At 39.3% G+C, this 288358-nt stretch overlaps 3 protein-coding genes across 3 annotated transcripts; 2 read left to right on the forward strand and 1 right to left on the reverse strand.

Annotated features, from left to right (window-relative positions):
• Positions 1-14407: 14407 nt before the first annotated feature.
• On the forward strand, positions 14408-173521 carry LOC149155842 (protein DETOXIFICATION 33-like). Its single transcript, XM_089446048.1, has 9 exons — positions 14408-15083; positions 15184-15725; positions 15831-15917; positions 16018-16074; positions 16227-16465; positions 172471-172589; positions 172705-172791; positions 172876-172947; positions 173038-173521. The coding sequence occupies exons 1-9, from the start codon at positions 14775-14777 to the stop codon at positions 173080-173082; spliced, it is 1557 nt and encodes a 518-aa protein (XP_089302174.1). The 5' UTR covers positions 14408-14774; the 3' UTR covers positions 173083-173521.
• On the reverse strand, positions 104335-105342 carry LOC149155843 (uncharacterized). Its single transcript, XM_089445270.1, has 2 exons — positions 105125-105342; positions 104335-104993 (listed from the first exon to the last, which is right to left on the reverse strand). The coding sequence occupies exons 1-2, from the start codon at positions 105250-105252 to the stop codon at positions 104513-104515; spliced, it is 609 nt and encodes a 202-aa protein (XP_089301396.1). The 5' UTR covers positions 105253-105342; the 3' UTR covers positions 104335-104512.
• LOC149155844 (uncharacterized) lies at positions 116346-117286 on the forward strand. The gene is made up of 2 exons (XM_089445542.1): positions 116346-116496; positions 116628-117286. The coding sequence occupies exons 1-2, from the start codon at positions 116369-116371 to the stop codon at positions 117106-117108; spliced, it is 609 nt and encodes a 202-aa protein (XP_089301668.1). The 5' UTR covers positions 116346-116368; the 3' UTR covers positions 117109-117286.
• Positions 173522-288358: the final 114837 nt, after the last annotated feature.

A 288358-nucleotide genomic window follows, 5' to 3' on the forward strand; every position in this document is an offset into this window, starting at 1 on the left:
GTTCTCCTAGAGGCTATAGTGGTAGCAGTCGGAATCGACCTCGTGTCACATGAGTAAGATCTCAACTCGATTGTTGATTCCTCTAGATACTTAAATTTTTTTTTTTTTTTTTTTTTTTTTTTTTTAACATAACAAAATATCTTCAACTACTAATCTACCCCTTGGGAAACCAAACAAGTAGCATAAGTTCAAAATTTTCCTATTAAAAATATTGTGGATAACCATACTATCTTTCAAACTGAAATTAAAACTATAAACTAACAAAAAACAAAAATTGATAACCATAAGCATAATTTCTCCATGAGTTGTGTTTCTCATCAGAGAACTAGCTTGCTTGATCACACTTCAATAGGATTGTCTACCTTGAGTGGTGGTTTCTATTCACTATCTTTTCAAAGGAAGAAATATCATTATTTCCCAATGCCTTTGTTGGCCTTGTGACTTTCCTATTAAACTTGTCAACTTTGCCCATAATTTTAGGCATGCAGATTAACAACTCTTATTGGGTGTCAACTTTGTTAGTAAGTACTCTGCCCATGAGAATTTTGATATGCCATAATAAATTGATCATCCACGTGTAGGATGAGTTGCGTGCCTTGGTGGAGCTACCTACATCAAGAATCCAATCCATAGTTTCGCTATCAACATGACTATCAGAGATAAACCTTTTGCCTTGCCAAACTTGGTCTTCCACTTCAAAGATAACTCTCTAAACCACTTTGGGAATGATGTTTGTACCTATCCATGGTGGAATGAGCAGTTGATTGGGCTAAGGATTGACCAGTAATAGGAGGAGGGGAGCTAGAGGTCGGGGATGACCTTATCATCCTCTCTTCCCTCCATGATGCAAGGTTGAAAGGAAATGCCTAACCATGAGGCCAAACAACCTGGAGCATCCTAGCCAATGAAAATTTTAAGGATGGAAAATTTTCTTGAAGTTCAAAAAGATTGGCGAATCTCACTAATCCCTAATATGCAAACTATGAAATGTTTATTGATATATTTGTAAAGTTATTCAAATTTATAATGATTTTATATATAATCTCTATATAATGTTGGTGATTTTAAGGTAAAATAATTTTATATTCTAAAATTTGGGCGAATCATCTTTTATAAAAATTGGAAATTGGTGAATCTTTTTTGTGGAAGAATCATGGAAAATTAGCCCACTGGGCGAACGTTAGCCCCTAAATTTTTCCATGATCCTAGCCCAAGAAAGAAAACACTATGGAAGGAGGAAAAACACAAACCGACAAAGAGAGTGGATAGAGTCAGAGTAAAAAGGGAGTGAAGGGGAAACCTTGAAAAAGGAAGAAAAACCTAGGTAAAAATACCAATTATAAACCAAGAATTCAAGAACCCGGATAGAGAGGCCAAGAGGATAAGGTAGTTGCATAAAGTCTTAAGGACCATCTCATAACACCATGCAAAAAACTCCTCCCAGGTTTAACTGTCCTAAAGAGGGAACATAGAACCAAAATACAATGAAACCAAAATTCCTAAAAAAACACTGATACCACAACATCCACCACTGAGGAAAAGACAAGATAGAGATGAAAAGTATTGTGAACCTAATACTCCTCTACAATCCCAGTGCACCTAAATTTGTGTGTTCTAGGATGACTAGCTTCCAACTGAGAATGAATACCACCCTTGCATGCAATTCTATCTCCATTCCCCGATTGGCATTAGTTTAATAGATTTATAAACTTTCTATTTCCAAGAATGGTATGTTTGCAAAAGCCAACAATTTACAATATGGTCTGTGTTGGTGGGGCACCACAAGCAACTATATAAACTGTGGGTCGCCCTCCCTTCGATCCTTAGCCCAACTAGTATCATAATATGCCATTATCCACGTAAACCTATCATGATTATTACTCATCAACTCCGAATATCTATTTGTAAGACGAGTTTCCCTTCTCCGAACTCCCATACACCTCTAACCTCACCCGTGCACAACACAAATGAAACTGCAGTTACAAGTAAACCACCATACATGCAAAGTAACATTTGGTGGCCACTATGCCTCCCTACTTTAAATGGTTCGCACTCATATCAACTTGTGGAGGTTGCCCCTTTGTATGCGTACCCTCCTTGGGGATTAAAAGAAAAATCCATATTAACTAACACGATTTTACATCAATTTTATATATAGAGAGAGAGATAAAGAAATTGAAAGTAAAAAACTTCTTATCTATTTCTTTCATATTTTCAATGTAGACTTTGAATAAAATATTTGAATATCCATGTAACCTAATGTTTCAATATCAACTTCATACATACAAGAGAGAGAGAATTATATTTAAGGTTAACTATAAATAAAATATTTCAATACACATCTTATGTAAAATAATTTTATATCAACTTGCTATATGTAAAGAGAGAAAAAATATTTTAAAGTAAGTATTAGGTTTTTACGCAGTGCATTATATTAGATATCGTTTTTGGGATTCAACTGCGTTAAGTAAGTCATTAACGTATGACCATTTCCATGAGAGTTAGTCGTAACTGACTAATTTCTCATGATTTTTGAATTGTTCACTTAGCACTCATTGCATCGGGTGATGCTCACAGGGGTGAAGAAGTGGGATTGAAACTAGTGAAATGAATCACATAGCGTCAATCGTCACTTCTGGGGCTTGCTACCCCATTTGCTAAGTGAACACTTCAAAAATCATGAGAAATTAGTCAGTTACGACTAACTCTCATGGAAATGGTCATACGTTAATGACTTACTTAACGCAGTTGAATCCCAAAAACGATATCTAATATAATGCACTGCGTAAACCCCTAATACTTAAATTCAAAAAGAGTGAAGGGATCTCTACTTGAATGGTTCATGAGGCACAATACTTGCTAAGGTTTTGCAAATGGGGTAGCAAGCTAAGTGGGCTTGATTGTGGGGAAAACTCCATAGTTAAGCGCGCTTGAGCAAGCCCCGGAAGTGACGATTGACGCTATGTGATTCATTTCACTAGTTTCAATCCCACTTCTTCACCCCTGTGAGCATCACCCGATGCAATGAGTGCTAAGTGAACAATTCAAAAATCATGAGAAATTAGTCAGTTACGACTAACTCTCATGGAAATGGTCATACGTTAATGACTTACTTAACGCAGTTGAATCCCAAAAACGATATCTAATATAATGCATTGCGTAAACCCCTAATACTTAAATTCAAAAAGAGTGAAGGGATCTCTACTTGAATGGTTCATGAGGCACAATACTTGCTAAGGTTTTGCAAATGGGGTAGCAAGCTAAGTGGGCTTGATTGTGGGGAAAATTCCACAGTTAAGCGCGCTTGAGCCAGAGGAGATTTGAGATGGGTGACCTCCCGGGAAGTCCTGGTTACCGGGTGCAAGCCCCGGAAGTGACGATTGACGCTATGTGATTCATTTCACTAGTTTCAATCCCACTTCTTCACCCCTGTGAGCATCACTCGATGCAATGAGTGCTAAGTGAACAATTCAAAAATCATGAGAAATTAGTCAGTTACGACTAACTCTCATGGAAATGGTCATACGTTAATGATTTACTTAACGCAGTTGAATCCCAAAAACGATATCTAATATAATGCACTGCGTAAACCCCTAATACTTAAATTCAAAAAGAGTGAAGGGATCTCTACTTGAATGGTTCATGAGGCACAATACTTGCTAAGGTTTTACAAATGGGGTAGCAAGCTAAGTGGGCTTGATTGTGGGGAAAACTCCACAGTTAAGCGCGCTTGAGCCAGAGGAGATCTGGGATGGGTGACCTCCCGGGAAGTCTTGGTTACCGGGTGCAAGCACCGGAAGTGATGATTGACGCTATGTGATTCATTTCACTAGTTTCAATCCCACTTCTTCACCCCTGTGAGCATCACCCGATGCAATGAGTGTTAAGTGAACAATTCAAAAATCATGAGAAATTAGTCAGTTACGACTGAATCTCATGGAAATGGTCATACGTTAATGACTTACTTAACGCAGTTGAATCCCAAAAACGATATCTAATATAATGCACTGCGTAAACCCCTAATACTTAAATTCAAAAAGAGTGAAGGGATCTCTACTTGAATGGTTCATGAGGCACAATACTTGCTAAGGTTTTGCAAATGGGGTAGCAAGCTAAGTGGGCTTGATTGTGGGGAAAACTCCACAGTTAAGCGCGCTTGAGCCAAAGGAGATCTGGGATGGGTGACCTCCCGGGAAGTCCTGGTTACCGGGTTCAAGCCCCGGAAGTGAAGATTGACGCTATGTGATTCATTTCACTAGTTTCAATCCCACTTCTTCACCCTTGTGAGCATCACCCGATGCAATGAGTGCTAAGTGAACAATTCAAAAATCATGAGAAATTAGTCAGTTACCACTGGCTCTCATGGAAATGGTATATGTTAATGACTTACTTAACGCAGTTGAATCCCAAAAACGATATCTAATTTTAAAGTAAACCAACATAGATCCATCTTAATCCTAGACCTATCAAGTGCACAAGGGGATCAAATATCTTGAGGTTTAAACCTTTTTTCAAGTTTTGCACACTAAAATAGAGTTAAATCTCAAGAGATTTGATCTCTTTTGATTAGTGGTGATAATATCAGCGATATTTCGCGAAATATCGAGATATTTTTAGTCAAACGATATTTCGGTAGGTAAATATCATGATATTTTCATATTTGAAAAATTGTGATATTTTGAAAATCTCGGCTAAATATCACCATGTTTTGAAAATATCGGTTAAATATCATTATTGCTTTATATGTTTAAAAATCTGAAATTTTTTACTTTTTATGTTTGCTGATATTTTTTGTCGATATTGTCGATAAAATGTTTTCAGGACCCTCGCCGATATTTTGTCGATACCGATATTTTCAACACTACTTTTAACATTTAAAAAATCTAAAAATAAAATAAATCTAAGCTAATTTAATATAAATTTTAAAACTTTATTTTATTAAATAATATATTAAATTTTATTTTAAAATTTAAAATATTAAAAAAAAATTAAAACATAAAAATTAAATTTTTTATTCAAATATACCGAAAATATATATTATTTTAATATTAAAATAATAATAATAATGTCAAAGTCATTAAGTCAAATAATTTCTAATGCCAACAAACATTAAGACAAGAATGCAATGGGGTTGTTTTTTATTGTGTATCTTCTTTTCGAAATACATGTATTCAGGTTTATTCCACGACAGATAATTTGATTTGATAGATGTCCATTTTGCCTTTAATAATAGTGCTTTTGGAGTTGCATCATTTAGTGATTTCACCTTTTTATAATAAAGATACTTGAGAACTATCATTATTAATGATTCGGGTGTGGGAGTTTACTAATTGTTTATTATTATTAAGTGTTCTCATGGGTATATATAATCATTGTAGTAATAATAAATATATATTTAATTTAATTGCAATATAATTTATGTTGATGATTAATGCTTATTGAATTTAAATATGGTATATTGCACTTTATTGGAAAAATATTATTTATGAATTTCTTAAAATTTTTAGCATGTTAAAAAAATATTATTAATTAAGAAAAATATATATTTTATGTTTTTAATATATTATTAAAATGTTGTATAAAATTTAAAATAAATAAATAAATGTATTTAATTTATAAGTGTGTTGATTATGAGGTCTTGGATAGATGGTGATTGGGTGTTTTATTAAAATATTTTTTGATGTGAAGTCATTGGTTCAATTCTCTACTTCGATAAAAGTGATATGTTGGATATGATGAAGATGTAATTATACCAACTGTACAAAAAAAATTATAAGTGTGTTTTACATTTCTTTTTTAACAACAATTGAGAATAGTTATTATATTAAAAAACACTGAGCTAAAAAGTTAGTTTAGATACATAATTTACATAAGCAAATTAAAACCAGTAGACATGATTGGAATATAGTATGTGTCAACTACTATTTACAAAATTTTGACCTTGAAACTTTTTAACAAAATGCTACAATATCAAAAATATTTCACCTATACATTCACCAATACCAACCTAACAAAAACCAAAATTTACAAAGCATCAGAATGTTGCATTAAACCACGAGGAATTGTTCCTCCTCTTTTATTTGTGAGTCTCCTAATTAACCATTTAGGAAGGGGGACATGCCCTTTTTGTCCCTACCACCAAAGTTCACATTGATTTAGCCTTAACCCCAAATTAGCCATGTGATCAACATTGAAGTTGTTTCATCTAAGAACATGGGGACATATATTCTTGGGGATAGACTCATACAACTAAAAAATCAGCTTGGAATTTGACTTAACTTTGTATCCTAGGGGAGAGATCCTCAATATAAATGGTGAATTATATTTAAGGAATCACCAAAAACAATCACCTCTTGAATTACCAGATTCACAATTTGCCTCAAACCTTGATATAAGGCATAGGCTTTAGCAACGTTGTTGGAAATATGACCTAAACCCCAAGCATACATATGTTCTTCTTGATTATAAGGGAAAAATATTACCACCACCACTAGCCCTCCCCCACTCTTGCCGCTTCTTAGTGCATTTTACATTTCATTTTCATAAAAGTGTAGCTTTTTCGATATTTAAAAAGGTTAAACGTTGCACTTTGAAAAATTTAATCTCTTTCAAAATATGATAAATCTATAAATAATAAAATAAATTTGTAGATTCAACAACTTATCTGATATGCTAAAACATAAGACAAGAATCTACTCTACTTATTAGCGGAAATCAAAATTGATCGGTGAAAACACTAAGAAGAAAAGGAAGAATTTCAATCGCACATAACACAATATTTTTCCGGGGAAAGAAACTACTCAAAACCTCGACAATTTATATTGCATTAACTAGAAGATATAAGAAGAAAATACAATGCTTCTTCAACCCGAACAATCTCTGCACAGGTACAATCTATCTCTCTACTCCACAAACCAGCTCAAGCCAACACTTGGCCAATTCTGTTGCCTACCAAGCCCCTACTTCCTTGCACAATTCCTGAAAGAATTAGCCCATATTTAATTGGGAAAATCCCTCACCACAACTGTGCAATCCATCATAGGTCTTCTACTAATTGCATGCACCATCTGTACAACTCAGAAAGTTATACAACTGATAGTACATTGTCCCTGAACTTTAATCTCAATTGGGTCTTCCTCATAACTGACATGCATGAGTTATTTATGAGTGAATCTTTAGTTAACTAGTGGAGCAGTGGAGCTACACTGAAGCTGATCTCCACTACTAAACCTCTTACTAGTTCCTCCAATTTTTTGAACTAGTTTAATTGACTTTAACTCAATTAGACTGAGTTAATTAATTACAACTCAAAAGAACTCAACCTGGACCATTAAAATTTAGGAATCACTCTACATGACTCTAGATACACTTCCAACTCAAATTTATTGAGCCAACTACGTCAAATTAACTTAGTTAACTAATAACAAGTTGATATGAGAATATAATTTCGATTTAATTCCTAATTTAATTCAAGGACAAATTAAATTAGGATTTCTGGTTGCTATTTTTAACACTCCCTCTCAACAAGAAAGGGATTATCTGCTACCTTGATCCTGCCTCTATGAAACTCAAATTTGTATCTTGGCAAGGCCTTTGACAAAATATATGCATCATTTTCCTCTGTGGGAATGTACTCCAACAACATAATTCTCCTCTGCACACATTCTCGAAGATGATGATACTGGATATCAATATGCTTGGACTGATCATGAAAAATTGGATTCTCAAAGAGTTTGATACAACTCTAATTGTCACAGTAAATCACTGTTGGATCCATTTGCTGAACAAACAAACCAACAAGAATCTTCCTCATCTAGATAGCCTCACAAGTTGCTTGACTAACAAACATGTACTCTGCTTTTATTGAACTGGGTGCAACTGATCTCTGTTTCCTGTTGTACCAAGAAACAATTGTTGACCCAATACTGAAGATCACACCTGATGTGTTGCTCATGTTGGATGGCTCCTTGCCAATCTACATCGGTGAAGCCTTGAAGCTTCACCCCCTCTGTTCGTTTGTACCAAAGACCATACTGAGTAGTGCCTTCGAGGTATCTCAACACATGTTTGGCTACCTTCCAATACAACTTGGTCGACTTAACCATTGCTTGACTAAGTTGGTTAACTGCATAACACATGTTTGGTCATGTGTTCACCAAATACATGAGTGAACCCACAAGATGCCTATAAATAGTAGCCTCCACTACTTCACCGGAAGTAGCATCCTCCTTCCTCCAATTACCAACTAGAGGAGTCTCCATGGGTTTATTGTTCTCCATATGGAACTTCTTGAGTATCTCGTTGGCATATTTGCCCCAAGAGACAAAGAGTTCCTCATCACCTTTCCATAGTTCCATACCCAGAAAGTAGTGCATGATCCCCAAGTCCTTCATTTCGAACTCTCTTGTAAGGTCCTCTTTTCAACACTTGATCAAATTATCATCACCTGTCAGAATCAAATCATTGACATATAAAACAATATTCAACAATTTACCTTCAACCACAATATGGTAAAGGTTTGCATCTGCTTCACTTTTGGTGAAGCCCAACACGATGAAATAGCTATTGATCCTAATCTACCAAGCATGGGGTTCTTGTTTCAATCCATGCAACACTCGATTGAGTTGGCACACATGTGACTCTATTGAAAGCCTCAAATCCTTCAGGATTCTCAATATACACCTCTTCCTCAATCATGTTGCTGAGGAATGTTGTCTTTACATCCATTTGATGTATCTTCCATCCCATCTGCACCGAAATTGCTAGAATGGACCTGATTGATGAGTACCTTGCAACATGAGAAAAAGTTTCATTGTAATCAATCCCCTCCACTTGAGAAAACCTTCTGGACACAAACTTGGCCTTGTGTTTCTCCACACTACCATCCGCTGACTTGTCTGCCAATCTTGGGAGGACATCCCAAACACTGTTCCTGAAAATGGAGTCATACTCCTCAACCATGGCATCAACCCAAACTGGTTGTTTCACTTCTTCCTCAAAAGAGGATGGCTCAATCTCTACACATCCGCTCATTAGAGCCATGTAGCTAGTGTACCTCTCCGATGACCTCCTCTGCTTGCGTTGTGATGTGGGTGCTCCCACATTCTCTCTAGCATCATGCAATAACCTATCAGCCTCTCTGGTGCGCTTTCTCCCATCTCTGGAAGACTCTACATGAGTGGGTGTCTCCACTCCCTGCTCCTCTGCATGTGGCTACTCCACATCATCTTGAGGTTCCTCCTTAGGAGCTAAAATCTCCTCAACTGCATGTAGTTGAATCTCCCTCTCAAGGGAACATCTCATGGCCTTCTCTTCATTGAATTTTACATCTCTACGAACCACTGTCATCCTGTTGGTTGGTAGGTACACCCGATAGTTGTGAGGTGTATGAGTGTACCCCATTAATATGACCAACTTTGTTGTTAGCTCTAGATTTTTCTGTGCATCTTTGGTAACATGGTAGTATATTGATGAACCAAAGATCCTGAAGTGTCCCACATCTGGTTTCTTCCCTAAAAAATCCTCTTCCAGTTTACTCATCCCGAGAATTCGATGACGACTTCTATTCTGCAAATAAACAGTTGTGTTGCATCCTTCATCACACAAGTGTAACGGTAGGCCTTGATCATGCAACATCACCCGTGTCGCTCTCACAATAATCTTGTTCTTCCTTTCAACCACCCCATTCTGTTGTGGGTTATGAGGTGCTATCAACTCCCGTCGAATGCCTTTTGATGTAGAAAAGTTTTTGAATTCATTCGACACTTACTCTCCATCGTTATCACTCCTAAGAGCTTTAACTTTCCTTCTAGTATCTTTCTCGACAAGTGCTTTAAATTCATAACTTAGCAAAAGTATGATCTTTATTTTGCATGAAGAAGATCCAACACTTACGAGAAAAATCATCAACAAATATCACATAATACCTATGCTTGGGCGTGGATGTTGTCGAGAACAGTCCACATAAATCTGAGTGAACTCAATCGAGCATCACATGTGCTCGAATGTCTTTGTCATGAAAGGAAGCTCTAGTGTACCCTTGGGAAGACCGGTAGAAATTTGTTGCATGATCTTCAAAGCGCCATGGTGCAAGTGACCCAACCTCCTATGCGACAACTCACCAATGTCTCAGCTTTGCACCTTCTCTACTTTAGTGCTCAAAGCAGCACAACTTCTACCTCCAACTTGTAGAGGTTCTTCACTCAAACCCCTATTCTCTTCACTTGTCCTGTGCCTATGTGATGAAGGAACACCTTTCCCTTACTAAATATCACATCATAGCCTCTATCCTCCAACATGGCAATTGAAACCAAGTTCTTCTTCAAACCAGGAACATACATAACATCTCACAAAGTGAGGGGAGAAACAGACTCCCTCTGAATGGTAACTGTACCGATCCTAGTTGCGTTATACCTCCAATCATCACCCATTTCGATATGCATTTGGAGATCCTTCTCCTCCAAGTTACTAAAGAGCTCTTTGTTATCGGTCATGTGGAAAGAAGCTCCATTGTCTAGGTACCACACACCACCCATCATCGATGACACCATACAAGTGATGAGGGTGAAATCTAGTTTGAACTGTGAAGCAAAAGCCTCACCTGCTGCTCCTCCTGAGGGCTTTTTACCGACCTTCTTATGCGAACACTTTGCGGCAAAATGTCCTAGCTCGTGACAGTGAAAACACTTGATTTTCGACATGTTCTTCTTGCCGCCCTGACAAGAATCTGATTTGGAATGGGATGATTTCCCCTTCCCTTTCTTTGCCTTACCCACTAAGGCATAATTCTCCTCATCATCATGCTTTGATGAGGATCTGTCTTTGGTGTTTTGCCGAATCTCTTCTTGTACCAAGTCGGACCACAATCGCTCCCACTCTGGTAGCTTCTCCCTCCCATTAACTGAGTCCTGGTAGCTGTGCTAGCCCTTGGGAAGTCCTAGAAGCGCTAGGCTCACCAACTCGTCTCTGGCAATAGTAATCCCGACATTGGGTGAACTTGGTCAAGTACTTCAAAATAGTGTCACTCTTTTCCATCTTAATATTTATGAGTTTGTCCTTCAATGCCAGCTTCCCGTGGTCACTGTTATTTTGAAATAGGCCAGTCAATGCCTTCCACATTGCAAATGGAGTTTCCTTACCGTGGAGATTCGAGACAATATCATCTCGAACTCCTTCTAGGATAATCCTTCTCGCTTTTGCCACACAATTTCTCTGTTCAACTAGATTTTAGCATCAGATGTTGGAGGTTTCAAGATATCATGATCTATGAATTCCTTTAGCCCGTTATCTTTCAGCACTGCCTCCATCTTGTCCTTCCAAGCTATGTAATTCAAGTTTCCCTCCAAGGCATACTCAAGTCTCAAACAATAGAATGACATATTGCTAACTCTGAAGTATGAACCTGCAAATTCAATTTCACCTGCACAACAAACTCGAATTCTCCTTTTCTATATTGTCTTCAGCTCCTATACCATGTAGATTTTTACTTGTAGATTCAACAACTTATGTGATATGCTAAAACATAAGACAAGAATCTACTCTACTTATCAGCGGAAACCAAAATTGATCGATGAAAACACTATGCAGAAAGGGAAGAATTTTGAATCACACATAACACAATATTTTTATGGGGAAAACAACTTCTTAAAACCCCGAATATCTATATTGCATTAACCAGAAGATCTGAGAAGAAAATACAATGCTTGTTCAACCTGAACAATCTCTGCACAAGTACAATCTATCTCTTTGCTTCACAAACCAACTCAAGCCAACACTTAGCCAATTATGTTGCTTGCCAAACCTCTACTTGCTTGCGCAATTACTGAGAGAATTAGCCCATATTTAATTGGGAAAATCCCTCACCATAACTGTGCAATCCATCATAGGCCTTCTGCTGATTGCATGCACCATCTATACAACTCGGAAAATTATACAATTGATAATACACTGTCACTGAACTCTAATCTCAATTGGGTCTTCCTTAGAACTAATATGCATGAGTTATTTATGAGTGAATATTCAATTAACTGGTGGAGCAGTGGAGTTGCATTGAAGCTAATCCCCACTACTAGACCTCCTACTAGTTCCTCCAACTATTTGAATTAGTTTAAGTGACTTTAACTCAGTTAGATAGAGTTAATTTAATTAATTACAACTCAAAAGAACTCAACCTGGACCCCTAAAATTTAGGAATCACTCTACATGACTCTAGATAAACTTCCAACTCAAATTTACAGAGCCAACTAAATCAAATTAACTTAGTTAACTATTACAAATTGCTATAAAAATAGATTTTTGATTTGATTCTTATTTTAATTCAAACACAAATTAAATTAAGATTTCTTGTTGCTATTTTTAACAAAATTTACATTGATTTACAAGTTAATAACTTCAACTAAAATACTCCAAATCTATATTATTAATATATATATATATATATATGAGAGACTAAGAAAAAATAAAAATTCTTAAAAATATGTAATGGGTAAACTTCATCTTTAACGTAAAAGGTATTATCAAATTATTATTAAGACATTTGTTAAATTGATTATATAAAAATATAATTAAAATTAGAATATTATTATAGAATTATAATTTACTTAAAAAATAATATTATAACATAATAATTATAATTATTATATGATATAGATAAAAAAATTATATATATATATATATGATGATGGTGGTTAATGTCCACTGAGACAAACTTTTCTCTATCGGACCTAAAGAAAACGAATTATTTAGTTTGATTTAAGACTTTATTCCTATGCTCAAAAAGCTTGGAGAGAAGCCTCCCGAGCTCACGAAGGTCAATATTGTAACAAAGATTATGGAACTGAGATCTAATGTGGTTGTAGGCGGGGCACTCTAAGAGGAAGTGATTTTCATCCTCCATGTTCATATTCTCACAGAGATGGCAGATCCTTTCCATCCATGGTGTTTTAAGAACTACCCAATGACCCGTTTTACCATATATATATATATATATAATATGGTAAAATGTTATTTTATATTTTGATTATAAATAAAATTAAAATTATTTTAACGTCCATGAGGCTAAAGATTGTGGGAAAGATTGCTTCTTCATTTGCTCAATGTATTTTGCCCTTTTTCTGTGAAGCTTCAAAATAAATGTTCATATCTGCATAACTTTCCCTGTTGTCTTTGAAGGCCTCACATTCTAAAATGAAATGTTTTTCTATTTCCACTTTTTCGAAAGAAGAAAAAATGCACACCCTTTCTTCCCACGCTTCCTTTGGCCTTTTCCAACCCCCCGTTTCACAACGAAGTTGATGAGAATTAGTCCTTAATTGAGCAATAAGAATTTTGGCTCTCAAAGAGATATTGGCCTCTATGTATGCTTTTGGTTGATGACTATGAGTGGGATTAAACACTTCAATATAATATTTTTTCCTTTTTCCTAGATCTTTATCCCAAATAGGTTTGTGGAACTTTTCCATAACAAAAGTTTTTATATCTTTGTTCTTTATGGGACACGCGTTCAAGCAAATACCCCATTTACTAAACCGTTTGTTATTTTGTTGCATCCAATTTTTTTTTGCTCTTGCACAATCTATCATTAAAACAACCTTAGACCATCTACCCTCTTCCATTTGCTCAATTTTTTTTAAATACCTTATGACTTGCACCATAGTAATTGCTTCAATAGGGGTAGTCCCCGTTTCACTTAACAAGATATCATAAGGAACTACACTTTTAATCTTAAATTTGTTTGTAATCAAACACTTCTAAATTTTCTCAATTTGTCTCCAGTGCATGTCAGATGTACTACTAGCCCACAGTTCACAACCATAAAGAATCACCACAGTTCATAACCATAAAGAATCACTAAAATCCCAAAAAGAGTTTGAGTGGTTTTCCAGTGCCATAACTCTGCCTCTCTACACTTATTTTGAAAAGCATAAAATGCTTTGCAACCCCAAAATTCTTTTCTTTCTACAACCATTCCAACTTACTATACTTTTTAATGCAAAATTCGAATGTCTTTTTAATTATATATATATAATTATTAAAAATTCAATAATATATAAATCTAACATTTCCATTTATTTGAATCTTTTAATTTTATATTAGTTAATTTTATAAAAACGGATATAAAAATGGAAATCATTCTTTAAATATCCTTTCAAATTACAAATCATAATTATAATAACGCTGATGATCTAACGAACATAATTAATAACGCAATCCATTATTTTCGCATCTACCGAGCACTATAATCCTAACTTAGCTTTTAAGCAATTTATAATTATATAATTTTAATCATTATTTAGTCAAAGTGAAATTATTCTACCGTCCATCGCGACGCAGAGATCGTCGAGCTTCATATGATCGAAGGCCGTAGCTCTTATTTTTGACTGTCCAAAAATCAGTTTCGCTCGCATTAAATTATTTATAAATAAGAAATATTTGAAACTCAAATTCCAAGATCTCATTGTCCGCACTAAATTTCGGTATGTCATGAATTACGATAAGATGAAAGCGCTCTGAATTACCAGAATAACAGATCTTCAATGATTTTGAGCTGACACATTCTTTTCTACGAAGTTCTGTTTATCTCGGGAAGTATTGGTCAAAAAACCAAGCAGTAATATGGCCAGCCATGTAATTTTATAAGAGCCCAGTGCATGTATGCAAATAGATTGAGATAATATTACCATATTTGGACATATTCCACCGTCAGCGGAATTGCTTTGAATTGCCCATCTGCCATTAAATTTAGAGAAGCTGGTTGCAGTCATCACTACACAGCAATGGCGGAAGAGTCTCTGAGACATCCTCTATTAGAGGACACAGGGAGAGACAGACAATGGATTCAGAGCAGGCAGAATGATCTTTCTCTGGATGCCCACTCAATCTTGAACCCCAAAGTTCTGGCTAGAGAGAGCTGGATCGAATCCAAGAAACTTTGGTATATTGGAGGTCCTGCAATTTTCACTGCTATATGTCAGTATTCGCTGGGAGCCATCACCCAGACCTTCGCTGGGCATTTGGGCACCATAGAGCTCGCTGCAGTGGCCATCGAGAACTCCGTAATAGCAGGGCTGGCCTTCGGAACCATGGTGGGTTAACATAAAGCCTACCAAAACCAATCTCCCTTTGTAGTTTTGAATTTTAGTATTGTTTGTTTGGAGATATTGAATTGAATTGTCAGATATGCAGCTTGGTATGGGCAGTGCATTGGAGACACTCTGCGGTCAGGCCTTTGGAGCAGGGCAGATACACATGCTGGGAGTGTATATGCAGAGGTCATGGATTATACTTAATGTGACAGCATTGGTTTTAAGTCTTGTTTATATTTTTGCACCACCGATATTGAAGCTCTTTGGGCAATCTGATGAGATTTCTGACTTGGCTGGGAAGTTTGCCATCTGGATGCTTCCTCAGTTATTTGCCTACGCGATGAATTTTCCCATGCAGAAGTTCCTTCAATCGCAAAGAAAGGTCATGGCCATGGCCTGGATCGCTGCAGTGGCTTTAGTCATACACATTTTCTTGAGCTGGCTGTGTATAATAAAATTGGGATGGGGATTGCCAGGAGCAGCCATAACTCTCAACCTCTCATGGTGGATAGTTGTATTGGGGCAGCTTGCGTATATATTGTCAGGCACCTGTGCTGGTGCATGGACTGGATTGTCATGGTCGGCGTTTCGTGATTTGGCTGCCTTTGTCAGGCTTTCCTTGGCTTCTGCTGTTATGCTATGGTTTGTTTTCTTCAACCACATTTTCTATCCTCCCTGGTTTCGTTGTCTAGTTGATTCCAATTCTATTAAAGTGTTTCTGCTGATCTTGTACTCTTATTCTGGCAGCCTTGAGTTCTGGTATCTGATGATATTGATCGTTTTGACTGGGCACCTGAAAAACCCAGAAATTGAATTAGACTCTATCTCTATTTGGTATAACATTTACAGGATCATGTTCTTTATGTTTAATATCCTTCAGTTCTACATCATTGCATACCAATATACTTTCTTAGCAACTGCTATGTCTTTGCAGCATGAATTTGAATGGATGGGAAGTGATGATAGCCCTTGGATTCAATGTTGCTATCAGGTCTGTTGGGTTAATTTTCACCATCTTAATATGCCCTAGACCTATTCAACATAATTCAGACTTATATCTTCTCAGTTTGCACAGAAGACAAACTATGACTATTTAATAGTTTTTTGTGACAATTCTTTCAAAACTATTTGTATTTGCTGCAGTGTGAGAGTATCAAATGAACTGGGAGCTGGACATCCAAACGCTGCAAAGTTCTCAGTAGTGGTCGTGACTTTGACGTCACTATTGATAGGCTTCGTTTTTATGATTCTTATTTTTGTCACCAAAAATGATTTCCCAGTGCTTTTTACAAATAGCCAAGAGGTTATGCATGCAGTAACCAAGCTAGCAACCTTGCTGGCACTGACAATGATTCTCAATAGCGTGCAGCCGGTTCTATCAGGTAAGAGCCTCAATTTTTGTTTTTTCTGATGCTAATCGCTCGGACTGTAAAGTACAGTCCACATAATCTTGCATTTATAAAGTAAACAGAGTCCAGTATTTTGAGACCGTATTTAATATTTCTGTGTTTCCTCTCGTTATTTTTCAATAGTCAGGAATTTTTTTACTCTGTTTAAAAGGATGTAATCTATGATTTTATAGCAACGGCACTTTCCATAATACTTCCTCCTTTCAGAAACCTCTCCTTGATACCAACTATGTTGCCATTATTGAAGGAAATTTAAAAAGTGATTTAATTCAACAAATATAGGAAAGAGCTATTCAGAAAAGTTCAGTTTCCCTGCAGCAATAAAGCAACGTTCACTAAAAAGCTGCCACATAAAAAGTGAAATACCAGGGTGTCACTGTGAAGACTACTTTTCAGTCAGTAATGCCAATAGTACCTATTACCTACTAATTGTCTGTGTCTGGTATTTGATGAGGATGGCTGGACAGTGAAATACCTTCATGGTCTCATCCATGGAGGGATGGCTTCTTGTTTCAGTGGTACTTTGTGAGATAATATATGACCTATAGCTCTGAGAAGAAAATCAGAAAAGAGATGTTGGGTTTGGAAAAGTGAAATCTATTAACACCGTTTGTAATTCTCTTTAGCTTCACGGCAAATAGAGAACCATAGAAAGAAACAGTGGATAGACGATAAAGACAGCGAGCATGTAGTCCATCACCAAATTCTTCCACTGTATAAGATTACCCCAGTTGTAAAAAGCACCTGGTTCTACTTCTTTTTAATCCTTTTCACCCTTTAGGTAATAGATAAGGCAAGTTAGGATTTATTTCCTGTCTGCCCTATTCATCTACTTCAATGGGAATGATTTCAGCTTAATTTAGGGAGATGAACCCGTACTATGGGGCTCTGCTTCCATAAACTTAATATATGTTGACAAATGCCTAGTGAGAATGTATAACATTTCGGGTTATTTTCTTAATGACTTTAGAATGGTTGTTGATAACTTCCTGATTGCCACATCGGTATTACGTTATTTCTGCCCATTTTTTAATTGTTTGCAGAATGTTTGATGATGAGTTCCTAAGTATGAAATTATGACAATTTGGCTATTTTTCAATGATTTCAGAAAAGCTTCTTTTCCAGAGCACAAAAGCTTATGTCTGAAAATATTCAATTCTAACTAGAGCCATACTTATCAATTGTTTGGATATTAGCTTTTCCTCAGCTAGAAAGCAGCAAAAAATGCATTCTAAGTGTTGGGATGGCATCAGTATATTGCTTTTTGCAACCAGTCGTTTTTAGTAGGACGATAGAACTTTTAGTTTACACTTGTAGGATAAAGTGTTAATTTTAGGTATGTTCTATGGTGAGAGCAAATTTACTTCAATTTTCCATATTAGCTCAATATCAATTCCAGATTAGCAATCACATTTAGCATGATAGTAAAATGCAGATAGAACATAAACATAAATCGAAGAAAACAAGCCAAGACAAGAGGACACAAGATGTGGCGCTAGCCAGGTGGCAGGGACAAACCCCAATGTGGGGAAACCCTTGATCAATTCTTCCTATGTTCTTCGATAGTTCAACAGAGAGAGAGATAGTACATATACATCAAAAGTCAACACTTTGACTTGACAAGATAAGAGCAGAGATCTTCACCATGAAGATAACATAATGAGGTCGCTGATTTGAACTTAGGTGAAGGCATACTGCTTCAACTGATCCTCCAAGGTGACTCCATCACCATGCTGCACTCATCACTGTGCTGCACCTCATCATCATGCTGCACCTAACACTGTGCTGCACCCAATCACTGAGCTGCTCTCATCACTATGCTGCTCCCATCTCTGAGCAGTACCTCATCATCATGCTGTACCCATCAACCTACTCTTCATCATCATTATGCTGCATCCTTCATGCTGCACTGTGCTGTACCCTTCATTGTACTATGCATACTGCAATACATCCATGCTCATCATCACGGTGCTGCATCATGTTGCATCCATTGTGCTGCACCATGTTGCCCACAACAGTCAATGCATTCGTTATCCATGCTGCATCCATCCAAGTATGCTGCATCTAAACATACTGTCCATCATCACTGTGCTGTACACTGCAATATTGTCATGGGACAGACTTAGCTGCTTGCTATGGCTTGCAGCCTAGCAAAGCAGCTAGCTGTAGTAACCCTTCAAATCAAGCTCATCACCAATATGCCCAGACAGTCCTTAACACGCTATCATCTACAACATCATGACAACAATACAAGACTACTAATGGTAAGTCTTCCTCCATGACAGCTCCTAAACAGTGGTAGTCCTTTTCTTCCACGCTGGAGGTTCCACTACCCTTGGTTAAGGGTTCCTTCTGCTTGCTGCGTATTACAAACAATGATTTTTCTGCCAGCGTATAGGAGACTTTGACTGTGTATAAGGGTCAGCAATTAGGGCTCCTTAGAACAGCAGATTAGACCTTCACACGCAGCTGGTTAAGGCCTCTCCCTCTGCGTCTTAGCTCACCCTTTAGGACTGCGGCTAGGGTAACATAGGACAGCGTTAGGGTGACTGTGTATTAGGCCAGCGTATAGATCTCACTACAGTGGATAGAATCTCCTTATGACAGCGGACATTAGGAGTTGCTTGAAGCCTTCTTTAATTGCGGATGAAGGGCAACTTCTAGTGCGGAATAAGCCCAGCAGTTAGAGCGAATCTTGGACTGCAACTAGGGCTCTCCTTAGGGCTGCGTAATGCCTCCTTTTGCTGTAGATAAACCCCTTGTTGACTGCGGCCTAGAACAACGAGTTAGGGATCTCCTTTAGGGCTTAGATAAGGCAGTGTGTAGATCTCTTATGGACAGCATTAAGGTCTTCACCATGACTGTGTTTAGGGCAGCTTCATCTCAGCGTTGAGGGCTATTGCAACCAGCATATTCTAGTCACTTGCTTGACTGCGTCCTAGTCCCTTGTGTGACTGCGTCCTAGTCCCTTTCAGTTTAGGGCATGGCAGACCTCTTCTGGACAGCGTATCCTCTTGGGGACTTTCCCTTCCACTAAAACCCAAAACAGTGGAGAGAAGAGATCACAAGAGGTGAGTCCCAAATGACTTTCAAGGCACCTCTATTTATACTAAAACGTGGAGGACAAGTGGGGGTTATTTGGTTGCTGGCTGACCTTGACGAATTGTCACATAACACAAATAAATTCATATCTCCATGAATACTTGTCGGAATCGGATGATCTTTAGATCAATCCTACACCTCTCGACGAGAGGAATTCAAGAAAAATATCAGCTGCCATAAATAAGATGACCCACATGGAGTTTGGCCTTAGTTGCCAATTTTAACATAAAACAATCTGTTTGTATGCAATATATTTAAAGCTGTTGTTTTTGTTAAGATAAAATTGTGTTACTACCATGAAATGCAAGTTCATTTTACATTTTGGAGGCATTATTTTCTGCAGCACTGTCCTAGGAGATTTTTGCATTTTGGAGGCATTATTTTCTGCAGCACTGTCCTAGGAGATGTGAGCTTTGGAAGCTTGGTACAATTTGTTGGGAATCACGATTGTCGTTAGACCAAAACTTGCAGGTATTAGTCAACAATCACATCGCCAGAGATGAGGATCCACGAGAGGCAGTTAGTCCATGTCGCGAAAACACATGGGGAGCGTTGGTTTATCCAATGTCCAACAATCTCCCTCCAACGCGAGCCAGGTGTGTATCGAACTCGTGAGCTACGTTCTGATACCACTTGTTTGGAATCACGATTGCCGTTAGACCAAAACCCACAGGTATTAGTCAATGATCGCATCGCCAGAGATAAGGATCCACGAGAGGCTGTTAGTCCATGTTGCGAAAACACATGGGGAGCATTGGTTTATCCAATGTACAACACAATTCTGATGCAGGAGCATGTCTTCAAGTCAACAAGACCTAAGAAGTCTTACCACACTTGCTAAACGGAGTGGATTCCCTTAATTTAATTTAAGTTAATTTAATGTAATTAAAGATGGGGATTTGGTTTTCTAAATTAAATGGGGATTATTTCCTCATCAACATGTAACACACCATTTGAGGTGATTTTTTGAAGGATTTAGAGATTTTCGGTTTAGATTTTATAGTGTCTATAAATGACTGATTTGATCTATATTTAGTGGATCTCAACTAAATCATTTTTTTGTATAAAGATGGCCTTCGTAAAAAGAGAAAAATTCATAGTGAGGGGAAGAGAGTGAGAGGCGTGAGTAAGTGAAGGTTCGTGAGACCAAAAGGAGAGGGGAGTGTGACATTATTGCTAATTGATTGATCCTCCCTCCGTGGTGTAAATAATCAGAGTTTTATCGAACTTCATGATTGAAATCAGTTTGGTGTGATTGGGTGTGTGATCCATTAATGTGATGAATAAATTGAGTTTGTTTGGTTCCTATTATAACAAAGTACACACAGTTGTTAGAGGAATAGTCCTGGTTCTGTTATGAATTCAATTCTCTGAGTTCAGATCCGATACTGTGAATCGTTGTGTTAATATTTTGGGAAGCGAAAGAAGCTACAGAGCGATCAAGTTAGGTTGGCTCACTCTTGTATACAAAGGAATATGGAGTGATTTTTTTACTAAGTTGTAGGGCATCGAATCCCTTTGAGGAGGAAACACAATGGTGAGTTTGAACCAGTCAAGGAAACGCCGGGGAAACGTTTCCCCAAGTCTCCCCAAAAGGGGGATGTGGGAAAACATTTCCCTAGGTGTCCCCTCATCCTAGGTGTGTGGGAAGTGTGAGGTGAGTGCATCCCACCTTGTTGGATTTTCTTAGGGCTATATTTTCTTTGCTTTAGATAATTGCATTTTATCATTTACATAATGAATTCACCCCACAACATCATAACATTATTAAGTGGCACACGTAATTATATAGAAAGAACAATATCATCATTAATGCAACAGAACATAAAGGAACAATAAAAGAAAAACATTCACACATAGAGACACCAGGATTGGTCGGAGACCAAGGAAAAACCCACTATGGGGAAAACCCTTTCAAATTCTTCTTCTTATTAGATTGTCATTGAATGATTAAGCAAAAGAGAGTATAATGATCCATATCTTCAACCATAATCCTATCCAGCAAAATCAACTAAACAACATTCATGAGATGAACCCAACAATGCTAATAATCAAAACCTTGATTCAAAAGCTTGTAATTAATTGTCACTGTCTGCGGTCAACTGCTGAACTTTGCGATCAACTGACGAAATTTGTGGTCAACTGTAAAACTCAAACCTTAGTTCCCAATCGCATGCAGAGAGTGATGTGTGTGCGACCAAAACCTTCCAACCGCACATATGAGCTCGTGTGCTTGCGGTTGTGACCAAAAATTTGCCTACTGTTGGAAACCAAAACCCTAAACATGTGCGAGCTTCGGACCTTGCAATCTTGGACCTGTATGAACCAATCTCTGCGGCCCAGCCTCAGACCTGTGTGAGCCAAACCCAAAGAAAGGAGAATGATCATAATGATGATGTCCAAATGAGCTTGAGGTCACTTGTATTTATAGCCATCCATGGGTGTCCAATTTCTCTTTTGGGCCAACCTGTCCTTTTGTGCACATGTGGGATTTTCCTCAAAAATACACTTTCCCTTGTCCAAATTGAGTGCGTCAATAGTCAAAATCGGTCCTCTCAAAAAGAGGAATCTAGTCCCATGATTGGAATTTGTCACTGTGCTGCCAAAAATTAACACTCCCTCTCAGCGTGGGAGAAATTCCAATCCTGTCATCATATCATGTGCTATCTCAAGAATCTCGTCATCAAGTATCGTCATTGTTCATCTCGGTTCACCTCTACTTATTCCCGCTTATCTCTTGATTGTTTTTGCTCATATGTTGAACATTCTCGAATCTAAAAGAAGAAGAATTTGATATCGAAGGGGAGTCCAAGCTACCACCCTCTATTCATCGGGGAGCCACTGTCACCACTCGAAATCATCTGCTAGCGGGGAGCTCAATGCTACAACCCGGGAAACATTGGAGAGCTTAACATCAGGGAGCACATCTCAACTTGAAACCATATTGGGGAGCTCAGTCTCAACCCGAAATCCAATGACAATGAGGAAGGTTCTATAGGACACTCTTACTCCAAGTCATCTCATAGGGGAGCACACATCTTCCACCCTATGTCGAGCAATAGGAGTCATAGGCTATAGCATAGGGGAGCAAACATCTTCCACCCTATGTCGATCAACAATATCTCATCCATCCTATTGCCCATTGATATTCCTAACAATGAACCTTAAGAGTCACGTGGAAGAATACCTACATCATAATCAGCTTGGGTAACACGCCTCCAAGCACTCTCTCAACCTGTTGGCCATACGGGGAGCGAATCCCAACAAGCTCAACTTTTGGGTATGATGCCAACTGGGGTATACTTTGCAGGGACCAAGATAGGGGAGCAACATCTCCGACTCTATGGGTAACAGATAGGGGTATACCCTATTGTCCAGAGATCCCTCAACCCCAGGAGCCCTCCATCTCAATTCCTTACCTTGGGAGCTCAAACAGGGGGGAAGAGTTGGCTCAGTGTTCTCGATCAGTCTTGCTCTTTGTAGATCAAAAACATATCATCGTGCTCATATCTGGTACTGGCTTAAACAACTCACTGAAGAGTTCAATCATAATGTCTCAATAGTAGTAGTCTCCTGTTTATGCAGGACATCAAATCAAATATTATATTAGAACAAATATATATCACAAAAGGATACCTTATTCATCCTCCCTCTTACAGAGGCAACAACCACAAGCCTAAGCTTATCTCATACAACAACACTATCTTAATATATGAAGATATCTTAGTCCCAGCTATATACGAGATTCTCTGCCAATTAGATCCTACACTTTATTATCGCAATGTATTACTGTCACATTTAGAACCTGTTCAAAATAGTTTTCTAAAGAGTTTCTTCAACTTGCCTCACAGCTAGCCATGCTAGCAACATCGTACTCAACCTCGGTCATGCTTAATGCTATAGACTTTTCATCCAAAATATCATGGCAGATCTCATACTAAAGCAACACCCAGATATGCTCATCTCATCAATAACGATCCCAAACAACATTAGTACATCCATGTAGTCACATATCATAGGAAGAGTATCTCATATCAAAAATTGATCTTCCCATGCAAATATCTCAAAGTGTGCTTGGCGACAAACCAATGTATTAAAAAATAAATCAAAGTCATACCTTGGACCACTTTTGAAGTAGAGGATTGGATTAGCACATCTTCCTAGTTTCACCAAGTAACTTCCAATGCAGACATACCATACTCAGGAAGCTTGCTACAAACCTTATGACGCTATCTGCAAATATTATTCTAATCTACCAATATACTCAACGTTGCACAAATCAACACTATGCAATCAAATCAACTAAGTCAACTTATCAAGCCTTAGATGCCAAATCAAAAACTAGTATCAAAGCCATAAAAGTTACTGCCAATATCACTGTGACAAACTCTTTGGACTAGGTGTCAGGTAGAGCTCACATTCAAATACCAAGTTATGACTTCATCTATCGTCATGTCAACAAATTGTCATTTACCAAGCAATATCAAGCTAAACTTCATCAAACCATCCTCATGATCATAATATAAATCATTTCTGTCACTAGATGCAAATGTATACATTCATTGTGAGATCACAACTGTTTATACTTCAACCAATGTGCCAAAGCCAATGATGTCAATATGGAGTCACTATTGAATACCAATATTAATCACTGAAAGTCACTATGCTCATATGGCATTGTCATCAAGGCAAATCATCAGTTATCAAATCAAAACCCTAATTTGTTATTGTTGTGAATTCAATCAATCCATAAAACATATCTATGAACTATCAAGCATCATGTCAAAACTCTAGTATTGTTCATCTATATTAAACCAATAAGCCAAATTTTGTCAAACCCTTGCAACAATTATCAATTATTGTCATATACTAGCTTCAATGATCAAATCAAAATGACATACTAATATGCATATTCCTATCCCCTGCAAACAGAAGTTTAGTTAACACATTCACATTCTCTATAGTAAGTCAAACATTCAAACTTCTTTGCTCATAGAACCTCCTTATGTCTGCTCCATATCTGCAGGATTGTCATACCCCTAGTGCACTCTTGATTTCATGCATAAAGCTTCAGTTTTTGTGACCTACAGACACAACTGCACCCATAGGCCTTCTTCTGTGCGGTTGAGAGGCTTACAACCACACTCTTAAGCTTTCTTCCATGCGGTTGGGGCTTAGACTAAGAGAAACCCTCTCTTTTCAGATCAGAACTTGCTGCAAACCAACAATATCAGATATTTGTCTATTTATGTCCAAAAGTCTTACTTCAACAATAAAGAATCTTCTATTAATGCAAATGATAATAGGTGCAGGGATCTTATGGAAAGTTTCTCCCACTTGATGAGAAGCCGCTTCAATCATCATCCTTCAAAATATCAACTTGTCTATCATAATATTGTCATGCATCAGCATAACTGTTAGTCCATGAAATCAAACTATATTAGATTCTTAGACATATAGTCATAACAAATCAACATTAGCTACTTCATCATCACTTAAGAACATGACATCAAGGGTTAGATTCATATAATTAGGGCAGTGGACAAGTGTATCATCATACTTCAAGGATCATAATCACTACATTACTTCTTTTACATTATTCAATCATCAAGTTAAGACATTCAATTTTGTCATACTGTCAAAATTACTAAACTTATTAAAACCTAACCACAGTCAATAAGAAGATCTTGGATATCAATCTTATTATTACACTTTTATCATTAGAGTTATCAAGCTTATCACAAGCATTATCAATAGTATCAAGTCACCATATATAAAAAACAATGTATCTAGCTTGCTTCATAAAATCGAGAAATCCATCATGTCTAAAATGTAAGATACTTGTCACATATGAAGTGCACCAACTAATCATAAGTACCATGAATCAAACTTACTTTCATATGCATGCATGAGTCATTTGTGAAGGTGATATTCTCATCATACCTTAGGGCTTACCTTGCCATCCAAAGTTGTAGCTGAAACAATATACATACCTTATAACATTCAGATACCTTTGCACTTTGTATCACTTACTTGTCATGGGCAACTATAGCTCTTCTCTTCCTGCACTAGCTATCTTTTCCTTCACCTCAAATGATCCTCAAGAAGGACCCACTTATCACATCTCATCAAGAGGTTAGAATTATCCAAATGCTCATATCTACATGCAACAAGTATAATCAATGATCGAATCAATAAATCTAAACAAAAGTAAAGACATAAAGAAGTAACATAAATTGAAAAATTACTTATCTTTAATGAGAGGTGATCATCTCCCTCTTGAACCAACCATCAAGTGTCATTACTATCCATTGTCCATATAACATTGTTTCCTTCAATATATTTCAACCAACTTCATCAACAACTAGGGTTAATTGAGACTAGCCCAATGAGGGTTATGCTAGAACAACTCTTCATTGATCACACTAGGGTTTCAAAACTCAAGCCTTTATCTTATTCTATGGTTTCTTTTATAACGTCCATCAAACCCTAATAACCAGATTGCCTAGGGTTTCCTTCAACCCTAGTATTCTTTTAGGTCTTCTCCATCTTCTCTTGCTTCCATTAGAGGTGTCTTTTCAAGGGTGATTTCAATGACTTTTCTTCAGCCCAAATTTGATACCATGTTGGATTTTCTTAAGGCTATATTGTTCTTTGCTTTAGATAATTGCATTTCATCATTTGCATATTGAATTCACCCCACAACATCATAACATTATTTGGTAGCACATGCAATTATATAGAAAGAACAATATCATTATCAATGCAGCGGAACATAAAGGAATAATAGAAGAAAAGCATTCACACATAGAGACACTAGGATTGGTCAAAGACTAGGGCAAAACCCACTACTGGGAACCTTTCAAATTCTTCTTCTTATTAGATTGTCATCGAATGATTCAGCTAAAGAGAGTACAATGATCCATATCTTCAACCATAATCCTATCTAGCAAAATCAACTAAACAACTTCCATGAGCTGAACCCAACAATGCTAATAATTAAAGCCCTGATTCAGAAGCTTGTGATCAATTGTCACTGTTTGCGGTTAACTGCCAAACTCTACAATCAACTGAAGAAATCTACAGTCAACTATAAAACTCAAACCCTAGTTCCTAACCGCATGTAGAGAGTGATGTGCGTGTGGCTGAAACCCTCCAACTGCATGCATAAGCCTACATGCCTGCGGTTGTGACCGAAAATTGCATGTGTCATGCCTGCAGTTGGAAACCAAAACCCTAAACTCAAGTGCGAGCTTCAGATTTTGCAATCTCGGACCTGTACGAACCAATCTTCGCGACCCAGCCTCAAACTTGTGCGAGCCAGACCCAAATAAAGGAGAATGATCATAATGATGATGTCCAAATGAGCTTGAGCTCACTTGTATTTATAGCCATCCATGGGTGTCAAGTTTCTCTTTTGGGCTAACCTGTCCTTTTGTGCACATGTGGCCTTTTCCTCAAAAATACACTTTCCCTTGTCCAAATTGAGCGCTTCAGTAGTGAAAATTGTTCCTCTCGAAAAGAGGAATCTAGTCCCATAATTGGAATTTGTCACTGAACTGCCAAACATTAACACACCCAGAGAGATGCATCCCCATGGAATACGACATCTTAATCGAATATCCAAAGCAATACGCTAAGCGCAAAGATATTCGAATGTAGGAGTATCTAGTGTGGATCCCACAATGATCACTTCAAGTGTATCTGGTACACTATGTATCTGGTGTCATAAGTTAGTTTTGAAAAGGGAGCGGAACCAGATATCGGGTTCCCATAAAACCTTGCATGAAGAAAACTATCCAGATCAAGAGCACATATCTAGGTTAACAAGTATCTGGATCATTGGAGCATGGACCCTGCAAAACTTGGGAACTGCGCTAGTAAAATATATATGGGTTGTGAAGCATTCGAGCTTCACAAGTGTTGGCACCATCGTTTAAGCCTAGATCCGAGTAAGACTATGAGTAGTTGAAGTAGACCCCAAAACTAGACCTTCAAATTTGCATTGCAAGAGTTATTCGGGTCAAGTCAAATATGGGCTTTGTCGAAATGTGTTGCATACGAGTAAAACTAGATTTTATATTTCCCAGGTCGAGAGTTATTTCTGGATTAAAGGGAAGATATCCAGGTTGAGGAGATGTATCTGGGCTAGAACAGAGGTATCTAGATTCGATCATATCTAGTCTGAAAGATATTCGAGCCACTAATAAATAGGTTATCACGAAATTGTCTGGATCCTAAATACAAATGAGAATTTGGATAAGTGTTGGGTCATAACACCTGTTCATGTGGCTAGTGCATGTTAAGCCCCTGGAGCTATGTTTTAATATATGAAAAGTATCTTCAGAGAAATGATAATGATACAGGGGACACACCATTTTCTTATTAAAACATGGGAAAGGATGGGCATATAAAAGAGATTCAAAATCTAATCAAGTGCAGTTTGAAAGATAAAACAATAGTTGAAGGCATCAAAATCCAAAACCAATATTTGTTTGATCATTATTACATGACCATAGAAATACTTCTACAAAGAGGTATAAAAAAAGACCTATTCCATTTATTACATAGATGACAAAGAAAGCAGGAGTGAAGCAGTGGTTTAGTAAGATAGATGGACAACAAGCAAGAAAGGTATGGTATCCTGGAAACTTAATGATAGCAGCAAAGCAACAATGCAACAAGGCACATAAACAACAATAGAATAAAGTTTGAGATCCAAGAGGAAGGAGAAATTGCAGTAGATGCACCTACGATTGAAAAATGTTAGACAACAAAGATGGAAGGTATAGCCAATAGAAGCAGTCCATGAATTGTTTTTACCTTGGGACTCTGATGCAAGAGCATTTCTTCAAGTCAACACGACCTAGGAGATCTTATCACATTTACTAAAGGGAGTGGGTTCCCTTAATTTAATTTAAGTTAATTTAATGTAATTAAAGATACGGATTTGGTTTTCTAGGTGAAATAGGGATTATTTCCTCATCGACATGTAATACACCATTTGAGGTGATTTTTTGGAGGAGTTAGAGATTTTGGGTTTAGATTTGATATTTTCTATAAATGGGTGATTTGATCCATCTTTGGTGGGTCTCAACTAAATGATTATATTGTATAAAGATGATCTTTGTAGAAAGAGAAAAAACATAGTGAGTGGAAGAGAAGTTCTGTGAGACCAAAAGGAGAGGGGAGTGTGACATTATTGCTAGTTGTATTGATCATCCCTCTACGGTGTAAATAATCAGAGTTTTATTGAATTTCCTAATGGAAATCAATATGGTGTGATTGGGTGTATGATCCATTAATGTGATGAATAGATCGAGTTTGGTTGGTTCCTGTCCTGATTTTGTTATGAATTTGATTCTCTGAGTTTAAATTTGATATTGTGAATCACTGTGTTAATATTTTGGGAAGCGAAATAAGTTCTAGAGTGATCAAGTCAGATTGGATCATTACTCAATCTGTGATTACACAGCTGTGTGTGTACTGGGCTCACTTATACTTTATTCCGATTGCTATCATTAAAAAACTGAATAGTATCATGGCTCATTATATATCTGGACAGGGGGTATTACCAAACAAAAGTACCATTTGACAAAACTTACCAATATCACCACTCCAAAGAGGATGGGGGGATTGGCTATCCTGGATTTGATTCATTTTGGGGGCACTCCGTTACATAAGGCATTATGGCGGGGCATTTTCGGCGAAGGCATATGGAGTAATATTTTAAAACATAAATATTTAAAGGATCAAGATTTTGCTGTATGGGTGCGTCGGGATCTTATTGGGGACTCCATCGGGGTCGGCTATTTGGCATAGCTTCAGGGAAATTCAGTCACTATTTTTTACAGAACATTTGTTGGGCTTTTGGTTCGGGACATCGGACTTTGATTGGTCATGATTACATTATGGGTATTAGTAATGCTATCCCTATCTCGAAGGAGCTTGTACACCGCCTTCACAATCCGGGAATATTTTATTGGAATCAGGTTATCTCTGCATGGAATGGACATTTCCCTATATGGTGCACGACAAATGAGATGGGCTTGGTGCACAATCTGGTTGGGGAGTGGGCTTGGATACGATCGGAGCTGCGGTGGGCGGGCGTCAGAAGGGAGCATGGTGGAGACAAGATTACATGGCGGGGTAAGATGAAATCCAACTGTGTTGTGGTGGTGGATATTTATCACACACTTTGTCTTCGGGGGTCACTCAGTGTGGAGGTATGTGAATTTTACAAATTTTGGAAAACGAAAGTTCCCATTAAAATCATTGTTTTCGGTATGGCTTGTTTGGAAAAGCAAGAACTTAACTTGGGAAAATCTATAGAAGAGATATTGGCAAGGGCCAAGTATTTGTGTGTTATGCAGGGAGGCAGCGGAAAATAATGATCATATATTTCTTAGATGTCCGGTTTCTATAAAGAATTGGTGCTAGATTGCGCAGTATATAGATTTCCCCCAAGCAAGCTTCTCAGCCATCTCAGACTATTTGGGATGGTGGTGTAAACAAAATAGTATATGGAGATCTATTCCTTTAATATATTTTTGGGAAATATGGAGGTGGTGAAGCAAGATTATATTTGAAAATTTCAGGGAGCACTCCTCAAGGGTTGTGGATCACATCCTTGAATGCTATCATACAACAAAAAATCACAAAAAGGATACCATGGCCACTCATAAAAAGATGTTGGAGCCTGGAGATATATATCCGACTGCTTTTTTTGATGGGGCAACACAAAGGGATGTTTGTGGTTGTCGTTTCTGGCCCATGATTTCAGAGGAGCAGGGGTATTGGGTTCATTGGCATGTTGGCAGAGGAACAAACATTGTCATGTTGGCAGAGGAACAAACATGAAGGCTGAGATTATTGCTATATGGGGATTGCTTTATTTTTCTACTTTCTTGGACATTCCCAGTATTCACATATTTGGCGACTCAAAGGCTATCATTGAACATATATTGGGAAATAGCAATATCACTCAATTTCATCTTTAGGGATGGCTCAATCGTTTTGGGTCATTATGGGACTCTCATAGTGAATATTCGATCCAACATATCAGTTGGGATTTCAACTAGAATGCTGATTTGCTGTCAAAGATGGGACTTATGGACTCCATGGACGAGATGCATATTGAGCCAAGATTGGGCAACATTACAATGGATTTGGGGACACTTCCCCTGCCTGGATAGGAGATATATTTTATGTTTTTGCCTTATGTAAATGAGGGTTTTATGGTGTGTTTTATCTTTGGTTTTTTGCAATTTTGGATACACTATTGTTAAATAGGCTCTCTGTAGTTAAGGTTGATGAAGTATATATGTGCTCTTTTATATGGGAACAATGATACTCTTCCTAACTATTTTTCATGTTTTATGATGATGAGATAGAGAAGTAAGGCTACATATTATGTGGACAAGATCCATACTGAGGAATACTTAGTTGATAGTTTTTCTATATTAAGGATATGTCAAGATGTATATGATATATGGACAGATGTACTGGTTTATACATATCAATATAAATACGGTGTTTTTTTCTTGCTGAAAAAAAGTCATAATTGGATCACTCTTGTATACAAACAAATATGCAGTGATTATTTTTTTAAGTTGAAAAGCATCGAATCCCGTTGACGAGGAAACATAGTGGTGATTTGAACCAGTCGATGTTCCAATTTCGGAGTCAAGTTATGGTTTATTTGTTTATTGGATGAGGTTTAGTTGAAGTTCTTAAGTTGGATTTGAACATAGAGTTTACCGTCAATTGTAATCAGAGTTTGTCGTCAAGGGTGAAGGTTCTATCCTTGGAAGGTTCCAACCCAAGCCTCTTTATTTTGCAATGAAATTATTTGTATCGAGAAGTCTTTCAATTTGGGTCAAAACAAGTTGAACCACAAGATTTTGGTCGGATCAAAGTTTAGCCATATTAGATCAACATATTTGGTTGCAAAAGATATCTAGGTGTAGACATAAGCGGGTCATCAATTGGATATCTGGATCAATATGCTAGGTGGAAAGATATCTCAAGGTGGGATTATCCGGGATAGAGCCCACAACGATCACTTCAAGTGTATTTGATCCACTATGCATCTGGTGTTGTAAGTTACTATGAAAAGGGAGCGAGACTGGATTCTGGATTGCCGGATTGAAACCTTGCGAGAAGAAAAGTATCCAGATCGAGCGCACATATCCAAGTTAACAAGTATTCAAATCATTGGAGCGTGGACCCCGTAAAGCTTGTGAAGTGTGCTAGTAAAATATATCCGGGTTGCGAAGCATCCAAGCTTCACGAGTGTTGGCAACATTGTTTAAACCTTGATTTGAGTAAGACTACGAGTAGTTGAAATGGACCCCACAACTAGATCTTGGGATTCGCGTTATAAAAGTTATTCGGGTCAAGTCAGATTCCAGATTTCTCGGATCGATAGTTATATTTGGATTAAAGGGAAGATATTCGGGCTAGAATGAAGGTATCCAAATTGGAACATATCCGGTTTGAAAGATATTTGAGCTACTAGCAAAGAGGTTACCACAAAATTGTTCGGATCCTGAATACAACTGAGAATTTGGATAAGCATTGGGTCATAGCGCCTGATCATGTGGATAGTGCATGTTAAGTTCCTCGAGCTCTGGGTTTAAAAAAAATGTGGTTCCGATTTAGTATAATTTGTGGTTTTATAGCCTTAGGGAAAATTGGGGATTGCTCAAAGTTTTTAAGTATGGGGATCAACGAGCATTATTCACATTGTTTAGACACTAAAGTCAATCCATAGTCTTGATTGATCGAAATCAGATTGGGCCACCATGAATTATGTGGGGAGTGGATGCGCAATTGCATCAAAGTCACTTGTTTGAGCATCATCTTGTTTATCATGCCTAAGAGAGATAACGAAAGAGATCTATGTGACTACCTTTTATTTCACATATTGAAGTATGATTACATGTTTGGAGGAGTTTTTCGTTGTTTAATTCATATATTTGGATACGTTGTTACATGTGTGGCAACATTTAACCATTTGGGCCACTTGTCTACATATTTTGATGCATGTTTTTCCATTGGAGGATGCTTCTGGGGTGTTTTCATAGTCCTGAAGGCATGGATTACATATATTTGCAAGAGTTTCTCACCCTAAGGTGTCATATCACATTGTACAAGGCATAAGTTATATATTTTGGAGGCAATATGAACCCCTTGGCACATTCCACTAGCAAGATTACACACATGAAAAGGAGTGCCCACCTTATAAGGAGGTACTGGAAAGTTTTAGGGCATACTTGATGGTCAAAAGCACATTCTTAGAGGAACACCCTTTGTTGGAGGGGTGTAAATTGACTTGTTGACCATCCTCGAAGGCCTAAAATGAGGAAATAGTACAAGAATAAAGGAGTGCTCAAGCCTTTGAGCATTGTATGGCATACTTCATGGGGAAAGGAGGGGTTATGGCATATTTTAAAGGGGGTTTTCCTTTATGTTGTTGACTCATGGCATCAAGAAGCATCTATCACTTCCCCAAGTCAAAAGAAGCTCGTAGATGAGGAGTGCCTTGCATGAGAGGGAATATGTCTTTGTGGACCTATTTAAACCCTTTAATGGATTTCTTCACACCTAATGATGAGTGCCCTACTACAAGATTCCAAGGGGACTCCAAGACTTTTTATTGATATTTTATAATTATTTCTTGGGAGGAAATAATGGATCTATGGACCAGAGTATTCTTTATAATATTTATTGGAAAGTGGTTGAGGAGGGAAGCAAAATAAGGAGACTTAGTCTCATTTGAAAGACAAGCGTTCAGAAGGAGGAAACCCGTTGGCCAAGTCGCCGAGTACAATGCTTTTGCAGGCTAGAGAGGAAGGGCTTAATGAATTGAAGCTTCCATCTTCTTTTCCCATGGATATCATGTGTATGAAAGACTAATATTTATCTATTTTATCTATATAATCATGTGAAGGGTTGCTTTTTCTTATCATAGTGGGTTTCTCTTTGCTAGAAGAAGGGGCTAAAGCGTGGTCTCAAATCTCTCTACTCTTCATTGATGTCAAATTTGGATTATGATATACTAAGAGATTGTTCACTCAATAGAAGGCTGTCTCATTTATTCTATTCTCATTTTGATAGCTTATGTGACTACAAGAAGTTTATGGATGTGTTGTTGTGTCTTTGTTGAACATTTCACATGGTTGTCACATATATATCATATATGTCCTTCATTGATGATACTTTTTCTTTGGTCGTTTTATCGTGTCTTTTTCATCCACTTTAAAGTTCCATTTGTTGCCTAAACCCCATATCCCAAGGGCAAGGCACCATGTCTTTCTTGGCCTCCACTTTTTATATCTTAAAAGACTAAAACATTATCACTTTGCATATCTCGTTTTTATTCCAACATTATCTGTAGTACTATTATGTTTGTTTGATGTAAAAAATGATTCCCTGAAACCTTTGCGTGTAAATAGAGCAACATTGACCTGTACTTTGACAAAATAGATTCTTGCTCCTGATGATCTTCTGAGTAGGCACAATAGGTGGGTGTCCATGTCTTTGACATTTGGCATCTACTCATGTCTTTTGTTCACCTTGAAAGTCTCTGCATCTTGTCTAACCATGGATTGAGTTGCGAAAATTGTAGTTAGCTACGAAAATGTCACAATTCAATAGCCAAAGTGATATTTCAGTTATTTCCACAAAGAAAAACAATTGTTTGATACCTTTTGTTATGCTTGAAGATGACCCAAATGACTTATAAATATATCAAAACAAATATAGGGTGGATAAAAAGAAGGGAAAAAGGATGTCAAAATTGAGGACAATTCGAGGACCCAACAGTGACACTACAAGGGTGTTTGTTATTCATCGTATTGCAATGACATGTAATATTCGTCACATTGTGACAACATTTATTATTCATCACATTGCAACATCATTTGTAGTTCATCACAGTGGAAACAACTCTAAAATTATTAAATTTAGTTCACATTACAACGTCATTTATTATTTTTCACATTACGCCAATGTTGATTATTCGTAACATTGTGACGTTGGTTTTTGTTCATCACATTGTGACGTTGGTTTTTGTTCATCACATTGTGACATTGGTTTTTGTTCATCACATTGTGACGTTGGTTTTTGTTCATCACATTGTGACATTGGTTTTTGTTCATCACATTGTGACGTTGGTTGTCACATTGGGACATTATTGGTTGTACATTGTTGACCATAATTGTTGTTTGTCGCATTGCAACATCATTTATTGTTCATCACATTGCAATGTCATTTGTGATGAACATAAAATGAAGTAAATGTGACGAACAATCAATAATGTCACGATGTATTGAACAACAAAAGGTGTTGCAATGCGAGGAACAACAAATGATGTCATAATGTGATGAATAATAAACTTCATTGCACTGTGAAGAACAAATGCCATTGCAATGTGATGAAAAACAAATGTCATTTCAATGTGATGAAAAATATCCATCATCACAATGTGATGAAAAATAAATCCCACTGCAATGTGATGAACAATGAACACTTTGTTGAACATGATGTCTATGGTTGAAAATGGTTGAACATTTATTAATTTGGTTCACTATGATTGACTATTATTTATTAGTGTTTACATATAGTTGATTATGGTCGACCATGATGCCCATGGTGACCATGGTTCACCATGGAACTCATGTTGACTATGGTTAATGAATTATCCATGGGTGACCATGCTTGACCTCTTCGTCATGGTCGACCATGTTGTTTGAAGTTAACTATGCTTGACAATGGTTGTCCATACATAATCATGTTTGACCATGGTTGGCTATGTTGTTTCATTTTTTAACATGGTTGACCATGATGCCCATGGTGACCGTGGTTCACCATGGCACCCATATTGACTATGGTTAACCATGTTGTCTAAAGTTAACTATGTTAGAAAATGGTTTTCTATTCGTAAAATTGGCTATTAATAACATCGGTATTGATAATACATTGATGTTAATAATATTTGTATTATATTATAACAAGATAGTTTGTTACATATAATAATATTAATAGTGTGTTTATATTATAATTAATATATTATATATAATAATATAACATTGTTAATGTTATTAATGATGTTACTAATAACACTATTTTTTTGTGACCAGAGGAATTGATAACTGGGTTGGTTTCGTACTCACGTGACATGGGGTCGATTTTGACTACTACCCCTATAACCCCTAGGTGCCTATGTATGTGGGCCTTCCATAGACATGGGTAAGTCGGGGGATTTGAATGTCTAATTTCTTAGTACATAAGACTTCATTTTCACGACACTTGCCAAAGCTACCCCGTGGGGGATAATATTTAATGTAGACTCTTCTCTCCATACTTTCCAATTGACTCTTATACACTGTTTATTTTTGGGTAGATGAAAGACAAATTTTATGATTAAGGAGCATTATCATGGTTTATCATATCTAAGGTCAAGTGTACATACTTTACCCCCCTTTAGATTTGTACCTATGACGTCTTTGGAGAAAACACATGTTCTTAACCATTAAACCCACTCATGGTGTATTCTTTCCAACTACTCAAAATAAACCCAATTAATGTTACCAATAATAGTGTTATTAATATTAATGATATTACTATTAATTTTAATATTATGTTTTTAATAATCATAATAATAATATCTTGTGAATATTAAGGCTATTAATATTATTAATATTCATAATAACATCAATAATAACATTATAATATTATTATAAGAATAGTTTTTTTTTCCCATAGGAAAATTCGTAATTTTATTAAAGATAACAAAATTACATTTTGTAGATGCTGAAGTGCATATCCAGAAAGCAAGTCAGAGACTGTTGTACAAAAGACACAAAAAAACAGAAAGAAGATAATGTACAAATGGGGAGAAATTAAACTTTTCTCCCCTTTTTCTTCTCGACTTTTCGCCACTCCCCTTGAGTCGGCAAGGACGAAACAAGTGCAAGAGAAGTGTCCTCCACGGGGTGGGGGTTATCCTTATCTGAATCTGAGTGATCTGAGGTATGATGTCTTTTGGTACCGTTGGTATCCATTGTATCTGGGATCTTCCCCGGCAAAGTGTCCATCAGATCTTGTAATACTGATTCCTCTATTTCTGGTTCCTTGAATGTCGGATTGTTCTCTTTGGGAATGGGGTGTTCCTTTTCCTCTTCTTCCTCCTCATCAGGGACCTCAGGGTCTGGTGGAGGGAATTGCCATCCCTTGGGTTGTTTGCCTACCTTCTTCTTCCTTCGCATATCTTTTTTAGCTTCTGGGCACGTGTTTTGTAGATGTCCTGTTTGCCGGCAAATTCTACATCTGAATGCAATATTTTCGTAATCTAGTATCTGAGTCCAGCACCCCTGTTTATACTTGAGCTGAATTTGGTCTGGCAATCCTTTACTGAGGTCTACTTCCACACAAATGCGTGCAAATGTGTATATTTTTTCGTCCGTTCTTTCTGTGTCCATTTTAATGAAACACCCAATGGTGTTGCCTATGCCAGCCAGAACTCAATGGCTCCAAAAATGTAGTGGTAGGTTGTGAAGGCGAACCCAAACCGGCATTCGAGATACAATCATTGTATTTGGATCAAAATTTGGAAACCATGGAGTAATGAAGAGACCCGTGGATCCCATGAACCATGGTCCTTCCCTCATGATGATGTCCCTTTCCTCTGATGTACGAAATTTAACAATGAAGAAACCTTTGGCACAGAGATAAATGTCACATGTATTAGTCCAGGTTCTGAAGACCCAATGGAAAAGGTCCATAGATTTGGGCCAAAAACAGTTGAATCTGCATATTATCGCTTGTTTTTCCATTATAGAACAGTACTCATCTGTTTCTGGAGTATCCGTATTTAATTTTGGGGTGTAACTTAGTTGATCCACAATGTATGGAGCAGGTTCTGTGCTGGCTTGCTTTGCTGATGTTGTTGTTGTTTTCTTTCCTTCAAGAATGTTCTTGAAGGATAAACCTTCACTTTTTTGTTGTTGGTGCGTTTCTGGGGTTTTTGCTATGCTGCATCCTATGCCACTGCCTGGAGGATTTGTTTTGCGGTGGTGTTCCACACCTCCCCTCAGTCTCAGATTGAGAGTAATAGTAGACTCAGGTAAAATTTTGTAGACCATAAGAGGTTTGTGGTCTTGTAGTACCCTGCCTCCAAAGATCAAAACCTGTGATCCGGTAGGATAACCAGTATGCTGGAATATACTGTGCTTCAGGTTCTGTACAGTTTTGGTAACCTGTACCCAAGCCAGATGTGTCCTCCCAGATGGGGTTTTAATGAAAACTTGAAAGGGAAAAGGGTTTACCAGTGATTCAGGTTCTGTTTCTGACTGAGTGAAAATTTGCTCGCTCCCCTCAGATTTGCTGCATAGCTTTGTATTCCCGGTGCTTTCCTTCAGGGACTGAAAACGCCAAGAATGGGCGAGATCTGGTTCTAGCTGAGTTGCATCGGTTGCTTTGTTGGGCAGATACTAGAATGGAGGTCGGGGAGAACCCATGGTCACCCCATTCGCCACTTTATCCAACCATCCCTCTTGTCCTTTGGCCCTGGGCCTGTTCAGCTCCACCAGATCCACGCCGGTGTTGTCAGCCACCGCGCCCTCTCCTGCTATCGCTGAAGCCAAAGCCCTAACTCCCGCAAATATCCTCTCGTGCCCCGGTTCGTTCATTCCATGATTGGCAATGGGAGGCTGCGTTGCAGTTATGGAATCCCAGTGTGATCTGGCCAAACCTATTCGCGGGGCCGAGCCAAGCTTGGCACCATGGAAGAAATGCAGAGGCACAGGGCAACCGGCTGCAAATGGGATGTCAGATTTGGGAACTTCAATGCGTTCTTTGTTTCTGGGCCTGATATGAGCCGCCACGCCCTCTTCTGCTTCTACTGTAGTCGAAACCCTAGCTCCTGCAAAGGCCCTCTCGAACCCCTGTTCATTCAATTCATTTTTTGCATTGGATGGCAGCGTTGCGGTCATGTAAGCCCGGTGTGGTCTGGCCAAAACTGCACACAGGGCCGAGCCGATCTTGGCACCATGGGAGAAAGGCAAAGACATAGGGCAGCCGCGAACTTCGATGCGATCAACAGCATATACAGTGGACGCCATTTCCAAATGATTCTCCAGATTAAGTTTAAATCTCACCACCATTGCACACTTGTAGTCTTTTTGGATCTTGTCTTCAAGAGATGTGAATTTATTTTCCAGCATGGCTGCTAACTCTGTTTGTAGCTTGACTTCTCTTTCTTCTCTACGTTTCTCTAAGGACTCTATATACTCATAGAGGCTCTGTAGAGTAACGTTATAAGAATAGTTGTTGCATATAATAATATTATTATATAATGGTATTAATAATAAATTTATGTTATAGCCCACAACGCGTAGAGCAGACGGTGATAGGGTGTTCTTTTAAGGTACTCCATGGTGTAAAGGTCACCGGTTCGAAACTCCGTGGGCAAAAATCCAACTATACTAAGGACTGGTGTAGCCAGGTCGGGTGTGATCCTCGGGCGATTTTGACAGCTTAGATGCCCCTGGCTCACGACTATTCAAGCCGCAAGTTAGGCGTATCAGTCATCTCAAGGCTCACATAACCTAGCAAACAAACAAAAAATGTATTATGTTATAATTATTGTAACATTATTAGTGTTATTAATGATGTTACTACTAATAGTATTAATATTGTCAATATCTAATATAATGCACTACGAAAACCTCCAATACTTAATTCAAAAGAGTGAAGGGAACTCTACTTGAATGGTTCATGAGGCACAAAACTTGCTAAGCTTTTGCAAATGGGGTAGCAAGCTAAGTAGGCTTGATTGTGGGGAAAAATCCACAGTCAAGCACGCTTGAGCCAGAGGCAATCTGGTATGGGTGACCTCCTGGGAAGTCTTGGTTACGGGGTGCAAGCCTCGGAAGTGATGATTGACACTATGTGATTTATTTCACTAGTTTCAATCCCACTTCTTCACCCCCTGAGCAGCATCACCCGATGCGATGAGTGCTAAGTGGACTATTAAAAGATCATGAGAAATTAGTCAGTTACGACTATCCCAAAAAATGATATCTAACATTATTATATTATAATAATATCAATTATTATAACATTAACATATCAACTTATTATATTATAATAAGTTGATATGTTACATAAAATAATATTACTATATTAATGAATTGATATTGTGTTTATGTTGAAAGATGGATAAGCTGGATAATTTCAATGGTAACCACCCCAGTTCTGTCAATTATGCTCAATGGATCCCCTACAGAGGCATTCAACGCAACTAGAGGGCTTAGGCAAGGTGACTCGCTTTCACCTTTCTTGTTTATCCTAGCAGCGGAAGGCCTAGGAAGATATATAAAAGCGAAAGTATGCAGTGAACAATATACAGGCCTTAGACTATGGGGGAATGACCTTCCACTAACCCACCAACAATTTGTAGACGACGTAATGTTATACGGACATGCATCGCTCAAGGAAGCCAGGAAAACCATGGAAATCCTCACAGACTTCACTAGTGCCTCAGGGACGGAGATAAACAAAGAGAAGTTTGATATCTTCTTCTTTAACACCTTAGCACCCTCTCAAGCCTTCCTAGCAAGAACTATGGGATTCAGAATAGGAAACTTCCCTACGAAATATCTAGGCATCCAGCTAAACGACCAGCAGAACAGAGGGGCTAATTGGAAACCCTTGTTGGGAAAAATTCAAAGGAAAATGTAGAACTGGACATTCAAAACTTTGAACATACCAAGTCGCGTAATACTACTAAGGTCATGTTGAGTTATGGTATGTTCTATGCTTATAACAGTTTACTTCTTTTCCTTATTATATTCCACATATTAGCAATCACATGTACATAAAGTAAAGTGCAGATAGAACATTAAACGATCGACATAAAACAAGCCAAGACAAGAGACACAAGATGTGGTTGCTAGCCAGGGACAAACCCCACAATGCGTGGGGAAACCCTTTGATCAAATCTTCTTTTATCTTCAATAATTCAGCAGAGATAAATTTGATTTATATCAGCAGTAGCAAACCCTAGATCAGCAGCATCAGCATTAGTGGCTTCATCATCAAACTAGGGTAGCCAATATCTCACAAATCCACTGTCAGATCGGCTTGATTCCACCACCAAAAGTTGCGGCTTCTAGAGGAGGTTCAGATGAACCTACAACGCAGTTCATATGAGGATATCTTCTAGTCCACGCAGGTCGAACTTTACTTCTGCAGTTGCAGCTTCAATTTCGGCAGCTTCCGGCTTCAAACTAGGGCAGTGGATATCTTGCAAACCGTCTGTCGGATTGACTTGATTCCACCACCAAAAGTTGTGGCTTTCAGAGGAAGTTCAGATGAACTTACAACACAGTTCAGATGAGGAGATCTTCTAGTCCATGCAGGTCAATCTTTACTTCTGCAGTTGCAGCTTTAGTTTCAACAGCTTTCGGCTTCACATGTGTGAGGGAGAGACCCTTTTCTACGTAGTAGAAAAGAGACTCTTTTTTGCGCAGTAGAGAGAGAGATGTGATGAGTTGAGTGAGTGCAAATGAGGAAAAGTCCTCTTGTATTTATACACAATTGATGATGTTTGAATAGATGCGATTGTTGGGCTTCTAAGCCTACATGAGTTGTAGGTCGGCTTGATAATAATTCCGTAATCAAAATAAATTCATATTTCCATAAATACTTATCGGAATCAGATGATCTTTATATCAATTATACACCTCTCGACGAGAGGAATCTAATAAAAATATTATCAGCCATGAATAAGGTGACCCACATGAAGTTTTGCCCTAGTTGCCAATTTTAACACTCCCTCTCAACTAGGGAGAACTTCATCTGCAATCTGTCTATCGGTCGTTACTATTCATCCATCAAACACATTGCCCGGTATAGCCTGACCCTTGCCCTGCTCTGCCCTATTTTGCTTGTTTTTCTTTGTCTTGTTCTGCCCTGTACTGATCTATACAATGCTGCTCTGTTATGCGTTGCTCTGTTTTGCTTTTGTCCAAATTATGAAGAAGAAGAAATGATCGAGGACATATCATACTGACTCAAAGTCAGTCTCAGAGTATGTACCACTGGTCGCAGGCCAGTGTCAACCAACCCGAAGTCAGTGTCACAGTGAGTACAACTCCACTGGTCCCAGACCAGTATCATCCTCCACTGACTCAAAGTTAGTCTCAGAGTGCGTACCACTAGTCCCAGACCAGTCTCAACCGACCCGAAGTCAGCTTCATAGTAAGTACCACTCCTACCACTGGTCCCAGACCAGTATCGCAGTCTCAGAGAGTGTACCACTGGTCCCAGACCAGTCTCAACCGACCCGAAGTCAGCTCATTGTATGTACCACTCTCACTGGTCCCAGATTTCGGGTCGGTTGAGACTGGTCTAGGACTAATGGTATGCACTCTGAGACTGACTTTGAGTCAGTGGAGGATGATACTGGTCTGGGACCAGTGGAGTTGTACTCACTATGACGCTGACTTCGAGTTGGTTGAGACTGGTCTGCGATCAGTGGTACATACTCTGAGACCGACTTTGAGTCAGTATGATACATCCTCGATCATTTCTTCTTCTTCATAATTTGGACAAAAGTAGAGCAGAACAAAACAAAGCAGAGCACTGCATAGCAGAGCAGAGCCGTACAGATTAGTACAGGGCAGAACAAGACAAAGCAGAACAGGTAGAATAGAGCAGAGCAGGGCAAGGGTCAGGCTGTACAGGGCAGTGTGTTTGATGGATGAATAGTAATGACCGATAGACAGATTGCAGATGAAGTTTTGCCCTAGTTGCCAATTTTAACACTCCCTCTCAACTAGGGAGAACTTCATCTGCAATCTGTCTATCGGTCGTTACTATTCATCCATCAAACGCACTGCCCTGTACAACTTGACCCTTGCCTTGCTCTGCTCTATTCTGCTTGTTCTGCTTTGTCTTGTTCTGCCTTGTACTGATCTGTACGACTCTGCTCTGTTATGCGCTGCTCTGCTTTGTTATGTTCTGCTCTGCTTTTGTCCGAATTATGAAGAAGAAGAAATGATCGAGGATGTATCATACTGACTCAAAGTCAGTCTCAGAGTATGTACCACTGGTCGTAGACCAGTCTCAACCAACCCAAAGTCAGCGTCATAGTGAGTACAACTCCACTGGTCCCAGACCAGTATCATCCTCCACTGACTCAAAGTCAATCTCAGAGTGCGTACCACTGGTCCTAGACCAGTCTCAACCGACTCGAAGTCAGCGTCATAATATGTACCACTCCCACTGGTCCCAGACCAGTACTGCACTGACACGAAGTCAGTCTCAGAGTATGTACCACTGGTCCTAGACCAGTCTCAACTGATCCGAAGTCAGCGTCATAGTATGGTACAACTCCTACCACTGGTCCCAGACCAGTATCATTGATCCCAAATCAATGGAGGTCATCCTAGCGTAGGGAGTACGGTAGATACAACGATGCGTCCATCGGTACTACTATGGTCCCTAACTTCATTTCCCTGCTCATTGATCAGATGAGAGGTACTTCCCATGAGTTCCATACTGCATGGGTAGGATGCCTCGACAGGAGAACTAATCAATCCTGTCCTCACAGGAGAACACATCAATCCTGCTACAATCGCCATAGAGAACACATCAATCCAGGCTCCACAGGAGAACACATCAATCTTGCTACAATCGCCATGGAGAACACATCCATCCAGGCCTCACAGGAGAACACATAAATCCTGCTACAATCGCCATGGAGAACAAATCAATCCAGGCCTCATAGGAGAACTAATCATCTTGCTACACAGGAGAGCAAATCATCCTGTTCCACAAAAGAGTGAATCGTCTTGTCCCACGAGAGCGAATCATCTTGTTCCACAAGAGAGCGAATCATCTTGTTCCAGTGCGCAGTGCGCACCACCAGGGGAGGGTGAGTCACCCTGTGGTCGTATGTTGCTCCAGTAAGAACCGCAAGCCCTCAGAGCTCCTAGAGCTCAATGTACGCAACATGCAGGACCCTTGTACAAGGGTTTCTTGACGACTCAAGTCGTTTGGGAAAATCACATATTAGATCTTTCCTCAGGGCTTTGACAAGGTGTATCGACCTATACATCATCTTAATGTGATGGAGCCTCCTTGCTCATCGACTTACCATATCCCAGATGATGTCTATCTGCTGAAGCAATCGACGAATACAGGATTCCTCAATAATCGAATCCCACCTCTAGTTGTTACATAGAATCACAGTGGTATGTGTTCAAACAGCTCACTGAATAGCTTCCCCAACCAGGCAGCTTCATACGAGATCATACTCGTAGATATGTATCTGGTCTCGGCGGTGCTTATGACAACTAACTTCTGCTTCTTGCTCATCCATTATGTCGAAGCAGAATCCAAAGAGAAATAGCACTAAAAAGTGCTCCCGTAATCCTCCACACTTCCTGCCTAATCAGCATTCGAATAATCATGCAGTTTCATATTTTCGGCAGTGTATCTCAATCCATGAGAGATTGTGTCCTGAAGACATCTCAGAAGATTCTTGGCACCAATCTAGTGAGGCTCAACCAAATATGAGCTCACAATGCTAACTGCAAAACATATGTTTGGACGGAGGTTCACCAAGAACATCAACGCGAATGAGTTTTTGAAACTTAGAGGCATTTCCTAAATCGGGTCCGACATCACTACCATATAACTTCTGAAAGTTAAGATCCTCGAGGTAGTCACAGGGTTGCAGTCCATCATACCAAATCTTTTTAGAATCTTCACCACATATTTTCCTTGAGATAGGAAAATTTCCCTTGGCTTTTGCCACACTTCAAGTCCTTGGTTCTTCATTTCAAATTCAGAAGCCAACTCCCTCTTACATTTGTGAATGAGAGGGTATGCACCTATAAGAAAGAGGTCATCCACATACAACACCAGTATGAGAGGCTTGTCATCTTCAACCTTAAGGTAAAGGTTAGGATCAGCTTCACTCCTAGTGAATCCTAGCTTCATCAAGTAGTCATCGATCCTCTCACACCATGCTCGGGGTGCTTGCTTCAGCTCATAGAGAGCCTTCTTCAACCTACATACATGAGATTTTCAATCATAAATCTCAAATCCTTCGGGTTGCTCCACATAGACCTCTTCTTTGATCGAATCGTGCAAGAACATGGTCTTGACATCCATCTGATGTAGGTTCCATCCTTGTGAAGCCACAAGGGCTATGATCAAGCGGATGGTCGTATATCTGGCAACAGGTGCAAATATCACATCATAGTCTATACCTTCCTTCTGGGAGAAACCACGAGCAACAAAACGAGCCTTATACTATTCCGTACTTCCATCTGCTGCAGCTTTATCTTGTAAAGCCATTTTGAAGTAACAATTGTCTTGTCCTGGGGTCTAGGAACTACTTCCCAGACATCATTCTCCATAATAGACTCATATTCTTTGGTCATAGCATCCTTCCATACTTGATGCTTGACGACATCTGAGAATGATGAAGGCTCATTTTGTATGATCGTGTTCATGATGGTCAGGTATCCTTGATACCTATTAGGTTTCTTACTTTCACGAAAGGTTCCTCGGGGTGCAGCATGTCCTTCAGCATCATCAAGTAGACCCCTAAGCCATGAAGGCCTCTTCCTAGAAAAGGAAGGCTCATGTGGAGGAGGATCAATCGGATCCATGGGTTCTTCTACATCAGGCATTGATTCATCATCCTTTTCTTTCGGTTCTCTGGTGTTGGCTTCTTGAGAGCTCCTTAAAGTCAGAATATTGTTCACCTTTCTGAGAGCCATATCTTCGTCAAAGGTGACATCATGACTAATTACGACTTCCCTTTGACCGACTACATAGATTCTATAGCCTTTAGTATTTTCACCATAGCCCACGAAAATTCCCTTCTTTCCAGATGCACCCAATTTATTTCTTTTCTCCTTCGGCACATGAAATTTTGAAAATATACAGGGCTTCCAAAAATTCTAAAATGAGAAACATCAGGTTTCTTACTGGTGAACTTTTTTTCAGGAGTCTTGGAACCAAATGCTTGATGAGGGCATTGATTTTGTACATATACGGCAGTTTTTGCAGCTTCAGCCCATAGAAACTTCGGAAGTCTTTGATCATGTCGCATGGCTCGGACAGCTTCCATAATCGTGCGGTTCTTCCTTTCCGCCACACCATTCTGTTCAGGAGTATATGGTGTAGTAGTCTCCCTCTTAATGCCAACCTCAGGTATGCTTGAGTGAACCAACTGTAATATATCGGAGGTCTTGCTTAGGCTTGAGGGGAATGGTCCCCTTTTGAGCTTTCCTTTGGCACATCCCGAACATACACCTTCTTTTTCTACTCGGAACTCGGGCATCCCTGTTACCATATGTCTTACATCGAGTAGATCTTTGAAATGAAGGTAGGCAAACCTCCAATGCCAAAGTTCGGACTGAAGAGATGTGTCATAAGACATGACACCTACCTGACTTTCATCGAACTTGTAGCCTTTGTCTTCCATTGCTAAGATGGACACCAGGTTCTTTTGGAGGTCAGGTGCATTTAATACATCCTGGAATTTCTAGCCTTCTTGAATGCTTGTCCTCTTCCTTGATTCCCAACTCTCCTCTTACCTTTGCTATTGAATTTGTCATTCCTTTGATTGCCATTAGAGGGATTTTGATCATCGTCCTAGTGTGAGTCCTTTCTATCAGGGCACTCCCTTGCATAGTGACCTGCTTTATTGCAAATGTAACATCGTCCTTTTCTTCCACCCTTAGGTCCAACCTTTCCTTTTGATTTAGTCTCAGAATTATTTCTTTTCTTAGCATGAGAAGAAAAGGCAGCAGGAGGACCTTTAGGCAAGGGCATTTCTTGCTCTTCTACCCTTGTTTCTTCTAGAATGCATCTAGCCATTAATTCCTTGAAACCAGGAATTACATGATTGTTCAGAAGAGTAGTCTTGAACACGTACCATTCGGATGATAATCCTCCAAGAGTCGTGAATGCCATTTCTATGTCAGTAATAGTCTCCCCAATAGATAGGAGATTGTTCTTGATCTCGGTGATTCTTAAGAAGTATGCTTGCATACTCCCATCTTTACCCTTCTTGATTTCCCTCAGTGTATTTCTAAGAAACAAAACTTGATTTGCATCATTAACTTTAAATATACTCACCAGTCTATCGTAGATTTCCTTGGAGGTGTCCAGTTTAGAGATGTAGGCCACCAAGTGCTTGTCGATAGAGTCCCGGATGATCTTCTTTGTTTTGACTTCTCCATTTTTTCCATTTGTTCCAGGCAGCAGCAGATGGGACCAACTGCAAAAAAAGGAATGCAAGGCCCATAGATATGTGTCTTATGCTGAGAACAGGTAGAGACAATGGAGCACCTTACCAATGCTTGTAAATACAACGACAACCTGTGGAAACAACACCATCAACTTTTCGAAATCAGTGACAAGAATCCAAATAACATGCAAACAACAATAGAGAACTGGCGGAAAAAGCCGTACCAGAACCCAATCCTGAACCGTACTTGGAGACTCTTGCTAGGATTTGTCCTGTGGAATATATGGAAAGAACAAAACAAACTGATCTTCAAGGAAGAACGAAGAGCAAAAGCAGAAAATGGAACCAGATAACCCAAAATATTCGAGAGACTATTCTTACAGAGAAATGGTTCGAGGAGGATTGGAAAACTAACCCAAAGGAAGAAAAGATAATGACTCGCCTGAACCTAAAACCAAGCATGCTGCACACATCTTCATGGAAGCACCACACCACCAAAGGAGAGGAAGTAAACCAATTCAAAAGACTGCAGAAGGAATTCATCAAACTAAACTTCGATGGCGCTGCAAAAGGGAACCCTGGTGAGGCGGGGACAGGAGGGTTATTCAGAGATGACAGGGGTAAGACACTTAGAGTCTATGCGATGGACTATGGTAATGCGACAAATAATGAAGCAGAGCTCCATGCCCTGAAAAAAGGGCTGGAAATCGCGATAAGAGAGCGATTTCAAAAACTACAGGTAGAAGGCAATTCAAAAATGGTGATTGAAATGGTAAAGAAGCTACAGCAAGGAACACAATGGGAGAAGATCAACCAAAGCTGGAGAACTGCATGGCTGGTCCAGGAGATCAGTAAGCTAATCAGACAGATAGACTACATCATCCCTACACACGTCCGAAGGAAAGGCAATGCGGCAGCAGATAACCTGGCAAATTGGGGAAGCGGCCAGGTAGGCAGAACTTTAGACATAAAAGCAGAAGAACTATATCAGATGGAGGAGATGGAGAACTTAGTGAAAATCTTGGAAAAAGACAAGGAAGAGGAGGAGAACCCCTGATCGGGGTGCAGCATCGTGGAGGACGTGGGTCAGGGGAGATGGGACCGGGAAGTGGTAGGCAGAGTCCAAGTGAGTGAAAGGACAGTTATGAGAGTGGGAAGTGGAGGGAGAGGACAGGGGGAAGGGTAGGTGGACGGATAGGGTAGGGAAGGAACAGATCCTAAGAGTAGGCCGGTGGATACGGGAAAGGAAGACAGCAAGGATGGCAGGGGGGCCAGCGGGAGTGCGGGCAGGAGGACGCCAACAAGTGGCAAGACGAGGGAAGAGGACATGCGGCAAGAGCAGCCGGGAGCAAGTGAGAGTTAATGAGAGACAGTGTAAGAAAGGACGGAGGGTCACCATTCCAAGGTGACGGCGTAGGGATCAGTGAGGGGAGTAATTACGAGAGATAGGTGGATGAGAAGAGTAAGGACAGAAAGGGGAGGGGAATAAAACATAAAGAGAAAAAGTCTATAGGCAGATGCATGCAGAGGGAGGAAACAAGAACAAGAGAGAAGAAAGGTGGCCGAGGAATGACGTCGCAACACGAGGACAACAACGGAACTAGCTCTGCAAGTCGGTATGTTGCTTCTCTGGCCCTCAACATCTTAAGAATTAGGATGCCTTTCTTTAAAAATCTAGGAAAAGTGTCCAGGATAGGTAGCGATTCTGGTAGGGAGGAACCCAGGAATTCCTGGGACCTTGGATGGACGAAGTTTATAGAATTTGTAATGAAAACCCTGGCGATTAAGCCAGAGCTTCGAGAGAAGGGAGCAAGCAAAGGTAAGACGAGCAAACCTGGTAAGGATACCAGGATGGGGAAACTTGTTATGACCAAGTGGTGCCTATGGCTAGGAGAGGTAGGGGTAGAAACCAGGAATGGAGAGGTTTCAACCACGGTAACCCCAAGAAACGAAATACGAGAGAGTGTGGCCACCATGACTCCTGTTGGGGACTCCTCGGGCAAAACAGAGGGAAAAAACGAAGAGCTACATAGAGAAAAGAGAATAGAGGAAAGAGGTAAACAAAAAATAAAAAATTTACCCGGTGCGGAGGAGAATAGGGCCAGGGTACTGCTGTTCAGACCCCCGGAGAACATCTCCATGGCCAAGCCTCCCTGCGAAGCAAAGAACAGTAACGCAGTCTATCCTGGTGGCGGTCCCAAGTGGAAGCCTCTGTCGCGCTGTCTAAGTGACGGCCATCGACGAGTGAAAAACACGAAGGTAAAAGAAGAAAGAACTAGAAGAACCCAAAACTATGAGACGAGTTGGGAAAAGCTAATAGAAACCATGAAAAGCCTCAGTTCCGGCCCTGAAAGGGATAACAAACATGACACAGGTAAATGGGAAATTGATTGGATGTCTGTACAACATCAAACTGATATTTGTTATGGTTCTGTGATAGGTCTCACCTCAAACTACGTCCAGTACAGAGAGGAGGCTAGTAAAAAGAAAGAAGCAACCAACAGCAAAAACGAAGACAACATGGCAAGAGACGGAAAAGAGGCGACCAGGAGGGGTAAGAGAGACACAGGCAAAAAGATGGCAGAGGGGGTGAGCGGCCCAAACAAAGAGCAAAGCAAGAGAGGGAGAAAGACTGGACACGAACACATGAAAACCCTCATTGACGCTTACATGGCAGGGAACCCACCGGAAGTCAGAGCCCAAATAGCTGGCTGGGAACGAGAACTAAATGACAACATAAGGAACCAAGACATTCCCATGGAGGAATGGGAGGGCATGGTTCCAGACCCAGGGAACTCCCGAGGATGACACTCTCTCTTCAGACAGACAATCCAACAGTATTGGGTCATGAAGAACGTGGTGGCCTGAGCTATGACTCTCAATCGGGAACAAGCAGCGAGCAAAGGGCCAGAGGTAAAGGAAGACACCAAGGAAAAGGATCCCATCAGGGCAGAACTCCTCAGGGAGATTGCAGCAGTCTAGATACAAACTTACAAAAACAACTTAGCACTAGGGAGAATTGAACAAACATTGCAAGACATGAAGAGGAGTGAGATGCTGGGCTCTAGCACCAAAGCGCCAACCCCAGTAATATCCTTGGACGAGGATTGAAGTAGAGGTCCAGTGACATTTTGTTGAAATTTTATGATGAATAGTTTTTACTTGTTTAACTTGAACTGCAGTATAGATAGTATAGATAATGCTGCTAGACGGATAGAGAAGGATCTTTTTAAATTTTGGACAACGTTTAATGCAGACAGGTGGCTACCTGGTTTCCTTCGGGCAAGTAAGCCCACCTGGAACAAATGGAAAATGTGATTTTGAATAGATAATATAAACAAAGGAAGTACCACCAAGTTCACAAAAAAAATAGTGTGTTCATGTTATTATTAATGTGTTACATTTAATAATGTAACATTGTGAATGTTATTAATAATGTTGCTAATAGTAGTACTATTAATATTAATGATACTAGTATTAATTTTAATCTTATGATTTTAATATTATTTACTTTAATGTTAATATTATTTATATAAAAAATTAATAATAATAATAGTATCATTATTGTTAATATTATTATGTTGTGAATATTAACATTATTAACAATAAAATCAATAATACTATTATAATATTATCATACCATGAGTTGCTACATATAATAATATTATGTAATCATATCAATGGTGTATTTATGTTATTATTAATGTATTTTTGTTAATGTAATATTGTTAGTGTTATTATTGAGTTACTACTAATATTATTATTAATATTATTGTTAATATTATCATGTTAATATTCTCGTGTTAGCTTTCTTGCTTGATCTTCTCTTTTGTCCCCTTCATTCCCAATCTTTCGTCCCCCTCATATCTAAGTTCACGTCCCAATGCAAGGTCTAATCTAAAGCCCCCATGTTCTCGACCCTAGAACCTCCAACTCTACCCTCCGCCCTATACCCTCGACCCTACAACTCACTTACCATTATTTGCATTAATATTATTAATAATATCATTATTAATATTATTATTATTATTATATTTTTAAAAAATAAAAGTTTATATTTCCTTTTGAATAAGGCATTACATAAAAACTAAGGGGTCTAGCTTAGCTTATCACTGGGATGCCCGACCAAAGCCAAAAATGAACCTTTTTGAAAGAAGCAAGAGATTAAACACTAACTAGAGATTCAAAATATGAAATACGCAAACTGAAATTGGGCCAGTAAGGCCATGAGGAAAAGCTAACGAGATAGAAAACCAATAAACTAGAGACATAATAAGTATGAACACACTAGGAAGAGAGATTTGAATCATGAGTAGTGACCTGGATAGGCTCCTTGTTTCTTCTAGGTGAATAACTAGAAGTAGGAGGGATGTCGAGTTGCTTTTTTACGTGCTCCAATCAGTGGTCTAAGTCTTGTAGGTGTCAGTGTTGGTGTTCCATGGAGAGGAGAAGGTACTCTCTATTCACATGTTGGTCCAATAAAACTTTTCCTAATAAAAAAATCATGTGGCAATATAGTTCCATTGTGTGCATATATTGGTTGAACCACCCATGTGTGTGGCTTGTATCATGAACCCAATCTGTTAAATCAACTAATATTTACATTGATTGGCTACATCCGTTTTGGTGTGAGTAAGTTATTCCTAAATAAGGGGCGGGATGAGATCTCCAAAATGGGTACTTAAATCTTCAACACTAAGTCGAGTGCTTGTACTGCCTCAACTAATTCACTCTTGGTAGTATGCAACACCTCTACGAACACAAGCCTTTTGATGTAGCATGGCAGTTGCATGAGGGGGAGTAAAAGGGCAAGAAGTCGAGTGGGGGTTGTCAAAATCGAGATGAGTGTGGACTAGAGAAGGGCGGCTATCCCAATAGAGGAACCTTGATAGCAATCTCAGCAGAGGGGACCAAAGAAGCAGAACAAGGCAGATCAGAGGTGAGCTGGAGAATGGTGGGCCCCAATAGGAGAAGTACACCAATAGATGAGAGTTGTGGATGCAGAGAATAACTCTAAGAGGGTCGGATCCCGAATACTAGCGAGCTGGAGTCAAAGACCCAACCACTGCTTAAATTCAGAGGAAACCTAGGTGATTTGTTAGGAGAAAGAAATGGGAATAACCTAAGTGAATAAAGAGGATACCCGATGTTAAGAAGAGAAATCTAGTTGTTGGGAGAGAGTCGTGCCATATGAGAGGGAACAAGTCAAGTCGACGAGATGGTTGGAGCATCATCTAGTTGCCACTACAATGCAAAAAATTGGGGGAACTTGGAGAATACACCAGAGACACTTGGAGAATTCGATTTTCCAGAGTAGCATCAGTCAGTTTCTAGAGAGTTTGAGCTTCAGTGAGGAATCAAATACAACGAGGGGCAGGGACAGTCAGGTTAGAGGAAGTTTTCGAGATCCAATGAGTACATTTGCAGAGAGGCCAAGATTTCTCCAGTAGGCTGCAAAGAGCCTCAAAAACACAGTTTGATTTGTTGGGAAGGAAGACGTTTTCAGTTCTAGATGTTGGGCAGAGGTTCGAGAGTGTCAGAGAGGCGTTTTCCTAGCGAGTAGCAGGCAAGATGACTAGATTAGCAGTCAGTTCGGGCAGCAGTTACAGTGGGCAGCATCAGTTTGAAGTAGAGCCTCCATAGGCCCAATTGGGCGACTTGCTTTTCAAAGGCAGTCTAGGACCGGAATAGCCCGGAGTGAGGTTCCCTCTAGATATTTTTGCTAGTATTTTCTCTGCAAAATAGCTAGATTTCAGCATCCAGATTATTGTACTCAAAATTTCTCACTATTGCATAATAATAAAACCCTCAGCTGTTGCACCGATTTTCCCAAGTCGGGTTTTTCTAGGGACATTTGTCCAAAATTAATAGTGTCATATTTTTATGTGTGTGCTAGATTTTTCTCAGTTTCCAACAATATTTTCTTCCACAATTTATTTATGAAAATCACAGTGTGAATTATTTGGTATTTGTTGTAGCAAACTACAAATAAATTGTTAAATAAATTAACAATTAGAAAAGTAAATTCCAGTTGCTGCAATAAGATTTTAGATTTGAATTTTTCACATGGTATCAAAGTGTGATTGATCAGTCAGGGAAGCGCAGAAGTGAAAGCATAAATCCATTGTTCAGAGGGAGCAGTAGGACAAATTTTTGGAGGCTACGCAGAGCCTAAGCCAGGCAGATCAAATTGTTGGGAAAATCAAATTTTCAGTGCAGGTTGGCAGAAAAATTCGATTTGCCAGATTCAGTGATTCCAGCAGGCAAAGGGAGTAGCAATGCAAATTTTCATTGAACAGATTTCTTGTCTGGGCACATAGGGTTTTGCAGCAATTTGCTATAGCAAAATCCATGCCGGGTGGAAGAGAAAAGCACACACAGAAGGAGGAATTTCTAGATTTTCCTAGAGGGTTTCCAATTCCAGTTTTCTGGAGGAGATCCATAATTTTCCTATTGCAGAAGGTAGTGTGAGTTTGCTAGAAGAAGCCAATTCGATTTGTTGGGGTTACAGTTCATGTGCCATTTTTCTGGAGAAGGACATTCAAAAAGGCTGAGTGAGTAGTCCCAGAAAGTAGTTGAAGGCAAAGCGAGGCAGAAAAAGAAGTTTTGCACTTTCTAGGAGAGAGTGCGAGTTTCAAAATAGGTAACCGAGCAGGAAAACAAGAGGAGATTTCGGTTTATTTTTTTTCTAGTTTTTGAGGTTCGCAGTTTTGCAGCTTTGTAGAGATGGCCATACAAGATTGTTAGAGGAGGTCGTGCAAGTTAGCCAAAATGCAAATCTAGGCGACAGATCGACTTCAGTTGTTAGAGATAGGTGCCAGAGGAAGTATGAGTTATCTAGTGCGAGTTGAAAAGCAAAGGGTCCCAACTAGGAACTAGGCTTGAAAGGAGATAGTTGGGCACCAAATCCAAGTGGAGGAGGAGCTTGATACTCCAGTGTGCCAGATGGGCTGGGTCCATTGAGGAGTTCACTTCATGGATCATTACCTTGCTACGAGGGCCGATGATATTCAATAGCAAGATGGATTAGTGTCAGAGGTGCAATCAAAATTCCAGAGTGACAGTTGCATACTAGTAGCAGTCAGGGTACTAGGGAGCGCAGTGCAAAGTTGGCAGCAGAGCAGAGTGGCAATGTAGAATCAACAACAACGAAGATTCTTCAGTGACGATGCAGAGGTTAGTAGCAGTCAGGACTCAAGAGACAAATGCATCATACTGAACACGGTTGATTAAGTATTTTAGATGCTTCTCAGTTGCAGTTGCAACAACAACAAATGAGAGGGAGTTGCAGAGGTTAGTAGCAGTCAGGACTCAAGAGACAGATGCATCATACTGAACACAGTTGATTAAGTATTTCAGATGCTTCTCAGTTGTAGTTGCAACAACAACAAATGAGAGGGAGTTGCAATGCAGATGCAGTGTTAGCAGCAGTATGACAGTGTCAGCAGCAACACAAATGCAGCATCAGAGTTACATAGTGGTTGGTGGGAAACATTAGCCAAACATCAACAACGTGACAGGAGATGATACAGAGATAAAGTTTTGTAGAAGGGTGTGCAACACTAAAACACAATCCTCACTAAGAGGGAGTGTTAGTTTTTGTAGCTTCACATGTGTTCTAGCAACAAAATTTGGTGGACAGGCTAGAATGCATGAGATCTCAAAAACCCAAAAATCGTTTCTAAAAATTCCACCTAGAGGTGGCTTAATTAGATGATTAAACTATTTTTTAATGTTTAATAAGTCTAAACTTAGGAAAATTGGTTAATTAATCAAAATTAATTAAGTCAAGGTGAGAATAGTATAGAAACTCACACGGATCGACTTCAAGATGATCCTAGCCCTTGATTAAGTTTTAATCTTGGTTGTTGGTACTCCAACATACGATTATAAGAAGAAGTCAATGGGCACTTGGAGAATACACCAAAGACACTTGGAGAATTCGATTTTTCATAGTAGCAATAGTAAGTTGTCAGAGAATTTGAGCTCCAGTGAGGAAGCAAAGACAGTGAGGGCCAGGGACAATGAGGTTGGAGGAGTTACCTAAACTAACTCCTATCTTAGAGGAACAACCCAAGAGTTAGGCACAAATTCCCAACTTGGAATTTTTAATTAATTAATTTATTTTTGGATTTATTATTGTTTTATGAGAGAGGCTAACATTTTCTAGATCTAGCAAAGTACATTTGTAGAGAGATCGAGATTTCTCTAGGAGGCTGCGCAGAGGCAGCGCAATGCCTCAAGAAGGAAGTTCGATTTGTTGGGAAGGAAGATGTTTTCAGTTCCAGAGGTTGGGTAGAGGTTCCAGATTGCCAGAGAGACGTTTTCCTAGCCAACATCAGGCAGGACGGCTAGATTAGTAGTTAGTTCGGGTAGCAGTTGCAGCAGGCAGCATCAGGTTGATGCAGACCCTGCGCAGGCCCAGTTGGACGAGTTTCTTTTCAGAGGTAGTCTTGTGCCAGAATAGCCTGGAGTGAGGGTAAATTCCCTCTAGATATTTTTGCCAATATTTTCTTTACAGGATACCCAAATTTTAGCATCCATATTATTGTACTCAAAATTTCTCATTGCTGCATAATAATAAAACCCTCAGCTGTTGCACCAGTTTTCCTAAGTTGGGTTTTTCCAGGGACATTTGTCAAAAAATAACGGTGTTATATTTTTATGTGTGTGCGCTAGATTTTTCTTAGTTTCCAGCGCTATTTTCTTCCACAGTTTATTTGTGAAAATCACAGTGTGAATTATTTGGTATTTGTTGTAGCAAACTGCAAATAAATTGTTAAATAAATTAACAATTAGAAAAATAATTTCCAGTTCTTGTAATAGGATTTCATATTTGAAATTTTCACAGTTTATAAAGAGATAGGAACACCCTTTCATCTTTGCTTGAGAAGTCTAGCCCTCTAGTGGTTAAAATGGTGACCTTGCAGTTGTCAGAGCCACAATCTCTACAGCGCCAGAGGCATCAAGTACATTAGATTTCAAGGAGAGGCATCGATAGCCAAGTCTTTGCTTGCTTCAACTTGACTCCTCTCTGCCACTCGCTTTAGAGACTAGGCTCAAAACAGATAAAGATTAAGGGATACACATAGTTAGGCATATATTAAAATAAACCAAGATTCCTGCATATCACCGATTTGTAGGATTTACATTTCAACTAGGATATTAAGCATTCATTAAACAACGGTTGTTCATTTGGTCACCTGGTTCATAATTGATCTAAAGCAAGTAGTTGACTCCATAAGGCACTGGTTTCACAAGGTAATTTAATCTAATCTCTAAAAAATTGCTAAAATCAACCAAGTGACTAGGCCATTCAATCGTGTCTCCCGGACTTGTTGGTTGCCAACGGATCTTGCATTCTTACATTTCATAAGGACTACCCCCCATAGCCTGCTGTGGGGAGACAACTAGAAAGGAGAGGTTGGGGATCAGAGTTACAACCTCTGACCTGAGTCGTTGTCGCAGTGCTTGTACAATCTGAGCGACGACATTTTCTGGCGCCGTTGTCGGGGACCAAGTAGGCCAAAGTAGCTAAATTGAACTCATTAGAAGTGTATAAATAGAAGTGATGAGGATTCATTTTAGCATCATCACTTGGATTTGGAACTAGTATCTCTTTAGAGATTTTCGCTATCCTTCTTGGAGGACGAATTTTTGGAGCATGGAATGAATTTTGATGTTTGGATAATTTTCATATGTCTTGGAGCTTCTTGATGGCAAGTTTTTGGATGGTTGGATATATTCTTATACATGTAAGTACATTTTAATGCTATTCTTTCTTTCTAATTTTTTCACATACATTGTTGCTGGGATTTTTCTATATTAGGGCTTATTCCCTGCATCTCTTATGCGAAGTTGAGGAAATTTTGTTTCTAGATAGTGAGTGCTTCATGTATGGGCCATGTATAATGAATGAATGTTTCTAGGGATGTTTCATTACTGAAATTCATCTGGACAAGCCATTTACGTTGCAAAACAAAGTATAAAGTCTTTGAAGTTGCTTTTGTTGCTACCCTAGAGCCAAGCGAAGTTGTCTTTGAGGCCTCCTTGACCTAGAAAATTCAAAGGTACATAGTCATGATTCTACCTGACTTCAATCTCCCCAAAGGGTTAGGCACTGATCCACCCAAAGGTGATCACCTTAAACCTATTTTCCTTCTCCTCATTCCTCTTCTCTAGGTCTAGTCCTCTAGGTCACCTAGGGCATCAATTATCTCACAATCTAGCCATCCAAATACTTAGATTTTTGGTCCACAACTGCGTTGTTATGTCCTAAAGAAGCCCTCCAAATTTCATGAGATTTAGACAGTGGAATCTTGAGATATCACAAGCCTAGCTCGAAGACCAATTCTTGCCCTTGGTTTCCCTTAGGCTAGAAACATCATTGGGACCCCTGCATTGCATTTCATTGAAAATTCATTCCTTGATCCCTTTCCCCTCCCTAAATAGGTCAAGCATATCATTGGTTGCTAACTCCTATCCCCTTGACCAAACCTTGGGTCCACTTGGTCTCGTGTGGTCCCATGAGCTATCACAAGTTTCCACAAGAATTCTAGGAATTAGGTATATCCTTTATGAGACACATACTCAAAACCTAACCCTAGAAATTTTCCCCAAGCCCTTCCTAGAGAGCCTTCCATTTTGTCTTCCAAGACAAGCAAGCCACTTATTTGAGCCTCTCTTGTGAACTGGCATCTAGGATCACCCCTCACCCTATCATTGGTCCATCCATTTCGTGATCCTTATAACAACAAGCCTCCTCTTGTTGGTGAAAATCGTAAAGAGTAGGGAGCCTTAGCCGAGGTGACAGTGGGCTATCGCTCCATTGTTGCCCCTAGCCTAATAGTAACCCTTCAAGGATCCCCTTTTAGGACCAATGCTAGTTTGAGCAGTAACAAGCACGGGGGCCAGAGTGTTTCGATTTTGAAGTATTCTGAAGTTGGGTACCGAGATTGTGCCCAGTTTGGTAGGGAGGATTTGGTCATTTCGATAATGGGAACAAATTTGGAGCTACGGCAACTCAGGATCGACTTCAAACGCAAAATTCGGGTATGTGTATCTGTGTAAATTGATGGATTTTTGTTTAATTTACAACTGTTAGAATTTAGGGATTTATGTTGATTTGGGGTAGCATCAGATGTTCTCTAGCCACGAAAATTGGTGGAGAGGCTAAGGCACATGAGATCTCCAATACCCAGAAAGGGGTTGGGCAGATTTTAAATAGTTTGGGAGATATTAAAATAATTAATTTTTTTAATGGAGTCCCTAAGTCTAAACTTAGGGAAAATAAAATATTAATGTGAATTAATAAAAAACTGTGTTAGAATGGTCCAAAAGTCATGGATCAAGCCAAGTCTAATCTTAGCTGTTGATAAGGGATTTAATCTCGGCCGTTGATTTGTCAACGAGAAAAGTATAAGATGCTTGAGAGTCACTTGGAGAACACACCAAGAGATCAAGATTTCGACTTTCTAGGGTTGGGTTTGCTGAGAAAGTTGAGAGAGTGATCGGAGTTGTAGCTAAGGGGCAGTGAATACAGAAGTAGAGAGGCAAAGATAGCACCGGGAGGATTAGCGTAGTAGCCAGAGAGAGGGACGCAGAACCAGCCAAGGGTTTACGCAGAGCCAGCCAGGGCTCACGCAGAGGAAGGCAAGAGCTGCACAGTGCCTCAGAGGGCTAGCGTGAGTGACGCAGAGGGCTAGAGGACTGACACATTGCCTCCAGAGGCTGATGCAAGCCAAGCCAAAGTGACGTTGGGCCAGAGAAAGCTGATGCAGTCCCTAGAGGCTGACGCTGGGGTTTCGTGGGGCTGATTGGAGTTGTGGAGCTTCCGGAGTGTTTATCCGGGGTTTCAGCCGAAATATCTGCTTTTGAGTAGAGAGGTACTACTGTTGAGATTGTTCGCTGTTGGGTGAGTTGGATTTGGCACCTAGATTGTATTATGAAACTGCTTAATAAATCAAACCCTCAGATAGATGCATCGGTTTTCCCGCATTGGGTTTTCCCGGGGACATTAGTCTAAAAACAACGGTGCCACTTGTGTGCTTGTTTCTGTTTCCTTCAGTTGATGATCTGTAATGTGTTGAGCATGTACTTGTATTTATTTCCAGTGTTTACATGGTAAATAACTTGTTAATTAACAGAACAAGTAGGTAGGAATAAATCAATAAAGTACATGAAGGGTTTCTAACAGGTATGTTGGCATTATGATGCATGTGTTGTACTTGATGGCAAACAACTCATAGAAGATCAACTCACTTATATATATCTAGATGAATCTATGGAAGAGATATCAGATGACAATTCTCAGTATGACAAGTTCAAATGGGGAGATTGTTGGCATTATGAGACAAGTGTTGTCCTTGATGGCAAATCACACAAATGATAAATTATAGTGCAGCAAATTTATTTGATAAATTATAGTGCAACAAAGTTTCCTTCATATAGAGAAAAGTTCACGCACTTTTATGAAGAGAAGTTTATTTCATGTAGAGAAAAGTTCACGCACTTTTATGCAGAGAAAGTTTATTTCATGTAGAGAAAAGTTCACGCACTTTTATGCAGAGAAAAGTTTATTTCATGTAGAGAAAAGTTCACGCACATTTATGCAGAGAAAAGTTTATTTCATGTAGAGAAAAGTTCACGCACTTTTATGCAGAGAAAAGTTTATTTCATGGAGAGAAAAGTTCACGCATTTTTATGTAGAGAAAAGTTTATTTCATGTAGAGAAAAAGTTCACGCACTTTCATGCAAGGAAAAGCGCGTATATGTTGGAGAACTTACCTTTGGTTCATGGTATTAGTTCGACAGTTTTTTGATCCTATGGTTTTGGACCGTGGTATTGAGAAAGGACTAAGGCTATAAAAGAGGAAGGAGATCATTTGGCAAAGCATTATCTGAATTATCTGAATATCTGATAAAGTGCTAGATCTGGAATACTGTGATTGGGTTATGGTGCAGATCTGGATCTGAGCTAAAGAGGGATCTCACCGGTTAATGGAGAACAAGATCTAAGGATAGATCGGGATCAAATGGTTTGAAATGAACTATCTATATATATTTGATTATGCTTATTCTAGATCTGTATATTGAATGATCTGAACTGGGTATAACTTAAGTTTGAAATCGCTGCAAGTCATGTTTGAATATTTATAGATCTGTACGTGGGTTGGCTTTGGTGTAAGCGCGTATATATGCAGGTTTGGTTCATTGTAGTAGCGTATACAATTTGAGCTATGATATTTGAAGTCACAGGTGGTTCTGGTTGTTGATGGGTTCTGATGACAGCTTAAAGGTTTAGCTTCAGTATTGATGGATGAGAACTAATATTGGATCAGGATCATAATGACTCATATTTGTGTGATCTGATGGACTAGATCTGGGTGCTAACACATATATTATCCTTGTATATGTATTGATCTGGTGTTTGGGTGATTCAGAAGATTGATTGATTATGTGCTTCAATGATATTAATGGGTCCAGTATGAAAATTGGATGAAACGTGGCCTTTCAGATTATGTGTTGTGCTTCAGGAATATCCAGTCTGAAAATGCATGAAACGTGGTACCTGGAGGAGAGAAGATTGTAGGCTGGCGCCTACGTACTAGTATCTAAGCTAGTACAAGAGCAAAGGGGGTTGTAGCTCCCGTACTGGTATAAGACTGCACCAGTACTAATATTGTAAAAGGATTTTCTTATTAAGAAGAAGATTGAGATGACTTGCAGCAGGTGGTTTTCTCCCACATTGGGTTTCCACCTTATATCATGGTGTTCATGTGTGTGACTTATATGTGATGATCTGTTCTATTTTACTGCACCAATTTACTGTTAATATGGTTGATAATGTTCTAATGCACTCATTAAGGATCAACTAACTGAATCATAAGAAGTTGTGGAAGTAGCATATATGAATCTGAATATGGAAATGAAAAAGTTTTATTAATGTAATAATACTGATTCACCCCCCCCTCTCAGTATTATTTCCAACAATTGGTATTCATTTGGTAGAAGCTTGATCGCTTGAAGGAGATCCGTGGAACAATGGGAAAGAAGCTTAAGAAGAAAGGTCATAAGAAGAAGAAGACATCTCAGAAGAACTATGACAGTGGGAGAATCGATTGGGGATTAGGTATAATAAGCTCTTCAGATTCAGATTCAGATTTAGAATCATTTCAGAATGAAGATGAACTATCAGGTATGAATTTGCTATCCTCTGATGTTCCAGCTATCTATCCATTTGGAAAAGATAGAAGTGATAACGAAACAACTGAATGTGCTCTTATGGGTGAGGAAGAAGGATATCAAATAGAAGCAGAATTTAACAGGTTGACAAACAAAATTAGTGAACAAGAAAGACTTCTGAACATAAAGAGTGGTGCCCTCAAAGAAGCTGTTACTAGACAAAAGGCTCAACGAGAGTTATTCAAGGAGAAATATCAAATGTTGCAGGTTGAAGCAACATCTCTAAGAAATGAAGTCAATGAAAAGAACACAACCATCAAGAAACTCAGAGATAGATCCAGTTACTATGAAAGTCTTGAAGCCACGATCCGCTCTCTAAAGGAAGATCTTGAAGAATCAAAGAAGCAGAATAAAGATCTATTCCAAGATATTGAAAAACAGGGAAACGGAGTTATCAACTTAAAATCTTAGCTAGAATGTGCTTTCAGAATTCGTCAAATGCAACAGGATCTGAATGAAGAACAAGAAAAGGAGATTCTCAAGCTAAAGCATCAGTTGGAAGAAGAAAGGAATGCTGAAGAAGACATGAAGAAGCAATATCTAGAAAAAGAAGAACAACTTCAGGTTGAGGTAAATATCTTGAAAAGTAAATTAGAAGAAAAGGATAAGCTCTTACGTTTTCAAGATAGTACTAAAGTCTTGGATGATATTCTTAATAGTCAAAGATCTCCTGCTATCAAAACTGGTCTTGGCTTTCATGAATCTGTTGAAGGTGAATCTAGTTCACAAGGTGAGGCAATGAACTCTAAAGAGAAATCTAAAATGATCAACAAGGAGATAAGAGAGATGAAAGGTCAATCTCATCATCAACCAAGGAAAGAAATTCGTCAAAGAAAATCTTTTACTCCTCCTATGAATAATGTTGAATGTTATGTATGTCATAACCTTGGACATGTTGCAGCCAGATGTAGGAGAAGAAGGGTTCAAGATCATCAAACAAACAGATCATCTCAGTCAAGGTACTTTAATGGATATTGCTTTGCTTGCAATATGTTTGGTCACAAAGCTGCTGATTGCTACAAAAGGAATATGAAACATGTAAGATGTTATGCATGTAACAAGTTTGGACATATAGCAAAGGAATGCAGGAACAAAGCACGAACATCACACCAAAAGGAGAAAACATCATCACACTTGAAGATATGGAAGAAAAAGGAAGTTCAGTCAGAAAGTGGCGGCACAACACATTATACAGACATGACAAAGGGAGCCGGAAGTGTAAAACTTCAATCTCCTATGCAAGCTTGATAAAGGGAAGTTGCATATATACGCGAATTTGTTACTGCACAGTCGCGTATATGATTGTTTGAAGAAAGGCAGTAGGGACAGATTCAAGAAAAGGATCAGTTTTGCTCTAATTGATAATGGTTGCAATTTTGCTAATGATGTGTGGATATGATGGTTAGAAGTATTTTGGTTCTAACTTGATATTGCTGATTAATATGCATGATTAGATTTGACAGATGGCATAGGTTTAGGGGGAGCATATGCTCTTAATGCATTGTTGGCATTATGGTTAATAGTCCTTGGTGATGATGCTTATATGGATAAATGATTCATCTTGCTATGATATGGTTATGAGTTGTTCAGATGATTCTTGGGGTTACATAGTTGATATTTAGATCAGATTTGTGGTTGATTCTCTAATGGTGCTTACATGGTGATCTTCATAAGGATAAGGAGAAGTACATAGCTTGAATTCACATCTTCTTTACTTGATGATGAGTCACTCATATCGTCATATGCATAAAGATCATATATTACAGTTATGATGCAGGATTCCTATTGTTCTTGGCACATATATGGATGAGGATTGTTGGCTGGATACATGGATGATTATTCAATGTTGCATTGTTGGAGACATGATGATGATGAGTTCTTACCTATATGATGATAGGTTGTTTCGTACATATGTTGATTGATATTCCCAATTGATGATACTTGGTCCATGCAGATCTGGATGGCTATGGTGTTTCTCACATATGATAGAATGATTCTGTATATACAGAATTCTGTTCAAAAGGATGAGTTGATACGGGCATACCTTGATGATTCATGCACTAATACAAGTTGCTGGTGACAGATGCTATGGAGTAGATCATTCAGTGTCGTTGCTGATGTTTATCATGATCTTATTTAGGTGTTTGGTCTCTGTTATAAATGTCATGTATATCATTCGATGTAAAGGTCATATCAAGACTCATGATGTAATAGTGTGTCTCTATCTATTGTAGTCATTTTATGAAATATTTCAGTCATATCAAGGTCATGTAACGGCCTATGTTGGTTTCCCCACTATGCCTGGGATGAATGATGTAATGTACTTGGTTGTCATTTTCTGGTATATCCCCACTTGGTTGGGAGATGGATGTATGTATGAGTATTTGGTGATAGGAAGGTCATTTATGATGTATAGAGTCATGTACTTCTTGTAGAACATCTTTTTGCAGATCTTGCTTAACAGTCAGGGGGAGCATGAACAAGCATATTTCAGCAGAGCAGAGATTTCAGCATGTTCTCAGAAAAAGCATGGACAGATTGGTGCACCATGGCATATACAAAGGGGGAGCTCATTCAGAGATTTCAACAGGTACTCAGGGGGAGTATGAACAACGGAATGCTTTTCTAGGAAAGAGAATATCTTGGTTCGCCCTTTGCCCTTGATGTCAAAGGGGGAGAGTGTTGGCATTATGATGCATGTGTTGTACTTGATGGCAAACAACTCATAGAAGATCAACTCACTTATATATATCTAGATGAATCTCTGGAAGAGATATCAGATGACAATTCTCAGTATGACAAGTTCAAAGGGGGAGATTGTTGGCATTATGAGACAAGTGTTGTCCTTAATGGCAAATCACACAAATGATAAATTATAGTGCAACAAATTTATTTGATAAATTATAGTGCAACAAAGTTTCCTTCATATAGAGAAAAGTTCACGCACTTTTATGAAGAGAAAATTTTATTTCATGTAGAGAAAAGTTCACGCACTTTTATGCAGAGAAAAGTTTATTTCATGTAGAGAAAAGTTCACGCACTTTTATGCAGAGAAAAGTTTCTTTCATGTAGAGAAAAGTTCACGCACTTTTATGCAGAGAAAAGTTTATTTCATGGAGAGAAAAGTTCACGCACTTTTATGTAGAGAAAAGTTTATTTCATGTAGAGAAAAAGTTCACGCACTTTCATGCAAGGAAAAGCGCGTATATGTTGGAGAACTTACCTTTGGTTCATGGTATTAGTTCGACAGTTTTTTGATCCTATGGTTTTGGACCGTGGTATTGAGAAAGGACTAAGGCTATAAAAGAGGAAGGAGATCATTTGGCAAAGCATTATCTGAATTATCTGAATATCTGATAAAGTGCTAGATCTGGAATACTGTGATTGGGTTATGGTGCAGATCTGGATCTGAGCTAAAGAGGGATCCCACCGGTTGATGGAGAACAAGATCTAAGGATAGATCGGGATCAAATGGTTTGAAATGAACTATCTATATATATTTGATTATGCTTATTGTAGATCTGTATATTGAATGATCTGAACTGGGTATAACTTAAGTTTGAAATCGCTGCAAGTCATGTTTGAATATTTATAGATCTGTACGTGGGTTGGCTTTGGTGTAAGCGCGTATATATGCAGGTTTGGTTCATTGTAGTAGCGTATACAATTTGAGCTATGATATTTGAAGTCACAGGTGGTTCTGGTTGTTGATGGGTTCTGATGACAGCTTAAAGGTTTAGCTTCAGTATTGATGGATGAGAACTAATATTGGATCAGGATCATAATGACTCATATTTGTGTGATTTGATGGACTAGATCTGGGTGCTAACACATATATTGTCCTTGTATATGTATTGATCTGGTATTTGGGTGATTCAGAAGATTGATTGATTATGTGCTTCAATGATATTAATGAGTCCAGTATGAAAATTGGATGAAACGTGGCCTTTCAGATTATGTGTGGTGCTTCAGGAATATCCAGTCTGAAAATGCATGAAATGTGGTACCTGGAGGAGAGAAGATTGTAGGCTGGCGCCTACGTATTAGTATCTAAGCTAGTACAAGAGCAAAGGGGGTTGTAGCTCCCGTACTGGTATAAGACTGCACCAGTACTAATATTGTAAAAGGATTTTCTTATTAAGAAGAAGATTGAGATGACTTGCAGCAGGTGGTTTTCTTCCACATTGGGTTTCCACCTTATATCATGGTGTTCATGTGTGTGACTTATGTGTGATGATCTGTTCTATTTTACTGCACCAATTTACTGTTAATATGGTTGATAATGTTCTAATGCACTCATTAAGGATCAACTAACTGAATCAGAAGAAGTTGTGGAAGTAGCATATATGAATCTAAATATGGAAATGAAAAAGTTTTATTAATGTAATAATACTGATTCACCCCCCCTCTCAGCATTATTTCCAACAAGGTAGACTTAGAAACTTCAACATAGTATCAGAGCGTGGTTGCAGATCATAGGAGAATTGAGGACATCAGTCGAGCAGAGCAGCACCAGTAGAAAACAACTGTCTCGAGTGATAGAAGTTGTTCCTAGCAGAGTAGCAGCAAGGAAGGGGTGATGCAATGCCCATGTCATTAAGATCGAGCCAAGAAGAGGCAGCGCAGAGGCTGAGGGAGGCAAAGAGAGGCTCACGCAGAGCCACGCAAAGCCCAGGAGGGTTGACACAGTTGGCTGAGGAAGCTAATTTGTTGGTGCCAGGATTGCGTAGAGCCTAGGAGCTCTAACCTTCAATTTTTTGGGGTTTAGGACGCTGTGGGTAAGTTGCAGAGTGGAGCTGGTGGGGTACTGTACTTAGAACAATACCTAACAAGGCAAGGCCAAGGAGGAGGGAGTTGCTACCGAGGACTTCTAGCTGAGAAATCCAAATCAGTGGTGCAGCTGCACTAACGATCGGAGTAGGGGCATCTCGACATTGGCATAAGGGTTTCCAGGAGGGAAATCGAGGCTCAGAGGGAGTCACACCAAGAACTTCCAGGAGGGAAGTAGAGGAGCAGCGAGATGGCAGTGAACAGGGTAAGAGACCAAGACAGACTGGACAGAGCCTCAAACTTAGTAGTCTAGAAGGCCAAAATCCTATCCGTTCTAGACAGAAATCATGTCAAGCACTTTGTCTTGAGGAAGATAGCAATCCTAGTCAACCCAACTGATAATGAAAAGTATGAGGAGGCAATGGTGAGGGCCAAGAGCATCATTCCTGACGGGGTCAAGGACCATGTAGGACCACATATTGCCGAAAAGGACATGGCAAATGAGATGTGGGAGACCCTAAAGAAATTGTACCAGCATACTTCTATGTAGAGAAGCATGTTACTAGAAAATCAACTGCGATCATACCAGATGTAGAAAGGAGAACAAATCGACCCCTTCCTCGGTCGATTGAAGGAGATCCAGGATCAACTGACTTTCATAGGGGCCACGTCGGATCAAGAATTGATGGTGAGAATAGCCCTGAACGCAGTATCAGAAGATTGGGAGGTGTTTGTCCAAAGCATACTGGGCAGGGCGACCCTTCCAGATTGGGAGGAAATGTGGGCTGCTCTTCGCCAAGAAGAGATCAGAAGGTTGAGTAAGGCAGAAAGTAGCGGCAAGGGGATCATAATCAAGGAGGAGGAGGTGGATGCTGCTCTAGCATCTGAGGGAAAGCATGAGAAACGGAAGAAGGACCTCTCCAAGGTCAAATGCTTCCACTGTGAGGAGCTCGGTCATTATGCGACCCTGTGTCCAAGGAAGAAGAGAAAGGGAGAGGCCTCCGAGACCAATGCTGCGCCAACAAGCATAGAGAAGGGAGTAGAGACAGACGATGACTGTGCCATGAGTGCTCACACGCCACTTGAGCAGAAGTGGGCAGACATTGAGATGTAGTTCGACAGACTATAGGCGATGAGGGGCAGGATCCTTGAGGTACCAACCACTTGGATTATACCTTGCTACGGGAGCCTCGAAGAGGAGTAGCAGATGTCAGTAGAGACGGATGCGGATGGAGCGAGAGAGGGAGCTACAATGCAGGATTCCGAGGATAGTGTGAGGTAGCAATTTGAGAAGATGGGAATGTTGCACTAGTGCAGGATGGCGGTGCGAGATGCATGGAGTAGTTGCAGTGGTGCAAAAGTCATAGAGGGAGCACTTGTCAGCGACAGAGGGAGTTTCAGCATCGTGGGTGTCTCTAGCCTGATAGAGATGTCAAAGTTGGGAGATCAGTTACTTCATAGTAACTGGGTTTGCGGTGCAGCAGTTAGCAGTGGTAGTGCTATGGGCAACACGATGAGAGGGACTGGTCGTACGGATGCAGCAGTGGCAGTGGCAGGGCCATGGGTAGCAATACAGGATGCAACAATTTAGGTGATGGGCAACAGGCCTAGCATCAGCACAGGGACCGATGCCGGATGATTAGAGTGATGCTCAGTGAGGAGTATTACTAGAGCACAATCCTCGCTAAGAGGGAGTGTTGATTTGGGGTAGCATCGAATGTGCTCTAGCCACGAAAATTGGTGGAGAGGCTAAGGCACATGAAATCTCCAATACCAAGAAAGGGTTTGGGCAGATTGCCAGATTCTAAACAGTTTGGGAGATATTAAAATAATTAATATTTTTAATGGAGTCCTTAAGTCTAAACTTAGGGAAAATAAAATATTAATGTGAATTAATATAAAACTGTGTTAGAATGGTCCAAAAGTCATGGATCAAGCCAGATCTAATTTTAGTTGTTGATTAGGGATTTAATCTCAGCTGTTGATTTGACAACGAGAAAAGTATAAGAGAAGGCTTGAGGGTCACTTGGAGAACACACCAAGAGATCAAGTTTTCGACTTTCTAGGGTTGGGTTTGCCGAGAAAGTTGAGAGAGTGATCGGAGTTGCAGCCGAGGGGCAGTGAATACAGAAGTAGAGAGGCAAAGATAACATCGGGAGGATCAGCGCAGTAGCCAGAGAGAGGGACGCAGAACCAGCCAAGGGTTCACGCAGAGCCAGCCAGGGCTCACGCAGAGACAGGCAAGAGCTGCACAGTGCCTCAGAGGGCCAGCGTGAGTGACGCAGAGGGCTAGAGGTCTGACACAGTGCCTCCAGAGGCTGATGCAAGCCAAGCCAAAGTGACGCTGGGCCAGAGAAAGCTGATGCAGTCCCTAGAGGCTGACGCTGGGGTTTCGTGGGGCTGATTGGAGTTGTGGAGCTTCCGGAGTGTTTATTCGGGGTTTCAGCCGAAATATCTGCTTTTGAGTAGAGAGGTACTACTGCTGAGATTGTTCGCTGGTGGGTGAGTTGGATTTGGCACCTAGATTGTATTATGAAACTGCTTAATAAATCAAACCCTCAGATAGATGCATCGGTTTTCCCGCATTGGGTTTTCCCGGGGACATTAGTCCAAAAACAACGGTGTCACTTGTGTGCTTGTTTCTGTTTCCTTCAGTTGATGATCTGTAATGTGTTGAGCATGTACTTGTATTTATTTCCAGTGTTTACATGGTAAATAACTTGTTAATTAACAGAACAAGTAGGTAGGAATAAATGAATAAAGTACATGAAGGGTTTCTAACAGGTAGACTTAGAAACTTCAACATAGTATCAGAGCGTGGTTGCAGATCATAGGAGAATTGAGGACATCAGTCGAGCAGAGCAGCACTAGTAGAAAACAACTGTCTCGAGTGATAGAAGTTGTTCCTAGCAGAGTAGCAGCAAGGAAGGGGTGATGCAGTGCCCATGTCATTAAGATCGAGCCAAGAAGAGGCAGCGCAGAGGCTGAGGGAGGCAAAGAGAGGCTCACGCAGAGCCACGCAAAGGCCACGAGGGTTGACACAGTTGGCTGAGGAAGCTGATTTGTTGGTGCCAGGATTGCACAGAGCCTAGGAGCCCTAACCTTCAATTTTTTGGGGTTTAGGATGCTGTGGGTAAGTTGCAGAGTGGAGCTGGTGGGGTACTGTACTTAGAACAATACCTAACAAGGCAAGGCCAAGGAGGAGGGAGTTGCTACCGAGGACTTCTAGCTGAGAAATCCAAATCAGTGGTGTAGCTGCACTAACGATCGGAGTAGGGGCATCTCGACATTGGCATAAGGGTTTCCAAGAGGGAAATCGAGGCTCAAAGGGAGTCACACTAAGAACTTCCAGGAGGGAAGTAGAGGAGCAGCGAGATGGCAGTGAACGGGGTAAGAGACCAAGACAGACTGGACAGAGCCTCAAACTTAGTAGTCTAGAAGGCCAAAATCCTATCCGTTCTAGACAGAAATCATGTCAAGCACTTTGTCTTAAGGAAGATAGCAATCCCAGTCAACCCAACTGATAACGAAAAGTATGAGGAGGCAATGGTGAGGGCCAAGAGCATCATTCTTGACGGGGTCAAGGACCATGTAGTACCACATATTGCCGAAAAGGACACGGCAAATGAGATGTGGGAGGCCCTAAAGAAATTGTACCAGCATACTTCTATGTAGAGAAGCATGTTACTAGAAAATCAACTGCGATCATACCAGATGTAGAAAGGAGAACAGATCGACCCCTTCCTCGGTCGATTGAAGGAGATCCAGGATCAGCTGACTTCCATAGGGGCCACGTCGGATCAAGAATTGATGGTGAGAATAGCCCTGAACGCAGTCTCAGAAGATTGGGAGGTGTTTGTCCAAAGCATACTGGGCAGGGCGACCCTTCCAGATTGGGAGGAAATGTGGGTTGCTCTTCGCTAAGAAGAGATCAGAAGGCTGAGTAAGGCGGAAAGTAGCGGCAAGGGGATTATAATCAAGAAGGAGGAGGAGGTGGATGTTGCTCTAGCATCTGAGGGAAAGCATGAGAAACGGAAGAAGGACCTCTCCAAGGTCAAATGCTTCCACTGTGGGGAGCTGGGTCATTATGCGACCCAGTGTCCAAGGAAGAAGAGAAAGGGAGAGGCCTCCGAGACCAATGCTGCGCCAACAAAGGTAGTGAAGGAAGTAGAGACAGACGATGACTGTGCCATGAGTGCTCACACGCCACTTGAGCAGAAGTGGGGAGACATTGAGATGTAGTCAGACAGACTATAGGCGATGAGGGGCAGGATCCTTGAGGTACCAACCACTTGGATTATACCTTGCTACGGGAGCCTCGAAGAGGAGTAGCAGGACTGGCAGATGTCAGTAGAGACGGATGCAGATGGAGTGAGAGAGGGAGCTACAATGCAAGATTCCGAGGATAGTGTGAGGTAGCAATTCGAGAAGCATGGGAATGTTGCACTAGTGCAAGATGGCGGTGCGAGATGCATGGAGTAGTTGCGGTGGTGCAGAAGTCATAGAGGGAGCACTTGTCAGCGACAGAGGGAGTTTCAGCATCGTGGGTGTCTCTAGCCTGATAGAGATGTCAAAGTTGGGAGATGGGTTTGCGGTGCAGCAGTTAGCAGTGGTAGTGCTATGGGCAACACGATGAGAGGGACTTGTCGTACGGATGCAACAGTGGTAGTGGCAGGGCCATGGGTAGCAATACAGGATGCAACAATGTAGGTGATGGGCAACAAGCCTAGCATCAGCACAGGAACCGATGCCGGATGATTAGAGTGATGCTCAGTGAGGAGTATTACTAGAGCACAATCCTCGCTAAGAGGGAGTGTTGATTTGGGGTAGCATCGAATGTGCTCTAGCCACGAAAATTGGTGGAGAGGCTAAGGCACATGAAATCTCCAATACTCAGAAAGGGTTTGGGCAGATTGCCAGATTCTAAACAGTTTGGGAGATATTAAAATAATTAATATTTTTAATGGAGTCCTTAAGTCTAAACTTAGGGAAAATAAAATATTAATGTGAATTAATATAAAACTTTGTTAGAATGGTCCAAAAGTCATGGATCAAGCCATATCTAATTTTAGTTTTTGATTAGGGATTTAATCTCAGCTGTTGATTTGACAATGAGAAAAGTATAAGAGAAGGCTTGAGGGTCACTTGGAGAACACACCAAGAGATCAAGTTTTCGACCTTCTGGGGCTGGGTTTGCTGAGAAAGTTGAGAGAGTGATCGGAGTTGGAGCCGAGGGGCAGTGAATACAGAAGCAGAGAGGCAGAGATAGCACCAAGGATCAGCGCAGTAACAGGAGAGGGACGCAGAAACAGCCAAGGGTTCACTTAGAGCCAGCCAGGGCTCACGCAGAGGTAGCCAGGAGCTGCGTAGTGCCTCAGAGGGTCAGCGTGAGTGACGCAGAGGGCTATTGGACTGATGCAGTGCCTCAAGAGGCTGACGCAGTCCTAGATAGAGTGACGTTGGGCTAACACTGGGCCAGAGAAAGCTGACACAGTCCCTAGAGGCTGACGTTGGGGTTTCGTGGGGCATATTGGAGTTGTGGAGCTGCCAAAGTGTTTATCCAGGGTTTCATCCATAATATCTGCTTCTGAGTAGAGAGGTACTACTGCTGAGATTGTTGTCTGTTGGGTGAGCCTGATTTGGCACCCATATTGTATTCTGAAACTGCTTATTAAATCAAACTCTCATATAACTGCACCGGTTTTCCCGCATTGGGTTTTTCCAGGGACATTAGTCCAAAAACAACAGTGTCACTTGTGTGCTTGTTTCTGTTTCCTTCAATTGATGATCTGTAATGTGTTGAGCATGTACTTGTATTTATTTCCAGTGTTTACATGGTAAATAACTTGTTAATTAATAGAACAAGTAGGTAGGAATAAATCAGTAAAGTACATGAAGGGTTTCTAACAGGTAGACTTAGAAACTTGAAAAATTTAGTTTTGGTAAGGTCACCACACCCACAACTTTGCATAAAGAGCAGCTACACTAGCTTCATGAATGAAAATATTACATAGACAATTTATGAAGCAAAATTACAAATAAGCATGCAAAAGGTACTCACAAGTATAGCAAAATTATTCTAATCATCAAAATGCAAAGAAATCGAAGTTCCAAGACAAGACATTAAGCTCTTCCAAACATTGAAATGCATTAGATCTCTAATTCATCCATCAAAAGGCCCAATGAAATTTCCAGAAGAAATAAATGATCCAAATCCAAGTGATGATGAAACTCAAATGAGCTCTCATCAATTTATATCCTTCTTAATGAGTTCGATTTGCCTAATTACACCTAATTAAGCCTCAAATAATAAAATAATGTACAATAATGACATGACATGGTGACAAGCCCTCCAAGATAACAACATAATACAAAGATAAGCCACTCAAAAGGGAAAAATAGTAAATACAATGAGTCGTTGGGCCCTTGAGGAGGCCTAGTGGAGTCCAAAGTGTGCCAAGGTGAGTGTATAGGTTCCAAACATAGTGAATAAGGGGCCCTTTGATATCCAAGCAAGTCACATATGTTGTCCCCAAGTGGGTGTGGGGGCACAATGACATCCTCATGGGTCTCCAAGTGGATCAATAATGCCTGTAAGCCATCTGTATGGGCTAGGATGATGATATGAGCCATCCCTTTGTCTCCAGTAGTGAGACACATCCTCATCTAGACCTTGGAACTGTTGCAGAGTGTGTGGTACAAGTGTGAATTTGGTTGGGCATGGTGATCCAAGTGCATCATCCTTATCCAAAAAGGTGGAACAAGAGCAATCACTGAATGGCGTTGGGGATCCATGAAGTGCTCTCTGCTATGATGGAGGCCCCTATCTCTCTACGCTCACCCTACAAGTACCACTATGACCCTTTGGAGGTCTTGGACCCCATATAGGGAGACCAAACCCAAAATGGAGACCAAACTGCAATCTTCCATAAGATCCAATGCATCCCCTTGCAATCCAATATAACAAATCATTAAAGTAATAAAGTAAAAGAGCTCACAAATCATGGAATGAAATGGGCACTTCATAATGGCATGCCATTCCATAGTGGGCTTTGGCATGTATAGGTGTCTCCAAGCTCAATAAGGGGCTTAACCAAGGACCCTATTAGGTGGTTTCAACCTTTAAAGGGGGTGACATGTCCATGGTACATCCATCAATTGGTAGGTTGCATGTGATATAATGATGGAATGGAGTGGGGATCAGGGGAATGCTCCATGCCACATGCCATGGTACAAGGGTAGCTATAATAGGGGAAGCCCACTGTTGGAATTTGTAAGTTTAACCCGTTAGAAATTCTTCCTGTACTATTTGATTTATTTCTTCCTACTTGTTCAATTACTTAACAAGTTATTTACCATGTAAATACTGAAAATAAATACAAGTACAGTATCAACACATACAAATCATCAATTGAAAGTAAACAAGCACACAAGTGACACCGTTGTTTTTGGACTAATGTCCCCGGAAAAACCCAATGCGGGAAAACCGGTGCAGCTATTCAGAGGGTTTTATTATTATGCAGTTTCAGAATACAACCTGGGTGCCAGAAATGGCTCACCCAACAGAGAATGCCCTCGGCAGTAGTACCTCTCAGTCAAAGACAGATATTCTGGCTAAATCACCGGATGAACGATCCCATAGCAACAATGCAGCTTCTGCTGCTCTGCGTCACTCTAATAGGGATTGCGTCACCCTATCTGGCTTTCCAGCTCTCAGTTTGTCCCACAATTCTCTCAGTGCTGCCTCTAGGCTCTGCGTCAGCCTCTTTGGCCCCACGTCAACCCCTCTAGGCTCTGCGTCAGCTTTTGGAGCCTCTACGTCAGCCCCTAGACCCTTTGCGTCTAACACGCTGGCCCTCTCTGGCTCTACGCAGCTCCTGGCTGCCTCTGCGTGGCCATTGGCTGCCTCTGTGTAGCCTCTAGTTGGCTCTGTGTCAACCTCTCCCAGCCTTGCACTGATCCTCCTGGTACTGACTCCCCTCTCTACTATGTATTCACTACCCCTCAGCTCAACTAAGATCACTCACTCGATTTCCTTAGCAAACCCTACCCCAGAAAATCGAATTCTTGATCTCTCCTGTTTTGTCCTCCAACTGACCCTCAAGCCTCCTCTTATACTTTTCTCGTTGGTCCATCAACGACCGAGATTAAATATCTAATCAACAGCTAAGATTAGATTTGGTTTGATCCATGACTTTTGGACCATTCTAACTCAGTTTTATATTAATACCCATTAATATTTTATTTTTCCTAAGTTTAGACTTAGGAACTCCACTAAAATATTAATTATTTTAATATTTCCCAAACCAGTTAGATTCTACCCAAACCATTTATGGGTCTTGGCATCTCATGTGCTTTAGCCTCTCCACCAGTTTTCGTAGCTAGAGCACATCCGATGCTACCCCAAATCAACACCCACACTCGGGTATATGAGTGTAGGTGGGAGCAATTGTGGTGCGTGAGTTAACTCGACCTTTGTTTGTCCACCCTTCTTCATATGATTTATTTTCATAATTGCTCGGGGCTCCAGGGAATGAGATCAAGATGTGTAGGATACAACAGTAGATAACCCCTTTAAGATGGGGCAGTTCATTGCCCACCAAGGGTTGGGACTATCATGGGTTCCTTAATGTGGAGGGGGCTCATCTAGGGCCTGTTGTCGCACAAAATGTCTATGCACTGCGACAACGACTTAGATCGGGGGTTGTCACACTGATCTCCAATCTCTCCATTTGTGTTGTCTCTCAATAGTAGACTAAGGGGGGTAGACCCTATGGAAATGGAATGAGAGAAGATTATTTGGGAACCAACTAATCTGGGAGACATAGTTAATCAACCAATACTTGTTTTAGATTGTGCAAGATTTTGAAGGATTCAATTAGATTTGAGAAAAATGATACCAGTGCCTTGTGGAGTCAACTATCTTGCGAAGGAAATAAAGTCCAAGTAATGGATGGGAAACTGCTGCTGAATGATTCAACTACCTTATATGCAAATGCAAAACTTAAAGCTATGTGAAATGCAGGGACTTGGTTAATTTTAGTTAAATGTCTGTTTTAAGTTTGATCCCTTAATGTTTTTGTCGACCAAGCTTATGCTTGGAAGTAAAATTTTAATGTGCAAAAAATAGCTTAGTATGCAAATGCAAAGTGAAATGATGTGATGGCGAAAGGAGGGCCTAAAATATGAGTTATTTCTGAAATATGTCGTGAGTGTTATTTAACTTAAGGCTCAGAAAAATTATCTTAATGTGAAAACAAATACTTATACCAACAATGTAAAATATGAAGTCTGCACAAATGATTATTGAAATATACAATAAGAAACCAATGTAAAATGCTGGAAATAAAATACTTAATATTCAGAAATCCATTTGTATGAAATACTCAATCAGAGATCTTTAGATGCATAAGTTAAACTAAATTAATCTTTCTTGAATGAGCATGTAAAAAAAAATGTACTTCAGAAAATAAATTAAGTGTTTAAATTCAGATTACAACAACTAGGTGCAAAGCTTGATATATTAGTGTTCACACCTAATCAAAGGAATTGGGTGTACAATTGTAATTAATGTACATAAATAATAGAGAAGATAGAGAGTCATCGGGAGATGAACCGAACAGTCACTCCCTCTTGAATATAATAATGAACAACCTGAATGAATAAAAAGAGTTCTGATTTGAGGAGTTACCTCCTGGTCTGACATGGTATCAGAGCAAGCGCCATTTTTTGGCTTCATTTTTAATTTGTAACTCCTATTCTGTTTTGCCTTTGTTTTGCATCTTTTGCAGGCTGACATTTCTGTCAAATCCCTGCGAAATCTCATTTATCGTTTAATACATTCGTTGAAGTGCGTTGCATTGGAGCTAGCTGTTGAAGCCGAAGGTGCTGTAATGACTTGGATTTCCTCCTGCTCTGAGTATGGTATATATACCCTTTCGCATTGAAGAACCATATATCCTTTTTCGTATTCACATATATCCTTTTTCGTATTCCCTTGAGCCAGATCTCAAGTATTATAAACCCATATATATAAATATCGTCGGGTCTGTTTTTTAATCGCATATCACAAATCTCTTGCCCCGATCAATACCGCTGCATGTTTGCGATGCGATCATACCCTTCATTAAACCCGCTCAGACACAGTTCCCGAGGTTTCACTTTATCTGGCTCGTTCTCCACTGTTGATCTCAACCTCCAGATCCGACGACTGACATTGATTTCGGGGGGGACCACTTGCACGGCGGTTACCCACCCGAAAAGTGCCTTTTAATCTCCACCGTTGATCATCACCTCCAAATCCGATGGTTTATAGCGATTTCAGGTGCATTAGTTGCATGAGAGTTACCCGCTCGATACGAGCAGTTTTTCTCTCTCCCCTAGTCGCTACGTGTCCATCGCTTAGTGGAATCGGGCACTCCCCTCTCAATACCACTTACCGTTTTTTATTTGCCCGAAATCTCGCTTGTAACACGAAATTTGCCTTTAGTCGTGGTTATTGCCCTGACTTGTTTTTCTTGCGATAACTGTTGATCGCTTACCATCGACGACCCTCCTCCGTTCATCTCCTCCACTCATCTCCGCCATTCATCTCTGCCATACAAAGCAACAAAAGAACTACAGCTACAGTCAGACTCTGATATTCGGGTGAACGTTGAATGTTGTTAAGTTGAACATTGTTGGTATAACAATCATTTTATGAGTAAAATTTTGCAGCAACAATATTTTTCTCCACTGTACACAGATTTTACAATGCATTCAATTATATCTATTGTGGGAGTAGTTCTCAATGGAAAGGAGAATTATCCTGAATGGTCGCGGAAAATCCAACACACTCTCATTTTTAATGAGCTATGGAAAGGAGTGTGTGTTGGAGAAGGAGACGAAGTGCCAGTCCAGCCTACCTCAGACAAGGAGCTCACCATTTGGGAAAATAAGAACAACAAAGCTTATGCATTGATTGTAGCATCGGTAAGTGAAAAGGTGAGTCGACACATTTCGCCATTTTCAAATGCATTCAAAGCCTTACAAAATTTGAAAGAACTCTATGACTCACACTCTGCACTTGAAGTTGTTCAACTCATAATTAAACTCTTCACCCTTGAATTACAAAATAATGGTCCTCTTGCTCTTGCATCCGAAGTAAAATCTATAATGCATGATATCAAAGTCAGTAAGGTTGAATTGGATATTCATCTGATCGCTTTTCTCAAGGCACTTTATCCTACTTACTCCAATTATCTTGAGTCATTGCAAGCAAATGGAAATCTCAAAGATATTACCTTTGACTCTCTTGTGAAAAAATTTGCTGAAAGAGACAAAGCTTTTGGAAAGAAGACAACCCCTGAATCTTCTGAAGAGGCTGTGTGCCTTACTCATAAAGAAAAGAATCTTGTCCAAGATTCTTCTAGAGGAAGAGGTGGTCGAAGAGGAAGAGGAAGATATTTCAAAGGCAGGGGGGGCAGAGACTCTCAAGGAGAAAAGTCAGATTTGCACTGCATATGCTGCAAAAGAAATGGATCACATGATGCCTCCACATGCAAGTTACCTTGGGACACAATTGAGCAACAAAGAAACTAACCCAAAGGTAAAACCAATGACACAGACAAAGGTAAAGCACCTGAATCCGCTCATTATGTTGTGGCACAATGTACTATTGGAGTAAATGAAGACTTATTTAATGCTTCACTTGCTTTTTAGAAAAATGATTGGTTGCTTGATTCAGGAGCAATTTGCCAAATGACTCATAGAAAAGATTTTTTTGAAGAATTTACTGACAATGTTGATGGAGCAGTATACTTTGCAGACCAATCGAAACTCAAGCCATCAGGGCTTGGTAGAGTCAGGCTTAAATTGCCTGGTCTTCTAGACTTTCCTCTGCATCATGTTCTATATCTCCTAGAGCTGAGGAGAAACTTGCTGTCTTTGGTCCACATTCGCCAGCAAGGTCACTCCATTCATATGTTTGATGGCAAGCTTGAGGTGAGAAAAGCATCTGACCACTCACTTGTCATGACGGGGATAGAAGAAGAAAGACTTCTCAAGCTGCAGGGTACCTCTGCTTGTGCACAACATTTCTCATACAATTCTCATTATGAAGAAGGTATATTTCCATCAAGTTTATCATGGCATGCTAGATTTGGACACTTGAACTATGACAACCTCTGCTTGTTGAAGAAAAATGGTGTTACTGGTTTGCCTACAATTCCTAGGAAGCTTAAGCAATGTGATGCTTGCATTCTAGGAAAGCATAGCAAACAGTCCTTTCATGATTCACACTCCAGAGCACATAGAAAACTTGAACTCATTCATTCAGATTTATGTGGTCCAATGCCTGTTCCTTCTGCAAATGGAAATAAATATATGATGACATTTATTGATGACTACACCAGAATGTGTTGGGTTTATTTATTGAAGAACAAATTTGATGCTTTTCAAACATTCAAGAACTTTCATGCACGGATTGAAAATGATGCACAATCTCATATTGGCTCCATTCGCACTGATAATGGCAAGGAATACACTTCAAATGATTTTGAAAACTATCTTCGCCAACATGGGATCAAACATCAAACAACTGTGCTTTATAATCCCCAACAGAACGGAGTATCTGAAAGAATGAATAGGACAATCTTAAATATGGTACGCTCCATGCTGTTCTTCAAAAATTTAAAAATGATGTTTTGGGCTGATGCAGTTCTATGTGTTGTATATATCAGTGTTGAAAATATCGGTATCGGAAAAATATCGGCAAGGGTCCAGAAAATATCTTATCGGCAATATCGGCAAAAATATCGGCAAAATATCGGCAAATATCGGCAAGCATAAAAAATAATTTTTTCAAATTTTTAAATATAGCCGATATTTTGCCGATATTTTCGATATTTTGAAAATATCGCGATATTTTCAAAACAGAAAATATCGCGATATTTTCTCGGCGATATATCGTTTTGCCGAAAATATCGCGATATTTTCGAATATCGCCGATATATCGCCGATATTATCAACAGTGGTATATATAACGAATAGATGTCCATCTAATGCTATCAGAAACAAGACTCCTTATGAAATGTGGTATGGGCACATTCCTTCGGTAAAGCATCTCAGGGTCTTTGGTTCCACCTGTTATGCCTTGATACCAAAGGTACATAGAAACAAACTTGGTGCAAGAAGTCGTAAGTGTATCTTCCTGGGGTATTCAAACACCTCCAAAGCATACCGTCTCTATGATGAAGTCAACAAAAAGTTTGTTGTATCTAGAGATGTAATCTTTCTTGAATCATCCAAAACTGACAATGTTGTTGAAAGGCAACTTGATCGCTTGGATAGATTCAAAAATGCAAAATCATTTCAAGAATTTGATAATCACATTTCGCATCTTGAAGGGGGGATTCCTATACTAGATCAATATGTGGAATCTTCTTCTGAAGCACTCTCTCCCCTACATGAAACTCCAACAACGGATGATACTTTGAGTGATGTGATTGACAGAATTGGGAGACTCAATCTTGATTCAGTCCCAACTCAATCAACGGAGCAGCCTGGACCATCTGAGAAAGGTCCCCCAAAGTGGTTGACAAAGACACTTGAAAGTGTTCATCCTGATGAGGTTGGAAAGACAAGAACTAGAAATTCAAACCGGAAAAATGGAGTTAATGTAGATGACGTTGATTCACCTGTTGATATGGATGTTTCTTATGATTGTGAATTCAATTTGTTTACAGATTTTGAACCAACATCTTTCAAAGAAGTTGCTTCTCATGATGAATGGAGAGAAGCAATGTAAAAGGAGTATGATGCTCTGATAAAGAATGGCACTTGGATGCTGGTTGATCCTCCATTGGGAACTAAACCAATTGGCTGCAAGTGGGTCTACAAGAACAAGTATAAAACTGATGGCTCACTTGACAAGCACAAAGCCAGGCTTGTGGCAAAAGGTTTTGCACAGAAGGAAGGGGTCGATTATGAGGAAACCTTTTCCCCCACAACAAAATGGGTTACCATCTGGACACTCTTTGCCTTAGCAGCTCAGAACGGTTGGAAAGTCCATCAAATGGATGTAAAAACTGCTTTCTTGAATGGAGATTTAAAAGAAAATGTTTTTATGTCCAAACCTGAAGGATTCGCTGTGAAAGGACATGAACATAAAGTATGCAAACTTGTGAAATCCTTGTATGGCCTCAAACAAGCACCACGAGCCTTGTATGAAAAACTGACTAAGCATCTTCTGAAACTCAATTTCAAACATTATGATCTTGATGATGCAACATTGTTTGTCAAGAAAGTTGGCAAAATAGTTGTATATCTTGTGGTATATGTAGATGATCTTTTGATGACAGGGAACAATGAAAGCTACATTGCATCCATAAAGAAGGAATTGAAGAAAGGTTTTGAAATGATTGATTTGGGCTATGTTCATTACTATCTTGGTATTGAAGTAACTCAATATACGAAGTCCATATTCCTTTCTCAAAAGAAGTACATTGGAGATCTGTTGAACAGGTTTGGCATGACTGAATGCAATCTTCTGACTACTCCAATGGAACAAAACTTAAAGCTCACATCCATTGAAGGAAAAGAATTTGAGGATGCAACAAAGTATAGACAACTTGTAAGAAGTCTCAACTACCTAACTACTACCAGACCAGACATTTCGTTTGATGTTGGAATCCTCTCCAGATTTATGCAAAAGCCTTGTGAGGGACATTGGTCTGCCGCAAAAAGAGTTCCAAAGTACTTGAAGGGAACTCAAGACTTTGGAATCAAGTATACACTGGTGGGCGACTTCAACTTGATTGGATACTCTGATTCAGACTTCGATGGAGACAAAGAAACTGGGGTATCTACTTCAGGTTATGCTATGAGTCTTGGATCAGGAGTTGTCTCCTAAAGATCACACAACAATCAGTGCCAGCATATTCCACAACAGAGGCAAAATATGTGGCAGTAGCTGAGGCAACAAAAGAAATTGTGTGGCTCAGGAAAATTCTTGAAGATTTGAAGGTAAAACAAGTACAATCGACTCCACTCATGATTGACAATACCTCTGCAATAAAGTTGGCCAAGGACCCAAAGTTCCATGATCGAACAAAGCACATCAATACTAAATATCATCTTGATTCGACATCATGTTGAGGCCAAAACAATCCATCTCTGCCATTGTTCCACTAATGAGCAAATTGTAGACATCTTCATCAAAGCACTTGGAAGAGAAAAGCTTGAAAGACTTAGAACGATGCTTTGACTCACCAACATCCCTTCAGATTAAGGGGTGGAATGTTGACACCTAATCAGAGGGATTGGGTGTACAACTGTAATTAATGTAAATAAATAATAAAGAAGATAGAGAGTCCTCGGGAGATGAACATAACAATCACTCCCTTTTGTATATAATAATGAACAACCTGAATGAATAAAAAGAGTTCTGATTTGAGGAGTTACCTCCTGGTTTGACAATTAGTTCTAGTAATTTGCTCTTAAAACAAAGGATAATGCCAACAATTTATTTTTAAACTAGTAGTCTTATTACCATGCAAGATTCAAATTCTTTTTGTGTAACAGTAGAAACATCAAATGACAAACTGATAACTAATAATTCAGAAAATTTCCGAGTTAAAATATTTTCAATCTAGTGATGCATTTAATCTTAAAACTCAGAAATAAATGACCGAAAGAGTAGTGAAATAATATTCAGAAATTTGTCAATTAGCATGCAAAACGTTTCTGAAAATAATTCTATTTCTAAAATGCACTGTAGTAAAAGATGAAAATTAAATATACCGCTAAAGTTCAATTAATTGGAACTCTATGCCAGTATTAGTCTTTCTTTCAATCAGATAAATGAAATTGATTAAGGGTTTAGAGGATGTGCACCAGTCAGCCCTTAGGGGCTTGAAGATACTTGGAGATAAGCTGCCCAAGTCACTGAAGATCCTCAAATCCAAAAAAAAAAATCAGAAATTTTTTGTTAAAATTTTTAGAAAAATTTTATGGAAAAAATAAGTGAAAAAATTTGGAGAGAGGGTGAGGAAAGAGAGTCTAAACTTCAACTAATTGGAACTCTATGCCAGTATTAGTCTTGCTCTCAATCAGATAAATGAAATGGATTAAGGGTTTAGAGGATGTGCACCAGTCATCCCTTAGGGGCTTGAAGATACTTGCAGATAAGCTGCCCAAGTCACTGAAGATCTTCAAATCCAAAAAAAAATAAAAGAATTGAGAAAATTTTTGTTAAAACTTTTAGAGAAATTTTATGGAAACAATTAGTGAAAAAATTTGGAGAGAGGGTGAGGGAAGAGAGCTGAGAGGAAGGAGAGGGAAGGCCAAGAGGAGGAATAAGGGAGATGGGAGGGCAAGGAGTAGGGAGAAAAGACAATGAAGGATGGAGGTTGAGAAGAAGGAGGGGAGGCCGAGAAGGAGGGAGGAGGAGATAGGGAGGCCGAGAAGAAAGAGTGGAGGCTGAGAAGGAGGGCAGAGGAGAAATGGAGGCCGAGAATAGGCTGAGAAGGAAAGAAGAGGGAGTAGGGGGCTGGAGATGGCCAACGTAGGGCCTCAAGGCCCTAAAAAAATTTTCCCATGATCTTTCTGAAATTTCTCTTCAACCTGCAAACAAAATGGAGATCAGATCTTGCCCTCCAGGGCCTAGATCTGTCTCCAAAATCCACAAAAATCGTCTGCAATCTTCAGATCTGAACCTGCACAAGCAAAAGATAGAAAACCCCAAAACATGTATATACAAAAATATGAAATACCCAAAACCCCAATGCATTAAAAAAAATTGAAACTTACAAATCTACAATAATATTTTATAGATCTGTAGATCAAATCTCTCTATTAGCCAGATCTAAACAATTTTGCACAAATTTGTAAAGAAACTGAAAATTTTAAAGGGGCACAAGCCCAAGAACAACCCTGCAAATAAAATACTTTGTAAGATGACTTCAGAAATAAAAAAACATTAGGATCTTTAGATTTTGTAATCTAAGAGTCAGTTGGGCCAGCTGAGGACTTCCCCAAACGCCCAAATCCTGAATAATAACTTCTGCACACTTAGATCTAATTGTTAGATTAATAGAGATTCAAAATAATCATAAAATCATTAAGAAATAGAGATACTTGCTAGTTCTATCAAATCAAAATGATATTTTAAAAATCCATAAATCTATGCATGATACATGTGAACAAATCAAACCTCAAAGGCTATTATCCAGCAAATACAAATAAAATCAGCAGAGTATTAAGAGCAATATTACCACATAAATCTGAAAGTGGAACACCACGATCTGAAACCCCAAAGTCTTTGCGTTTTATCAACAAGAAAAAAGTTACAAGAGCTCTCTTAGAGCAAGTACACGATTCAAAAGTGGATCCAAATAAGGGAGAGAGACCTCTAATTTATAGATAATTTCTGCAACAGCTAGATGGCTTGATCCCCGTCAAAGCAATCTCAACCGTTGATGAAGATCAAATGATCTTTTAATCATCACTGTTGAAATTAAGTTATTTTTTGAGGAAATTCGAATTTCACTTTTAATTTCTTTTTAATTAACTCAAAAATGATTATTTTGAGTTAATTGCCTCAAAAATTTGATTTTGACTTAACTACTAAGGCCTAAGGGTCCAAAATGTCTTGAAATTTTCAATATTCCCTTGGTTGGGGACCTCCAAAAATTAAAAACTTTAAAAATGCGAATTTTAAATGTTGAATGATTTAATTTTTCCTAGGAACAAAATTAATTAAATTTTTGGCTTTAGTAATTTATTTTAGCCAGAAAATTTAATTAATTGACTCATGAGGGGATTATTAATTTTTCCAACCCTCTAATACTTTAGCATTATAGCTAAAATATTATTTACATGAAATATTACATTTCTAACCCATGAAGGGGGAACACCCGTTTGTTATAGACCCTCAATAATTACCCATTTCTATGACACAAAATATGATCTAGTAGACTAAGTGACTTGTAATAAAATAATCTAACCAAATAGCTAGAATTATTACCAAATCACTTTTACAGAGACTTGATAAATAACACTGGGACTCATTTAAGATCGTGATGACAAAATCCACTCTAGCTTTGGGGTGAGGCTGAAGGGAAAAACTTTGTTGATCATCCATGTTTAGAAACACACATGAATCGGTGAGGCGAAAAACCTCCTAGGATGGAAATCATCGTTAGAAAAATAAATTTACTTAGGTTGTTACATACATTTGTCTTATTAGGATCATTTACATTACAAAATGCAAAATGGGTTTACAAAACTCCAGAGTACATATGGCTGATAATGATGAATCTGTGGATGATCTGAGAGCTCGGACATGATGGAAATCCATGCGCGAAAAAATGTACAGCTATGGGGTAGTTAACATGGAGTGGTCAACATCTGACTCTACTTGGTGTTGCTTCATTGAAGGAATGTGAGAATCCAGAATCTGCACCCAAAGAAAACATAGAATGACATAAGTAGCGTCTATCCAAATATAATCCAAAAATCATCATATAACATTAAGCACATAAAAATAGAAGCTCTTCATTTATTAACTATTCTACTAACATGAAAATATAAATTTAATCTAACTACAAAGTGAAAATGCTGAAATAATAGGGTGTAAGGTTAGAGATACAATACAAAGGATGCCTTGTGGCATCAGATGTGTTCAATATAGTGCATACTGAGCATTTGCCTGCTTTCAAGCAAATCTGTGGGTTGTTTTTCGGATGTGCCCTGTCCAATCCTGCATACGGTAGGACTTTGTCTTATCCGAAAATTGAGTTGCTCGCGGCCATTAGATGCATCAAACTGCTTCCTTATTATTTTTCTTTTTCGCTTCAGGCTTTTCTTCGTGGCAGACTGTATCGCTGATGATGTGGAACATTATGCTTGAGAACTTTCAGACAAAGTATTTAAGATATTTGTGACATGCCTCTCTTCATTCTGCATCTGTTTTGTGATAAATGATGGATCAGTTGCACAAGTGTTATGAGTTATAACTTGATCCTTTTCAATTTCTTCTCTGATCATGTCATCCTCAGCTAAATCTTCGTTAATGGGGTCAACCACTTTCTTAGGATATTCACAACAAGACGGGACCTGCTTTAATGGATCAGGAGAGTTATGATTTGTTGAAAGCTCCTTGATTTTCTGCCATCTATCATCTGGATCAGACTGAAACTTTTGTACCTGTGATTTCCTTTCTTCCAACCTCTTATGTATGGAACTCATTTCTCTAGCATGCCTTACTATTAATTTCGCTTGATTGAGTTCAGTTTTCACGAATCTGTCTTGCAGAGTGATATGATTGGCCTCCATAGTTTTCATTTCTCGAGTGTGCTTTGCTTCCATTGCAATCATATGATTCTGAATAATGGACATCTGATTAGAATGATTAACTTCCATTATCTTTAATTTGTTTTCGATGGTATCCATTTCTTCCATATTTATAACACATGGTGCTTGTTTTTTCTCTATGGCCAATAATCTATTCTGAAGAGATATTTGACCAACTTCCATGTCCTTTATAATTTTATCATTCTTCGCTTTCATGCCCATGAAGCAATTTTGCGTATAGTTTACCTCTTTCTTATGATTTTCTTGCATGGTAGCTAACTGATTGTTGTGATCAAATTCCATGATGGCCATTTCTTCCTCATGTCTTTCTTCCATGGCAGTCATTTGATTGGAGTGATTGAATTCCATGATCGTTATCTTTTCCTCTAAGGCTAATAACTTGTTCTATATAGAATCAATTTCCCTGGCATGATCAATTGTTAATCTTGCTTGGTTAAGTTCCATATCTTTAATAAGTTGAGCCTGATTAACCTTTGTATTCTTGATTACTTGAGCTTGATTTAATTGTATGTCTTTAACCATCTGAATCAATTCCTTAACAAGATGCTTATCGTTGTCAACACTGATTTGACAACTTGTTTCTGCTTCTCCACTATCATGGATTTGTCTTGCAATAGTACAAGTGGATTCATCATGAGAATTGTCTTGAAATCTTTTGTTGATAGTTGAGTTCTTTACAAGATCTCTTTCACTCTTTTGCATAGTACTAGGGGCACAAGGCGAGTCACCTTGTTTCATATATCTATCCTTAAAAGCATTGATGATGTATTGTAAAGAAGCGAAAGAATCCTCAGGACAATTATGAAACCAATCCATAGCATCACCTTCTAAGGAAAAGGCAAAGAGACGTATCTTGACATCTTCATGATTATATTGTGAAGGAAGACAATATTTGGTTATTATATGAGTAACCTTGCGGAGATGCTTTCCAGCAGTGGCTGAATCACCACCCGAGAACAAAGGCAATTTATGAAAGGCATCTTTCAGCATATCATGAAGAGTATTATCCATGATGACTTGCTTAAAGGGGGGAAGGGAACAACCAAATGGATGCTAGAGAGATAGATCTTTGCTCAAGAAAATAAAAAAGATCCACAAGAAGCGAGCTTCTAGCAGAAATTCTTGTAAGAAATGAAAGAAATGGAGTCGCCACTTGAGCATGAATCTAACCTTAAGATTCCAAAGGCAGAAACCGAAAGGTCAGTCGAGAGAAGCAGATGGATATCAGGGAGGGTTTCTTGTCTGGGAGTAAATGGATGAATAAGTGGAGTCGCCACCCAAACAGGAAATCAACCGAAATGTCTAGGTGCTAAAGGTGCAGATGAAAGGATTAGTGAGATGACGAAAGATACGGTGATGAAAAGATGAAGAGATGAAATGGCGCCAGAAAATGTGGCGTTGATGGGACAAAAAATGATAAGAGATTGAAAAAATGAATGAGATGAATGTCGTAAAGCCAAGGTCCAATAAATTGGTCCTTGACAACAACACCAAGAAATGTTGGCGTTGTTGGCTTGAATGAAAGATAGAAAGATGAAAGAAAAAAAGAGAAAGAAAAAATGATGTCGTGAATCTGGCAACAAGATAAACTTGATGCCTCGGTAACAACACCAAAAATGTTGTGCCACTTTGACAGGCTAATGAACAGCGGAAAAGATTAGAAGATTAGAAAAATGTCATGAGGACCAAGGACAAAAAAACTCTATCCCCGACAACGGCACCAAAAAATGTTGTCGCACAGGTCTAGGCACCACGAAAACGACTCAGATCAGGGGTTGTCACATTGATCCCCAATCTCTTTGTTTGAGTTGTCTCCCAATCGCAGAGTAAGGGGTTTAGACCCTATGGAAATGGAATGAGGGAAGATTAGTTGGGAACTAACCAATCCGGGAGACACAGTTAAGCAAGCAATACTTGTTTTAGATTGTGCAAGATTTTGAAAGATTCAATTAGATTTGAGAAAAATGATACCAGTGCCTTGTGGAGTCAACTATTTTGCTAAGGAAATAAAGTCCAAGTAATGGATGGGAAACTGCTACTGAATGATTCGACTACCTCATATGCAAATGCAAAACTTAAAGTTATGTGAAATGCAGGGACTTGGTTAATTTTAGTTAAATGTTTATTTTAAATTTGATCTTTTAATGTTTCTCTCGACCAAACTTATGCTTGAAAGTAAAATTTTAATGTGCAAATACTAGTTTAGTATGCAAATGCAAAGTGAAATGATGTGATGGCGAAAGGAGAGCCTAAAATATGAGTTATTTCTTAAATATGTCGTGAGTGTTATTAACTTAAGGCTCAGAAAAATGATCTTAATGTGAAAACAAATACTTGTACCAACAATGTAAAATATGAAGTCTGCACAAATAATAACTAAAATATACAATAGGAAACCAATATAAATTGTTGGAAATAAAACACTTAATATTTAGAAATCCATTTTATGAAATACTCATTCAGAGATCATTAGATGCATAAGTTAAACTAAATTAATCCTTCTTGAATGAGAATGTAAAAACAAATGTACTCCAAAAAATAAATTAAGTGTTTAAATTCAGATCACAACTAGGTGCAAAGCCTGAAATATTAGTTCTAGTAATTTGTTCTTAAAACAAATGATAATGCCAACAATTTATTTTTAAACCAGTAGTCCTATTACCATGCAAGATTAAGATTGTTATATGTGTAATAACAAAAACTTCAAATGACAAACTGATAACTAATAATTCAGAAAATTTTTGAGTTTAAATATTTACAATCTAGTGATGCGTTTGATCTTGAAACTCAGAAATAAATTACCAAAAGAGTAGTGAAATAGTATTCAGAAATTTACCAATTAGCATGCAAAAAGTTTATGAAAATAATTCTATTTCTGAAATGCACTGCAGTAAAATATGCAAACTAAATATACTGATAAACTTCAGCTAATTGGAACTCTATGCCAGTATTAGTCTTGCTTTCAATCAAATCAATGAAATGAAGGGTTTAGAGGATGTGCACCAGTCATCCTTTAGGGGCTTGAAGATACTTGGAGATAAGTTGCCCAAGTCATTGAAGATATTAAAATCCAAATGCCAACTCAAAAAAAAAAAAATTGAGAATTTTTTTGTTAAAATTTTTAGGGAAATTTTATGGAAAAAATTAGTGAAAAAATTGGAGAGAGGGTAAGGGAAGAGAGTTGAGAGGAAGGAGAGGGAAGGCCGAGAGGAAGGATAAGGGAGATGGGAAGGCGAGGAGCAGGGAGAAAAGGAAACGAAGGAGGGAGGCCGAGAAGGAGGGAGGAGGAGAAAGGGAGGCCGAGCATAGGTCAAGAAGGAAACAAGAGGGAGTAGGGGGTTGGAGATGGCCAGCGCAAGCCCTCAAGTCCCTAAAAAAATTTGCTCACAATCTTTTTAAAATCTCTCTTCAACCTGCAAACAAAATGGAGATCAAATCTTGCCCTCCAGGGCCTAGATCTGTCTCCAAAATCCACAAAAATTGCCTGAAATATTCAGATTTGTTCCTGCACAAGCAAAAGATAGAAAGCCCCAAAAATATGTTTATACAAAAATATGAAATACCCCAAACCCCAATGAATTAAAAAAATTGAAATTTACAAATCTACAATAATATTCTACAGATCTAGCAGATCTACATATCAAAGCCCTCTATTAGCCAGATCTAAACAATTTTGCACAAATTTATAAAGAAAGTGGAAATTTTAAAGAGGCACAAGCCCAAGAACAACCCTGGAAATAGAATATATTGGAAGATGACTTTAGAAATTAAAAAATAGTGGGATCTTTAGATTTTATAATCTGAGAGTCAATTGGTTTCGCTGAGGACTTCCCCAAATGCCCAAACCCTGAATAATAACTTTTGCACTCTTAGATTTGATTGTTAGATTAATAGAGATTCAAAATAATCATAAAATCATCAAGAAATAGAGATACCTGCTAGTTTTATCAAATCAAAATGATATTTTAAAAACCCAGAAATCTGTGCAAGATACCTGTGCACAGATCAATCCTCAAAGGCTATTATCCAGCAAATACAAATAAAAGCAACAGAGTATTAAGAGCAATATTACCACATAAATCTGAAAGAGGAATACCACAGTCTGAAACCCCAAAGTCTTTGCATTTTATTAACCATAAAAAAATTACAAGAGCTTTCTTAGAGCAAGTACACGATTCAAAAGTCAGATCCAAATAATGGAGAGAAACCTCTTATTTATAGATAATTTCTCCTACAACTAAATGGCTTGTTCCCCATCAAAGCATCTCAACCGTTGATGGAGATCAAATGATCTTTTAATCATCACCGTTGAAATTAAGTTATTTTTTGAGGAAATTTGAATTTTACTTTTAATTTCTTTTTAATTAACTCAAAAATGATTATTTTGAGTAAATTGTCTCAAAAAATTGACATTGACTTAACTACTAAGGCCCAAGGGTTGAAAATGTCTTCAAATTTTCAATATTCCCTTGGTCAGGGACCTCAAAAAATTTAAAACTTTAAAACCTACGAATTTTAAATTTTGGATGATTTAATTTTTCCTAGGACCTAAATTAATTAAATTTCTGGTTTTAGTTATTTATTTTAGCCAAAAAATTTAATTAATTGACTCATGAGGGGATTATTAATTTTTCCAACCCTCTAATACTTTAACATTATAACTAAAATATTATTTACATGAAATATTACATTTCTAACCCATGAAGGGGGAACACTTGTTCGTTATAGACCCCTCAACCATTACTCATTTTTGCGTCACAAAATATGCTCTAGTAGACTAAGGGACTTGTAATAAAATAATCTAACCAAATAGCCAGAATTATTCCCAAATCACTTTTACAGAGACTCGATAAATAACTCTAGGACTCGTTTAAGATCTTGATGACAAAATCCACCCTAGCTTTGGGGTGAGGCTGGAGGGAAGAAATTTTCCGATTATCCGTGTTTAGAAACACACATGAATCGGTGAAACAAAAAATCTCCTACGATGGAAATCATTATTTGAAAAATAAATTTACCTAGTTGTTACGTACATTTGTCTTACTAGGATCATTTACATTACAAAATGCAAAATGGGTTTACAAAACTCCAGTGTACATATGGTTGATAATGATGAATCTATGGATCATTTGAGTGCTTGGACATGATGGAAATCCATGTGTGAAAAAATGTACATCTATGGGGTAGTTGACATGGAGTGGTCAACAAGGCCCATAGGAACAAGGGTGATGGCCATAGATCAGAAGTAGTGCTCATGTTCGACTTTTCCCCACATGCTAAATTTGTATGTCTTGGCCATCTTTTGCATTTTTTGGTACATTTCATGTTGTAAGTGGCCAAAATATGTTTTTTCTTTTCTTTTTAGCTGCATCAATCTCTAGGGCATCGTTCCAGGCTTGTCCCAAGGTGTGGGCAAGGGAAGGGGGAGGCTAACCCTTTATGGACCCAGTGGACAAATGTGGACCCGAATGGGAAAAGTGATAAATGGGGTTAAAATGAGCGAAGGGGAGGGATATATATTGTGTCAGGAAGCAAGACCACGCATCCAAAATTGAGATTTCCCATGTAGTGTCAGCCCTAAAGCTAATAGCTAGTAAAGGCGATGCGACGGGACTAGGATACAGGGTTAAGCACCAAATCAGGCAAAGGAGACAAGAGTACATACCTAGCCTACTTTTTCAACCAAATCCCCCCACCAATCTGTGCCCAAAAGTGTCCATGATAAGTAAACAAAATTACTCAACTACACCAATGAAAAGTCATACCTTCAGGATCGGGAGGCCCACCTTCAAATGTGTTAGAAAAGTAAAAAGGCAGAAATTTTTTCTTTATGTTTATAATTACTTGTGAGATTCTTATGTTTTTATTAGCTATCTTGTGTTCTTCTTTTATCTTAGTTCATCAAGCAATTACCAAAACAATAGCACGAAGATCAAAGACACCAGATGTAGGTGGACAGCTAGGGAAAAACCCCTATCTAGGGGAAAACCTAGTCAACACCTCTTTAATAGTTTCATGAGATGATCCAAGATTCCTTGACCTAGACACAGATTTCCTCCAATCACCAAGTCAACCCTTCCTTTCTTCTATAGATGATAACCTTCCAGCAACAACTTTGACCTTGATGCAGCAACAAACTTTCGACTTCCACAGGAATAGAACTTCAACCCAACAAAATAGCCCAGTAAATCCACACGAGTGAGAGAGATACAACCCAGAAACTTCAATCTAGCAATCCTTCTCCTTCTCCAATTTCGCACTTTTTTCTGCCTCCTTTTCTTGGATATCGAACTTGTGTGTGAGTGTCTCCAAATGAATTCAAACTGCTCCAATATATAGGCTTCTGGTGAGGTCAAATTACCCTGTTTGAGGTCGACTTGATCTCCTTGAGGCTGACTTGGTTTGGTGGTGACAAATAACTTATTTGATTCAATAATAACTCTTTTTACATGATTCAAAAGCCCAAGAAGGGTATCTTTAAATGGACAATGACTATAATGACTCAGTATAAATCCTAGAAGTTCTCAATGGGGACTTTGACTTAAAACATGATGACCCAAGCATGAAACTCATGCTTTAGTAAGTCATATTGATTATAATAAAAAAATGTTTTTATTTCTTTTGATAAATACATTTCATTATGATTCAAATATAATTTATGAAGATTGAACCTAGTTACATTCTTCAACAAAACATATGATCATAACAAATGGGCGAGGGACCATATGGCTGGCTCAGGTGGCAGAGATAGTGGCACATTAAGCTATTTGGTGGCTGCAAGCCGACTGAGGACCATTTAGGAGAAAAAATTTCTCCTATGGATATCACCCACAAAGTGGTGGGTAACAATAATTCCTTTTGGGTGTTTTTGCCCTTGACTTTAGGTCTTCTCCAAGACAAAAATGATGCCCAGGTCGGCTCCTAATAGGGCTGGTCCCTTCCTGAACCAAACATAGATAATGGAGCCCCTTTCACAGAGAATGATCACACTTGATCATGCACAAAACTGCCATTATAATCTGCCAACAAGCTCCTGTAACTTAGCTTGCTCCAACACAAAAAGAACATCAGAAAACTCGCCCTTCTTCACTTGGATAGACTCCTATAGAGGTTGTGGCTGCTTCATATCAGGTATCCTTCATCTATGATGAATTCCCACATGTGATGGATGTGTCACTCTATGTTGGTTTAAAAATGTACTCGCTTTGATACCATGTAGAAAATCCACAAAATTTCGATCTGCTAATATGAACAATATGAAGTATAATTTATTTTCATATAAACACATTATTTCTCTACTAAAACACAATAGAAAATCAATCACAGTCACATAGTAGCAACATAAATAAATCATAGTCACACAATAGAAAAACACAATATTTTTTTCTAGGGAATCCAACTGGGAAAACCCATTGTTTGTTTAACGAAATTTGAGCAATAGACCTCTTACAAATACAACTTGTTTCAATCTGAAAACAACATTGTTTTCCTGCTTTGAACCAAGCTTGATTCCCTTGCAAGATTGTTGATCCTTGCCTCCTAAATTTATGTGCACAAGCTTCTCTTGGCACACCTTTCTCTCACAAGCTCCACACATAAATCTGTGCAACCTTCTCACAAACCCATGAGCTTTATTGTCTTGTCTCACCAACTCGTGCTCACAAGACAATGATCAAAACATGCCTTCGTTCCTCCTTTTAAAGCAATTTGAATGGCTAAAGTTAGCAAGTACTATTTCTGGAATGATTTTGTGATTGATTGAGTTAACTAAGTGAAAACACACATGCAACTCATCTTGTCTTAATTCTAGAACTTAAGAGACAATCACTTGTTGAAAATTTGGCAGCTCAGGGATGAATTTCTAAAAATAAAAGTATAAAAATAGAATTTCTAAAAGATAGAAAGACTCAAGTATGACTTTCCAAAAATAGTAAATCACCTTGCATCAATTGGTAATCAATTATTGTTGATGGAAAATCCCTTCTTTATCAATTAATCCTAATAGTTCAATTTCAACTTAATCATCAATATTATTATTATTATTATGATACTATATATTATTAAAAAGAAATTCAAATCACTCAATCATGGCTCTCAATAATGTTAATGTTTTCTTACACTCTCATTATTGGCATGGCATATTCCTCTTACACTCTCATTAAAGCATGTCATGAAAGATTCCTCTTAAGCACTCTTTAATGCATATGTTACACTCCTTAATGGCATAAGCTACAAAGGCATGTGTACCTTTTTACTGGCATGAGTTACATTTCTTAAATGGGCATATGTTACTCTCCCTTAGGGCATGCGAGTTCTTCCTTTATGGCATGGATTCGTTGCTCCTCCTATATATGTGTGTGTGTGCCTCATTCGTTTCCCCTCACTACTTGTGCATCGTGAAAGAAGAATTCGAACTTGAGAGAGAATTGGAGAGAGTTGAAGAAGATTGTGAGAGAGAGACTTGGAAAGTAAGAGCAGAACTTGGTGAGCCAAGGTTGATTCAGTGTGTCAATGTTGATTTAGTTGAAGGGAAGGTTGATTCAGTGTGCATTTGCGGTTGCTACCAATGATCTTCATGTTGCAGCTTGTTCAGATTTGGGTGAACTCTCGATCCCCCATTGTACTTTGTATCTCTGTTGAACAATTGATTTCAAATAGAAGAGGAATCTGGTTTTGTTTTCCCCTTGTGGGTTTTTCCCTAGTCATTAGACCTAAATTCTCTGTCTCATTTTGTTCTTGGTTGTCTTCTATTGTGCCTTTGATTTATGTTCTATCTACAAATGCTTTTCTAATATTATAATAGCATAAAGAAGTTTTGTAATAAGTGATTGTTATAGCATAGAACATTATAATTTCAACATGATATCAGAGCTTTGGTGAAGAAAAACCCAAGATAAGAGTTGTCACTCCTTCTTTGCTACTGAAATATTATTTGTTGCTCCTCACTGCTGAAATTTACTATTGAAATTTTACTGCCACAGTTCTTCCAAGATTTCAAGGCACCCAATATATGATAGTAATTTTGCAGATAGTAACTAAGATATTGCATGTGTTTAATAGTTGTGGTTTTGGTACTTGTTGATGCATGCAAAATTAAAGAGTAGTTTTATTTTTGTTTATGCATGTGCAATAAAGTGTTGTCTTGAAAAGAAGTGTAATGCATAAAAAGCTACGAAAGAATAACTGATAAAAATTGAATGTTGAAGATAAGAGGATTTTGACTCTCTCACATTATATGAGAAAGGTCATAATCTTATGGGTTTTGGTAATTTTGATATTAGAGTTTATTAACAATAGTGGTTGTAGGTAAGAATCATGACTTTTGCAAAAGATGGAATGATAGTTTTCTAAACTAACCTCTTTTGCAGCGATCACAGATGGATTATAATTAATATCATTGCAAGCAAAGAAATCAATATGTATCATTATTATTACATGCCTTCACTCAGTGTTAAAATTGGCAACCAGGGAAAAACTTCATGTGGGTCATCTTATTCATGGCCAATAATAATTTTATTAGATTCCTCTCGTCGAGAGGTGTAGGATTGATATAAAGATCATCCAATTCCGATAAGTATTCATGGAGATATGAATTTATTTTGATTATGGAATTATTATCACGCCGACCTACAACTCATGTAGGCTCAGAAGCCCAACAGTCGCATCTATTCGCCCACCAACGTTGTGTATAAATATAAGAGGACTTTTCCTCATTTGGACTCACTCATCTCATCACATCTCTCTCTCTCTACTACTCAGAAATGAGTTTCTTCTCTACTGCGCTGAAATGGGTCTCTCTCTCACACATGTGAAGCCGGAAGCTGTTGAATTTGAAGCTGCAACTGAAGAAGTAAAGATTGACTTGCGTGGCTTTGAAGATCTCCTCTTTGGAACTGTGCTGTAGGTTCATCTGAACCTCCTCTGAAAGCCGCAACTTTTGGTGGTGGAATGAAGTCAATCCGATGAACGGTTTGCAAAATATCGACTGCCCTAGTTTGAAGCCGGAAACTGCTGAAACTGATGCTGCAACTGCATAAGTAAAGATTGACTTGCATGGCCTAGAAGATCTCATCTGAACTGCGCTGTAGGTTCATCTGAACCTCCTCTGGAAGCCGAAACTTTTGGTGGTGGAATGAAGTCAATCCGACGGTCGGTTTGTGAGATATCGTCTGCCCTAGTTTGATAATGAAGCCGCTAATGCTGATGCTACTGATCTAGGGTTTGCTACTGCTGATATGAATCAGATTTATTGTACTATTTCTCTCTGCTGAATTATTGAAGATAAAAGAAGATTTGATCAAAGGGTTTCCCTACACATTGTGGGGTTTGTCCCTGGCTAGTCGCCACATCTTGTGTCTCTTGTCTTGGCTTGTTTTCTGTCGATCGTTTAATGTTCTATCTGCACTTTACTTTATGTACATGTGATTGCTAATCGGTGGAATATAATAAGAAAAAGAAGTAAACTGTTATAAGCATAGAACATACCATAACTGAACATGGTATCAGAGCTGAGGTGAAGACAAAGCCCGAGCAAGAGCAAGAGCAATCATTGAAGAGAAGATTGGCAAGGCTATCCTAAAAGAACTATGGGGTCCTCAACACTCTTTCCTGTCGAAGACAAGCTCCGTGAGAAAGCTGACTATCACGGATGAAAGATGTCTATCGATCTAATCCTTGAAGATCAAGGAGTGCTGGACCTTGTAAGAGGCAATATTGTTGAGCCTTCATCAAATGCATCTGCTGCTGCCTGGAACAAATGGAAAAATGGAGAAGTCAAAACAAAGAAGATCATCCGGGACTCTATCGACAAGCGCTTGGTGGCCTACATCTCTGATCTAGACACCTCCAAGGAAATCTACGACAAAATGGTGAGTTTATTTAAAGTTAATGATGCAAATCAAGTTTTGCTTCTTAGAGGGAAATCAAGAAGGGTAAAGATGAAAGTATGCAAGCATACTTCTTAAGAATCACCGAGATCAAGAACGATCTCCTATCTATTGGGAAACCATTACTGACAGAGAAATGGCACTCACAACTCTCGAAGGATTACCATCTGAATGGTATGTGTTCAGGACTACTCTTCTGAACAATAATGTAATTCCTAGTTTTGAGGAATTAATGGCTAGATGCATTCAAGAGCAAACAAGGGTAGAAGAGCAGGAAATGCCCTTGCCTAAAGGTCCTCCTACTGCTTTTTCTTCTCATGCTAAGAAAAGAAATAATTCCGGGACTAAATCAAAAGGAAAGGCTGGACCTAAGCCTAGAAGAAAATGACGATGTTACATTTGCGATAAGGCAAGTCACTATGCAAGGGAGTGCCCTGATAGAAAGGACTCACTCTAGGACGATGATCAAAATCCCTCTGATGGCAATTAAAGGAATGACAAATTCAATAGCAAAGGTAAGAGGAGAGCTGGGAATCAAGGAAGAGGACAAGCATTCAAGAAGGCCAGAAATTCCAGGATGTATTAAATGCACCTGACCTCAAAAAGAACCTAGTGTCCATCTCGGGAACAGAAGACAAAGGCTACAAGGTAACCTTCAGCGATGGCAAGTTATGTATATGGAAAAATAATGTTAAAGATGCCTTTACTCTTGGGTTTAGTGTTGATTCATTATATCAGGTCGATGGAAGTCTGCTAGGTGTCATGTCTTATGACACATCTCTTCAGTCCGAACTTTGGCATTAGAGGTTTTCCCCCCTTCATTACAAAGCTCTACCCGATGTAAGACAGATGGTAACAGGGATGCCTGAATTCCAAGTAGAGAAAGAAGGTGTATGTCCGGGATGTGCCGAAGGAAAGCTCAAAAGGGGACCATTCCTTTCAAGCCAAAGCAAGACCTCTGATATATTACAATTGGTTCACTCAGGCATACCTGAGGTTGGCATTAAGAGGGAGACTACTACACCACATACTCCTGAGCAGAATGGTGTGGTGGGAAGGAAGAACTGCACGATGATGGAAGCTGTCTGGGCCATGCTACATGATCAAAGACTTCTGAAGTTTCTATGGGCTGAAGCTGCAAACACTGCCGTATATGTACAAAATCGATGCCCTCATCAAGCATTGGGTTCCAAGACTCCTGAAGAAAAATTCACCGATAAGAAACCTGATGTTTCTCATTTTAAAATTTTTGGAAGCCCTGTATACTTTCATGTGCCGAAAGAGAAAAGAAATAAATTGGGAGCATCTGGAAAGAAGAGAATTTTCGTGGGCTATGGTGAAAATACTAAAGGCTATAGAATCTATGTAGCCGGTCAAAGGGAAGTCATAATTAGTCATGATGTCACCTTTGACGAAGATATGGCTCTCAGCAAGGTGATCAATCTTTCGACTTTGAGGAGCTCTCAAGAAGCCGACACCAGGGAACCGAAAGAAAAGGATGATGAATCAATGCCTGATGTAGAAGAACCCATGGATCCGATTGATCCTCCTCCATATGAGCCTTCCTCTTCTAGGAAGAGACCGTCATGGCTTAAGGGGTTACTTGATGATGCTGAAGGACATGCTGCACCTCGAGGAACCTTTCGTGAAAGTAAGAAACTTAATAGGTATTAAGGATACCTGACCATCATGAGCACGATCATACAAAATGAGCCTTCGTCATTCTCAGATGCCGTCAAGCATCAAGTATGGAAGGATGCTATGACCGTAGAATATGAGTCTATTATGGAGAATGATGTCTGGGAAGTAGTTCCCAGACCCTTGTCAAGACAATTGTTACTTCAAAATGGCTTTACAAGATAAAGCATGGAGCAGATGGAAGCACGGAAAAGTATAAGGCTCGTTTTGTTGCTCGAGGTTTCTCCCAAAAGAAAGGTATAGACTATGATGAGATATTTGCACCTGTTGCCAGATATACGACCATCCGCTCGATCATAGCCCTTGCCGCTTCACAAGGATGGAACCTACATCAGATGGATGTCAAGAGTGCGTTCTTGCATGACTCGATCAAAGAAGAGGTCTACGTGGAGCGACCTGAAGGATTTGAGTCTCATGTATGCAGGTTGAAGAAAGCTCTCTATGGGCTAAAGCAAGCACCTCGAGCATGGTATGAGAGGATCAATAGCTACTTGATGAAGCTGGGATTCACTAGGAGTGAAGCCGATCCTAACCTTTACTTTAAGGTTGAAGATGACAAGCCTCTCATACTGGTATTGTATGTGGATGACCTCTTTCTAACAGGTGCAAACCCTCTCATTCACAAATGTAAGAGGGAGATGGCTTCTGAATTTGAAATGAAGGACCAAGGACTTGAAGTGTGGCAGAAGCCAAGGGAAATTTTCCTATCTCAAGGAAAATATGTGGTAAATATATTGGAAAGATTCGGTATGATGGACTGCAAGTCTGTGACTACCTCGAGGATCTTAACTTTTAGAAGTTATATGGTAGTGATCTCGGAGCAGACTTGGGAAATGCCTCTGAGTTTCAAAAACTCATTCGCATTGATGTTCTTGGTGAACCTCCGTCCGAACATATGTTTTGCAGTTAGCATTGTGAGCTCATATTTGGTTGAGCCTCACTGGATTGATGCAAGGAATCTTTTGAGATGTGAGACTACTTGGATATACTGATGTTGATTGGGCAGGCAGTGTGGTGGACCGTAAGAGCACTTCCGGGTACTGTTTCACCTTCGGATCTGCTTCGATATCCTAGATGAGCAGGAAGCAGAAGTCGGTGGCTTTGAGCACCGCCGAAGCAGGATATATTGTTGCTAGCATAACCTCGTGTGAGGCAGTCTGGTTGCGAAAGCTCTTCAGTGAGCTGTTTGGATTTACATTGGATACCACTGTGATTCTCTGTAACAACTAGAGGTGGGATTCGATTATTGAGGAATCCCATATTCGTCAATTGCTCCAGCAGATAGACATCGTCTGGGATATGGTAAGTCGATGAGCAAGGAAGCTCCATCACATTAAGATGATGTACAGGTTGATACACCTTGTCAAAGCCCTGAGGAAAGATCTAATATGTGATTTTACCAAATGACTTGGAGTCGGCAAGAAACCCTTGTACAAGGGTCCTGCATGTTGCATACATTGAGCTCTGAGGGCTTGCGGTTCCTACTGGAGCAACATATGACCACATGGTGACTCACCCTCCCCTGGTGGTGCACACTGGAACAAGATGATTCGCTTTCTTGTGGGACAAGATGATTCGCTCTCTTGTGGAACAGGATGATTCGCTCTCCTGTGTAGTAGGATGATTAGTTCTCCTGTGAGGCCTGGATTGATGTGTTTTCCATGGTAGCCTGGATTGATGTGTTCTCCATGGCATTTGTAGCAGGATTGATGTGTTCTCCTGTGAGGCTTGGATTGATGTGTTCTCCATGGCAATTGTAGCAGGATTGATGTGTTCTCCTATGAGGCCTGGATTGATGTGTTCTCCATGGCAATTGTAGCAGGATTAATGTGTTCTCCTGTGAGGACTGGATTGATTAGTTCTCCTGTCGAGGCATCCTACCCATGCAGTCTGGGACTCATGGGAAGTACCTCTCATCTGATCAATGAGCAGGAAAATGAAGTTAGGGACCATAGTAGTACCGATGGACGCATCGTTGTAACTACCGTACTCCCTACGCTAGGATGACCTCCATTGATCTGGGATCAATGATACTGGTCTGGGACCAGTGGTAGGAGTTGTACCATACTATGACGTTGACTTCGGGTCGGTTGAGACTGGTCTCGGATCAGTGGTACATACTCTGAGACTGACTTTGAGTCAGTGGAGGATGATATTGGTCTGGGACCATTGGAGTTGTACTCACTATGACGCTGACTTTGGGTTGGTTGAGACTGGTCTGGGACCAGTGGTACATACTCTGAGACTGACTTTGAGTCAGTATGATACATCCTCGATCATTTCTTCTTCTTCATAATTCGGACAAAAGCAGAGTAGATCAGAACAATGCAAGAGCAGAGCAGAACAGAACAAAACAGTACAAATCAGTGCAGGGCAGAACAAGACAAAGCAGAACAGGCAAAATAGAGCAGAGCAGGGCAAGGGTCAGGCTGTACAAGGCAGTGCATTTGATGGATGAATAGTAACGACCGATAGACAGATTGCAGATGAAGTTCTCCATGGTTGAGAGGGAGTGTTAAAATTGGCAACCAGGGCAAAAATTCATGTGGGTCATCTTATTCATGGCTAACAATATTTTTATTAGATTCCTCTTGTCGAGAGGTGTAGGATTGATATAAAGATCATCCAATTCCGATAAGTATTCATGGAGATATGAATTTATTTTGATTATGGAATTATTATCACGCCGACCTACAACTCATGTAGGGTCAGAAGCCCAACAGTCGCATCTATTCACCCACCAACGTTGTGTATAAATATAAGAGGACTTTTCCTCATTTGGACTCACTCATCTCATCACATCTCTCTCTCTCTCTACTACGCAGAAATGAGTCTCTTCTCTACTGCGCTGAAATGGGTCTCTCTCTCACACATGTGAAGCCAGAAGCTGTTGAATTTGAAGCTGCAACTGCAGAATTAAAGATTGACTTGCGTGGCCTTGAAGATCTCCTCTTTGGAACTGCGCTGTAGGTTCATCTGAACCTCCTCTGAAAGCCGCAACTTTTGGTGGTGGAATGAAGTCAATCCGATGAACGGTTTGCAAGATATTGACTGCCCTAGTTTGAAGCCGGAAACTGCTGAAACTGACGCTGCAACTGCAGAAGTAAAGATTGACTTCCGTGGCCTAGAAGATCTCCTCATCTGAACTGTGCTATAGGTTCATCTGAACCTCCTCTGGAAGCCGAAACTTTTGGTGGTGGAATCAAGTCAATTCGACGGTCGGTTTGTGAGATATCGTCTGCCCTAGTTTGATAATGAAGCCGCTAATGCTGATGCTACTGATCTAGGGTTTACTACTACTGATATGAATCATATTTATTGTACTATTTCTCTCTGCTGAATTATTGAAGATAAAAGAAGATTTGATCAAAGGGTTTCCCCACACATTGTGGGGTTTGTCCCTGGCTAGCCGCCACATCTTGTGTCTCTTGTCTTGGCTTGTTTTCTGTCGATCGTTTAATGTTCTATCTGCACTTTACTTTATGTACATGTGATTGCTAATCGGTGGAATATAATAAGAAAAAGAAGTAAACTGTTATAAGCATAGAACATACCATAACTGAACACTCAGGGATCAAGATTTGAAGATTTTTAGAAAATCAATGGAAAACCTATCCATGTATTGATTCATGATAAGTAATCATCAATAGAACTACGACACCAAAAGTTCACTCATCTTCACTGTAAATCATTATCTCATGTGAGAAAAATGGTTTCCGAAATGCCTGAGATTAGAGTGGATCATGATGGAGTTCGTTGAGTGGTATTCAAGAAGATGCATTTCTTTTGCCAATGACATATGACTGATGGATAGTGGTAACTTATAGAGGCTGGATCAAGAGGGAGCTAACAACTGTGAAAATTCGAAACACGAATCCCTACTGCAGCAACTGATTAATTATCTTCTATTTGTTAAATTTCTAAACAAATTATTTATTGCATCCTATAGAAAATACTGAAACTAATACAATGCAACCTTCACCAATTAAATTAAATGCGGAAATGAGAAATTGAGCAAGAAAGAAATACACAACACAACACCATTATTTTTGGACAAATGTCCCATGAAAAACCCAATGCGAGAAAACTGGTGCAGCAACTAAGGGTTTGTATTATTAAACAGTAGTTTTCTGAATACAATTCGTTGGATGCCCAACTGGCTATCCGATAAAGAGAAAAATTGGACAAAAAGAGTAGTGAGATGATCTCACTCTGTCACTGGAAGATCTAGCACTGATCTGCGTCGGAGATGAGCCTCTGCGCAATACTGTGTCAAGCCTACGGAGTCACTACATCATTGCAGCTGGGACTGCACTGCACCTCCTTCTGATCCTCTGTTGGCTAGAAACTTCAGCTCTCAAGCCTCCCGGTCTCACACCTAAACCCGTCACTAGATCCTGACTATTCCTTAGCAGAATTTTGATCTCCCTCTGAAGCTCTCCACTGCCACAACATAGCTCTCCGTGGCCCTACGTCAGCCTCTCTAAATGACTTTCTGCCTTCTTTGCCTTGTACTCTCCGGTCCAGGAAAACTTCCCCCGGAAACTATCCCTGCCCCTCACTGCAAGAAATCTCCTCAATCGATTCTCTAGCAACTGTTGCGCTGCCCTCTCTGAGAAATTCAATCTCTTGATCTCTCTCCGATGTGTTTTCCAAATGCCCATCAAGCCTCCTCTTATAATCCTCTCGTTGACAACCAATGGCCCAGATTAGATTCTAATCAATGGCTTAGATCATTTTGGCTTGATGCTCGTCTTCTTCTAGAAGTTTCACCCTCAGTTTGCTTAATACCCTTTAATTATTTTAATTTCCTATGTTTAGACTTAGGCACCCATTAAAAATAATTAATTATTTTAATGAAATTTCCCAAAATGATTTTTGGGTATTGTGGAATACATGTGTCCTAGCCTCCCTGGAAATTTTGACGCTTAGAGCACATCTGATGCTACCAGAAATCAACACCCCCTCTTAGCAAGGAATGTGCTCTAGTAATGCAACCTGCTGAAGCATCACTCTGCTCCGTAACATCTCCCTCTGCGTTGTTGATGTTTGACATCACTACCCACCAACTATTGTGCAAAGGCTGCATTTGAACTGTTGTTGACCCTGCCATTGTCAACATTGCATTTGTACTACAACCCTCGTAAATTTTGCATCTGTGTTGCTGCTAGCCCTGCCACTGCCAACACTGCATTTGCATTGCAACCTTCTCCAACTAATGTTGTTACTGCATCAGCGATGGAAAAGCATCCAAAATTATTGAACATGTGTTAAGTATGATGCATTTGTTGCTAGAGTTCTGACTGCTGCTAGTCTCTGTGCTAACCCTCTGAAGCCTCTGCGTTGCTGCTAACTCTGCACTGTGCCAACTACACTGCTGCCAACTATGCTTTGTGCTGCTCAGCTTCTGGCACTCCTAACCACTACAACTGTCATTCTGATACTCTTCTGCACCAACTGACACTAGTCCATCTTGCTACTTCTGATCTGGGTTCCCATAGCAAGGTGTTGATCCGAGAGGTGGACTCAAGGATCCTGCCCATCTGTAGTTCTTTCAAACTACAATACTAGATCACCCCACCTCTCCCTTGAAGGTATCTGGGAAACCATGGCAAACTCCTCCTCGATCTTTGTAGATGCAGCCTTCAGATCATGCTTCTCGTCTTTGTCCTTCTTCTTGAGAGGACACTGTGTAGCGTAGTGAACAAATTCACCACACCAGAAGCACTTGATCTTCGAGACGTCCTTCTTCTTCTTCTGCTAATCCTGTTGCCCCTTAGATGCAAGGAGTGCATTCTCTTCCTGCTCCTTGGGCTTCGTCCCACTGCTGCTGTCGCTATCAAGTTTGCACTTGACTAAGTCTCTCCTCATCTCTTCCTGTTGAAGAGAAGCTCACATTCCTTCCCAATTCGGCGATCTCTCTTTGCTCAGGATACTTTGGACAAAAACTTGCCATTCTTCTGAAACAAAATTAAGGGCTAGCCTTACCATCTTGATAGGCTGAGGTGTTGACCCCACAACTACCAATGAGTCTAATATTTCTTGAAGCTTTGTTAGGAACGGATCAATGTGTCCCCCCTTCTGCATCTATGTGGATCTCATCTTCTGCTCCAAGTACATCTTTTGTTTGCTTGGAAGATCCTTTGTATAGCGTGGCCAATGCTTACCACATCTGTTGGGTAGTGTCTTTGTCGGCAATGTGACACACTACGTGATCTCTCACCCTGTCGAGGATCAATCGCTTTCCTTTGCCATCTCAGCCTTGTACTTCTTGAGCGGATCTGGATCCGCGGGTACAACTACCCAGTGTTGCACGCATCGCGATCGGGATTTAATCGGCGCCGGGAAAAAAGCGGAAAAAATCGTTAAAATCAGGAAAAAATCGGAAAAAAAAGCGGGAAAAAATCGTTTGGCACAAAAATATTCATTTTTTTTCAATTTTTTTAATATCTAAACCATCTACAACATAAAATAAATACATTGACACATAAATATGATAAAAAAACTAATATATAAGATGTTTAATATCATTTCTAGCGCTAAAATCACACATAACATTGAATCATGTCCTGAATAGTAAGTCCTGAGTCCCAAGTCCAACTCAGCCTCAAAATATCAACAAAAAATATGATAATGTATCTCATCATGTCATAATGTCATATACAATAAAATGAAAGTCTAATCCTATTGATTTCCTCTGCCCCTCTTGCGAGAAAATGGCACAACTTTCTCTTTCCCTCTAGATGTAGAAGCTGGTGCCTGTGGTGGTGGAAATGGCAGTGGAGTCTGACGTGCTCTAGAAGCTGAAGAACTAGTAGTAGCAGCTACAGGAGGCCGAGGTGGACGGAGACCACGTCCTCTGGTAGTGGTAGCCCGGGTAGCCCGGGTAGGCGGTGTCACCTCCTCCTCCTGCTCCTCCAACTCCTCCTCCTCCTGCTCCTGCTCCTGCTCCTGCTCCTCCTCCTCCTCCTCCCCCTCATCCTGCACTAACCAATCCTCAGTGGGATCCATGAGAGGCCTCTCGGTCTCAACCCTCCATTCAGCAGTGGTGTCAATCCCATCCAATGAGATGGCTTCCGTATCAGGTGTCTTCTCTAGTTGTTTCACCCACAATCGAAGATTGTAGTAGACATAGACCATGTCATTAAGTCTATGGGACTCCAACCTGTACAAAGTTCATGAAATAATAAATTAATAATTAATAATTAATATTATAAAAAAAATATTGTTTAAAACTTTAATGAATTCAAAAATTTATTTGGAAATTTGCAATATTTTAAATGTTTAAGTGTTAACCTATTGCGCTTCTTGTTGTGTATTTTTTCAAATACACTCCAATTGCGCTCACATCCCGAGGAGCTGCATGTTTGGCTGAGGATGCGTACGGCAAGATTTTGCAAAAGGGGTACTCTGCCACCATACATCTTCCACCATGCGTCTACAACAAAATTACAAATAAAATTTTAAATAAACATAAGAAAAAAATGGAATTTGAAGAAACAATGAAATTTGAAACAAAGTTACAAAGTACAAACTAAAAAATACCTGGCATTTTAACCGTCCTATCAATGACAGCCATCTCAAAGCCAAATGTGCCACCTGACAACTTATATTGCTCAATTTGTCTAGAGATCTCCATACGTTCTTCTGAAGATCTCACCATCTTCTGGACACAGGTTAATAATCCTTCCACGACCTCAACATCAAAATTAAACCCACATACATAAGAAAATGCAGGGTTCAGGAAAAGCCCCGCAGCATGAATTGGACGATGGAGTGTGTTGTTCCATCGCTCATCAATGACGTTCCATAGAAGGAGTTGTCTCTGGAACCCATCATCTCCCTTGTCATCATAGTAGGACCGAATGGCTTCTTTGGCCCTGTCCATGGCTTCATAGTTCATACAAATAGCCCATTGCGGGCTTCTCACCATCAACCAACCGAAGAACCTTTACCAAAGGTTCTGTAACAGCGCACACCTCCTGCACTCCCGCCCAGAAGTCTTCCTGGTATGAAACTAGTCTGCAGACGGCCTCTGCTTCTGGTTTGCAGCTCATTGACGAAGCACGCCACTCCTCTGAAAGAAACATTCTCTTCAAATGCCACATAGAATTCAAGAGGGATTGAAGAGATATGAAACTCGTCGCAAACCGTGTAATGGCGGGGCGCACCAACTCTTTGTTGTTGGTGCATTTTCTCATCAAGCTAAGCACAGATGTGTGATTGTAAATAAATTTTGTGATGCTTTTTGATGAGTCAACAACCTCTTTGACAAAGGGAATTTTCCCAATGTCCTCTAACATCAAATCAATACAATGGGCAGCACAAGGTGTCCAAAATAAAGCAGGATGCTTGTCCATAAGCATTCTACCAGCAGCAACATAATTTGCAGCATTGTCCGTTATGACTTGGACAACGTTTTCTGCACCCACCTCCAAAATAAACACATCCAGCAAATCACATAAAGTTCTTGCATCTTTGATTTGATGAGTTGCATCAACAGATTTGATAAACATAGTCCCCTTGGGACAACTAACCAAGAAGTTTATAAGGGTTCTCCCCTTTTGGTCAGTCCAACCATCTGACATAACAGTGCATCCTGTTTGTGCCCATGATGCCCTAAAATCCTCCAATCTTTGGGTGCAGTCACGCTTTTCATCTTGAAGAAGCCGGCCTCTGAAATCATGAAGAGAAGGGAGTTTGTACCCCGGGCCAACACTGGCAATAGCATCAACAGTAGGTTGGAAAAATGGATTATTCCTTATAATGCTGAAAGGAATATCACTCCAGAGGAGAAATTTTGTCATCAACTTGTTAGCTTTTTCTTTTTCAGTTCTTTTTAGCATTGAACCAATAGTTGGTTGTGAACCAGGTGTGGTTCGAGGAACAAAATATGATGATGCAGCTACCGGATTGACTGACGCTGCAGTAGAACCTGTGCCACTTGGCCCACTTCCTTCAGCTGACCTTTTTAGTTGCCTTTTGAGTTCTTCTTTGGCGTCTCTAGTGTGCTCTAATTCTCCCAATGCTCTCATGGCTTTTTGGATAATTTCAGCATTTGTCTTTAGATAGGGCCCCACATCACGTCCAGGGATTTGTGCAAGGTGGAACTTCAACCTGTACACCCCCCGAATATTTCCTTTCCACACAACTTACAATACAAGTTTTGTCTATCATTCGGAGTTTTAGGGTCACCATATTCCCAGAAAGGATCCAATTTCCTTGGCATGTTTGTTTTTGAATTTTGAATTTGCAAACCTATGGAAAAATAAGGATTAGGAAATAGGAATTTAGGATTACATAAATGATAATACAAATTACAATTTAGCATTTGCAAAATTACAAGCTAATTATTTCCAAAATCCCAATTTCTAAACCCAAGTTACCCAACCAAATGCCAAAAAACAATGAAAATTCAAAAAAAATAAACAATGTTTAAAAAAAATGAGAAAATAAAAATAACAAATTGGTTCTCATAGTCATAACAAATTACCCATCCCAAATCAATGAAAAATTTCAAAAAATTCTTTAAAAACAATGAAAACCAAAGTTTTTATAGAAGCAAAACCAAAAAAAATTAATCTACATACCTCTTTTATGGACAAATTGGTGATCTAGGCTTGGATTCCTCTTAAAAACGCTTCGATTCGCTCCCAAATCCGACGGAAACCCTTCAGCTCCTCTCCCTCACCTCTTCTCCTCCTCCTCCGCGCGCAAACAGCAAAATGACATAAAAAAAATCGATTTTGCATATAAAAAGCCCGCTGCCCCGACGGCCTGCGATTTTTTCCTTAAAAATCGCGATTTTTTCGAAAAAATCGCGATATTTTCAAAAACTCGCGATTTTTTCGATAAAAATCGTTATAAAAAAAAGTGGCGATTTTTATGCATAAAAATCGCGATTTGAATCGGGTAAATGAAAAAATCGCGCTTTTCCGATAAAATCGCGATTTTATCGCGATTTTAACAACACTGCAACTACCACTGTTGACATAGGTTTTGAGATCGTGCTCATCCAGAAGGCATGAGATCCTTGCCTTCCAGATCACATAGTTGGATGCACCTTCCAACCGATCCTGATCTCACAACCCATTAGCTGCCATCTCTGCCCATGAAATGTTGAACTGCCTCCTCTCTCCTCTGTGCAACACTAGGCTACCTACGCACTCCTTGCTGGGGTTAGTAGATCTGCTCCTTTGCACAACACTAGGCTACCCTACGCACTCCTTGCTGGAGTTAGTAGATCTGCTCTTCTCTGCTGCTTCTCAACGATAAAGAAACTGAATTCCCTGGCTAGGAATTCTCTGAGGAAGAAATTCCCTCAAGAGTGTCTCCTTCATCCTTCTGACGCTTTTCTGCCCCAGCAACTGCTGCAAAAAACTACGTCTCCTTAGAAACCTCCTCTTCTCTGAAGCTTCTGCACTACTCCCTCTGACAATGGCAAACTTTGATTTGGAAGTCTTACCTCTTAGTCGACTTTCTCAAAGAGAGACCTTCCTCAAAAATTTTGCCCTCCTGGCCTGGGCTGCGCAATTGCTTTGGGGGTTCGTTTTGCTTCCTACGCAACACTTCGGCTTCCCTCCTCCTCTTTAGTGCTGGGCTCTTCCAACTCTTCTCTCTTGCTTCACCTGCAGCTCTGATACCATGTGAAAATTTGGAAAACCAAATTCCTACTGCACAGTTGGTTAATTATCTTATATTTGTTAAATTTATGAACAAATTATTTATTGCATCCTGCAGCAAATACCGAAACTAATACACTACAACCTACACCAATTAAATTAAATGCGGAAACAAGAAACTGAGCAAGGAAGAAATACACAACAGTGTTGGACAAATATCCCCGGAAAAACTCAATGCGGGAAAACTGGTGCAACGACCGAGTGTTTGTATTATTAAGTAGTAGTTTTCTGAATACAATTCGTTGGATGCCCAACTGGCTATCCGATACAAAGAGAAATTGAACAAAAAGAGTAGTGAGATGATCTCACCCTGTCACTGGGAGATCCGGCATTGATTTGCACTGGAGATGAGCCTCTGCGTTGACTCTGCGCAGTATTGCGTCAATCCTACGCAGTCACTATGTTACTGTAGCTGGGACTGCGCTGCACCTCCTTCTGATCCTTTGCTGATTGGAAACTTCAGCGCTCGGGCCTCCCGGTCTCACATCCGGGCTCCGGCACTAGATCTTCACTATTCCTCAACAGAATTTCAATCTCCTTCTGAAGCTCTGTGCTGCCACAACGTAGCTCTGCTTCAGCCTCTCTGGACGTCTTTTTTCCCTCTCTGCCTTGTACTCTTCGGTCTAGGAAACTTCTCTTGGAAACTATCCCTGCCCCTCATTGCAAGAAATCTCCTCAATCGATTTTCTAGCAACTGTTGCGCTACTCTCTCTGAGAAATTCGATCTCTTGATCTCTCTCCGATATGTTTTCCAAATGCCCATCAGGCCTCCTCTTATAATCCTCTCGTTGAGAACCAACGACCCATATTAGATTATAATCCATGGCTTAGATAATTTTGGCTTGATCCTCGTCTTCTTCTAGAAGTTTCACCCTCAGTTTGATTAATACCCTTTAATTATTTTAATTTCCTAAGTTTAGACTTAGGTACCCATTAAAAATAATTAATTATTTTAATAAAACTGTCTCTGGGTGGAATTTCCCAAAATGATTTCTAGGTATTGTGGAATACATGTGTCCTAGCCTCCCTGCAAATTTTGAGGCTTAGAGCACATGCGATGCTACTAGAAATAAGTATTTCCAAGTCTTATGTTGTTTCTTTGTGTCACTGCTCTTGTTTAGATTTATCTTTATAGATCATTAGTTATTTTTCTTGCATGAGTATTTGAATGATTCTTTCACTAACTTCTTGATGATGATGCGATCAAGAAAAACAAACTTTATCAAGTTGCAGAATAGTGCAGGAAGAGTAAACTCCAAGAGGAAGTTGGTGCAAGGATAATGAAGGAGCCACTCTCACATCTAGAAAAAAAAGAAAGACCTACCTCATCACCAGGTATACTTTCATTATGTTTATTTACTTTGCTACTATTGCTCTTGCTCTTGTTCTGGGATCAACAAGTACATTTGATGAATGTGAGAACCAAGTCACTTGTATTGAGATTGAGGAAGATGTCATTCCATCCCATGAGTTGAGTGGACATGAAGTGGATAAGAGCTCAAGAATTTTGTAAGGAAGTTGGAATCAAGAAAGATACCACCATACAATATAACCCAAAACAAAATGGGAACTTAAGGATCTTTGACTACCCTGTCTACTTTCATGTGTCAAAGGAAAAGAGTACCAAGCTGGAAGCTTCAGGTAAGAAAGGTATGTTGATTATTGTGAAAATTCTAAAGCTTACAGAATATATGTGCCTGGTAAAATAACTATAGAGTTTAGCAGAGATATACCATTTGATGAGGATGCAACTCTTTGAAAAGCCATAGACACTCCTCCTCTTGCTAATGTTGAAACACAGGGTGATTCCTTGGATGCACAAGAAGATCTCGACCTTGAAATTGATCTTGTTGATGAAACCAAGGAGCCCATGGATCCTCCTCCATGTGATCCTCCTGCTAAAAGGAGACCTTTAGGGCTTCATGACACCCTTAAAGATGCTGATAAACATGCTACTCCCAAAGGAACCTTTAGAGAAAGAAAGAAACCATGTCAGTTCTAAGGATATGTTTTAGCCACGAGAAACATTATTGAAGCTGAACCATGCACTTTTGAAGAAGTTGTGAAGGCTCAAGTGTGGAAAGATGCAATGGCTGAAGAATATGAGTCCATCATTCATAATGATGTATGGAAAGTGGATCCAAGACCTCAAGGTAAATCTGTTGTGTCTTCTAAATGGTTGTATAAAATTCAACATGGTGTTGATGGCAACATTGAAAAATATAAAGCTAGATTTGTGGCCAGATGGTTCTCTTAGAAAGAGGGAATAGACAATGATGAAATCTTTGCACCTGTTGCCTGTTATACAACCATCCGATCTATTGTGGCTCTAGCTGCTAGCCAAGGATGGTCCCTTCACCAAATGGATGTGAAGACTGTTTTTCTGCATGACTTCATCAAGGAAGAAGTATTTGTGGAGCAACCACAAGGCTTTGAAGTACATGGCCAGAAAACTCATGTTTATAGACTAAAGAAAGCCATCTATGGTTTGAAGCAAGCTCCAAAAACTTAAAATGCCCGCATTGATAGCTTCTTGATGAAGCTTAGTTTTACTAGAAGTAATGTTAATCCAAATCTTTACTTCAAGATAGTCCAAGGTATGCCTTTGATTTTGGTATTATATGTTGATGATTTATTTTTGACAGGTGGTGAACCTCTTATCCTCTTGTGTAAGAGAGAGTTAGCTTGTAAATTTGAAATGAAAGATCTTCATTTGATGCACTACTTTTTGGGTCTTGAAGTATGGCAAAAACCTGGTGAAATTTTCCTTTCTCAAGGAAAATATGTTGCCAAGCTGCTAGAAAGATTTGGTATGACAAAAATGTAAATCCATGAATACCCCAATGGAGATGAACTTCAAGAAGATGTGGTGAAGCTGCAGGTCCTGATTTGGCAAATCCTTTTGAGTATCGACAACTGATTGGGGCACTGATGTTCTTAGTGAACACTAGACCAGACATATGTTTTGCAGTTAATACTCTGAGCCAATATTTGATTGAGCCATCACATGCACATTGGATTGCTGCAAAGCATGTATTGAGATACCTTTATGAGACCATCAATCTTGGATTGAAATATACTGTTGGATGTTGAAGAATGTAACTACGGTCTTCATAAATTGTACTTGAGTCAAAATGTAATATATTTGTCAAAAGAAAAGCAAAATTAATTTGTATTATTATTGAATTTACTTGTTAATGTTGAAGAAACTGTAACTAGGTTTGATCTTCACAAATATAATTTTGATCTTTGTACTTGTAAAGAAAAGAAATATTATTATTCCTTGTTGCATGGGTTTCATGAGCAAGAGGCTTATGTATTAGTAGCTCCCATTGAGAGCATGAGGAAGTCAAAGAGTCAAAGAAAATATTAAATAGCTCTTCTTGAGCATTTATGAAATGTATATGAGTCAACCTAGTGTCTAAATCAGCCCTCCAAGACAAGCATAATCCTCTCCTAGAAGGCAGCTAGCAAATTGATATAGAAGATAGTAATGTCGGCCTCAAAGTATATACAAATGACATGTCGGCTCAATAAAAGAGAAACATTAGTTCACATTGACATGTCGGCTTATTAGGAGACATAACCACTATAAATACCCTGTTGAACTTCACAAAATTATAGACAGAATTTTAGATTCCTCTGTAACTTCGGAGGTACAGGAAGGTACATTCTCGGTGATGATTACAGACAAGAATTTTCGAATAGTACTGCAACATTGGTCAAATACAGTGGTCCAGAATTTCGGTCAAGTACAATGGCTCAGAATCTCGGTCAAGTATAAGCACAGTGGTGCAGAATCTCGGTGAGTACAGTGGCTCTATATTTCTCAGATGGTCATCATGATTCCAGTCTCGGTGTAGGGAAGATCTTAGTGCAGGGAAGAACACTATCACAGTCTTGGTGGACCTATCTCCTAGCAGTCTATGCATATATATAATGAAAAAGATCTCGGGAACCCTCGCTGTCTCAACATACACTCTAGGTGTAATCTCAGTCTTACTGTCTCAACATAAGGAGGATCACAATGATCCCACAGTTGCACTCACAATCTCAGCATACTTGTCATGAAATACAATCTCGACATGCTCACAGTAATCACAGTCAACATGATGATGATCTTAGTAAGAGTACAATAATGATCTAAGTACAGATGGAGATATGGTACAACAATCATCATAGTGAAGGTGAAAGAATAATGACCAAGGTGAAGCAACAATGTTGATGATGATATTATTAATAAGAAGATGATTGGTGTCTTGGTCTTGGAGTGGCCTAGTAGGTCAAGGGTCACGGTCTTGGTATTCGTCAATTGTAATCTCTATAAGAAGAATTTTGTGTGGGTTTTCCTCTCCAATAGGGAGAGGTTTTGGCCCTGGCAGGATGCCAACATCTTGTGTTCTTGTCTCTTTGTTTTGGTAGCTATTTGATGAACTAAAGAAGACACACTCTAATAATATCAAGTAAAGATTCAATAAGAAGAAAAAATGAAAAACACCTCACAAATAGTTATCATGCCTAGAAGAATCTCATTAACTATAATTGCCCTAGATTATTCAACATGGTATCGGAGCTAAGGTGTTGACGTCAAAGGAAGGGCAGCAAAAGAGACATACAAGGATCAGTCCTCAAGAAAGGCATCAAAGAAAAGTTGAAGAACTTTGTCAAGATTGAAGGATTAGTCTACAAAAAATAGTCTACAATAGCAATCAAGAAGCAGTCTACAACAACAAGATCTTTTGTCTCCACAATCATCATCAACAGGCCATCAAGACTCTCATCAAGTTGTTTACTAGCGAAGACTACATCATCTCAAAGAATTACAAGTCCTAGAAGCAGTCTTGATCTAAACTATAAAAGAAGACAAATTGAAGGCAACAAGGCATGGACATATTAAAAGGATCATCTCTTTGCTCTAGAAGAAGATCATCCGAGAAAGTAGCAAATCATCCTCATCAAAAGGAGCAACCTCTTCTATTGAGGAAAGACTTTCTCATTCAAACGAAGATCATTCAAGAATAAGCCCTCATATATCTTCTTCAACCATCTTCAAAGCAATCAAGGTGAAGATTTCATCTTCACATGACAAGTAAGTATCTTTTCAATTTATAAATTTGGTTAAATGACTTCATGATTGCAAGGACATCTATAGGTTGGATGGGTCATCAAGATTCCTTGCATGAAGAAGGAGGATAGACATAGTCCTCTAAGTAGCTAAAGTCATTAAACATATCAAAAGGTCTTCTCTGAATCTATATGGAAAGGGATACGTATGAAAGATCCCCTCACATAACAATATTGGAGACATCAAAGCAGTGTTGTTAAAATCGCGATAAAATCGCGATTTTATCGGAAAAGCGCGATTTTTTCATTTACCCGATTCAAATCGCGATTTTTATGCATAAAAATCGCCACTTTTTTTTATAACGATTTTTATTGAAAAAATCGCGAGTTTTTGAAAATATCGCGATTTTTTCGAAAAAATCGCGATTTTTAAGGAAAAAATCGCAGGCCGTGGGGGCAGCGGGCTTTTTATATGCAAAATCGATTTTTTTTATGTCATTTTGCTGTTTGCGCGCGGAGGAGGAGGAGAAGAGGTGAGGGAGAGGAGCTGAAGGGTTTCCGTCGGATTTGGGAGCGAATCGAAGCGTTTTTAAGAGGAATCCAAGCCTAGATCACCAATTTGTCCATAAAAGAGGTATGTAGATTAATTTTTTTTGGTTTTGCTTCTATAAAAACTTTGGTTTTCATTGTTTTTAAAGAATTTTTTGAAATTTTTCATTGATTTGGGATGGGTAATTTGTTATGACTATGAGAACCAATTTGTTATTTTTATTTTCTCATTTTTTTTAAACATTGTTTATTTTTTTTGAATTTTCATTGTTTTTTGGCATTTGGTTGGGTAACTTGGGTTTAGAAATTGGGATTTTGGAAATAATTAGCTTGTAATTTTGCAAATGCTAAATTGTAATTTGTATTATCATTTATGTAATCCTAAATTCCTATTTCCTAATCCTTATTTTTCCATAGGTTTGCAAATTCAAAATTCAAAAACAAACATGCCAAGGAAATTGGATCCTTTCTGGGAATATGGTGACCCTAAAACTCCGAATGATAGACAAAACTTGTATTGTAAGTTGTGTGGAAAGGAAATATTCGGGGGGGTGTACAGGTTGAAGTTCCACCTTGCACAAATCCCTGGACGTGATGTGGGGCCCTGTCTAAAGACAAATGCTGAAATTATCCAAAAAGCCATGAGAGCATTGGGAGAATTAGAGCACACTAGAGACGCCAAAGAAGAACTCAAAAGGCAACTAAAAAGGTCAGCTGAAGGAAGTGGGCCAAGTGGCACAGGTTCTACTGCAGCGTCAGTCAATCCGGTAGCTGCATCATCATATTTTGTTCCTCGAACCACACCTGGTTCACAACCAACTATTGGTTCAATGCTAAAAAGAACTGAAAAAGAAAAAGCTGACAAGTTGATGACAAAATTTCTCCTCTGGAGTGATATTCCTTTCAGCATTATAAGGAATAATCCATTTTTCCAACCTACTGTTGATGCTATTGCCAGTGTTGGCCCGGGGTACAAACTCCCTTCTCTTCATGATTTCAGAGGCCGGCTTCTTCAAGATGAAAAGCGTGACTGCACCCAAAGATTGGAGGATTTTAGGGCATCATGGGCACAAACAGGATGCACGGTTATGTCAGATGGTTGGACTGACCAAAAGGGGAGAACCCTTATAAACTTCTTGGTTAGTTGTCCCAAGGGGACTATGTTTATCAAATTTGTTGATGCAACTCATCAAATCAAAGATGCAAGAACTTTATGTGATTTGCTGGATGTGTTTATTTTGGAGGTGGGTGCAGAAAATGTTGTCCAAGTCATAACGGACAATGTTGCAAATTATGTTGCTGCTGGTAGAATGCTTATGGACAGGCATCCTGCTTTATTTTGGACACCTTGTGCTGCCCATTGTATTGATTTGATGTTAGAGGACATTGGGAAAATTCCCTTTGTCAAAGAGGTTGTTGACTCATCAAAAAGCATCACAAAATTTATTTACAATCACACATCTGTGCTTAGCTTGATGAGAAAATGCACCAACAACAAAGAGTTGGTGCGCCCCGCCATTACACGGTTTGCGACGAGTTTCATATCTCTTCAATCCCTCTTGAATTCTATGTGGGATTTGAAGAGAATGTTTCTTTCAGAGGAGTGGCGTGCTTCGTCAATGAGCCGCAAACCAGAAGCAGAGGCCGTCTGCAGACTAGTTTCATACCAGGAAGACTTCTGGGCGGGAGTGCAGGAGGTGTGCGCTGTTACAGAACCTTTGGTAAAGGTTCTTCGGTTGGTTGATGGTGAGAAGCCCGCAATGGGCTATTTGTATGAAGCCATGGACAGGGCCAAAGAAGCCATTCGGTCCTACTATGATGACAAGGGAGATGATGGGTTCCAGAGACAACTCCTTCTATGGAACGTCATTGATGAGCGATGGAACAACACACTCCATCGTCCAATTCATGCTGCGGGGCTTTTCCTGAACCCTGCATTTTCTTATGCATGTGGGTTTAATTTTGATGTTGAGGTCGTGGAAGGATTATTAACTTGTGTCCAGAAGATGGTGAGATCTTCAGAAGAACGTATGGAGATCTCTAGACAAATTGAGCAATATAAGTTGTCAGGTGGCACATTTGGCTTTGAGATGGCTGTCATTGATAGGACGGTTAAAATGCCAGGTATTTTTTAGTTTGTACTTTGTAACTTTGTTTCAAATTTCATTGTTTATTCAAATTCCATTTTTTTCTTATGTTTATTTAAAATTTTATTTGTAATTTTGTTGTAGACGCATGGTGGAAGATGTATGGTGGCAGAGTACCCCTTTTGCAAAATCTTGCCGTACGCATCCTCAGCCAAACATGCAGCTCCTCGGGATGTGAGCGCAATTGGAGTGTATTTGAAAAAATACACAACAAGAAGCGCAATAGGTTAACACTTAAACATTTAAAATATTGCAAATTTCCAAATAAATTTTTGAATTCATTAAAGTTTTAAACAATATTTTTTTTATAATATTAATTATTAATTATTAATTTATTATTTCATGAACTTTGTACAGGTTGGAGTCCCATAGACTTAATGACATGGTCTATGTCTACTACAATCTTCGATTGTGGGTGAAACAACTAGAGAAGACACCTGATACGGAAGCCATCTCATTGGATGGGATTGACACCACTGCTGAATGGAGGGTTGAGACCGAGAGGCCTCTCATGGATCCCACTGAGGATTGGTTAGTGCAGGATGAGGGGGAGGAGGAGGAGGAGGAGCAGGAGCAGGAGCAGGAGCAGGAGGAGGAGGAGTTGGAGGAGCAGGAGGAGGAGGTGACACCGCCTACCCGGGCTACCCGGGCTACCACTACCAGAGGACGTGGTCTCCGTCCACCTCGGCCTCCTGTAGCTGCTACTACTAGTTCTTCAGCTTCTAGAGCACGTCAGACTCCACTGCCATTTCCACCACCACAGGCACCAGCTTCTACATCTAGAGGGAAAGAGAAAGTTGTGCCATTTTCTCGCAAGAGGGGCAGAGGAAATCAATAGGATTAGACTTTCATTTTATTGTATATGACATTATGACATGATGAGATACATTATCATATTTTTTGTTGATATTTTGAGGCTGAGTTGGACTTGGGACTCAGGACTTACTATTCAGGACATGATTCAATGTTATGTGTGATTTTAGCGCTAGAAATGATATTAAACATCTTATATATTAGTTTTTTTATCATATTTATGTGTCAATGTATTTATTTTATGTTGTAGATGGTTTAGATATTAAAAAAATTGAAAAAAAATGAATATTTTTGTGCCAAACGATTTTTTCCCGCTTTTTTTCCGATTTTTTCCTGATTTTAACGATTTTTTCCGCTTTTTTCCCGGCGCCGATTAAATCCCGATCGCGATATGTGCAACACTGCATCAAAGTGATGTAAATGATAAACTCATTCTCTGAAGGTGCAATGAAGAAGATCACATGAAATCTGTTCTACATGAAAATAAAGGGTATCAAAGGATGTATGATATCTTCATAAGGTCTCATCTACAAGATCTAGGAAGGAAGATAAGCATCACTGATCTATAATGCACTAACAGAGAATCAAGGTAACAAATATCCATGAGATAAGAAAGTTACCTCATTCAACAACTTATGGTCTCTATGCTAAATAGAGAAAGACAAGTTGATGGCAAGAGTATTGAAGGTTAAAGGACTAAAACATGTGCAAAAAGGAAAGGCAGGTTGGTCCTCAAGCAAGATAGAATAAGTATAGCTAAGATTCAATGCTATGGAAAGATTATAAAAAGAAGCTTATATCACTGGAAAGATGGAGGAAGCTAAAGAAAGGGGCCAAGGAAAGAGGGAGTAGCAAATCTATCTTATGAGTAAGATGTTATCCCTCACAAAAGGGTCCTATCATAAGCTCCTAAATCTTGTGTTATAGATATGACCAAGATAATAAGATACATCATGGCATCATTAGAAACAAGAGCTCGTGACATCACCATGGGAATCATGAAGGATAAAATCCATGGCAGACAAACATGTAGAATATAGCTCTTAAGAGCCTCAGTGGACATTAAAGGAAAGGAAAGAGTCGTATAGGACAAGGCTCATCATACATCAAAGTCAAAAAGGAAACATCTGCTAATTGGGGATATACAAGATCCTAAAAAATTCTCTGATAGAATCTTCATCGGAGGGTTCACTAATCTAGAAACGAAGCAAGTGTTTCAACAAAAACTCCAACTTATGGAATCCATGAGATGATGGTGTGATGACATGAAGCAAACCAAGGGATTAAAGATATTTTCAATCAAGGAAGCTGCTGGAAGAAGCCTCGATGACCTAAAGGTAAAATAAGGTATGTATGCTTGTGTTTAATATTATAATGTCATGTCACATGGTTGCAGGTAACATGGATCATTACTTCTATCTTGAGAAGCATGATCAAGAGAAAAAGGATCTCCTCCTTTGAAAGGATGCAAGAAGGCATAAGACACACTAGATGAAATCAACATAATATGTCCTCATATGAAGTATGAGGTGGTTGATCACAACTAAGAAACTCTGATTAAAAGCACCTGGGAATGGAATGTGTGGAGAAGGAAGAGATGGTGAGATATGCAACCCTAGTGAAGGTAATCAACGTCCAAAAGACTAAAGAGACTTAACTAATAAATCTCCCGGAAAGATATGAAAATTTTGATGGAAAAGATGAAGACCCTTGAAAATGGGTACCTTTGGGAGATGTGTCAACATGAATGCAGGATGTTGATAACTACAAGAAGATGTCATGATGAAGAGCCATCTCGTAAGGTATGACTTGATTTAATATGTTTTGATTTCTTGAAAAATATATGGATAAGTTCATGCAGGGCTACTCAAACAAGAGTTGTAAATACAAGTACAACTAGCATTCATGTGGTGGATAGAAGAAGCATGATGAAGAAGTAGCCATATGATGAAGGTTCCAGATATGAAGAAGGCCACTTTCCATGAAGAAAGGAATGACATGACGAACGAAGGAGGAAAGTGATTGATGGTCGTGGCCCTACAAAGAAGAATCTCAACTAACTTTCATTACATCAAGAAGAGAAGTTGATCAAGCAGTTGAAGGACCCATGAAGAAGTTGTTGACGTATAGAAGAGTCTCTAGCGAAGCGGGAGCTTTGACAATTTCTTGATTAAAAGGGAGCTTGGGCAAGTTTCTGATCAAGAGGAAACTTGGGCATATCTTCCCTAGTTGAGAGGGAGAGATAGACACAACATTCTTGTCTTCAATTTGGAAGAAAGAATGGAGGATTGGATAATCATCTGGCATCCGATGCTCTTTGAGGATGTGTAAGGCATCCAAGACAAGAGTAGGCAAGAGGACCGATATTCTTTAAGGGCTAGGAACCCAAGATAAGAATAGTCCTAGAAGGTCATACTCAGTGAACACTCGGGTGGGTATGTACCTTGAAAGACAATGATGAAGGTGTCTATAGTCATTGGTATCGCCAACATTATGCTCTGATCTGATGAGAGATAGAGTTGCCAGTCAAGGCCTTGCTATGGAAACAATGTTGGTTACTATGATGGTATACCAATGAGTTACCAATCTAATTCTTCTAATGAGAAATTTTTCAGATTGAGAATGACCAAGTACCATTATGAATACCTCCCTAGTTAAGAGGGAGTGTTGAAGAAAGTGTAACTAGGTTCGGTCTTCATAAATATAATTTTGATCTTTGTACTTGTAAAAGAAAAGAAATATTATTATTCCTTGCTGCATGGGTTTCATGAGCAAGAGGTTTATGTATTAGTAGCTCCCATTGAGAGCATTAGGAAGTCAAAGAGTCAAAGAAAATATTAAAGAGCTCTTCTTGAGCATTTATGAAATGTATATGAGTCAACCTAGTGTCTAGATCAACCCTCCAAGACAAGCACAATCCTCTCCTAGAAGGCAACTAGCAAATTGATATAGAAGATAGTCATGTCGGCTCAAAGTATATACAAATGACATGTCGGCTCAATAAAAGAGACACATCAGTTCACATTGACATGTCGGCTTATTAGGAGACATAACCACTATAAATACCCTGTTGAACTTCGCAAAAGTACAGACAAAATTTCAGATTCCTCTGTAACTTTGGAGGTATAGGAAGGTACAGTCTCGGTGATGATTACAGTCTAGAATTTTTTAACAGTACTGCAACTTCGGTCAAGTACAGTGGCTTAGAATTTTGGTCAAGTATAGTGGCTCAAAATCTCGGTCAAGTATAAGCACAATGGTGTAGAATCTCGGTGAGTATAGTGGCTCTATATTTCTCGGATGGTCATCATGATTCCAGTCTCGGTGTAGGGAAGATCTTAGTGCAGGGAAGAACACTATCACAATGTCAATGGACCTATCTCCTAGCAGTCTATGCATATATATGATGAAAAAGATCTCCGGAACCCTCACTATCTCAACATACACTCTAGGTGTAATCTCAGTCTTACTGTCTCGGCATAAGGAGGATCACAATGATCCCATAGTTGCACTCATAGTCTCGGCATACTTGTCATGAAATACACTCTCGGTATGCTCACAGTAATCACAGTCAACATGATGATGATCTCAGTAAGAGTACAGTAATGATCTAAGTACAGATGGAGATATGGTACAGTAGTCATCACAGTGAAGGTGCAAGAATAATGACCAAGGTGAAGCAACAGTGTTGATGATGATCTTAGCAGTAAGAAGAGGATTTGTGTCTTGGTCTTGGAGTGGCCTAGTAGGTCAAGGGTCACGATCTTGGTATTCGTCAATTGGAATCTCTATAAGAAGAATTTTGTGCAGATTTTCCTCTCCAAGAGGGAGAGGTTTTGGCCCTGGCAAGATGCCAACATCTTGTGTTCTTGTCTCTTTGTTTTGGTAGCTATTTGATGAACTAACGAAGACACACTCTAATAATATCAAGTAAAGATTGAATAAGAAGAAAAATTGAAAAACACCTCACAAATAGTTATCATGCCTAGAAGAATCGCATTAACTATAATTGCCCTAGATTCTTCAATAGTTAAAGCATGGGTTTCATGCTTGGGTCAATTTTCATAAGTCAAGACTCCATTGTAGGCTTTAGGATTTTTTATTTGGATCAAAGTCAATTTGTTTATTGGTTAAATATTCCTCCATAAAGTCTCCTTCTATCGGCTTCAAATAGATCATCATCAAGTCAGCTACGTTCAAGTGAACTCATGTCGTTCTAACCTTAAATGAAGACACAACTGTTCATGAAGTCATGTCAGCCTATTTCAAGAAGAAACCACTATAAAGACAAGCCTAAGGTCTTCGCTCAAATATAAGTTCAGACAAGAATTTCAGAGACAAAATATTTCAGTGTCATTACAGGGAAGAGCTCGGATAGGGTACATAGATGATCTCAGTGCTACCATAGTAACCATAGTTTGGTGCTATTACAGATTCAGTGATACCACAGTGAGAAGGTTTTTTGTGCCATCACAGTAAGAAGGTCTCATAGTTTCGGTGCCATTACAATGCGGGGTTACCATAATGGGAAAGTCTCAATGCTACCACAGAAAGGTCACGGTGCAACTACAGTGATGTAGTCTCGATGTAATTATAGTGATAAGATCTCGGTGCTAATATAGTGATGAGATCTCAGTGCTATAACTGTTGATGAGGTCTCGGTGCAACACAGTGACAAGTATTCAATGCTAACACAGTGTCATGGATTTTGGTATATCTCAGAATACAAGTTCAATGCAAACACAATGAAAGGAAGTCACTTCTCAGAAGAACAAACACGGATGACTTGATGGGGGAGTCTCTAGTCTAAGTTGTAAGGATCTTGGTTGTCTCATCTTGAATCTACTAAAGGAAGAATTTTGACTAGGTTTTGCCCTAGAGTGGGGTTTTGCCTAGCTGCATGCCTACATCTTTTGTCCTCTTCTATTTGTTCCATGGCATTAGTCTTGATGATAAGAAAAGATAAATCGAAAGAACAAATAATAATAACAAAAACATCACAAGATAATGTCATATTAAGAGAAATCATTTAACTGCCACACTTTGGATTTATTAGAATGGTATCAAAGCTAAGGTCATGATCAAAAGGCAGTTTACTTATGCATCTTTGAAGTATTTTCAGTAAAAGGTTATGTTTAATATCAAGTCAGAAGTTTGGATCATTTTAGTTCATGGAAAGGCATTAATGAGTTTAGAAACAAGTTTTATATTAATCTCAGCAAGCAATTTAGTGATGCATTTCGGTGTATGTGAGTAAGACAAGTCCGAATCAATCTCAGAGAAGGAGTTTCGGTGTAAATCACAGTCACAGTCATAAAGGAGAATTCGAGTTCTATGATATGTATGGTCAGAACAGTGGTTTGTACATAGGCTAAAAGCATTGGTAAGAAGTAGTGATGTTTATAAGGATAAAATAGTGATAAGGACATGTCTTTGGGCTGAAGTAATACAAGTTCAATAAAGAAGTACATTCAACTTGCTAAAGAAAAGGGACTCGGTACCACTGCTTGTGGAGATCTACCAATGATATAAGGTCTATTGTTGAAGACAACGAAAGGAGAATCTGATAAAAGAAAAAGTATTTATTTGAATACTATCCAAGTCTTATACAAACTCAAGCACAAGGAACTAGCTTAAAGGAAGCACTCTTTGAGGATTAGAGTACTAGGAACCAGGTTAAAAGAAGTCAAGTAAGTATTGACACTACAACAAATTTAATGAATCAGAGGTATGTAAACACAAGGTAAGTATAAGGTTTTAATATTTTCAATATATCTAACTTTAAATGGTTCATAACTAGTCTAGGGTAAAATTGTAATCATTAGATAACATACGAAAACCTCATCTTTTAGTAATCTATGATTTCAAGCAAAAGTCCTTGATTCAAAGAAGGAATAACTTTTCATAGGATTCCATCCTCCATGGTTATCTAACTTGAGAAATTAAATCATGTTCTTGGTATCACATGTTTTGCTTGAAAGTAAGCATTACAGGTATAGAAGATCATGGCTTACACTTCAAGAAATTCCTACAAGGTTTGTCAAGAAACATCTCTAGGTATGTCTTAGACTATACATCTTATAAAATCCTCTTCATCTTATTTTGAAATTTGCATTATATTACTAACATCATTATGTCTCGCTGTCTTGAATCATAAAGATTCTTGTTTACGATGATTCATCTTTTGATAAATTTACCCTTCTTACATCCTTGATTGTTCTTATAGAACCCTATATAGGTTCCTTAGAAAACCCTAACTTAAGGGTATGCTAATGTTAATGTCGGAAACCCTAAATTGCTTAGGGTTATTGGGAAATGCTATTTGAAGTTTTTGTTGATGATGTCATGTTTGGGGTTTCGGTATGATCATGAAAACCCTAACTTGTTAGGGTTGGATGTGTTGTCTGAATGATGTTAGGGTTTGGTTGGGTCTATAAGCAAAAACCTTGTTATGTAAGGTCCTAGGAATGAAACCCTAGGCATGTGTCCATTGATTGAATCCCTAGCCTGGTCTAGGTCGGTATATGCCTTATGTATTAATGTTGTCTAACATATGATGTGCTTATGCATGATAATGAATTCCTAGATATGTGTGTTGACCTAATTATTGATGGTCATAAGTCTTAGGGTTTAATCTAAGCCCTTGTCTGAGTTTGATATTCTAGGATGATGTTGTTTGGGAAATCTAGGGTTTTGCAGCTAAACCCTAGTAGTAGTTAAATTCTCTAGTATGTGTGATATGACAATCTGGAATCTATGAATCTATATAGTGATTGTTGAGATTGTGTAAATGAGAAATATAGGGTGTACATCAAACCCTAGTAGAAGTTAGTGTTGTTGATTAAGCTGTGATCGATTTTGATTGTTGAAGCTATTGTATGAAATCTAGGATATGTATGAAATCCTAGTGAGGAGTCTAACATATGAATTCCGATAGTTGTTAGACTCATTACTTGTTTGAATTGTTTCTAGGGTTTGCTATATGAAAAAAAACTTGTCATATCATTGAAAGAATATTGAAACCCTAGATGAGTTAAATATTTTGAGCTGTTGATGTGATCTAGGGAAAGAAATTGAAATATAGTCTCTTGCTGATTATGTTTGTAAAGTCTAATGCTTTCGTTATTATAATATTTTGATATGGCTAACTTCATGCTTCTATAGTTTTGGTTGTACTTTCTATCTAAGTTGTGCAGGTACATCATCTTCAAGATGGTGAAGATGATCATAAGTAAAGTTGATGTGATAAGCATGATATATGAATGACTCTGATAAGAAGGATGGAAGCCATGAAAGATTCTCCAATAAGAAGAAGTTGATCTCCCTAGGTTAAGAGGGAGCCTAGGTAGAAGAGATGTCCCTAAGATTAAGAGGGAGCCTGGATAGAGGAAAGCTCCCTGGTTGAGTGGGAGGGCATAACATCACTTTGATTGGAGAATGCATTTTGAAGGATATGTCTCTGCATGTGAAGTAGGAAAGGAAAGTGTGTGATTGAGGAATCTTTTGTCAAAGATTCAGTTGATAGTCCTACTATGTCGAGAAGAAATATCAATTGTCTAAAAGACCCTGAAGGTTTGTGTTTGTTTATGAACATGTGAAAATGTATTATTGATTGGGGTTGTGTTTGTACAGGTAAATCTCTCGAGGTTTTGATAGCATGTTGGTTAGCGATCAGTTTGATCGGGAGAGATTTTTTGGAGTGTTGAGGCTTTGTGAGTGAATCATTACCTGGGAGGACATCTGATCGACACTTTGTGTTGATGTCTAGGTCCTAATGTTGGGAGGGTGGTGTTGGTCATAGAGCTCTAACCTCAGATACACACTTAGATCCCTGGGTTGATGGTTAGCAAGTAAACCTGATGGTACCTAGAGAGGCTAAAAGCTTGATTCCATCTTAGTCCCACTCGGATAGATTTCCCTGGTCAAGAATCTAGTTCGTGGCATTGTGGTGCCTAAATTGTTGACAGACCTTGGATAGATTACCATGGTCAGGAATCTAGTCCATGGCATTGCGGTGCCTAAACTTCTTTGTAGATGATGTGTTTTGAGATCTTCCATGTACCTCTTTGATTATATGTAAATATGAATACCTCCCTAGTTAAGAGGGAGTGTTGAAGAATGTAACTAGGTTTGGTCTTCATAAATTGTACTTGAGTCAAAATGTAATATATTTGTCAAAATAAAAGCAAAATTAATTTTTATTATTATTGAATTGACTTGTTAAAGCATGGGTTTCATGCTTGGGTCAAATTCAATTTTTTTATTGGTCAAAGATTCCTCCATCAAGTCTCCTTCTATCGGCTTCAAATAGATCATCATCAAGTCGGCTACGTTCAAGTGAACTCATGTCGGACTAACCTTAAATGAAGACACAACTGTTCATGAAGTCATGTCGGCCTGTTTCAAGAAGAAACCACTATAAATACAAAACATAAGGTCTTTGCTCAAATATAAGTTCGGGCAAGAATTTAAGAGACAAAATGTTTCGGTGTCATTACAGGGAGGAGCTCGGATAGGGTACAAAGATGATCTCGGTGATACCACAGTAACCACAGTTCAGTGCTATTACAGATTCAATGTTACCACAGTAACCACAGTTCGGTGCTACCATAGTGAGAAGGTTTTTGGTGCCATTGCAATAAGGTCTCACAGTTTTGGTGCCATTATAGTTCGATGTTACCACAGTGAGAAAGTCTCAATGCTACCATAGAAAGAAGGTCACAGTGCAACTACAGTAATGAGGTCTCGACGTAATTATAGTGATAAGATCTTGGTGCTATTACAATGATGAGATCTCGGTGCTATTACTGTGATGAGATCTCGGTGCAACATAGTGACAAGTATTCAATGCTAACACAGTGACATGGATTTTGGTATATCTCAAAATATAAGTTCAATGCAAACACAGTGAAAGGAAGTCACTTCTCAGAAGAACAAACACGGATGACTTGATGGAGGGAGTCTCTAGTCTAGGTTGTAAGGGTCTTGGTCATCTCATCTTGAATCTACTGAAGGAAGAATTTTGACCGGGTTTTCCTCTAGAGTGGGGTTTTTCCCTGGTTGCGTGCCTACATCTTGTGTCCTATTCTATTTGTTCCTTGGAATTAGTCTTGATGATAAGAAAAGATAGATTGAAAGAACAAATAATAATAACGAAAACATCACAAGATAATGCCATATTAAGAGAAATAATTTAACTACCACACTTTGGATTTCTTAACACTGGAGATGTAAGACTACTTGGGTACTCTGATGTTGATTGAGTTGGTAACTCTACTGACAAAAAAAGCACATCTAGGTGTTGCTTCAACTTAGGATCTTCCATGATATCTTGGATGAGCAAGAAGCAAAAGTCTGTAGCCCCTCAGCACGACTGAAGTTGAGTACATTGCTGCTAGCATGGCTAGGTTGTGAGGCAGTGTGGTTGAGGATGCTCTTTGGAGAGTTGTTTGAGCATGGTCTGGACACAATAATAATTTACTGTGACAATGAGAGTGGGATTCAAGTTGCAGAAAATTATGTGTTCCATGACAAGTCCAAGCACATTGAGATCAAATATCACTATATCCAGGATATGGTGCAGAGGAGTAGTGAGGCTCCCCATCATATTGTGACTGATGATCAGATAACTAACATACTTACCAATCCTTGCCGAAAGGGAAGTTCTTGGTTTTCAAAGAGCAGCTTGGAATGATAGATGTGACCCTTCCTAGAGAGGGTGGTCATGGATGATGAGCCTTGGTTGTGCGAGATCCTTGTCATGTGTTGACAAGTGGATCCCCCCAAGCAGAGATGAGACTTGGTTGTGCGAGATCCTTGTCATGTGCTGGAAAGTGGATCCCCCCAAGCAAAGAAGAGATTTGGTTGTGTGAGATCATTGTCAAGTGAGTTATCCCCCAAAGCAGAGATGTGACTCGGTTGTGCGAGATCCTTGACAAGTGGGTTATCCTCCCAAGCAGAGATGTGACTTGGTTGTGCGAGATCTTTGACAAGTGGGTTATTCCCCCAAGCAAAGATGAGACTTGGTTGTATGAGATCCTTGTCAAGTGGGTTATCCCCCGAGCAGAGATGAGACTGATTGTGTGAGATACTTGTCATATGTTGGAAAGTGCCAATCCCCCCAAGTGAATATAGGTTGATGGATGAATCTCCCCTATCATGATTCTTCTTCATTAGAGTGAGACATCATTGTTCCAGATGATACAGAGCAGAGATGAACAAAGATGACCAGAGAAAGCAGAGACCTTTTGTTGCAGAAAGAAATTTGGCAACTCAGCAATGAATTTCTAAAAATGAAAGTATAAAAATATAATTTCTAAAATTAAAAAGTCTAAAAATAGAATTTCAAAAAATAAAAAGTCTCAAATATGACTTTCCAAAAATAGTAAATCACCTTGCATCAATTGGTAATCAAGTATTGTTGATGGAAAATCCCTTCTAATCATCAATCAATCCTAATAGTTCAATTTCGACTTAATCATCAATATTATTATTATTATTATTATGATACTACTATATTATTATTAAAAAGAAATTCAAGTCACTCAATCATGGTTCTCAATAATTTTCTGTTACACTCTCATTATTGGCATGACATATTCCTCTTACACTCTCATTAATGCTCTTACACTCTAAAATCTCATCATAAAAGATTCCTCTTACACTCTCTTACACTCTCATTGAAGAATGTCATGAAAGATTCCTCTTACGCACTCTTTAATGCATATGTTACAGTCTCCTTCTTAATGGCATAAGTTACAAAAGCATGTGTACCTTCTTAATGGCATGAATTACATTTCCTAAATGGGCATATGTTACTCTCCCTTTTGGCATGCGAGTTACTCATCCTTTATGGCATGGATTAGTTGCTCTTCCTATATATATGTGCCTCATTCTTTCTCCCCTCACTACTTGTGCATTATGAAAGAAGAATTCGAACTTGACAAAGAGTTGGAGAGAGTTGAAGAAGATTGTGAGAGAAAGACTTGGAGAGTAAGAGCAGAACTTGGTGAGCCAAGGTTGATTTAGTGCTTCAGTGTTTTAGTGTTGATTTAGTTGAATGGAAGGTTGATTAAGTGTGTGCATATGTTGCTGCTACCAGTGATCTTCATGCTACAGCTTGTTCAAATTTGGGTGAACTTACTCATTCTCTTGATCTCTCATTGTACTTTGTATCTCTGCTGAACAATTGATTTATAATAGAAGAAGAATCTGGTTGAGTTTTCCCCTTGTGGGTTTTCCCTGATCATTGGACCTAAATTCTTTGTCTCATTTTGTTCTTGGTTGTCTTCTATTGTGCATTTGATTTATGTTCTATCGACAATTGCTTATCTAAAGACTAATATTGCAACATAAACAAGTTTTGTAATAAGTGATTTTTATAGCATAGAACATTAGAAGTTCGACATCACTTGTCATTTTCCTCATGTAACTCGCACTTCCACTTGCGCACATTAGTTAACTGCTTCTAAACTTGTCCTGAAATTTAGGAATGATTCCTAAATTTTAGGAATTCATCCTAATTTATAGGGAACTTGAGTATACTAAGAAGAAACTTGTTGAGGCTCCTTGAATTTACGCACAAATCAAGGAACCCTTTCTCGCTATCATTTTCAACAGACCTAGTGGGGTTTGACCCCAAGAACTCTGCAACAAAATTTCCAACTTGCTGAAAATTCACTTTTGTTGCAGGTTGGAGGATTAGGAGTGGTCTTTTAAATCCTAGTTTCACCACCCTACATCTTCAAGCTAGAGTGCATAGGCACTGTTGTGTGGCCCTTTTAAAGGATTTTTAATTGTTTCTCGAGTTTTTTTGCAGATTTTCCAATCTGCAATCACTAAACAACCAACAAATTAACAAAAAAAGCCCTCTTACCAAAGGTCTAAATCAAGAAACACTTATAGATTTGGTAACTATATTACAATATCACTCATTTGGGCTATCTATATGTCAAATATCTTCTGTTTTGAGTAATTTATATTGCTGGTCTACATTCATTTTCTGCATAATTTACACTTTTAGATTGGTATAACAGCAAACTATTAACCGCGCTTTTCACCCAAGACCTCGTATAAGGCACTAGTTAATCTTTGTTTGGGTGAAGTCATCCTACCTAGGGAATTCTCTCATAGCCATTTAAGAGGAAGTTGGACATAAAGGGTGGGGACTCATGCCGAGGTGACGGTGGGCACTTCTCCTGTGTGTCAATCTTGTTTGGATATTCTTTGCTCAAAATTTTGAGCAATTTTTGCTGCTTCACTTCCCGAGAAACTGATTTTTGACAAGTTGTTAACGCACTTGATTTTTGGACTTGATTGGATCTTTCTGGCTATGATATTTGAGTGATCCTATTCCTTGACTTCTTGAGCAATTGATTTTCCAGGACTTTGACACAATTGATTTCAGACTTGTTTGAAAGTTCCTTGCTGGGAACTTTGAGATATCATTTTTCTTGTGAATTACTGAGCTACTGCCCTCAGAGCACTTGACATTTAGTCAATTTCGTGACTTGCTTAGAATTTGCATTGATCAAAATTTTGAGTTGTTTACTCCACTATGTCTCAGGTAAGTGTATTATCAGCACTAAACACTTAATCGATTTCCTAACTTTCTCAGAATTGCCTTGTTTGAAACTTCGAGTTGCCTTCTGTTCCTTGATTTCATGAGATACTACCATTTGAGCATTTGATTTTCAATTTTCTGACCTGTGGGAGCATCAGCAGGTTGCAAGGAACAAAAATGGAGTTTGTGAGCTTTGAACTTGCAACCTTTCCTTTGCAAGCCTGATGACTTTGTCTGTTGCATTACACACCCAAACATTAAGTGCTATGAGATTTTTTCCTCTGAATACTCATGTTCCACTCTTACACTCAAATTAGCCAACTTCCTGAAGCAGCTATGGCTCCAACAGATTGTCCAAACCTTTTCAATGGGTAGACAAACCATTTTCCAGCAGTACAGATTGTTGTTGTTCTCCATCCTAATTTGACAAATTCAATCTGACATCAATAATTTCTTCCAGCACCATCTGTCCTTCAGTCAACTAGTAGGTTTTTCTCAGCAGCCAATTTTTACATCAAAACCCCAGATTTTCAGTCTAGTAGTCAATGCCCTCTTTCAGTCAACTAATGGATTCTTTCCAACAATTGTTAGCAGTCTCAATGCACAGATTTTTCCATTTATATATGGATTTTACCCAGCTACAAGATATATCAACAATTATTTTTTCCCTGAAGGCCTGAATGTCTGAACCACACTCCAATACCACTCAATCACATGCCTTACTCCATTCTATAAGGAATGAGGCACAAATTCAACAGAGTTTGCACAGCACCTTAAGATCTTAGCTGTATTCACTAAACAAGCAAGCTAGCTAAAAAGATTTTGTATTCTTATAAGAATCATATTATTTGCAGAATATCAACCATGTGTGAAGCAACTTTCAAAATTAGAAGCAAAACATCATTTTTCATCACATAATAACCAACATAAAACACCAAAAAAAAGATACTTATCTGAGCAGAATTCTGAACATAGAAAATGGTTTCCAAGGGTGTATTCACCACCCAACAACTAGGATTCTTGTTGAATGCCACTCCTAAGCTGGGATATGAGATGACAAGGGCAGGTATGCCCACAGGCTTAGTCATAGAAATTCCTAAAGGCTATGTACTCAAGACTGAGTTAGACAGGGAAATGAGCAGTATGATTGTATGACACAACCAAGGTCCAAGGACCCAAACCATTTGCTAGCCTACTTGCTAATATAAATTATAAGGCAAAGGTTCTATTAGCTCTTGCACTAGTACATGCAACCCTCTGCCAGCCTTTACCACTGATACAGGGTAACCCTTTGTAATCCTACCTGCTGGTACACATAGACCCTTTGCCAGTCTACTCACTAATACAAGATACCTTATGCTAGGCTACAAGCTATAACAGGTCCCTTCGTTGACAACATACCTGACTCTATACCCATCACAGTTTGGTCTGGTTTAGCTCTATAATGTATCAGCTCGAAATGGAGTTTCAACATCAATTTGACAGGATTTTCCTTGTTCACCCCTACCTTGTCTCTGCTTTGTTAACATGTATGGATGAACCACATTAGTTAAAAGAGGCCATGTTTGGTGTAGAATATTTAAATGGGAGAGATTAACTTTGATAACGAGTATAATTTCCTTGAAGATATCAGAAATCGGTTGCTAGCTTCTTTAACTTCTGGTAAGAAACTGGGTTGGTTGAAAGTGAGTACATAAAGTCAAATGCAAAGTCCATGCCAAAGGAGACTCTTATATTTAGATTACATTGAAGGTTCTTTTCCTGTTACAAAGAAGACTTTTACTTGAACATTGATTTTTATTATTAAACCTTGAGACCTTAGAAGTCCTGCAAGTGAATGTGAACAAACACTTCTAAATGGAAAACTTTTAAGAGTTAAGGAAAATAACATATGATTTTCTGGCTTCAATACCTTATCTCTGAAGGAAACATTTGGAGCATGCACCAGAGAATAGATAAGTACTTGAATTTTAAAGGATTGGGAGAAGTGATGCTGATCCCAATGTTTTCAAAAATATTTGAGGAGTTCTTTCATTACAAATTGTGTTACTAGGGTCGTGTTGATTTTTGGGTAGCATCGGATGTGCTCTATCTCCGAAATTTTGTGGAAGAGCTAGAACACACGAGATCTCCAAGACTTAGAAATCGTTTGGAAAAATTCCACCCGGATTGTATTTTATTAAAATAATTAATATTTTTAATGGGGTTCCTAAGTCTAAACTTAGGAAAATTAAAATATTAATGGGTATTAATGAAAATATGGGTGAGAAGATTCTAAGAGATGAGGATCAAGTCTAATTTAATCTTAGCCATTGATTAGAGACTTAATCTCGATCGTTGATTTCTCAACAAGAAAAGTATAAATGGAGACTTCGGGTCAGTTGGAGAAGACAACAGAGAGACAGAGAAAATCAATTTTCTAAAGTGAGAAGTTCTTAGGAGGAAAATCGATTGAGGAGATCTCGAGTAGAGAGGGGAAGTTCGGCAAAGGGACTTCAGTCCAAGAACGAGAATACATAACAGAGAGGCAGAGCAGCACCAAGAGAGACGACGCAACTCCGGAAAGGGTGACGCAGAGGCTAGAGGAGTTGACGTAGTCACTTAGAGGCAACACTTGGGTTTATGTGAGGCAGAGAGAGCAGCAGTTCAACAAATCGATTTCTGAGCTGGGAAGGCTCACTGGAAGGGTGACACGGCTCCTAGAGGAGGTGACGCAGTTCTAGCGCAGAGCTTGGAGCAACCATCGCTGCCCAGCACTGGGGACAACGCAGTCACCTGTGGGGTTTGTTCATCCAGGTGTTGGATTCGCCGAAATATCTATCTCTAGATAGAGGTACTTCTTCCGGGTTTATTCTCTGTTGGGTGAGCTGGATTTGGCACCCTAGTTGTATTCAGAAATCTACTTAATAATAAAACCCTCATGTCTGTTGCATTGGTTTTCCCGCATTGGGTTTTTCTGGAGACGTTTAGTCCAAAAATAAGTGTGTCCTTTGTGTGTTTGCCTCATTTATTTTTCAGTACTTGATCTGTATATTGGTGTAGGCTATAGTGTATTCACGTTAATATTTTCCGAACATTTCTGAAAATAACTTGTTAAATGTATAAAACGAGTAGGTAATGCAAATCAATTTACTGCAGTAGGATTTCTGATTTATTAGATTCAGAATTTTTCACATGGTATCATAGTGATTACAAATCAAGGAGAACTGAAGCCATCGACGAAAGAACATAAGAAAATATGTGTGCAAAGACAGTTGTCTCGAGATATAGTGTAGTTTTTGGCAGAGAGAGCAGAGGAGGGGTGACAGTCACCAAGGGAGGTTCACGCAGAGCGTACATCAACCTATTTGGGTGATGTTGTTGCTGCAGAGGGCAACGCAGTGATTACTAGGCCAACGCAGAGACTGTTGAGTCTCATTTTTCCGATTGTTGTGGCTAGAGGTGCAACATAGATTTCATATGGAGCTTTTGGTGGGGTGCTAATTCTGTTGGTGCAGAATAGTACCTAGTGGGGTAGAAGCAAAGTAGAGGGAATCAATTCCTCTGAAAATTTCTTGCCAGGAAATCTAGATCTAGTGCTAAGTAGCAGCAAAGAGAGATCGAAGAGGAATGGTTCGACAGTGTTTGGCAAAAGGATTTCCGTGAAGGAAATCGAAATTTAGAGGGAGCTTGTTCCTTAAAGGATTTCTAGTGCCAAAGAAATCTAGATCTGAGTTTTGTTGGGGTAGCAGCGAAAAAGGGAGAAGAGAACCAGTTTGACATTCTTTTGAGCAGAGATGGCCGTAAATGGCTTAGGGATCAGGACAGGTTGGATGGAGCGTCCAACTTCGTCATCTGGAAGGCCAGGATCCTAGCAGTTTTGGATAAAAATCGCATCAAGGATTTGTTGATTTGGGGTAGCATCAGATGTGCTTTAGCCACGAAATTTGGTGGACAGGCACATGAGATATCCAATACCCAGAAAGGGTTTGGGCATATTCTAAACAGATCAGGAGATATTAAAATAATTAATATTTTTAATGGAGTCCCTAAGCCTAAACTTAGGGAAAATAAAATATTAATGTGTATTAATATGAATCTGTATTAGAATGGTCCAAAAGACATGGATCAAGCCAGATCTAATCTTAGCCGTTGATTAGGGACTTAATCTCGGCCGTTGAATTGTCAACAGGAAAAGTATAAGAGGAGGCTTGAGGGTCACTTGGAGAGCACACCAGATAATCAGTCATTCTATTCTCTAGAGCGGGGTTTGCTAAGAGAGATAGAATCAGTGATTGGGAGAGCAGCTGAGGGGCATTGAGTACAGAGAAGCAGAGAAGGCAAAGATTGTGCCGGGAGAGCAGCGTAGCAGCCAAAGAGAGTGACGCAGAGCCAGAAAGGGCTCACGCAGGGCCACACAAAGGCAGTCAAGTGCTGCGCAGAGCACCAGAGAGGCCATCGTGCTGGAGCAGAGGCTCCCAGAGCTGACGCAGGGTCTCTTGGGGTTGACGCAGGCTAAGAAAGGCTGCTGCAGGGCCAGCGTGAGACAGAGAGGGGTTGACGCAGTCCAAATTGGGCAGACGCTGGGGTTGCAAAAGCAGTTTTGTGCTGAGGAGCTGCTGGAAGGTTTTTCCGGGGTTTTAGCCAGGAGATTTCTCTCAAACTGTGAGGTATAGCTACTAAGGAAATTCTTTGTTGGGTAGGTCAGTTTCGGCACCCATATTGTACTCTGATATTGCTTAATAAGAAAACCCTCAGATAGTTGCACCGTTTTCCCACATTGGGTTTTTCTGGGGACATTAGTCCAAAAATAATGGTGTTATGTGGTGTGTTTGTTCTTGTTTCTTTTAGTTGCTGATCTGTAATATGTTGAGCATGCACTGGTGTTTATTTTCAGTATTTACTCTGTAAATAAATTGTTAAGGAAAAATAACAAGTAGGTAGGAATAAATCAGATAAAGTGCATGGAGGGTTTCTAAGCTAAGTTAACTTAGAAACTTCAACATGGTATCGGAGCATGATTGCAGATCATAGAAGGACTAAGAGACATTAGTCGAGCGGAGCAATAGTAGTAGAAAACAACTGTCCCGAGGTGACAAAAGTTGTTTCTAGCAGCGCAAAGGTCAAGAAGTGTGACGCAGAGCCAGCTAGAGCCACGCAGAAGAAGCTGGGAGCTGCGTAGAGCCTTAGAGAGGCCAGTGTCGCAAAGGGCCAGAGGGCTGACACAGGGAATCCCAGCGCTGACACGAACCCATCTGGGGTAATGCAGAGCCAGTGTGAGGCAGAGAGGGGCTGATGCAGTTCACAAAGAGGCAGTTGCTGGAGCCTAGAAGGCTGCAGAAATGTTGCAGAGTGGAGCTGGTGAGGTACTGTAGTCAGAAAAGTACCTGACAAAGCAAGGTGAGAGGAGTTGTTACCGAGGGTTTCTAGCCGAGGAACTTGGATTAGCAGTGCAGTTGCACAAGACGATTAGAGTAGGGGGAATCTCGACAAGCGATAGAAGGATTTCCAGGACGGAAATCAGAACTTAGAGGGAGTCCAGAAGAGAACTTCCAGATGGGAAGTAGAGACTCAAAGGAGTTGAATAGAGAACTTCCAGGAGGGAAGTAGAGGAGCGTCATGGCACTACACAAGGTAAGGGACCAGGATAGACTGGACAGAGCATCGAACTCCGTAGTTTGGAAGGCCAGAATCTTATTAGTGCTTGACAAGAATCGTGTCAAGAACTTCGCCTTGAAGATGATAGCTATCCCAGTTGACCCAAACGATAATGACAAGTACGAAGAGGTGATGACGAGGGCCAAGTGCAATATCCTCGACGGGGTCAAGGATCATGTGGTACCACATATAGCCGAGAAGGAAACGACAGTTGAGATGTGGGAGGCTCTCAAGAACCTGTGCCAGCATACTTCTGTGCAGAGAAGAATGTTGCTAGACAACTAGATGAGGTTGTATCAGAGGAAGAAGGGTCAAAAGATTGACTTCTTCCTTGGAGACTGGATGAGATCCAAGATCAGTTGACTGCTATTGGAGCGACACTGGATCAAGAGCTTATGGTAAGGACAACCTTGAATGCTGTCTCAGAAGAGTGGGAAGTGTTTGTCCAGAGCATCCTAGGCAGAGGGACTCTCCTACCTTGGGACGAGATGTGGGCAGCTCTTCGCCAGGAAGAGATCAGACGACAGTCAAAGACAGGTAGCAGCAACAAAGGGATCAAGGTCAAGCAGGAGGAGGAGGATGTGGCCCTAGCATCTGAGGGAAAGCAGGAGAAGCAGAAGAAGAAAGATATATCCAAGATCAAGTGCTTCCACTATGGGGAGATGGGTCATTATGCAACCCAGTGCCCAAGGAAGAAGAGTAAGGGAGATTCTTTCGAGACTAAGGCAACGCCAACACGGGTAGAGAAGGAAGTTTTCACAGACAATGACTGTGCCATGAGTGCACATGCACCACTTGAGCGAAAGTGGGGAGACATCGAGCTGTAGTCAGGCGAATTACAGGCGATGAGGGGCAGGATCCTTGAGGTACCCAGCCTCTTAGATTAGACCTTGCTACGGGAGCCTCAATGAGGAGTAGCAAGACTGGTTGGGTGGGTAGAGACGGATGCGGATGGAGCGACAGAGAAAGCTATAGTGCAGGAGTCTCGAAACAACGCAGAGCTAGCGGGCTGCAGCAGTGCGAGAGGCACAAGAGTGTTGCACTAGTGCAAGATGGTACAAAGAGGTGTGCAACGGTGCAAGATGCATGGAGTTGTTGCAGCAGCGCAAAGGTCAGAGAGGGAGCACTTGTCAGTGGCAGAGGGAGCTTCAGCGTCAGTGGGTGTTTCTAGCCCAACAGGGAGGTCAGTTACTTACTTCTTAGTAAATGAGTTGCAGTGCAGTAGTGGGAAACATGATGAGAGGAGGTGCAGTGCAGATGCAGTGTTGGGAGGAAGGACCAGCAACAACACAGATGCAGAGGGAGCTGTATTACAGATGCAGCAGTGGCAGTGGCAGAACCACGGGCAGCAGTACAGGATGCAGCAGTGCAGAGGATGATGGGCAAGAAGGCCTAGCATCAGCACAGGTACTGATGCCAGATGATTAGAGTAATACTCAGTGAGGAGTATTGCTAGAGCACAGTCCTCGCTAAGAGGGAGTGTTGATTTGGGGTAGCATCGAATGTGCTCTAGCCACGAAATTTGGTGGAGAGGTTGGGGCACATGAGATCTCCAATACCTAGAAAGGGTTTGGGCAGATTCTAAACAGATCAAGAGATATTAAAATAATTAATATTTTTAATGGAGTCCCTAAGTCTAAACTTAGGGAAAATAAAATATTAATGTGTATTAATATGAATATGTGTTAGAATGGTCCAAAAGACATGGATCAAGCCAGATCTAATCTTAGTCGTTGATTAGGGACTTAATCTCGGCCATTGAATCGTCAATACGAAAAGTATAAGAGGAGGCTTGAGGGTCACTTGGAGAGCACACCAAATAATCAGTCATTCTATTCTCTAGAGCGGGGTTTGCTAAGAGAGAATCAGTGATCGGGAGAGCAGCTGAGGGGCATTGAGTACAAAGAAGCAGAGAAGGCAGAGATTGTGCTGGGGGAGCAGTGCAACAGCCAAGGAGAGTGACGTAGAGCCAGAAAGGGCTCACATAGGGCCACGCAGAGGCAGCCAAGTATTGCGCAGAGCACTAGAGAGGCCAGCATGCTGACATAGAGGTTCCTAGAGCTGACGTAGGGCCTCATGGGGCTAATGCAGGCCAAGAGAGGCTGACGCAGGGTTAGCGTGAGACAGAGAGGGGCTGACGCAGTCCAAATTGGGCAGACGCTGGGGTTGCAGGAGTAGTTTTGTGCTGAGGAGCTACCAGAAGGTTTTTCTGGGGTTTCAGCCAGGAGATTTCTCTCAAACTGTGAGGTATAGCTGCTAAGGAAATTCTCTGTTGGGTAGGCCAATTTTGGCACCCAGATTGTACTATAATATTGCTCAATAAGAAAACCCTCATATAGCTACATCGGTTTTCCCACATTGGGTTTTTCCGGGGACATTAGTCCAAAAATAATGGTGTCATGTGGTGTGTTTGTTCTTGTTTCTTTTAGTTGTTGATCTGTAATATGTTGAACATGCACTGGTGTTTATTTTCAGTATTTACTTTGTAAATAACTTGTTAAGGAAAAATAACAAGTAGGTAGGAATAAATCAGATAAAGTGCATGGAGGGTTTCTTAGCTAAGTAAACTTAGAAACTTCAACAGGATTATGCTTTGAAGACGGTTGTTGTTCCGGTTGATGCTGATCCTCTCAAGAAGTATGAGGAGGCTCAGGAAAAAGCAAAGTGCATGATATTGGACGGGGTTAAGGACCATGTGATCCCACATATTGCTGAGAAGGACACAACAAGGGAAATGTGGGAGGCCTTGACCACATTGTACGAGGGAACTTTCATTCAGTGGAAGATGTTGCTTGAGAGTCAATTGAGACAGTTTCAGATGCAGAAGGGAGAAGAAATTGATCCCTTCCTTCTCAGGTTGCAAACGATCCGTGACCAGCTAACTTCCGTAGGGGCTACACCAGATCTTGAATTTATGGTCAGGATTGCCCTGAATGCAGTCAATGAAGATTGGGAAACCTTTGTCCAAAGCATCTTGGGCAGTGGTTCTCTTCCCAGTTGGGAGGAGATGTGGGTAGCTCTTTGACAGGAAGAGATCAGACGGTTGACCAAGGTGGGAAGTAGCAACAAAGGGATCAGAGTCAAGAAGGAGGAAGAGGAGGATGTGGCTCCCGCATCAACAAGACAACAAGGGCAGCAGAAGAGAAAGGACATATCCAAATTAAGATGCTTCAGATGTGGAGACATGGGTCATTTCAATTTTCGCCACACAGTGCCTTTGGAAGAAGGGCAAAGAAGAGAAGTCTGAATCAAAGGCTGCTCCAGTGCAAGCTGACAAAGAGGATGATGAATATTGTGCCATGAGTGCTCAGGCACCTCTAGAGAAGAGGTGGGGCGATATAGAACTGTAGTTGGAGCTACAGTGAAGTAAAGGGGCAGGATTCTTGAGATGCCCAAACTCTTGGATTACATACGGCTACGGGAGCCCTTAATGACAGTAGCAGAATGACGGGAGTCAGTTGGTGCGAGGGATGATGGAGCAACAGTGGCAGAGCTAGGGTGCCAAAGTTTGAAGCAGCGCAGTAGAGTGTTGTAGCAGTGCGGAAGGCACAAAGTAGATACAACAACAATGCAGTAGCATCAGAGGGTCAACACAGATTAGCAGTAGAGGTAGCTTCAGTGTCAAGGGGCATCCAGATTGACCAACATGTCAGCTTTTGGGTGGCTTTTCAGTTGCTTACTTCTCAACAACTGAGTTGCAATATAGCAGTTAGGAGTGGCAGTGCTATGGGCGGCATGGTGCCGCATATTGAGAGGGAGTAGCCAAATTTGCCCAAAATTCGCCAAATATTTGTTAGAATTGCAAGTTTAAGTTATGTAATATGAAAATTTTAGGAGCCCCAAGGTGTTGAATCCATTGCAGTACAGATGTAGCGGTGACAGTGGCAATGTCATGGGCAGCAGTACAGATTGCAGCAGTGCAGTGGATGAAGGGCAGCAGGCCGAGCATCAACAATGCAGAGGACCGATGCCATGGATTGGTGTGATACTTCTGCTGGGAAGTATTGCTAGAGCACATTCCTTGCTAAGAGGGAGTGTTGATTTTTGGGTAGCATCGGATGTGCTCTAGCAACAAAATTTTGTGGAAGAGCTAGAACACATGAGATCTCCAAGACCTAGAAATCGTTTGGAGAATTTCTATCTGGATTGTATTTTATTAAAATAATTAATATTTTTCATGGGGTTCTGTTGATGCCTCGAAAATCGCTGCATCGACATCAGGGAAAACCACCCGGTTCAGACCTTAAAGGCAGCTCATTTTCCGTTTGGTGTGGTGGCTCCAACTGGATATAATGGGACCAATTTCCCAATAGTTTGGAAATAGGATGGATAAGTGATTGATCTTCTATTATCTATTGATAATGATGGATGATTTATTCTATACTGCAAAATTATAAAGAACTAATCTATCCCGGGAAATTTCCACTTTAGTGTAACTTTTGATAATCTTTATCCACAAATAGGCATATAGATGACTCCACTTATAAATAAAGACATTCATTCATATGATAATTACTTTGTTCAAGTAGTTGAACAAAGTGATAATTAAAACATTATTACACTTTTTCTCATATATCATTGACATAAATATGATTGAAAGAATAACATTCCTTAAACATTCAATAGTGATAAGTGGAAGGAGTGCTCTTAAAACACATACATATATCTAATGATAGCAATAATTGAATAAATGTTGATTCATATAAAAGAATGGAACAAAGACATAGATAATAGTACCATATGTAATTTGAATCCCCTTCGATATCAATCACGTTCAGATCCTGTCTTTCAATTTAGAAATACTCTCACAAAAAGCAATAGTGCATATCTTATCAAAGCATTCTTCATTAAAATTCAGAATATAGGCCCAGTCTTTATAAAAAAATATATATCAAAAGCGTAATAGTGCAACTCCCGATCCAAGTTTTGATACAAAAATTGAGGACCCTTTCTAAATACATGAAAGGGTCTATAAATACTTACTAACTAACTAACTATGAAATAAAAATGCTATGAGGTGGTATAACCAAATCATGAAAATCTTCTTGAAATAGACATGCTTGCAGTCGGCAGAACAATTCACTGTTTCGGTTAATTATCCTTTGGCTTGAGCTGGCATATAGCAAGCATTGGTTGCAATTCTGGAGGGTGACTCATGCGCAAATGCAGTTGGGCTGAATACGTAGCATCATGAATTTCAGGAATCATGTAACCAATTGCATCGGTTAAACATTTTATTGTTGTTTTTTGACTATGGGGTTTAACTAGGAAGAACCAAAAGGTGTCCCAAGTTAAACTTTGGATGCCTGCGATTAATCTCTCCTTCTTTGCTAATTCCTGTTTGCACTTATGTTCCAATGCTTTAGCTGATGGTAATTTACCTGGAGTACATTCTGAAATCAAATTAGACAGATATATTGTATCATTGATTAATTCAATCAAATTACCAGTTGTTGATCTACATCTTGAAGTTGCTCGCTTTGCTTTCATCAATTGAGACTGCCATTCTAGGAAAAGAAATTCTTTGTGCGATTCCACAATTTGAGGCAGATTTGCAGCTTGTCTCTCCTTGGTTTCTTGCCATGCAAGAAAGTCTGTTAATGTCTCATCGGCCTGCTCCAAATTCTGTCTTGCTTCAACTGATTTATCAACCATTGATGAAGAAATCTCACAGAGGGGCTCAGCAAGAGAAATATTATGACATAGTAAATTTAATTGATTAATCAATGCTTTATTGATCTGGAGCGCTTCGGATTTGGATTCTATTGTTTGAGAAAAGCCTTTGAACTTTTCTATTTGTTGTGAGAGTTGAGCGATTTGCTCAATTGTTCGTTCATTGTTTTCAGCTTGGCCAATGCTAAAGATAATTCTTTTTGCTTGTGAACTGCACTTTGGTCTATCCTCTGCTTCTCCTTGAGCAATTGCTCATTTAACTGGTTGTTTAACTGCTGTGGCACTGCTAATTGCTGCTTTAATTGCTTTATATTTTTCTGTCTGTCGGATATCTGTGCCTCAAGTGAAAGGATTGTTTGATCTTTTTCTTTGAGTAGGTTACTAACTTCTGATGCTTTATCCATAGTAGTTGTCGAGTATGCCTCAACATATTGAGAGAGTTTCGTGAGGTCTTTGGAAGCGTTAACTTCCTCTCTCCATGCCACATTAGCCATTTCCATTTGTGCAGGTAAAAGAGAAGGTTGATCAAGCTTTCTTTTTTTCCTTTGTCTTTTTACTACAGCCCTGTGCTTAGGACTGTAGAAGACATCTAAAGGTGGTATTTCTTCTATATGCAAGATGATTTCATTGGATGGATTCTCTGGAATTATCTCCATATCCTTTTGAGTGATTGGTGGGCCGTTGGTTCCTTCAGTTGGAACTGTTTTAGTTGCTGTCTTGTGACCAGTTGTCACTTCGGGTGTACTAAACTCCTGTAGATTCTCAGTATTGCTTATAATGGAATCAAACTGCTGCCATTCTTTAAGAAGCTTGGGATCAATCTGAGTATCTATATCTGTGAATTGACTATCTTTTCCCTGTCCCTGTTCCTGTTCCTGTTCCTTTTCCTTTTCCTTTTCGGAGACCTTTTCAATATCAGAAGGCTTACCAGTGACTATTTGTTCAGTCTGAGCAGATGACTGGACTGTAGGAGCTGTGACTAAGAGGTCTAGAGGCAGAGTTTGCAACCTCTGTTCTCTAAGCCTATTAAACACTTCCAGACTTTCATCTTGATATTTGAGTTTAGCCAATGCTTTAACTTGGAATAGTGATTCCGATGAGGCAAATAGATCATCAAAGACATCATCTTCATGATCGAATTTGGCAAGCTTGGCTTGGTCAAGAACATTATAGGCCACCTTCCTGGGATCATACTATCTATTAGGAATTGTGGCAAGCTTGAGTGTTTGCGATTTCTCTGTCTCCTCTGCGTGCTTATATTCATGGAGAGTGAAAATGTCGCATCATAATGGAAATGTAGGCCATATCTTTTTTTTGGAATTTTTAAGGGTTTTGGATGTCCCATCTACTGTTATCTGATAAGCCAATTCCCGAGCTAACAGTTTATCGGGCACATACAGGGGAAGGACATGGGGTTTTGTATTGCTACCAAAAAGCCTTATATAAGTGAATTTCTCTTCCCCAAACCAACTGCCCACTGTTGTCAAATCTGTTTCTGTCTCTGGAGATATCCGGGCAGCAGGCTTCTAAAAAATGGACTAATAAATAGGTAAAATACTAAGTCACCTGACACGGGGATTCGGGACACGTAGGATTCGAGATTCGTGGTGTCGGATTCTGACACGTTGACCCCCGGAACAAGACACGTTATATATTATTTTATTAAAAAATTATATATATATATATATTTAAAAAATATACATATATATTAAAAAATAGATATTATCATATTTCTTACACAAATTTTAATTAATGATACAAATTTATTGATTTCAAACATAGATCTTCATCTATAGCTATTAGCATGCATAGTACATACAAAATTCAAATAAATGTCAGTGGTACTGGTCACATAAATGATAAATCTATTAAAAATTTAAATCATGATTCATAATTCATAACTGAAAGACAACTTACAACTACAAGATAGTAAGATAAACACACTGACAACTGTAATTTTCTCATTAAGTCATCAAATCAAAATGTGTTACATAGGTAGTGTTGGTGCAATGCCAATGGCAAATAGAAATAGAAAATATAAAACAACTACAGGTATACAAGCCTCAAGGCATCAATCAGCATCACTGTCCCCATCATCATGGTCCCCATTGCTCTCCTCTACATCCTCCTACTCCACTGTATCCATAGTCGCCTCTACATCTGCTGGTATGGAGGTTGACCCCTCTATAAGTCATCAAATTCGGTTCGGATTCGTGTCCAAATCACAGGACACATCGTGTCCGAGTGCGTGTCGCGATTTTAGGACACGTGTCCGGTTTCCAGGACTCGCTAAGCTCAGCGCGGGAATGAAAAGGGTGTGTTTGCTCATTAAAATTGTCATTTGGCAAGTGATTTGTGCTGTTGGAGCAAGGAGTAAAGCATTTTGGCAACTTCATGATCAAGTCTAGGCCCTAGTATTGATATGCTATTCATGGTAATGTTAAATTCTTAAAGTAAAAGTGACATTCTCCTTAATCTTCATTTTCATCCTTTTACTTAAATTTTTAACATTACCATGAAATGATTCAGGATGTTTGAGAGTGGTTCCGGTCTCATTGGATTTCATATGGAGAAAGTAGAATTTTAGATTTCATTCAAAATCCAGCAGACTTATCAGTTTTTCAAGATTTTAGGATTGGGGGGTTTGCAATGTTTCCATTGAATTTTGTCATGTATTAGGGTATGGAACTCGTATTTAATCAAGAGCACCAAACAAAGAGCTTCTGAATATGTCGCTCCCGCTCCCAAGTAACATTGTTCCTGATGATATGGGTCTGGACACCACCATTGAGTTGGCATTGGCCAACATGGATCTCAATGATCCAGTGCTAGAGCCTGTTATATTTGATGACTTATAGAGGGGTCAACCTCCATACCAGCAGATGTAGAGGCGACTATGGATACAGTGGAGTAGGAGGATGTAGAGGAGAGCAGTGGGGACCATGATGATGGGGACAGTAATGCTGATTGATGCCTTGAGGCTTGTATACTTGTAGTTGTTTTATATTTTCTATTTCTATTTGCCATTGGCATTGCACCAACACTACCTATGTAACACATTTTGATTTGATGACTTAATGAGAAAATTACAGTTGTCAGTGTGTTTATCTTACTATCTTGTAGTTGTAAGTTGTCTTTCAGTTATGAATTATGAATCATGATTTAAATTTTTAATAGATTTATCATTTATGTGACCAGTACCACTGACATTTATTTGAATTTTGTATGTACTATGCATGCTAATAGCTATAGATGAAGATCTATGTTTGAAATCAATAAATTTGTATCATTAATTAATATTTGTGTAAGAAATATGATAATATCTATTTTTTAATATATATGTATATTTTTTAAATATATATATATATATATATATAATTTTTTAATAAAATAATATATAACGTGTCCTGTTCCGGGGGTCAGCGTGTCCGAATCCGACACCACGAATCTCGAATCCTACGTGTCCCGAATCCCCGTGTCAGGTGACTTAGACTAAGATACATCCTGCTCTTGCACCTTCACTAGATTTGGACCCATCAAAATATAATGACCAAAACAAAGATTTATCTGCAGTTTTATTAACAGTTTCCTCAACAATTTTAACACACCTTGATGTATCTGTTTGAGAAAAATTTTCGATTTGAGATGTGAAATTATTAACTGAGAAGGGTGATGGTTGAGCAGTAAAATTGCCAAAGAATGATTCAGATGAGTAATTTCCCAAAATGTTATTATTGAATGCTATTGGTTGATTTTCTTGTTCGAACTCAGTTATAGTATGAGGCATATGTTTCTCTCGATCAATCTTTATTTGATTTGGCTTCCCTTTATAAGGTAATCACATATGAGATCAATCGGTGGAAATATAACCATGAAGTTTCTCAGACCAGTCTCTACTCAAAATCAAACTATAGAATTTAGGTATATCAGCAATTAGAACATCTATTCTCTGAACCACTCGTGGATCAGCTGATAACCTGATAGTAACTGAATTGATTTCTCCTAAAACCTGGACCTTAGTTCTATTCAACTGAACGATATGAATTGCATACTTTTGGGGTTCTATGTTCAATTTGGAACAAACCGAAGCTGGAATTATATTCGAAGAAGCCCCTGAGTCAATCAAACAGTTGTGTAGATTTCTATTATAGATTTCGTAGGTTAAGAGAAAATGAGGAGTATGGGAGTTTGATCTATCTCCAATTAAAACAATGATCCGGATTTAAACAGGAACGCAACAAATTACAGAGATAACCATATACACAAAGATGCAGCGGAAATAATACTTCATTTCATTAATGGAAAATACTCAAATATGCTTACAACAGAAATGGAAATAAACTAGCTAGGGCGATGGTAGCTTATCTCTGAGAAGAGATGTGATGGCTACATGCCTCTGAACTGTCTTACAATGAGGCTCGGAGGCCTATTTATTGTTGAGAAACAATAGAAAACCCTTCACATTTCAAAACCTAACCCTAGAAGATGAAACGCCAAATTGTGGGCCCCGTTTTTGGGTAAGTTGGTACATCAACTTCCCGGGGTCGCGAATTGGTCATACTATCTCCGTTTGACGTGCATGATAGCCCATTGGAAAGATCTCTTCGAGGACTACGACGGAAAAGACGATTTTTATCAAAAAAATCGCTGGCGGTAGATTTCCCAAAAAACGTCGTTTAGGGCCTCAAAACGGCTCCGGAAGTTCAGGACCCGAAAAACTGCTAAAAATAGTAAGTTGTGCTACAATTAAGGAAACTGAAAATGCTGAGAAAGACAATGGTGGGGGTCCAGGTGGACTTGGCAGGTGGCCACCAATATCCACCTGGATCATTCCTCCCCCTTAGGAAGCAATGGTCCCCATTGCGTTGAGATCCTCCATGAGATGAGGAAACTTCTGCTGAACTTGTTCCCTGGTGAGCCACTTGCCCTGCTGAAGGAGTTGGCCTGCTTTGACAACTCGATACAGTTGGATATTCTGTTGGTGAGTGTTCTTGATCTGTGTGTCCATGATCCGATCAGTTGCAGCTTGTTCCATGCAATCTGGATTTAATTCTGTGGGTTTGAGCCGTTCTGCAATGTCGGATGTGTCTAGCAATGGTGGAAAGTATGGCCGAAGGCGGTCCACATTGAACACTGGGTGCAGGCCAAGGAATGGGGGAATGCTGAGCTCAAATGCATTGTCTCCCATAGCCTTAGTAATGGTGTAAGGACCATATCGGAGTGGTCTCAATTTCCGATAGGCTCCAGTAAGGCGTTCCTTTTGCAAATGCAACCAGACTTTGTCGCCCACCTGAAACTTGTGTGGCACCCGATGTTGATCATGTTGCTGCTTGTACTTGGCATTTGATTTCTCAAGAATTTCATGGACCTGCTGGCGAATATGTTGGATGCGCTCAATGAAGCTGGTGGCCTTATCTGTTTCGGACTGGACATGAGCTGAATTCATGTGAGTAGCTGCAAGTGGCATGGCCACATCAATGGAGCATAGTGGCTGGAATCCCAAACCCACCTGAAAAGGGCTATGGCCAGTGGAGCTGTGAAGAGCTCGGTTGTAGCTATGTTGAACATAGGGGAGGCTCTCGTCCCATGTGCGTGGATGCTTTGAGTTATACATGCGCAGAATGTGCACAATCATCCTATTAACAACCTCTGTCTGGCCATCAGTTTGAGCATGGAAGGCTGTGGACTTCGTGAGTTTGGTGTCCATCATTGACCAGAGACTGGACCAAAATGTGCTGAGAAACCGACTGTCCCGATCTGAGATGATAGACTGTGGGATCCCAAAGTGCACCCACACTCGTTCAAAGAAGAGTTTAGCAGTGGCTTCTGCTGTGATATTCTTCTTGCAGGCCATCATAATGGCCATCTTTGAGAACCTGTCGACGACCACAAAAACACAGTCATTTCCATGCTTAGTGGAAGGAAGGCCTGACATGTAATCCATGGAGATGGATTCCCAAGGTCGACTAGGGGTAGGCAACGGGGTGTAGAGGCCTTGCTTCTTAATGGTCGGTTTGGCAATGGCACAGGCAGTACATGATCGGATGTACTTCCCAACATCCTGTCGAAGATTCGGCCAATAGAAATAATTTTGCAGTACTGCCACTGTTTTCTCGACCCCGAAATGCCCAGCAGCCCGACTGTAGTGTGCTTCCCAAATCATCTTGGCACGCTCGCTTGAAGGAACACAAAGGTGACCGAGGTGGCATAATAGGGCATCCTGGAGGTGAAAATCTGCAACCTGCCGACCCTCCAAGAGTGTCTGGTATGTGTGGCCGAATTTGGGTCGCTTTTGTAGAGAAGTGGCCAATCAGAAGTCTCGTGCCCGCAGGAGTTGAGCACGGTGGTTAGCGCCATGATCGGTGGTCGACTGAGGCAATCTGCAACATTATTGGTGCTGCCATTTTTGTACTTGATATTCAAGTGAAACTGTTGCAGGTATGTAGACCACTTCTGATGGCGATCATTTTGCAATTTCCCTTGGGTCTGTATGAACTGCAGAGGTCGGTGGTCTGTGTGGATGACTGTTTCCTTCCCCAAAATGTAATGCTTCCATTGTCGGCAGGCCTGTACAATGGAATACATCTCTTTATCATAAGTGGGGTACTTCCGGACTGTGTCTGAAAGTGTTTCACTGTGATATGCCACTGGATGTCCATGTTGAGTAAGGACTGCCCCAATAGCATAGTCAGAGGCATCTGTCTCGACCTCAAATGGTTGTTGTAAATCTGGTAACGCGAGCACTGGTGCCGTGCAGAGGCGATCCTTCAACTCCCTGAATGCCTTCTGTTGAGATTCAGACCAAAAGAATTTTGCTTTCGCCCCGCCCTTGGTGACTTGACTCAAGGGCCAAGAAATATGAGAAAACCCCAACACAAACCTGCGGTAGAAGTTGGCAAGACCTAGAAAGCTGCGTAGCTCTGTTAGAGTGGTTGGAGAGGGCCAATCCCGAATGACTTGGACCTTGGCTGGATCGACATGCACCCCCTGTTCATCAATGATGTATCCCAGATACTGAACCTCGGTCATGCCAAAAGTGCATTTCTCCAAATTGGCACATAGCTTGTGTTGCCGCAGTGTTTGGAGAACTTGTCGGATGTGGTGGAGGTGCTCTTCCCAACTCTGGCTGAAGATCAGAATGTCATCCAAGTATACTACTACAAAGGAGTTGGTGAATGGCCGCAAGATGTCATCCATTAGCCTCATAAAGGTTGCAGGAGCATTCGTCAATCCGAAAGGCATGACCAACCATTCGAAGAGGCCCTCCTTGGATTTGAAGGCAGTGTTCCACACATCTGAGGGTTCGATTGGTACCTGGTGATATCCTGACTTCAGATCGATCTTGCTGAAATATTTCGCCCCCTTTAGTTGGTCTAGGAGGTCATCAATCCGTGGGATCGGGTACCTATTACGGACAGTGATCTTGTTCAGCGCCCGATAGTCAATACAGAGTCTCCACGTCCCATCCTTCTTCTGTACCAACACGATCGGGCTCCCACAGGGCGATGAACTCGGACGGATGTGACCTTTCTGCAGGAGCTCCTGAATCTGCCTCTTGATTTCATCGTTCTCCAGAACGGAGCGCCGATAAATTGGTCCATTGGGTAGCGGTGCACCTGGGGTCAGATCGATGGAGTGCTTGACTTGACAGTGCAGAGGAACCCCTGCCGGGGAGGTGAAGATGTCCTCGTACTCCTCCACAATCTTGTCCATCTGTAGTTGTCGTGCAGAGGGGCCCCGTTTGGAGGCCGCGGCCACTGTCTTCTTCTTTCCTTGAGGGCATATCATCAGGAAAACAAATTTCCTGGTTTTGGAAATGATCTTACTGCATTGTTTTGCAGTAATCAAAGAGAGGGCGGCAGGTGGTGCTACCTCTGGTATCCTGAACAACTTATTTCCCAATGTAATAATAACTGCACGGGGCCTCGATTCATACACAGCATGTCGCTTCCACAAGTATGGTTGTCCTAGTAATACATCACAAACTTCAAGGGGAGCAATGTCACACAATACCTCATCCGTGAAGGGCTTGATGTTGTATGGAAGGCGACACTGCTGGCTCACGCGAAGATCTCGTCCTTGGTGAAGCCACCCAATGGTGTATGGTTGTGGATGTGATGTGGTCGGTAAGCCCAACCGCTTCACGACCTCTGCCGAAATGAGGTTCTTTTGACTCCCGCTATCAACAATGAACTGTATCGGGGAGCCCTTTACCCACATCTGGGAGTGGAAGAGACGCTCCTCCTCCTCTGGATCTTCGGGTTCATTTTTCTGGATCTTTGAGGTAGCAACAGTGGCGCTGGGGTCCGCATCAATGATCTGCTTCCCTTTTTCATACCCCTTATCGGGTTCTGACTCCGTGTCGGAACATGCATCTGATTCTGAAACCTTTAGCTTAGCCACCAGTGACTGCTTGGCCCGACACTCACTTGTGTTGTGAGTGGAGCTCTTATGGAACTCGCACCATTTTCCAGTGTCCTTTCTCGGCTTCGCGGCGCTATTCTTTGCTTGTAGCTTCGGCTGGTTGTCTTGGGCTGTCCCGCCTTGGATTTGTCCTTTGTTTTGTGGTTTAGGGGCACCTTTCCCCTGCTTTGGATTCGCAGATCCAAAGTCTCGCTTCTTTTGTTTAAACTTCTGCTCGACCTTGACGGCATACCGGTATGCTGCGCCGAGCGAGGGGATGTTTAGGAATTGTATTTCTTCCTGGATGTACTTGTGCAGGCAGCCACGGTATTTGAGTATCAAATGTTGCTCCGAATCCTTGATACCCAACTTTGTGCGAAGGGTATAAAAAAGATTGGTGAACTCCGGCACGTCTTGGTCCCTTCCCTGCCGCAGCGTGGTCCACTTTATGTATTCATCCTCATGTTGAAATTTGGTACCAGAGGACAGGTGGTTCCCTTAGGCTTTGATCTTTGGCCTAGGGAAAAGTGTCCAAAAGAATTTAATTTTTCTCCTAAAGTGACTTTATAATTTTATAAAGTTAAATCTAATTTAAAAGTGACTTTAAGTGATAAAGTTATTAAGTCTAATTTTAAAGTGACTTTTATAAAGTCAATGAAAAATTAGAAAGGAAAAGTGACTTTGGAAATAAATAAGTGGGTCTTTATTAAAGTGGGGTGAATTAAAAAATAGAAAGTGAGATTTAAATGAGCATTTAATCTCAACCATTGATCTAAATCTATTTCAGCCATTGGATTTAGAGATCACCCAAAAGTCACTTGGATCACCCAAAAGTCACTTGGAGTTATATTAAAGGAGGAAAAAGAGGAAAAGGTCATTCATTCTTTCATGAGCAGATTGGGAGAAGGAGAGCAAGAGAGCAAGAGAGATTTCTGAGCAGGAAGGAGAAGGAGACAGCAGCTTGGCACACATTCCAAGGCAGCAGTTGAGCAGATTTGTACAGCTAATTCAACACATAGTGAAAGGCAGATTTTTGCACAAAAATCGAGGAGCAGTTTGCTGATTTTTCTGCACACAAAACGGAGGTCGTACAGCATTTATTGCTGTCCTGTTTGCTGTAATTTCCAGATTGCTGTGAGGCACGGGAAAGGAGATAAGTTGTAAATTTGCTTGCTGATTTTTGCTGAATAATTCTCACTGTAAAAAGACAAATTTCAGAAATAAAGAAGAGCTCTCAAACTGGTTTTCCCCAAGAGTTGTAGGGGGTTTTTCCAGGGTCAAGTTGACCAAAAATATCAGTGTTTTAATGTGTTTTTAATTGCTGATTTTTAATTCTGCAATTTCCAGCATTCTGAAAAATTTCCAGAATTTGTGTTTTCAGCAATATTTATTTTTTCAGTCTGTTAAATGTATGGTTATGGGAATGGGCATTTAACTACATGGGAGAAATAAGGAGAAACTGAAAACCGGGGTGGGAAAACAGAAATTTTTACATGGTATCAGAGCTTGAGTGCTGAAGGGCAGTTTGGGACAGCAAAAGGAAAAATTGCAGTTGCTGATTTTTCACTCAGAAAATTCCAGCAAGCTGATTTTTTCATAAACAGCAGTTTTATCTTTACTACAACAGTGCTATTTTTCAGTTTTAGGACAGCAGGATGTCATTGGGATTGAGGGTGGAGGATAGGTTGGATGGGCATACAAATTACAGCGTTTGGAAGGAGAGAATGCAGAGTATCTTTGAGGAGGCAGAAGTCTGGGATATCATGGTGCATACTGCACAGAACCCTGTTGTTGTGCCCACTGATGTTACTCAGTTGGCTGAGTATAAAAAGAAGAACAATAAGGGTAAGAGGCTGATTCTAGACGGAATCAAAGACCATTGCATTCCTCATGTGAGAGGAAAGAGCAATGCCCATGAGATGTGGACAGCATTGTCCAATCTCTACCAGAGTACCAATGAGAACCGGAAGATGGTCCTGAAGGAGAAGCTAAAGAACATTAAGATGGGTAATGATAGTGCAGCTGGATATCTCACAAAGATTACTAATGTGAGAGATGAGTTGGCAGCGATTGGAGAGGCCATTCCACCCACTGAGTTGGTGCGGATTGCAGTGAATGGCCTCCCCCGTTCATGGTTGAACTTTGCTGATGGGGTTTGTGCACGTGAGACCCTTCCCACATGGGAGAGGTTTTGGGATGATTGTATTCAGACAGAGATCAGGAAAGGGCAACTTGGGGCAGCCAAGCCAGTTGAGCAGGATGAGGACGTAGCACTGGTGGCAGGAGGCAAGAAAGGCAAAGGGAAGAAGCAGGCTTCCACAAGCGGTGGTGGAGGCAAAGGCAAAGGTAAAGGTAAACAGGGGAACACACAGAAGGACTATTCCAAGGTGAAGTGTTGGAATTGTCAAAAGATGGGACACTATGCAGTTGTGTGTCCGGAGAAGAAGAAGAAGAAGGGGAAGAACCAGGACGTGGCAGCTTCAGCAGAGATTGAGGACTTTGCTGGTCGTTTTGACCGAGAGTTTGCGTTCACTACATGTGAGTCCTCTAGTGCAGGATCACCTGCCAAACAGGTTCAGAGGGAGCATGCTTTTCCCTCGATTAGCGGAGCATCTACAGGTATCTGGTATGTGGACAGTGGGGCTTCACGTCACATGACAGGAGTCCGTGAGTACTTCTCAGAGCTTTCAGAGAGTGGTATTGATATTGAGGTAGTACTCGGTGATGACAGAGTTGTTAGAGCAGTCGGGGTGGGGACAGTGACATTTCAGAGGGAGTCCAAACCTCCCTTGAAAGTGTCAGAGGTTCTTTATGTGCCAGGGATGAGGAAGAACCTCATATCCGTCTCAGCTTTGGAGGACAGAGGATATGAGGTACTGTTCAGGGGAGGACAAGTGTTGATGTATCCCAGGGGCGCTCCAGCTGATTCAGCTAGAGTGATAGGTGTACGCCATGCAAAGGTGTACAAGTTTGCATTTCAGCCCCTTTTGGCATTAAGCAGTAGTACCGACAGCAGAGCTAGCAATTCTGAGCTGTGTGAGATTTGGCATCGCAGGATGGGACATATGTATCATGGAGCCTTGAGGACATTGCGGGAGATCACTACAGGTGTGCCAGATTTCAGTACTGATCATTTTGATACTTGCAGAGGTTGTGCGATGGGCAAGTTTGCCAAATCCCCTTTTCCCAGCAGTGACAGCAGAGCGACGGGGATACTTGATTTGATTCATTCCGATGTGAGCGGTCGGATGTCTCATGTTTCCTTGAGTGGATATGAGTACTATGTTTTATTCATTGATGATCACTCCAGGAGGACCTGGATTTATTTTTTGAAGACCAAGAGTGAGGTCTTCAAGCGGTTTCAGGAGTTCAGAGCTCTTGTGGAGACTCAGACAGGTCGAAAGATCAAGTCCTTGAGGTCGGACAATGGAGGAGAGTACACCCTTGGAGAGTTTGTTGACTATTGTGCGGAGGCAGGCATTAGGAGGGAGTTCACTGTTCCTTACAACCCCCAGCAGAACGGGGTTGCGGAGAGGAAGAACAGATCCATCATAGAGGCTGCCAAAGCCATGATACATGATCAGGGGTTGCCATTGTTCTTGTGGGCAGAGGCCTGCAACACAGCTGTTTACTTGCAGAACAGGAGTCCGCATCGTGCTTTGGGGCACATGACTCCGGAGGAGGCTTTCTCTGGGAAGAAGCCTGATATTGGTCATCTTCACATCTTTGGATGCATTACATACTTCTATATACCCAAAGAGAAGAGGACCAAACTAGAGCCCACCGCAGAGAAGGGTATCTTTGTGGGCTACAGTGAGACCTCAAAGGCCTTTCGGATTTACATTCCTGCACAGAGGAGAGTTGTTGTCAGACGGGATGTGAAGTTCGAGGAGGACAGGGCCTTTAGGAGGTCACGGGAGTTAGAGTATCTGGATCAGCCAGACCCTCAGCAGCAGTTGAGTCAGTCGCAAGGATCCAGTGGGCAGGGATCAGGAGGATCCGGAGGTACATCTATGAGGATGTCAGGTCCATCAGTGAGCAGTGGCTCATCGAGCCAGAGGGGTGGTGCTCTGGGCAGCATGCAGAGCAGTTCACAGAGCAGTTCACTAGGGAGTCCACTGATGGACAGTTCACACGGTACCTCAGCTTCTACAGGTTCAGGTGCAGGCAGGAGGACAGCAGACAGACAGTCAGGAGTTCAGGCTACTGATGATGATGAGGAGGAGGAGTTTCATTCTCCGGTGGAAGAAGTGCGCTCAGGGAAGAGGAAGCCCAAGTGGCTTCAGGACACCTTGAGAGATGCCACATCTGTTGCTGAGCCGAAGAGGCCGGTCAGAGAGAGTAGACCACCTGAGAGGTTTTGTAGTTATATGGCGATGGTTACCAGCATCCTTGACTCTGAGCCTTCTAGCTATGAGGAGGCAGCTAGCCAGCAGGTCTGGAGAGAGGCCATGCAGGAGGAGTATTCTTCTATCATGAAGAATGATGTTTGGGAGGTGGTGCCGAGGCCTGAGGGCAAATCCGTGGTTACTTCCAGATGGCTTTACAAGGTAAAGCATGCTGCAGATGGCAGCATTGAGAAATTCAAAGCGAGGTTTGTGGCTAGAGGGTTCTCCCAGGTAGAGGGAGTTGATTATGAGGAGACCTTCGCTCCCGTGGCTCGATATACTTCGATCCGCTCCATTATATCGATAGCAGCAGAGATGGGTTGGAAGATCCACTAGATGGATGTGAAGACCGCATTTCTCAATGGCTTCATACAGGAGGAGGTGTACATTGAGCAGCCACAGGGCTTTGAGGTGCATGGGAAGGAGTTCCATGTGTGCAGATTGAAGAAGGCCCTTTATGGCCTGAAGCAAGCTCCCAGAGCTTGGTACTCCAGGATAGATGCATACTTGCAGGGGATGGGTTTCACAAAGAGTGAGGCAGATCCGAACCTTTACTTTATTGTGATTGGTGAGGAGCCTCTCATTCTGGTGCTGTATGTGGATGACTTGATCATTACAGGTGCAGAGAGACTCATAGAGCACTGCAAGAGAGATCTTGCGGCGGAGTTTGAGATGAAGGACATCGGCTTGATGCATTACTTTTTGGGTTTGGAGGTGTGGCAGGAGGAGGGGCATTTCTTCCTGGGGCAGGGGAAGTATATTGTGGACATCCTTAGCAGATTCCACATGGAGGATTGTAGACCCATGTCGACACCGATGATCACCAACTGGAAGAAGCTTCATGCTTCGGATTCCGAGTTGGTGGATCCCACATTGTACAGGCAGCTGATTGGTTCCTTGATGTATTTGGTCAACACTAGACCAGATATCTGTTTTGCAGTCAACACGATGAGTCAGTTTATGTGTGAGCCTAGGAAGGTTCACTGGGTGGCTGCAAAACACATTTTGCGGTACTTGCAGGGGACAGTGGATTATGGTCTGGACTACAGGCAGGGAGATGGAGTGAGATTGGCAGGATACACTGATTCTGATTGGGCAGGTTGTGCTTCTGATAGGAAGAGCACTTCAGGGTGTTGTTTTGGGTTGGGTTCAGCAGTAGTGTCATGGTTCAGCCGGAAGCAGCAGTCAGTAGCACTGAGTTCAGCGGAAGCAGAGTATATGGCAGCCAGTCTAGCTAGTTGTGAGGCTATCTGGCTTCGCAAGATGTTGTTTGGCTTATTTGGTCAGCCGTTGAGACCTTCAGTGATTTACTGTGATAATCAGAGTTGCATTAAACTCACGGAGAATCCAGTATTTCATGACAGGTCAAAGCATATCGGGATCAGATATCATTTCATCAGAGACTATGTTCAGAAGGGAGCTGTGAAGCTTGAGTATATTTCCACTGATGAGCAGGTTGTAAATATCCTTACCAAAGCCTTACCACGGGGCAAGCATGTCTACTTCAGAGACAAGATGGGTGTGGTGAGGAACACCTTCCTCAGTAAGAGGGAGTGTTGAAATTTGGTACCAGAGGACAGGTGGTTCCCTTAGGCTTTGATCTTTGGCCTAGGGAAAAGTGTCCAAAAGAATTTAATTTTTCTCCTAAAGTGACTTTATAATTTTATAAAGTTAAATCTAATTTAAAAGTGACTTTAAGTGATAAAGTTATTAAGTCTAATTTTAAAGTGACTTTTATAAAGTCAATGAAAAATTAGAAAGGAAAAGTGACTTTGGAAATAAATGACTAAGTGGGTCTTTATTAAAGTGGGGTGAATTAAAAAATAGAAAGTGAGATTTAAATGAGCATTTAATCTCAACCATTGATCTAAATCTATTTCAGCCATTGGATTTAGAGATCACCCAAAAGTCACTTGGATCACCCAAAAGTCACTTGGAGTTATATTAAAGGAGGAAAAGGAGGAAAAGGTCATTCATTCTTTCATGAGCAGATTGGGAGAAGGAGAGCAAGAGAACAAGAGAGATTTCTGAGCAGGAAGGAGAAGGAGACAGCAGCTTGGCACACATTCCAAGGCAGCAGTTGAGCAGATTTGTACAGCTAATTCAGCACATAGTGAAAGGCAGATTTTTGCACAAAAATCGAGGAGCAGTTTGCTGATTTTTCTGCACACAAAACGGAGGTCGTACAGCATTTATTGTTGTCCTGTTTGCTGTAATTTCCAGATTGCTGTGAGGCACGGGAAAGGAGATAAGTTGTAAATTTGCTTGCTGATTTTTGCTGAATAATTCTCACTGTAAAAAGACAAATTTCAGAAATAAAGAAGAGCTCTCAAACTGGTTTTCCCCAAGAGTTGTAGGGGGTTTTTCCAGGGTCAAGTTGACCAAAAATATCAGTGTTTTAATGTGTTTTAATGGCTGTTTTTAATTGCTGATTTTTAATTCTGCAATTTCCAGCATTCTGAAAAATTTCCAGAATTTGTGTTTTCAGCAATATTTATTTTTTTCAGTCTGTTAAATGTATGGTTATGGGAATGGACATTTAACTACATGGGAGAAATAAGGAGAAACTGAAAACCGGGGTGGGAAAACAGAAATTTTTACACCTCATAGCTCCCGACAGGGTAGTACTGCTCCTTGATAGCATCCCGGAACAAATCCCAGGTGGGTGCGGCTGAAAATAGTGAGCCAGTACTTTCATCCTTCTGCTCGCAGTAGGTTTCCCACCAGTCCTTGACGTGGGGGGCTGCTTTGAGGAGAGCAAAAACAATCTTTTCCCGACTCGAAAATTCATGAACAGAAAAATAACCATCTAGCAGATTTAACCATTTATCTACGGCATCTACGTGTATCTGACCTTCGAATATGGGGATTTCAAAATTAACTTGCACCTTAAAGGGTGTGGCGTTTCCAGAGTAGCTGCTGGAAGCCGATGCGTTGCTTCTCGGTAGTCGCTGAAGGATCTGGGCAAAACTGTCCATCATCGCGTTCCGTTGTCGCTCGAGGGCTTCTTCGAGCAAGATTTTGATGGGATCTCCTGCCCCCTCGTCTTTCTTCTCGTCCGCCATGGGAGGCCGTCGGGATTTGCGAGGCTGGTCTTGCAAAGGTTCAACCAGTTCAAGCCCTAACTCCTTATATCCCGACCTTGTTGGGGACATGCAAAGAAAAACAGAGAAAAAGCAGACCGCTCTGATACCACTGATCCGGATTTAAACAAGAACGCAACAAATTACAGAGATAACCATATACACAAAGATGCAGCGGAAATAATACTTCATTTCATTAATGGAAAATACTCAAATATGCTTACAACAGAAATGGAAATAAACTAGCTAGGGCGATGGTAGCTTATCTCTGAGAAGAGATGTGATGGCTACATGCCTCTGAACTGTCTTACAATGAGGCTCGGAGGCCTATTTATTGTTGAGAAACAATAGAAAACCCTTCACATTCCAAAACCTAACCCTAGAAGATGAAACGCCAAATTGTGGGCCCCGTTTTTGGGTAAGTTGGTACATCAACTTCCCGGGGTCGCGAATTGGTCATACTATCTCCGTTTGACGTGCATGATAGCCCGTTGGAAAGATCTCTCCGAGGACTACGACGGAAAAGACGATTTTTATCCAAAAAATTGCTGGCGGTAGATTTCCCAAAAAACGTCGTTTAGGGCCTCAAAACGGCTCCGGAAGTTCAGGACCCAAAAAACTGCTAAAAATAGTAAGTTGTGCTACAATTAAGGAAACTGAAAATGCTGAGAAAGACAATGGTGGGGGTCCAGGTGGACTTGGCAGGTGGCCACCAATATCCACCTGGATCAAACAACATTAGTAACTTCTACTCTATCAGGAGGTGGTTTCCCTGATTCATTGGCAGCTTTGGACAATACAGCATTAGGAAGAGGAGAAGATGGTACCACATCTAACTTCTTAAGCAACAAATTTTGTTGGTGTTTGAGTTTACTGAGTTCAAACATTGTAATATTTGCTTTTGTTTTCTTCATGTCTTCAATAATGTTGTAGTCCATAGAGTAACCACTAATGTTTTAGCTGTTGTAGGTGATTTGAAATTGATGGCTGATTTTGAGAAGGTCAAGTTGGAGATTTCTTTGTAGGAGTTTTCTCTTTTGAAGGAGTACCCGTGTTTCTTTTCTTTTGATTTATTTGAACAGGTTTAGAAGTACCTTTACTCCTAGTAGTAACTGGGAAAGCTTCCTGTTCATTCTCTGTATCAGAATTAGGTAAACTGAAATCCCACATTCCATGGCATTTAGCAGTTACTTCTTCTTCAGTTTCTTCAGATGATAAAACAGTCTCCTCTTCTTCATCTTCTTCTGGATCCGAGTCTGCATTGGATATAGCATTTGGTGGCTTTGATTTAGGTTTCTTAAAGTTTGAAGTTTCAGCTACCTGCTTTTTGATTTCTACCATTTCATTTGACATAGTTTTGAGAACTTTTTGAAGATCCTCCATATCATATGGATCTTTAGCGATTTTAGATTTTCTATCTTTGAGCAGATGACTAGATTGTAGGAGCTGTTATTAAGAGGTCTAGAGGCAGAGTTTGCAACCTCTGTTATCTAAGCCTATTAAACACTTCCAGATTTTCATCTTGATATTTGAGTTTAGCCAATGCTTTAACTTGGAATAGTGATTCCGATGAGGCAAATAGATCATCGAAAACATCATCTTCATGATCGAATTTGGCAAGCTTGGTTTGGTCAAGAACATTATAGGCCACCTTCCTAGGATCATATTGTCTATTATGAATTGTGGCAAGCTTTAGTGTTTGCAATTTCTCTGTCTCCTTCTCTGCGTGCTTATAATCATGGAGAGTGAAAATGCCGCACCGTAATGGAAATGTAGGCCATATCCGTTTCTTGGAATTTTTAAGGGTTTTGGATGTGCCATCTATTGTTATCTGATAAGCGAATTCCCAAGCTAACAGTTTATCGGGCACATATAGGGGAAGGACATGGGGTTTTGTATTGCTACCAAAAAGCCTTATATAAGTGAATTTCTCCTCCCCAAACCAACTGCCCACTGCTGTCAAATCTGTTTCTGCCTCTGGAGATATTCGGGGAGCAGGCTTATAAAAAATGGAATAATAAATAGGTAAAATAAAACCGTTGCAGATTTTATACAGGTGATTTTTGTAATTGGCCTTCCATAACTGGTCATGATAGATATGTATTGGTTTGGGGTCTGCGGGGGTCCATCTCCAACCGAGCAATGGAAATTCAGAATTAAAACAAATAGTGTCCATAATGAATGCACTATAATAGAATGGGGGAATGGTCCTAGTAGTATGATATACATTTGCCCTGTACTCTAGGATTGTTGTGGCTAGTTTATCAGATAAAATATTGGCCCAATCCATCACATAGCCATTGATTGCAGCCTCCATTAGAGGGACCATTTCTATAGTAAACTTAGCAGAGTCATGTATTCCCCACATTCTACACATCATAGCTCTGGCGTAATAATAAGGAGAAGCCAATGAGTCTACGGAGTACTTACCCGATGATTCATGCTTGTGCTTCTCAGGGAAGTGTCTCCACTGCTTAATCAGGGCTGATTCTGACTCGTTTTCCTTCGCAAAAGCTTCTAAGAATGCTTTGTTGTACCGCTTCTCAGGCTTAGGTAAGTGATACATTTTCCTTAGATCATCAGGCTGAAATGAGTTGAATATCCTCCTGTCAGTTGTGCAAAAGGTTCTATTTGTAACTGAAATTTTCTCCACCACACATCTCACGACATCAGTGTATGGGAGGACTTTAGCTCGTGCTGCTATTCTATGAAGAAAAGAGCATGCCAACTCTTTGAGAGTTCCTTTAGACTTATTAGTTGAATCAGCCATGGCTTCTTCAGATAACTCCTCAGGCTCTTCAACTTCAATCAAATTATAGATACTCTCCCAGCTTGTATTTCCCAATCCAAGAAACGTTGTGTCTGATATCAATCCCTTTTTATTTGGTCCTGGATCTTTTGCTGGAGGAGTTGTTGTTGCAGACTTCTTGGATTTCTTTCCCATTTTCTTGAGATTTCTAGTCTCAGCGGAATTTTGCACAAGCGATTAAAAACCGTGATACAGAGAAATGCTGCTATAGACCAATATGATAATGAAAAAGAGCTATGTCGATTGATAGGTGATAATGGAATATAGTTAAAGTTTGCTGCGGATGAAATCTAACGAAAAGATCTATCCTGGACTGCTTCATTGAATAGCCGCTTAACCTGTCAATCGTGGTAAAGACTGTTTTAAATGCCCATCATGTCGTTTATATGTTGAATGATTAATTCAAGCATGCCTTAGATTTATTTGATGGGTGATCAATGATAAATCGCTAATCGGTAGTCAGGAATGTCAAGGTGCAGGCCTTAATATTTGCTTTAAATATCTCCGATTGCCGAAAAGATGATATAATGCATGAAAACCATTTTAAACATATTTTCGAGATGTGCGCCTAATTAATACATCACAATCGGGAATGGGTTCGGGCTTTCTTGTTTAGTCACTGTGATTTCGCCGATTGCCGATTGCGATATGATTTTTCGCATCGGAGGTTTAGAACATTCCTTGTTTATGTGTTGGCTTGTTGACATTGCCGATTTGCTAATTGCGATATGCTTTATCGCATCAGAGGTTTGAAAGGGCTTGATTATATTGCGCTTGGCTTTTGGCCTCTCCGGTTCCCAATCGCGATTGTCTTTTTGGATCGGAGAAAATGGATAAGGGTCTTTGTGGCCTTTTGCGTATGTTTCCTCTGTCTTTGCGATATGCGATCTTCTGATCGCTTTATCGCAATAGCAAAGAGTTTTATAATATTTTTAAAAGTCACACTTTATTCTCATTCAAAAGGCTTTTTATAATAATTCATTTACATTAAGCCTTTTCCTAAGGATTTTCCCTTATGATGTGTTAATACCGATTTTATTTATTAACACTCAAATCTTACCTAAGTTAATTTAAAGGGACCTATTTCTTATATAAAATCTTTATATAAAGATTTTATAGGAAATGGGGGGTCGTTGTTTAGCACAACAGGTTCCTAAGTCTAAACCTAGGAAAATTAAAATATTAATGGGTATTAATGAAAATATGGGTGAGAAGATTTTAAGAGACGAGGATCAAGTCTAATTTAATCTTAGCCATTGATTAGAGACTTAATCTAGGCCTTTGATTTCTCAACAGGAAAAGTATAAATGGAGGCTTGGGGTCAGTTGGAGAAGACACACAAAGAGAGAGAAAATTGATTTTTTGAAGTGGAAGCTCTCAGGAGGAAAATCAATTAAGGAGATCTTTAGCAGAGAGGGGCAGTTTGGTAGAGGGACTTCAGTCCAAGGCCGAGAATACATAGGAGAGAGGCAAAGTAGCATCAAGAGAGACAACGCAGCTCCAGAAAGGGTGACACAGAGGCTAGAGGAGCTGATGTAGTCACTTAGAGGCAACACTGGGGTTTCTGTGAGGCAGAGAGAGCAGTAGTTAAACAAATCAATTTCTGAGCCGAGAAGGCTCACTGGGAGGGTGACGCAGCTCCTAGAGGAGGTAACGCAGTTCCAGCGCAGAGCTTGGAGCAGCCATCGCTACCCAGCACTGGGTATAGCGCAGTCACCTGTTGGGTTTGTTCATCTAGGTGTTGGATTTGCCGAAGTATCTGTCTTCAGATAGAGGTACTTCTGTCGGGATTATTCTCTGTTGGGTGAGCCTGATTTGGCACCATAGTTGTATTCAGAAATATGCTTAATAATAAAACCCTCATATCTCCTGCACCGGTTTTCCCGCATTGGGTTTTTCTGGAGATGTTTAGTCCAAAAATAAGTGTGTCCTTTGTTTGTTTGTCTCATTTATTTTTCATTGCTTGATCTGTATATTGGTGTAGGCTGTAGTGTATTTGCATTAATATTTTCCGAACATATCTGAAAATAACTTGTTAAATGAAGAAAACAAGTAGGTAATGAAAATTAGTTTACTACAGTAGGATTTCTGGTTTATTAGATTCATAAATTTTCACATATCGCTCTCCCTAGTCGAGATCTGTCTGGATCCATTTTATATCTGAATCTGTCCCAACCCCTATCACAGATTTGTACAAGATATATTCTAGATCCATTTAGGACATTGCCCCATGATGGATCCATTAAAAGAAGGTAACAAGGAAGAAAATAAGATAACAAAAACATGTGGATTGTCTTTGAGTTGAGCAAAGAGTTTGAAGATCTGTCATTAAGAAATATGAGCTAGTGAGTAAAGCTCTTAGAGTTTTGACAGATTTTCTAAGCCACTTCTTTGGGCTTTGATTTCCCATGCTAATTCTCCCATTCTAATTCTCATTCTAGCTCAAATTTTAGGTTTTTATTTTTAATTTTTTCAAGAGTTCCCATCATGGCTTCACTATTCATTGATGGCTGATCTACAAGATAAATTAAAAATAGAACCAAGCTGATCCAAGATTAGCACTATGGAAATGTGTTTGGAATGGGAAGATTTTGAGGGGTACACGAAAATGGCTTCTGTAAAGAATAGAAGAGAGAATACAATGACTAGTGCACCAGGATTAAAAACCATCTTTTGAGGAACACAAATGCTGGATAGAGTCTGCGCTGCCCCAGAAAAAACTGTTTGAGTGCAGAACAATTTCTACTTTATCAAATTAAGATCTCGTAGATAGGCTTACCAAAAAGCCCTGATTTTCTAGTTAAGAAGGTAACCAAAAGGAAACTACTCTGGATCAAAGCCTCTCTAGGCTAAACTAATTGATAGTTGCAAGAGGATCAATTTGGCTCTTTATTTTTATTTTTTTAAATGTCAGGGAAAAGTTGATCAACTTTATATTTGTTAGATCATGCAAATGGGGTTCCTTTAAATATGGTTTGATCTCCTTATTGGCATTAGATGGTTAGAAGCATCAATGAAGAGGCAAAAGGATATAAGAGACTTTGATATGAAAAGACTTGCACTGCCTTCTTGGCTAAAGAGGTAGAATATGCATCTGTCATTATTGTGGATTCAGGCTTCATAATATATTTTAGGTCAGTCAATTATTTATAATAGATGGAGGATGACAGGAACATGTCACTAGTTAATGCCATTAAAATGTGTTCAATAGAATCCACGCTTTTGAATGTTATAGTTGCAGTTACTAAGAGAAAGATTCCCATTACCCAGTGTATTGCTACTATTATCATCAATGCAAACAAATGAACTGACTTAGTTATCTTGGTCCAAGTATGTTAGGTCCCTATACTACTAGTGTAACCCCTATTGTTATTAGTACAACCTCCTTATTATATTGTTATTATTGTACCCCATAGAAGCCCATTATTGTTATTATTGTGCCCTTATATTATTATTGTTATGTCGACTCTGATTATATTATGACCCCTTAGACTCCTATATATAGAAGGAGGTCTTGTCATCTATATCATCCAAGAATTGTTCATTTGTGTAATGTAAAGGAAGTTTCCCCCTCGAAGAGGCTGATTTCTAAGGCGTTCATCTATCTTTTCTATCTTTTTGTCAGTTGGTTTCATAACATTTGGTATCGGAGCTTTGTATTCTAGGTTTCGCTGCTCCAAATAGGTCATCGTGGGATTTTCCCTATAACTGTTTGTCTGCGACGTTTCAAAAGCTAGAAAAAAAACCCAGTTGAGACGAAATATGGCTGAACCTTGGGTCCGAATTTAAGATCTTGTCTCGCTATATCTTCAGAGATATGATCTGAGGAAGTTAGGGTTTTTGCAAGCTCCATAATTTCATCTAAAACAGGTCATCGTGGAAGTTTCACTATAACGTGTTTGCTACGAAGTTTCAGAAGCTAAAACAAAAACCCATTTGAGAAGAAAGCGATCTGAACCTTGGGTCCGAATTTCAGATCTTGTCTCACTATATTGTCGGATATATGATCTGAGGAAGTTAGGGTTTTCGCAAACTCCCGAATTACATCTTAAACCGGTGACCTTGGGAAAATTGTCATAACTTTCTCTCTGTGCATCAAATTGAAATTTCGTAACAAGTTACAGAAAGAGGAAAAACTATAGTTTTCTTTTATATTTTTTAGATCCGAAGGTCAAAACAGTGACACGTGGCACTTCATAGAAGTTTGCTCTTCTGAAAAGGTATATAATTAGGTCATCTTGGTAGATTGTGCATAACTCTTTTTTGGAGAATCCAATTTCGATCGGACTGGTGGCGTTGGAAAGAGGACACAAAGGGCTACTGCTACTGCAGGGCATGATTTCTTTGGAATATCATTTACCCTTATATTCAATTTTTTGAAATCCTCGAGCTCCTAAAATCAAGAAAAGGCAATATGAGGAAGTTTGATGGCAAGGATCTGGTAAATTGGATACTACAGATGGAGCAATATTTTGATTTACATGAGGTGCAACTATTACAAAAGGTACGTATTGCGTCTTCATATTCAAAACGGATCATTTTTTATGGTATAAAGGGTTGTGTTCTCATAAAGCACTTGTCACTTGGTCAATTTTCACGGAAGAAATGATAGCACATTATGAGGATACAAAGAGTAACACCTTCTTTAGCTAATTGATACTCAAACAAAAGGGTTCAATGGCAAAGCACATTGAGGATTTCAAAAAATTGAATATAAGGGTAAATGATATTCCAAAGAAGAAAATGATTAATGTCTTCATAGGAACTTTAAAGGATAACATTCAACATGAGGTTTGTCTTTGGGAACTTGATTCATTGGAGAAGGCATTCAGGTTGGCAAGAAAAATTGAAAGCGGAATTATGGAAACAAGCAATCCTAGCACTTACAACTATAAATATGGAAGTGTTTTTCTTCTAGCCTTCCACAACCTACAAGGTTTACACGACAACAATTGGAAGAAAAAAGAGAAAAAGGGCTTTATTACATTTGTGATAGCAAATACACTAAAGGTCATAAGTGTGCTGAGAAGAAATTATTTTACATAGATTGTGAAGAGGAGGAAGAAAAGGATCAAGAAACATCAAAAGAAGAGAATATACACCAGGAACCAACCCTAGAGAAAGAAGAAATGAATCCGAACATATCTTGTAAAGCATTGGAAAGAATTACCACTCCTCAAACTCTCAAGATAGAAGGACATATCAAGAAGAAAAAGGTTCAAGAAGTGAAAGATCACAGCGAGAAAGAAGAAATGAATCCGACCATATCCTGTAATGCATTGACCGGAATTACCACTCCTCAAACTATCAAAATAGAAGGGCATATCAAGAAGAAAAAGGTAATAGTGTTGATTGATTCTGGCAGTATGCATAATTTTATTCATTGTAAGATAGCCAAGGAATTGAATTGCTTCCTATGTCCAGCACCAGAGTGTCAAGTAATGGTTGCAAGTGGAGGAACCATAAATTGCTCTGGAAAGTGCCATAATATCAAGTTATCCACGGGTGAATATGTATTGAATAGCCCAATGCTTTCCATTCCAATGGGGGGTGCTGATGTTGTAGTTTGTACTAGGAGTCCAATGGATACAATCCCTGGGTACAATAGTTTTTAATTTTCATGAAATTTTCTTTGGAAGGAAAGGAAGTTGAAGTAAGGGGTATCACAGGGAAACTAGGAAAGATAATCAACTCACAAAGCTTCTAAAGAAAGAAAAACAAGGCGTAATTGCACAATTATGTTTGCTAGATGTTCCCACATCGAAATCATCTATTTCTCCAGATCTCCAAAAAGTCTTGGACAATCATTCCAAGGTACTGGAGACTCCCAAACGCCTCCCACCTATTCGTGATCATGATCATTTTATTCATTTCATTCCATGAAGTGTCACTCCAAACATCAGGCCTTACAGATATCCCTATGCCCAAAGGAGTGAAATTGAACGTATAGTTGTAGAAATGCTAGAGGCTGGTATAATTCAACCTAATCAAAGTTCTTTCTCTGCTCCAGTAGTATTGATACACAAGAAGGATGGGTCATGGCGCATGTGTCTGGATTATAGGGAGCTCAACAAGCTCACTATTAAAGATAAATTTCCCATTCTTGTCATTGATGAATTATTGGATGAATTGCATGGATCAGTTTACTTCACCAAGTTGGATCTTCGTTCAGGATATCATCAAATCAGAATGAAGACTAAAGACATTCTAAAAATAGCGTTTATAACTCATGAGGGTCATTATGAATTTTTGGTCATGCCTTTTGGCCTTACCAATGCACCTTCTACATTTCAAGGTTTGATGAATTCCATTTTCAAACCCTTAGAAAATTTGTGCTCGTATATTTTGATGATATACTAATCTACAACAAGTCGTGGAAGGATCATGTTCAACATGTTGATAGGGTGCTCAAACTATTGGAGGAGAAACAATTATATGCAAAAAGCTCCAAATGTTTCTTTGGAGTACAAGAGGTGGAATATCTGGGTCATATTGCATCTCATGAAGGTGTTAAGGTAGACCCTAGCAAAGTTAAAGCCATTAAGGAATGGAAAATCCCCACATCCATAAAGCATCTACGAGGATTTCTCGGGTTGATAGGGAATTATCGCAAGTTTGTTAAGAATTATGGGAGAATAGTAGCACCTCTAACAACATTATTGAAGAAAGATGCATTTTCATGGACTCCAGAAGCAACAAAGGCCTTCGAACATCTTAAAGAGGCGATGTGCCAAGCACCGGTCTTAGCTACACCGAACTTCACAAAAAACTTTATTGTGGAATGTGATGCTTCAAGAAATGGAATTGGTGTTGTTTTAATGCAAGATGAAGACCCATTGCTTTCGAAAGTCGTCCAATCAAAGGAAAGTATTTACACAAAGCTATTTATGAGAAGGAGATGTTGGAAATACTACATGCACTTAAGAAATGGCGACCCTACCTAATGGGAAGACACTTCAAGGTAAAAACGGATCATGATAGTCTTAAATACTTTTTAGAACAAAGATTATCCTCCGAAGAGCAACAAAAATGGGTCACAAAGATGTTGGGTTATGACTTTGAAATCATCTACAAAAAAAGGGAAGTAAAATGTTGTGGCAGATGCACTCTCAAGAAAAGATGAGGATGTGGAAGCATTGTTTTGTGCTATATTTATTATCCAACCAGATTGGATAAACGAAGCAAGGGATGAATCGAAGAAGGACGAAGAAGTGTGGCCACTCATTCAAAAGTTACAGAAGATCCTAGTTCAAACAATATTGCCAGAACTTGATGAGGAAGGAAAAATCATATTGGAGCCTGGAGCAGTCATAGAAACAAGAACCCGACAGCTATGAAATCGATCAATTTCAGAGTATCTTATCAAGTGGAAGAACTTACCCACTGAAGATTCCACATAGGAGGACAAGAATTTTATACAGAAGCATCAAGAACTACTCAAGCGTTGAGGACAACACTTTTTGAAGGAGAGGGGCAGGTTAGGTCCCTATACTACTAGTGTAACCCCTATTGTTATTAGTACAACCCCCTTATTATATTTTTGTGCCCATGTAGTCCCCATATTGTTATTATTGTGCCTCAAGAAGCCCACTATTGTTATTATTGTGCCCTTACATTTTTATTGTTATGTCGGCTCTGATTATATTATGACCCCTTAGACTCCTATATATAAAAGGAGGTCTTGTCATTTGTATCATCCAAGAATTGTTCATTTGTGTAATGTAAAGGAGGTTTCCCCTTCGAAGAGGCTGATTTCTAAGGCGTTCATCTATCTTTTCTATCTTTTTGTGAGCTGGTTTCATAACAAAGTAATTACAATAAACCTAGGGGTTTGCAAAGTGGCTGGTTTGGATATGAAGTCTAGAGGTGATCATATATGTTTTGTTTCTTGTATAATACGTTCTCCCAAGCACCTAGTTAGTAGGACAAGGAAGATTGAATGACTCAACATATTTGCAAGAATGAGAGGTTCGTCACAAATTATCATATGCCCCAAACCATTTGTTGACATTTTGTGGAGTTGAAGGCGTTGGCAAATTCTATTTATATGACATATGTAATCTTTATCTATATTCACCTTAAATATTTAAATTTATCAGTGTTTCACCAAGGTTCAAGAATGGGGTTATTGTGGGAGATAGGAGGGAATGGTTTTTGGAATGTTTGGAGAGACCCCCAAAATTTTAGGGGATGACATAAGGGATCCCAAATATAGAAGAAGGATTAAAAATAGGTGGTTCATTACTTGGTCTAATTAGTTATAAAAATGAAAATATTGCCATGATATAGAAGACAGTCAAAATTTACATGATACACAAACATACAAGAAATGAGGAGTCAGGACAATCATATTCATCACTGATCAACTACTAATAAATTTTAAATATCTTGTTTAGTTTGCTACTTCCATGGGATACAATAGCTATTCAACATCATCTGTGTCAATGCCATTCTCACTATAATGGCATCCTCCATGGCATAGGAAGATATCTTGGCGTCCCTAATTTAAAGGGATGTCCTCGTGGCATACCCCTAGAGTTGTGGACATTGCAATATGCATCCACATTGTCTCGACTCCCCTCATCCCTAGGATGTAGAGAATGCGTCTACAACTCTAGGAAGTGTGTCCATGTGGTTATCTAGTTTCCTTATTTTTTGACATAATACATCTTATGATATACAAAAAAATAAATGGATACAAAACACAAAGTACATCTTCCAATTGCAGTTTACACTACAATGAGGTCAAACTAGGCCCTAGTAGAAATATTTTTACCATTATTAAACAAAAAAAATCCGTCAACTCTAGTTTGAGCATGTATTTTATCAAATGATAACTTTTGGGAGTAATCAATAGAACCTATCAAGCCTTACCTTCTCAGATGTACCTAGTAGGGAACGAAGATTCCATTTCCCAATGGACAAGGCACCTATAAAAAATTTTAAGTTCATCAGAGCATTTTTGCCCCTTTCTCTCTCTATCTTCTCTCTATGCAAATTTCGTGCCCCTACGGAGGAATTGTAAAAAATGACACTAGCATGATGAATTTATGTAACAGACTTAACCCTTGGGACCTAGTTAGTAAAAACGTCACTCTAGAGTGTCTTTTTTACTTAATTAATTATTCTCGTTTTTTAACGATGAATAATTAATTGAGTTTTTTTGCTCATATCCTCCAAAGCTTGGGTGCAATTACTAGCAAGGCCTTGAGCATGTCTTCTAAGTCTATGGGTAAACGTATATTACCATGCTACGCATTTCCTAGAGTCTCACAAAATTGCATTAGGTATTTTTAGGATTTTTTAATAAATAAAAATTTCCCACAAAATGAGAATTCTTAATTAAATTGTATGTAATAACTAAAAAAGTGGCACTAGGAAATGTTGCATGGCTTGTGAGTATTGAAATATCATACTCAGAGTACCAGTTATCCTAGTACCCTCTATGGGGTACAAACAATAAATATTTCCCATGAAAATTCACTTGTACTCATAAAAGTGAGAAAAAGACAAGGAAAATCAGAAATTAATAAACTGGGAGCATGTGTGGAACATGTTCTTGGGAAAATAAATGCACAAGCATTTAAGAGAGATTATTTGGCATTTAAAGGACGAGTTGTAGGCTGATTTGGAGACCAAGTAATGCCCACGGGATTGAGAGACAAGTGATTGCCCACTTGACTACCAGATTTGGGTGTTGAGTTCCTTCATTTCAGGAGGTCAAGTTTGTACATGTAGAAGGTCGTGTTACACTTAATTAGTAGATTGATATTGAGTGGGATTTAAGTCCTTCTTGTCCCCACACATGGCTATACAATGAGCACACTTGGAGATGGTGCTTCCTTCCATTGATACGTTGTGCCTTCCCTGGAAATCTGCATAGCACACTTGGCAGTCAGTTCTACTACACATCCTCATCTCTATGCTACGCTGCTACACATGTGATGATACGATGCCACTCTTGGACCAACTCATAGCCAACTTGCAGCCAGTCTTGAACACTTGTGACTTGCATCAACCTTGAGGATCTACGTTGCCTTTCTTGGCTGCCACACACAATAGTTTTGTGGACATTTCCGCAATTCAAATTGCCTTGGGATCGCCACCTCTTTGCCACTTTTGAACTCTTTTCTCATTGGGATTTCCATCCATTTTCTTATAAATGTAACCTCTCCTCTCATTGCTAAAGGGGGCTTTAAAGCTTGAGCTTGGGGATATGCTACCAATTTGTAATTGCTCTATTAGATGAATAAAAGAAGACTTTGGAGGTCAGTGGTCTATTTTTCTTGTGCGGTTTGCTTTGTTCTCAAATTGAGGTACCTTTGTTGATTTTCATGTTATTGTTTCAAGTTGGTAATCTAGGCCTTGATAGGGACATTGTTGTCCAAAGGAGGGAAGAGTAAATGCTTGCTATTCTCTTGATAAGTTGCATTCTAGATTTCATTCCTACATGCATTTCTCGGTTGAATAGCATGTTTAGTTTTATCATTATGCAATTTTCACCTATATTAATAATCCTTGTTGCAAGATCTTATGTTGTTCACAAGTTCCTCAAGCTTGGAGTTTGGGAAGTTCTTGGTTGAATCATCTACCTTCAAACATCTCTCGAAACATTAGTCCCACTTGGATCAAGGATTTTTCAGAGGACTTCAAAAGCGCTTCAAAGGACCCTTCTCTCTTCTTTCCTCACAAGATCCCTATCAAATTCTTGGTTCCTTCTTTCAAGCATTTCATAAATACATCTAGCATATAAAGGCTCTTGTTTTGCATGTTGTCCTAATAGCAGTCACATTAGTTAAGAAAAGACCGAGTTTTCTTGGTCTTTCCTTAGCTAATTAGGGTAGGAGCTTGGCTTTAATCGTAGGAATTTCACTTGGCATTTTGGGCTTAAAAATATTAATATTAACATTGTTGAGTTGTTTTAAGTTTGTTTTTGGCATTTCTCAAATATTTTGTTTGCTGGTTTTTAGCAGACCTGCACTTTTACAAGGGGAGATGTAGGCAAAATTCAACCAGAATTGAAGATCTGAAGCACCTAAAGGAGACCCACTTTGAACCCTTTGTAAAAACCACCAATTTTAAAAAATTGTAACTTCATAAAGAGCCATTATTTTCCCTTTGATTTCAAGGGATTCCATTTTCTCTTTTGATCCCTTTGATTTCAAGGGACTCATTAGAGCATTGTAACCATCTTGGGAGTTAGGGGAGTCCCCTAAGCACCCCCCCTACCCAGAGGGGAGTTTTTGTGTGGTGTCTTTTTTGGTTTGCATTTCTTTTGGGCTAAAAAATTAATCCTAGATTAGCTTAATCACACATCACAATCTAGATTAGTTTTCATTTCATTTCATTTGATAAATCTAACTTCAATCTAGAATAGATTTCCTTTTATGCTCCTAGATTAGACTAATTCTCTATTCTTGCTTTAGAATAGATTTTAATTCATGTTTTAGTATAGATTTCAAATTTTTTGCAAAGAGTAATAAACCTCCTTCAAGCCTTGATATGTTTTCATGCAAGTTGCAAGCCTAGCTTGATCCTCTTGCATGATCAAAGAAGGCTTGTTGGTTGAACTTAGACTAAATAGGGAAAACCTCTTCTATATCTTCTTATTCTAAGATTTGGGGAAACCGTTAAACATTCGACTTGTGAAGTAAGACTAAGGACTTGTTCCCTTAGTGTTGAACGATGAACCTTCTTGCGAACATGCTAACTTGTGGGCTCTCAGGGGTACTCATTGAAGCTAAGCTTCCCCCTGTAGGATCCCCTTGCAGCTTTCCTTAACTCAGTGAGGATAAGGCTGGAAGAGGCCCAAAACTTACTTAGATTTGATTTATGGCAATCACATTTCATGTTCTGCACTCACATACTAAACTAACCTAAGCCCAAGTGAAATCTAAGATTAACTAAAATGAACCAAGAGACATTTCAAAACATTTCCTTTTACAACATTATTGTACTTGGTTATTGCCTTTTATTTTCGAAGAACATTTACTTTGGGGCATTTACATTTCCAAGTATTTCTTTTGAGTACTTTACATTTGGCACTAGTCTCTACTTGCTATATCTTATGCTTTGAGAGTATTTCATTCATTGATCCTAGTTGCTATATCTCTTCTGGTGAATGATTATGGTTATTTATGCTCATTGATTTTATTTACATGCTTTGAAGTAACATGTTGTAATCTATATGTTAATGGTTGAATGTATCTTGGTAGATCTTAATTAACTCCTAGAACTTGACTTTGTTTAATTTAGCTTTATGAAGCCTAGTTTTTTGTCTCAGGGTCAACTCCGCTTGGCTGCACTAGGAGTTAGCCTAGACGGAGAAGTTGAGAATTGAGTGATAGCTACTCAACTCAAGACTTCCCTCCAAGGCCACACCAAGTGGAGTTAAAGATTTTCTCCATGTTAGCTTAGGTGTGGATTTAGGGGGCAACATTTTTGGTGTTGTTACCGGGGATAAATCTTTTTAGAACCAGAACATGATTTGTTTTGCAATTTTATTTTCGCTTTGTTTTTTGCATGTCTGGTTATTAGAAATCGGCTTGCGTCCAAGTGGCGACTCCACTCGCTGAAAATTTTACAAGGAATTCTACTAGAAGAAACTCAAGTAGTCTGGTTAATCCCATTCCTGAACCCGTAAGGGTTTATGGAAGGAGATTAAACAGACTCTCTTCTTGTAGACTCCTTGCAAGTATTGGATGAGAATAAATCTCTGATCTACATTTTGTTTTTGAAGCAAATAATTGTGAGGAAGTAGAAATGGATGATCTGTACAAGCCTATTGATTTTTCTAACATTGCTGGTTAAACTTTGATTGGTGTAAATCCAGGAGTGGCGGTCGGAGCAGGATGGCAAGCTTTGGTAGCATATGTAAATATAGGATGTTATTACGTTGTTGGGCTTCCACTTGGTATTCTACTGGGATACACAATGAACCTTGGAGCCAAGGTAATTGTAATGTCGAATCTTAGCTACGAGTTACAACCATTTCTAATCAATATGTTAATGTATGAGGAAATGGAAATTAGCCTTAAATGTGGTGGTTCCTTTTATTGGTGGATAGGGTATTTGGAGCGGTATGATTGGAGGAACAGTTCTGCAAACTATAATTCTGTTATTTATCACATATAGGACTGACTGGGACAAAGAGGTACTTAAATGTTGTGATTCCAAATCAACTCTTCTCTGGCATTATTTCTGGGCTTTGTAATTTATTATATTGTTTACCCTGTAGGCTTTAGAAGCTGGAGATCGGATTAAAACTTGGGGAGGTTCAGTAGATCCCATGAAAGAGGAATCAAGGAAGGTAGAGAAAGAAAGCACTTCACAATTTGCTATCATTGTGCTTTCATATGTTATACAGAGATATTTATTGAGAAGACTAATCTTGTGGCAGGACATCAAAGGAAGTGACAGAAAGAAGTTGCCTTCAAACATATGAAAATGAGGATTGCCATACTGTTATTCTAAAGTAATGCATGTACTCTATTGCATCTACATCACTAGATTCAGCTGGCAAAGGACATTTTTTAATAAAATTCAAGAAGCTGGTGAATTCATGGTGAATTCGATTATAGTGGCTTCTGCTTCAAATTATGATTGAAGAGTGAATCAGTTTGTTGAATTACCTGGAATTTTTTTCAATCCACCCCCTCATTCATTGTTCTATGGAATCAACATGTTCTCTTTTTTGCAGAGTTATGACTTTTCCAAGATGCCAGTTCACGTTATTCTATTTCCCCTGAAATTATATGAATTTCAGGTGATAGTGAAAAGAGATGCTATTCAAACAGCAAATTGTTCCTCGTGTCTATCTGGATTTAAATTGTAGGCCAGGACATATTCAAATGTGAAAGGCAGTTTTAATTTTCAGAATTGAATATGGTCGCCCCCTAAAATGAAAATATAAGAAATAATAATAAGTGAAACATAACTTTATAAATTGCAATAAAAACATGTATACAATCTAACTTCTTTGAACATAAAACTAGCATAATGGCTCTACTTTCATTTATCAATCATTCATTTCTTTTTTTGTGTAAATAGAACTGGTTGTTTTGCATTATGTAAAATTATTATTACTATGTGATATTTTTTGGGTAGAAAACAGCTTTATTGATATACAATGTTCGGTGTTGGAGAGCTTCTAGTATAACTCTGAAGCTTTATAGATACCAGTACTGGCCTCACCTACGATGCAACAAAGTCATACAGAACCATAAAATGCCTTTGTAACAGTCATGCAAACACATGTATATTGCTTTTGACTGTCAAGCCAGTTCAAATTCCCTTTCCTGGCCATAAATCAAACAAGTTATACCTATATAGCTGGGATACAAACTCTGACCAACCAATTCAGGTCCGAACCTGAGATTATTATACAATTTGATACAAAATTTACAGAACTAGGAACTGTTCTCGATAGAACTATAACAACTGACACTAACAGCATATTAACTTCCAAAAATGTCTATAAACAAAACTTCATAACTGTGGAGCAGAGAATCAAAACAAGAGGAGTTGTATACATGAGGTTCAGCCTACGGTTTTGAGAACTCGGCTTCGATTTGATTGCTTGACTGGTCAATGATTCCTCCACACATATGCTCTTGAGTATGCTTATCACTTTCTCCTTGAACTCGGCTCTGGCATGGCTGTTACCTTATTCTCTTTCTTTGTACAAATCAATAAAGCCGACCATCACTTGGGATTGCCAATATTATATGCAAAGCCATTCATTCGGTTTCGATGAGGTACTTCCAAGTTTTGTATATAACAGTAACGTCTTTGCTGACGTTGAAATTAATTTTGTTTTCCTTTTCATTTCATTTTTTTTGTTAAATAACCATTGGCAACGGAACCGAGCCCCACTCTGTATGTTCAAATTACAATTCACAAGGGGGTTGATATTTGGTGATGTTTGTCAAATTGACCTTTTCACAGATTACTGATGCATTTACATAATATGGATACCCTTTTGACTATGTATGGATTGTCGTTCGCTAGAAATATTGTTTTAGATGATCTGATTTTGTGTTGTTTGATTTCTACAAACACAATAAAACTCACCAAGCCTGATGCCATCAAATTGTCCCCCTGCTTCTCAGAAATAATTGAGAATCTACATACCCCTGTTTGAGGCAAGCGTGCTAACAGGGTCGGCGAAAAAAGACCAAAGATCTGCAAAAGCCAAAAATAAAACATTCCCTTTCAATTTATTGTTGTCTTCGCAATTCGCACTTCAACTTTAGGTACTAAAACGAACTTTCCTGTTTGGCTTATTCAATTTCATCGACAGCTGAGCTTCCTTTCAAGTATTTCATTTTCAGTAATCCCTAGTGTGCATACCAGGTAATGCTTAATTAAGGGGTTCATTAACGATTAAACTATTACTTAATAACTCGATTGAGATTCACGTCTTAATGTCACTTGCAGAAACTCGACATTAACTACTCTCTCAAATGCAGAAACTCGACGTTAACTACTCTCTCCAAGTGAGAAATGCAGAAACTCGACGTTAACTACTCTCTCCAAGTGAGAAATGCAGGATTAGACTTCTTCGGAAAAATCTCTTTCATCAGTTTTCCGTCTCTTTTGAAATGAAATGATATTTTAACGACGAAAAAAATAGTCTATGCGATTATCAATTGCACATTTTTCGCCGTTTGCAATTCAATTATTTTCTTATTTAAATTGATGATGAGCTGGCCCAACCTTCCAACAATCCCCTCGCTGAAAAGACAATATAAATAAATCGATGCTAACATATTCCCATAACTTTTTCTGATGTCTTTCAACGCATCATTTCAAAATGAAATGGTTTTCCGATTCCACTGCCCCAAACGTGTAAAATGTAGACACCCGTTTTCCCCAAGCTTCTTTAGGTCTTTTCCACCACCCTGTTTCACACCAAAGTTGATGCGAGTTGGTTCTTAATTGAGCAATAAGAACCTTTTCCCTCCATGGAATGCTAGCTCCAACATACTCTTTTTGTTGGAGATCACATGTAGGGTTGAATTCCTCAATGTAGTACTTCTTTTTACCCAACTCTTTCCCCATACCCATTTACGAAACTTCTCCTTAACACAATTCTTTAGCTCCTTTCTATTTGTGGGACATGCATTGAGGTGGATATTCCATTTTTGCATCCATGTGTAGTCTTGTCTCATCCATGTTTTCTTTCTTTGACTCATGCCTTCATTGAGAATAACATTAGGTCATCTACCTACTCTCATTTGCTTGATTCTTTTTAGATATCTTATGAGCCGCACCATAGCAATTGCTTCGATGGGAGTTGTTCTTGTTTCACTTAACATTATCTCACAAGGTACCGAACTTTTTATTTTGAACTTGCTCATGATCAAATGTTTTTGGATTTTTTCAATTTGTTTCCATTTTGAGGTGGGGGAGCTGCTAGTCCACAATTCACGCTCATATAGCATCAATGGACAAATTAGGATTCCAAAAAGCACTTTAATCGTTTTCCAATCCCATAACTCTGCCTCTCTACATCTGTTTTGAAGAGCATATAATGCTTTCCACCCTCTTAAAATTCTCTTATTTTTGCAGTCCTCCCAATTAAGTTTGTTGTTGAAATCAATCTCGAGGTACTTCTACTCATTTACTTCTTCAAGAATGTTGCCTTCAAAAAAGAACATATGCTAGCTCTACTTCCTTCTATTAGAGAAAATCATTATTTTGGTCTTGCTAGTACTGACTTGCATCCTCATTGCTCTACAAAAATGCTCAACGGCATATAGGTGCATCTACAATCCATGGGCTGATTTAGCAATCAATACAAGATCATCAACATATAAAATAAGCTTCTATCACAAACTCCCCCAACTGAACACCATCCCCACCTTGCAGATTTAACCACTCTTCGAGTTTATCAATATATAAACCAAAAAGAGTAGGAGATAGAGGGCAACCATGCTTAACTCCAATGTCATTTTTAAAGCTTTTTAAAATACCCGTTGAGGTTCTAATTTTGATTTTCACCTCTTCATAAAGCCTATGGACAATGACTCTATAATGCAAAGGAATTTCAGGGTGTTCCATTCTATGCCACAACTTATCTCTAGGGACTGTGTCAAATGCCTTTTTTAAGTCAACAAAGCAGCATAATATTTCTTCTTTGTCCCCCCAAATTTTTCAATAATGTGTCTCGATGTGATACCATGATCAATTGTAGAATGCTTAGGCCTAAAACCCACTTGTTCTTTTGCCCTCTTTTCTTTTACTTCTGCCCACTTACTGATTCTATTTTCTACCATGTTGCCGAAAAGCTTTGCAAACAAAGGATTGATCATAATGGTTCTATAATTAGAAGGATTATTAATGTCTCCACTTTTAAAAAGGGGTATTGCTCGGCTAGTTGTCCAGTCTCTTAGGAATCCGTGTTGAATGATGTTGAATATTTCCATGATGTGCGGTGCAAGAGTGTTCATTCCCCATTTTAGATACTTTGCTTGAAGTTCAACCAAGTCTTTTCCCTTCTTGTTTTTAGCTTTTTAATTCCAATCTCCGCCTCGTGTAGCGTGAAGAGCTTTGTAGTTGTGTTGATCCTCGGGGGAGGCTCAATCTCTGATTCTTTCTTATAGAGTTGTTTTGCATATTCAAACCATTGATTGGTTGTAATATTATTTTCAATTTGCTTCTTCCTTAGTTGCAGTTCTTGCGAGAAAAGTTTTGAGTTATTTTTGCTTATATATATCAACTCTTCTCGCCTTGATTGCATGAACTCATCTTTGAAGTTGGTTCAATGTGAGTGCACAATACATTTCTATCGCATTGAGCAACCTTGAGTGAGTTCTCATTGCATCTCTAACTATGAGGTCTCTTTCTTTTTTTGGCGCTTTATTTTACCTTTTGAAATTCTACATTTTAAAATGTTGTAGTCTCACTTTTCTTAATTTTTTGTTCCTTTTTAATGATGAAGAATAATTTTGTTTAAAATTTAATATAAATGAATTAGAATTATAAATTTGAAATTTATAATCTGATAATTTTAATATTTCACAAAATAATTTTATAAACATTGAATTCATTTATACATTTAAATTTACATATATATATATATATATAAATTACAATTTTAAGTTACCAAATTCTAACCAAATAATTTCAAAAAATTTAACACCTCTTAAAAATTCGCATAAACTCCATATTAATAAAATATATTAAGGCAAACTTTGAAAATTAAATAGTTCACTTTCTTTACTTTACTATACGTTAAAGTTAAATTTAAAACTAACCAATATAATTTTTATACTTTACTATACGTTAAAGTTAAATTTAAGACTAATAAATATATATTTTTAAGTTGTTCTTTATACTTTATAGAAAATAATTTTAAATAATAATTTGACATTTCATTAAATTGTAATTTTAAATTATATTATCAATTATTAATTGATTATTGGTGAACATATTTAATAAAATATATTAAGGCAATTATACTAATAAAATATATTAAGACTATTGGTGGGCTCTAGTATTGCAGCAATAATGCTGTAATTGTTAAGGCTCTTTTCTTTAATTTTATCAATCCGGTAGTTCGTAACAAACTTGGAAGTGACGGTGCCGTATGCACAAGTACTAGTTTTTACTGCAGGTTGTCACTTGATCAGCTGGCACAAATCCGCTAGGAGCTTAAGCCAACTTCTATGAGCTCTTAGAAGAAGCTTTTAACTATGATGGACGAAAGCTAACTCAAAAGAGGCTAGTCTACTTGCAGAAAGAAGTTGAAAGCTGAAAGGAAATGCAAACCCTAACAAACCCTAGTTTTACAGACTAACCCTACTGGTGTGAGAAAAGAGATGAAAGCGGTGGAAATTGATGCCATTGACTCTTGGAAAGGTAAAATGCATGTGACTAAGCTACTTCTGAAGTAAAATTTGAAAAAAACATCTTTTTGTATTTTTGAGTAAGTTGGCAGAATTATTATGCATGTGCTTTAACCGTTTTTCATTGTGCAGATGTTGATTGGCGAAAGGAAATGAAATGGGCATTTGCAGGAGGTTGGGAAGGTGAGAAGAGGGCTTAAGGGGTCCCTAGCACCCTTCTAAAGAGTTTCACAGTGATTGGATCTCGAAAAACTGCTCACATGAACTTCTATCAGAAGTCTGCAGGCGTTCTACAGGAAGATCTGAAAAAAGATTTTGGAGGGTTGATGGTGGAAAAACGGTGGGAAAGTGGAAATGGAGGTTGGATAAGGATGTTAAGGGGTTTAGGACCTGGTGAATGAGGTTAAGGAGTGATTAAGGTGATTGGATTTGTTCAAGGATGGAGGGAGCAATGATGCACAAGAATGTAGAAATTAGGGCAAAGTGGGGAAATGTGCAAATGAAGGGAAGGAATCTTAGATTAGGGGTTGGAGCAGGTTGTATGATGGAGAAAGGGTAGGCAGAGAGGTATCACAGGTGTTCTGCACACTATTTTCCAAAACTGATCAACAAAGACTAGGAAAACCAAAGATCTAGCTATTTCGACCTAAAAACCAGAAACATGATGAGCATAAGTTTTATAGACAAGAAATCATGCAAGATAACTATGGAAACTAAGCAAGAACAGATCTAAACATGCAAGTACAACTGGTATCAACTTTTTCAACTAAAAATCTAACACTAGCAATTGCATTGAAAGGAAAAAAAAGTGTTTTTGTGGCAGCAAGTATGCCTTGGTCTCAGCTCATGGTCCCAAGGAAGGAGAGATGGGATCAAGGATTGCTTGATGGCCTTTTTGCAGATCTTTTCTATTACCAAATTATCAAATCAACTTGAAGCATGAAAAACTATCTTAATCATAAAAAACAACCTAAGTAATAAAGCAAGATATTAACCTAAATAACAGAAATTGTTCTATGAATGCAGCGAAGACACATAAAAGTACACAAAGGAGGTATTGGCACTTGAGTTGGGCCCAACCCCAAGAGCTACAACCTCCTAGAAAGATTAGAGTTGGTGCAAATCTGGATTCATCTTTATTGATAAAAACATAATAGTTACATCCCAAAAACTGTCTACAAGAAAAAGGTCGAAAATGTGCTGAAATGCAGAGCTAACCTACTGACTAAAATCTAACTAACATCTGACTAACTCCTGACTAAAAACTGGCTAGCTGAAATGAGGCCCTAAGCCTTCTTATTTATAAAAATTGAGGACTCCAACAGTCCTCCTAAATTTTAGGAACTCGGCTGCAAAACTTGCAGTTAACAGTAGTCCTACTTGACTTGCTTGGCTGCCCCTTGTGCTCCGAATTCTTGATGGAGAATTCGAGGTAAGGGCTCATAAATGAAGGGGACACCTTCCTATAAATTCTTTCCCTTATTCTTCCACGAATTTGGCTGCCAAGTGCTCATTAAATCTTTGATTTTGTCTCAAAATTGACCAAAAATCTACATAAAAGCACACATTAGACTTTTTGACATATTGACTAACCCAATTCACTCTATTAGCATAAATATAATAAAAAACATGCAATAAACTAATGAGAATGGTGGATTAAGTCGAATTAAGAGTTTAATTGAGCCCATATAATTACCCATTTCTGGGGCTCACCATCACCCTTACTGAAAGTGTTGCTCATCCTTTGAGCAACTAATCTATCTCTTCATCTTTGATGGCCTTGGTGGCCTCCTTATCGCCCAAAGTTCTGATGTGGTCTACTCATGTGTGCCATAAAATTCTGCCTTCTTGTCCACGTCCTTCCACTGTTCCGCCTATTTTGCTTGTTTGAATTCTTGTGCTTTCCTTGGCCTTGAAATTCATGGAGGTTTGCCTTTTTATTTTTCCTTTTTGTTTTGTAGGTGTGCTTAATGCAGCAAGCACAGTTGCTGCCTCCCTTGCCAATATCTTAGGTGATTTCTCCTCTTGCTGTTATTTTTCCTTGCTTCCTATAGAAATCCCTGTGTCAACTGTTTCTGTGTGTTGCTGAGATCTCAGGGTGTGTCTTTTGCTTTTTCTTTTATGTGCCTGCTTTGGCTGTGGCAGCCTTCATTTGGGCTTTTTCAGCCTTCTCTATCCTACTCTGCATCCTCTTTTCCCTTGGTGTTTTTGTTGTTGTTTCTTCCTTTGTTTTAGGCTCAACAATCTGGCCCATTTCCCCTTTTTCTTTTTGTTCTTTCTGTGCTTGAATGTCTTGTGTTCCTTCACCATTGGTTTTCTCACCTTCTTTAGTGTGTTCTCCCTCCTCACTGCTGGATGAGGTGATGTCTTCGGCTAGAATTCTAATATTGTCATCTCGGGACATGTTTATGAAGATTTCCCAAGATATGGGAACAGTGTAGGTGTGCAAAGCATCTTCCACCAATAGTTTGATGAGCCCATGATGGGCCAACTGATCTGGGATCCCTTCATTTAACTTTGTACCACATTCAATTAGTGACTGAAGAAGAAAATAGGGGATGCTCAGTTTCTTGGCTGGAGGCAAGGCAATCCCATGCCTTAGTTCACACAGCAACCTGAAATGATAACCATAGATGATGCTAAACCTCCCTTCACACGTGATGTACTTCGTAATTTGGAAACTGACTTCACTCCAGAGAGTGCTCTTTTTATGTTTTAATTAGAAAAGGAAATGCTTAGGCAACCAAACAGTCAATCTGAAACAGAGGATAACTGAATTTGGTTTCCCTTGAACCCAAGAAGGAATTTCTCATGTGTCCAATATCAACTAGCAATAATTCCCTTGTTTTAAGGCTGCTGTCACCCAGAACTCAACTGTTTGCTTATGAAAGGAAGAATTTTGTTTTTACAGGCAGAGCACAAGGATTAGGTTCTCTTCTCAGCACACAGACAGATATGCAAATTCAATTTTTTTTTTACAGGCACAGGCTGGCCTCCACGGCTGCATATATCTTCCCTACAGGAGAATTTAAAAAGAAAATGCGGGGGAGATTTTTGATGCAGGAAAACTGGGGAAACTCAGTACAATATGCAGGAAAACGTTTTACTTCCACTGCACAGGTAGACTTTTCCTCTGATTTTCCAATATGATGCCGTTCAATTCACCACCTTGCACAAACATACCATGCATAGAGGAGTTTTTTCGAGCCTACCTCGTTTTGAGCTTGAAATTCGCTGAAAATCCCGGGTTTTCTTTCTGCAGGGCTGTTTTCTGCCTTTCCTATAGAAGCCTTCTTGTAGAAGGCTCTCGTTTCCTGTAGAATGAAACTGTGCTTCCTGTAGAATGCCGATAAGTAGGAGGGTTTTGAAAAATGGCCGAGAAAGACTGGTTCGCTGCTATGGAGGTGGTATGGAGCTTGTTGTAGCTGCAGGGATGATGATAAAATGGAAACAACGGTGGTGAGAGTATTTCAAAGATGAGTTCGATTGGCTGCTTATGGAGACTTCCGTTGATGGAGGGTGAGCTGGCCAAGTGCACGTTGGCCCCATGCAGACCGTTGGTCCCCACTGCAGTGTTATTATGAACTGTATGTTCTCTGCCTGTAATCACTTCCATCAATTACGTTGGAGTTTAAACAACCACCACTACCTGTTTTCAGTTTTCTTCCTGAGATGGCTGAGCACACGTGTCGATTGCACCCACCGAGCGCTGTTTGAACTGGATGAGGGTGGCCAGTTAGTTGGCCACCGATCTTGTTTAATCACAACCATCTCATTGTTCACGCAGTTCTTAAATTACATTCATGCAACAGAGGAATGGGTTTAGTCACGTACCTGGAAGTCGAATGCGTTTGCTGTGAGGTGCTATGGCCTTTCCTTTTGCTGCATGCCTTTGTTTCTGTGGATGCATGTTGGTTTGGTTGCTGATACGTGGCTATTTTTCTTGTGCAAGTATCCTCTGGCTAGATCTACGCTGCAAGAGTCTGCTTCCACCTTCAGATTTGCACCCTCATGCTGCTGATGCTAGATTTTTGCAGGACAACAACTTGTTTTGCCCATAGCTCCCAAACGATAGATTGGATTGACCTGAAACTTTCTGAGCATGTTTCTATCATCATTATGCACCTCCCATAGCAAAATTGTGATCAATGGATGCACAAATTTTGAGAAAAATTGAAAATGGATGAAGGTGACAAAGGTCAATTTCTCGGAAATCATGAACTGGAATTGGCTGAAACTGCTTGGGCAGGTTACTATCATGTATATGCATATCCCCATGAAATAGGTTTTGAAATGGATGCATAGATATGGAGAAAATGCAAAAATGGCTGACGGTGATGGAGGCTGATTTCTTGGAAACCGTGCACTAGAATTAGCTGAAATTGCTCGGGCATGTTGCCATCATCCTTATACAACTCCCCATAAAACAATTTTTTAAATGGATGCACGGTTTTCAAGTTAGGGAAAAAACAAATTTCTGCTCTATATATTTTTGTATCAGAGCATTTTGCACAGTAATGAAAATGAGCTTGGGCTGTAATGCAGACTTGGGTCTTGGTTGATGAGGAATCTAGATGGAGGGTAATAGGTATGGTGAGTGAAAAACTACTGCTTGATTTGTCATTAAGGAGTTTTTGCTGGCAGTATGAAGAAAACAGGATTTCTGTGTGTGACTGTGCAGGAACATAAAAAATGAGTGCAATGGAGGTGTACGGAGATGGAAAAAGGTGACATATGGTGATGGATGGAAGGAGGGATGTGTACAGGCCTCATAGACAGATTCTCAACCTTCGGGTCCTCTTCTGAGATCGATTTTGGCTTGTTTGCAGGCAATGCAGGATCTTCCTGTAGAAGACACAGAACTTCCTATAGAAGGTGAAATCTCAGTCCGAATGAGACCAAATTTTGAGAAAGGGTAGTGGTCATGGAGGAATGGATTGTGAGGGATGCTTGCAGCCTGGTGTTGACCTCTGTCTTTGTTTTGTGCAATCCTCCTAACCTGCAACCTGCAATTATTCAACATAAATTAGGTTTATTTTTATTTTTCTATTTTCTTCTTTATTTTTCTCTTTGTTTTGAAAACAACTAGGGCGCCTCATGGAGGTTTTCATCCTAATTGCCTGCCCTGGGCACTTCCAAGGGAGGTTTTCACCCAAGAATCATATTCTCTTTTTCCTTTTTCTTCATTCCAACCCATTGACCGCCTCTTGGAGGTTTTCAATTAATGCGCCAATTTGAGTCGCCTTCGAGGAGGTTTTCACCTTAGATTTTTATTTTCCTCTTATTTTCATTTTTTTCTTTTTTCCTACCCTACCCTACTTGAAAAAAAAATCATTTTCAAGTATAATAATACTTCCAATGGAGCCATGTGCACATCGAGACGATAGACAAAATGATGTGGAGGCTTGAAATACATGCTTTCACAAGTATCCAGATTTCAGAGACCAAATGATTTGACTTTGAAGGGATCAAACATAGCTGAGGAAGAGAGTACTGCTGCAACTTAGTGACCGTCTGGAACCATATCTCAATATAGCTTTGATATCCTTGGTCCTTTTGCTGATCTGGATCATTCTTCATGTCACCTTCTACCATGACCTTCTCATCTTCCTCCTTTTTGCTGATTTTTCTCTTGAATACATGGAGGATTTGAAGGTAACCATGAAGGAGCTCTCTCGATCTCTGATTCTATTGTCTTCTCTTCATCAAGTGTAGCCCATGGTTATTTGATCTCCTCTTTTTAATCTTCTTTTGTTGGATGTGGTCCTTCAATGCTGTCAATATAATCTTTTTTTGCAATACTCTTCTTGAGCTATGGTGAATATCATTGAGCTCAAGAGGAGTTGTTTGGACATGTTGTGCCTCAGCATTGTAATTGGATTGAGCTACTCCAATGTGCGGGTTTGGAAATGGTGGTACGAGTAGTTGAGTGGGGGTGTATATTTGAGATGGATGTGGATGGGGTTGTGGTTGGGCAGGTGGTTTCCCACTATATACTTGCTGAACCTGCTTGTTGTTTGGGTTTGAGTTCGGTTGAGTAGGCATTTGGGGCTGCCTTGGTGGAGCAGGAGGCGATGGTTGCGGTTGAGTAGGTGGTGGAGAAAAAGGAGCGGGAGGAGTGTTGTACTGGGGCCTCCACCCCTGATGAGGTGCATTCCACTAAGGCTGTGGCTGAGCGTAGGGGTGAAATGGATGAGCAACTGGTTGGTCATAATATGGATATGTGAAGGACAAAGGAGGAGGTGTGGACCAGGAAGGATGAGCAAGGGGAACCCAAGAAGGCATGGAAGTGGCTTGATAGGGGTTGCAATAGGTCTGGGATGTCCCTTGCATTTCCTGCTGGTAAGGTATGGATCCATGTGGCCTTCTTTGGTTCATATAATAGAGTGGTTCAGTGGCTCCTTTGGCCCTCTGATATGTAATTCCGGGCAAGGAGGGGCACTGATTCGTAGGATGGTCTTTTTCACAGATAAAACACACTTCTATATAGTGCAGTGGACATTTGTTCCTAGGATGCTTTCTAGTGCACCAAGGATAAAAGATGGCCAAAGCCCTCTCGGCTTCCTCTTGCTTCCTTTGGATCCGCAAGGTATCCATTTGCATGGCAACAATTTGCCTTATCTCGCTCTTGCAATCTTCCCACATATTTCCAATTTCACCTTCAATGGATGAGTTGGTAGAAAAGGTACTGCTCCCAACATTTCTGTTTTCAGCCATTTGCTCTAGAGGAATGTTTTCTTCCTCTTCTCCCCTAGAGGTTCTTCAAATATGTCTTGCTCTCCACCTAAGGGTTCTTCTTAATCACAACCATTGAAGAAGAGAGAAGGTTAGCTGTGTGAAGTAGTGGGGGTGTTGTGCAAACATTTTTCTGACATATTTCTACTCCTACAAGGCATGAAAGGAAATCTTTTTGGTTGATTTTTGTTTTTTTGTTTTTTTTTTTTGCTTGTACCTTCAAAACTGAAATAGATTGAACTGCAACTAACTAAAATCTATCTTGCTGAAATGAAAATGCAAAATTGAAATGAAAACAGGAAATGACTAATCTATGTTGCTGAAATGAAATTGCAAGAATGAAATGCTAAGCTACGCTTGCAGAATGGAAATTGCAGAATTGAAATGCTAATCTACGCTTGTAGAATTGAAATTACGAAATTGAAGTGCTAATCTACACTTGCAGAATCGAAATCGCAGAATTGAAATGCTAATCTATGAAAGTAGGAAATTCTAATCTACGCTCGCTGAAATGAAATGAAAGAAGGAAATGTCTAATCTACTTTTGCGGAAATGAAATTGTAGAATGGAAATGAAACAACTACTCTACTCTTGCTAAAATAAACTACTTAGCAGAAGGTTGTAGTAGAAAATAGAAGAAAAGTAGCAATCACCAATACTCTGACACTTCCCCGGCAACAACGCCAAAAAGATGGTGGGCTCCAGTATTGCAGCAATAATGCTGCAACTCCTGGGACTCCCTTCTTTACTTTTATCAACTCGATAGTTCGTAAAAAACTTGGAAGCGACGGTGTTGTATGTACAAGTACTAGCTCTTACTGCAGGCTGTCACTTGATCAGCTGGCACAAGTCCGCTAGGAGCTTAAGCCAACTTCTATTAGCTCTTATAAGAAGCTTTTAACTATGATGGACGAAAGCTAACTCAAAAGAGGCTAGTCTACTTGCAGAAAGAAGTTGAAAGCTGAAAGGAAATGCAAACCCTATCAAACCCTAGTTTTACCGATTAACCCTACTAGTGCGAAAAAAGAGATGAAAGCGGTGGAAATGGATGCCATTGACTCTTGGAAAGGTAAAATGCATGTGACTAAGCTACTTTTGAAGGAAAATCTAGAAAAAGCATCTTTTTGTATTTTTGAGTAAGTTGGCAGAATTATTATGCATGTACTTTAACTGTTTTTTACTATGCAGAGGTTGATTGGCAAAAGGAAATGAAATAGGAATTTGCAGGAGGTTGGGAAGGTGAGAAGAGGGCCTAAGGGGTCCCTAGCATCATTCTAGAGAGTTTCACATTGATCGGATCTCGAAAAACCGCTCATGTGAACTTCTACAGGAAGTCTGCAGGGGTTCTACAAGATGTTCTACAGGAAGATCCGAAAGAGGATTTTGGAGGGTTGATGGTGGAAAAACGGTGGGAAAGTGGAAATGGAGGTTGGATAAGGATTTTAAGGGGTCTAGGACCTGGTGAATGAGGTTAAGGAGTGATTAAGGTGATTGGATTTGTTCAAGGATGGAGGGAGCAATGATGCACAAGAATGTAGAAATTAGGGCAAAGTGGGGAAATGTGCAAATGAAGGGAAGGAATCTTGGATTAGGGGTTGGAGCAGGTTGTATGATGGAGGAAGGGTAGGCAGGGAGGTATCACATGTGTTCTGCACACTATTTTCCAAAACTGATCAACAAAGACTAGGAAAACAAAAGATCTAGCTATTTTGACCTAAAAACCAGAAACATGATGAGCAGAAGTTTTATAGACAGGAAATCATGCAAGATAACTATGGAAACTAAGCAAGAACAGATCTAAACATGTAAGTACAACTGGTATCAACTTTTTCAACTAAAAATCTAACACTAGCAATTGCATTGAAAGGAAAAAACAATGTTTTTGTGGCAACAAGTATGCCTTGGTCTCAACTCATGGTCCCAAGGAGGGAGAGATGGGATCAAGGATTGCTCGATGGCCTTTTTGCAGATCTTTTCTGTTACCAAACTATCAAATCAACCTGAAGTATGAAAAACTATCTTAATCATAATAAACAACCTAAGTAACAAAACAAGATTTTAACCTAAATAACATAAATTGTTCTATGAATGTAGAAAAGACACATAAAAGTCAACAAATGAGGTATTGGCACTTGAGTTGGGCCCAACCCCAAGAGCTACAACCTCCTAAGAAAGATTAGAGCTGGTGCAAAGTTGGATTTATCTTTATTGATAAAAAAATAATAGTTACATCCCAAAAACTGTCTACAAGAAAAAGCTCGAAAATGTGCTGAAATGCAGAGCTAACCTACTGACTAAAATATAACTAACATCTGACTAACTCCTGACTAAAAACTGACTAACTGAAATGAGGCCCTAAGCCTTCTTATTTATATAAATTGAAGATCCCAACAGTCCTCCTAAACTTTAGGAACTCGGCTGCCAAAACTTGCAGTTAATAGCAGTCCTACTTGACTTGCTTGGCTGCCCCTTGTGCTCCGAGTTTTTGATGGAGAATTCGAGGTAAGGGCTCATAAATGAAGGGGACACCTTCCTACAAATCCTCTCCCTTGTTCTTCCACGAATTTGGTTGCGAAGTGCTCATTAAACCTTTGATTTTGTCTCAAAATTGACCAAAAATTTGCATAAAGCACAAATTAGACTTTTTGGCATAATGACTAACCCAATTCACTCTATTAGCATAAATATAATAAAAAACATGCAATAAACTAATGAGAATGGTGGATTAAGTCGAATTAGAAGTCTAAATGAGCCCATATAATTACCCATTTCTGGGGGCTCATCATCAAATTTGAAAATTAGATGGTTTAATTTATTTACTATTAAATTTAAAATTAATAAATATAATTTTAAAAATTAAAAATATATATTTAAATTAAAAAAATTAATAAATATAATTTTAAAAATGTATATTTAAATTTACAAAAAATAATGATAGAAAGAAATATTTTTATGCAATTTTCAATGTTATTTACTTAACATTTTTTTAATAATAATAAAATATGTTATTTCTTTCCATGGTAATTATTTAATTTGGATTTTTTTTTTTATGATGGTAAAGTATATGGTTTTACTTTTACACTGTAGAAAATGTCTAATTTACAAAACCTATTCTCCCACACAGAACCTCAAAAATGTCATCGAGTATCATGGATTCAACCATTTCTCGATCTTACATATTACTTGAAATTTCATACTTATAAAGAATTGCTATTTTAGAGATGTAAATAGACCTTGTACTTAGGTTCTTTTACATTAAATAATTTGAAGAAACTTCCCTCCTTTGATACATTAAGTATATGGCTTTTTACTTGTGCTTGTTAAAAAAATTTAAGACATGCTATATGTTTGTTTAATTTTATGGAATTGATTTTCTCTGATTGTTGAGGAACACTTCAATCATAAGTGAAACATAGATGGAACAACATTGTATGTGTTTCACTAGTCTTAAGGGAACATGTGAGTAAGTTTTTGCCTATTCCTTTGTTTTTTAGATGCCACTTTAGAAACCAAACCAACTAGATTGAAGGAAGTGTTTGCTAATTTGAGCAACTTAAGCTATCAAAGGGAGTGCAACTAGCTTCTAGGCCTTACCTTGACATTGGGTAGCATCAACTTATCACTTGAAATATATTTTACCCTATAATGCTTGGCTAATCCCACTCCCAAAGATTGCTTATGAAGAGCTTATTTATATCCCTAAAGTAAGGCACACTTGATGAAATCCCATATGGCCTTACAACTTATGTTGTAAAAGGGAGTATAACTAGCTTTGAGGCCTTACCTTGACACTGAGTAGCATCAACTTGTCACTTGTGATAGATTTACTCTATAACCCTTGGTTAATCCATATGCCTAAAGATTGATTATGAAGAACTTCTTTATACCTCTAAAGCAAGGCATGTCTAAGGAAAATCCCCTATGGCCTTTCAAATTTCACATGTAAGCCACCTATCACAAGCACTTTATCATTAGATAGCTCATGCAAAGCAAATGTCAATGCATCTAAGGGTATGGGTTGATCACAAGCCTAATGTTCTTCATACATAACTTTAATTGAGACAATGTGGAGGCACCACTACATGGACTCGTCCCTTTCTAACACAAATCCTTGTGATTGAAACATCATCAAGTAATGGTCTTAAAAGGCTTGCTCAATCAATATTTGGTCAACTACTAGGCCATCTGTTATCTTAAAAGTATATATTTTTCACTAACTTCTTTAGTCTCCAAGCCTTTAAAGAAGGTCTTGGAAGGCCTATCCCTCTTCCTAACCTAGTTGCCTCTGGAGCACGAAGCAAGGTGCCTTGGGCTTGAACAATTACATCAAATCTTAGTATATGATGAATTTTTATTCCTATGTTTAATTTTCTATATCAAAGGGATGAATTTGAAGGGCCCTGGACACATTCTTAACTTCTTACTAGATGCCTTAGTTTGGGTTACATCGAATGGTTGTATTTTATCATCTATATCCTCATAGAAAGGGCACAATACAAGCAATAACAAAGCTTTCCACTAAGTGATCTACCTATCTTTCCCACAAGGTCTATGCAAGAGCTTCTAAGTATTTTTTGTTAGAAAATGTAAAGCAGCAGGTATTATATCTTATTTTCCTTAACCTTGATAGTGCTTGTGAATCTTTATTTATCTTCTTTTTTATATCTTTCATCAAAAAATATTAAGAACAATAACAATAATAAGAAGAGGACCTAGATATAGGCTCTTAGCTAGGGAAAACCCCTCCAAGAGGAAAGCCTAGAAATTCTTCTCTTCTTAGAATCTACTTCAAATGAGATACAAATACCCAATCCCTAGACCAAATCCTTTTCCGAGTACCAAGTTGGTCCTTCCTCAAGTCCTTGAATCTACACCAAACATCTACACACTGCAACTTCAGCCTAGCAGCTTCGATACTGCTACTCAACCTACAACTTCGACCTTGAAATTTTGGCCTTGCAACTTCCAAGAAAACCCTAGATCACCCTCCTCTTGAAACCTTCCTAGAGCAAACAACTCTTCCTAAGGTCAACGAGGTCTAGACAAAGTATCATGCCTTCTAGCTACAAGATGTTGCACTTCGTCCTACTACAACTTGGTCCTGCAACTTCGACTTCTTCTTGCATCCCAGAAACCGTAGAATGTTTTCATGTGTGAGAGAGATAGAGCACAAAACAAGGGAATTCATCCTTCTTTCTTCTTGACCCTCTCTCTCCTTCTTCCAGTTTCCTAGCTACATATCAAACTCTTTCTTGAGATATCGACCTTGTGAGTGAGTGCCTCCAAATGAGGTTGAGTTGCTCCTTTATATAGCCTTCTCAAGGTGTCAAATTACCTCCTTTATATTGACTTGATGATCCCAGGGCTGACTTGTACTCTTAGAGATTCCATGACTTTCTAGACTCAAAAATAATTCTTTTTACTATTACAAATTGCTCGGAAGGGTCTTATAAACATGATGTTGTCTCCATTGAATCCTGACAATAAATCCTAAGACCTAACAAACCATAGAAGCACGAAGAACATGATTTTACTTAGAAGACCATCAATGATGAGCATGAAACCCATGCTTTCATAATAATAATTTTATTTTTTCTTTTCTTGTTTGTTACATAGGATACATATTAAAATGAGTACGACAATTATGAATACCAAAACTAGTTACATTTCTCAACACTACCTCTTAACTAGGGAGGTATTCATAATTTTACAACCAATGCAACATCATATCTCAAAGTTCTAACAAGAAGATTCAGATTGATAAGCCATACTGTAAGCATCATCATCATGACCAACATTGTCCCTAAGGCCTAACTGGACAAGCTATACTTTAATCAAGAGAATTATGCTAGTAGATTTTACTTGTGATATTACACTACCTCTACAAGGTACATACCCCATCCAGATGTCTGCAAGTTATGTCCTTTTAGGACTATTCTTATCTTGGATCTCCAATCCCAAGTCCTCAAAGAATATCGGTCCTCTTTGACCACTCTTCTCTTGGATCCTTGTCCCATTCTCAAAGAGTGTCGATACCTTTCCTTTCTTGGATGTCATATCCTCAAGGAAACCACAGATGATTATCCAATCCTTCACCACTCTCTTCATGACCTTCACTTCGACTTACCATTGTTAGTCCTAGTGAAGTGCATGACACATGAAGATGAGAATGCACATGTGATGTCCAACATCACTCCCTCTCAACCAGAGAGGAAATCTCTACTCTCCTTTAATCTCGAGAATATAAAGTTGCTCCTATATAAGGAGACTCCTTTACTCCCTCTCAAAATTAGAGGGGATCTAGACTTCCTTTCTATTTGGGAAATCATCATCACAAGCCTTACAAATTGTCTTCATAAGAGTATCAAATATCAATTCTCCATAGTTTCCTAGCTCCCTCTTGCCTCTATATCATCGATCTTTATTCTTTCAAGGTATCATGGAGCCACCTTCTCTCTTTGATCTTGTGACAGGTTCTAAGCCAATCTTCTTGCTCATCACTTTCTTCTTTGATATGAAGGAATTACATTGAGCCTTCCCAAAATTCAATTTGATCATAGCTTCTTCTTGAAATTGATATTCCTTTGACCTCTAGGTTATCTTCTCGCACCGCTACCTTTCAATATCAATATGTCCATATCTTGACTTCATAGTTGCCAGGTATCGTATATCAAGCTTCCCTCAATATCCTTCATTCATACAGTTGAATTCCTGCAACATTCTTCTAGGTAGCAATAATATGTTAACTAGATAACCAACGATAATGAAAATTAGACTTACCTTATCACGATTACCTTCTCGTTTCATCAACATCCTCATGGTCCATCTCCATATGAATCTTCCTTCATGCATCAGAGTGCCCAAGGATCAAACTTGATTACTAAGTTACAACTCTTTCTTCCGGAGAGTATACTCGATGTGAATCATTAACTTCATATTATAGAGAAAGTCCTATATTCTTTTATACATCCTTAAGTAAGTCAAATCCTATTCCTTTTCTAGCATCATATATCCATATACCTAAGCAACTTTCTTTCGACAAGATTCTACACATGTGAATCTTATCCAAAGTTTTATATCGAGCATGTGTTCTTATGCTTTCATCCGATCATTTAGCTACACATATATCTCATAAAGAGCTTGTATCCTGACGCATTGCACTCCATCCTTTTACTTGGAATGCTTACTAACCTTGTCATATGGTTTTTGGTTTGCAGAATAAAACTCTTCCTAAGGTCTCCATATTACATGGAATGCTTACTAACCTTGTCATAGTGCTTTTCCCGAGAACCTTCCATAATGATGGTTCTTCTAGGATCATGATGGCCCACCTAAGCAAGATGGCTACCTCTAACATAATGTTAGATAATCCATGGATGATCAATATGCAACATGGTCTATCTATCCATTTATCTAGATGATCTCTACATAACAACCTAATCATGTAAATTATAGACATGCTAATACATATGTGTCTTTCTATGATGTTATGAAAAACATGTTATTCTAAAAGAAATATTAATCTTCTCAGAGAACCTGACAGTCAATGAGCCTTCTTTAGTAGTAAATATCCTTCACTTCTTCCTTCTTTGTCTTCTTCTCAGGTTCTCCCACAACTTCAACTACATGAAATTCACTCCTTTCCTTTCTCTTATTGTTATGCTTGTTTGAATAGTCTGTCTTAAAGTGTCCAAATTCATTACATCCAAAACATTGCACTTTGTACATGTATTTATCCTTGGACTTTCCAAACTTTTCCTTCTTTAGTTTCTTGACTCAGGCTAGAAAGGCTTGAGATTACTCATATGATCCAATATCATCCTTGACCTTGATCCTTGATTCTTCCAATATGCACTGCACCCACAACTCATCAAAGGGAGTTGAATCCTTCTTGGAGTAGATTCTTGTTGCAAAGTTGCTCCATTCTAGTGGCAATGCATTCAATACACATATGGTTACTTCAGAATCAATGGTTGGTTCCCCAAGCCCTTGCAAATGGTCTCTTAGTTGAGAGACTCATGAGAAAGGCTGTCACATCCTCATCCTTTGATTTCTTCAATTATGTACATTTTTTTCCTTAATGATATCTTTTGACATGTTCTACTTACCGAATATAAATTCACTAGCTTATCATACATAGCCTTGGAAGTCTTCAAGTTTTAAATGAATGGAACAAGAGAATCTTTGATGGATTCCACTGTGATCCTTTTGCCCTTACTTTCCCTTTCTTGTATTTTTCTAATTCTTGTGTCTTGTCTTTCTCAGGTTCAGTAATTTACCCAGTAACATATTCCTTTACTTCTTGTTTTGTGAGTATCAATTCAATTCTTTTCTTCCATTCTAGATAGTTCGAAGCCCCAAAGAGATTATTGCTCTCCTTGTAGAAAGAACCCATATGAATTGAAGATTCATACATAGTGTAATAATATGTTACTTACTTGAGATTATGATTTTCCTTGGTGATGTATCCAACCTTCTTGATTCTTTTAAGAGCTTTGGAGAGTTCTTGATGATGTCCTTGAAATATGTTCCCTACGACAAATTCCAATATTGATGCCTTGCAAATAGAATTCCTTTTTGGGATATCACCACCCTCCTTGCGAGATTGATGTAGTCTTTATCTTCTTCAATGTAGAAACTCTAGATTAGGAGGGTCTTCTACCAATGAGTCTTTGACTAGATCCCTTAAAGAGACAATTTTCCTTGTAGTCTTCTTATTTTAGGCTTTGATAGCTTCCTATATTTTGACCAGTAATTCTTTCTACTATCCTTCCAATTGCCTTCTTTATTCACCTTAGTTGATCCCATGTTTGAAAATGTAAAGTGAAAACTATTATATCTTATTTTCCTACCTTGATAGTGCTTGTGAATCTTTATTTATCTTCTTTATCTTATTTAGTTAGATCTTTCATTAAACAATATCAAGAACAATAAAAGTAATAAAAAGAGGACATAGATATAGGCTCTCAGATAGGGTAAAACCCCTCCAAGGGGAAAAATCGAAAACTTTTCTCTTCTTATAATCTTCTTCAAATGAGATACAAAGACCCAATCACTATATCAAGCCCTTCTCCCAATACCAAGCCGGCCGTTCCTCAAGTCTTCCTTGAATTTGCGCTAAACAACTACGCACTACAATTTCGACCTGCGAGCTTTGATACTGCTACTCAACTTGCAAATACGACCTTACAATTTTGGCCTTGCAGCTTCCAAGAAAACCCTAGATCAACCTCTTCCTGAGACATTCCTAGATCAAGATATCTCTTCCTAAGGTCAACAAGGTCTAGACAGAGTATCCTTCCTTCTAGCTACAAAATGTTGTACTTCGTCCTACTGCAACTCAGTCTTGCAACTTCAGCTTCTTTTTGCAGCCCAAAAACCCTATAATTTTGCACGTGTGAGAGAGATAGAGCCCAAAACAAAAAAAAAATTGTCCTTCTTCTTTCTTCTTGACCTTCTCTCTCCTTCTTCCAGCTTCGCATCTATAGATCGAACTCTTTCTTGAGATATCGAACTTGTGAGTGAGTGATGCCAAATGAGGTTGAGTTACTCCTTTATATAGCCTTATAAAGGGGTCGAATTCCCTCCTTTAGGCCGACTTGATGATCCTAGGGTTGAATTGTACTCTTGAAGATTCCAGGGCTTTCTAACTAAAAAATAATTCTTTTTACAATTACAAATTTCCCGGAAGGATCTTATAAAGATTATGTTGACTCCATTAACTCATGAAAATAAATCCTAAGACCTAAAAAACCCTAGAAGCACAAAGAACATGCTTTTACCAAGAAGGCGATCAATAGTGAGCATGAAACCCATGCTTTAATAATAATAATTTTATTTCTTCTTTTCTTGTTTGTTAAATAGGATACATATTGAAATGAGTACAACAATTATGAAGACAAAAACTAGTTACATTTCTCAACACTTTTGATACTTGAAATATAGATAGGGCTTTATAAATGAGAAAAAAGTTTGATGTAACATGTTATATGTAGGCACATTTTCTAAACACTTGTAACCACCCCCTTTCACATTTATCCAAATTCACAAGCTCACTAGGGTAAACATGAGACGAGTGCCACTATGATATGAGTTGACCTCCAAGTTCCAGTTAAGGAAGTGGGGCCTACAAACTGAACTCTTATTGACATCCCATAGGGACTACAGATCACTCAGGAGCTGGACAACCACCCCAGGTGATCAATCCCTAAGCTGGAACCCTTTTTCTCTGACCTAGCTCCATAACTACACCCTTGTCACTACATCCATGTGGTTGGAAGCCTGTAGCCACACTCACAGGCTTGCTTCCACACAGTTATGATATAAATCCTCCAGTTCTGAGCATGTAGTTTTGATATTTATGCCACCTTTTTAGGCCAACATCTAGAACACTGCCCAAAATTTCTGTAACTTTCCTTAATGCAATCAAAGGTAATGACAAATCCATCCAATGAAAACTAAAGTAATAACTTGACCCAAAGATGCCTAATCCAAAACAGAAATTTCGTTAAACATATGGAAAAAATGTAAGCTATAGGTCATGAAATCATATATGGACATAAATTGATAGTCTCCATCTAAGAATCACCAAGAAGGTAGCCCTCTCTAGCTAGCTGCAATAACACTTGTTAGTCCATGAATTCATCAACCATTTAATAAGTTATCAAAACATGACAAGATCCATACATAGAATACATCATATAACCAACATATAACCAACAAATAACCAACACAGAAACCATGGAAAATCAGTCATAATGTCAACATGATAACCAGTATAAGTGCTCATAAATCACAATAGGAAAATAACTCTTATAAACATATGAAAATGCCAACCAAGTCAGGACTTCCATGTACCACTCTACCATAGATTGGGCACACCCAAATCTCTCTTTCATCCAATCACCCCCGCGCCATATTCTAAGCATGAATGTGGGATCTCATGGAATAAACCAAGGAAAATCCAACTAGGGCTTGCAGAGGCCAAACCACCTCAACCCTCAACCACAATGTTTCCACCTCTATGGTCGAAAAATCACTAACATCAACCAGATCAGTCTCTACCCAAGTCGTCCAGGGCTCCAGGAGCTAGTAACTCAACCCACAACCTTCCATAACTCTGGGGCGTCTATTGTAACAACAGATCCAGGAACTAGTAACTCAACCCACTAAGGGATCAAGAGCGTTTGTCCCAACCAACAGATCTAGGAACTAGTAACTCAAACCAAGTTGTTCCAGGGCTTTTAGAGAAATTTTTCCAACTCACAATCATCGATAACTTGATCACAAATTATAAAAACAAGTGGAAAAACCACAACACCATGGTTATCCAGGAAATGGCAAGGCAAGGCTGAAACCATTGTCAATCCAGGAAAATCTACATGCCAAAGAAAACACATAACCAGAGAACCAAATGCATATACCATGCATCCAAAAACCAACATGCTAAATATCACATGCACACTCTTACCTGCAATCCATAGCTAATTTTCGTCCTTACTTGTTGTTGTCCAATATTTCTCTTGCACACCCTTGCTTTCCTTGCTTTCTTGTCCAAGTGCGTGTTCCTTCTCCTTTGTTGATCTCGATCAAATAATGAGCAAAAGTTTTCAATTGTTTCTCGAGTGTCTTTTTATCGTTGAGGTCTAGTCTCTTCCTTTCATTTTTTCTTTTTCTGTCATTTTCCTTCAGTTTTCCTCTAATTTCCCTTGCATGCGAATTTGTATCTCTTCCCTTTATTTTCTCCTTTTTTTTAATTTCCATAATTATATTACAATTATTTCCTCATTTCCTTTGCCAAATGTCTTTGCCAATTTCCATAGCTGTTAATAAATTGAAGGTGATGCCCACTATAGTTTTTTCCCACCATTCAACTTGGAATACATGTCCCATGACCTTGGTCTTATTTTATTTACATGGAAAATCAGCTAGGGGTTGTTATAACACCCTAGGAAATGAAAAACTAGATGGGTTCATGATTAGTAGTTGTGACATCACCCAACATAGGCCAACCCATAAATGAGCAAAATAGAAATAGTTATACCATGAAAGCATTGCTCTATCTAGTCTCTATAGATGTCTCTTTTGGACCTTGTGAAAGATATTCTAAGTAAAGAGTAACTAAGAAGATTCATGGCACTAATAAAAAATAGGGTCATAGAGCTTTAGTTAGGATTGAAGGCCATCATAGCATCATTTTCTATAAGTGATGGCATAATATGAAAGTATCCTTCCTTATCTTATTGATTTTTCCACAATATTCAAGTCCCCATAGATTAACAATTTTTTTTTAGAACATTATCCATACAACACCAAAGTTATGCTCTCATAGCAACATCATTAGTTACACCAATATTACCCAAAACTACAATTTACTAATCAAGGTTCAAGAAAATCTAGACAAGCCTTTGACTAGGGTAAGAGTTCTAATAAACCATCACACCAACATTTTGAGTGTGCATCAAGTTGGCAACCTTTCATTTCCCATATTCAAATAAACACACTTAACACCTAGTCCAATAATAGATATGGTCATGCAAAGAAACAACCCAAAATTAAATAACTTTTGCAAACACATAATTTACACCCACCAGCCAATGACAATGTTTGACATACAATATGTTTTCTATTAGGGTCACTCAAACCCAAACATTCCATGAAGCAACTTTCATTGGAAACCTTCTATGTCATGCATATCTTCCTTGTTATTTTTTCCATCAAAAGAACCATTAGAGATTGTACTTACATTTTTTTTTCACAGGTCAAACCATTCATCCAAAGTGATAGGTTGTGGTTGTTTATGTTTTACATTAGCAAAACCCTCCACCTAAGAATCAAGCAATGATCGAATGAGCCCACCTTGTTGATATGGTATAGAGATTTGCATAATCACCAACTTATTCACTAAACTAGCCAAGCCTAAACTTGTTTGGCTAGTACAAAATTCTTTTGGACCAAGGCCTTTGATGGCCCATTGCCTTTTGATTATACACCACTTGGGTCCAACCTCCCTATGTTTCATTGTTACCATAGGGGCCATTTTGATCTTGTGGGCCTGGCATGGGCAAGGCCCCCTAGGAGTCACCCTAGTTCATGAGTGGGAAGTACTAATTATTGTCATTTAAAATCTGGGACCGAAAGCTAATGTTCAAGAGACTAATGTACTAAAGAAGTTGACAAATTTTCGTATCCACACCTTGATGAGCATGGAGTCTTTAATATCCTTTTGTAGGCTACCTTAAGACACTTTACATTATTTAGGGTTGGTGAACCACAAGGGTTCATGGAAAATGGTGCCTCACGTTAGGGCCAAAATGAAATCTAAGGATAATCATAATTGCAAAGGGAGACCTAAGAACTCTACCCACACAAGTCATGGTTATTGCACACATAGGTTAATAAAGAACCCTCCAAATCATAGGGAAGGGTATTTTGGAAATCCATGGACCCTCTGGAAGACACTAGGAACATGGACATTCTTAGTAAATAGAACCAAAAAACCCTAGTTAAGATATGGGTATGGAAATAACACTACCCATGTGGCTCTTATATCTATTTGACCCAACGATGAATGATTATTTCAAGAAGGTCATGTCTAACAAATAGTCTAAAAGGGTTTGCAACCTAAATTTTTTTCAAATATAGCCATAAGCATGCACAAATATACTAACCAAAATTTCCTCAAAATCATAAGAAAAATTACCTTGTGATAGGACTTAGAAGAGACTTTTGAGTTATCTTTGGAGGTACAATCATCACCACTATCAAAAGAACTTTGAGAATATTTGATTTTACTATTATTTTATGGTAGCATTAGACAAGTGTTCTAGTCTTAGATGATCCTAAGAGGTTATGGAACACTAGATTTCCAAAACCCATAAAAGGTTTCATAAGATAAGCATGGGAAACACCTTAATTGAATTAATTTGTCATAATTAAAATATTTCCTAAGTATAACTTAGGAAAATGGGTAAATTTAATTTAATTAATTAAATTTTTCAAGATTTCTCTAGAGGCTTCTATTGATGAAGTCTAATTGATCTTAGTCATCGATGGAGATTAAATCGTGGTTGTTTAAGACTCAATGAGAGATTATAAGAGCAGGTCGAAGGGATTGGAGATGGTATCGGTGGATTGGAGAGATCAAAGTGACCAAGGCAAATCGACCTACCCAGTTTGCAGATTCAGTGAGGGTGTCATTCGAGCTAGAGGGAGAAGTAGATAATTTGGGAGCATAGTTCCAGAGAGTTTTACATTATTTTTCCATTTCCATAGTGGAAAGAAAAGGGAGGTCAAATACATCCGCGGAGGAGGTTGTACAGGTAGTGTGAATTTCCAGAAACGACAGTTCGAGTTACTGAAACAACCACAAATTAGTAGCTAGAGGCTATATCTATTTCCGGAAGGAGGTGCGAGTAGTTTCCAGTGACTGAGGGAGGCATGATGACTCAGTTGAAGCCAGTTTCTAGGAAGTGCGATTTATCTAGAGTCAACAATGCGAGTTCCAAGCTGCAGTGTGAGTATCCAATGTGGGGTTCAAGCAGGCCATGGGATGTCAAGTTATTTAGCAGTGGAGATCCTTGATCTCCATATTATTAATATATTTCCTTAGGATAGCCAGTTGGGCATCTAATTGTATAATTTCCAAATTGTTGCATAATAAAATAAACCCTCATCTGCTGCACCAATTTTCCAATTTTCTAGAATTATAGCAGGCAGTGTGGTTGTGGGAAAGCAGTTCCATAGTGTGGATCAATTGATTCGTTGAGCATATCTAGGCATAAAATATTTGCAGCGAGGGTTACAGTTTTAGATCTATGTAGGGTAAGAAGAGAAAAGAACACATGAGATTTACAATAACAGCTGGTTGAAGTGAGCAAATTAATTTTCTAGTGCGAGTTTGATAGATAGCTATTTCAAGTTGCAAATTTTGCAGTTCGTGTGCTATTTCCTTGAGAAGGACATCTAGAAGGTAGAAAAAGTAGTATTTGAAGGCAATACATTAGCCGAAGAAGGATTTCTGGAGGCAAATATGTGCATTCCTAAGGGAGTGAAAGTAGAATAAAGAAGGTTGAGCATGGAAGGAGAAGGATATTTCTAGATTTAGTCTCCAGTTTATTTGAGTATTGTAAGTTTTTGCAGCTTTGCAGAGATGGCCGTATGAGATTGTCAGAAGAGGTCATGTGAGCTAGCCAAAATGTAGATTTGGGTAGTAGATCATCTTCGAGTTTCCAGAGATAGGTTCTAGAGGAATTTTGATTTGTCTAGTGTGAGTTGCAAAGTGAAGAAGGGTCCCAGCTAGAGACAAGACTTGAAAGGAGATATAGTAGCACTAGATCTAGGAGGAGGAGTATGAGACTCTGGTGTGCTAGATCAAGAATGATCTTAGGAAGGAGAAACAAGGAGGTCTATATCTAGCCTAGAAGGTTTGATCAGTAGAAAAGATCCAATTGTTGTACATTCTTCACATAGATCAGTACCTTTTCTACGGGGGCCCACAATATTTGAGTAGTAGGAGATCAATGTTAGTAAGATGTAGTTAGATAGATAGCGGTTGAGCTAGTTGCAGTCAATAATCGAGAGACGATTGCGAAACTAGTTACAATGACTCAAGAAATGCGAATTGGCCAATTGTAGTAAGCAAGGAACAATTCCATCTAGAGAGGTTTCCAATTTTCTGAAAAAGGAAAGGAGGCCGAGGTGTTTCTAGCAGATGAAGTCGAAGGATGAAATACGTATTGGTCAGTTGTAGAGAGCAAGACATAGTTCCATGCAAAGAAAATTTTCCATTCCATGTTGCAGAGGCTACAGATTGTGTATCGTTGTCGAGAGGTGATCTGGAGGAAGAGCGAGTAGTTTCAGTGAGAAACAGGAGGCAGAGTTACTACTAGAAAGGGTTTCCAAAGATAATATTGATTTTCCCAAAACAAAACTATGTAGTCTAGTTCGACATGCTGGAAGGTGTGTGAGTTGTAGAGGAGAGGATTTGTTGGAAGGAAAGAAGATTTCCCAATTTTGTTTCAGAGGGAGATTATGTGATATCAAACTCACTATTGCAATATTTGAAGTGGTAGTGCAGTAGAGTAGTGGCATCAACAATGTGAGTTCAGAGTTAATTCAACTACAGGGATAACAATAGGATAAGAGTTGTGCAGTATCTTGGTGGAAAATGAGCCAGTTGTATCACATATGTCAGACAACAGCAACGTGAGTTAGTCCAACTATAGGATGTTGTCACAAAGTTACTCAGCTTATAGATGGGTATAGTGCAGAACACCTTCCTCGCTAAGAGAGAATGTTAGTTTATGGTGGCATTAGACAAGTTTTCTAGTCTCAAATGATGCTAAGAGGCTAAGGAACACTACATCTCCAAAACCCAAAAAGGGTTTCACGAGATCAGCCTAGGAACCACCTTAATTAAATTAATTTTCCATAATTAAAATATTTCCTAAGTCTAACTTGTTGAAATATGTAACTAGATTCGGTCTTCATAGTGGCATATGTAATCATGATTTTATGTATTTAATGAAAAGAGAAAAATAAATTTATTATTTGGGTTGAGGCATGGGTTTCATGCTTAAGGGAAATTTATTTTTTTCAAGCACCCATTAAGTTCTTCTAGGTTTGCCATAAAGTCAATCGAGTCATTATCATGTATTGAAGACCCATTTGGGCATGTTACATACTATAAAGCAAAAATTATTAAGTCAAAATACCTCCAAGACTTTTTCATGGAACAAAGATCAAGTCGACCTACTTGAAGGGACAAAAAGGCCTCAAGATAGAAATATGTACCCCTCACAAGCCTATAAATAAGAAGGAATTCAACCTCATTTGCACACTCACTTAAGCAAGTTCGATCTCCTCAAGATAGAAGCTGAAGAGGACGAAGAAGAAGAAGAATATCAAGATCAATTTTTTTTTGCTTCTCTCTCTCTCTCTTTTGTTAGGGTTTCTATAGATTCTAGGGTAAACAAAATTTTGAAGCTGCAAGGTCGAAGTTGTGAAGCATCAAGGTCGAAGTTGTGAAGTTGCCTCTAGATCAAAGTTGTGAAGACGTTAGGTGAAAGTTGCTAAATTTGCATCAAGGTTGAAGCTGTGAAGTTGCTAGGTCAAAGTTGTTGAAGCTTCTAGGTCGAAGTTGCAGAAATTATTGTTGGGGTCGAAGTTGCTGGAGAAGTTGTTGGAAGGTCGAAGTTTGTTGTTGGAAGTTGTGTAAGGAAATATCATCAAGAAGGAAGGATGACTTGGTCTTGGAGGGTCTTGGTCAAGGGTCATAGGTCTTGGAATTCGTCAATTGAAGTTCTATAAGAAGAGAAGGATTTTGGTGGGTTTTCCTCTCAGTTGGAGAGGCTTTGGCCCTAGCTTATTGCTTATATCTTGTGTCATATTGTCTCGTTTTTCTTTATTATTTGATATTTGTTTGATGTTAGAGAAAACCAATAATAATAAGAAAAGAATAAGTAAATAAAGTAAAGTAAAAATACATCACAATCAGTTATCAAAGTAAGATAAATCACCTACACTTGTTTCCCCTAGATTTCGCAACATGGTATCAGAGCTAAGGTGCCTTCATCAAGGAAGGGAAACACGAAGAAGGATACTCTAGGGCCAAAGTATAAAGAGATCATCATGGAAACATCAAGAGAATCAATCATAACGAAGGACTAACCATATTGTCATATTGAAAGGATTAAGATCATCAAAGAAGACCTCAAAACCTTAGCTCATCCAAAGAATGGTTCCACACTTGAAGCATTCTTAGGAATCTCATAATCATTAGCACAAGGAAGGAAGAACGAAGCACTTTTGGGTCTATTTTTCCGGACTATATTCTCCACATGTATGAAGTATTCATCCTTCTGCAACATCAAATATTGAATTGCAGCCACCATCAAGGATCAAGTTATGTGCCAAGAAAAGTCTCCCTTGCAAGCCGAAATAACAAGAAAATTAAGTCAAGTCAAGTGAAGTAGAAAGGAAGAAAATTTGTCCATCTTCTAGCCAGATGTGTTAATTAGGGTTATTACAAAAAAGGTTGAAATTTCAGAACTTCTACATCAAGCCAAAATTCTAAAGAAAGACTGAAATTTGAGGTCGTGAAATAAGTGTAACTAGCGTTGTCTTGAAGGAAGAAAAGAAGGAAAAAGTGTTGTCATCATCATCAAGGAATCAATGTGATCTCCCTTTGAGCCAATGATCACTTTTGAAGAAAGAAATATTCACCAAGAAGACATCTTATATTATCTACATCATCATCAAAATCAAGAAGGCATCAAGTTGAATATTTCATCATCTAGGAGTATCTTCACTTGACAAGTAAGTATTTTTATGTCTATATTTGAATATGTCAAAATGACTTCATATTGCAAGGAGAGCAACAAATTGGTTTGGTCATTAAACTTTCTTGCATGGAAGAAGAGGAAGAATCCTCATAGAAAATGAAGTCATTGGTCATGTTAAGGCTTTAATTGTTGAACCACCAAAAGAAGAAGTTCAAGCTCTACAAGATGAAGATATCAAAAAAAGAAGGAGTAGTCTCATTGTTGGGTGTGCGTTATATTCTTTCCACGACTAGCCCCACACAAGAAGTCAGGGAGTTAGATGGGGGGCGGCAAGCCCACCCTTTGTTTCACGAGGCGCCGGGGGGGGGGGGGGTTCACAGGGGAGGAGACAACCCCCCTGTCAAGGGGTTTGAGGGGAGCGATAGACCCCTCTACGGGGTCTAGGGCAACACCCTGGAATTTTTTTTTTTGGACCCTATATTAGGTGGGTGGACCTACCTATGGTTTTGTGTATAGATTTCACACATGGTTTTGGACATGATGGTTTTCTGCCCATAGTATTTTGTAGATCCATTCAAGGGAACTACGATTATGTTTTAATCCAAGGGTAATGGATTGGAGTTTATGGATGCTTCAACATGTATATATATTTATTGTAATATTGAAAGAAATGTAATGAAAAATCAATCTGGTAGTCCTATTTTGGGATCCATGGGAAAATATCTGTGTATATATGTTTTATGTTATCGCCATTATTTATTTTTTGTTTTTTAAGAATTAGTTTGTAGGTAATTTCTATACAAGGTTAAAACCTGCACTCATACTTTATGAGCGTGTCAAAACTAAGATACCAACTCCAAGAGTTGGGAGAAATAATGTTTGACAAGGAAATGGCTACCATAGTGCTCATTACACTACCAGAGGAATGGGGCAACTTCACATCAAGAATCTATGGGGAAAAGGAATCTAATCCATTCAATGTACTATGGTCATGTGGAAAATCGAAGAAACTAGGCTAAAGGCAAAAATCGATGTAGGATTAAGCGAGAAAGCTTAAGCACTTGTTACCATGGATAGAAAAAAGGGATGTTTGGGAAGCTTGGTCCTCAGAAAAATAAGAAAAACATGTCAAATGTTCAATGCTATGGTTGTCATGAATATGGGAACTACAAGAGAGATTGTTCCAAAGCTCAAGAAGGACAACAATAAAAGAGGAAGGGAAGAATCCCATATCATTGAAGAAGTGGAAGAAGATGAAAAGAAGGAATCCAAGAAGGAGGAAGTAAAATATCTCTACTATGATTGAGATAGTCTTCCTCACTTAGCTCTTTTCAATTTTTTGTTTCAAGTTTTATGTCGTAAAGTATAAATATCATGGTAGGAATCATTAGAGTCATGATAGGATGAATCATGTTAGGAGATGGAATCATAGAAGCATATGATTGAAAGCAAGGGCTCATGACATCATCATAAAGAAGCATGAAAGATAGCAAAAATAGAAGTATATGACTGTCACCTATAGAAGGATGTAGCTCTTGGTACCCTCATTAGAAGTAGAAGTGTTACTTATGGGAAAAATAAAGTCATCTAGTATAGAGCTCATCATACATTATTCAAAAAGGAGCGTTTGTAGGATGAGGATGATCAAGATCGTCCATTGGAACCTTCATCATAAGGTTCACCTACTGGAAGAAGCAAGTGTCTCGTCGATAATTCCACCTTGTATGGGATTCATGGAATGATGGTATGATGTCAAAAGAAGTGAAGCAGGTCAAGGTGATTGAATTTATTTCAATCAAGGAAGTTGTTGAAGGAAGTCTAGCTGATAAAAAGGAAGAGATGAGGTATGTATGCTTGTATTTAATAAAATTGAGTCATGTCATATAGTTGCAAATAGCATGGATAAATGCTCCACCTCATGAGCATGATCAAGAGAAAGGGATATCCTCCTTTGGAAGGATGCATAAAGGCATGGTTCACATATTGACTAGATGAAATCAACATAATAAGTCCTCATATGGAATATGATGCGGTTGATAAAAATGAAGGAACTATGAATGGAAGTTCGTGAGAAGAAATATGTGAAGAAAGTAATGAGAGACCATCAAAGATGCAACTATTGTCACATAGAAAAGGAAATCAACTTCTGATAACTAGAAGAATTAACTGTGACATCTCCATGGAAAAGGTATGGAGACTCCGAAGAAGTGTGGAAAGGAAGATGACCCTTGAGAATTTAATATATTTTTGGAGATGTATCAATATGAATACAATAGGTTGATACAACAAGCAAATGTCATGATGTGAGACCATCACAAAGGTAATTTGATGTTCATTTTTTATATTTTTGAACAATATATGGATGGGCTAATGCAGTGCTACTAAAAAAAGAGTTGCAAATGTCATCTAGAATTGATACTCATGTGGTGGGATGATAAGATCCTGAAGAAAACATGATGTGGATAAGGTAGTTGTATGAAGTAAAGCCAGATATGGATTATTGAATCAATTTCTAATGAAAGAAAGGATGACATGACTGACATGATTTATGAATGAAAGTGATGGATGGTCGATGCCCTACAAGTAAGTCCCAAAATATGTAGACTCCATAACAAAGAAGAAATTCATGACATCGAAAGAGGGAGTCCTGCAAATAGTTGGTTGTCCCATGATCTCCACCTAGAGATTTGCTGGAAGCAAGTTCTTGGTTAAGGGGAGGGTTGGTCGAGTCCTTGGTTAAGAGGGAACTTGGGTACAATCCTTTTATAGGAATGGGTGCAATCCTTCATTGGAATGGTTATATCCTTCCTTGTTGAGAGGGAGAGGTAGACACATGATTCTTGTCTTCACTTGGGAAGAAATAATGTAGGATTCGGTAAGCATCTGGAATCTGATACTCTTTTAGGATGTGGTAGGGAATCTAATATAAGAGTAGTCACAGAGGATCAATATTCTTTGAGGGCTGGGAATCCAAGATAAGAATATTCCTAGTGGAACATACTATGAGAGAACCCGGGTGGGGTATGTTCCAAGAGAGATAAGGATGAGGGTGTCTATAAATCATTGGTCTCACTAGAATTATGATATGATCTTGTGGAAATATAGAGCTATTAGTCAAGGCCTTGCTATGTGAAAATGTTGGATGATATGATGTTATACACATGGCTTACCAATTTGAATCTTCTGATGATAATTATTTAGATTGAGAATGTCCAAGTACCTTGTATGGATTATGAATACCTCCCTAGTTGAGAGGGAATGTTGAAATATGTAACTATGTTCAGTCTTCATAATGGCATATGTAATTGTGATTTTATGTATTTAATGAAAAGAGAAAAATAAATTTATTGTTTTTGTTCTTGAGGCATGGGTTTCATGCTCAAGGGAAATTTATTTTTTTAGGTTAAGCACCCATTGAGTGCTTCTAGTTTGTCATAAAGTCGATTGAATCATTGTTATGTATTGAAGACCCATTTTGGCATGTTACATATTGTAAAGAAAAACTGATTGAGTCAAAATAGAGTCAAAAGACCTCGAAGACCTCATCATTGCACAAAGATCAAGTCGGCCTACATGAAGGGACAAGTTGGCCTCAAGATAGCAATTCGTACCCCTCACAAGGCTATAAATAAGAAGGAATTTGACTTCATTTTCACACTCACTCAAGCAAGTTCGATCTCCTCAAAATAGAAGTTGGAAAAGGATGAAGAAGAAGAATAAGATCAAGATTGAATTTTTGTGTGTGTGTGTGTCTCTTTTGTTATGGCTTCTACAGTTTCTAGGCTAGACAAAATTTTGAATCCGCATTGAAGCTATAAAGCTGCAAGGTCGAAGTTGTGAAGCTACAAGGTCAAAGTTATGAATTTGTAAGGTCAAAGCTATGAATCTGCCTCTAGATCGAAGTTGTGAAGCTGTTAGGTCGAATTTGTTGAAGCTGCATCAAGGTCGAAGTTATGAAGCTCCTAGGTCGAAGTTGCTAAAGCTGTTAGGTCAAAGTTGCAGAAATTTTTTCCGAGGTCGAAGTTGTTGAAGAAGTATCTGGAAGGTCGAAGTTTGTTGTTGGAAGTTGTGTAAGGAAAGCTCATCAAGAACGAAGGATGAATTGGTCTTGGTCAAGGGTCATAGGTCTTTAAATTCGTCAATTGAAGTTCTATAAGAAGAGAAGGATTCTGGTGGATTTTCCTATCAGTTAGAGAGTTTTGGCCCTGGATGATCACCTATATCTTGTATCATATTGTCTCATTTTTCTTTATGATTTTGTGGTTGTTTGATGATAGAGAACACTAATAATAATAATAAAAGAATAATTTAATCAAGTAAAGTAAAAATGCATGACAAGCAATTATCGAAGTAAGATAAATCACCTATACTTGTTTCCCCCCTAGATTTCTCAACATAACCTGGGAAAAGTGGTAAATTAACGTTAATTAATTAAGGATGTTCAAGATTGCACTAGAGGCTTTTATTAATGAAGTCTAATTGATCTTATTCGTCAATGGAGATTAAATCATGTTCGTTGAAGACTCGATAAGAGATTATAAGAGTATATCAAAGGGCTTGGAGATGGTATCAATTGCATTGGAGATATCAGTGTGATCAAGGTAGATCGAGCTACCCAGTTCGCAGATTCAATGAGGATCCAATTGGAGCCATAGGGAGAGCTTCAGAAATAGAGAGAAGAAAATAATTTAGGTGCATAGTTTCGAAGCATTTCCCATTATTTTTCTAGTGCCAGAGTGGTAGGAAAAGGGAGGTTGAATACATTTGCAAAGGAGGTCGTACAAGCGATGCGAATTACCATAAACCCCAGTGCGAGCTGTCGGAATATCCAAAAATTAGTAGCTAAAATCCAAATCTATTTCTGAAAGGAGTTGTGAATGGTTTTTGGTGGCAGAGGGAGGCAGGACAATTTAGTTGGAGCTAGTTTCTAGATAGATCGAGTTATCTAGAGCCAACAATGTGAGTTTCAGGTTGCCGTGTGAGTAGCCAGTGTGGGGTTAGAGCAATCTAGAGGAGACCGAGTTATTTAGTAGAGGAGATCCTTGATCTTTGGGTTATTTTTCTAGTATATTTCCTTAGGATATCCAGTAGGGAATCCAATTGTATAATTTGCAAATTGTTGAATAATAAAACAAACCCTCATCTACTGCATTGGTGTTCCCTTCGAGGTTTTTTCGGGGACATTAGTCCAAAAATTATTGTGTCAATTTTTATGTTTGTGAATCTATTTCTTAGTTCCTAATTTTATTTTCTGCAACATATTTTATGGTGAAGATTACATGAATTATTCGTTAATTGTCATAAATAATTAAATTGCTAATAGTTAGGAGAATAATATCCAGTAATTATAATCGAGATTTTTTCACATTTAAAAGAGAATTTTAAAGTAAAAGGTTTGTTATATTAGTCTCCCCTAATGCCTTATAACAAAGACATTAGATTCTCAAACCAACTATCTCACCAGTTAGTATAAAAATATTATAATCAATATAAAGAAAGTAAACAAATCACCACTATTATTCGAAATTTATGACTGCGAACAAATGTATCTTCCCTATACCTAGTGGCCTGGTCCAGAACAACATAAAGAAAATAACATAAATTTCCCCTTAAAGAAATTTGGGAATGGAAAGATGCTTATTGTGAACCGTCGCAAGCTCTTCTCTCCTCTCGGCTTGTAAGCTCGAATTGTAGCTCTGATTTCTATAATTAGAACCTGCACATACAATCAAAACAAGTCAAAGATCTATGACATATATGTAGCATTATCCAATTACTCTATTCAATGGATCAACATAGCATTGAAATATGTGAATGTAAACATAACATAACACATGTAGGAAAATGGTATACTCTTTCTATTAATATGAAAGGGAGAGAGTTTACAACAAATAATGGGCGCTGATCTTGTAGAGATCTCCACAAGTTGACTTGTCCTTTCTTGTCACAAAGCACACCTCAATGTCATGCTAATGCATGAATATGATAACTCTCTTAGGTTCAAAGCAACAACAAGAGGGTATGATTAGTCTCTAAAATCCAACCCTGATGTTTCAGATGGATGTATATTTATAGGGGAGTGTGGTAGCATTGAGCCTCATTATTTCTTATTTGTGACATCCTTTTTCAACCTACTCTACTCCTTTTTTATCATCATAATCACTCAATCGGAGACAAATCACAAAATCTATGGCATGGTAGGTATATGAAAGCCTTGTATTTCATAAGTTAATAATGTTATTTATTATTAGTTTGACATTTGTTTTAGCTACTGGATTGGGATGATTTTGTAGCTAAGTCCATTGTTTCATAGGTTCTAAGGTGCCAACTAGAGCGAAAAATATATGGGAAGATAGCAATCAATGCACTCCATGATTCCTTCCTACCTTCATGAACCAGATCGATCAAGGAAGCTTCCAGTTACATGGTCAAAGGCAAAAGTCAACTTTGTCAGCTACACAGGCGAGCGAGGAACGATATATACACCTAACGATTTGCTTTGTTAATAGAAAATTGTTAGCGAATTTCATTATGATATCTTTCATAGTTAATTTTAGTATTTTGTTAAGCAAAGTTAGGCATGAAGCTCTGAACATTTAATGCTACGGGCTTTATAAAAATACTTCGTAAGCAAGAAAAAACACAGTGATTTTATTATGCGATAGTGAGAATTAAAACTCTGTTTTCAATTCAGTTATAAAGAATCCTTCTTATTTCGATGCATGGTTGATTGTTCAATTGGATCTCATGTAGAAATTTTGAATAATTAAACATTTATTCACAGAGATTATCCCGATTATACACTATTGCGGAATACATGCACAATACATAATCTCCTCTACGTTGATCATCAATTTAGCAGCATCAAAAAACAATGAAACATCAATCGCATGCACACATTAACACAATATGTAATCCGAGGAAAGCATACAGCTGAAAACCCCACACTATCTGTATATTATAATGATAGAGAACATGTAACAATACATAGTACAATACTCCTCACAAGTACTCAATACTATCTCCACCTGTTACACACAAACTAGCTCAGATTTGAAGCCTCAAATCTCCTCCATTATTTGCCTGCCTCCACTACGCAATCCTGCAAGAGAATCGATCATTTTGTGAAATCGAATTCCCTTGGTTATACTACGCAAGCCTCATGGGAAATCTCCATCCATGCATGTGCAAATCTCATGCACAACTATAGTCACAACTGATAGCAATCTCAACCTCTAACACCTGTCTCCACTGAACTGTACATGCACTGAGTTAACTGATGTATTCTTTAGTTGCTTTATGAGTTAATAATTAGTGAATTAATTAATAATTAATTCACACAACTCATCACTAGTGTATTCTTTAGTTAGACTAAAATACAACTAGTTCAACCAAGTCAAACTGAACACAACTCCATCAACTCCACAATCAACTCCACCAAACTCAACCACATGAGTTCTAACTATAGTCCTGCATGAAATAGCTCAACTGACCCATAAGAAAATCGTATTTCCTTATGATAGCTGCATGTGCCACATCTGTTGCTCAAACTGAAGTGCTCCAAGAGGATAAGATAATGTTTATAGTCCAAATATTATTATGAGACAATAATATTCGACTGTTCTATTTTTAGCCTAGCAGTCTAAAAATAGAAACCACCCATATGTCTAAAAATAGAAGTCCATCTATGTTTACCAACATGACCAATCATCCACAAATAGCATCATGCAACTCATAGACCATGATCCATATGTCTAAAAATAGACATAGTCTAAAAATAGACTTTGCACCAAAAAATAGCATGCGGGCCCACTTAGTGAAGGCAACTCCTTTCCACTAAGCTCCATCATCTTGTTGCATTCTCAACACTCCCTCTCAACAAGATATGGATTATCATCAACCCCTATCCTGCCTCAGTGGTATTCGAATTTGCTCCTGGTGAGCGCCTTCGTCAAGATATCAACATCCTGATCCTCCGTTGGAATGTATGAAAGTAACATGATTCTCCGCTGCACATAATCTCTGATATGATGGTACCTGATGTCAATGTGCTTGGATCTATCATAAAATACTAGATCAGCTGAGAGTTTAATGCAACTCTGGTTATCACAATAAAGCACAGTAAGCTCCAAGTGAGGACCGAACAACCCGACCAGGATCTTCCTCATCCATATAGCCTCACATGCAACCAAACTTGCTGCCATATACTCGACCTCTGCTGAACTGAGTGCCACGGATCTCTGTTTCCTGCTATACCAAGAAATTGCTGTCGACTCGATACTGAAGACCCCTCCTGATGTGCTCTTTTTGTCCGTTGGGCTCCCTGCCCAATCTACATCCGTGAAGCCATATAGCTTCACCTCATCCTCCTGTCTGTACCACTATCCATATCCCGATGTGCCTCTAAGATAACACAATACATGCTTTCTGCCTTCCAGAAGAGCTTGGTTGGCTTAACCATAGCTTGTGAACGCTGGTTAACAACATAACATATATTGGGTCGTGTATTGACCAGATACATAAGCGACCCCACCAACTATCGATAAACAGTGGCATCCACTACTTCCGCTGAAGTAGCATCCTCCTTCCTCCAACCTCCAGGAAGAGGAGTATCAACAGGCTTGCAGCCATGCATGTTGAACTTCTCCAATATCTCCCAAGCATACTTACCTTGACAAACAAATAGTCCATCACTGCGCTTCCAAATTTCCAATCCCAGGAAATTATGAAGAAGGCCCAAGTCCTTCATCTCAAACTCCTTAGCAAGATCATCCTTGCATGAAGGTATCAACAGCTCATCACCTGTTAGAATCAAGTCATCTACATAAAGTACAATGATAAGCAACTTACCCTCCACCACAATCTGGTATAGGTTAGGATCCGCCTCACTCTTGGAGAATCCAAGTCCGGTGAAATAACTATCTATCTGTGTGTACCAAGCACGTGGTGCTTGTTTCAACCCATACAACGCTCTCTTGAGCCTGCACACATGCGACTCGCTGCTGAAGATCTCGAAACCTTCGGGCTGCTCAATGTACACCTCCTCCTCAATGACTCCATTGAGGAACACAGTCTTCACATCCATCTGATGAATGTGCCACCCCATCTGCACTGAGAGAGCAAGAATCGCCCGTATGGAAGAATACCTTGCGATAGGTGCAAAGGTATCCTCATAATTGATCCCCTCTATCTATGAAAAGCCTCGGGCAACAAATATTTCCTTGTACTTCTCAACAGTCCTGTTAGCTGCCTGCTTAACTTTATAGATCCATCTTGAACCCACCACTGATTTCCCTTCCGGTCTTGGGACAATCTCCCATGCACTGCTTCTGACAATCGAATCATACTCTTCCACCATGGCATCTACCCATGCGGGATCCTCCACAACTTCCTCGAAAGAGGATGGCTCAGTCACAACACATTTTCTCACAAGAGCCATGTATCTAGTGTACTGATCAGGTGACTGTCTCTGTCTACATTGAGTTGTAGGTGGTCCTACAAACTTCTCTGCATCTTGAGCCAGTCGCTCAGCTTCTGTCAAGCGCTTTCACCCTCTGATGGTTGGCGTTGCATGAGTGGTCTCTTCCACTCCATGAACTTCGTCCTATGGCTAATCCACGTCCTGAAGCTCATCCTTAGGAACTAATATTTCCTCATCTGCATGCAAGTGTGGCTCCCTCTCAAGAGAAGACTTCATGGCTTTCTCCTCCTGAAATTTTATATCCCGTCGCACAACAGTCTTGCCACTGTCTAGAAAATACACACGATAGTTGTGGGGTGTATCAGTGTACCCCACAAATATCCCAACCTCTGCAGTCGGCTCCAGCTTCTTCCTGGCATCCTTTGTCACATGCATGTAAAAATTAGTACCAAAAATCCTCAAATGAGAAATATGAGGCCTCTTACCAGAATAAGCCTCCTCGGGTGTACTCATGCCAAGTATCCTGTGAGGACAACGGTTCTGCACATATACTACAGCGTTGCATGCTTCCACCCACAAGTGAAGGGGTAGGCCTTTATCATGTAACATCGCTCGTGCAACACCCACGATCATTCTGTTCTTCCGCTCAGCAACCCCGTTCTGCTGTGGGTTATGGGGAGCTATGAGCTCTCTTCGAATCCCTTCTGCGCTGCAAAAATCATTGAACTCGCCAGAGATGTATTTGCCACCATTATCGCTCCTAAGAGCCTTCACTTTCTTCCCCGAATCCTTTTCGACCAGTGCTTTGAACTCATATAACTTAGAGTATGTCTCGCTCTTCATCTGCATGAAGAAGATCCAGCACTTTCGAGAGAAATCATCAACAAAGATCACAGTGTTTTTCTGTCGAAGCAACTGAGAAAGGTCCACACATGTCTGTGTGAATTCTCTCAAGGATTGTCGTGGCACGACTATCCTTCTCGTGAAAGGTGGCTTTCACAAACTTTCCCAAAGTACACCCCTTGCACTGATCTGACTGCGCAAGAGTTCCTTTAGGAAGGCCAATAGTGATATGTTGTAGTATCTTCAAGGCTCCATGGTGAAGGCGACCCAATCTCCTGTGCCATGGCTCGCCATCATCCCGGCTCACCAATCCTTCTCCCTTGCATGCCATTGCTGCGCAGCCATCTACATGCAACTGATAAAGGTTCCTGACTCAAACCCCTATCTTTCGGGTTTCTCCAGTTGTCTTACTGCGTAGGAAAGCCTTTCCCTCGCTAAAAACAACATCATATCCCTTGTCTTCTAACATCGCCACAGAGATAAGATTTTTCTTCAATCCTAGAACATGCATCACTTCCTTCAATACGAAGGGTTTACCAGACTCCCTCTCAAAGGAAATGGTACAGATATCGGTCGCACTATATCTACCATCATCGCCCATTTCGATTTGCACTCCAAGATCTTTCTCCTCCAGATCAGAAAACAAATCTCGATCTCCTGTCATGTGAAAAGACGCACCACTGTCCAAGAACCATACCGATCCCATCACACTTGATACCAAGCATGCGATCAATGAAAAATCAAGCTCAAACTGCGAGGCTAAGGCCTCTCCCACTGTAGATCCAACATCTTGCTTATTTTTCTTCTTCTGCGGACAATTTGGGGCATAGTGTCCGTGCTGGTGACAATGAAAGCACTTCACCTTGGACATGTCTTGCTTCTTGCCTTTTGCACCAGAATGAGAAGCTTTATTGTTCTTCCCCTTCTTTGCTTTGGTAGCCAAAGCACAATTTTCTTCATTAGGTCCCTTTGATGAAGATCCATCCCTGGTATTTCACCTAATCTCCTCCTGCACAAGATCTGACCAAAGTCTCTCCCATCCTGGCAATTTCTCCCGACCATTTGACAGAGTCCTGATAGGAATGCTAACTCTTCGGAAGACCAAGGAGAGCCAAGCTCACCAAGTCCTCATGATCGACAGTCACCCCCACACTTCCCAGCTCATCCATGCACTGAGTGAACTTTGTGAGATACTTGGGCATACTGTCTCCCTTCTTGCACTTAATGTTTCTGAGTTTATCCTTGAGCGCTAGCTTCCTTTGATAGCTCTTGCTTTGGAATAGATTTGTCAGCGCTTTCCACATCAAGTATGGAGAAGACTTTCCATGCAGGCTGGACACAATGTGATCCTTCACGCCCTCTAATAGAATCCTTCGACACTTTGTTGTCTTCTTTTGCCAAGCATCAACTTGCGCAATATCAGTAGGCTTTGGGACCTCAACCTCTATGAACTCCTTCAACCCATTGTCATCTAACACTGCCTCCATCCTGTCCTTCCATGCAATATAGTTCGAGCTGCCCTCAAGAGCATACTCCAATTGCAATCCGTTGAAAGACATTGCCACGTTGATACCAAGAAAACACTGTTGCAAATTCAAATTCCACCAGCTCAAAATTTTATCGGATATCTCACCTTCCAAAGGAAGGATGAATCCAGAGGCTACCTGGCCCGATTACAGACTCTCCCTGAAGAAATAAAATGTAAACACTTTCTGAATAATAGATATGATGATAAACTGCTCTGATACCATGTAGAGATTTTGAATAATTAAACACTTATTCATAGAGATTATCCAGATTATACACTATTACAGAATACATGCACAATACATAATCTCCTCTACGTTGATCATCAATTTAGCAACATCAAAAAACAGTGAAACATCAATCACATGCACACATTAACACAATATGTAACCTGAGGAAAGCATACAGCTGAAAACCCCACACTATCTATATATTATAATGATAGAGATCATGTAACAATACATAGTACAATACTCCTCACAAGTACTCAGTACTATCTCCACCTGTTACACACAAACTAGCCCAGATCTGAAGCCTCAAATCTCCTCCACTGTTTGCCTGCCTCCACTCCGAATCCTGTAAGAGAATCAATTACTCTGTGAAATTGAATTCCCTTGGTTGTACTACGCAAGCCTCATGGGCAACATCCATCCATGCATGTGCAAATCTCGTGCACAACTATAGTCACAACTAATAACAATCTCAACCTCTAACACCTGTCTCCACTGAACTGTACATGCACTAAGTTAACTGATGTATTCTTCAGTTGCTTTATGAGTTAATAATTAGTGAATTAATTCACAAAACTCATCGCTAGTGTATTCTTTAGTTAGACTAAAATACAACTAGTTCAACCAAGTCAAATTGAACACAACTCCATCAACTCCACAATCAACTCCACCAAACTCAACCACATGAGTTCTAACTGTAGTCCTGCATGCAATAGCTCAACTGACCCACAAGAAAAGCGTATTTTATTCTGACAGCTACATGTGCCACATCTGTAGCTCAAACTGAAGTGCCCCAAGAGGATAAGATAATGTTTATAGTCCAAATATTATTATGAGACAATAATATTCGACTATTCTATTTTTAGCCCGATAGTCTAAAAATAGAAACCACCCATATGTCTAAAAATAGAAGTCCATCTATTTTTACCAACATGACCAATCATTCACAAATAGCATCCTGCAACTCATAGACCATGATCCATATGTCTAAAAATAGACATAGTCTAAAAATAGACTTTGCGCCAAAAAATAGCCTGCGGGCCTACTTAGTGAAGGCGACTTCTTTCCACTAAGCTCCATCATCTTGTTGCATTCTCAACATCTCGTGACCATTTTCTTATGGAGGGCCCCCTCAAGTATTAGGGTTCTTTTATGTTTTTAAGTGAATTTTCTTATAACATTTCGTAAGTTTATTTTCTGGATGCATCGTGTAGAATTTCCTTATCGTTTTCCTTTGTTTATTTCTGAGTTAAATAGAAGAAGTGTGATTGCCTTATTATCTAATTTTTGTTATTGATTCAAGAGCACATGAATTGGGTTTAATGAGTAATGATAACAATAGCGAGAGTTGATATTTAGATTAAAATTGCAATTCTTAAAAACAAAGGATTTGATTACAGGTTTTATTTCAAGCAAGAATGATTTATGATTTTGAGAAAGTGAGAATATATTTTCAATTCATTTTGGATTTTCATGCAATAGTGTGTTAGTATGATAGATGATTTGATTCCTTTAGATAATTGAGTTTCTTCAAAGCATAATTCAAACATACAAAGAGAGAGATAGAGAGAGTGATTTTCTAAGTTAAATTTCATTTTACAAGTGTGAGATTGATTTATAATTCTGAGATTTTCATAAGTTGTGTGGATTTCATAATTAGAATTAATTTTCATAAGTGTGGGATTGATTTACTTTTATGCAAAGTTGTGAAAGTTTCTTTTGAAGCAGTTGATAAAAGAGTGTGATCATTTTATTTTCTAGAAGAAATTGCTCTACTCATGTGCATTCCAAAAAGTTAATTTAGAATCTATATTTCAATAACTCAATTTAATTTAGAGGTGTCAATAATCAAGGACTTTTATCACATACAGTGCACTTACACTTCATCAGCTTACTAGCTATGGTCGATAATTTATGCAAATAATTTAAAGTTAATTAAATTACCAAACATTTTGATGCCATTGTCGGGAAAGTGTAAATAGGAGTTTTTTTTTTTTTTTAATAAAAAAAAAAAAACAAAAATGATATGCATAGGGAAAGAGATTCTAGAAGTAGATTTATAGGTAGAGGTAAAAGTTTAATTCCAACAACATCAATCACCCCACCACAACATCATAGTGCCACACCACCCACTCAAACTCATATTCCATCATTTGTAGGCAAACATTAACTTCCTGAGGTACTTGGATCCAAAATCCAACCTAGAGATTCACCAACCTCATCAACTGAAGCAATAATAGAAGAATAAGATCCTACATCCCCAACACAAGGAGTAGTTTTCCTATCTTCAACTGGAGAAAGACTTCTAGGACAAGAGATAGAGATCCCTAGTGAATAAGAGGAGGAAGAAACTTATTTTAACTTACCATTGATAGAAGAACCAAAATTACAAGAGCTAGAAGAAGAACCAGAAAACCCAATTTTGGAATCTTATATTAGTTCCGTAGAATCTATAATGGTTGGAGAAGGGGAAGGGGAGATATATAAAGTTAATGGTGAACAATATAGGATTGGAGGAGGAAGAGGAGGAAATAGAGGTGGAGGAAGAGAAAGAGGAGAAGGTAGGGGAGATCCAAAACCCTTTTGATTTCCTATCCTCGATGAAGATACAATAGCTACAAAGAAAAAACATCTCACCCTCAATCCTTCCAAAATTTCATGGATTAAGAAGTGAGGATCCTAAAACATTTTTCTTTGAGTTTGAAGTCTTGTGTAGATCTTATGATTATCTGCTTAACCCCCAAAATTTAAAATTGTTACCAACAACTCTCAAGGATGCAACATTAAAATGGTTCATGGGCTTAGGAGCACACTCTATAAGAACATGGGAAGAAATGAAAACTACATTCTTAGAGAAATATAAGGATTATTGTATGCCTCATAATATTAAGGATGAATTATTTAAAATGATGGAGAAAGAAGATGAAAATATTGAATATTTCATTGAAATATTTTCTTATAATGTTAAAAGGGCCAAAATGCATGAACTAGATGAAGAAACTTTGAAAGCTCTCTTATTAAAATCCACTAGAGATGAATGGATTGATCTCCTCAATTTGATTGGTAAGGGAGATATTTCTCAGTTATCATTTGGAGAAATTTGTGAGTTGTGCATACACATTTCAAGAGGTAAGGCAAGAACTGGGAAAATTTCAAGAGATCCTCTCATGTCTAGGATTAATAAATCTGCAGTTGGGACTGTAAGTAGGGCTGAATTAGGTAATTTTCTTGACAACTTTAAAACAGGTATTTTGTGAAGCCTTAGTGAGCAAATAGATACCCTTAAAGTTCAAAACAAATAAAATGTTGATTGTCAATCTTTTGTCCCAAATGTAGAAAGAAACATTTTATGAGAGAATTCCCTCTTGATTTAGAAAGTGTAGAAACCTGTGTTATATGTTCAAAAATCATGATACAAAATAATGTCCTTAAATGCCAGGTCTTAAAGCTATTTATCAAGAGGAAATGATACCAAATCAAATAGATCCCCTTTGTTTTATTGCTAAGAGACCATGGCAAAATTCACAACCAAATATGACCCAAGGATTTAACACTCAAGCATTTGCACAACCATCACAAAACAATTGAACTACACCCATGCCTTGGAAATCTTGGCCTCAACCTTGGGCACAAGGATGGAAAAATCCTTATGGACAATATCTTCAATATCCTCAATATCAACAACCTTATCTTGTTTTTCCACCACAATATTTTCCTCAACATGTTCAACCAACTCAACCTCAAAATCCAAATCCACAACTTTCATTACCATTTCCGCAAAGACCAAATCAATTTCCTGCTCAACCACTTCCAAATCTGAATAATAATAAAAATTCACAACCTGTTTACAATATGGAAGGACAAAATTTCCAAACTTACATGATAACTCCACTAGATCTAAACAATGTCCAACTTAGATCTGGTAGAGTATTGGAAAAGAAGTCCCTGACAATTGTTATTCAAGAATCTGAAAAAGAAAATGCCTCTGAAAAAGAGGAGCCTCTCAATGAAAAAGAAAAACTTCAAAAACAAGTCACCCCTACACATCTTGATGACATTCCAACTCCTATTATGGAACAACCTTCAGTATCTGTTTCAAAACCACCTTTTCCTGAAAGATTAAAAATTGATGAAGGGGTAGAAAAACAGATTTTATTGCCTGATTATGATATGTTAGATGAGCTGAAGAATGTTTGTATAAAAATTCCTTTGCTACAAGCCATTAAGGAAATACCAATTTTTTCAAAGACAATTAGGGAGTTGAGTATTAAAAGACCAAGAAGAAAGATAAAAGAAATCAAAAGAATTCAGTTAGTTGGAAAAATTGCAGATATCATGATGGGAAAAACAACAATTCAGAAATACCTTGATCTAGGAAGTCCCATTATGAAAACACGCATCAATGGTATTGGAATTTCAAATACATTGATTGATTTAGGAGAATCCATAAACATCATGAGTAAACAAACTATGAATCAATTGAAACTTCCTAATACTGAATATACACCTACATTGTTGTAATTAGAAGATAGATCTGTTATTAAACACGATGGTGTATTAGAAGAAACATTTGTATCCTTAGATTCTTGGGAGTATCCTGTTGATTTTATGATTCTAACACCGAAGAGTAATTTAGGAGGACATCCATTGATTCTAGGAAGACCATGATTAGGTACAGTTGATGCATTTATAAGTTGTAGATCTAGTGATATACTTATTTCTGATGGAAGTTCAACGAAGAAATTCAAATTATATCCTCCTGCAAAAAAAACAATAGAAGTAGAAAGTGAAGAATTGATAGATGATGATATTGATATACGACCATTCTTTGTTACTTCACAAATAGATGAAGAAGATCAAATTTTGAATATAATGGAAAATAATGAGACTTCCTCATATTGTGAATCTAATCAAAGTTTTCAAGAACAATGCAATATTTAATATTTATCATCTCATCAATTATCTTTACATTTTATGGAAAAATTTGGCAACTCTTCAATAGAAATCTTCCAAAAAAAAACTTTGAATATCAATAATAATCTCGAAGAATTTCAAAAGAAATATTTAATAAAGATGTTACAAGAACATTCCTCTGCTTATGCATGGGAATATACTGACATGAAATGAATTAATCCTAATACTTGTATACATCATATTTACATTGAAGAAAATGCTAAACCAATCTGACAACCTCAGAGAAGAATGAATCCAAATTTGAGAGAAATTGTTAAAGAGGAATTAAAAAAATTGTTAAATGTGAATTTCATTTATCCAATATCAGATAACCAGTGGATTTCACCATTGGTAATTGTTCCTAAAAATAATGGAAAATGGAGAGTATGCATTGACTATAGGGAATTGAATAAAGCTACCTTAAAAGATCATTTTCCACTTCCTTTAATAGATCAAGTTTTAGACACATTGACAAGAAATAAATATTTGTCATTTCTAGATATTTCTAGTGGATATAACCATATCTAAGTAGCTCGAGAAGATCAAGATAAAACTACTTTTACCTTTCCATGGGGAACCTATGCTTACCAAGTACTTCCTTTTGGGTTGTGTAATGCACCTGCAACATTCCAAAGGGTAGTTTTAGGAATTATTCATGATCTAATTCATGATTATGTGGAAGTTTATGTGGATGATTTTACGGTTTATGGAAATCCTTTTGAAGAAGCTCTTAAAATTTTGGAAAAAGTTCTCATTAGATGTAAGTAAGAAAATATCTCATTAAGCCATGAAAAATGTTTTATGATGTTTACTGAGGGGATTGTTTTAGGACACCATATTTCAGGAAATGGAGTTAGAGTGGACACATATAAAGTAGAAGTTATTTCTAAATTGTCAATTCCAACTTGTCAATGAGATGTTAGAAGTTTTCTTGGTTTTACTGGTTATAAATAAGATTCGTAGAAAACTTTACCAAAATTGCATCTCCACTTTTCAAATTCCTCACAAAATATTGTGAATTCAAATGGAGTTCTGATTGCCAAAAATCCTTTGAAACATTGAAAGAAAAGGTTTCTGAAGCACCTATTCAAAAGAGGACCAAATTGGAAATTACCTTTTCACATATCAACAGATGCTTCAGATACAACAATAAGGGTTGTACTAGGACAAAAAGATTTAACTCCTTGTGCCATTTATTATACCAGTGTTGTAGCCCTCTACAACCACCCTCTAAAATTTTTCCTTAGCTTTGTTTTGGAGCCTCCCTACCAACCTTTCACATCACCTTTTCTTGCTTCATCAAGCACAAAAGCTTCACTGTTTTTCTTTCACAAAGGCAACCTATTGATCACATCTTGATGCATTCCCCTCACAGGTTGATCACCCGGTCTTGGTCCAGTTGCAAGCTGAGAAACTCCCCCAATAAATTGCGCATTTCTGGAGTGAAACCAGCCTTCCCTCTAGAAATTGCGCAATCATGTCTGGCAGCTTGCTGAGCTCCAGAATTGTGCAATTCTTCCAGTCAACACTCCCAGTGAAAATTGCACAATTCTTCCAGTCAACACTCCCAATGAAAATTGTGCAATTTTCTCTAGCAGGGCTGCTCAACCCAAAATGTGCACAAATATGGGCAGCTGTAAGTTGATTTGCCCAAAAAAATGTACAAATCTCTTGGGCAACTACCCAACTCTAATCTACAAATGCACATTTTTCTCAAGCAGTTGAGTAGCTTCATGCATGAGCAGTCTAGTTGACCAGTTCAATCCGGGACCAAGGAAAGTTGACTTGCATGCATGGCTTGCTTTTTCTTGGAATAGAAAAAGGAAACATGCAAAAGGCATCCCATGATTAAGGGAATTTTTTTTAGCAACTATAGGTTACATGCAAAGTTGTTTTAGAAACTTTCCTCCAAGTTTCGCTTTTTCCTAGATTTGTGGCATGCGCGTCATGGGCCAAAAATTATTTATTAGACACATTAGAGCTCATTATTTCACATTGATCTTGGAGCTCTGACATCCCACAACACATCCAGGACTCTTCGACACATCCAGCTTAGCTATTCACAGGTAAGTGGCCTTAACTTGTCTTTTTCAGCATTTCTGTCGCTTTTTGTGTATTTGCTTGTGTGAGTGTTGTTTTCTTGATTTATTTGAACACTTGATGTCGTTTACATGTATACTAGCTTGGCCTAGCTCTGTTTCATTTTTCGTTGCTATCTCACTACTGTCACATGCATGAAATTATTTTTCATGAACAGTCATTGATTCGGTGAATTGCTTCACCCACATGCATGTTGATCTATTTGTTGAATCTTTCGTTCATGTTTGGATGCGTTTTTAGTCAATTTTTCTATCGCTTAGTGTCGCCATGCATTCACTGTCATATTTTCTTTTAGTTGCCCTTCAGTTAGTCAGGCCAACCTTGGCTCGGACTCTGCCTTCGCTAAGACAACATTGTGCAATCTAGGGAAGGAAGGTTCTATCTTCCTCTCTAGAAATGCACGTTTCTTCCCAGCACTATCCTCTAGGACTATTTTGCGCATTTATGAGGGATAGTGACTGCTGGCCTAGAAAATTGTGCAATGCAGTCCCTAAGCATGCAGTCACTCCCACCTGGAATTGCTCATTGCGCAATTCCAACATCCAACAACCATTCTGGATTGCACATTATTCAAGTCCAGCAGCCAGTCTTTCCTCCCAGACAACCTAGACTACCTTTTGCACAGTTCTGGTAGCTAGTCACCTAGCCTCCTAGAAGAAATTGCGTAATCTTGCCCATCAATTTCCCAGGTATGTGCTGTGTCATTCCTCGAATTTACATTGGTTTTCGCTAACAAATTTCTTTCCATGCATGTTTCTCGTCTCCAGATCTTTTAGTTGTTCATCCGTATCAATGGCTTCCAAGAGAACAGGATCACATGACACTGATGGAAATGCAGTCAGAGAAGTAGTTGAGCGAGTGTCCTTTGGTCTGTCGATCTATGAAGATACAAAGTTGTATCTAGACAAGGACATCAAACTTAAGTGGCAAGAGGTCAATGAAACATTTGCAGGCACTTTCAAGGAAGGCCTCAAAGACCATTAGGTGTATGTGAACATTCACAAGTCCAGCTTGTACCAGATTGCATGCAGATACCCCGCTTTCCCATGTGTGGACATGATACATTGGATCATCTCTCACACTGATCTCGAGACAATGACCTTGAGCAGTGTCAGTGGGACGAAGCTTGCAACCTTTTAGGTAGAGATTATGATGAGATGTATCAGATGTTAGAGCTCGTGGATGTCATGAAGATCCCATTCAGCTTACCCAATAGTAGTGTTAACTCTAGAGACATTTTGAAGAACTGGGTAAAGGAGTCAGCTCGATTTAGGTTGACACCCAACTAGATCTACAAGACAAAGATACTGAGGAAGGTGTACCAATACTTGGTTATATTTGTTGATCGACTGTATAGCCAAGCAAGCACGGAAACCTTCCCATAGAGTTGGGTGATCGCACTGGACCAAGTGGCTAGATAAGGGAAACCATCTAACTGGTCCAATATACTGGCTCATCAGCTGAAGGAACAAGTAATGAAGGATCGACAGTCACTCGGAGGTATGCAGGAAGAGATTTACATGTTCGCCTACATCTTAGATGTAGTTTGTGCCTGACAGGAGTTCCCAGGTTTGGAGTGGGCATGGTCATCAATGGAGACTACCGTGAACATGTATTTCAAGTTTTTGTCTGAATTCAGCTTCAAAGGAGTAATCACACGACTGTATGATCATTTTGTCACCTAAGTGTACAAGATGATATTATAATAGGATTCACCTTGCATGTCAAAGGAAGCAATGGAGGAACTAATAGGAATTTCTTATTGGTATGCCTCACCATTCGACACCTTCATCTGAATGTTCAGCACGGAGAAGCCTCCGCATGTTCTACCAAATTTTGCCTTGGACATACTTGTCATGAAAGAAGTAGCATATCATATCTCGACATGATTGACTACTATAATGCATCGGAAGAAGAAGGTAGCTTGGCCCGCTCTTCTGTTGTGGATTTGGTTAGATGAGAGTTGGAGTATCAAAAAAGAAGATGTCGAAGCAAAACTGATGAAGAAGTACCCATTCGACCTCCAAGGCTACAATCCATATGACCCACATTGTATTGTTAAGGATCAATGCATGAGAGTTTAGTTCAACTGGATCCATGGGGCATGTCATTGGGCCAAGGAGGACCCATGGAGATATTGCTACAGCTTCTCTAGAACCAATGAATAGGTCAGATTCGTTGTGGAGTGGTTAGCAAAGCAACATGAAGCAGCATCACGGAGAGCACCAACAATAGCAGTATAAGTAGTGGCAGTGGAGGCAATCATACTAGTGCACGAAAAAGGTAAGAGGAAGATTGTTGATCACATGGAGGAGGAGCAAAGCTACAAGTTTCGAGCAGATCCACTTGTAGAGTAAGTAGTTATGGCTATAGAGGAAAATTGGCACCAATGCGACAAGCGAGTCACGCGAAGGTAGGGGGATAAGAAAATAATGGAAGAAGAAGAGAAGGAGTTGCATGAGTTGAGGGAGCAACTCTGAAAAGAACAATAGTTGTGCAAACAGGAGAAGGAAGTGCAACAACAGTAGATACAACAGGGTGTGTAACATGTGCAAATAGAAGCAATTCCTGTACAAGTAGTTGATTCATCTGAACAACTAGCATCAGGTGAACAAGGTGAACCATCGCAATGGAAAGAATTCACTCATTAGATAGAACAAGCACTTCAATAGTTGGATGCAGACATGGAGCAACAGGAGTTGGAACATGACATCGACCTCATGCCTCACCACAAAGAGGTCGATTCACCTGATTCAATGCATCCAGATGATGATAAAGTCTCGAATGACCAAGGAGGCACTGAGATCCTTGGTGATTATCCAGAGGAAGAGATGCACAACATATCATTTGATGAATCCCAACATAGAGTTGTGCACTATCGCATAATGTCAACTCTGGAGGATCATATGTCTCCTATGCAAGTTGAGGAACGGGTGATCGTGACTGATGTGCACAAACATCCAACTACCTTGGCCGATGCAACTAAAGTGTATGTCGAAGCGACTAGCTCAAATGTTCACTTCCTAATAGCTGAGAATGAGTGAATGGAAAAGGAACTACAAATGGCCAAGCAAAGAGGAGACTTGGTGACAATGTCTTCCCAAGCTGAACTGAAGAAGGAAATACTAGATGAAGTATTGTCCCTTGACACAGTTATGTGAGCGTTGTACTCCAAGTTTGGTACCATGCACAAGGTAGTCGTCCATCTCAATGGTTGGCAGTAGCGATGTGTTAGAAGAGTACGTATCTTGATGAACTTGCATGCTGCTGTTGATGACATGCAAACATGGACGATGATGTAAAAGGGAGCCCTACTTCACTTGCTTAAGATGACGAGGGCCAATGCGGTTGAGATGAAGGCACGTATTCGGTGTTAGATTTGAAATTATGAAGATCTCTCGCAATTCATCACTAGCATACAAGCTTCCCATGCACGAGTATTCAAGAGTATCGATGTTGCAGTGTGCACACATGTGATCCCATCACTTGGGACTCTCACCCAGGCGAAGACAAAGAAAAAGGTATAACTCAAGCTTGACTTGTACTTAGACAAGTTGATTTGCATTTCCACCAACCCAAACTTGCCCATCAATGTAGACATCAGGCACAAGTATGTTGCTAGTCTAGACACATTGAAGACAATGATGCACATGCTTTCAGACGAGTTGGATAGAGGAGCCCGAGCAGTGTACCCGGATGTTATGGAGGCAAGAGTCAGGTTTCAGACAGATGTCACTACGGAACACACAGACACCATCAAGGACTATTGATCTTGGCATCAATATGTTACTGTTGATCAGCATGAGGATGTTGAGGAGTTGGACTTCCATGGTTGTCTAAGTCAGAGTGATGTCTAGCTTGGCTTGCTCAAGCCATTTTGTTCACATGGGTACATGTGCATTGTAATATTAAGTCATGTCAAGTGTAAGTCAAGTGTCAATAGTTTGATGTAAGAGTCATAGAGTAGGTGAAGAGTCATGAGGGTGGTTGAACGGGCATAAAGGGGAATGTCAAGGGCCACCCCACCCTTTGCTATAAATAGTACCTCATAACTCATTATATAGGTTTTTGGTCAGCCAAGCTTCCGATAAGACTATCTTGGAGAGAGATTGGACAATATTGTAACGCACCTTGGCTTCTCCACTCCACGAAGCTAGTACATGTCTTTGGAGGGGTAGGCAGATGTGGTTGTAACGTTCCACTATTGGGGCTAGCGGGTGTAAATTTATGTATTGTATGACTGGAACTTACACTTCTTTATATAATAAGAGCCAGCACATTTCATGCATATGTTGTATTGGTTTCTAGCTGTCTTGTTTACTCTAAATGACATATGTATTTGCTTTCTTACGCACAGATGTATGGATTGTTCTGTATGAGCATGTATGAATCTTTCTAAAATGTGTTCATTAGTTTAACCATCACTTTGAATTACCAGATGACTTGCTTTTCGGCTTGTGATGCATCTTCATTCGTGTGTTCCCTTTCCATCCGAGTATTGCGACAGGTTGCCAAGGGGTGCACTCATCTCAACCCACATGTGTTGGAACCTCTCATGCACCTTCCTTGACTCACCACAACGGTCACAACCTTGCTACTAAAAGAGCTATCTTACTTGCCGCTTTGAGAAATCATGGTTAAGGAATTACTATACGATCCACTGTTGGGATTCCTGCACCAAACAGTCTGAGGTCTAATTGGGACTTCTTACGGGGAGATCCCCTTGACATGTTGGAGGGTCCAGCACCGTCAACATTTTTGGTGCTATAAGGAGGGCGTGATGACAAGCTGTGTCCTCTAATCCAATTTTTAACCTGTGCATACCTTTCAGGGATTCTTGCACTCTTCTCCCTCCGCGATGTTTCTTGAATCATGAAGATGTCTCGATCACGGGGGAGTTTTTCGATCTCTTGTCCACTTACATGTATGATGGTGAAGGCAAAGTGGCTTGACCTGGTACTTACATGATTTTCTTTCCATGCTTCATGAGGAATATGGGTGTTCCGATGAATAGGCTAGATTACTGCTTGCACACACACTTCACGAGTCTCCACGTCGATGGTTACTCAGCCTACTGACTGACAACGTGCACTCACTTGAGGACTTCTGTGATATCATTAAAGACACTTTCTATCATTTTGATCTAAACTATCTTGACCAAAAACTGTTACAACAATAGAAGGATCCACATGAATCAATTATATATTTTTGGCAGTGCTTCTATGACTTGCAATTTCAAGCTCCAAGGAGCCAGATGAAATTTGCCTATCTTTGGGACCCATTCAAGTATTTCCTTAAGAAATTTTCCCGTCCCAAGAAGAAGCTTGAGATCAAGCCTCACTCCACATTCTTTAGTGAGGGAGCTGCGCAATCTCATGTGGATACGGTCACTATCTTGACTGACTATTCGCCTTCCCCTCATTCAAAAACTCTACCACTGTCGAGTGATGTTGAGGATCATGCTCACACACATGTTCAACTTTCACATCCTCCCAACAGCACTTCACTCAATTTTCACGTAGATTTGGTTGTGAGTCCTTCGAGTTCTCATATGCATTCTGTTTTACGACCTCCATCTTCGCACTCATGTGTTCCTCCGGATGATATTGTCTTGTGTTCGTCCGTTCTGGACTCTTCACTTGTTGTGAATGAGGAACAAGCCACTGATGGAGTTGGTGTTGCATAACCAACATGCACCGTCATTCACAAAGAGTATGAGTGGGAGATTGAGCATCAAATCTCGGTGAAGGATGACTCCCTTCCATCCAAGCCCCCTTCGTTCTTTCCTGATATTGTTGGTGAACCTGCCATCCATGATTTCGCATGCATGTCTTCATCCACAGATGCACCCATTTTTAGTCGCTCGTAGGACTCACCGGATGTTGGTCCATAATTTGATAATGGAGAGGATAGTTATTCATCGAAAATCCACTTGATCTTTCACCTATCTTTTCTGGAAACACAGAGGATGAGTTTTTCTGCTTTTGATCTAACTCTTTGTTTGATTCATCTGATCATGAGGATGCCGATGATTCATTGATTTTTCTGATTGTGGTGGTTGTCATCCATTTGTTTCCATATTTGACCATGATCATGGCTCTATCACAGTTGATCTTTTGAAGCCACCGGTTTATGATGATCTATCTAATGAAGAAGTTAAAACACACAAGATTGTTGAGGTACTTCAGCCTGAGCTGATGGTTATGTCAAGTACTCGCTCTCTTGGGGTTAGTCTCACTTCCGATCATGAAACTGTTCAATCACCCAAGGCTCCTCATCACTCATCTATATGCATTAAAGGTCCATCTCACACACAGATCATACTTCCTCCACTCGAACTACATGATCCCATCGCTCATGCATTGGAGGAATTTTACATTGCAAGCACTCGTTTACGATTCAAGTTGTCTTTGTTTCTTTCGTTTGCTTGCATGTCACATTCAAGAGTGTGCTTATGCTCCAAAGTTGCACATAGTGTCACACATCACTATGATAAATCCATGGATTGCTCATCATGCACTTACACTCACTTATGTCTTGTGGGAACTTTGAAACATGAAGTGTGGTTGTCTTCATTGTTATATATTTCTTTCTTGCTAGTTCACACAATTGGGTTGCTCGTAGACCATGCCTTCACCAACATGGGTCAACTAAGGTGTCGATGGTTACATTGGAAATATCACTTCACATGATCAAGCCACACACCGTTAGTGTAGGAGTAGAAGTACTATTTTCTTTCAGTCAGTTTGCTTGCATGCTTGTTTTCATACTTGCTTTGTTTGTTTGTTTGTTTGTTTGCTTTCTTGCTTTTCTTTCTCTTTTGCTTCTGCTCTTGCTTTTCTTTGTTGTTTTTTAGTTTGCTTGTTTTGTTTTTATAGTTTTCTTATTTCATTCGTAGGCTAGTTTCGTATGAAACCATGTATGACTCTTGAAACGAGCTGGGTGAATTACAAGAGGGCTTGTACAACTATCACTACTTGGTTATCTGTCATTTCACCTTTGTATGAAGAACTTGTTACTTTTAGTCTGTGATACGTCGAAGGAAAATACATACTGTTTGAAGTGAATGTTGGTGAAAGCACAACGCTTGCGCGCTAATTAGTGTCACCTTCTCTAGTCAGTTGTTTTTGGGTTAACCCTTGTTAGCTCGATAAAGTAGAGTAAGGTGAGGGGGAAAACCTTAACAGGCATGTCAGAGATATAATAAACTACTTCTTTGCTAGAACAACCTCTTATGCTCTCAATAAGTCGGGATCCCTCTTCCACCTCTGAAATGAATAAGTGTTATGCACAGTGGAAAAAATGAAAAAATGAAAAGTCAAAAAATGAAAAGTGAAAAATGAATAAGGAGAAAGAAGATAAAGACTTCCTGCACAGGGAGGTGATGCAAGTAACTCTGTTGGGATAATAACTAGGTTCGCTGGCATCAGAGCCATGCTTGTGTTCCTATGTGACTCCGCCGGGGCATTGTCTAGGCCTGCTGGTAGCAGAGCAACATCAGAGATGAAACTAAGACCTTAATGACTATACTTCTTGTACACCAATATACCCTTCAACCCCAATCAAAACAACCGTGTTTCCTTGGCTTGGAATGTGTGTTAATCGACAAATATTTTGGCAGATGCTACATCTTACAATCAAGCTAGTGTGAAACCAAGATGAGCTGAGAACTAAACAATACTTCCGAAGGTGTTAGAATTGCTTTTCATGAACAAGGTCCATTCAGAGAGCTAGAGTTCTACCAGTGTGTCGCCAAGTGTTGTAGCGGCTACAAACGCCCTGCAAAATTTTGCCTTAGCTTCATTTTGGAGCTTCCCTACCAACCTTTCACAACACCTTGTCTTGCTTCGTCAAGTACACAAGCTTTAGTGTTTTTCTTGCACAAAGGCATCCTCTCGATCACAACTTGATGCATTCCCCTCATAGGCTGATCACCCAGACTTGGTCCAACTGCAAGCTGAGAAAATCCCCCAAGAAATTGCACATTTCTGGAGGGAAACCAAACGTTCCTCCAGAAATTGCACAATCTTGTTTGGTAGCCTGCTGGGCTCCAGAATTGTGTAATTCTGCCAGTCAACACTCCAAGTGAAAATTGCGTAATTTTCCCCAGTAGGGCTGCTTAGCCCAAAATTTACGCAAATCTGGGCAGCAGCCAGTTGCTCTACCCAGAAATTGCACAAATCTCCTAGGAAGCTAGCCCAGCTCCCAGCCAGAAACACACATTTTTCTTGAGCAGTTGAGCAGCTTCATGCATGATTAGTCCGATTGACCAGTTCCACCTGGGACCAAGGAAAATTGACTTGCATGCATGGCTTGCTTTTTCCTGGAATAGAAAAAGGCTACATGCAAAGAATCCCATGATCTAGGGAGCTATTTTTAGCAGCTAGAGGTTACATGCAAAGTTGTTTTAGAAACTTTCCTCCAAGTGATGCTTTTTCCTAGATTTGTGGCATGTGCATCATGAGCCAAAAATTATTTATTCGACGCATCAGAGCTCAATATTTCACATCGATCTTGGAGCTCTGACATCCCAAAGCACATCCATAACTCTTCAACACATCTGGCAACTATTCACGGGTAATTGGCCTCAACTTGTCTTTTTCAACATTTCTGTTTCTTTTTGTGTATTCGCTTGTGCAAGTGTTTTTTGCTTGATTTACTTGAATGCTGTTGTCATTTACATGTATACTAGAGTTTCCTAGCTTTGTTTCAGTTTTAGTTGCTATCTCACTGCTGTCACAAGCATGAAACTATTTTGCATGAACGGTTGCCGATTTGGCGAATCGCTTCACCTACATGCATGTTGATCTATTTGCTAGATATTTCATTCATGTTTTCATGCATTGTCAATCACTTATGCTATCACTTAGTGTCTTCATGCATTCACTGTCATATTTTCTTTCAGTTTCCCGTCGACGAGTTGGGCCAACCTTAGCTCAGACTTTGCCTTCACTAAGACAACATTGCACAATCTGGGGAAGGAAGGCTCTGTCTTCCTCTCCAAAAATGTGCATTTCTACCCAACACTATCCTCCAAGACTGTTTTGTGCATTTCTGAGGGACTGTGACTGTTGGCCCAGAAAATTGTGAAATGTAGTCCCTAAGCCTACAGTCACTCCCAACTAGAATTGCGCACTGTGTAATTCTAGCAGCAAGCAACTATTATTGCCTCCCAGATAGCCCAGACTGCCTTTTGCGTAGTTTTTGCAGCCGGTCACCCAGCCTCCCAGAAAAAATTGTGCAATATTTCCCATCAGTTTCCCAGGTATGTGCTGTGCCATTCCTCGAATTTGCTTTGGTTTTCGCTAACATATTTCTTGCCATGCATGTTTTTTGTCTCTAGATATTTCAGGTGTTCATCCGTCTCAATGGCTTCCAAGAGAACAAGATCATAGGACACTGATGGAAATGCAGCTGGAGCAGCAGTTGAGTGAGTGTCCTCTGGTCTACTGATCTATGAAGATACAAAGTTGTATCTAGACAAGGATATCAAATTGAAGTGGCAAGAGGTCAATGAAACATTTGCAGGCACTTTCGAGGAAGGCCTCGAAGACCATTAGGTGTATGTGAACATTCACAAGTCTGGCTTGTACCAGATTGCATGCAAATACCCTGTGTTCCCATGTATGGACATGATACACTATATCGTCTCTCACACTGGTCTCGAGACAATGACATTGAGTAGTGTCAGTGGGATGAATCTTACGACCTTCTGGGCACGAGATTATGATGAGATATATCAGATGTCAGAGCCCGTGACTGTCATGAAGACCCCATTCATCTTATCCAACAACAGTGCTAACTCTAGAGACATTCTGAAGAATTAGGTAAAGGAGACGACTCAATTCAGGTTGACACCCAACCAGATCTACAAGACAAAGATATTGAGGAAGGCGTACCAATACTTGGTTATGTTTTCTTGTCGCCTGTATGGCAAAACAAGCATGGAAACCTTCCCACAGAGTTGGGTGATTGCACTGGACCAAGTGGCTAGAGAAGGGAAACCATGTAACTAATCCAACATACTGGCTCATCAGCTGAAGGAACAAGTAACGAAGGCTCGACAATCACCCGAAGGTATGCATGCAAAGATTTACATGTTAGCCTACATCTTAGATGCAGTCTGTGCCTGAAAAGAGTTCCCAGGTTTGGAGTGGGGATGGTCACCGGCGGAGACTGCTGTGAACACGTATTTCAAGTTTTTGTCTGAATGCAGCTTCAAAGGAGTAATCACATAGTTGTCCAATCATTTTGTCACCCTAGTGTACAAGATGATATTCGAACAAGATCCACCCTGCATGTCGAAGGAAGCAATGGAGGCACTGATAGGAATTTCTGATTGGTATGCCTCACTGTTAAGCACCTTCATCCGAATGTTCAATGTGGAGAAGCCTCGACATGTTCTATCGAAGTTTGCCTTGGACATACTTGTCATGCAGGAAGTAACATATTATATCTCGATAGGATTGACAGCTTGAATGCATCGGAAGAAGAAGGTAGCTTGGCCCACTCTTCCATTGTGGATTGGGTTATATGAGACTTGAAGTATCAAGAAAGAGGACATCGAAGCAGAACTGATGAAGAAGTACCCATTCAACCTTCGAAGCTACAATTCGTATGACCCACACTATATTGTGGAGGATCAATGTACAAGAGTTTAATTCAACTGGATCCGTGGGGCATGTCATTGGGCCAAGGAGGACCCATGGAGATATTGCTATAATTTCTCTAGACCCAATGAAAATGTCGGCTTTGCTGTGGAGTGGTTAGTGAAGAAACATGAAGCAGCATCAACGAGAGCACTAGTAGCAACAGTGGCAGTGGAGGCAAGCATACCAGTGTGCGACAAAGGTAAGACGAATATTGTCGATCGAATGGAGGAGGAGAGAAGCTACAAGTTTCAAGCAGATCCACTTTTAGAGCAAGCAGCTATGGATATAGAGGCAAAGAGGCACCAACACGAGAAGTGAATCACATGAAGGTAGAGGGATAAGAAAATAATTTAGGAAGAAGAGAAGGAGTTGCATGAGATGAGGGAGCAACTCTGAAAGTAACAAGAGTTGCACAAGCAGGAGAAGGAAGCACAACAACAACAGATACAATAGGGGCGCAACATGTGAAAAAAAATGAAGCAATGCCCATACAAGTAGTTGATTTATTAGAACAACTGGCACTAGGTGAACATGATGGACCATCACAGGGGCAAGACTTCGCTCATGAAATATAACAAGCAATTCAACAGTTGGATGCAGACATGGAGCAACAGGAGTTGGAACAGGACATCGACCTAATGCCTCACCACAAAGAGGTCGATTCACCCACTTCAATACATCCAGATGATGAACAAGTCTCGAATGACCAAGGATGAATTGATATCCTTGGTGATTAGCCGAAAGAAGAGATGCACAACATCTCGTTTGATGAATCCCAACATAGAGCTGTGCAGTCTTGTAGAGTGTCAACTTCGGAGGATCATACGTCTCCTGTGCAAGTTGAGGAATGAGTGATTGTGACTGATGTGCACAAACATCTAGCTGCCTTAGTGTTATTGGGAAAAGTGTCTAATTAGAACTACTCTATCCCACTAAGGTGTGACAACTACCTTAGAAACAAACAGAGAAAACTACTTTTGTATTCTTCTTTATGAACTATAAACAAAGAGGAATAGGATGAACCAACCTGTGTCTTGCTCTAGTCCTTCGATCCATTCTCTCTTCTCTTTGATAGCTTCCAGCTACCTGCTCCCTCACTTTCCCAGCTTCACCAAGTACCTGTAAGATCACAGAAGAAGGAAACTATACAAAGACATGGGTTTATATTCATAAATAACTTAGTATCTGATTTAAGTTAACCATACAAATGTAACAAGCATCAATGAAACACAAGCATGGAGAAGAAACTCAAATAGTCTTATTGATATACAAGAAGATCCAGGAGGAGTTACAACCGATGATTCCTGACCCAGCATCAACCTCCCAGCAAAGAAATCCATTCTTCAACCCCAACAAAGCATAGATCACCCAATTCTCTGATATGTATCTCAAAACCAACAACAATTCCTTACAATGTGCAAAATTCCAGCCTCTGGATCTCTAGGATGAGGGATCCATATATAGATGTATGCAAGGAGGATGAGTCAGCTCATGAATTGATTAGTGGCTTCTCTCTGAGAGTTCTTGCTTCCACTTGGAGACTGAGAGCCTCTTACTCATCCTTGGTCGAATTCAGTGAGGCAAGTGTCATTGGAGAAGATTCTGGAAGCTTCCATTGTCTCTCCACCTCGTGGAATGACTCTGCCACTTGTCATTTCCCGCTCAACGCACCCTGGTAGTGCATTCAAGTGCGTTGCAACGCACCTAGCTAGTGGACTTAGGTGCTATGCAACGCACTTGGCTAGTGGAGCAGCTGAAATGATCCTGATTTGACTTATTCTGAGCAGTTTCTGGTGGAGAACTTCTGGGAGAAGCTGTAATTTGTTGACCTTGTTCCTTTAGGAGTTAGAACAACACTTTTAGGGACTTAGGAGCCCTTGGTTTATGGACATTTCATGCTTAGAGCTGTAAGGCACAAAAATGTCTATAACAGTTGCCCCCTAAAGTATGAGGCCGTTTATCGGGTGAAATGCTTTATTAGGAGGATCCGAAGTTCTTTCAATACTGGGAGGAGACATGTAATAAGATACAATACAATACATTATCTTCATACTGTTTTCATGATCTAGTTGAGGCGGGCATTCCCATGCTCAGCTTTATAAATTCATTTTCATGTACATAGGACAAACAATCGTCTGATGGTAGACTGATGATTCTGATAGAGCCATCATCCTTTTGGTAGGATGATTATCTGTGCTACAATGCTATACATTTTAATGTCTTTATTTTCCTGAATATATATCGCAGCCCGGATGGATGAAACTAGATCCGGGGTCTTCAATCTCGTCCGATCTTTACTCAAAGTACAAGTCGATCCATGTGAGAAATGTTTTGAAGTCGAACATAGAAAGACATCGCTTGATTACCAGTCAATGATGCAAACTGTTAACAAGCGCGAGAGGAATCACCGATAATGATAATGACCCTCAAGGAACTGCAGTACAATTCACGTGGTGTGAATAAAGGACTTGGCGTCGAACACCACGCAAAATCTTTCAGTCGAAGGTCATTGATGTATACCTGTCGCCGGAAGTGAGAAACTTGCCATTAAGGCATGCAAGCTTCAAAGTACTGAATGGGGTGTTCCTAGATCAACTTCTTGGATAATGAGCTGATGTCGACAAGAAGTGATCCGTCATAGGAGGGCCTTAATGAATCCCACATCAATGACACAGAACGTAGCAAATGATTTTGATGGAGGTGAAAATGATCTGATGATATATGGTTCAAGGTGGCGGTCATGAAAGAATGGAGTATAATGTATGGTAGTGGGCGGGACATAGGTGGCCTTTCTGGATGACTTCTCTTGAACATGTCGGCGACACTTATGTGATGGATTGGTAGCATTAACCCCAAATGTGGATGCTATGGCGAGACCATGGCGATGTGACCGGTGAATGAAACAACCCAACCCGACTTGGGCACGGAGTGGAAGTGTCATGTTCAAGAGCAACTTGCTACCAATAAAGATTCTTTGAGTTTTCTTCCCAATTTTTCCCCAGTCATTGCTGACCAGTACCTCTTTATTTTTGTCAAGCTTGAGGAGGATAACATATGCTTGTTCTATAATTTTCCCTTCGGGCAAACCCATCGCTATGTTTTAACGAGCCTAGCGATAGTGAAACTCGTTCTCGTCTAAAGACAAGTTTGTCGCTATTAATCTTTTTAACGAGTCTAACGACAAAGACAACTCAGTCCTTTTCATTTTTAGAGAGTCTAAAAAGATACGTAAAGGTAACTCCAAAATTCCTTTTTCGTCATCTAATCCCTTAAGTCCAAAAAAGTATAAAACAATACAAAAGGGATGAATTTTCGATTAGCTTTAACGAGCCGAACAAAGCAAGCGCTCGATATTTTTGTGCAATAATCCCTCATGTCCAAAAAGATTAAAATCTAGAGGAGGGATAGCACTTCCTGTCCTTTTAACGAGCTGGAAGGCCAAGGACTCGGAAATCTTTTCATATTTTACGAGTCAGTTGAAAAGAGCTTAAAGAAGACTCGTCTTTTGAGGAACGAGTGATAAAATGGGTAGCAGCTGATTCCAGGTAAGGTTTGGAATTTTCCAATCACGACAGTGTCACAAGGATGGCTAGTGAAATCACTCTTCGCAGCGGTTCCTCAAAATGGGTAAACAATCAAATGTAGGTGAATGATCGGCAATGGAAAAGTGGAGGTGACGGTGCAAACACGACCAAGGATTTAATGGCTGAAATGCTACATTCACGGTGGTTATTTACCAGGTGATAGTTCATTTTTTAACTAGCTTAAACACGGGTGGAAACATTTGCTCGGTGCGGGTTTATTTTTTAACGAGCTTGAACCTTGCGGTAACACTGCTTGATCAGATGGTCTTGTTTTGATTTTTTACCATAAATAGCTTTGTCCTTCCAAAGATCGTACTGTATTTTCAACTGCTTCATCAAACTAGTTAGAAATGAACAATATTTGCTTGAAAACGAGATTAAAACGCTAATATTTTACTTTGAACTACGTAAAAGTAAATAAAAAGTGTTTTTTACCTCTCATTTTACCATTTCATTTGAACTTGGTTTGTTGGAGCTTTGGAGGTGCTTTCCCCCTCGATTTTCATCAGTTGATTTCGGGAGATTCTATGGACGATTCTCGGCGCCGTCTGGACCAGGTAGGAGCTAAACCTGAGCTCTTTCATTTCATGGTTTCCATTTTGCATTTTGAGCCTTATTCCCTGCTTTTCTGAGCCCCTGGGGTTTGAGGGATTCGTTCTGCCATCAACGCACCCCCAGTGTATCGAAACCTGCGTTGAATGCTGGCTTGTATGAAGGCAGTTTGACATTCAACGCACCTAGAACACTGCTGCAGGTGCGTTGGGCGCAGAAAGGGAATTTGTTGCACAATTTTTGATGGAATTTTTGCCTGTTTCTCACCAAAATCAGGATCTAACTCCTCTCTTGTTTGGTTTTTCAGAGATCTTGGAGCAAGATGACCCTTACATGGCGAGAACGTGAGCATGAAGAAGAGGACATGATTGCCCTACATGATCCAGTTACAGTGAACGCGCTGCAGAATTGTGGCTTGCTGAAGTTCTTCCGCATTTCTAGCATGAGACAGCAGATCAACTTACTGCAGTATTTGCTCGATGCTTGGGATCCTATCAATCAGGTTTTCCAGATTAGGGGAAAATCTATCCCCTTGACTGCAGTAGACATCTATTTCTTGACTGGCTTGTCAAGGCGGGGTGCCCCCTTCTCTTTGTCAGGTTTGGCCCGAGGAGGCGATTCTGTGAGAGATTATGTCCGCTGGTATTGCAGAGAAGGATCTCAGCCGAGTAAAGACGACAAGATCATCATCCGTGATGTCACTGACAGGTCCCTTAGGACTATCCTATTTACTTTTGGTAGGATGGCCGGTAGTGCGTCTCTTCATGTAGCCAACAAATCCTATATGCAACATGCCTTGGAATGCCTCCAACCGAAGATGTTCAACTGGTGCGATGCAGTACTTCTTGTGATGAAGGAACAATTGACCAAGATAAAGAACAGGAGGTTGAAGAACTTTGGGTATGGTTCTATTTTGACCGCCTTTGCCTTGGAGAAGATACCACTGATGCAGCCGCAGTACATTGCACTCGATTTACCTTCTCCTACTGAACCACGTATGCAGAGATGGGTTGACCATATGTCTAGGCACGCTGGCCAATCTCAGATTTCATTTTCTGATACCTTCTTCAGGTGGTTTGATCATCAGGAGATGGTTTATGCTGAGTATCCATATGCTGGCATGGACTTCCGGGGTGATCCAGATTTAGTATTGCCGGATGGCGAGCAATGGGGTCCTATTGGTAAAATCTCTGACCATATTGCTGTTTACTATTTTTGTTTATAATGTCCTTTTGCTTTTTTCTATCAAGACTCTAATCAAACTCATGTGTACATGTAGATGTTGGTCCTATTCGTCCAGTAGTTCGCCTAAGAGTACCAGCTGTTGCCCCAGCAGGAGAGGCCGCCGGAAGGGCTATTCTTCGCGACCTCGATGTGGCCGAGACTCTCACAACTTTGCAGGAGCAGGTTGAGGGCCTCACTCTTGGTATACCAGATGTGAGGACTGACGAGCTACCTTTGCGGTTACAGCGACATACTACTGGTGCGCCCAGACGATGGACTTGTCTCCTCCGCATGATCGCACAGGCTGTGACTTGCTATCACGAGCATCATTAGATTAGGGTGCTGATCCAGGTGGATGTTGGTGGCCACCCACCTATCCCATTTGGACCCCCACAACTGTCGGTTTCAGTTTTTCAGTTTCCTTAATTATAGCATAGTTTACTATTTTTAGCAGTTTTTCGGGTCCTAAAATTCCGGAGCCGTTTTGAGGCCCTAAACGACGTTTTTTGGGAAATCCACCGCCAATGATTTTTCTGATAAAAATCGTCTTTTTCGTCATAGTCCTCGGAGAGATCTTTCCAACAGGCTATCATGCGCATCAAACGAAGATAGTACGACCAATTTGCGACCCCGGGAAGTTGATGTACCAACTTACCCAAAAACGGGGCCCACAATGTGGCGTTTCATCTTCTAGGGTTAGGTTTTGGAATGTGAAGGGTTTTCCATTGTTTCTCAACAATAAATAGGCCCTCAAGCCTCATTGTAACACAGTTCGAAACAGTTCAGAGGCATGTAGCCGACACATCTCTTCTCAGAGATAAGCTACCATCGCCCTAGCTGGTTTATTTCTATTTGTAAGCATATTTCAATATTCTCCATTAATGAAATGAAGTATTATTTCCGCTGCATCTCTATTTTTATGGTTATCGCATCTCTATATTTATGGTTCTCTCTGTAATCTATTGCGTTCCTGCTTAAATTCGGATCAGGTGCCCCCTAGCATTTTGAGTTTTTTGGTCGCGTGACCGATTTTGTCTTGGTTACAGAACATTATATGTAAACCATAAACAACTATATATATGTCTGATTTTCGGAGTTTTATTCTGGTTGAGTTATATGATCCACATGTAAAACATTGATGATGTGTTTCTTTTTATAAATGTTGCAAATGTCTATCTAACAAATAGTTTGCTAATGAGTCGGTTAATGTGTTTAAGTTCCTGGAAATATGTTGGTATTGAATAAGATCAAATTTTCTTTCCAAAATCTTAACCCTTAGGAACATGCGATAAATAACTGGGTTTCAGACGGAATATATACCATTGCGTTGTAGTATTATGAGCTGTGAGTCTAGCCTGACAATTAGTCGGCGTATACCATGAGTGATGGCATCAGAGAGAAGTTCTATCAATGCGCTATACTAAGCGATATTATTCGTTGATCGACCAATACATACACCTCTGAAACTTACTAACTTGCCGCTTGGATAAAAAATGGCCCAGGCTGCGGAGGACAGGTTCCGCGAACTACGACTCTCTCTGTCAGCATATCCAACACATGGCTCCAATGGGTTTGACATCTGTAATAAATGTAAAAAGGTGGATTACTCGACCAAAACAAACACTTTAGCGAAAACAAAAATATAACAAAAGCATATTGGTTACTATTACGCATAGTAACGCTTGAGGTACAACCCATTACGAGGTTGCGCCAGTGGAATTTTGTCATAATCCATTAACTCGTAGGCTCCCTTTGCTAACACCCGCTTAACAATATAGGGGCCCATCCATAAAGACTTAAATTTACTTGCTCCCAATTTATCGGATTCTTGGTCGTAAAGCAAGACCAAGTCACCTTCTGAGAAGACACGGGTTTTGACATTTTTGTCGAACTGCGCCTTGACTCGTTTCTTATGGGCTTCGTTAGCCAAAGCAGCGTCACGACGGGTTTCATCCAATTGGATTAATTCCAAGAAACGAGCCTCTTCTTCTGAAGTTTCGGGGAGGAGATCAATTGCGAGTTTGAGAGACGAGATTTCACACTGGACTGGTAAGACTGCTTCCAGGCTATATACCAGTTGGAAGGGTGTGAACCCGGTTGCATTCCTTACTGATGTTTGGTAAGCCCACAAAGCTGAGTACAGGATTAGGTGCCATCTTCTTTTGTGAACTCCGATCATCCTTTGCAGCATGCGTTTCAGGACCTTGTTGATCGCTTCAACTTTTCCGTTGGCCTGCAGATAATATGGAGTAGAGTTGTCGTGAGACAACCCTAGTTTGGCAGCTAATTCAACCATCATGTGATTGCGAAAATGTGATCCATGATCTGTGACTATAGCCTGTGTGTTGATGGGAAAAGTATCCAATACAGAATGACCCTATCCCACTCTAAGGGTGATAGTACCTCAGCAACAATCAAAGCAAAGCTATTTGAGATTACTTATTTATGAGATGTAAGAGAGAGGAGGAAGAGATCCACTAACCGATGTCTTCTGCTAATGATTGATCCAATCTTCCCTCTTTGCTGCTTGCTCCCAGCTCCTTGCTCTTTCACTGGCCCAGCTACACCAAGATCCTGCAAAATCAAAAGAAAGGGAAACTACAAGAAGCATACATTCATAATTGATTCAAGGATTAGAATAAATCAAATATACAAGCATAACAATACACCATTGAGACACATGCATATAGAAGAACCTCAAATGCTTTATTAATGGAAGAAGTAAAGTTCAGGAAGTGATACAACCATAAAAGGCCCAATCCAGCATCACCTCCCAGTAGAAAGAAATCTCCTCTTCACCTCCTTCAAGCAAATCACCCAATAGTTCTATACTCAAACCAACAACACTTCCTTACATTCACAAGATTCCAGCCTCCCTAGACCTCATGAGAGAGCTCTATATATAGGAGTTTTGGAGAAAGGATGAGTCAGCTTGAGGCTGGCATGAAGCTGACTAGTGCCCTCTCCCACTTCAGTTATTCTTCAGTTCTTGAGTCCACTTGGAGGTTCTTGCTTCCACTTGGAGATCTAGACCCTCTTACTCATCACCAGTCGAATTCTCTGATCCAAGTGTCATTTTGGAAGCTTCTTGGGCATTGACACCTTGAGGAATGACTGTGCCACTTGGCCAAACTCGCCCAACGCAGGTAGCCTTCTTTGTAGTTGACATTTAGCGCAGGTACACAGTGGAGCAGTTGACATTCAGCGCAGATGCTCAGTGGAGCAGTTGACATGATCCAGAATTAGCTTGTTTTTGAGTGTTTTCAGGTCGAGAACTGATATTCAGTGCTGTGGTTTGCTGACCTTGTTCCTCTAGGGGTGGGAACAACATGTTTAGGGACTTTGGATCCCTTAGATTATTGACATTTCATGCTTCATGCTGTAAGGCACAAAAATGTCTATAACAGTTGCCCCCTAAAGTATGAGGTCGTTTATCGGGTGAAATGCTTTATCAGGAGGATCCGAAGTTCATTCAATCGTTGAGAGGTGACCTGTAATAAAATACAATACAATACATTATTTTTCATTCTACTTTCATGATCTAGCTGAGGCGGGCATTCCCATGCTCAGCTTTATAAATTCATTTTGGTACATAGAACAGACGATCGTCTGATGGTAGACTGATAATTCTCTGCTGAAATTATCATCCTTTGAGTAGGATGATCATCTGCTGCAATGATGTACATGTCAAATGTCTTTATATTTCCTGAATATATATCGCAACATGGATGGATGAAACTAGATCCGGGGTCTTCAAACTCGTTCGATCTTCACTCTAAGTACAAGTCGATCCATGTGAGAATTGCGCTGAAGTCGAACATGGAAAGACATCGCTTGATTACCAGTCAATGATGTAAATCATTAACAAGCGCGAGAGGAATCACCGATAATGATAATGACCCTCAACGTACTGCAGTACAATTCAGTGGTGTGAATAAAGGACTTGGCGTCGAACACCACGCAAAATCTTCTAGTCGAAGGTCATTGAGGTATACCTGTCGCCGGAAGTGAGAAATTTGCCATTGAGGCATGCAAGCTTCAAAGTACTGAGGGGGTTGTTCCTAGATCAACTTCTTGGATAATGAACTGAAGTCGACAAGAAGTGATCCGTCAAAGGAGGGCCTTAATGAATCCCACATCAGTGACACGGAACGGAGCTAATGATTTTAGTGGAGGTGAAAACAATCTGTGACATATGATTCAGGGTGGTGATCATGGGTGGATGAAGGATAATGTATGGCAGTGGATGGGACACGATTGATTCTTTCTGAACAACATCTCTTGAACATATAACGACACTGATGCGATGGATCGGTAGCATTACCCCAAATGTGGATGGTTTGGCGAAGACCATGGTGATGAGACCGGTGAATGAAACAACCCAACCCGATGTGATACGGAGGAAAAGTGTCATGTTCAAGAGCGACTTGCTACCATTAAAGCTTTGAGGTTCTCCCAATTTTTCCCCAGTCATTTCTGGCCAGTACCTCTTTATTTTTGTCAAGCTTGAGGAGGATAACATATGCTTGTTCTATAACCTACCCTTCGGGAAAGCCCATCGCTACGTTTTAACGAGCCTAGCGATAGGGAAACTCGTTCTCGTCTAAAGACAAGTTTGTCGCTATTTAATCATTTTAACGAGTCTAACGACAAGGAAAACTCGGTCCTTTTCATTTTTAGAGAGTCTGAAAAGGTACAGAAAGTTAACTCCAAAATTCCTTTTTCGTCATCTAATCCCTTAAGTCCGAAAAAGTATAAAACAATACAGAAGGGATGAGTTTTCGATAACTTTAATGAGCCGAATAAAACAAGCGCTCGACCTTTTTGTGTAATAATCCCTCAGGTCCAAAAAGATTAAAATCTAGAGGAGGGATAGCTCTTCCGTTCCTTTTAACGAGCTGGAAGGCCAAAACTCGACAAACTTTTCATATTTTACGAGTCAAGAGAAAAGAGCTCAAAGAAGACTCATCTTTTGAGGAACGAGTGATAAACAGGGATAGCAGCAGATTCCAGGTACAGGTTGGAATTTTCCAATCACGACAGTGTCACAAGGATGGCTAGGTGAAATCATTCTTCGCAGCTGTTCCTCAAAATGGGTAAACAATCATATGGGGGTGAACGATCGGCCAAATGGAATGGAGGTGGCAGGTGCAAACACGACCAAGGCTTTTTATGGCTAATAAATTTACGATCACAATGGTTATTTACCGGGATAGGTTCATTTTTTATTTAACGAGCTTGAATGCGCCAAAACACTGCTCAATCTTATGTTTATTTTTTAACGAGCATGAACTATGTACTAAAACTGCTCGGATCTCGCTTTTCTATTTTTTAACGAGCATAAATTCCGCGGTAAAACTGCTCGATTATACCAGTCATAAGATAAGAATGTCTCCTGTAAGATCCCATTTTTTATAGAGCTCGCGCCTTACCAAAGCTATGCTCCCTCTCATCCTTTCTTTATGCAAGTTTGGAAACGGCTAATCCCAAAAACAGATAAATAACCGCTCTTAGCTTGCACTCCAAAAGGTTTGCATGCCCCCAGGTATAAAGTACAATTTCAAGGCTGCCCCTACTTATCCGTTAAAACATTTGTTTTAAAGGGTGAGGCTTGCCTCTTTCTGGTTACCCAAAGATTGTTTTGTTAACTTCTTCAAACGAAAATATTTCCCCGGCACTGTCTACCGAAGTAGACAATGGTGAATTACCTTTGTCAAACAAGTAACCTTGACAAAATAATCCTATTCTAGAACAACCCCTCTTCCATCCACGGACGGGGTATGGACTAGTCATATTCTCTCGCGGAAATTCTACCTTATACCCAAGGTTTCCTCTGCGCGAAGCAGACCAGGATGCATGCCCCCTGGGTTCCAGTCCCATCTTTCCGAATCACTCGCACTCATCGGGAAGAAGGACTGGGGGTGGAGACATTTCTTGATTGAATAGACCATTCAGGGTTGGTATGTGACTATTTGCGATGCGTGATCCCGGAAATGAAAGTTGGTCTACGAGCTTGACCATTCTTCCTTCGTGCGGAAAACACATTACTCTAAAGAGTGAGGAGACTATAGCTCCCATGCAATATATATAGTCTCGTCCAAGGAGTAGGTTATAATCCAAGGGTCCTTGAACGACCATCACGTTCATTTGAACGGTCTTCCCTTTCAATGTAACAGGCACAATGGGGAGGATCCCTAATGGTCGACTGGTTCCTTTATCAAAACCCGAGAGATTTCTTATCTCAAGCAAAAGCGCCGGGGAACCCAGTGCTTTCCAAGCAACAGAGGAAAGGATACTCACAGATGCCCCTTCATCAATGATAGTGCAAGCCATTACCATTCTATAAATTTGGACTATGATTCTGAATGGTATATTGGCTGGCAACCGGGGTCTGCCTAGTTGGTTCCAATCAAAGGACACAACCAGGTTGCTTGGTGGTGGGACCGAATATATGGCCGGATATGACCCTGACGATGTTCCTTCCTGTGATAAAGGAATGAGCGCATTGCCCTGATGCTCATCAGAGTCGGTGTTGTTGAAAAGAATCTGGATGGTGTCATCCTTATTCTCTTCAGTGAGGATGTCATTTGAAGATGAATCTTCAGTGACGGTGTCATTTGAGGATGAAACCTCTGAAGGAAGAACCGGGTCAACTGCCGTTTCGACCTTTGGACTTTCATCCGGTCTGGATTCAGTAGGTTCATTCTCAATGACTGACACTTCAGCCGACCACTTGAACGGGCCAGCTGTATTTTTAACCAACGAAGGACTTGGCACGAGTTTTTTGTATCCAGGAGGAAGTCTCAACGGTGAAACCGGGCGATCTTCCAAAACTCTCTTCGTTTCATCTAAGAAGGGACAACGGTGGATGGCGTGATCGCCTTCACACAGTCTGCAGGGGGATCTTGCTCCCCCTCTTTGTCTTGAACCTTCACTTTCGCTGGTTGACGGTAGGCATTCAACATGGCTATCAGAGGCTGATGCTCCCGAATTGTGCAAACGAGGGGACCAGTCCCTTAGTATCCGGGGAATACAGGGACAATCTCTATGGAAGTGGTCTCCTTTACATATGACACATGGCGATTTAGGCCCGGTCTGTGCTGTGTGTGGATTTTTGTCATATGTCTTTTGCTTGCCCCCAGTCGCCTTAGGCTCCTTCTTCTTCTTCTCTCTCTTCTTCTCCATGGGAGCTTGGCTTTTGCCAACTCTACCTTGCGAAGATGAAGGATTGGAGGAAGAGTTATAGGAAGTAGAAGGCTGGTGGGCAGCTCTAGACTGATCTAACTGTTGACTCGACTGTTCAGGAACCATGGTGTTCTGAACTACATTGGTTGAGAATAGCCAAATTGGCAGGCCAATTGTCAGTCCTGGAAGCGACAATGTGGCCATGTGGGGCGCACCAACTTCTCCCCAAGAGGAGAAAGGACTAGGATTTCCATCATGTGGAATTCCTTGGTTGGGGCGTTCCATGTTCTCAACCTATAGATCAACGCAGGAATAGGAGGTGATTATGTTCTGTTTAAAATAAATTTTATAACGACGCTTTAGACACAACTTGCTTTTTCACTTTTTAAGAATCGAGAAAAAGCTAAAGATGACTCTAGTCTCCTTCGATGTTTTAACGAGCCCGAAGTGACAAATGCTCGGATGGAATTTTTCAGTTATAGAGTTTGAAAAAGGCCAAAAGAAACTACTCTGGAGTTCTAGGCAGAGGGTGTGCCAAACGTTTCGCAAAACCACAAAATACGTTTTACGGTACGAGTGGTCGATCTTCGTGAATGCTGTGTTCACTGCATTGCGATCAGTAGGGCGACCGACACGGCTTCTTATGGATAAAGGCTTTGTTCCTATAGGGGTCTCCCAATATATACGTGACGGTACGTGGGAGCACAAGTCCGTATTGATACTTATCGCTTCACCGTGGAGGAATCACCCAACCACTCAATGCTAAGATATCACGTTTAACGACGCCGGAACACGTCTCTAGCTTAGACCTCTATGTGTTTGCGTTATGTTTCAAAGCGTTGTTATGTAAATTCAATTTATTTTAAGGTTGATATTGTTTAGCAGTTTGCCTTTATGGATCACCACGAGATGTATGGTACAACTCCTAAACGCAGTCTAAGATGATAAGCAAGCTTTTCAATCTTTCAACTTTGAAAATCTTAACTACTGAGGGAAAAGAAAGACATCATCTTTTCACACAGATCATAGAGCACACACTAATGCACTTTTTCCTAAATCAACATGCAAGCTGTGAAAATGCACATGCACAATGCAGGTATTTCTTTTCTCTTTCTTAATGTTGATGTACTACAAAAAGAAAGCTGTTGTATAACTTTGAATTCAATTTCAAGTGAAAGCAAACAAGCTTTTGTCCAAAATCAAAAGAAACCTTAAGATTTACTTGTTTCAACACTAGAAATACATAAATTCAAACCATATGACGAAAGCAAAAGCTCAATCAGCTATGAACAACAAACAAACTAACTCTTAAGATCAAAACGACACTTTACAGGTCTAGATCTAAGAGGCCACAACAAGACTAGTTCACTTTCGTTATGGGAAACTGTAAATGATATAATAAATACACAAAGAACAAATACAGTTTCTTTATACAACCGAGGCGGAATAGTGGCAAGGAAAGTTGGTTTTAGATAGGTACATTGACTGATAACAGGCTGCAAAAACAAGGATGAAAATAGGGCAATAAACAGCAGGGAACCCCAGTAGCACTAGGCAAAACTGGTTCAGCGTAGGTGGTACACTGTCAGTTTGACATTCAGCGCAGGTAGCCCCTTCGGGATCTGCGCTGAAATGCAGACTGTCTTCACAGTGCCTGCAATGAAGAGTTAAACTTTCGTTTTTCTCAGTTTTCGGGTTACAGATTGCTAAAAAATTCACAGTTTTTGGCCAAATCAGAAGCTATCAATCAAGTACACACTAAGGGATGAAAAGGAGGATGAAAAGCTATCACTAAGAGCTATTTAGAGTCCTTGTGAATCAGCTCTTCAAATCATAAACATGCCCAGAAACTGAGCTAGAGTAGCTGCCCTCTACTTTGCATTTGAAAGCTCCAAATGCAGTTCGATTCGGTACTCCGTGTGTTTATGAAATGAATAGCAAAAAACACAAGCAACCAACAAGATACGATCCCCAGCGGATTCGCCAATTTGTTGATGGGAAAAGTATCCAATACGGAATGACCCTATCCCACTCTAAGGGTGATAGTACCTCAGAAACAATCAAAGCAAAGCTATTTGAGATTACTTCTTTATGAGATGTAAGAGAGAGGAGGAAGAGATCCACTAACCGATGTCTTCCGCTAATGATTGATCCAATCTTCCCTCTTTGCTGCTTGCTCCCAGCTCCTTGCTCTTTCACTGGCCCAGCTACACCAAGATCCTGCAAAATCACAAGAAAGGGAAACTACAAGAAGCATACATTCATAATTGATTCAAAGATTAGAATAAATCAAATATACAAGCATAACAATACACCATTGAGACACATGCATATAGAAGAACCTCAAATGCTTTATTAATGGAAGAAGTAAAGTTCAGGAAGTGATACAACCATAAAAGGCCCAATCCAGCATCACCTCCCAGCAGAAAGAAATCTCCTCTTCACCTCCTTCAATCAAATCACCCAATAGTTCTATACTCAAACCAATAGCACTTCCTTACATTCACAAGATTCCAGCCTCCCTAGACCTCATGAGAGAGCTCTATATATAGGAGTTTTGGAGAAAGGATGAGTCATCTTGAGGCTGGCATGAAGCTGACTAGTGTCCTCTCCCACTTCAATTATTCTTCAGTTCTTGAGTCCACTTGGAGGTTCTTGCTTCCACTTGGAGATCTAGACCCTCTTACTCATCACCAGTCGAATTCTCTGATCCAAGTGTCATTTTGGAAGCTTCCTGGGCATTGACACCTTGAGGAATGACTGTGCCACTTGGCCAAACTCGCCCAGCGCAGGTAGCCTTCTTTGTAGTTGACATTCAGCGCAGGTACACAGTGGAGTAGTTGACATTCAGCGTAGATGCTCAGTGGAGCAGTTGACATGATCCAGAATTAGCTTGTTTTTGAGTGTTTTCAGGTGGAGAACTGATATTCAGTGTTGTGGTTTGCTGACCTTGTTCCTCTGGGGTTAGGAACAACATGTTTAGGGACTTTGGATCCCTTAGATTATTGACATTTCATGCTTCATGCTGTAAGGCACAAAACTGTCTATAACACTGTGGTACGCCGAATCTGGCGACTACATGATTGAAAAAGAAGAGGGCAACTGTTTCACCAGTATTATCTATTGTAGGCATCGCCTCCGCCCATTTGGTAAAATAGTCAACCGCGACTATGACATACCCATGCCCCCTGGTCGAGGTGGGGTTACATGTCATGAAATCGATGCCCCATTTGGCGAATGGACCAACAACAACTATTGGCTGTAGAGTTGCGGGTGGTCTTCTGGTTTCGCTATCAAAAATTTGACAAGCATGGCAACTTCTGACTGCGGTTATGAAATCTTTGAACATTGTTGGCTAGAAGTAGCCTGCTCGTAAATTTTTTTGTGCTATAGCATATCCAGATTGATGTCCCCAACACGCGCCTGAATGACACTCATTCAGGACTTTTTCGGCCTCCTCATGGGTGAGACACCTTCTCAGAACTGTATCAATACCATGACAGTAAAGTGTATCACCGACGATCATGTAGTCTTTTCCTTGGTATCGTATACGTTTTTGTTCAGAATGGGAGGTGTTTGGCCTAAATTTTTGGGTTTGGAGATAAATGATTATATCCCCATACCACTCATTTCTTGTGGATATCAGAAACAAACTTTCATCCACGATTGATTCTTCGGATGTTTCATCATTGGACGACGATGGGAGATCGCATAATAATTCTGCGAAAACTAGAGCTTTCTTTGATTTGGATTTTACAAATTCCAGATCAAACTCTTGAAGGATTGCTATCCATTTTGAATATTCCCCCCCCCAGCAACTGTCGAGACAATATATAAGTCATGGGGTTGCAATCTGACAGAATGGTAGTCTTCCGAAAGAGGACATAGTGTCGAAATCTTTGTATCGCTTGAACAGCCGCAAGTGCTAGTTTTTCAACATAAGAATGTTTGCTTTCTGTATCATCTAAGTTCTTACTTAAATAATATATAGGATGTTCAATTCCATCGACTTCTTGGACTAAAACCATTGCGATGGTTGTATCTGCTGTAGCCAGATACAGGTTAAAATCTCTTTGATAATTAGGGACGTACATTAATGATGCTTTCATTAGGGAATCTTTTAAAGCATCAAAGGAAGCTTGCGCGACCTGATCCCAGACAAAGGGTACCTCCTTTTTCAAGAGACGAGTATAACCTTTAGCAAGTTCAACATAATTTGGAATGAACCTCCTCAGAAAGTTTGCTTTCCCTTGGAGTTTCTGAATCTGAAGCAAATTCGAAGGTGGAGGCAAATTTATGATTGCCTAGACCTTACATGGGTCGAGACGAATCCCATCCTTGGAGACTACAAAGCCAAGTAAATGACCAGAACTGACGCAAAATACGCATTTGTGCGGATTGAGTCGTATCTTGTAGTGTTGGCAACGTAGAAATATCGCTCTTAAATGCTACGGATGATCAGTCCGCTTTCGCGAATGAGCCGGAAGGTCGTCGAGGTATGGTTGAACGATGTTTTTGATGTCATGGAAGGCATAATTCATTGCCCTCTGAAACGTCGCCCCTGCGTTCTTTAAACCAAAGGGTAATTTTCGATATGCGAATGTGCCCCACGGACAAATGAATGCAGTCTTTGACTGGTCCTGTGGGCGGATATTTATTTGATTATACCCGGAGAATCCATCCATGAATGAAAAGATTTCGCATCCAGCGCATTCATCAATTATCTGGTCAATGAAGGGTGTAGGGTAGTTGTCTTTTGGACAAGCTTGATTTACATCCCTATAATCGACGCACACTCTAATTGTCCCTTGTTTTTTCATAACAGGGACAATATTTGATACCCAATCGGTTAGCGGAACCGGGTAGATGAAACCAGCATGGAGAAGTTTTTCAACTTTTGCCTTAATGGCAGTGGCTTTCTTGGGGTGCACCTACCTTAGCTGTTGTCGTACTGGTTTGACATATGGATACATCTTAATTTCGTGTTCAACGATACTCGAGTCTATGCTTGGCATTTCACTGTATGACCAAGCAAAGACATCTCTGAATTCGCAAAAAAGAGCGTTATATATTTCCAGTTCTGAAGGAGAACAACATTTGCCGACATAAATATTCTCTACAACATCTGTTTTGGTCGAGATATTTATGGCTATAGTCTCTTCAATGTTGGACAAGTTTCGCTCGGAATCCACCGTATTTACAGTATTTGATAGAAAATCAACTACTGAAGGATGGTAAAGGTCATTTTGAGTATCTTCTTCATAATTCAGAAGAAGAGAACGATGGTGGGAATCATTCCATGGTGCTCCTTCAATTACCATAGCTTGGAGAATTCCTTCGTCGGTGACATGCACTTGCGACCAAGGATCTGAAGGAGTACCATATTATCTACACCTATCTATCCAAACGCTTGATGAGCGTAGACTTGGATTTGCCCCCCATGCTAGAAACATTGATTGCTATAATATTTCTATTGGGTTCGGGGGAAAAACCATTGCATGATCCATGTTGATATCGTTTTCTGAGATCTTTATAGAAGATATCATGTTGCAGGTTCCTATCGACGCTACTTCTACCAGATTGATTGGAGGTGGAAGAGCGAAAGTTCCCATTAGTATAGGATCTTTTAGTAGGCCTACTCCGATATTTTGAAGCGAATGAGGGCTTCCATGGATCATTGGAATGCTTCTTGTAACTTGAGAACCATTGGGGAGAAAGTTTTGCTGATCGACGATTGTGATCCCTCCTTGAAAGGGAAATGCAATATTTCTAAAATAGGTCGACACAACAGCTGCCATGGCATATATCCATGGTTGTCCCAGTAGGATGTTGTAATCAAGATTCCCATCGATGACTTCAACATCTATTTCTACTGTTTTCCCTCCTCGTTCAATTTTCAAGTTATTTAGGATAACCATATGGGGTATATGTCCTTCCGTCGAATGCTTTTAATGTCGTCGCAGATCGCGACAAGGTTGGAGATCTTAAAATTTTCCAGCAACTCATCGACATAATACATGTAGATGCCCCCTCATCAATAATTGTTCGATGAACAGTTTTGTTGAGGGCTTTCACTTGAACAAGGAAAGCTAGTTGAGCTGGTAACTGAGGATCGTACCCTTTGTGGTCGAAGGATACAAGATTGGAATCCTTTGGATCAATCCCACCAATGGCCGATAATAAAGCTTGCCTTTGGGATGGGCAATTTTGTAGTACTTCAAGAATCGACATAGCAGATGGCGATTGGGCCAAATCTTCCACTATGTTATAATGCTGCGCCGCTCTAGCGCGGGGATTAAATGTCGACTTGTGTACTACTCCCTTCGGTGGTTTTATCGTCAATTTAGGGATGGTGGGTGGTACAACTTCTGTTGAAGTTGTTGTCGAACTACTTGGTTGATCTTTATCCTTGTTGTTCGACAGCTGCGGATTCCCATAATCTTTGTTCCTTGTCGAAATCAAAGCATCATTTTGCTGTTTTGAAATCGACAACATTAGCACTTGAGACGGGGAAGCATTTCCACTTTCAACCAGATTTGTTCCTGGATTTGGAAACGGATCAGTTAACACTGCTGAGGTTTTCGAACTCTTAAAGAATTTCTTAAGCTCAGCTTTGTATGGACATTCTGAGGTCCAGTGATCCTCATCGCATATATGGCATGGAGTTCTTGGTTTCCTATTTCCAGGAGGGTTTGAAGAAGAATTTTCAGGTGATTATTCATCCTGTTTCTTCTTCTTCCCTTTGCCTTTCTTCTTGCTTCCTGGTTGTTTGGTTTCTTTTCCCTTATTTGTCGATACGGCATTTACTTCCGAAGCAAGAAGTTCATCTTTTGCATTTTGACCTGAAATCTTACGGGCCTTCTTGGATGTAGCCTTTGTCGATTTCGTGTCTGTCGTGCCAATCACGCCATCGCCGACATGAGAGTCATTGTTCGATTTAGGAGGAGGAGGAATTGAGAATTCCGGTCTAGGGGCGTCAGGTATTTTGTCGTATAGTGTGCCGGACTGAGTGTAAATCAAGTTCAGATATTGTGCACGAGCGATCACTTGCTCTTCCATTACGACTCCCCCCTTTGCCACATCTTCCGTGATGGAAGGCAGTAATGACTTGATAAACCATTCAGCTAATAGCTGATCGGGAATGTACATTTTTACCATCCTACGACGACGTCGCCACTCATGTATATGATTAAATATGTGAGTGGCCGTTGTCTGTTTGAAGTTGTTAAGAAGTTCTGTTCCCGTTTCATACCTTATTGGTAATTGAAAATGGGTTAAAAAGGTTGTGGCTAAGGTACTGAAGTTGTTGAACGAAGCTCTAGGCAATTCAATGTACCATTTTGCCGCTGGACCCATCAACGTCCTCTGAAAGAGGCGAAGTCTTATCGAATCATCATTTAGGGTGTTTGATGAACACCATAGATGAAAGGTCATCACGTGATTCGATGGATCTTCACCCGGATTTCCATTAAATTTAGGAATATCTGATGGAAGTTTATGCGGAATCGCTGGCCAAGGGGCGTAAGCAATTGGATCGTTTGTTAACCGGTTTAAATCAGGTAATTCTAAAGTTTCCACGAATGGTAACTGTTGATTCAGGCTAGGTGAAGCATACCCAGGATACGATGGAATCGCCTGAGCAGTTGGTCTTTGCATACCGGCATAATGCATTTGATGCTGGTATGTTTGGTGGACTTGACCATTATAAAATGGTTGATTTTAACCGTTTTGAATGTACGGCTGTCCACTGTTCGCAAAGATCTGTTGCTCAGCACCTTGGTATACTTGTTGGAATTGTGGTTGTTGGTATTGCACCAGCCACGGTTGTGAAGCCATGTGCTATTGCCCGATACTAACCGTTTGACCAAGGTGAGGGGTAATTGTACCCGTCTGGACCTGTGTCGCCCCACTGGTCAACGATTGTGGTTGAGTCGCAGGGTCAAGGGGATGTTGCATTACAACCTGAGAAACCTGAGGTTGACATACAACAGGCAGTGCTTGAACTTGCGACACCGTCACAATAGCTGGCGTAGTCGGGATGTTCGACATAGGTACGCATTGTTGCATCGAATACACAACTCTTGGTTGTTGAGGTAGTATAGGTACCCAACCACTTGAGGTAATTCCAGTATAACTTGAATGCTGTTGTGAACTCCCGTATGGATATCCTCCCGGAGGGGATAATGAAAGGGCATACTGCCCCCCATACGGTGGTAATCCAGAACTCAAGGGAATTGTTTGCCCTTGGGGACCGGACTGCCCAAATTGACCTCCAAATGGATCAATTTGTTGAGACTCAACATAAGAGTTTCCGGATATTATTCCGGATGAACAAACAGGAATGGACCAGACTGTCGAAATAGCCCATGGGTGGGCTCATTCTAACGGTTGTGAGCTAGTCGGGACAGATGGTATGCCGGCGAACATTGTCGGAGTGACAGCAGGGAGTTCTGCCGTCGCTGTGTCAGAAGACATAGTCCTAGATGTTGACGGTTGTTCAGACATTTGTAGTCTATCCAAAAGATTACCTAGCGATTCTAGAGGAACTTCCGCTGGTGGTAGACTAACTTCTGATGACGAAGGATATAGAGTGATACCGACTCCAAAGTGCGTTGGTGTACTTGTTTGAGGATCTTCTATAATTTCTTCTATCGCAATCAGACCAGGTGGAAGGGGAAGACCGTCAGGTCCGTAAAATATTTCTGGTGCCGAAGAAGCAGTGACAGATGTTTGAAGAGTAAGACTCTCTGAACCGGTTATAGATGGAACTGGTTCAGTAACACAAGTGTTTATTCTCAAACTAGGATCAGTATCACTGTCCTTCTGTGGCTGTTGAACTTCTTCTGTTGAGGTAGGGATTCCAGAAATGTTTGGAGTAAACAGAGTCTCTGATGTTGTTGGAACACTTGTTCTAACTTTGATAGGAGACTTGGAACCGGTTAAACGAGTTCGTTTTGTCCGTACTGGTTTCGCTTCTGGAGACAAAGACGGTTGACTCGTAAGCCTCCGCGAATGGCAGGGTTTCAATTTACTTTCTTCCACGATTGCGGATTACTCGATCAACTAAAATAAAAGGGAAGGTATGTTTCCGAATTAAATGAATTTTAGATGCTTTTGACACAACTTGTTTTTTCAGTTTTTAAGAGTCGAGAAAAAACAAAAGATGACTCTAGTCTCCTTCGATTTTTAATGAGCCTAAAGTGACAAGTGCTCAGATGGACCTTTTCTGTTAAGGAGTCTGAAAATGAATGAAAGGGACTGCTCTCGAGGTCTAGGTAGAGGGAGTACCAAACCAATCGCAAAACTGCAGAATACTTTTTACGGTATGGCAGTCAATCTTCCCGATTGTTGTGTTTGGTGCATTGCGATCAGTAGGGCGGCCGACATGACTTCCTATGGATAAAGGTTTTAAGCCTATAGGGGTCTCCCAATATATACTCAACGGTACATGGGAGCACAAGTCCGTACTGACACTTATCGTCTCAAAGTGGAGGAATCACCCAACCATCAGTGAGGACAACAGTTACCAGGATTTACGACGCCGGAATACGTCTCTAGCCTAGACCTCTAAATGTTGTGCGTTAAGTTCCAAAGCATTGCTAGGTTCATTGAATTTATTTTAAGTTGATCTTTCTTATGAAGTTTGCCTTTTGGGATCACCACGAGATGTATATGTAATTCCTAAAATGCAATCTAAAGATGATAAACAAACTTTTATCTCTTTTCAGCAATGAAAATCCTAGCTACTAGGGGAAAACAAAGACACAATCTTTTCGCAAAGAGCACACTGTAAATGCACTTTTCCTAAATCAAGCGAAACAGACTGTCAATATGCAAATGCACATGCATGTATTTGTTTTTCACTTTCTTAATATTGATGCCTAAAAAGAAATTTGTTGTACAAATCTGAATTTGCTTTCAGGTGACAAACACAAACAAGCTTCTTTTCGAAATCAAAAGGTAGAGATAATTACGAAACGTTATGATTTTGCAATAAATACTCGTTTCGACACTATAAAGTCACAAATTCAAACCAAAGGCAAAAGTAAAAGCATAATCGACTATCAATAGAAAATAAACTTTCTCCTATGATCAAAATCGACACTTGCGACAGATCTAAATCAAAGGATGACAGTACGACTATTCTACTTTCGCAATGGAAAACTGTAAACGACGCAACAAACACATAAAAACATCTACAGTTTATTTTGTACAACTTAGGCGGAATATCAGTAAGGAAAAGGGGTTTGAAATAGTGAAATGCTGATCACAGGCTGCAAAAATCAGAGACAAAATTTGGAAAAAATGAAGCAAAGAACCTCAGCTGCACAGGGCTAGGCTGATCAGCGCACCTGTTACACAGAGAAACTGCATTGCAGCGCAGGTAGCCCTCTCGGGAAGTGCGTTGAAATGCATAACCTCTTCACAGAGCCTGCGCTGGGGCAGAAACGAGAATTCTATACGGGTTCTGGGTCACGGTTTGCAGTTTAATCTTTGGTTTTTGGCCGAGTAAAAGCGATCAGTAATACACAATCAGAGGTAGATCTAAGGGGAGTTCTAAGAGTTATCACAAGGGCAATCAGTTAGTTTATGAATCAGCTGTTCAAATCATAAATAGATCCAATGAATGGATTGAAGCAGCAGATGTCTACTTTGCATTTGTTAATGGCAAATGCAGTTCGATTGCTACTTCTAAGTTTATGAAACAAACAACAAGAGAAACACAAACAAACTAACTAGACACGATCCCCAGCGGAGTCGCCATTTTGCTATCGGGAAAAGTGTCTATTTAGAACTACTCTATCCCACTAAGGTGTGACAGCTACCTTAGAAACAAACAGAGAAAACTACTTTTGTATTCTTCTTTATGAACTATAAACAAAGAGGAATAGGATGAACCAACCTGTGTCTTGCGCTAGTCCTTCGATCCAATCACTCTTCTCTTTGACAACTTCTAGCTACCTGCTCCCTCACTTGCCCAGCTTCACCAAGTACCTGTAAGATCACAGAAGAAGGAAATTATACAAAGACATGGGTTTATATTCATAAATAACTTAGGATCAGATTTAAGTTAACCATACAAATGTAACAAGCATCAATGAAACACAAGCATGGAGAAGAAACTCAAATAGTCTTATTTATATACAAGAAAATCCAAGACGAGTTACAACCGATGATTCCTGACCTAGCATCAACCTCCCAGCAAAGAAATCCCTTCTTCAATCCCAACAAAGCATAGATCACCCAATTCTCTGATATGTATCTCAAAACCAACAGCAATTCCTTACAATGTGCAAAATTCCAGCCTCTGGATCCATAATAGATGTATGCAAGGAGGATGAGTCAGCTCATGAATTGATTAGTGCTTCTCTCTGTCAGTTCTTGCTTCCACTTGGAGACTGAGAGCCTCTTACTCATCCTTGGTCGAATTCAGTGAGGCAAGTGTCATTGGAGAAGATTCTGGAAGCTTCCATTGTCTCTCCACCTCGTGGAATGACTCTGCCACTTGTCATTTCCCGCTCAACGCACCCTGGTGTTGTTGGGAAAAGTATCCAATACGGAATGACCCTATCCCACTCTAAGGGTGATAGTACCTCAGCAACAATTGAAGCAAAGCTATCTAAGATTTCTTCTTTATGAAAGTAAAATAGGGGAGAAAGAGATCCACTAACCGATGTCTTTCGCTAATGGTTGATCCAATCTTCTCTCCTTGCTGCTTGCTCCCAGCTCCTTGCTCTTTCACTGGCCCAGCTACACCAAGATCCTGCAAAATGGCAAGAGAGGGAAACTACAAGAAGCATACATTCATAATTGATTCAAGGATTAGAATAAATCAAATACACAAGTATAACAATACACCATTGAGACACATGGATATAGAAGAACCTCAAATGCTTTATTAATGGAAGAAGTAAAGTTCAGGAAGTGATACAACCATAAAAGGCCCAATCCAGCATCACCTCCCAGCAGAAAGAAATCTCCTCTTCACCTCCTTCAAAGCAAATCACCCAATAGTTCTAAACTCAAACCAACAGCACTTCCTTACATTCACCAGATTCCAGCCTCCTTAGACCTCATGATAGAGCTCTATATATAGGAGTTTTGGAGAAAGTATGAGTCAGCTTGAGGCTGGCATGAAGCTGACTAGTGTCCTCTCTCACTTCAGTTATTCTTCAGTTCTTGAGTCCACTTGGAGGTTCTTGCTTCCACTTGGAGATCTAGACCCTCTTACTCATCACCAGTCGAATTCTCTGATCCAAGTGTCATTTTGGAAGCTTCCTGGGCATTGACACCTTGAGGAATGACTGTGCCACATGTCCCAACTCGCCCAGCGCAGGTAGCCTTCTTTGCAGTTGACATTCATCAGCACAGGTAGACATGGAGCAGTTGACATTCAGCGCAGATGCTCAGTGGAGCAGTTGACATGATCCAGAATTGCCTTGTTTTTGAGTGTTTTCAGGTGGAGAACTGCTATTCAGTGCTGTGGTTTGCTGACCTTGTTCCTCTAGGGGTAGGAACAACATGTTTAGGGACTTTGGATCCCTTAGATTATGGACATTTCATGCTTCATGCTGTAAGGCACAAAAATGTCTATAACAGTTGCCCCTAAAGTATGAGGTCGTTTATCGGGTGAAATGCTTTATCAGGAGGATCCGAAGTTCATTCAATCGCTGAGAGGTGACCTGTAATAAAATATAATACAATACATTATTTTTCATTCTGCTTTCATGATCTAGCCGAGGCGGGCATTCCCATGCTCAGCTTTATAAATTCATTTTGGTACATAGAACAGACGACCGTCTGATGATAGACTGATAATTCTCTGCTGAAATTATCATCCTTTGAGTAGGATGATCATCTGCTGCAATGATGTACATGTCAAATGTCTTTATATTTCCTGAATATATATCGCAGCCCGGATGGATGAAACTAGATCCCGGGTCTTCAAACTCGTTCGATCTTCACTCTAAGTACAAGTCGATCCATGTGAGAATTGCGCTGAAGTCGAACATGGAAAGACATCGCTTGATTACCGGTGAATGATGTAAACCGTTAACAAGCGCGAGAGGAATCACCGATAATGATAATGACCCTCAAGGTACTGCAGTACAATTCACGTGGTGTGAATAAAGGACTTGGCGTCGAACACCACGAAAAATCTTCGGTCGAAGGTCATTGATGTATACCTGTCGCCAGAAGTGAGAAACTGCCATTGAGGCATGCAAGCTTCAAAGCACTGAGGCGGGGTGTTCCTAGATCAACTTTTTGGATAATGAGCTGAAGTCGACAAGAAGCGATCTGTCAAAGGAGGACCTTAATGAATCCCACATCAGTGACAACGGAACGGAGCTAATGATTTTAATGGAGGTGAAAACAATCTGTGACATATGATTCAGGGTGGCAATCATGGATGGATGAAGGATAATGTATGGCAGTGGATGGACACACGGTTGACTCTTTCTGAACAACATTCTTGAACATATAACGACACTGATGCGATGGATCGGTAGCATTACCCCAAATGTGGATGGTTTGGCGAGACCATGGTGATGAGACCGGTGAATGAAACAACCCAACCCGATGTGATACGGAGGAAAAGTGTCATGTTCAAGAGCGACTTGCTACCATTAAAGCTTTGAGGTTCTCCCAATTTTTCCCCAGTCATTTCTGACCAGTACCTCTTTATTTTTGTCAAGCTTGGGAGGATAACATATGCTTGTTCTATAACCTGCCCTTCGGCAAGCCCATGGCTATGTTTTAACGAGCTTAGCGATAGGGAACTCGTTCTCGTCTAAAGACAAGTTTGTCACTATTTAATAATTTAACGAGTCTAACGACAAGGAAAACTCGGTCCTTTTCATTTTGAGAGAGTCTGAAAAGGTACAGAAAGTTAACTCCAAAATTCCTTTTTCGTCATCTAATCCCTTAAGTCCGAAAAAGTATAAAACAATACAGAAGGGATGAGTTTTCGATAACTTTAACGAGCCGAATAAAACAAGCGCGCTCGACCTTTTTGTGCAATAACCCCTCAGGTCCAAAAAGATTAAAATCTAGAGGAGGGATAGCTCTTCCGGTCCTTTTAACGAGCTGGAAGGCCAAAACTCGCAAACTTTTCATATTTTACGAGTCAGTTGAAAAGAGCTTAAAGAAGACTCGTCTTTTGAGGAACGAGTGATAAACAGGGATAGTAGCAGATTCCAGGTACAGGTTGGAATTTTCCAATCACGGCAGTGTCACAAGGATGGCTAGGTGAAATCACTCTTCGCAGCTATTCCTCAAAATGGGTAAACAATCATATGGAGGTGAACGATCGGCCAAATGAAAGTGGAGGTGGCAGGTGCAAAACACGACCAAGGCTTTTTATGGCTGATAAATTTACGATCACAGTGGTTATTTACCGGGATAGGTTCATTTTTTAACGAGCTTGAATGCGCCAAAACACTGCTCAATCTTATGTTTATTTTTTAACGAGCATGAACTATGTGCTAAAACTACTCGAATCTTGCTTTTCTATTTTTTAACGAGCATAAATTCCGCGGTAAAACTGCTCGAATCTTATGTTTATTTTTTAACGAGCATGAACTATGTGCTAAAACTGCTCGATTCTTATGTTTATTTTTTAACGAGCATGAACTATGTGCTAAAACTGCTCGAATATACCAGTCATAAGATAAGAATGTCTCCTGTGAGATAGCTATTTTTTATGGAGCTTTATCTCACGAAGCTATGCTCCTCCTCATCCTTTCTTTATGCAAGTTTGGAAATGGCTAATCCTACGAGTTTAAAGGGTTAGACCTACAGGTTTAAAGGGAGGACCTAAAAATTTAAAAAATAAATAGTCGTCCCTTGCTTGCACTCCAAAAGGTTTGCATGCCCCCAGGTATAAAGTAAAATTTAAAGGTTGCCCCTACTTATCTGTCAAAACATTTGCTTTAAAGGGTGAGGCTTACCTCTTTCAGGTTACCCAAAGATTGTTCTGTTAGTAGTTTAAACAAAACATTTCCTTGGCAATGTCTACCGGAATAGACAAAGGTGGGTGAAAAATAGTTTATTTCACTCACATAACTTTGACAAAAGAATCTTGTTCCAGAACAACCCCTCTTCCATCCACGGATGGGGTACGGACTAGTCATATTCTCTCGTGGAAATTCTACCTTATACCCAAGGTTTTCTCTGCCCGAAGCAGACCAGGATGCATGCCCCCTGGGTTCCAGTCCCATCTTTCCGAATCACTCGCACTCATCGGGAAGGAGGACTGGGGGTGGAGACATTTCTTGATTGAATAGACCATTCAGGGTTGGTATATGACTATTTGTGATGCGTGATCCTGGAAATGAAAGTTGGTCTACGAGCTTGACCATTCTTCCTTCGTGTGGAAAGCACATTACTCTAAAGAGTGAGGAGACTATTTCTCCCATGCAATATATATAGTCTCGTCCAAGGAGTAGGTTATAATCCAAGGGTCCTTGAACGACCATCACGTTCATTTGAACGGTCTTCCCTTTCAATGTAACAGGTACATTGGGGAGGATCCCTAATGGTCGACTGGTTCCTTTATCAAAACCCGAGAGATTTCTTATCTCAGGCAAAAGCGCCGGGGAACCCAGTGCTTTCCAAGCAACAGAGGAAAGGATACTCACAGATGCCCCTTCATCAATGATAGTGCCAGCCATTACCATTCTGTATATTTGGACTATGATTCTGAATGGTATACTGGCTAGCAACCGGGGTCTGCCTAGTTGGTTCCAATCAAAGGACACAACCAGGTTGCTTGGTGGTGGGACCGAATATATGGCCGGATATGACCCTGACGATGTTCCTTCCTGCGATAAAGGAATGGGCGCATTGCCCTGATGCTCGTCAGAGTCTGTGTTGATGAAAAGAATCTGGATGGTGTCATCCTTATTCTCTTCAGTGAGGGTGTCATTTGAAGATGAATCTTCAGTGACGGTGTCATTTGAAGATGAAACTTCTGAAGGGAGAACCGGGTCAACTGCCGTTTCGACCTTTGGACTTTCGTCCGGTCTGGATTCAGTAGGTTCATTTTCAACGACTGGCGCTTCAGCTGACCACTTGAGTGGGCCAGTTGTATTCTCAACCAACGAAGGACTTGGCACGAGTTTTTTGTATCCAGGAGGAAGTCTCAATGGTGAAACCGGACGATCTTCCAAAACTCTCTTTGCTTCGTCTAAGAAGGGACAACGGTGGATGGCGTGATCGCCTTCACACAGTCTGCAGGGGGATCTTGCTCCCCCTCTTTGTGTTATGAAACCAGCTCAAGAAAAGATAGAAAAGATAAATCCACGCCTTAGAATTCAGCCTCTTCGAGGGGGCAACCTCCTTTACATTACATAAATGAACAATTCTTGGATGATACAAATGAAAATACCTCCTTTCTATATATAGGAGTCTAAGTGGTCCCAATACAATCAAAGCCTACATAACAATAATATTGTAGGGCACAACAGTAACAATGGTGGGCTTCTATGTGGCATAATAGTAACAATATGGGCACTACATGGGTACATCAATATAATAAGTGGGTTATACTAATAACAATAAGGGGTTACACTAGTAGTATAGGGGCCTAACATGCCCCTCTCCTTCAAAAAGCGTTGTCCTCAATGCTTGAGTAGTCCTTGATGCTTCTATATAAACTTCTTGTCCTCCCATGTGGAATATTCAGCAGGTAAGTTCTTCCACTTGATGAGATACTCTGAAATTGATCGATTTCGTAGCTGTCGGGTTCTTGTTTCTATGACTGCTCCAGGTTCCAATATGATTTTTCCTTCCTCTTCAATTTCTGGCAATATTGCTTGAATTGGGATCTTTTGCAACTTTTGAATAAGTGGCCATACTTCTTCGTTCTTCTTCCATTCATCCGTTGCTTCGTTTATCCAATTTGGTTGGATAATATAAATAGCACAAAACAATGCTTCCACATCCTCATCCTTGAAGCGTCTTCCCATTCGGTAAGGTCGCCATTTTTTAAGTGCATGTAGTATTGCCAACATTTCCTTCTCATAAATAGCTTGCTTGAGATGTAGCAATAAAAATACCCAATCACTCACATCAAAACATTTTTCACTACGATGTTGATCTACCTGTTGTTTCATTTGATTTTGCACCGAAGTGGCGTTATCCTTTAAAAGCTGGAGAACTTGCTGTTGATGCTCGATATGATCTTTCTCTACTTGAACCTTTTTCTTCTTGATATGTCCTTATATCTTTTGAGGAGTGGTAATTTCTTCCAGTCCTTTACAAGATATGGTCGGATTCATTTCTTGATGCTCGATGTGATCTTTCACTTCTTGAACATTTTTCTTCTTGATGTGTCCTTCTATCTTGATAGTTTGAGGAGTGGTAATTTCATCCATTGAATTACAAGATATGGTTGGATTCATTTCTTCTTTCTTGATGTGATCTTTCACTTCTTGCACCTTTTTCTTCTTGATATGTCCTTCTATCTTGAGAGTTTGAGGAGTGGTAATTCTTGCCAATGCTTTACAAGATATGGTCTGATTCATTTCTTCTTTCTCTGGGGTGGTGTCCTGACGTATATCCTCTTCTTTTGATGTTTCTTGATCCTTTTCTTCCTCCTCTTCATATTCTATGTAAAATAATTTCTTCTCAGCACACCTATGACCTTTAGTGCATTTGCTATCACAATTGTAACAAAGCCCTTTTTCTATTTTTTCTTCCAATTGTTGTGGTGTAACCCTTGTAGGTTGTGGAAGGCTGGGAGAAACAACACCTCCATCTTTATAGTTGTGAGGGGTATGCTTCCTGGTTTCCATAATTTTGCTTTCCATTATGTCACAAATCCCTTTTACTCTTTCCAATTGTTGTGGTGTTGCTCTAAAGAAGGTGTTGCTCTTTATATCCTCATAATGTGCTATCATTTCCTCCGTGAAAATTGACCACGTAACAAGTTTTTTACGAGAACAAAGCCCTTTGTACCATAAAAATTGATCTGGTTCTAAATATGAAGATGCAATACATACCTTTTGTAACAGTTGTACACCATGTATATCAAAATATTGCTCCATCTGAAGTATCCAATTTACCGGATCCTTGCCATTAAACTTCCTCATCTTGCTTTTTCTTGATTTTAGGAGCTCTACCTTGAAACGACTGTAACTCTGTACTTTCAGATCTTTAAGTTCTGAACTTGTGACTTGTAGTAGAACTCTGTGTCCTCTTTCCAATGCCACAAGTCTGATCCAAATTGGATTCTCCAAGAAAAAGTTATGCACAATCTCCCGTAGTGACCTGATTATAGACTAGTTCAGTAGAGCGAACTTGTATGAAGTGCCACGTGTCACTGTTTCAACCTTTGACTCTAAGAAATATATAAACAGAAACTAAAGTCCGTCCTCTTTCTTTACCTTCTTACGAAATTTCAATCCGATGCTCAGAAAGAAAGTTATGACGATTTTCCCCAGGTCGCCTGTTTTGAGTGTAATTCAGGAGTCTGCAAAAATACCAACTTCCGCAGATCATATCTCCGAAAATATTGCGCGAAAAGATCTGAAATATGGACCCAAGGTTCAGCGCCAATTCGTCTCAAATGGGTTTTTTTTTTGACTTCTGAAACGTCACAGAAAAAAAGTTATAGCGAAAATTCCCCGATGACCTGTTTGGAGCAGCGAAACCCTAGAATCCAAAGCTCTGATACCAAATGTTATGAAACCAGCTCAAGAAAAGATAGAAAAGATAAATCCACGCCTTAGAATTCAGCCTCTTCGAGGGGGAAACCTCCTTTACATTACATAAATGAACAATTCTTGGATGATACAAATGAAAATACCTCCTTTCTATATATAGGAGTCTAAGTGGTCCCAATACAATCAAAGCCTACATAACAATAATATTGTAGGGCACAACAGTAACAATGGTGGGCTTCTATGTGGCATAATAGTAACAATATGGGCACTACATGGGTACATCAATATAATAAGTGGGTTATACTAATAACAATAAGGGGTTACACTAGTAGTATAGGGGCCTAACACTTTGTCTTGAACCTTCACTTTCGCTGGTTGACGGTAAGCATTCAACATGAATATCAGAGGTTGATGCTCCCAAACTGTGCAAACGAGGGGACCAGTCCCTTAGTATCCGGGGAATACAGGGACAATCTCTATGGAAGTGGTCTCCTCTACATATGACACATGGCGATTTAGGCCTGGTCTGTGCTGTGTGTGGATTTTTGTCAGATGTCTTTTGCTTGCCCCTAGTCACCTTAGGCTCCTTCTTCTTCTTCTCTCTCTTCTTCTTCTCCTTCTTCTCCATGGGAGCTTGGCTTTTGCCGGCTCTACCTTGTGAAGATGAAGGATTGGAGGAAGAGTTATAAGAAGTAGAAGGCTGGTGGGCAGCTCTAGACTGATCTAACTATTGACTCGACTGTTCAGGAACCATGGTGTTCTGAACTACATTGGTTGAGAATAGCCATATTGGCAGGCCAATTGTCAGTCCTGGAAGCGACAATGTGGCCATGTGGGGCGCACCAACTTCTCCCCAAGAGGAGAAAGGACTAGGATTCCCATCATGTGGAATTCCTTGGTTGGTGCGTTCCATGTTCTCAACCTACAGATCAACGCAGGAATAGGAGGTGATTATGTTCCATTTAAAATAAATTTTATAACGACGCTTTAGACACAACTTGCTTTTTCACTTTTTAAGAGTCGAGAAAATGCTAAAGATGACTCTAGTCTCCTTCAATGTTTTAACGAGCCCGAAGTGACAAATGCTCGGATGGAATTTTTCAGTTATAGAGTTTGAAAAAGGCCAAAAGAAACTGCTCTGGAGATCTAGGCAGAGGGTGTGCCAAACTTTTCGCAAAACCACAAAATACGTTTTACGGTACGAGTGGTCGATCTTCGTGAATGCTGTGTTCACTGCATTGTGATCAGTAGGGCGGCCGACACGGCTTCCTATGGATAAAGGCTTTGTTCCTATAGGGGTCTCCCAATATATACGCGACGGTACGTGGGAGCACAAGTCCGTATTGATACTTATCGCTTCACCGTGGAGGAATCACCCAACCACTCAATGCTAAGATATCACGTTTAACGACGCCGGAACACGTCTCTAGCTTAGACCTCTATGTGTTTGCGTTATGTTTCAAAGCGTTGTTATGTAAATTCAATTTATTTTAAGGTTGATATTGTTTAGCAGTTTGCCTTTATGGATCACCACGAGATGTATGGTACAACTCCTAAATGCAGTCTAAGATGATAAGCAAGCTTTTCAATCTTTCAACTTTGAAAATCTTAACTACTGAGGGAAAAGAAAGACATCATCTTTTCACACAGATCATAGAGCACACACTAATGCACTTTTTCCTAAATCAACATGCAAGCTGTGAAAATGCACATGCACAATGCAAGTATTTCTTTTCTCTTTCTTAATGTTGATGTACTACAAAAAGAAAGCTGTTGTATAACTTTGAATTCAATTTCAAGTGAAAGCAAACAAGCTTTTGTCCAAAATCAAAAGACACCTTAAGATTTACTTGTTTCAACACTAGAAATACATAAATTCAAACCATATGACGAAAGCAAAAGCTCAATCAGCTATGAACAACAAACAAACTAAATCTTAAGATCAAAACGACACTTTACAGGTCTAGATCTAAGAGGCCACAGCAAGACTAGTTCACTTTCGTTATGGGAAACTGTAAATGATATAAGAAATACACAAAGAACAAATACAGTTTCTTTATACAACCGAGGCGGAATAGTGGCAAGGAAAGTTGGTTTCAGATAGGCACATTGACTGATAACAGGCTGCAAAAAACAAGGATGAAAACAGGGCAATAAACAGCAGGGAACCCCAGTTGCACAAGGCAAAACTGATTCAGCGCAGGTAGTACAGTGTCAGTTTGACATTCAGCGCAGGTAGCCCCTTCGGGACCTGCGATGAAATGCAGACTGCCTTCACAGTGCCTGCAATGAAGAGATAAACTTTCGTTTTTCTCAGTTTCCGGGTTACAGATTGCTCAAAAATCCACAGTTTTTGGCCAAATCAGAAGCTATCAATCAAGTACACACTAAAGGATGAAAAGGAGGATGAAAATCTATCACTAAGAGCTATTCAGAGTCCTTGTGGATCAGCTCTTCAAATCATAAACATGCCCAGAAACTGAGCTAGAGTAGCTGCCCTCTACTTTGCATTTTAAAGATCCAAATGCAGTTCGATTCGGTACTCCCTGTGTTTAGGAAATGAATAGCAAAAACACAAACAACCAACAAGATATGATCCCCAGCGGAGTCGCCAGTTTGTTGTTGGGAAAAGTATCCAATACAGAATGACCCTATCCCACTCTAAGGGTGATAGTACCTCAGCAAAAATCGAAGCAAAGCTATCTAAGATTTCTTCTTTATGAAAGTAAAATAGGGGAGAAAGAGATCCACTAACCAATGTCTTTCGCTAATGGTTGATCCAATCTTCTCTCCTTGCTGCTTGCTCCCAGCTCCTTGCTCTTTCACTAGCCCAGCTACACCAAGATCTTGCAAAATGGCAAGAGAGGGAAACTACAAGAAGCATACATTCATAATTGATTCAAGGATTAGAATAAATCAAATACATAAGTATAACAATACACCATTGAGACACATGCATATAGAAGAACCTCAAATGCTTTATTAATGGAAGAAGTAAAGTTCAGGAAGTGATACAACCATAAAAGGCCCAATCCAGCATCACCTCCCAGCAGAAAGAAATCTCCTCTTCACCTCCTTCAAAGCAAATCACCCAATAGTTCTAAACTCAAACCAACAACACTTCCTTACATTCACCAGATTCCAGCCTCCTTAGACCTCATGAGAGAGCTCTAGATATAGGAGTTTTGGAGAAAGGATGAGTCAGCTTGAGGCTGGCATGAAGCTGACTAGTGTCCTCTCTCACTTCAGTTATTCTTCAGTTCTTGAGTCCACTTGGAGGTTCTTGTTTCCACTTGGAGATCTAGACCCTCTTACTCATCACCAGTCGAATTCTCTGATCCAAGTGTCATTTTGGAAGCTTCCTGGGCATTGACACCTTGAGGAATGACTGTGCCACATGTCCCAACTCGCCCAGCGCAGGTAGCCTTCTTTGCAGTTGACATTCAGCGCAGGTAGACAGTGGAGCAGTTGACATTCAGCGCAGATGCTTAGTGGAGCAGTTGACATGATCTAGAATTGCCTTGTTTTTGAGTGTTTTCAGGTGGAGAACTATTATTCAGTGCTGTGGTTTGCTGACCTTGTTCCTCTAGGGGTAGGAACAACATGTTTAGGGACTTTGGATCCCTTAGATTATGGACATTTCATGCTTCATGCTGTAAGGCACAAAAATGTCTATAACACTTGGTAGTGCATTTAGGTGTGTTGCAACGCACTTAGCTAGTGGACTTAGGTGCTATGCAACGCACTTGGCTAGTGGAGCAGCTGAAATGATCCTGATTTGACTTATTCTGAGGAGTTTCTGGTGGAGAACTTCCTGTGCCCCCCACCCAATAAGCAAACCCTAACCGGCAGGATGCGTAAGCATGCTCGACTGGCCGCCATCGGCTCGACTGCTAAGGCCGCCATCGTTTTAACGCTCACTCATCATATGCCCCCCACCCAATAAGCATCAAGGAAGCGGGGAACAAGCAACTTTTTCTTCCTAACTAATAATATAATAATTAGTGCTGGTGCAGCCACATTGAAGACAATTATGTGCATGATTTTAGATGAGTTGGAAAGAGGATCCTGAGAAGTGTACCCGGATGCTATGGAGGCAAGAGTCAGGTTTCAGACAGATGTCACCGCAGAACACATGGACACCATCAAGGACTACAGGTCTTGGCATCAATATGCTAATTTTGATCAACATGCAGATGTTGAGGAGTTGTGTTAGGCCCCTATACTACTAGTGTAACCCCTTATTTTTATTATTACAACCCCCTTGTTATTGATGTACCCATGTAGTGCCCATATTGTTACTATTGTGCCCCATAGAAGCCCACTATTGTTATTATTGTGCCCTTACGTTATTATTGTTATGTCGGCTCTCATTATATTATGACCCCTTAGACTCTTATATATAGAAAGGAGTTCTTTTCATTTGTATCATCCAAGAATTGTTCTTTTGTGTAATGTAAAGGAGGTTGCCCCCTCGAAGAGGTTGAATTCTAATGCGTTCAACTATCTTTTCTATCTTTTTGTGAGCTAGTTTCATAACAAGTTGGACTTCCATGGTTGTCTACGATAGAGTGATGTCTAGCTTGGCTTGCTCAATCCATTTTGTTCACATGGTTACATGTGCATTGTAATGTTAAGTCATGTCAAGTGGCAGTCATAGAGTAGGTGAAGAGTCATGAGGATAGTTGAACGGTCACAAAGGGGAATGTCAAGGGCCACCACACCCTTTGTTATAAATAGTCCCTCATAATTCATTGTACAGGCTTTTGGTCAGCCAAGATTTCGATAAGACTATCTTGGAGAGAGCTTGGATAGTATTGTAATGCGCCTTAGCTTCTCCACTACACAGAGATAGTACATCTCTTTGGAGGAGCAGGTGGATGTGGCTATAACATTCCACTGTTGGGGCTAGTGGGTGTACATGGATGTATTGTGTGACTAGAACTTACATTTCTTTGTATAATAAGAGCCAACACGTATCATGCATATGTTGTATTGTATTCCAGTTGTCTTGTTTACTCTAAATGACATATGTATTTTATTTCTTACGTACACACGTATGGACTGTTTTGTATGAGCATGTGTGAATATTTCTGAAATGTTTTGATTGGTTTAATCATCACTTTGGATTTCTAGATGACTTGCTTTCCAGCTTGTGATTCATCTTCACTCGTGTGTTTCCTTTCCATTCGAGTACTGCTACAGGTTGCCAATGGTCACACTCATCTCAACCCACATGTGTTGGAACCTCTCATGCACCTTCCTTGACTCACTGCAACGGTCACACCCTTGCTACTAACAGAGTTATCTTACTTGCCTCTATGTGAAATCGCGGTCAAGGCATTGCTATAGAACCCACTGTTGGGACTCCTACACTCAAACAGTCTGAGGTCTAACTAAGACTTCTTATCGGGGAGATCCCCTTAACATGTTGGCAGGTCTAGCACCATTAACAACCAGTAAAAATTTGACTCCTGCAGAGTTAAACTATACTGTAACATAAAATGAGTTTTTAGTTGTTGTCCATGCCATCAACAAATTCAAACATTACATCACTGACTATGAAACCTTTGTACATACAAATCATTCTGAAATTAGTTACTTAATGAATAAACCAATCACTAATGGAAAAATTACAAGATGGATATTGTTGTTACAAGAATTCAATATTACTATTTTGGATCGACCTGGAAAACGAAATACAGTCGTTGACTTTCTATCTAGGATTCAAAATGGTAATAATGATGTACCTCTATAAGACAATTTTCCTAATGAATATGTATTTGCAGTATCTACTAAATCTCCTTTGTTTGCAAATATTGCTAACTATTTGGCTATAGGGAAGTTACCATTATATTTGTCTCCTCAAGAGAAAATAAAGGTAATTCAAATTAGTTCATCTTAATCATGGATAAATGGAGAATTGTACAAAACAGGGCCATATCTGATTATTTAAAGATGTGTTAGAGAAGATGAAGTACCAGAAATACTAAAATCTTGTCATGATGAGCCATGTGGAGGACACTTCACTGACAAAAGAATTGCTTACAAAGTCCTTCTCTTAGGATATTATTTGCCTTCCATTTTCAAGGATGGAAAATAATATGTAAAGAGATGTGATAGTTGTCAGAGAATGGGGAAACCTGTTCCTTCAGATGAAATGCCTCTGCAACCTCAGGTACTCATTGAACCTTTTGAGAAATGGGCTCTAGAATTTGTTTGTCCAATTAATCCACCATCCAGACAAAAAAGGTACATTCTTTTTTGCACTGATTATGTTATAAAATGGATAGAATCTAAAGCACTTTCTTTTGCAACTGAAAATGTTGTAGTTTCATTTCTTTTCGAGGATATTTTTACTTGTTTTGGTGTCCCAAGGGAGATTGCGATAGATCAAGGAACTCAATTTAGATCCAATTTGGTAGAAAAGATAATGGAGGATTATAAAATCAAACATCAGAAGTCCACTCCATATCATCCACAGGAAAATGGGCAGGTGGAATCCACCAATAAAGTAATTGAAGCAATTCTTACCAAGACTATGCATCTGCATAGAAGAGACTGGGCAGAAAAGCTTCTAAAAGCTTTATGGGCATACCGTACCACATGGAGAAACACTACAGGACATACTCCCTATGAACTTGTTTATGGGAAGCAAGTCTTATTTCCTATTGAGTTCTAGGTAAAGACCTTCAAGACAACAGTCAAATTAGGTCTTGATCTATCTAAAGCACAAAAACAAAGAATGGAGCAACTAAATGAACTAGATGAGATAAGACATGATGCTATTCAAAGAACCAACATAGTTCAACAACAAAGATCCAGGTGGCATGACAAGTACATAAAGGAAAGGAAATTTCAGCCAAGAGATTGGGCATTACTTTTTGACTCAAAGTTTAAAGATTTTCAAGGAAAATTTCAAACTCATTGGCTTGGGCCTTATGAGATTGAAATTGTCTTTGATAATGGTGCAGTCAAGATCAGAACCATTGATGAAGAAAGAGTGACCTTCCTTGTAAATGGTCATCGATTGAGAATTTATCACAAGCCATTGACAAAGGAGGAATTTGTTAAAAACCTGCAAGACAATATTGATTTGAAGATGATTAGGAAGGATTTTCCTTCTTCTCCAACTTGATTTTTAAAGCTTTTTATTTTTCTTAATATATATATTAAAAAAATAAAATAAAATAAAATAAAATAAAATAAAATAAACATGAAAACCAACTCTATTGGCATGTATGTATAGATAATCTAGGGCGAAAACCAAGTAATTTTGGCACCCTAAATTTTATTTTTCATTCCTATTCTAATTCCCATTTTCTTTATGTCCCTCTTTTTCTTTTCATAATAAGTAGTTGCAAAATTGCCAATAATCTGCAACTTTGATGAAATTCTGCAACTAATATTGACAGGAATCACTGACTGGAATGATTGAAGAATTGTAGGAGAAGGAAATGATCAAGTCCATAGTGGAAGCACCTGAAGACAACTTCACAAGAAAAATCAAGTATTAGAATCACAAGTTGAAGGTATGCAAATATTGGATTTAATACTAAAGGTAAAAAAAATACATTATGAAATAATATAGACATTGTAACTCCATTCAAAATAATGATTACTATTCTAAATTCAGACTAAGTTATAAATATCATGTCATATCAATGAAGTTAGTCCGAAAATCTCATTTTCTACTCATCATCATCCCACAAACACATCATTTTAAAAACCTGTTGAGGGCCCCGAAATCGGGTTAACAACAAGGGGGATACCCACCCGGTCAGGAACCTGGTTGGCGGCTCCTTGCCCATTTGGTGTAGCGGGTCCGACTGGGGATGATGGGACCAGCTTCCCAATCTAAAAGATGTGTGTGTGTGTGTGTAGATTTTGAAGATACTAATCAAAAGGTAATTTTAAACTAATTTAATTCTAGACTCTAAACTGACTCTATGCTACTGTAATCTAACAAAAACAACACATCTAATCTATACTAACCCGGGGTAAAATTCTTTCATTATGCGATCTAAAAAGATTTCATACAACAACTGGTAATAAAGATCATTCAGCTATCATAAGAATATAAATCAATTAAGATGAACCATTCTGCATAAGAAGTTAGGAAAAACAGTTGTGAACAACATATCGCATAATCAGTTGTTCATATGTCAAGCACAAACAAATGATTCCACTGTACAAAAGTGCCAAATGGTAATCCAGACATTCATACATTAGCATATAAACAAATCAGCTGTATATCACTCTAAGAATATGAGCAGAAATTAATCAAGAGATAAAAGTACCATTTATGACTGATTTCACTCACAAACTTCAAGCAATAACGATTTATCTCTACTTACTTCTAACATCTACTAAGAGTACAGAAGTGCAACATCAGTAGCAGACATTAAAATGAAAACATAAATAAATCTCGATCCATCCATTCATCAAAAACCCCCTCCAAGGGTGCAAAAGTGCATGTTCCGAGGACAAGTTTTTTGACAAATTTTCGGACCCTTCTCCAAATGCCATGAGAAGGGTTAAATACTACTAACCAACTAATCTTAATTACACAAATTTAGGGAACGACTTCAAATGACCGCCCTTTCACTAAAGCAAATTTATTTCTAAAAATTGAATTGAATTTCTAACCGTTTCTGTATCTGCTCCTTAGTGCTGTAAGCAATGTGAGGTTCGCCTGGAAAGAGTCGGCTGGTTGTCTTTTCCTTTTGCTCGGGCGATGAAAGTAGAAATAACAAAAGATGGCACCTCTTTCTGACAACTTAGAAGATATTTTTGAAAATCTCCCTCTGACTGGGTGTTTTTTGCTGTGTGTATACTTAGTATAACCCAGATTTTTTCAAACTGATTGTGCTGTTGCTATTTCGGTTTCCGGCCGTGTGAATGACTCAATGAGTTAGGGATTTCATTGCCTGAACAATCTTACGTATTGAAAATTGCTTCCATTCTTTGTTCCAGGCTTTTCTGAAGCATCATCCCTTTTCAACGTTTTTCTTTTTGCTTTAGCCAATCTGAGCTTCAGGATCTTTTGCAAACATGCTGCTTTTGTGCGCCTTTGACTCTGAGTCTTGGATAGTCTATTTTCATCAGTGTCTGTGGAGTGATACTCTAGAATCCGCGGCTCTGCTGCATGCGGCATTCATTTGCGAAGGCATCTCCTCTCTGTTCTTCAAGTATTGGCGCTTTCCCCTTTTCCTTGGATGTTTCCTGCATATGGATTTATATTAGTTGCTGCCTTACAGTTTACGCAAAGGAAAAGAGACATGACGAAAAGATTGACATGAAAACTCTAATGAATGCATAATCATGACATTCATAATGACTTGACTCTTCGAAAAACGCAACATGATCATCTTTGGATACTCAGGCGTGCAATCATTAATTTCCCTTAGGGTGAGCGCTCGATTTTGGGTTTACAGATCATGCCGAAGGAACTTTGCAATGAGTGGTTTCTGCGATTCGTATCGCAGCAATTAATAGTCTCATTCGTCGCAGGTCACAAATCGCAGTTTGTAGGATCACAAATCGCAAATCGCAATATCGAAACATTCATTTGCTCGTTGTGTGCTGCTTTTGCGACGTTTGCGATATGCGACGTCGCATATCGGCCGTCGGCGATTCCTTTTTATTTTCCTTTAAGGGCGCTTTCAAAGTATGCAATGCGATGAATTTCGCATCGCTTCTCTACAACTTATTTACGCGCATAGGAAAACTCTTCACTCTCTCTCTGCGATGCGATATAGCTTTTAGGGAGTTAAATACAAAAATTTGGATAAAAATATTTTTGGGATTTTTGTTAAGGGTCCCCCTTTGCTTGATATTATTGCTAATACTAAACAAAGAGGGGGGTTGTTGTTGACCACAACAATGGCAATTCACTGTGAAGAACCAGTTATCTCTGCTTTTCTATTGACATTTCCACTTCTGAAACAGAAAAGTTTTCATATGTCTAAATTTTGTTATGGACAGATAGAGTAGATTACCGCTCATCCTGTCAATGACACTTTGCTTCAACCCTTATTTTATTCCAATTGTCTGCTTCCCTAGGCTTAGTTCTTGCATTTATACCAGACATTACTCGGTCCTTTTTAAAAGATAAAATAAGGTCTTCTCTGCGTACTGGCTTTAAAATATGCTCATTTGTCGTAGGTAGAGCCTCTGCTGCCCGCAAGCGTCCATAGCCTCGACAGGGTTACCATGTTATCCAGCAATGATCCTTTTTCCTGCTTGAGGTTATTTACAACATTCTAGAGAAAAATCCTTTTTGGCACTTTTTCCTTTTTTACTCTCTAAAGAACAATGTCTTGGTTTGGTGGCCAAATTATGACACAGTCATTCACTTGATTTACACTTTTGCTGAACAAGCTGGCTCGTGATGAGACCCCTTGTCTTTTGATTGCAACAATCTTGAGTCGTTGCCCTGTTCTGATAGATAGTATTGGCAGAGTCAGCAAGTTATAATATCTGTGATCATGATAAGCCGGCTCGTGATGAGACCTCTTATTCTTTGAGATATAGTGCTTTCTCGGATTGTTTCTATGAATGCTGCGGTTTCCTTTTGCAGGGAGGAAGTCATTGTTTTTCCTTAAGAAAGCTCTGGATGACAATAATAGAGTTTTGAAAATAACAACTTTGCAGAGAATATTTATTTTATTATTGATGATACCTTTCATTGTGCTGGGATAAAACAATTTTTTACCAAAGGTTGATTTCATCAAAGTCTTTCGAAAGGTTGAAACTAATATCATTATTCAGGCTAAAGTTAACTCTATTTGTCAATAATAAAAATCAGATTTTTCGAAAAGTTTTGCTATTTGTACAAGTGAAGTCAAAATCTGATAGAGAGTTAGTGTGCTCTTTCATGAATCTTATTCAATGATCATTTACAACCGGTTTTATTTATAAGAAAAACAAAAATAAAAGAAACTAAAACTATCCTACAAAAAATAGAAGAGTGATCTTCTATGGAAAATACATTTTAAGAATCTGTCCATTCACAGGCAAAGAATCTCTTCTTCCTGCTAAATCCTGCAACACAAACGTCGATGGGCCTATGACTTCTACAATCTGAAAAGGGCCAAGCCACATCTTCTAAAATTTCGTATGTTTGCCCTTCTCTTCATGAGCCTTATCCCATTTCAAAACTAAATCTCCCATCTGAAAATTCTTTCTGGTTATGATGGCTGAGTCAAAAGAGGATTTTATTAGAGCTTGGTGTTGAGCATGAGTTTTCTTAGCTTATTCTCGGCGTTCTTCTAGTTTGATTATTTCCATTTGTCTTAATTGCAAAGAGGAAGTAGATACTTCATCGATGTTTTGTACTAAAGACAAAGAGGGAATGACTAAGTGAGTTGGAAGAACCACTTCTTTCCCATAAACTAAATTAAAGGGAGAAGTGCCGATTGAAGCTTTCTTCGTAATTCTGTCTGCCCATAAAGCATTTACCAGCGCTTTGTGCCAATTCTTTTGGTTTTGGTCGACTGTTCTTTTGATAATCCTGATTAGGGTTTTGTTTGTTGATTCAGCCAACCCATTACCTTGCGGATAGTAATTAGCATAATATTTCAATTTGAACCATCTTTTTAATGCAAACTCAGTCATTGCATTTCCAGAAAAGTATGATGCATTATCAAACATTAAGGCCGTTGGCAATCCAAACCCAGTGATGATAAATTGATCTATGAATTCAATAATGTTTTCAGAATTAACTTTCTTGAGAGGAACTGCTTCTACCCATTTAGTAAAATAATCTGTTGCCATGAGGATATACATATGCTGCTTAGAAGAGTGAGGAACGATCTCACCTATTATGTCCAAGCCCCATTGGTTGAATGGTTGCTCGATGTTGACCGACTATAGTGGCATGGACGATTTCCTTTGTTTCCCTGCAGCAGTCTGGCAGATTTGGCATTTCCTTACGTAATTGTATGAGTCTTTGAACAGCGTGGGCCAATAATATCCTGCACGTAAGATCTTATGCACAGTAGTCTCTCCAGCATAGTGTCCACCTGCTGGTCCATCGTGGAGTTCCTGCAAAACCTTTTCGGCTTCAGTTTTCTCAAGACACCTAAGAAGTACAGAATCGTAATTCTTTTTAAACAGAACATCATTTATGAGCTGGTATTGTTTAGCTTTCAATCTTAGAGCTCTTTTCTTGGTGTGATCCAAATGCGATGGAGCATACCCGTTCTTAAGATAATAAATGGTGTCCGCATATAATGATTCTGCGTCGTTTAGGCTTACCTCATACGTGTGTACCTCTTCATATGAGTTCTTAGGAATTTGCGATGCTCCAGCTAACATCTTGCAGAAGCCTTGACCTCTTACGATGTTTGCTGGTTTGATCTCAAGATCGTATTCTTGTAGAGCGGTAATCCAATTTGCTCTCTTTTCGCCCACATCCTTCTGTACCAAAAGGTTTCTTACCGCTGGAAACGGTACTATGACTTTGGTATGGGCTTTAAGTAAGAAAGGTCTGAAATATTTGATCGCTTTGAAAACAGCATAAGCCTGTTTCTCCACGTCTGAGTAATTGATTTCAGCACCTTGTAAGTTCGAGCTAAAGAATGCGATTGGAGCTTCCGCCTTTTCTTGATTTACTTGAGTCAAAATCGCGGCATAAGATTTCTCTGAGGCAAAAGTGTATAAGATGAAAGATTCTGAAAAATTTTGGGGTAGCTAAAGATGGAGCGTTGATGATAGCTTGTTTGATCAAATTGAATGCTTCGTGCTCATCTATGCCCCATTTAAAATTTGAATTATTTTTTATCATATTTTGTAAAGGAGAAATAATACGTGAAAAATCGGGGACAAACCTTTTTACAAAATTGATTTGTCCAAGGAAAGATTGCATGGCCTTTTTGTTATGGGGTATGGATATTTTGGAAATTTCTTTGATTCTGTCAGGTTCAATGTGAATACCAGATTTCGACACTATGAATCCGAGCAATTTCCCTTCACTTAATGCGAAAAAAGATTTCTTTGGGTTAAGTGAAATTCCATACCTTAAGCATCTTTGAAAGATCTGTTTCAAATCTTTGAGATGGTCGCTTCGCTTCTTGGAGTACACTGTTATATCATCCAGGTAAATCACTACCGATTTATTGACCAAACCTTTAAACGCGATGTCCATGGCTCTTTGAAAGGTAGCGCCGACATTGATCATACCAAATGGCATCTTCCGATATGCGTATGTGCCTCACTTGGTTCGGAATGTGGGTTTCAACTGATCATCGGGATGTACCAGCACTTGATTGTATCCTGAAAATCCATCCAGGAAAGACATTAATTCTGAGCCCACTACTTCCTGTAGTATTTGCTCCATAGGTGGGAAGGGAAAATTGTCTTTCTGACAGATTTTGTTGAGATTCCGAAAATCAATACAGATTCTAATATCTTCGTTTTTCTTCCTAACAGGCACCATATTGGATACCCATTTGGAGTGTTTGACGGGGAAAATTATTCTGGCTCTCAACAATTTATTTAGCTCAGTCTTTATCTGATTTTCTAAGTTGGGGTGGATTTTTCTGAGCTTCTGCTGGACAAGTTTTTCATTGTCAATCATAGGGATAGTGTGTTGAATGATAGAAGTGTTGTATGTTTTCAGCTCATCGTAATTCCACGCAAAAACGTTTTTGAATTGTCTCAGAAGACGGATATATGCTGATTTTTCTTCAGGGGCCAGGCCGTGGCCTAGATTAATGTTTTTCGGCTTCTGATCGGTTCCTAGGTTCACTAATTCATAGTTCAGAGTTGAACTGTAAAGTTTAGAATGGGCAGACCTTTTAAAGCGACTCTTCAAATCATATAAATCTTCTAACTTAACCACCGATTTAGGTATAACGTTATCAATGCTATTTTGCTGAATTTGATGATCATGATGGTCTTCGTCAATTATTTGATTTGAGTAAGATCCTTCAGAAGTGAGGAAATTTACAATGTCAGGGTCATCGTTGAATACTCTCCAGTTGGTGATGTTGTCAGGGATGGATGGTTTAAAGATTAATTCTATTGAAAACCTATCGGGACTAAAATCTTCGGAGGGAATCAGTCTAGAGGCTACGTTAGCTAACAGGTCTGCGCTCACATTTTGGAGTCTTGGGATTGAAGAAATATTGAATGCTATGAAATGTGAAGTCAGATCTTGTACTAAATATTGATAGTGCTTAAATGACTTGACAGGCAATGTATGGTGTTACGTACCTGTTTGACGACAATTTCAGAATCTTCAAAGACTTGAAGATACTTAACATTCAAGTCGATTGCTTTGTATAGGCCTTGCACCAAGGCTTCGTATTCCGCTGTATTGTTTGTGCAATCGAACTCAAGTCTGCATGTAAGCATGGTCTTGTTCCCGTCTGGGTTAATCAGAACGCATCCTGCTCCTACTCCCTCGTTAGATTCAGAGCCATCAAAATATAATTTCCAAAATAAAGATGTATTTACAGAACTATCTAAAAAATTAAAACACCTTGAATCATCAGTTTGGGAAAAGTTTTCAACTTGGGACACAACTGAATTTTCTAAGTAAGGTGAAGTGTGAGCATTGAAATTGCCGAGGAAAGAATCTACCGAGTAGTTGCCTATGATACTGCTGTTGTATGCTATTGCTTCGTTCTCTCCTTCCAATTCTGTCACTATGTACTTTTGGTGCAATTCTCGTTCAACCTTTATTTGATTGGGTTTGCCGTTGTAGGGTAACCACATGTGTGACCAGTCGGTTTAGAAATATCCGTGGAGTTTCTCGGACCAATCCCTGGTAAGAATTAAACCATAGAATTCAGGGATATCAACCACTAGAATGTCGATAACCTGACATACTTTCGGGTTAGACGACAATCTTATGGTCACAGGAATCATTGACTGGAATGATTGAAGAATTGTAGGAGAAGGAAATGATCAAGTCCATAGTGGAAGCACCTGAAGACAAATTCACAAAAAAAATCAAGTATTAGAATCACAAGTTGAAGGTATGCAAATATTGGATTTAATACTAAAGGTAAAAAAAATACATTATGAAATAATATAGACATTGTAACTCCATTCAAAATAATGATTACTATTCTAAATTCAGACTAAGTTAAAAATATCATGTCATATCAATGAAGTTAGTCCGAAAATCTCATTTTCTTCTCATCATCATCCCACAAACACATCATTTTAAAAACCTGTTGAGGGCCCCGAAATCGGGTCAACAACAAGGGGGATACCCACCCGGTCGGGAACCTGGTTGGCGGCTCCTTGCCTGTTTGGTGTAGTGGGTCCGATTGGGGATGATGGGACCAACTTCCCAATCTAAAAGATGTGTGTGTGTGTGTGTGTGTAGATTTTGAAGATACTAATCAAAAGGTAATTTTAAACTAATTTAATTCTAGACTCTAAACTGACTCTATGCTACTGTAATCTAACAAAAACAGCACATCTAATCTATACTAACCCGGGGTAAAATTCTTTCATTATGCGATCTAAAAAGATTTCATACAACAACTGGTAATAAAGATCATTCAGCTATCATAAGAATATAAATCAATTAAGATGAACCATTCTGCATAAGAAGTTAGGCAAAACAGTTGTGAACAGCATATCGCATAATCAGTTGTTCATATGTCAAGCACAAACAAATGATTCCACCGTACAAAAGTGCCAAATGGTAATCCAGACATTCATACATTAACATATAAACAAATCAGCTGTATATCACTCTAAGAATATGAGAAGAAATTAATCAAGAGATAAAAGTACCATTTATGACTGATTTCACTCACAAACTTCAAGCAATAACGATTTATCTCTACTTATTTCTAACATCTACTAAGAGTACAGAAGTGCAACATCAGTAGCAGACATTAAAATGCAAACATAAATAAATCTCGATCCATCCATTCATCAAAAACCCCCTCCGAGGGTGCAAAAGTGCATGTTCTGAGGACAAGTTTTTTGACAAATTTCCGGACCCTTCTCCAAATGCCATGAGAAGGGTTAAATACTACTAACCAACTAATCTTAATTACACAAATTTAGGGAACGTCTTCAAATGACCGCCCTTTCACTAAAGCAAATTTATTTCTAAAAATTGAATTTAATTTCTAACCGTTTCTGTATCTGCTCCTTAGTGCTGTAAGCAATGTGAGGTTCGCCTGGAAAGAGTTGGCTGGTTGTCTTTTCCTTTTGCTCGGGCAATGAAAGTAGAAATAACAAAAGCTGGCACCTCTTTTTGACAACTTAGAAGATATTTTTGAAAATCTCCCTCTGATTGGGTGTTTTTTGCTGTGTGTATACTTAGTATAACCCAGATTTTTTCAAACTGATTGTGCTGTTGCTATTTCGGTTTCCGGCCGTGTGAATGACTCAATGAGTTAGGGATTTCATTGCCTGAACAATCTTACGTATTGAAAATTGCTTCCATTCTTTGTTCCGGGCTTTTCTGAAGCATCATCCCTTTTCAACGTTTTTCTTTTTGCTTTAGCCAATCTGAGCTTCAGGATCTTTTGCAAACATGCTGCTGTTGTCGCCTTTGACTTTGAGTCTTGGATAGTCTATTTTCATCAGTGTCTGTGGAGTGATACTCTAGAATCCGCGGCTCTGCTGCATGCGGCATTCATTTGCGAAGGCATCTCCTCTCTGTTCTTCAAGTATTGGCGCTTTCCCCTTTTCCTTGGATGTTTCCTGCATATGGATTTATATTAGTTGCTGCCTTACAGTTTACGCAAAGGAAAAGAGACATGATGAAAAGATTGACATGAAAACTCTAATGAATGCATCATCATGACATTCATAATGACTTGACTCTTCGAAAAACGCAACATGATCATCTTTGGATACTCAGGCGTGCAATCATTAATTTCCCTTAGGGTGAGCGCTCGATTTTGGGTTTACAGATCATGCCGAAGGAACTTTGCAATGAGTGGTTTCTGCGATTCGTATCGCAGCAATTAATAGTCTCATTCGTCGCAGGTCGCAAATCGCAAAATTGCAGTTTGTAGGATCGCAAATCGCAATATCACAACATTCATTTGCTCGTTGTGTGCTGCTTTTGCGATGTTTGCGATATGCGACGTTGCATATCGACCGTCGGCGTTTCCTTTTTATTTTCCTTTAAGGGCGCTTTCAAAGTATGCGATGCGATGAATTTCGCATCGCTTCTCTGCAGCTTATTTACGCGCATAGGAAAACTCTTCACTCTCTCTCTGCGATGCGATATAGCTTTTAGGGAGTTAAATACAAAAATTTGGATAAAAATATTTTTGGGATTTTTTGTTAAGGGTCCCCCTTTGCTTGATATTATTGCTAATACTAAACAAAGAGGGGGGTTGTTGTTGACCACAACAAAACCCTGCTTCATTGATAATTCCACTCGCTTCTTTCGATTATACTTTGTTTCTCAAGAGCTATTTCACTCATTTCCCTAAGCCATCTCACTCATCTCCATTTTCCATTTCACTCTCTTGTCCATACTCATATTTCTGAACCTAATACCATTCCAAAACCCTATCAAAGAAGCAATTGTGAAGCGAGACTTTGCCAACATGGGAGTCATTGTTAGAGTAGAGCCGAACGGGAAGAAATTTATGGAAGGCTACCCACAGGTCAAGCAAATGCTACAACAAGCACAATGGCTAGGTTTTATAGAAAAATTTGATGGCTGTGACAAAGAGGTAACCAAATATTTTTCTCGGGCCTTTGATGGAACTGAAGCAGAAATTGGGGACATCAAAATTGTCGTGACAGAGTCCTTCATGGCCAAAGTGACTGGACTACCTAGAATTGGCGAAAGGTGGTTCAAAAATAGGGGTATTGAAGGGAATGAATGGAAGGCGTTTCTAAAGAATCCAGGTATGGATACTACTATTTTTAAAAGGGTATTCTGAGCACAACTCTAAAGGGTAAATGGAGGAATTTACTGTTAGTAATTCAGAAGTTCATTACTTGTGAGGGTAGATTTGGTAGCATGTTTTTCTACCATGTTCATTTAATGATGAACTTTATTGAAGGAAATGAAATCAATTTACCCTATTTTCTACTTAATAGCTTGAGAAATATGTTTGGAAATACACAAAGAAAAATTCATTCCATTGAAAACACTCTATATCATCATGGCCTTGTAAAGATGCTTATTGAAGCCCATCTTGAGAATCTAGGAGATAACTGGGAGAATTTCTTAATTAGAAATCATTTTAAAGAAGTTGAGCAAGGAGAACCAAGTAGCAATAAGATAAGGAGAAGCAGAAGAAAATTGTCTGAAAACCCTACTGATAACCCACCTCAACCAGAGAAACATTTAGAAGATGAACTTCCTCTTGCAAATGTTTTAGAAAATCTAAAGAAGAAAATTGTTAGAAGAAAGAAATTCAGTGAAAAAGAAGAAAATACACCCAAGGAGAAAATAAAGGAAACAAAAAAGGCCACTACAGAATAGAAGAAAACTCAAAAACAAACTCCTCTCTCATCTACCATAAGGAGAAGCACAAGACTTAACAAAATGGTAAAGGAGTCATCTCAACAATTCACAGAGTTTGTTAATCTGGAAGAGGAAGAGGAACTAGAGGTTCCATCACCAGCTTTATCACCAGTGTCATCACCAATTGATAATCCAGTGAGAAGAACACCAGAGATTGATCCAGTACAACAGGAGATATATGACTATATTGAGTCTCTAGAGAAAAAGGCTATAAGAAAGGTATCTTCTTCTTCAATTCAAGGAAAATAAATTCAGTCTGACAGTCCACAAGAACCTCTAATTGTGAATACTTTGAAGCAAGAAATTTTTGAATTAGAGACACTGAACAAACATCTAAAATAGGAACATGAGACATTAAAGGTGCAAAATGAAATTCAAAGAACCAAAAATGATAACATTTTGTTGCATCTAGGCTTATGGTATGAAAAGAACAAAAAGTTAAAGGAGAAGAACAAGTCTCTCAAGAGAAAGGTCATAAGTTTGAAATACAAAATTTTGATGAAGAAGCCCAAGATGGCAATTGCTAAGAAGAAGGTAAAGAAAACAAACTTGGATGTTTTAGCTCAAGCTTCTGAAGGAGTGCAGTGACAGAGAAAGACTATCAATTTTGAATTTTTGCATGAGGACATGCAATGACCTCCGTGTGGGGGAATGTTGAGCCTCATAATTGCTTCTTTTTGACACCCTTTTTCCACCTATTTTACTCCTTTTTATCATCATAATCACTCAATGGGAAAAAAATCATAGAATCTATGACATGGAAGGTATATGAAAGTCTTGTATTTCGTAAGTTAATAATGTTCTTTATTAACTTATGATGTGGAATTTGGCTTCCCTTAATTAGGGGATTAGAACCACCAAAACATCCTAGGTAATCAGGTAGTTGTTTTCCTCTCCTGTCCCTATAACTATCTAATCCTATATTATTAATAAATAAGAATAAATATTATTATTACTCTTAATAATAATTATCATTTAAATTTAAAAATGATTTATAGTAATAATAATAATAATATATTTATAATAATAACCATTATTAATTATTTATAATAATAATTAGTTTTAATTTTAATATCTACTAATCAATTAATTTATCAAATCTATCTAATCTTTTATTATAATAATAATAATAATAATAATAATAATTTTTTTTTCATGTGGTTCACGAGCACCTTGGTCAGTGAGTGATCGCTACGTCCATGGAAAAATCTGGGCGATAGCTGAGCTAAATCGCCCCTCGGCCTACCGCAAGACTTGACCCCAAGGGCTTCGGGTGGATTCGACCCTGTGACCTCCCAATGGCAAGGCACAGTTTTTGACCAACTGAGCTAACCCTTGGGGCTAAAAATAATAATAATTATTATTCTTAATAATAACTATCATTATTATTATTTGAATATTTATAATAATAATTATCATTTAATTATAAAGATTGTTAATAATAAAATTTATTTATAATAATAATAATAATGATTATTAATTATTTATAATAAAAATTAGTATTTAATTATATTTTTTTAGAATTAAAACTAATATTATTATTGATTATTGAATATTTATAATTATTAATAATATAATTTACTTATGATGATAATAATAACAATGATTATTAATTATTTATATTAAAAATTAGTTTTTAATTATATTTTTTTTAAATAAAATCTAATTTTTTTTAACTCAAATAAACTGAAACTAATCTAATTTAATACTAAAATTAAAAACAATTTACTAAAAGATTATAATAAATTGTTAATAATTATTATAAATATAAATATAAATTAAAATAATACATATATACAAGTACCTAGGAATTGATATTCATCACAAGCTCAACTGGAACCATAACATTGAGAAAAGGATTAATGGGGGGTGGAAAGCTTACTTTGGTCTTGAAAATAATTGTAAAATAGCAAACCTCGTAATGTGGGATAAAAAGAAGTTCCTCTTTGAAACTTTAGTCACTCCTGTTATATCATATGGTTGTGAGGTTTGGGGTTGCAACATCTCCAGAGAATCATGGAGAAATATTGAGTAAATCCAGAAGCATTTTATAACTTATAACCTGAAAATTAAAAGTAATACACCCTATCCTATTCTCCTTATAGAAGCAGGTATTTCCCCTATTGAGAGCCTAGCTATGCTTAGGTTTCTATTGTACAAGCACAAAATCAGTAACATAGACGATCATAGACTTCCTAAGCTAGCTTTAAATTCTAGCCAAAACCACCTAAGGCTCAATCGAGGGTGGCATAAAGACACAAGGGCTTGGTTAAACTATTGGGAGATCAACGAAAATGATGCATTGCAAAACATAAATAACATTAAAGATATTGTTACTTCTATGTTCAAAGAAAAAATGTGGTGTGAGAAAGATTTAGCGGCTAAAAGAAAATTAAGTTATTATAAGAAGGTCATCAACCCCACCCTAGTAGATCAAAAGTATCTCTCTATTTTAACTAGCTCAAAGAAGAAAATTAATATAGCAAAGATTAGAACGAATTCTCATGAGCTCCATAGTGAAACAGGTCGTTGGGAAGTTCGTAAAACGCCATGGACAGAAAGGATCTGCCATATATGTGAGAATAGGAACATCGAGGATGAAAACCACTTCCTCTTAGAGTGCCCCGCGTATAACCACATTAGATCTCAGTTTCACAATCTTTGTTACAATACTGACCTTCCTAGCCTTTTACAATGTCAAAATTATAATGAGCTCGGGAGGCTTCTCTCCAAGCTTTTTGAGTATAGGAATAAAATCTTAAATCAAAATAGATAATTTGTTTCTTTAGGTCCGATAGACCATTATTTGGTCTCAGCGGGCGTTAACCATCATCATCATCATCATCATCATCATATATATATAGAATCCATTTCAAAAAATTAACTAATTTAATTACAATATTTAACTAATATGAAATCTATTAAAAAAAACAATTTATTTAAAGATTATAATAAAAACTTTTAATAATTATTATAAATAAATAAAAATAAAAATTAATAGCCAACCTTCATCTCCTTAAAAAATAAAAAAAATTCTTTTAACTATTTATCCTATCACTAAGCTCTTCTTCTATCATCATTCAGATTGGTCTTGATGATGGATCCCTGTTGGGATTTGAAACATTGACAAACATGGTTTCTACTATGGATACTTCTAGACAAAACTCAAAAGAAATGAACAATAGATGCCTAAAATATAGAATGTTCTTTATTATTAGTCTAATATTTGTTTTAGCTACCGGATTGGGATGATTCTACAGCTAATGTCTAATTCTGCAACTAAGTCCATTGTTTCATAGGTTCTAAGGTGCTAGTTGAAGTGAGAAATATATGGGAAGATAGAGATCAATGCACTCCACGATTCCTTCCTACCTTCATGAACCATATCAATCAAGGAAGCTTCCAATTACGTGGTCAAAGGAAAAAGTCAACTTTGTCAGCTACATAGGTAAGCGAGGAACAATATATATGCCTAACGATTTTCTTTGTTAATAGAAAATCATTAGCGAATTTCATTACAATATCTTTCATAGTTAATTTTAGTATTTTTTTAAGCGAAGCTAGGCACGAATCTCTAAACATTTAATGCTACAAGCTTTATAAAAAGACTTCGTAAGCAAGAAAAAACATAGTGATTTTATTATGTGACAGTGAGAATTAAAACTCTGTTTTCAATTCAGTTATAAAGAATCCTTCTTATTTTGATGCATGGTTGATTGTTCAATTGGATCTCATGACCATCTGCTTGTGGAGGGCCCCCTCAAGTAGTAAGGTTCTTTTATGTTTTTAAGTGAATTTCCTTATAACATTTCGTAAGTTTATTTTCCGGATGCATCTTGTAGAATTTCCTTATCGTTTTCCTTTGTTGATTTCTGAGTTAAATAGCAGCAATGTGATTGTCTTATTAACTAATTTTATTTATTGATTCAAGAGAACATGAATTGAGTTTAATGAGTAATGATAACAATAGTGAGATTTGAGATTTAGATTAAAATTGTAATTCTTAAAAACAGAGGATTTTATTACAGGTTTTATTCAAGAAAGAATGATTTATGATTTTGAGCAAGTGAGTATATATTTTCAATTCATTTTTTATTTTAATGCAAGAGTGTGTTAGTATGATAGATGATTTGATTCCTTTAGAGAATTGAGTTTCTTTCAAAGCATAATTCAGACATTTATGAGATTTTACAAGTGTGAGATTGATTTATAATTCTGAAATTTTCATAAGTTGTGTGGATTTCATAATTAGAATTGATTTTCACAAGTGGGATTGATTTTCTTTTATGTAGAGTTGTGAAAATTTCTTTTGAAGCAGTTGATAAAAGAGTGTGATCATTTTATTTTCTAGAATAAATTGCTCTACTCATGTGCATTCCAATAACTTAATTTAGAATCTATATTTCAATAACTCAGTTTAATTTACAGGTGCGAATAATAAAGGACTTCTAGCACATACAATGAACTTACACTTCATCAAATTACTAGCTCCAGTCGATAATTTAAAGTTAATTAAATTACCAAACATGTAGTTTAGGAGTTCTTATCCATTTACCAATCTAGGCTTGAGATCCACTCATGATGGGAGGATGAGCTCAAGGGATAAGAGGTGAAATCTCCAAGATAGGATCATATAGGATTCAAAGTTCTTATCCAAGGTAAATGGTTGTAGCAACTCTTGGAAGCTTTTAGAAGAGGAAGCTCCATGCTTCTTTTTATTTTTCTCGAATTTTTATAATCAGCGCACCCCCAATAATGGACAGCCTACTTCTGATCAACGATGGTGTAGAATTGGACAACCTGCTGGTGAACATAGGTCCCTAAAGAGCCAAGGTGCGCTGGGCCTTAAAAGCACTGAAATGAAGTAGTCAGACCCATAAACTCAGGGATTTGGAAGAGTCATGCTTAGGGATTTGTGTAAGGATGATGACAAGGTGTTCATGGATGTTGATTGATCCAGTCTGTAGGCCTATTCACCAGATGTGACAAAATGTCCTATAACATATTACCCCCTTAAAGAACAAAGTTAGAAATGACAACTAGTGATTGAATTGATTTACCTTGTGACAAGTCTAGATTAAGAACAACTGGTTGAGATCATCATCTGTCATAATACATTTTCATCATGATATTCCTGCTAAGGGAGTCATACCCATGTTCAACACATAAGATAACATTGCATGTACAATGATCAAGAATTTGTGTCCACTAATGGAGTGTGGATCCATGATTGGATGATTACTTGTATGTTCATAGCCATCATGCTTTGTAATCTTTCATTAACCCTGAAATCGCAACCCGGATGGAAGGAAATGGATCTAGGGTCTTCCATCTCATTCACCTGATCGCCCAATGTATGAGTCTAACCATGTGAATAAAGGAGATGGAGTTGAACATGGTAGACACCATATGATTACTCCAATGATGTATGTTGTT

Source organism: Pinus tabuliformis, chromosome 9 (genome assembly GCF_031772625.1).
Source record: "Pinus tabuliformis cultivar Carrire ecotype Pingquan chromosome 9, CPIR1, whole genome shotgun sequence".
Taxonomy (NCBI): domain Eukaryota; kingdom Viridiplantae; phylum Streptophyta; class Pinopsida; order Pinales; family Pinaceae; genus Pinus; species Pinus tabuliformis.

Excerpts from the sequence above, each read along its gene's own strand:
- LOC149155842 (XM_089446048.1), top strand. The coding sequence starts at position 14,775 with ATGGCGGAAGAGTCTCTGAGACATCCTCTATTAGAGGACACAGGGAGA. Across the intron at positions 16,075-16,226 it reads GGATTCAATGTTGCTATCAG|TGTGAGAGTATCAAATGAAC; the intron begins GTCTGTTGGGTT and ends TATTTGCTGCAG. Across the intron at positions 172,590-172,704 it reads CAATGAACCTTGGAGCCAAG|GGTATTTGGAGCGGTATGAT; the intron begins GTAATTGTAATG and ends ATTGGTGGATAG.
- LOC149155843 (XM_089445270.1), bottom strand. The coding sequence starts at position 105,252 with ATGTATGGTGGCAGAGTACCCCTTTTGCAAAATCTTGCCGTACGCATC. Across the intron at positions 104,994-105,124 it reads CACAACAAGAAGCGCAATAG|GTTGGAGTCCCATAGACTTA; the intron begins GTTAACACTTAA and ends AACTTTGTACAG.
- LOC149155844 (XM_089445542.1), top strand. The coding sequence starts at position 116,369 with ATGTATGGTGGCAGAGTACCCCTTTTGCAAAATCTTGCCGTACGCATC. Across the intron at positions 116,497-116,627 it reads CACAACAAGAAGCGCAATAG|GTTGGAGTCCCATAGACTTA; the intron begins GTTAACACTTAA and ends AACTTTGTACAG.